This window comes from Balearica regulorum, chromosome 2, assembly GCF_011004875.1.
Source record: "Balearica regulorum gibbericeps isolate bBalReg1 chromosome 2, bBalReg1.pri, whole genome shotgun sequence".
NCBI classification, from domain to species: Eukaryota; Metazoa; Chordata; class Aves; order Gruiformes; family Gruidae; genus Balearica; species Balearica regulorum.
This window is the reverse complement of record NC_046185.1, coordinates 149,575,964-149,828,877: the sequence shown is the minus strand read 5'-3', so window position 1 is coordinate 149,828,877 and position 252,914 is coordinate 149,575,964. Positions and strand designations below refer to the sequence as shown.

Here is a 252,914-nt window from a genome sequence, read left to right as displayed (position 1 = left end):
TTTGAAAACATCTGTTCAAGTCAGCCCACTTCTTCACTGGGAGAGCTGAGCATCTAACACAAATTGCAGCTGAGGTAGGAAAAGCCTGACTACCATATCTTGTTTATTAGTTTTATTAATCTTATGATAAAATGAAATTGTCTGCACCCCTAAAAGAAAACCTGTAAATGTTGTGAAATGGAATACTGAAATCTCATCTAACTTATTCAGAATGCTACTTGTTATTAACTAGAAAATTGTAACCTGAGGATCTTCATTTGAAAATGTCAGCATTTATTATTAACATTATTTCTTTAGCATTACAAGATAGGCTTTTAGCTATTGCTCAGAGCGATGTGTACAGAAGTTAGTTTAATGAGAAGCATCGTTTTAAACTGGACATTTGATTTTATTAATGCTGTATGTTAGATTTCACATGTATGACAAATGAAGCATGATATGAGCAAGGTTTTGAAGCTTCGTACTGAAGTGAATATAAAAGGCACTGGAAGACAAAAGAAGATGGGATTAACTGGCTCCATTAATAGAAATAAATTAATGATGTATTTTACTCATTTCTAGCTGTTCAACACTTTCCTTACTCACTTCTTTCCTCTGAGATTGATTTCCCGATGCACTTTCTTCCTGATTGTTAAAATATTGTAAGCATGATTTACACAGATAAAATGTTCATTTGAAGTTTCTTCCACACAAAGGTCAACCTGTGTTAACTCATGTAAGAGCCAGTTCTGAAGTTGGTCCTCTGATCACACCAGTGTTAAACTTTCTCCATTACTTGATCCCCGCTGACTGTTTGGTTACATTCACAATATTAAAATTTATTCCATTGCCTGGAGGCCCATGGAAATAATTTGAAACACTTAACTGTCTTATTTTGACTACATAATAGTTGAAAACAACTTCATAATTTTATTTTGAGATTATTTTTTTTTTATTCAGGGTTCAAAACAAACCTGTATCACACAGATGCACACCGTCCTCATCCCCCATAATTTTCAGTGTTTTACAGAAAGCTGTATGGAAATAATTGTATTTTTTGCTTGACAGAAAGCATCCCCAAAATCTAAGTATGTCTTTACTCATCTTCCCATCTCAGTGGGTAGTTTTGAAGTCCAAATGCTAGGTTACATCTTGTTACACATACATTTGATTTTCTGTAGCTGCATGGCAATATTAGGCTGCAAAGTTCTCTGCTGTTTATAGTAACGTCTGTCACTTAGAGCATATGTATAGTGTATAGCATTTGGCCAGTTGTAACGTGTGTATGGGGTGAGGGATAGTATGAGGAAAGTAGCACAATAAACTAGCTGTATTTTCTAATGTGAAGAAGTGAGAAGTGGAGGTTTTGCACAATCACTTGTTTCCCATCAGTGTAAGCACTATCTGCAAGGAACTGATGGAAACCTTCAAAAATACCTTCACTTGCCTCAAGTTCTTGAACTAAATATGGAGGCAGATAGGGAAAACTGATAGAGTCTCATCTTCTTGCCCCACCTTGAAGGGAGGTGCATATGAAGTTAGGTCATGCATATAAAAATAAAAGGTGGAATTTGGGTACATGGATAATCCTTTCTGGTGCATCCCAGTGAGCTAGACCAAGTGATGTCATAGCAGTGCATGTTAAGTCTGCAGAAAAGGTACATGTAATACAAAAAATTTGAGGCTAAGAGCTTTGTCATCCCATGACAGCTTTGTCCTGTCTTGGCCACCTCAGAACATTATGTTAGATTTGTGTAAGATACAGGACAATTGTTAAGCAAATAAATATTCATCAGTTTCCACCCTACCACAATCTTGTACAGTGAATGCTAAAAGAAAAGCTACTTGCTAAAGCTTAACACGCTGCAGTGGTGGTCTGAACTCGTGCTTGATGGTTTACACTGCTGCTGCTGCTAAGTAAGTATAAGATTGCCAGGGAACTTTTTTATTTCACTTGAGTCATAAAAATTTGCCTCCATAAAATTGGAGATTATCTGAAGGGTGGTACATACCCTGCTCGGGTAATGTACAGCTGAGTTCTGAATATTACTATGAAGAATTTGGAGACCTTGACCTTTCTGTCCTCTCTTCTTCTACAGTTCTCCATGGCCTATGGTTGGTGCTGTGAGCCAAGCAACAGTCTGTAAGCCAAGCAAGAGTCAATGTGAGAGTCTCTTTCCACTGTGCAAAAAAATGACATCACCCCACCTGTGGCCAATCACATCACTTTTACTCAAGACTAGCATCTGACATGATTCACAAGGGCATAAGACAGTGAATGATTTTCTGAAATAGATGTAGTAAGCTAACAGCATTTTCCAGATGATGTTGACAATATGGTTTTCCATAAAATACAAGTCAAATATGAGTTGTATTTGAATTTAATAGACTCAATAATATGTAAAAGAGGAACTTGACAATAGCATTATATTTCCTTTGGTAGCTTTTTTTAAAAATTATTTTAGTAGGAGGAAGTGAATTCTCACTTCCTCTTCCATTTAATTACTCAAGTTTCTACACTGCCTACTTGCAACGTATGGTTTGCATTATTTTTAGAATATGGTTATAAATAATATTTTAAATACCATCATATTGAGTGTCCAATTGTCAAATATTTCTATTCTTGCCTAGTGATGCAGCCTTCTGCTGACCACAACAGAGCTTTCTATGACAATAAGGTAAAGCAAGCTTTGACCCAGCGACAGGAGTGAAAATCATTGTACAGCTTAAGTATTCCAGCCAGAATCATATGCTTTACTAGTCTTTCATGCCCCTGAGGATGAGGGTTCCTATGTACTAGCTATGTCAGTGGCAAGTATGTTTCTTGCAGCACTCATTAAGGCAGGATGTGGTTTGGTTTTTGGTAAAATTTTTACAGAAAGTATTTCAAATAACGTAGCTTGCCTTTGAGAAAACTGTTCCTTCTAATCTAAGAATATGATAAGCATGAAAGATCTTTTGGCTGATAATGTTTCTCTGAAAGTAAGTAGATTATTTTCTCAAATAGACTTAACAAATAACTTCAAGCTCTTAACCGATTTTGCCCAGGATTTTATGGAAAAGGGGTGTGTTCTGGTTATGGCTGTATTTCAGCAAAGCAATTAAGGAAGTGCTTGTCCCATACCCATGTTCAGTCCACCATGTTTGATGTTTATAGTCTGTGCTTTCTTATTCATGCTGAAGTTTCTGTTTCTGCTCCCTTATTGCCTCAGTAACACTATTCTCATCTCTCGGATTATCTCTGAACATAGTTGAAATTGTGTATTCTTCACATTTCACTCTTTGGTATTATTTTTGCTCATTTTCAAATGAAAACCTTTTGCATTTAGCAGCATTTAGATTATCCCCAGCTGGCAGAGACCTTTCTAAGCACGGGTAGCAGTAGCAGAGTAGCAAGTATGTGTACTACATTGTCCCTGGATTTCTAAAAACCGTTTGAAGAGGCTTTTTAGAAGTTTCAGATGTGAAGAGTAAAACATGAAGGCTCTTGTAAGTTTTAATAAATGGACAAAGGAGAGATGAGAGCTGATGAGTCTATAGTGAAAGAAAGGTAGTGTGGAATGTGGAGAGTCCATAGAGGGACTTGAAAGTGAAGATCAGCAGCTTGTATTTGATACAAGTGGGAAGCCAGTGCCAGCTAAGGAGTGCAGAGACTAAGTGATACAATAAAAGCCTCAGGCCTAGAAAATAATCTTCAGAGCAAGAAAGAATAAATGAGAAGGGAAACACCACATCTGGAAACTAAGGATAAGGATATGGAATGAGAGCCTTGCTTCAAGCTTTGATGTATGGAAAGAGGGCACCTATTTTAGTGCTGCAAAGAAATAATCAGCAATATCTCGACACAGCTGATCTGGGAGGATCTGGATATATGTTTGAGTCAAAGATGATCCCTAGTTTACAGCATGGAAGGAAAGCACGTGGAAGAAAATATTTTCTTAAATCTCTTCATTGGCTCAACTTGAGCTTGAGTTGACAGGTGGATAAAGAGAAAAGTTGAAAAGCATACATTGCAAGTGAACCTGGAACATATAAATGTGTATGCCCAGTAAATTCAGCAACTGGCACACACTGATTTTTGAAGCAGTCAGTATTGTCACGCACATGGTATGCACTTGACTTGTTACTTGTGAAGACTGTGAAAATCAAACTCTACACTTTGCTCTGGCAGTAGAGTGTTGTAATGGTAATAGGACTTTCAAAGACCAATGCAGCATCTTTAACCATTTTTTCTGTATTCAGTTTTCTTTTCCTTTCCTATGCAGAAAGAATTCCTTGCCTTATGATACCAACATACAGAAGGAACATCTTATTGATGTGAATATACTCCAGAAAAAAGTCTTAAACATTTACAACTTTGAGAATATGTTCTTATCTCATAAAGTGAACGTAGTCTTGCTTGACAGCACTATATACCACTTTTCCTCTATAAGGAACATATGAAATGAAAAGTGTAATCCTCTTCAACTAAAAATTAAAATTTCCATAGGTTTAATCTCTCTTATGGGCTGCTTTTCCTCTAGTAACTCTGGGTCTCACATTCTCCCATGTATCTGCCTCAAATATTTCTAGAGGGTAAGGAAGCCTGCTCTTTCCCATAAAGGACAGAAGACTGGTAATAAAGCAATGGAGAGTGAGGTGAAGGAGCTAAATGAGGGTTTGGGAAACCTGAGTTGGTTTTTCGAGTCTGCCACTGGACATTTGTAACCAGGTTCCTAAAGGCATTTAGAGCCACCTAAAAATGTCAAAAGAGCTAAATGTCACCTTGGATTGTAAAAAATGTTTGGATCCCATTAGCTACATGACTGTGTGTAAATGCCTGGAAATCTGCGCCTTAACTATCTATGAATCAAATCCTTATAGGTGAAGAATGGGGAGGGAACACTTCTTTAGGTCTCAGATGTGTTCGGAACATACCTGCATTGGACTGTGACCTCATAAACTGTGGCCACGTAAGTATCTCAGAGAGTGTGGTGGGTTGACCCTGGCTGAGGGCCAGGTGCCCACCAGAGCCGCTCTATCACTCCCCTCATTCACTAGACAGGGGAGAAAAGGTACAATGAAAGAAAACTTACGGGTCAAGATAAGGACAGGGAGAGATCATTCTCTAATTATCATCACGAGCAAAACAGACCGAACTTAGAGAGGGAATTCATCTTATTTATTACTAAGCAAAACAGAGTAGAGGAATGAGAAATAAAACCAAATCTTAAAAACACCTCCCCCCACCCCTCCCATCTTCCCGGGCTCAACTTCACTCCCGGCTTCAACCTCCGCCCCCCCCCAGCAGCACAGGGGGACAGGGAGTGGGGGTTATGGTCAGTTCCTCACGCGGTGTTTCTGCTGCTTCTTCATCCTCAGGGGGAGGACTCATCGTTCCCCCGCTCCAGCGTGGGGTCCCTCTCACGGGAGACAGTCCTTCACGGCCTTCTCCAACGTGAGTCTCCTCCACGGGGCGCAGACCTTCAGGAGCAAACTGCTCCAGCGTGGGTCCCCGGCGGGGTCACAAGTCCTGTCAGCAAACCTGCTCTGGTGTGGGCTCCTCTCTCCACAGATCCACAGGTCCTGCCAGGAGCTTGCTCCAGCGCGGGCTTCCCACGGGGCCACAGCCTCCTTCAGGTGTCTCCACCTGCTCCGGCGTGGGGTCCTCCATGGGCTGCAGGTGGAATCACTACACCCCCTCATCCTCCCTCCATGGGCTGCAGGGGGACAGCCTGCTTCACCATGGTCTTCACCACGGGCTGCAGGGGAATCTTGCTCCGGCGCCTGGAGCACCTCCTCCCCCTCCTTCTTCACTGACCTTGGTGTCTGCAGAGTTTCTTACATCTTCTCACTCCTCTCTCTGGCTGCAAAAAGCTCTCTCTAACTGTTTTTGTCTTTCTTAAATATGTTATCACAGAGGCGCTGATTGGCTTGGCCTTGGCCAGCGGCGGGTCCGTCTTGGAGCCGGCTGGCATTGGCTCTGTCAGACACAGGGGAAGCTTCTAGCAGCTTCTCACAGAAGCCACCCCTGTAGCCCCCCCGCTACCAAAACCTTGCCACGCAAAACCAACACAGAGAGCTAGATAGGTGATTTAACCACAGCACAGAGACTCTAACACAGCTCCTGAAAATACTGAGCAAACACAGGATGTAAGTCAAACTAGGGTAGTACATGAGAAGAAAGACACAGATATTTAGCTGCTCAACGACCTTTTTCTTTATAGAAACAACATTTTTGCCAGGTTAATATTATTTCTATAAACAGAGGCCAAAACAAACACTCTTCTTGGACTATCTGATGAAAATCTATCTTGAATAGAATAAACTCAGCTGGGTCTTGATCAATCAGTGTTTGAAACATTTCCAGTTTGACTGTTATTGCGTTTTTTTTGCCAAAATCTTAGGCTTTAAATTTATTTTAGAACTACATTGTTGAAGAACAGTCTTTGTAACTGATCCCTGCCTATTTTTAGGATTACCAAAATAAGGTCTTGGGTCTCGATGGTGGGCAAATAGCCATACTGAAAAAAGATCCATAAACATCTCACAGCTTGGAGCAAAGATCAATGTAAACTGTTTACAAAGGGTATTTGAGAGACCACCAGACACTGGAGCATTATTGAGAAGAATCTTGTGAGTTACTGTGCAGAATTCTGTACCAGGAAGCAAGGAAGCTAATTTGCTTTTCTCTTATACAGCAAGAGTGCAGTTCCTCTCTTAAGGAGAAAACAGAATTATTCTTGTTGATAGAAAAGCACTAAGATAAGCTAATATGTGATGTTTGTTGCAAAAGGTTTCATAATGGGTTGGAAAACACACAGAGCACCTGATTCACATCTGTAGTAAAGCTCCTTCACATGGCGTAAATGAGGATCAAGTCTACAGTATTTAGTAGCTTAAACACTCTTAATTTAGTCGTCTTTCCGAGAATAAGCCCTCTTTTTTTAAAATTCCAAGCTCGCATATGGAAATGCACAGGTCTAAATTGTCAGTTGCTACAATGCTGCCTATCTTTGCAGAAGCCATTCGTGGCGATGCCCTTTCCATGGGTATCTCTGAAAAACTTTTTCTTCTATATGAAAAACCTCAGTTGTTCTTGGATGAACAAAGAAAAAGAACTGGAAACCTATAAATGCTCTGTGGTATCACTCCTGTGCTGTTTCTCCTCTTGTTAGTCTGGAAAATGATAAATTCTCATGAATTAAAAGAAAGGAAAAAAGTGGCCATAGCAATTATTACAACTGGAATTTTCTTCCCATTTTCACCTTGAAGGCAAAAGGCACCAAGGTGCATTCCCACCTTTCTTGTAACTCTGTAGTCTGGCTTTTTTGAAATTACACTGCTATAAGTTGTGTGCATAAAAATCATCTTGGATCTAGGTGTCATCTTTTTCATTCTCTTTGGCAGCCTCGAGACTGAATGCTGATATTTTTCAGCATTAGTGAAATATAGACAACACTCAAGATTTTGTCATTTTGAATTCCAGGTTCAAGCCCCCATTTTTAACAGTGATTGTACACTTGTCTAAAACAAAGTAGAAACATTATCAGATTTATACCCAATGTGTCTGGAGTGCTCACAGGGAGATTTCACAGCTAACACTTTCCTTGGTTAGATTTCTTTTCTTCATTGTTGGCCAGTGCTTGACATAGTCATTGCTTCTAACTGTTAGACATAAATTAATAAGACGGAACATTGCCAAAAGCTTTTCAAAATGTTAAGTATGTAATTTCAAACACAGTTGCTTTCTTTTTTTTTTTTTTTTTTTTTTAAGTTTCAGGAAGAGTAATCTTAACAGAATCCAGCAACTAAAGTAAAATACAAACAGGACCATCTTGTCCTACTTCCATATTGACAAGTCCTGGTTCAGAAGTTTTGGAAGTGAATGTTAGATCTCTTAGTCTGTTCTTTTTTATAACACAAGTAAAAAACCTCTACACATACACTCCGTACTAAGCCAAATATTTTTTGTTTTGGAAAAACATTGTTTTGTGATTTGAAGACTTTCAAAGATAAAGAATCCAGCCTTGCACCCAGCTAGCTCCAGATTTTCTAGGCTTTGGGGTTTTTTTCTGCTTTGGTTTTCTGTGTGAAATCCTGACACCATTTATAGTTCTGGGTACTTTACCATTGACTTTAGTAGATCCAGGACCTTTTCCTCATTTTTCACTCATATTAACTTTTAAAAATATTTTCTTTAACCACCATCTCTTTTCCCTCGGGGCTCTTTGATGTTCCAAGAGTAGTTGGTACATTTTAGTCCAACCTATACCATACTTACATATGTTTACTTTTGCAGGGGCCATGGAGTTTTGATAGGTGGTAACCTGCCAGTGACTTATTTTATACCAAATATTTAAAACATAAGCATATACAAAACCAAAGCTTTTATTAAGGCTGCTAAATAAAACTTCCATGACTTAGGAAATGCCAGAATTAAGACTGCTGATGTAAATTAATTTCTGTCACATTCTTTGCATACAGTATATAGCTTTCTATATGGCCTCTATGCTTTTTTCCATAGACCACTGTCAGAGGCAAATACCTACTAGAGTATGTATCTGTCCAAACACTCGAAAACTGGCAAAAGTGTAAAAAGCTCAAACCAGATCTTATAATGGGAAAATGTGAGACAGTTTTACTAGTAAGTGATAGTTTCTGCTACTCCTGTAATGAAAAAGAGAGACAACAGGTTAGATTTGAGGTTGTCCTCTAGCCATTAGAAAAAATATATGGAAGAAAATACAGCAGTTAATATGGAAGAGTTAGGTATCTCTTGCACTATAAGATATTTATTTAAAAACATTATTTATGTCCAGCAGGAGACCTTGCTCCACAGTTCACGGTAGCCCAAATGTACATTAGTGTGATGTACCTCAAGCACACCTTCTTCTCTTAGTAGAAGACCTTCTGTATGAAGGCTTGTGAAAACAATAGGGTCTTCCAAAACCTAACTCTAGAGCTGCTCCCACTACCATCATACAGGGACCCTGTGGAACAAGACAGACTCCTTGTTAAGGTGGTTTGATCAGGAGAATTTCTGGGCAGCATGGTGATCTGTATTTAACTATAAGCCTTCAAAGCAGAAGGCAAAAATCTCTGTCCAAGACATTCTCCCTATCCAAGCATGAATACATTAATAAGGATTCTGTGCTGTGCTACTAGTGCCCACATGTAGCATTACTGAAGGAGTGCAGTCAGTAATTAGAACAGAAGGTGACTCCAAGATTGTAACTTGAGGAGGCTGAGGCTTGTAGTACTGAACTAATGCTGATCAGCTAGTGTAGCCAAGACTGGGATATTTTTATCATTGTGTCATCCAGCTATGAATGCATCTCTTTGGAAACACCATTCTGCTGGCACGTTTTCTGTCAAAAGTTGCTGGTTCATTGAGAGTGTAACATTTCATGAAAGTTTATCTCAGTGAGCCTTATAATGCAATACAGATAACTTCTGATAGTTCTCTGCTAGGCGCTCAGCTGCCAGTTTTCCAGTCAGATGTGTTCCTGTACGGTGGCCTCTTCTTTGTCTCAGGGATCCAGGGAATACAAGGACCTCCTAGGATTCAGGGCTCTAGAAGAAATCATTGTTTTTTGGAAATGCTGTGGATCTTTGTTTCCCAAATGATGTTACTGGAATGTCTACTTCCTAGGAAATGTTTTAACAGTTTTCATTCTAAATTGGGACAAATTAAGATTTCAAAGTGGTGAGATTTCTCAGAAAACTTAAATTCCGAGCTGTGACCAATTCTAACCATGAGCAACTTCTAAGTATTTGTAGTAGGCTCCAGCCATAAAATCCTGGAATAGGCAGAGTCTGAGAGCCTGAGGGCTTATCTACAATGCAGATACAGCTCACTTGGAGGAAGCAGCTGCAAAACAGAGCACATTTGCAGAGCTGTGTGCAGCCCTGTGAGCCGGTGCAGAGCAAATGAGCACACCAATATGACGCAGCACACTTGTGCAGAGAAACTACACTGAGTTGTGGAAACAGTGAAATGGTATCTGTAACCTTTCAAGCTGTGGTGTGTGCATTCTGCTGCTTAGCTATAGTACAATTAAGAACTACATTGCGAAAAGGATCTAGTTTTGTCTCAGCAGCTGGAGAAAAACATTTGTATTTTCTGTCTCTGTACTATTTTAACCATAGAAGTATAACTTACAAAGTACTTGTACTGCCAGCCTAATTTGATGTGCTTTTCATAGAATCATCATAGAATCACAGAATGGTTTGGGTTGGAAGGGACCTCAAAGATCATCTAGTTCCAACCCGCCTGCCATGGGCAGGGACACCCTCCACTAGACCAGGTTGCCCAAAGCCCCATCCAACCTGGCCTTGAACACTTCCATCAATGGGGCATCCACAGCTTCTCTGGGCAAAACCTGTTCCAGTGCCTCACCACCCTCACAGTGAAGAATTTCTTCCTAATATCTAATCTAAATCTCCCCTCCTTCAGCTTAAAGCCATTAGCCCTTGTCCTATCACAACAGGCCCTTGGAAACAGTCCCTCTCCAGCTTTCCTGTAGGTACTGGAAGGCTGCTATAAGGTCTCCCTGGAGCATTCCCTTCTCCAGGCTGAACAAGCCCAACTCTCTCAGCCTGTCTTCATAGGGGAGGTGCTCTAGCCCCCTGATCAGCTTTGTGGCCCTCCTCTGGACTTGCTCCAACAGCTCTATGTCCTTCTTATATTGGAGACCCCAGAGCTGGACGCAGTACTGCAGGTGGGGTCTCACCAAGAGTGGAGTAGAGGGGCAGAATCACCTCCCTCAAATCTGCTGGTCATACTTTTGATGCAGCCCAGGATACGGTTGGCTTTCTGGGTTGCAAATGCACACTGCCGGCTCATGTTGAGCTTCTCATCAACCAACACCCCCAAGTCCTTCTCCTCAGGGCTGCTCTCAATCCATTCTCTGCCCAGCCTGTAGTTTTGCTTGGGATTGTGCCAACCCATGTGCAGGACCTTGCACTTGGCTTTGTTGAACTTCATGCGGTTCACACGGGCCCACCTCTCCAGCCTGTCAAGGTCCCTCTGGATGGCATCCCTTCTCTCCAGCGCATTGACCGTACCACATAGCTTGCTGTTGTCAGCAAACTTGCTGAGGGTGCACTTGATCCCACTGTCCATGTCGCCGACAAAGATGTTAAACAATGCCGGTCCCAATACCGACCCCTGAGGAGCACCACTTGTCACTGATCTCTGCTTGGGCATCAAGCCATTGACTGCAACTCTTTGAGTGCAACCATCCAGCCAATTCCTTATCCACTGAGTACTCCATCCATCAAATCCATGTCTCCCAGTTTAGAGATGAGGATGTCATGCGGGACAGTGTCAAATGCTTTGCACAAGTCCAGGTAGATGACATCAGTTGCTCTTCCCTTATCCACCAATGCTGTAACCCCATTGCAGAAGGCCACCAAATTTGTTAGGCACAATTTGCCCTTAGTGAGGCCATGTTGGCTGTGACACATCACCTCCTTATTTTCTATGTGCCTGAGTGTAGTTTTCAGGAGGATCTGCTCCATGATCTTGCTGGGCACAGAGGTGAGACTGACCAGCCTGTAGTTCCCTGGGTCTTCCTTTTTTCCCTTTTTAAAAATGGGGGTTATGTTTCCCCTTTTCCAATCAGTGAGAACCGGACTGCCACAGCTTCTCAAATATGATGGATAGTGGCTTAGCAACTTCATCTACCAGTTGCCTCAGAATCCGCATCAGGTCCCATGGACTTGTGCACCTTCAAGTTCCTTACATGGTCTCAAACTTGATCTTCTCCTACAATGGGTGGTTCTTCCTTCTCCCAGTCCCTGCCTTTGCCTTCTGCAACTTGGGTGGTGTGGCTCGAGTACTTGCTGGTGAAAACTGAAGGAAAAAATTGAGTACCTCAGCCTTCTCCATATCCTGAGTAACCAGGTCTCCTGTATCATTCCAGAGGGGGCCCACATTTTCCCCAGTCTTCTTTTTATCACTGATGTACCTATAGAAGCTTTTCTTGTTGCCCTTGATGTCCCTGGCCAGATTTAGTTCTATCAGGGCTTTAGCTTTCCTAACCTGATCCCTGACTGCTCAGACAATTTCTCCGTATTCCTCCCAGGCTACGTGCCCTTGTTTCCAGCCTCCGTAGGCTTCCTTTTTGTGTTTGAGTTTCTCCAGGAGCACCTTGTTCATCCATGCAGGCTTCCTGGCAGTTTTGCCTGATTTCCTCTTTGTTGGGATGCATCTCTCCTGAGCTTGAAGGAGATGATGCTTGAATACTAGCCAGCTTTCTTGGGCCCCTCTTCCCTCCAGGGCTTTGTCCCATGGTACCCTACAAAGCAGATTCCTGAAGAGACCAGGGAGAAGTTTTTTTATCGACTTATACAAAAAATATTTTAGGCGATTCCTTAAAATTGTTTGGATAATCAGATAATTCCCAAACTTACTTAGCAAAGGGGATTCCTCTTTTGTTTGTAGCTAGACTGCCTATTGCTTCTGTGCAGGTGGGGGTTGGCCATATGGGTCATCTGAGATCTGTGCCATTGATCTTCTCACACAGAATAACTCTTCTTTTTTCCAACTCTCAGTACCTGTATGCCAAGGCAACAATTTCTTCTTGTGTGCAACTTAGCAACAGTAAAGTATATTCTGTGAACTACCTTGTTTCCCTTTTTTATTGTTTGCACAGAAACCTAGCATTATGTGAAGTTATTGTTTTATTATTGTCATTATTTAGTGGGGTTTCTGCATCTTCTCCCTTTGGACAGCTGTGAGTTTACATTTCTTGCCCTGTACCAACTAGATGGTAAACTGTTACCAGCTGACAGTCTAGACATCTAAGGGAAGTTGGCTATCTATCTCATGAGATTTGATGTTAGTTCTTTATGAAGGACATAGCAGAGAGAAGTACTACTTCAGTGACATGGCTGTCTCCTCTGTTTATCTAGTTGTTCAGTCGTCTAAGGTATAGTTACAGGCAAATCAGTCATCACGGGTATCATTGCATGCCAGTTTTCATGACATAAAATCATTCCAGAAAAGAAGGAATAAAGGTTTGAGGTCTATCCATGCTGTATCAGAAACTGTAGGTGATGGCTTTTTGAGAAGAAACTTGTCAATCCCTAAGCACTTACTATTAATCAGCTCATCTATACTTTGATTAGGAATCCTTTTACAATGTACAGAATAAATTGTTTGAAAGCCAGTCAAGAAATAAAGACTGAAGGTTAGTGGGCATTAAAAAGCATTTCTAAACAGGAAACCTAGCAGTTCTGAAAATACTGAAAACACCTTGGAATTTAAATTTGATAATGCTTTGAAAACCAGTGAAGGATACAAGGCATTGACCCAAATTAGGGTGTTTCAGATGCTGGCAGAAAATGAGTTAGCAGAATTTGTTTCTCCTTATTTTCTTTTTCTGTCTTTCCTAGCTAACATTCATGCAAAAATCCTAATAGCTCTAATGGAGAAACTCAAAACTATTCCCATGCTTTTCATCTGGTTCATAATTATTTCTTTATTTAACTATCAATTTTCTTTGGGAACCAACATTTACTAAAAATGATGGTAATGTGTGGAATTTTAGCCTGAAAAATAAAGACTTGTAAAAAATGAGTAATTGAAAACAAACAGACAAGAATATTTATTTTGTTCTGGTTTGAGTAAGCAGTCCTGCTGGATGTAATAGTAATTCAAATTGCTAAGTTAAGCATGTCTGTAAAGCCCATAGGATCAAATAATTGTAGTACATTGCTATTGTAACAGATTGTAAAAGGCAGGAAAACAAAATGCGGTTTAGATGGCACCTGACATGGAATTTTTCCAAAACTGGTGCATAGTTAAGGTAGGAATTCAAGAAAAATTAATCATATTGAACAATCATGTTTACATATGATTGCCTCGGATGTTTTTTGTTATCCATATTGCAAAATATCATCCAACTTCAAACATGCTTAAAACAGGTTGTCTGGACTTCTGCAAAATATTGGCTCATGCAGAGAGCACACGAAAAAGAACATTTTTACAGCATCCAGCTGTCTCAACTGGTCAGAAACAAGGAAACAAGCAGAAAAAAATGTGCCGCTCGAGTTTTGAAAAAGTAAATGGCCTTTAAGGAAGAGGTGCCTCATCCCGGGTGTCCCCCGGAGAGGGTCCCGGTCCCTGCCTGGAAGAGACCTCCCTCAGGGCCCGGTACTGGCATCTGGGCCTCGCTGTGCGGCCTCCACAGACCCCAAACCACCGGCCACGGGGAGCAAAATGAGAGGGGAAGGGCGGGGGAGCGCGGGGAAAGCGATTTCCTCGCTCGGGCCGGGCCCGGGCCGGGCCGGGGCGGCGGGGGCCGGGGCCGGGCCGGGGCCGGGCCGGGCCGGGGCGGCGGGGGCCGGGCCGGGTAACCGGGCAGGCGCGGGGTCCTGCTGCCCCCTGCTGGCTGCCGCCCCGCCCCGGGAGGGCTAAGGGCCCCGCGGGCACCTTCGGCCCCCCCGACGGGCTCCGGCAGGCCTTGAGGAGGCGCTGAGCCTCTGTAAAGGGTCTCTTTGGCCTCGGTGAGATGGATTTTGAGAAAGACAAAAACCACCTCCCGCTGCACGGGACGCGCTAGAGCTGCTGTGTCTACTTGAAGATGGTGCTAAGCAAGTCAATTTTGGGTTCTTTCTGGGGTCGGGTGCTGGTTCGGATCAGCATAGCATTTTTAAGCAATTATTCCAGTCTTCCTCACCTATTGCATTCAGTTTTGGTGCTTGCAGAGGTGGTCCTTTTTGGAGGAACCTAACACATAAGCTCTTTTCTGGATGATCACCAAATGGGCACCAGCACCTGACTGGGGACATAGGTGTTCAGACTGATTCTATATGAATTTTAATCACTGCGAAGTCTGAAGTACTCTCCCCAAACTGCACATAGCTTAGACGTAGGGGCCTCCTTACCTATTTCTTTGATCTGAGCCACTCCTGTTGTGCTAGTAAACACAGCCAATCTGAAAAATGCCGTGAAGAGAAAAAAACATGCCTTGCACCAAACCATCTTGCAGACACGTGGACTCTCCCTGCTTACACAGAGCCCGTGCAGAGAAGGAAAGCAAGAGCGGGGTAGGTACTGCTTTATGTGTATTGGCATACAAGTCACTGACTTCAGTTTGGATCTTTGGCAGGTTTGCTGGGTGACTCTGTAGCACCTATGCACCAGTAGACAGTACCTACAAATAGTGTCATATAGCTTATGTGCCATACACTAGACATCAGCAGAACATATTTTTTTTTTATTTTCCCCTCTCTCATTGATGCACAAATTTTCAATCATAAAGGATAGCAGACACATGTTTATGTTGCTTGTCGAACCAATGACAGCATTTCACACTGCTGCATTCTGCAGTGTAGGCACTTCCAAAGTCAAAACGCATGAATCAGTACTCTCATTTGCACGATCACTGCTATGATGGTTGCCTATCCAAAGGCTTTTTTTTTTTCCCCTGCAAAAATATTGTTAAGATTCAGGTTTGAAGTTAAATTCTGTTCTTATTTTTCCCAGCACTTTGACTTCAGTTGAGTTGCTCTCAATTTGTGCTGTGACTGAGAATATCACGTCTCATGCAATTTCATGAATTATTAGCCTGCAGGTGTAGCTATTCTTGGAGTTATCCTCAACTCTATAGCTTTTCTATGTCATTTCTGAAGATGATCCAAAGACGAGTTTGCATCTTAGGTAGCTTTATATGTACTGGCATGGGTCCCCAAAATAATACATCTGTAGTAGCAATGTATTGGCTGCAAAACCTGTCAAGGAACCTGAGAAAATATAGAGGTATTAATTCAGAAGAAAAAATTAGCTCATGCAGAGCTCCATGCTACCACGGCTGGGCTGTGGATTCCCTGGAAGGACAGATCCTGGAGGTTTATCCCCATTTATTCCATGTCTTTTTGTGATAGAGATATTGGAAACCATATGAAAACCTAGGATCTCTCAGGAGTAGTTGAGCCCGGAGTCCTACTTCAGTTGAAGCTCAGGGCAGAGAGCCTAGGAACTGTTGGGTGTTTCATGTAGGACTCGGTCTGGCAGGGCTTCCAGGTTTCCCTGTCCTGGACAGGAGCCCTGCAACCCTATAGGGTACTAGCCCTGCAGAATTCAGCTGGGGGTACCACCCCTCTGTGTCTGGAGCCTTTGCTGCTGCACAGCATTTCAGTTTTGAGAAGCTGGTGTTTTCAAAAGAAATAATGCTTAGTCAAAAATTGTAAAAGTGATGAATCTGGTATACTTTTTCTGTAGCAAGGGAACCAGTAGATCAGCCAGTTGAATTTAAAAAAATGGAGATTCCCAACAAGTTTCAAATAGAATTTGTAGGGGGAAAAAAAAACCAAACAAAAAACCAACGAACAATGTGCTGTTTCTCCTCTATCCTGTATAAGTGATAGCAAAGGGACTGTGTGAGAGCATTGCAAAGATATTCCAAAGGGGTTTATGTGCATGAGCCCGTGGATGGAAGGAAGCTGAAGATAATGAATCAATAAATAGTATTTTCTGTAATTGTTCTTCTGTCCATAGCTATTGTATCTGTGCTGGCCAACTTCTCAAAGACGAAATGCGGCATCGCAGTTAGCGCTGAAGTGGACACTACTTGGTGTCGCCTTCCCCCAGTAGCATGTGGAAGAGATTAGATAAGTGAGGTGGCTCCTGCTGCGGGGAGTTATTCACGCTTCGGAGCACTTGAAAGGTATGCTGCTTCTCACACGTCGGTGTGAGCGCTGCCAGAAAGGGTCTAGGAAAGCTGCTTTATCAAAAAGCAATACACATCACCACAGCCGCATGGCTGATTTAAAGTCAAAATCAGTCCTCTGCTTCGGTTTATGCTGCGGCTATAAGTTATCTTTCATGTAGGTTCCTGACGATCAAAGTGAACCAAGAAACCCAGACTACCAGTAACTTTTTCCAGCCAGGTGAAATGTTCTTTTTGGAAACTGTGTCGTGCGTGTACTTTATTCCTGTTGTTTGGGGGTCTGGTTTTTTTCGGAATAAAGGACCACCTTTTAAGACGTGCACATATCCCTGCCGGGCGCCTTACCACGAAGAAATGCCGGCGGCCCCAGCGGGAGAGCAGGAGCCCGGTGGGAGCCGCGGGCAGCCCCCTCCTCCGCCCCGGGCAGCCGGGAGGGGCTGGAGGAGCGAAGGAGTTAAAGGGAGGCGCTTGGGAAATCTGATGCTAACGAAGCCCCAGGAATGTTGCACATTTCCATTCCCCTCCAGCTTTCGAAGGAGGTCAGTCCCCGCTGCGGGCAGCCGCTCCGAGGCCGCACTTGATCCAGGCGCTGCCCCGCACCTTCCCGCAGGTTACGCCGGGGAGGGACGGGGCGGGGGGTGGAAGGGCGGTCTAAAAAAGTTTTTCCTGGATTTGGGATGCTCTGGCGGGACCTGCAAAACCGAGGGGGAGAGGGATGGGGGGGGTCCGCGGCTCTGCACACCCCGGACTGGGGCGCAGGGAGCGGCGGGCTCGGGCGCCCCGCAGAGTGGGGCAGCTCCCCTGACCTGCCGCGACCTCTCTTCTCTTGCAGGCGCGGCCGGAGATGCCGGGGAGACGGCTGTGGTGGGCGCGCTGCTGGCTCGGCGTCTGCCTCTCGCTGCTGGGCGCGGGGGGCGGCAGCGCCGAGCCCTGCCGCGGTCCCCCCTGCGGCGGCGGCGAGGCGCCCCCACCGCCCTGCCGCGGGGCCCGCTGCGGCGGCAGGGCCGGCCGCCCGGCGCGCTCCTTCCTGCACACCGCCACGCCGCTGCGGCCGCCGCAGGGCAAGGCGCCCCCCGCCGCCCCTCACGCCGTCCCGCTGCCCCGCCCGCCGGCCGGCAGCGCCCCGCACCCCGCCGGCAGAGGGGGCGCGCCGGAGGCCTGCCCCGGTGGAGACTGCGCCGCCAACGGCACCCGCCGCGACTGCCAGGGCCTGGAGTGCCGGCTGCCGCCCCGCCTGCGCCCCCGGCCCCGCGGCCCGGGCTGCGCCGCCCCCGCCGAGGGCTGCCCTGAGCCCGCCCTGCTCCGCGCCGCCGAGAGAGCCGCCCAGTTTGCAGGGGACGACTTCGCCTACGCCGCCCCCGAGCTGGGCGGTGGCGCCCTGGGGGTGCAGCTCACCTGCGACGTCAAGCCAGGTGCGAGGCGCCCCGAGGGGCCGGGAGGGCGGGAGGGTCCCCGCGGGGCGGCGGGCGCCGAGGGCCGCGGCTCTACCGAGGTTCCTGCGGGCCGCGGCGGCTCAGCGTGGCAAGCGGAGAGCTGCAGTCGCGGGGGTGCTGGGTCTCCTCACGCCTGGCAGGAGTCTGCTGAGCAGAGGGGCTTGAGCACCTCTGGGAGCCCGGCCGCTAGGGCATCTGTGCGGGTACACCAGACCTCCCCGTTTTGGGAGAATTGGGGGGCAAATCTGGTGCTGGTCTTCATGACACAGCTCCCCTCACCATCTTCTCTCTGCACACACACGTGCACATAGGAGACCCACAGCAGATGAAACATGGCAAATCCTTTTTTAGTGCTATTTCTAAACAAGTGGAAGCCTCTTTTACTGCACATCATTCAGAGCACTTATCTGTCGACTGATGAGAGCACAGCTCCGGTCAATTCAGTATCCCTGTAGGAAGCCAGGTATGTCTGTGATTATACTCACAGGTCAGCAGCATATAATTGTCAGGGATATATGGATTTACCCACATGAAAAGCCCCAGCGGATCTTTAATGAGCACAAAGCAGTTTGGGTCCTGGTTCAATGCCTTATCTGAAAGATATAAAATGTATGAGGAAGGGTGATGTGTTTTATTCCCCATTGATATTTAAAGCTAATGGAAAGCATGAAGAAGGTCATTTAAACTTTGTCACATCTATGTGGCTAATCCGAGGGCTGTGGCTGCTTCAAACACCGGAGCACATGCCAAGCCTCGTTACCAACGTCTACTTAGTGAAGTGCCATCTCCTCCAAAGCAAACTCCAGCACTTACAGGCAATTCCAGTCCCAGGGCTGAGATTTCACCCCTCTAGTGCAGTGACGCTGTCTACCATCATCTTGCCTGACATTGCTCCCAGATGTCTTAGAGCACCTCTGTATGCTCTGTGACCAAAGGTGGACAGGAAACAGAGAAGTTAGTATGGTTAGTCTCCATTTACTCTGCTTCTGTGCATACTCTTTATGCTGTCATCATAACTGCCATGCCTCCTTTTTGCGAAAGGACCCAGGATATTTGCGTTTTCTTTGTCGTTACCAAAATCCATCTGCATGCAATACAAGCCCTTGCAAATAATAAGGGCATTCTGCACGGACAGAAAAGACTAATCCTTCTTGGATGGTGCTGAAAGCAGACATGCTGTATCTCTATGAAGGTCTTACAAAGAGCATCCAGCTCAGCATGACCTCTTTCTCCAAACATCCTCTTATTCTTTGGCTGTCTTTAGAGGACCTGGATCAGTCTGTGCTGCCCAGTCTCCAGTACCATCAGCACTTCCAGCTAACATGGTGAGTTACATGCACCCCTCATCTCCTAGGCCTTAGGCTTAGGTCCTCTGTCTCCTCTGACATGGGTCAGAGGAAAACAGAATAAGGGAAATTAAAGCAAAAGGGTTGGAGAGTGAAGATGCTGGGGATTTTGGAGACTTGATGCAGAGTTCACTGTACTCTTTTGTTTTTACGCTCTTTGCAGGCCTGGTGCCGGGTGAAGTCTTGGAGGAACAGAAGTGTGGTTGGAAGTTTCTCTTAATGAAATCCTTGAATGCATCGAGAATGGATTATATCTTGTGTCTAGTGGCAGTCACGGATTTGTGCATTCATCTCCTTCTTCTGGCAGAGAGAAGCGTCGCGTATGTTGAAGGGAAAGCAGTGTACAGCACTGCCCACTAAACCGCGTAATCTCATGGAGGGCACTGTCAGCATGGAAGCTCGCAGTGAGCAAACCTGTGATAACACGTGAGCTGTGGTGTGTGAGAAGAGTTGTCAGACAAGGACAACTGCACCCTCAGAAGTTCTCCCCTCTCCGTGTTTTTGCCTTGTGGCTAGCAAGTGACACTGGTTGTCACCAGCCCACACCCAGGCCCACTGTGGCAATCATGGCTGCGTTTGGTGTGGATGAGACCTGCTGTAGACATACTTCTGTCCAGACTGGACAAAGGACATGTATACATGTTTTGCCAATGTATAAAAGGCAGCTTTCTCTCCTAGCATACTGGATTCATCAACATCTAGCAGAAATTCCATGTTCTTGGCATCAGGAACAAAAAAATAAGCTATGTTGACAGTCTTTGGTTTCCTTCAGGTCTATGTACAGGCAAGCATCTGGTATTCTGCTCTGCCTGCAACCTCTAACATTGTCTGCATTTGCCTGAGACCTTCTTTTGAACATAGGTGGGTTTCCTGCATTGGTGCAGAGAATACCTTGTTCAATCTCCATTTGCAGCTAGAGTGGGTGGGTATTGGAGATGAGCATGGTTCTGCATAGCAATTCCAACATGGCTTGTCTGCTAGAACAGCCAGAACAACAAAATGTGATGGTCAGACATCTAATTAGGGGAAATACATTTACAGTTGTCTGGGGAGGGCTGCTAATCAAACAGCATGGAGTGAACATGACAGGGCAAATGCAGGTAAGGATCATGAAGAGCATACTGCAGTTCTAGCCTTCTAAAGAGCCCTGTTAGGGGAGACAGAGCTCACCCAAGAGCTGTACCCAGTCTCTATGGTGGAGATGGTGGCTTTCCTGCCATGAAATTTTGTGGATAAATCGCATTATGCGGGTGTGGCAGGAGTCTGTTTTACAGATGTGCAGTACAGATGTAACTTCATGGAGAAGAACCAGACTCAGGGAGAACTGCCTGCGGTGGTCAGTAGTGTGTGGGGACCAGCAAGAGTCCCTCTGAGGGAAATCTGGGGACCTCTTGAGTGCAGCAGTGAATGAGTACGCAGCAGACAGGCTTCGCTGGGCTCTGGGAGCCTCTGGGGCTAGTCAGAGTGCACAGAGTTGCCTGCAGTGCTCAGTGGTGGCTGTGTGTTCCCAGTCCTCTTTGCAGTGTCTTGTGAGATGAGGCTCGTGTGCTCAGCATGTGACTTCAGTGAGCAGGAGGCAAAGAAAATACTGCAGTATTTTTTCCCTGTGCACAGTACATCTTTTGCATGACTTCAGGGTGATGTCTATACATTTTACAGACAGTGCAGGTGTATGCCTCCAGCCCAGGCAATCGTACATTTATTTTAACCTCCAGGAACTTGTCACACAGTCGGAAAGAACACAAGTTTATGACAGGTTATCTGCCACCTCTACATCTTCACACATCCTCCTAATTCTTCCTCAATTAATCACCCCAAAAGAGGAGGTTTCTCTGGCAGCCATGTGCAGAGAATTTGTCCTGGGGATTTCCAGTGTTTTTAGATGAAAGATAAAGGTATAGTTGGTTCGTGGTGGAAGAAAGAAACAGAAAGCTATCTGGCCCTTCACTTTCACATCTAAGGTGCTGTAGCTGAAAACAGGAAACCATCTATTCAAGAAGAAACAGGTCAGTGAGTGTTCCTGTCTTTCTCTTGTTTTTAGGGGAACGTTTCTGTCTGGTTACCATTTCAGCACATCACTCTAAGGCCAGCCGCATGGGGTGGTTCTTTGCCCGCTCCTCAGACAGCAGTGAAACCAAAATATGCTGCCTAGGTGACCCTAACACCATTTTTCTGCCTGTATTAATTCACCATCCACAGGTGGAGACCTAGTGGCCCACCCCAGCCTATGGCTACCAGCTCTGTGACAGTGCATGAGTAGATTTGCACTGATTCTTCAGTCACTAAGAGACCTCCCCTCCAGTTTACCTGGTGGAGAAGGCTGTGTTTTGGTGAGCAGAATAATCTTTTGTTCAACCTATTGTGTAGCCCCATTCACGTGAGGTGCGATCTATTTGAATGCTTGCTGAAGACCACGCCTGATACCACCAGCCCTCCAAGACACAGGCCAGTGTCGGGGGCACTAGCTAGTCCCCAGCACTGTGTCTGTGTTTGCAGGGTCATCTGCATGAGGCAGGTGACTTACTCTCCACCAGCTGCCTGGCAGAACCAGTGCAGCCCTTCTGTGAGGATCGCACAAACTTCATCATTTCAGCCAGTATCACCAGCACCACAGCTACTATCTGGAAAGCTCCTGCCAACTGCAGCTGAACCACCACTTCTGTTGGCCAGGTGAAGATGCTGGAGTGCTTTTCAAATCAGATGAGCCCATTCCTCTGCAAGATTGTCACTGCTATTTCTCAGCAGCACCATGAGTACAGCTTACTACAGATGAAGGACTGGCATCCCAAAAGAAAGAATGCACAGGACCTGTTTTCGTTGTCTTACCATTCTGTATTCATCTTTCCTCACTAATTGCCATTAAATCCTTCATTGTTCCTATCAGACCCATTTTTCTGTTGTTTTCTTTTGGTCAGACTTCTCTGCAGCTGCAAACACCTGCATTTGGGCAAAATAACATGCAGATGCCATATCTCATACCTGCCAAACCTGGTGAACGAGGTTGTAGGTTTTCATGCTGTTGCTGTATGTGCACTGAGCAGTGCCTGCAGCCCCCTGCTCTCATTCCCTGTGGTTACCAGGAGTGACTGGCAACCTGTGCTCTGGTCCCAGTCAACATCTCACCTTCCCTTCCTCACAGCAGGACGACTGCCTGCTTTTAGCCTTGTGGAGTGGCAGATAGTGCCTGAGGGCTACCTTGTCCATGCAGGATGCCCTCAGGATAGCGTATCCCTTCCAGGCATACTAGGGAAATGCAGCAGAGGTTTGTATGTGATGTTATGTTTGCACCATGGATTGATCCTGGGAGCATGGAGCAGGTGTCTGCAAAACAGACCTTGCCATGGCTGTGTGTGGGGGGTGTGTGTGTGTGCAACGAAAGTAATGTTGCATCTGTGGTCATGGGAACATGAGTGTTGCTAGTGGGTGTACCTGTTTGATGCTTGTCTGGGCAATGTGGAAAGGTACTTAAGTGGGATTGCTGGCATCTACTAATGCATAAACATCACTTGCAGTGGAATTCTTCATAATTTTAGACATCTGCAATAGAGACATCCCCATCATGTTTACCGAGCCCTACCTTTATATAGTTAATGGAGAGAAACAAAGCCACATTTAGGGCACTCTGCATCTGAGCTATTTTAGCCTTCTCCTTCAGAATTCTTTTGGCAAACAAGATATCCCTTCTGCTTAATTGAATGTAATTTATTTTCAGTAGAGTCTTCTCTTTTATGCAAGAACTTCATTATGCTCTGTGTTGCTCTGGCATTGTGAACTGCCAGTAGCACCGACTGTGCTGTGCAGTAAAGGGCCTCTTGTACTGGTAAGTGTAAGTTTGGTCATAGTACTGCAAAGTGGATAAAAATGAGAGAGAAAAAAACCAGTCACAAAGGATTTTTTTAGGGCTCATATTCTCACCAGCTGAGCTCTAGACAGCCAAAAGGAGCAAAGCTGAATTGACTGGCTGGAACGTAGCTGTTGTTATAAAGTTCTGTAAGGCCATCTAGGGCAGAGATAATAGATAGCTGGGCCATCATGTGAGTAAGCTTCACTGCAGTCAGTACTTAAACTTACAGCAGTTACTGCCAGCAAGTCAAACAGTGACTGGTTGAAGACAATGCTCCTTAAGTATGTGCTTAAAAATAACCTCTACTTTATGTCTCTTATTGAATCAGGGCTTTAGTTAACCTTTCTTTGCTCTAATAGTTTTGCTCATGTATGTGAGAAAACCCCAGGTTCCCAGGATGGGAAGAGTCCAATAACCCTGTCTGAGAAGAGTCTGTATTCTCCCCGTCTATAAATTTGTGATGGCTGGAATCATTCAAAATGTTATTGTTATTCTTATTGGTCCCTGAATCTCAGCCGCTGACAACTGGAGAAAAAGTGGTTTTGGTAAAAAGTGGTTTGGTAATATATCCTTGACTATAGGATTCACTCCCTCTTGCAGTTCCCCAGAGCCAGTTCCCTGGGCTGACTTTTAAGTGGTGCAGTTTGACTTCTCGTCACCTCTGTGACAGTTATTTCTTTTTTCCTTTTTCATTGAGAAAGAAGGTCAAAAGGCCTAGAAAGGGGGAGTTTAATGCTGTTACTTTCATTACTATTTGTTCCTTACAAACCTGGATTTGTTAACATTTCAAGCTTAAGGTTAAGCTGGTCTCATTCTGAAGTTATTGATAAAGGCAGACATGTACACAGCTCATTTGACAATAAATGCGATGGCTGTTAGTACTATGTAGCAGTTTCCTAGGGATTGTATTTACATTTTAGGTTTTCTGGTATTATAAGAATATTGTGCTCGTTATTTACTACATTTATATTATTTTTATCAATAACTGTATTACATCTGCATGGAGCCCTGTTCTCACATGTGATCCCAGCATGTAAGAAATCATGTTAATGCAGGAAAGAGGATGAAGTCCCTCTCAGAAAACTTACAGGGAGCTCTACCAAGAAACAATTAAGTAACAGTAGTCAACATGGTAGCCAGAGCACCAATATGCCAGCTTTCATCTGCTATTTTTCTAGGTGCATATGCTTTATTTGGCCAGGTAAGGGCCACCATTTTGCTCACAGACTTTCCATCTGCTTTGAAGACATAACTCTTGCTGATATATGGCATGGTCCTTTTCCACTGTGTTGTCACTTGTACAGCCAAAATACTTGGCAAAGACCTGTCCTCTTCTGCCTGTATTCTCAGTTGTCAGCCAGACTTCTGAGAGCAAAAGTTTTGTGAAAAGGAATTTGTTGATGTCTTTCCAACCTCAAGCGCAAATGAAGCCCATGTAGGTTGATGAAAAAGCTTGATAGGCAATCATAGTGTGCTTGTAGCTGTCTTGCTGCCCAGTATCTGTCAAACCTATGGCTGATTTCAGGCAAATTTGACAACTGGCAGAAGTATTAAAAGTAGGCAAGGTTGTGTAAACTTTGTAAGAGGTGACTAAAGAGAGGAGAGAGTGGAATATGAGCATTTGAAAGTTTGCCTCTAGCCTAATCCTTGCAGCTCGTAAGACTAATGCAGCTTGGTTGCTGCTCTGTATTCTGAGGAGGAAAGGTAGCAAAGGTAGTGCTACTTATTTAGCCAGTCAAATGGAAGACACAAATCCACAGAGAATCAGGTGACATTGGTTCTGCGCTTCACAGATCTGCTTGTTTGTGTTAGATGGAAGGAGATCTGTGGGTATAATTTGCCAGATATTTCAAAGTATGGAATTTCCAACTTGGATGGGGAGTGTGGCCCCTCCTGGATCCTGGTCTTTACTTTCTAAAATCCAGTACCCTGAAAACTACCTTAATATTTAAGTCAATACCGAAAAATAAAAATTAATGTGTGCCTTATGCTGTGAATGAAAGTAACTGAACAGCAAAATATTTTAGAAACCATAAACAGGAACCAGCTATGGTCTTCATTGTCTCATCCTTTATGTTCTGCACTTAAAAGAAAAAAATTCAGTGCTGCATAAGAACAGATGAATGACTGTATTGGATTCAGAATTCTCTCTCAGGCTACGCCCAGCAGTGGATACTGTGGAAAGCATGGCATATTTGCATAAATCATTTTCCCAGCGCTGACAGGTTGTTGCTCAGATTTCCTGAATGTGATTGATTTCTGTGTGTCTTTTCACCCCAAATTAATTTTATTTTATATATTGGGCCAGCAACTTTCTGGACCTGGTTGAACTTTTAGCCTGTATTGAAACTGCTGCCTTCATTTAATGTCCCCTAATTCTTGTATTGGAAGAAAGAGTGAAGAGTCTTTCCATATCCACTTGCTTTAGGACACCTGTAATGTAGCACAGTTGTTTGGTTTCTTTTTTTTTTCCGAGCCTGAAAAGTCCTACCTACTTTCTCACAGTATGGTAGTATCATATGTTAGATATTCCTTGCTGTCCTTTGTGAACTTTTCAAGTTCTTCTGTGCCATTATTTGAGATAGGGAACCAGGACTGCATGCTGTATTAAAGATGCTCTATTGGTTAATATAATGTCATAATGATGCATTCTCTTCTGTTATGTATTCCTCTTCTAATTAGTCCTAGCATTTTATTTGCTTTTTTGACCTCTGTTGGGCAGTGAACTGATGATTACGTGGCTCTGTGGCCCAACATTTATATCTAAATATATTACCTCAAGATCATTTCCAAGTGGCAATAATAATAATCTACAAGTACAACATTTGATATAAAAAACATAGATTTTTTTTTTCCAGTGGCTGCCTCATTTCACCTTTACCTCCTTTGAGTTTCTTTTTGCCATTTTATTGCTGCTACTCAGTATCATAGACTCCTTTTGCAGCTCTTTGCAATTGACCTTTACTTTTACTACCCTTAATAGCATAGTATTCTCAGCAAGTTTTATCACCTCATTTTATTGCCTCTACAGTGAAAATTGACCATTTACTCTTTACTGTATTTGAACACATACGTAGGAATGATTAATCTGTTATTGAACCCCAGTGATGATTAATTTATGCCCTGAAGCATGGGGCTTAATTATGACTTTTTTATGTCTACAACTAAAAGTTTATGCTTATGAAATGGAAGACCTCATGGTCCCATGAAGGGACTACAAAGATAGTAAAGGAACTGGCCTTATAATCATGACTTGAATTTAGTGAGACTTTTCACTATCTTATTAACATTTGAATGCCTTTGAAGAGATAATACTGCAAGCTGGAAAATTATTTTTCTTGGACAATAACCAATCATTTGTATTTCAGGAGAAAATGAAGTTCCATCTGAAGATGCCCTAATACTACAGCTGCACCTTGCAAAAGGGCATGAGAAATTTACTGAAATGCTAAAAAGCCAACAGCAGATCATTGTCGATTTGCAGCAAAAACTTGCTGAACAGCAGCACATACTGGTTAGCCAGCAACGGGAGATTCTTGAGCAGCAAAGAAAAATGTATGAGCAAATGGATCTGATCAAAGTCCAGTATGGCATGCTTTTTGATACAGTGAAACAAATGTCATTTCAGAGTTTGCAAGAAGATATTCAAACTTATTTTGAAAGTCATCTTCAAGGACTTCAGAACCAGGTCAGAAATCATCTCCAGAAGTCATACTCTGTGCATAAAGTAGAAGTGGATGCAAAAGTGATTAATGTTGGGGAGTCTTTGCTGGACTGTGGCCTTTGTGAAAGTGATGAATTTTGCAATTTCCAAAAGACACCTTCACAATGTGAAAAATGCACATTGTGTCCTGCTGGTTTTTTCCAAATGGCTGAGTGTTCTGCAAACTCTGATCGGATTTGCCAGGTGAAACATAATTCTGTATTTTCAGTTATTGCTTATGAAGTATTGTGTCGGACATACTGGGATAACATTCTGGAAATAACTACTTGCAGAGCTAGAGAGATCCAGTTGAAACCTGTGCTTTACCAAATGGGTCTATGGCACTTCGAAGTCTGCCTGAAGTTTTTTGTGGGTTTTCTCTTTACCATTTACTGCTCTAAATGGGGCACTAGTTTGTGCCTGTTGGGTGTGATGCTTTCCTAGCCTGACAGCTGGCAGGATTTTGATTCTTTTCATGATGATAGGAAAAGACATCCTAAAACATGTATACTTATGCATGGTAAATTTGTTTATTTAATCCCAGTCCACTCTACAGGAACTTCTAGACATCTCTGAAAAGCAGAGGAAAGCTTTACTAAGCAAAACTAGAGGTCAGATATTTATTTCTAAGTGTGGAAACAAAAGTTGTCAGTTGAAACAAATGTAAAAACTAGTTCCAGCTTAAACATAACATACAAACATATAAAAATATAGAACATAGATGCTTTTATTATTAAATACATTTTATTATAAAATACATTTTATTATACAATACAAAACCAGCATGTAAATTCAATAAGATAGTTCTTTGGTCACTTTCTCTCATTTAGAAGTCCTAAGATATATGGGGAACTTGATATTTAAAGCAGTGTCTTGTTGGGAAGTGTTGTCCCCAATTCCTAGCTTAACATGAGCCCGAATGGCTGGTGACCTAAGCCCAAGATACTGAGAAGAGCACCTGAAAGAGTCTGTCCGGTTCCCTTTCTGCTAGTCTCAGTTTTCTTTAACGCTAGCATTTAAATACAAATGTAGCCTGTTATTCTTTCCCCTCTGCCTGCTGTAGGGTGAAAGGAGGGCTTGTTGACAGGAAATACTACTTTATCATTTACCTTTCTTGTGTGTTTTTCAGTTATCACCTTCCTCCCAGACTAAATGCCTTTAAGAGCCTTTCTTAACACTGTCTCGATTGTTATGATGTCCTTAAGACAATCGAGTGATGCATAGCTCTGGGGGGACGTGGTACTGTCTTACAGATCACGCATCGTAACAAGTGTTAGTTTTACAACCAATCCATATAGCCCAGCATCTGCACGCTCCTAGCTTTCTGCGGACACCACGCAGCCTTTTTGCATACCTTGTTAAAACAGGTGACATCCAAAACAAGTTGTCTTGCTCCAACATGCTTATGCGATCAGCCCCCTCTCCATCCCCGCATACACCTTTTACTGGCAGATGGGTGTCACAGGGCCTGAAGAATTGCCTGCTTCAAATTTAAGTTGTTGCATTAAAGTGTTTCAATATGATTCATGTGATTTACAGGACAGAGATGAATGCACTGAATCTCCAAGCATTTGTGGTGAGAGGATAAAATGTCTGAATACTCCAGGTAAGTTATATTCTCTGATAATTAAAGAATGAAGATAATTAGATCTTCAGGAACAGGCCAAAGAGATAGATAAGGACTCAGGTCTGTATGGTTGTGAGTAGTGACATGCTTAGCTTGCTGGAATCAAGGGGTTGAAGACACTCAGCTGTAAGTTGATAGCTGTTCTTGTGGACAATGGGCTATTTAGGACATAATATCCACTAGAAGCATTGGATGGTCCCTTTTACCTTATTTTTGTGGGGTTTTATATGCTTTGGTTTTAATTTTCACGTATGACCTGACTTTGTTCTTGTTTATGCTGGTGCGAATGGGGTCAAAATCAAAGGTATTATTCCTAATGGAGAAAAATAGTTGTCATTTTCCTTCTGCTGCACTGGAGTAGATATTTGATTTGATCTAATGAAGGTTCTTATAAGGCCTCCCTCCATCAATCTTACTCTCCTTTAGCAACAATATTGTCAAATACTGAGGAACGATCCACAGTTTCCATTATTTGTGGGGGCTTGGGGGAATTTTTCAGACATTTAAGAACAGATTTGACTGGAGTTCTGCACTGCAGACTTCAACTTCATTATTTCTCATGGCAGTCAGACACAAAAGAGCAAAATTAATAGACATATTGAGCCAATTATATCCAGGTACCTGATTTCTTTCTACTTGTCTAATTTTTAGTCAGCCAAAAAAACTTGAAAGGAGCTCTGTGATCATATAGAGCATTTCACCAGTTGTGACCTGTACCTGAGGGCTCCCGGTCAAACAATCAAGGGAGGGCTTCATTAGGTTTTACATTTTTCCTCCTCTGGTCTTCTTACTTGTAAAAAGAGGGTGGCCTCTCTGAGGGGCAAGGGTTGTTTTCAGCTGATGATGAGTGATTTTGTACTATTCCTGCCCAGCCATTGGTGGAGAAAAAGAGTGGGAGGGAATTGGTCCTAGGAAAGGGTTAAAAGAGAACATGAGCTCACTTATATTGCCCTTACTTCCTCCAGGTAGGAACTGTGGTGGGTTGGATGGTATTACTGCAGACACAACAGGAAATTCGGAATGACTAGAGGAAGAGAACATTTGTGTTGCCTTGTGTGGCAAATGCAGAGGAGGTGCCATCAAGCTTACAAAAGAGGCAAGACACTTTTAGCCAGCCTTAGTGATGGGCAGTTAGAGGCAAGACAGCTTAGGGCACAAAATTTGAGACATTGCATTGGAAAGCTGTAAAGCGCTGTCTCTTCTTTAGTAAGAGACTGAGTTTGGTTGAGTTGGTGGTTTTGTGGCAGGAAGTCCACAAGCCCAGCCCTAGGAAAGGAGAGCCACCAATGTGGTAGTCATTTGGTGTTGCTCTAGTCTGTGGCTTGGAAGAGAAAAGGCTGTAAGGAATTTATCCAGTGGGTTCTGTGGTGGGGGGACCCAGACCAAGAATGGGTCTATACAACTGCTGGAGGAAAGTAAGTGAGGGCAAAATACTGCCAAGGAAGGACTCTTCCCTTGATTCTTCCTCCCCCAGTTTTAATGGTGGCTTGTTAAGATCTGAAAGCAGACTGATTCCTGATCCAGATGATGGGAAATAATGTCCTGTCAATGTCATCCTCATCTGCCATGGAAGAGAGCATTCTTTTTAATTTTTGTTAGAGAGAACTGCTACTTTCAGCCTGTCTGTTCATGATAGTTCATTATCTTATACAAGTGCTATTAACCTGTCAAAAGGGAGGCTGAAAATGAACGTCTGTTTTGGGTAATGTAGGGGAGATGGGGATGTGATATTCTGACATATGAGTTCCAGATGTTGTATGTGGTTTCTTGAGCTGCACGCAAAGTTGTTGCATCTGTAGCAATTCATGTTCACTGTACAGTGTGAAGGGAAACAGAGCAAATAACAATAAAGAAACATGGAACTGGGAGCCTCTCTTTCTTCACCCTTCCACTTTCCTCTACATCATACCTTCTTCCCCTACTGCTTTTTCTTGCTTTTATCTGGGATGAGAGTTGTTGTTAGGTTATTTGATTAAAGGCTAGTTATTGAGGAGCAATGACAGTTGGAGGTACCTTATCAGCAAAAATGGACTCCGGTGCATCATTTCCTTCTTAGACAATCACGGGAGAGTCATCAGACAGTTGTCTTTGGTGTGAACCCACCGAGTGGAGTCCACCAAAGGCACTTTCCCCAGAATGCCATGCAAGCTGAAGAGGACTCACTGTAGAACTTAATGCGGGATGCAGAGGGAAGAGGAGCAGAACCTAGACAGATAGCCCTGATTTGTAATTAGCTGTGTTGATTTGTGATGATCCAAATTTGACATAGATGTTTTAAAAAGAGATGGATTCCCATACTTTATCTGCTTGAGTATCACCTTTGTGTCATGCAGTTGTGAGTAGTAACAGCAGAAAAATACATGCATGGCTTACTCTAATTGCCTTGCAATTGCCTGGCCTCCATGAGTGGTGAGGGCTGGGGACTGTGCTGCAGACATACTCGATTTCACAAAACCAGCTTGAATACAGCTGTACAGCTGGGCTCCTCGCTGTTAAACCAGGTGCAGCAGTGCCCAGAGCAGGAGCCAGGAAGAGGTGGGAGAGGCTGCCAGGCGGTGAAGAGAAGTAGGAAGCAGTCACAGCATGCTGCTGTGCTGGCTTTTCAATATTTGACTATCATTTGCTGCTTGACCTCTTCTGGGCAAAGGGTAGGATGCTGCTTTTGCCACTGTGTCCACAGTATAACGTGCCCTGTGTGCTGCTTTGAAGTCACCTATTTGAAGTACGTGCAGGGGGAACACCTGCTGCGGATCTAACCAATAAAAGCAAATTGGTGAGTGTAGTCACCACATGTATTTGTAAAACTTGATATTTATAAAAATCCTGAAATATACATTAAAATATTTTAAGGAGCATAAAAATAGCATAAAAAGTGTCTCTAGGCACTACTGCAGATCTTCTCTGCTATGTGAACCACTATATTTGTGTACTAATAGCAATTCATCCAGTATTTCTCAGTGATGGGGGAGCCATTGATATGAGAAGTAGAACTGGTTTAGAAGTGTCATGGTGAGCAATTACACCATGGTTAAAACAGATTTCAAAAGGAAAGGTTATCTGGGATTTTTTTTCAGTATTCCTTCTAGAATGTTCATAGTTGAAGAAATGCGATCTTATTTATTTGGCTTTCATTTCTCATAAAAAAAGCCAGACACTTTCAGGGGTACAAAGTGTTAAATTTCTCTTGACTGTTTTTCAAATGGAAATATCTTACTGTTCTGCAGTGAGCTCTTTTGAGAAAATGATACCTGGTCTCAGAAAGAATGTTCTCACATCATAAATTGTACAGTCCTACATATCAGTGTTAGTGGAGAATCATCGCTTAAGTGAATGAAACATAAAGAGACAAAGATACGAGGGTGAATATATGAAGCCTGTGTAAATTAACAGTGTCTGGTGTTCTCTGCTGAATAATGTAGTATCAAAAGTGAATTTTAGCCAATATTCTGACCTCCCTTGTGGGCCAGGTGCATGTATACTGCTCTGTCTTGCAGTTTGCAGTACGTGTGGCGTGCTTTTCTGCCTGCATCAGCAGTCTGCCTAGCCAGCTCCACCCTGGGGTTTGCAATGGAGAAAAATGGCTTGTTGGGGTCCATGTCAAATGCTTGTAGTCCCAGTCTCAGAGCTAATCCCAGCCCAGATATAGCAACTTTCCAGCCGAGGAATAAAGCAAATGTATGACACAGTATTTAGACAGTAAAAGATATTTAAGAGCTGTAAGAAAGATTTTTGTTGAGTCTTGATTATGGTGGTAAAAAAGCAGAAGCAAGTACATTAGTGATTAAGCTTTGATGCACAAACTGCAAGTGGTTATTCTTTAGGGTGCCTCAAATCTTGTGTGTTGATTTAGATCCTGAAAGCTCCGTACACAAAGGTTTTGGGCACCGGTCGCTACAGCTGGAGGCATTGGCAGTGGCGGTGCTCTTGGAAAATTGCCATAGAAAATTACAGGCTGTTTTTAAAACCCGCTGTTTGCATGTGCATTCTTTGATCCACCGAGGTCATGGTGTACCATTTAACAGCACAAAATTGCTTTATGTCAAATAAAGTAATTTCAAACGCCACCTTCAGATATTCTCTTTACTCTTTGCAGCAATGTTTTATTTGAACTTTAGACTATCACAACCACTGCTGTCCTGTGTCTTAGGGCAGTGGTTTTCCACCTTTTAAATGTGTGGACTTCTGCATAATGATTTTAAGCCTGCTGTTTACAGTTTTGTTTTCCTTACTTGTCTCTTGCAGGTTCTTTAAAAACTGTACACAGAATGCCCGGGGTCCATGTCCCTTGGATTGAAAAGCACTGCTTTAGCAATCATAGCTACAGCAGTGCTACCCTGTAACATGCACATTTCTCCTTGTATAGGGGAGCTCTCCATTAGTTGAAAAGATCTTTTCTGCTTAGTGCACCAGTTAGTTACCATGCCTTTTACCTAGGGGAAGGGAGGGAGTGCCCTCCAGCAGTATCACTGTATGATCCATTATAGGGTTTGATCAGAATTGCCCCTATGCAGCCCTATCTTGCTCCTTTCCCACTCTAAACAACTGGATTTGACTTGGACAAGGTGAGTTAGCCCAGTATTTCCTCTGTTTGCTATCAAGGATCGTTTAATAGCACAAAGTGATCTAACCATAATTGTCTTTTATTTTCTCTCTTATGATTAGATGTGTTATCGAAGATACTTGATATGTGGAGCTATAGAGTTCTTAGATTTATTGCTTTAAAGGTATGACAATAAAAATTGTCCATTTCCTGTGAACAGGTGGTTTCCGATGCCTTGGAATTGCTGAGAAAGATGCAGCTTTGGGACTGTGTGGAGAGGAGTATTTCTTTAATAAGGAAATGCAGGAATGCCAGGCGTGTTTAAAATGTGAAGACGGAATGGTGGCCATGCCTTGTTCCACTGTCAGTGATACGGTTTGTTCAGCAACCAGTGAAAACAAGCTCTCAGAGTCTTGGGCTGCGAACATCATTCTACCGTCTGTAAAGTCTGGCATCTCTCAGGTCTACTCTGGCTTGAACTTGAAGATAAAGGGAAAGCTTCCCTGTGAAATCCTATCTGTTGAAGAGAACAGCCTGGTATTCAGGCAACATGGTCTGTTGTGGACTGACCTAAATTTTGCAGTAAAGCACAACTGCAGGAATTTTTTGCAAATTTCCTTAAAGCTAAATGGCAGTGAGGAAGGCTATGAACTGAGCGGTGTTCGCATTGAACAGCCAGAAGGAAAGTATTTCCAGAGCACTAGTTTAAGCAGTGCTGCCGAAGTAGAGCCCAGCCAAACTCTTTCTGTGTATTTGAGGAGCCCCAATCAATTCTGCAATCAAAGTAAAGACTTAAATATTTATGATCTTAATACCCCACTCAGTTTGTTTTGGTTGTCCCATGACACAGGTGCTGTGGCACTCAGTGCACAGATGTCAACAGCGATGCATTACCAGACCAACTATCGACCTACCTTTAAAATAATATCTGTTTCCGACCCTTACATGCTAAGTTTATCTCATGATGGCAGAGCTATAAAGTTCACTGAAACGGGTGTTGTCAAATTTGTGTTCCACCAAGCATTGTATTCCATGGGTCATATGTGTGTCCGGGAGGGCTTCTCCTTAATTTCTTATATCAATAGGAATGGTACCAACAGAGAATTAATGAATGTATTTAAATCTGGGGTAAATTACAGAGACACATCAATATCTGCTTCTGGGGCCACAAAGGTTGGTGCTGGAGATCTGATCAGCTTTGAGATACTCTCTCCTGCACAGTGTAATGTTCGGTATTTTGGAGATAGTTCTGGAATTAGTATGTTTAGCCTCATCTGGATCCCTCCAGCAGTTTCTAGTGCCATATCAGCCACAGTTTCTGTTACAGGTCTGCCTACTGGAGCTGTGAGAAACAAATTACTGGATTTCACCCAGGTCTCGTCCAATGAGAAACAGATACAGCTGGTTTCTTCTGGACAACTTGCTCAGAAGTATTTCATTTTTACTGAAAAGGGAGTTGCCAGCCTTGCATTTAACTTAAAGTTAATCCACTCATGCAACATGCTGAAAATGACTCTCCATCAGTTGACCATGGATCACATGCAACCCACAGCAATTGCTCAGCAGATTGGAGGTCAGATGCCAGAGGGAAGCACATGGACCAGTGTGTCCCTCCGTGCATCTTTTGAAGTGCATAATGGAACACTGATAGCAGTTTCTCTTGACTGTGTGCGTGGAAGGATCAATCAGATCACTCATGAACATGGAACCGGTATATCTATTTTGTGGATTTCATCTTAATTTCTGTACAGTGCAGGTAGCACAGAACTGGGGTTTAAATTGCATTTGGATTCTACTCTGATTCTATACATATTTGACACCTTATACTGTGTCGACATGAGCAGATTGTCCCACTAAAATGCTCTCAATTTTAGGAATATTTAAATGTAATCTTCATCGAATGATCAGTATTTAAAGAAAAGATAGCTTTCAATGTTCCAAAACTTTACTACTTTTAACCTTTTCAGTCAGGGGAACTTTGAGTTCAAGTCAAACTCTCTTATTTCTAATAAAGCAGTGTCTTAAAGAGACTTATTTCTGGACTATAAGTAATTGCAGGTGAGGGTAAATACTTACCTTTTAGTACTGCAGTGAAAGCAGTACAGCCAAATAATGGAAACCTGCTTTCAGTTTCTTCACTGCAGCAGGCTAATAGCAAGACTAAATGCACTTTGAGGCTAATTTGTCTTCATCTTATAAGATGATGTGCTTTCTATAAATGGAGAGAACATGCCTCAAACTAGAGGTTATACTACGGTGACACTGGAGTATACGTGCTTAATACTATAGAAATGGACATGGGTCAAAAATGGAACATTGTTTTTACAAAATATAATAATTGCTCTCAACAAAAACATTAGAACTAATGACTGTTCTAATTTCATTTGGAAGTAATCTGCAGTTAAGTAATTTGGGGAGGGTCTTTCTCATTTTTAGTTTTTGCCACTGAAAAGTTGCAGGATGAGAAGGAAGGAATTCTATTCTAAAAAGTAAGAGTATATAGGAGAAAAGAAATGAGTATTACAGTCTTGAAAATGAGACTTTTGGAAATTAAACAAATTTTTATTCAGTTTCTTATGAACAACAAAATATTTTCCTGACCACAAAGGAACACCATTCATAAACATACTTATTTTCCTGAACAGGTACTTAATTTAAAAAGGCATAGGTTTTTTTGTTAAATCATTCAGTTAATTATAAAAAGAAATTATGTATTCAGTGACACTGATTTTTGTCTTTTTCCATCTCTTCCATCAAACTATTCTTTCTTTTTCTAACCTATGTAGAGTGTTTTCTCTCATTTTCTCCTTTCTTCTGCATAAATGCCGCTTCACTCTCCTTTCTCATTTCTTTTGTTAGGAGTAAATTGCATGCCCTGTAGTGTAGCTCAACTCTTTCCAGCCTTCTTTCACCATGCCGGCTAAAGAACAGATGTACGTATGTCACTGACGTAATTACAAAAGAGGGACGTTAATAAGGCACTCTCAGGCTGCCTTACATCAACCTTACTGAGAGAAGGAATACTGTGCACAATACAACTTTAATGTAGGTGTCTGCCTGACTATGTGTATTTAAGATAGATGCACTTTCCTGTACTCTTCACCTGTTTTGGAGTTTGTCACGCTGCTTTTTCCTATGCAGTCTTCTCCTCTAATTTTCTGTGGAAGGATAAACCCAAATGCAAGACTTGTACCCGGTGGTTCTATTTTTACTTATAACTTTATAACTGTGTCCTTAACACTTGTGGTTGTCTTTTCCTCATCCTTTTTTCTTCAAGTTTATACTGAAAGGTGTGCAGGCTTTAGACAAGTTACTTTCCTGCTCCAAGCAGAGAACAGTAGTTTTTCTTGTTTTCAACTGCAAAGTCTAAGCAGTCCATCACAAGATACCTCACCGGGTGTTATGTTGAAGCCAGCATAAGTATGCAAACCACAGTAAGTTCAATCTCAGTGTCCCCAAAGTCTGTGACAGAGGTCTCGGTGCCTTTGTGTAACCAGGTGCATTTGTTCTCGCAAGGACATAAGGAAGAGTAGACTAAAGCTAATATTAAAGGTGTTCAGCATTTGCGAAATACTGTTGTTGTTACAGAGGATATTTTGTAGTGGTAGAGGAAGACTTCCAGAGGAAGACTGGGATGAGAGCACGTGTATCTATTGAATACAGAAGAGCTGCATTACCTAGGAGCAGAGCAGTTGTTCTGGGTACTTCACTCTGGAAGTCTACTGAGACTGATCAAAGATGAAATGCCACAAGAGTTAAACTTTTCTGACATATCCATCTGTATAGTAAGGCAAACTAGTGGAATGTTTCCTAGGTGATAGCAAGGCCATCATATCTTCTTGACCAAACTCTTCTCTACAAAGAGGTGATTTTGTGAGGAGAGGTTCTTCCCCACAGAAGCAGGTAGCTCATTTCTGTACAAGGATGCACGTGACATAAGAGGAGCTCTGCAGAGAGCAGACCTGGGTATTGCTAAGGTAAGACTTCAGAGGAAGACAATGTTGAAATGATACACTTATGGTTTTGTTTTGGAGGAAGTTAAGAAAGTCACTTCCTCACATATGTAAACCCTTATTTTCCTTTGCTGTTTTGCGCTATGCAGTTGTGTTAAAGGCTGCCACTCCCCAGTATAATGACAGCTTAAGAGCCGTTCTGGATTTAAACCTGTGTAGCAGATATCAGAATCTGATGTTAGACATAATCTGATACATCTTTAGCAAAGTCCAGAAGTTACTTGAATATAATGAGCATTTGCCTATACGTAGCATATAGCAAATCCAATGGCATGATTTGTATGAGTATGTTCTATTTGAATGAGATTGTGTTATCAGTGGAATTGCTTGAATATGGAAGAGACTGATGCTCAAATCCTGTATTATGCACGTGTTGGTGGTACTTGCATTTAAATGCACCGTTATTAAAAGATGGAGAAACTACCAGGGAGGTACAAGTGAACATTATTACAGCTAAGAGAGATTTCAGAGTATGAATTCTTCAGTGTAGTAAATCTTCTCTGAGGATTCGGGGAGGGGAGTGCCCGTAATTGGCCTTAAATTCAGAGTAGATTTTTAGATGCACACTGACAGAAATGCAGCATTTTGCACCCATCTGGTGATGATAATGCATCTAATACTGTTTTGCTAATGTCATCTATGATAAGGTACTCACATGATAAAAGAAGGCTTATTAAATATCTAGTACTAATTGCAACTTACAGCAAGCTTAGCCTTATTTCAATCAAGAAAAGGCTGATCATCTGAGCCTCTTTTGCATCAGTCCCTTTCAAAAAAAAAAAAAAAAAAGCCTGAATCCATAGTTCAGGCAACTTGCTGACCTTGGTTTTAGTATCATGAATTTGGAGTGTGTTGGTATCAGTGTGGATTTATGATAGTCTAATTAATGGCACGGTATATAGCCTTTGCACCTATGAAAATTATATATATTGCCTCATACCATGCAACATTAAGTGGTGCACTGTGATCCTAAAAAAGATAAAGTTCAAGATGAATCAGATGATAGAGAATGAATGCTAATTTTATGGCACTTATCCCATTTGCTATAATAAATTGCATGTTTTATTGACAGGTATATCTTATTAAATATATTTACAGCTTTTGAACTTTTTATATTCATTTTTTTCATATGGTTTCTTTCTATTAGTAGCACAATATCATAATGTGAAGTATGGAATTAATTTAAAAACTTTTGCATCTTTTGATACGATGTTCATGAATATCGTTAAAATAGCTGGAGACAGCCTCTCCAGTCCTTTCTGCTAGAGAGCATTTCCAATGCGGTATTCGTTGGAATAGAGTAAGTATGAGGCTGACAGAATCTAGCTGTACGAAAACAGCTGATGTTTATACATCTAGGAAGGGAGTTGGTTATTTCATTTATGTTATGCAGATAATGGTCAACAAAGATGTTATAGAAAACATGACCGTTACAGGACAAAAATAATTTAGGTTGTATAGTGCTGCTCATACAAGAGGAAAAAGGATTTGGCTTACAAAGACCTGCATCGTTTTCTATTGTGAAACATTTTGCAAATTCAAAGATTTTACCTGAATATATTTAATTACCTATACAATTTTTTTATGCTTTGTATGAAGCCAAAACTGGGCAGAATAGGTTCAGTCCATTTTAATATTGTGGATGCTTTCTCTGTTCTGTGGTCTCTGCAGATTGCAGTGCACCTATAAAACTACACTAGTTTCAAGTGGTGCTTTTTTATGAAATTTACTACTTTGAAATATTACCTTGTTTTAAAAATACTGTTTAGACACTTGCCTCTGTTAATATTATATTCTAATATGTTTTAAGAGAGCTTTACTGAAATAAATAAAACAATAAGGCTTCACTGGCGTTTATGTTCTGTTCTGAGGAAGGCTAATTGTGGCTCTTGTGATTTTTTCCACTGACTCTTTTGGGGCCAGGATTTCACAAATATTATCTGAATTAGTTACCTGTGTTTGCTGAAGTGACACTAAACAAGAACAAGTAGTAGTACACATTTCTAGTGATCATCTAGTCTACTTCTTTTCTGTTCCCACTGTCACATCTGAGAAGATGAAAATTGCATTTGATGCTGCTACACTAATAAATACTTGTGTCAGAAGAGCAGTACAGTTTCTCTTGGTCATTGCCACCACCCTAGTAATACAGAGAAGAAAAATGAGAATAGTTTTTTTAAAAGAAGAAATGTGTACTGCCTTGGTCCTTCATAGGGTCTCCTGTCAGATGTGGAAGCTTTGACAGTGTGGTGCAGGGTCCCGATCAGACCTTTGCAGTGGCACAGCTATGCTCTTGCCAGGGTCTGTGCTAGGTAAACCTCATGTGTTCTCAGCAGAGATTCTTTATGATTAAATTATACAACTGTTTCTTCTTCTTGGAGATGTTATTGTTTATTAGATCTGAATGAGAGAGAGGTGCTGTCAAATGAGCTCTGTTTAGAAATAATTTTGAAACGGATTCCTCCAAAAAAAACAATTTGAGACCAAATTAGTATTTATTTCAACCTTCTCCATTAAAAGCAAAAAAGAGAAATTTTACATGATATGTTTTTCACCAACTGCATTTGTCCTGTACTTTTCAAAGAAATAATTCCTGTAAGAAGGGGATTACAGGTGTCATTAACATAGCCTAAATTAGCCAAGGATGAAATTTAGAAGAAGAAAAGAAGTATTTGTGAAAAACTGGTGAAAAGACAACCATCCTCCTCCAGGCTGGATCCAAAACTGCCCCTTCTCTTCTGGCCTTCAGCAGCTGATACGGTTTATGACCTTTCCATAACAGCCCAAACCACCTTGATCTTTGACCGCTGCATACAATGGCTCTCTCAGATTCCCCCTGTGTTTCTTTACAGGGGTCTGTCATCCACTTGTACAACATCTGTACATACGTGTCTAGAAGCACGCTATGCAACCAAGCCCCTTCCTCTGCTTGGAGGGTTTGCCTTAAAATAAGGCTCAGAAAATACTAACTCTGGTAGTGGCAGTGCCTGTGCTGCTGTGCTAGTGCTGCCTGACAGGTAGTGACTGGGCCTCAAAATAGCTATGTTGCCAATATGCTGGAGTTTAGCATCTCTGTATCTACACATGTATACATGTCTTTCACGTGTATCTCAATGTATGAAAGCCAAATGACTGCAAAAGGCGGATTCAAGAAACTCGTTTGCATTAAAGAATTGAAGTGTTATTGCTAAACTGGAGTTTCTTGGCCAGCTGCAGTTTGTATAGCTTTCTTCAGTCTGTCGCTCTGTAGGCATGTTGGGACCTGCAGGACTGCATCTTTTGTTTATAGGCTCTTCAGAAGAAAAACTAGCTGCTCTCCAGACAGCCTAGTGCAATCCTGTTAAATGGCATCTCTTGAAAGTAGCTTTAAAAGGCTGGATGTAATTTCCTCGCCAGAAGGGTGTTAATGCCTGGCTTTAGCAGAAGCTTGAAGTAAAAGCCTGTCATGTTAAAATATATATATATCCTTGGGTTAAATAGCATTTTCTCTAAAGGAAGAACTGTGGAAAAAGGATTTTCAAAAGTTTCAGCATCTTCTTGTGAAAACAATTTGTCTGACTTTCCCCTTTGCCTTTTTTCCACCGGAAAGATAAAGGAAAAAAAGAAAAATAAGTAAGTGAAAGTGGGGGGAATGGAGATAGAAGGGGAGAAAAGTAGGAGAAGGAAAAAGGAATCTCCAGTGTTTAGGTAATTTAATGTACGAGAATTTAAACTAGTTTTCTTCAGAACTTTCTGAAAGAAATCCTTGTTTTCTCAACCAGTTGTAATTGAAAGTTTGTTCAAGTGAAAATGAATTCTATCACATTTGGCTTCATTTCTGTCTCTTTTCATCACAGCACTTCTGGCCCACCAACTTCTGTAAACCTCAGTAACATTAGAGTATCCTGAATATGCTGAAGTATTCTGCTGAGCTGGAACATTAAGTTGGGTAATTGGGTTAATTAAGTGCCAACTTATATTGGTAAACCTCTGGATATACTTGTGGGTTTTGGCATGCAAACCTCAGTTTTCATCGTTACGTCTTAAGTATGTTTATATTGGGAACTGCTGCTCATTAGATAAATGAGCCGCCTCTGAGCTCCGCGTTATCATCACTTGACTGCTAATGGTACCTAACGTTGCTCATTTAAGTCTCCTTTGGGTGTCCTTCTATTATACTGCAGTCAATAATGTAAACATATACTAAGTGTCTTCAGGACCTCTGTACATGCGGGATGTCGACCGAGTGTTCTTGTCACAGTTCGTTTTTCCTGACTCGTTTCACTGCTTTAAATCGTAAGTTGAAATTAGTTCAGGAGTCTATATGATAGATATGGGCTTTCAAAGCAAATGTGACCTGGTCAGTGGTTTAGGCTGGCAATCACATCTGAGTTGCATGATTGCAGCCTTTTCTTGCAGAGTATATATAACTTCTGAGAATATTTGTAGATTAAATGCAGGTGTCTCAAGTAAAGAGCTGGAGATGCTTTGCATCAAGCTCAAATAAAAGCCTCATACTCTACTCAGAAGGTCAAAAAAGTAAAAAGATTTAGTATATACTGTAAAATACGCTGTTTGTTGAAGGAGAAGTACATTTGTTGGTTTTATTAGGAGAGGAGAATAAAAACGTGTGGTTTATGCCAAGCTGATAAGACGAATTGCTTAAGATGCCTTTATGCCTGAAAATGCTCAGTATTTCACATTTTCTTGAACATGTACCTAGATTTGTTTAAACCTTTGTTTCAAACTACTGCCATATCAATGACTTAATACAGACTTGTTTCATGCTAAAAACTCTTTGAGGGTATTTCCCCCCACCCTGTATGCTAGACAAAGTTAATGCTTTTCAAGAACATCTGATCAGTCCTTGGAAAATAGTGTCCAATACTGCAAGTCTCCTGAGAGATGTGAGCTCCGTGATTTTGGCTGAGGCAGCAGTTGCATCCTCAACTGCTCCAGCTTCCTGAAGCCCTTGTCCTGAGGTGGTCAAGCTTTACCCCACCTTTTGGCATTGTTAGAGGGCTGCAGTGACAGTTGTCTTGCCTGGGAGGCTGCAAATATTTGTTTTGGATCAGCCATGAATGGTTTTTTCCCCTCTGATTTTGGCAGTTCTGACTTCCACCCTCCTTTCACGGTTAGCCAGGAGGCTGAAAATCCACCGCTCTCACATCTCCACCCCTGACGTGCACCTTTACTTCTGCTCTCTCATGTTCCTGTGTGTGACTACGGTTTGAATGGTTTTGTTGGCTGTAGGCTTCTCTCTCATACTCATCTGTGAAGCACCACATAGGGGGCACAGCCTGGACAGCTGACCCAAACTGACCAAAGAGATATTCCATACCATTCCATGCCATGCTCAGTATGTAAGCTGGGGGGAGTTGGGCGGGGGGGCGGTGATCACTGCTTGGGGACAGGCTGGCACCGGTCAGCGAGTGCTAAGCAATTGCATTGTGCATCGCTTGTTTTGTATATTGTGTTACTATTATTTTCTCTTCCTTTGCTGTCCTATTAAACTGTCTATCACAACCCACAAGTTTTACTTTTTTTTCCCATTCTCCTCCCCATCCCACCAGGGGAGGGAGTGGAGTGGGTGAGCAGCTGCGTGGTGCTCAGCTGGCAGCTGGGGTTAAACCTTGACACAAATACATATTTTTCTCTGCCCAGCTTTTCTCTCACTTGTGTATCTCAAGCTAAGGCAGCACACAGCCTGCTTTTCTTTTGTACCTTGTCACGGTGCTTCATGCTGCAAGCTTTGAGAATATTTTGACAAGCCTGATCCTGCCAGCCTGCTGTGAGCCTTGAAGAACCATATCATAATCAGAATCAATAAGCCAGAGCCCAACATGAAATAGGGAAAAATCAAGTGCACAATTTTAGGTGATCCATCAACATCATACAACGCTGCTCCTAAGAACAGCAACTTTTAATGGAAATGAGATTTGGTAAAGTAAGCCATAAGGTCAATCCAGAGCCTACGATGTGCTTGCTACCGTAACAAACACGCAGTCATTTCTGTTCTATTCCGTAGCTTTGGGTAAGATTCAGCTTGGACCTTGGAGCACCATTCACCCACAGGCCCTGTTCTCAGTGGAGGTTTTAATTTTCTCAGTTCCCACTTCTGGAAGTATATAAATTCACTAACAGTTTCGTAGAGTTCTGCTTTTCATACCTAGAGATGACCTGTTTCCCTAACAGTGCTCTTGCACCTTTGCACACCTCTTGGTACCATCCTTTGCTCTAAGTAAGGATGTTGAAACAACGATGTCCTTGAAAACTTCTTTCAGGTCCATGCATGTGCACATGCACTTGAGAATTCACTTATCCTTGGGAGAAAAGGGAATACCTCTCTTTTCTAGCCTTTTCAATTGCCCCCTAAATCAACTATATAGAAAAGATCTACTTTCATCCAGTCTTCCTGGCACTCAATTCCCAGAGGCCAAAACACAAAACAATATGAGGAAAAACTTCTTCACTGTGAGGGTGACCGAGCACTGGGACAGGCTGCCCAGAGAGGTTATGGAGTCTCCTTCTCTGCAGATATTCAACACCGCCTGGACGCCATCCTGTGCAACCTGGTCCAGGTGATCCTGCTCTAGCAGGGAGGTTGGACTAGAGGTCCCTTCCAACCCCTACCGTTCTGTGATTCTGTGAATCAGTGTTTCCTATTCTGCATATAAGATGTTGTTAAATACCTACAATATTATTGGTGTGATACTTATAAAATCTATTTCAGAATTTATAATTTTAAGTTCAAGGTAATCCAAATCATCAAATACTTCTGTGGGTTTAATTATGACTGTAAGGTTAAAACTCCAAATGTCCTAATACTAATGTAAATATTCTGACTAATAAGAAATACAAGTTCTTTGAGATTTGCAATACATGGTTGGGGAAATGGACATTTTAGCTCGTTGTCACAAATACTTTTTATAAAAGTTATTTTGGTGAAGGCTTTAATAAAAAAGCTTTTTCTCCCAACCCCACTTATTTAGATATGGTCTCTGGTATTATGGGAGCTACATCATGTAGAACAGTTTATGGCTTTTTTGAAGTTATGCCAGAAAATATTTTATTTCTACTTGCTCTTAGGGCCATGAAAGTGCACAATTGGATTAAATATTCTTTCTACCAACCTACTCTGCTCCACATAGCTCATCTGGTATAAATCTGGCAGCAATATCAGGCTCTGAGTTGGATTTATAAACAGTAAGAGTTCCAGTGGGCAAAATAAATGGAACAATCCTTGATACCTGCTAACAGTGGTTGGATAGTTATTTCACATGAAATATCCCTTAGTAAAAAGTCCCTTCAAGTGAACTTTATGTCATGAAGAAAATACTAAATACAGACCTTGATGCTGCAAGGAGTTTACTTGTATAAAAGGTATTGGTATGTATAAGTATAAAAGTGTAAGTCCTAGAAGCAACGGGAATACTTATGTGCACAAGAAATGTGGCTGATGTTTAGGATCTGGGGGACTTGAGCTGTAAATGCTAGCATTTTATTTACGTAAGGCAAACGTGGGAGGCGTATGATGCTCAATGACTGGTCTGTGACCCTGGATCTGTTGGCTTGACACTGTTGTTTGCTAAAAGGCACCTAAGTATTAAAGCACTTTCTGTGACTGTCTACAGACACAAGGGACAATGAATTTGGCCAGTTCTGTGAGCAGTATTTAAATCACAATGCAGGTATCAAAGTCTTTGAAGTTTTGTTTCTGTCTGAGCTGGGCACAGTATTTTTGACGAGAAAGAAGTCATTGAGCACTTGGAAACACCAAGTTTCAGCTGGCTCTATGAGAGGGACCCCTTGCTGAAGCTCAAGAGTCACCGTGACAGAGGGTCTGGCTGCACCCTCACAGGAGCAAGAGTACGTGGGACCTGAACAGCCTCCTGGAAATGCAAAGCTTTAGGTATGGCTGGGGTGTGTTGGGGCTGTTTTGCTGTTGTAGCGTTTTTGTTGCAGATTGCTGTACTCCTAAGGGTAAGTAATGCTTTCCTTGGAAGGTTGCCCATATTCAGTGTTGTATGTAGCTACAACTTAAGGGAAATTTGTTCCAGGTGCCCAACCTGGTTTGAGTATCTGAGCAAAATGCCTAGAAATTAAAGATGCTGTAGCATTGAGATCTTCCCAAAGTGGGTTGAGTTTTCACAAGTCAGTAGGGGCATAGGACCTGTCACTTGCCAACAGAGAGACTTAGGCTGGAACTGTAACATATAGCCTTTTGTACTGCAAAAATGCCACTCTGGTGGGTTCAGCACGGCATGCTACACTATGCGAGTATCCAGTCTGAGGTCTGTGTTCGGACTGGGGGTAATCTTGAGGATAGTCCTCGATCGATAAATAAAAACTGGTTCTAATATAACTCAGTGAAGACCATTCATTCTACTTGTGCTCCAGTGCACCACATCTGTAGCATGTGCTACATACCACAGTGCCTCCCAGGAAACCAGAGGGTTTAAATTTACTGGACTTGACTCTGATGGCAAAGTGTTGAGGCCTCCTAGTCACATGCATCTAAATTTATGGAGTGAAACTTAAGTAATCTCTTCTGCGATCATTATTTCCAGCTATCTAAAAGATCCACATGGATCTGCTCTCTTCTAGTAAATAACCACTTTGAAAAAGGTATTTGAATTACAGTATTTTTGGTAAATTGAAAATCCTTGCTTCTGTAGCACTGCTGTTACTAACTGACAAGGTACATCACCGAGGTCTGGATCCTTGCTTCAAGTGACAGCTACTCAATTCATATTCAAGCTCTCAGTCCAGACTTCAAAACTAAACTACCCTTACTGGTCACCAAAGTAGCACTGTAGCCCTGTTAACAGTGCCTTAGGAGCTGGGCAGTAGCAACAACTGTCTCTACACCAGGGGAGACAAGTAGCTATACAATGAGTGGGACCTTGTGAAAACTAACAACTCCTCCCCAAAATGCCTGGTGCTCCATTCAAAAGCAGAAACTCACGCACCTGACACCGATGTTCTCCCTGCCGCAGTGACTCCAGCCCATGTGCAAGAATATCCCCCCAAATTTCATGTCCTTGCAACCAGCCAGGTGGAGGGGAAAGCCAAGCCGGGCAGTGCCCCCAGCGTGCAGCCACGCAGTGAGGTTCCCCGTAGGCCAGGGAGGGCTGCGGATGGGGGGCTGCAGCAGCCTATGGAGAAACAGAGCCAGGAAAGAAGTTTTCTGATTTCAGAGCTGTTAAGTGCTGATTGCTTTCCCATTGCCCCAGAGGTGTTTCTGTGCCCATCAAGGCTGCCAGTAGCAGGCTGGACTACTCATGAGGTTTTTTTTCATTCCACTGGAAAGCTCTGAGCAGGGGATGGTCTTATTTATCACTGCTTTGGCTTAGCAGTCATAAAAGTGGCAATAATAGTTAGCTGATAAGGGCAGTAAAACAGCAGGTCCCCCACCCTGGGGAAGGTTTTGACAAATGGCTGCTCACTAGATTGGAGATGTTGCTGGCTTGGAGACGGATGGGCTCATCAGATGAATGTAGGTAATACTACAGGTAAATGATACAGAAATTACTGTAGGCATAGTTGAGGTAGTTACAACAATCCTTTCATCTACTGTTGGCATCATTTGCCTTCATAGTTAACTCATTTTTCTTTTAAAGAGACCTTCAGAGACCAGGGAGTGAGGGATGAGTAGCTCTCTGGGCACAAAGAAAAGGATGTCTTTTGATTTTGATGCCATACATTGAACAGCTGTGTTTATTTGTGACAAGTCTTTGCCCCAAATTGTTTTGTTGCAAGTTAGATTGGCTTCTGATTTGCAATCAGTTCATGATGGATTTTCTTTGTAGTCCTTGCTTTTACAAATTTTTGTCTTTTCTGTTTCCTTAAGTGTATCACAATATGAATCAGCTGATATTCACTGTAACCATTTGTTAGATATTTCTGTACAGAATTAGATGAGTAGTAACTGAATGTTAAACCCCCATACATGCTTATTTTCAAAAGGAAAGGAATACACAGTCTGCAGTTTGCCTTGTACAACATCTTGAACAATACAAATTTTGTGATATTTCTCCTTTCATATTTCTGAATGATCAAATTGTTGTAAAAATGAATGTTATGTTTCAGGTAGCTTTTCTTTTGGGCTTGCATTCTGAATGTGAACATCCATGACTTGCCTTATGTGCCCTGTGGTCAATGAAGTCTTGAAAGACTGAATTAATCTGACATAAGAAAATACTGCAGACATGGAGGATGTAAGAATGAAAACAGACGAGGTCACAGTCACTCTGTTCCCTCAATTTCTGTGGATTCCAGCTAAACCCTTAACCTCGATTGATACAATGGGATGTGTTGGTCTGCTTTATTAGAAAGAAAAAGCATGTGTGTGTGTGAAGAAATCTGGGAATTTCTATATCACAGGCCTTGAAAATGTTTTGGGGCTTACACTTTCATGGCAGAAGTATTCAAGAGTGTTTCTAAAGGCAAATTAGATGAGATTCTGTACGCTTGACATTTATTTTTGTCTTTTTTGCAGCTTGTTCAATTTTAAATTTGAAAAAAATCTGAGAAAAATATTTCTCACGGGCAGATGAAGAAGTTCCTTAAACAAAAGTAGACAATAGACATCTTCAAAGATTATTTTAGGACACAGGTATTTTCCCTTTTTGAGGACAATTGAAGTCAGATCTGTATTAATAATGACAAAGTGTCATCTTCAACCATCTAAATGAATTAATGCTCAGTTACCTATTTGTCCAAACCAGCCATTTGAAAAGGAAACAGTACCTTTGACAAACTAACCAAAGACTGACAGAGCAGCACATGCCATTTCTCCTTTCCATAGCTCACGTTGTGCGATTGAGCCACAGCTTAGAGAACTCCTCTGTCTTGAAGAAAGGATGTCGCCAAGCTTTTGAAACAAGTTTTCAGAACAGGCTCCGACATGCAGAGCTCATAACAGTGACTCTGGACCCATCGTACATCCTAAATTGCTTTGCACTACTCTGTTCACCGTGGACTGTTATTTAGCTTTTTCTGGCACTCTTCCTACTTACCTCCAGATTTCTTAAAAGGGCCCGAAAGCCTATTACCAGGGCTTGTGTTTTCAGTGTATTACTTGTCATCCACAGCTTACCCCGAGAGCCTCGCACTATTTCTTCTTCACTAGGAATCTAAAAAAAAGCATGTCTCAGAATAGCAATTTCTACTATAAGAATAATGAGAAATAATGATTGTTCTAATTGTTTCTTTTTATCTAATAAGAACAAAGTTTGCTGGGCATGTGACAGACTAGAAAAGAAAATGATAATAAAGGACAAGGAAAATGCAGTCTGAGCATTAGGTAAGCATATCAGATAGTCTATTTGCCTATGATTGGGCCCTTCTTTCATCGTCCCAAAGCAGAGAAGACCTCCCACCCTTTCTTCTCTTCCAAGTGTACAGTGAGATGTGTTGGTTTGAAGGCAGAAGTGAATGGAGCATGATAAAAAGGTTGGGTTTTAATGGATAATGTCATTTCCTTATCTCTATGTTTCCATTGAATTTTTAATAAAATTACCAGTATGCTTATGATAAGAGATTTTTTCCTATACCTTTATTTGATTCTGAAGTACAGAGCCCTAAACCATATCCATGTTTCCCTGCTACAGTCAGGGAAGAAAGTGTCACATATCCTTGGAAATGAACCTGGCACCATTCCCTGGCAATGGTCTGGTGGCCAGTGTCGGAAGCCAGAGTTTTGTTATCTTTACGCTCTTCCCTAGTAGTTTATTGTGTACCCATATCAAAGTCACGACACTGGCTGGATGACGGGTACAACCACTGTGTTCTTGTTTAGATTTTTGGGGTCTGACCAGAGAGTGCTGGTATGACTGGGCAGGGGGCTCAATCTATTTGCTTTTGCTCCTTTAAAAATGGGATAAAGTGCCACTACATACAGGGGTTTTATGAGGGTAAAATTCATTATTAATGACTGTGAGGTATTCAGATGCAGTGGTAATGAGGCTATATGGATGTCTGGAGTATGTGCTTCACTGCACATCTGAAGCAAAACACGTCTGTTTCCTTGACAACTCCTCTGCATCTGTACCAGCATAGCTGCTCTCCACCGTACGTGGGAATATCAAGCATCATGACTGAAGCTTGCTCACATTTTGCTCCATTCATATTCTGCTGTTAAAAAGATTCTGTTTGCTGCATTGACAGTGTGGGGCTCTGAATGGTGCAGGCCTATTCCTCCCTGCTCCTTCCCCTTTTCCTCCCTCTCCCTCCCCAGGGGATCAATCCCCCCCCCTTTTTCTCTACCATCAGGATCCATGCTCACCCCCTTGGGAGGCCGATTTGGTTCAGTTGACTGGTAGCAAACTAACCTTGTGCAAAAATGAAACAAAGGAATAATTTTCTGCTGAGGTGCCTTTCAGAGTGGTCAGACTGGCATTTGGTGCTGCAGGGATAGCAGGGGCCAAATGAGCAGAGAGAGGCAGGAGAGAGGGGGCCATGGAGAGGGCGCTCAGCTTAGCCCCCTTCTCTGCCTACAACAGAAGTCTCAGGGTCACCCCACCAAAGGTGGGAAGCAGCAGCGCTTCCCTAAGCGGTGCACAAATGTGGTAATATAGAAACACATCATGTCCATGTCCATGCGTTGCCCTTGAGAAAATTAAAACAACATGAACTTTCTGAGCAACAATTAGTGCTGCCATCTGTTACTGTCAGCAGATGTACGTGATAACCTTGTTTTAGCTTCCTTGGAAAGAGCTCTGTGTATTTCACTTATGTTATCCATAAATGTTTGCCTTTTAGCAATGTAGAGATATGTGATACTATCTAAGAGTTTCATCTTGACACATGTCATGGCTGTATGAATGCCTTTACATAAAACAAGTATCAAAGAGATCTTCTGCAGTTCTGTGCCGCATACAGTCACTGTTTCTAGATAGGTGACACTTCATGCCCATGGAAGCCCAAGGACTGCTCATGTGAGAAAGTGCTCACCATAGCATGGAAACTTGGTGCAGCATCATCCTCCTCATGCAGCTGGTGTCTGTGTCCTCCTTTGAATTCCCATGTGTTAAGATGATTCATGGCTGCCAAAGATCCAGTCCTACATATGGAGAAAAGCAAATATGTCGTGTTTAAATAGTTGTCACTAATTTCAAAATAAAAACTTCAGGTTTCAAGAGGCCAGTTCTTCTCACTGTCAGTCTAGCCCAACTACCGTGTAAAGATATAAGGGAAATATAGGCAACAAAGTGGTGGAAAGGCATCTGAGTTCAAATTCTGATGCTCTGCTTGTTCCCAGCACCTACATTTCTGTAGCTCGATTCCCCAGGGGTTCATTGCACCGACCAGTACTTCACTTGCTTGCACCTCTGTTCATGAACAGGTTCGCAGCTCTGTGCTTTTCAACTGCGTGACGTCCCAGGAAAAGCACCAGACAAGAGGGTTAAGGTGTTGCAAAACTGAACATGACAATCAATTTCTGGTTAAGAAATGTTTTATGATCAAAAAGAAAAGGAAGCAGAGAATGTGGGCCACAAAGTCCATCCCGTAAATCTGCCCCTTCTTTCAGTGTTCATGTGAGCATGATATTACCCCAATTATATCTTTAGTGTGAGTGAGACCTCCATCCATTATCTAAAAGGTGGGATATGAACAGATGCAAAGGCAAGGAAAACCTTGCTTATTTTTGGCAAGCACTGAAGGTAGGTCAAAGAGACTTTTCTCCATGAGATCTAGGAAGATTATCCTAATAGTTCCTCATTACAGTGTTATGTTCTACCTCTTTCAAGTTTATACATCTCCTTCTGCCTAAAATAGATTGGTCTACTAAAAACTGTTTCTTGGAGTAGTATTTGTTGCAAATTAAGACATATGAAATTGCTCTATAGTATCCCAGGAGACCATTTTCCATTTTAAAATCAATGCTAATTAAGTGTATGTACTTCAATGTTCACATAAATCAGTTCCAAATTTACATGTTACCAATACCTTACAAAACATCATTTTCCTTTATTCTAATGAGATCTTCCCTCAGTGTGTTTTGTGCAAGTTAATTAAGTGCCTCTGTTTTTACATAAACACAAACACACATAGATATAGTATCTACACATGAAGTAGAGGGGAAAAACAATGAGGATTTAGCTTTTTTGGGGCAGATGTGGGTTGAAATTCCCTTTAGGTATAGAACCCCATTGAAACCAAATCTTCTAAAACATCCTAAGTAGGCTGTTGGGAAAAATGACAAATCTCCTTATGTGTGTTTGTGAGAAAGCACTGACACAGATGTCTAATTCCAGGAGAGGGCTCAGGGTTGCTAATCCAAACTGAAAACAGTCACTTTCTGCAGCTTTCATGTAGGAGTTAAAATTCCTGGAAGAGATGGAACTTCTCTCCTCCCCATTTCTTATTTCATGCAAATCCCCAATCTCCAGGTGTACTGACTTTTGTTAGAGATGTTCAATTTCTCTGAAACATATGAAGGGACTTGAGCATGTTCATGCCCAGCAGGTATTTTAAACAGCTGAGCACGGACACCGCAGCAGAACTGCTCTATAGGAAGTGTACAGAGAACAGCAGAATGTTCTTTGGATTTGATGTAGGTACCAAGAAAGCATTGGCTACGTGACAAAGAGATCTTATGGTACACATGTTTACTTTAACGAAGAGCAGGGTAGGGGAATGCATACATATATCTACAGACAAAAATATACTCCAGAAATATGGGAGCCATATGGTGAAACACAGCAATTCCCTCTACTGGGAAAAAGAGTCAAATGTGACAGAGATCTCAGTGAAAATAAACTTCAGGATTCAGTAGGCACTTCTGCAAGGGATTAACGAAGCAAATGTGGACTTGTTTCTAACAAGAATCAGACTCCTAAATTAAATACAAACCAATTAGCCCATTATATTTGGGTCATGGCAAAACTGTGAGAAGCAGGGAAGCACGCCCCTTCGTATTATAGTTTGCTGTAGCTGTGCACCACGTTTCACACTGATTGGACCTCTAGATTACCTCCAATGAATAAAAAGCCCAGACTCTCCGCCATGTAGTGCCTAATGGAATACATTTCTGTAGGGAATCAAGTCAAGCCTGTGTGCTGGCTCCAGTGGGAAAGCTGGTTTGAGAAGCTCCTTCCTTTCTTCATAACAGCCATGACCAAGTGTTGGAATGCTATGCTGAAGTTTACTGCCTCTAAGTTGTGAAGTTATGGCTGGTTTTGAGGTCATGCTGTAAACCAGGTCACCGAAATGTTTAAAATAGTCACCAGATGCTCCAGGGCAGATACTTCTGAAGCCCACTTTGTCATCACAGCCAGCACTACATAACTGCACAATAAATGTTGTAGCTGAGTGCAAGTCCATGAAAGAAACATGGAGCTCCATGAAAGAACATGAAGAATGAAGAATGCAACCTACCTGTGCCTTCCAGCAATATGATAAACAGCTACTGGCCACAGCTGCAAAGAGGAAATGGAGCAGCATCCACACCTTGGTTTAGTGATTTACAGCACATCTGATCACACCATATTATTGCCAGCTACATGTTTGTTAGTAACCTGCAGTTGTTTCAATTTTGTTTTGACTTTTAGAGCTGTTGGTGGGAAAATCCCTGTACAATTATCCTCATGATGGTCTTTTTTTGGCTATTTCTGAATGAAAAGGTTCCATTTTATTAAAAGGGCTCATCTAAATTTATTTAAAATTAAGAAGAACCAGCAACCTTAAAATGCCCTTACGTCTAAAAAGGTGTTTCCCCACCCTTCTGCTGATACATTTTGGCAACCATTTAGATAAGGGGGGGGGGGGAAGGGGTTAAAAACAGATGTAAAATCCCTCTTGTAAGGAGATAAATGATCATTCTTTCAGAAAACTGCCTTCTTGAAAATCTTGAAAATCTAGCAGTGATCATTAACTTATACTTCTGACCTATGATTTCAGCATCTTCTAAATATTCTGGAATAGCAACCTTCTTTTTGGCCGACCTCAAATGCTTCTGTAGGATGAAGGAATGTTGTCACAGTGTCCAGACCTCTGATTTTGCAGGCAACTCTGCCAAGCTCCTAGAAATGTACACTGAAAGCAGCTCTGGGACATTCTCACTTGAGTTCCTGCCCATACAAGTAGATCTCGAGGAGTATAGAAGTAAAAAATCTCTATCATCCTTCAGAGCAGGAATCACTTAGTACAAACTCAGTGGGGGTATGCCATAAATCATAACCTACAATCTCCGGGTATGGACGTTTACCCTGGACCAGAATGGTCTGCTTGATACTAAGAACATGGGGACTCTGTGTTGCTCACTAGCAGTCCACAACACTCTGCACTTCAGAGGACTTGCGATCTGCTTTAATTTAAATGAACTATACAGTCCATGACAGCTCAGTGTTAGAAGGCTGCAAAGGTGACTTAAATTTCATACATCTCTTGTGCTTCATAGTATTTTCCCCTTTCCTTGCCTGCTGTGCTTGGTGGTTAATGATTATAATTACTTTTAATAGATGCAATCATGCAGTGGTAACACAAGTTCCTTTGCTGATGCTGGGGCTGCAAAACTCTTCATGTCTCAAAGAGATTTCAGTAGGTATGGTGGAGCCAAGGTATGCGCTGTTTATGTCACTCTTGGTGAGTGTACCCAATTACAATGTTGTGTCATCACAGGCACATTGAGAATGTAAATTTAATCACGGACGAAGAGGTATTGCCTTCTGGCTATGTTTTCTTTACGATCCTATTCTTTCTAAGTGAATGTCAAGGGTTATAATTCATCAATTTGAGAAATATTACTCCTCTGAGTCCTTAAAGCGGACTCATCCATTCCAGTGGGCTGAAAGAGTTTAACATCATCAGCTGCTCTATTCCTGGATTACTATGTGTGTGTAATTGCCTGGAATCCCAGGCTTTCCCATCTGCTTTCACTAAAGGACAGTGCTTTTCTGCCTTAAAAATTAAAATTAAAAACAGGCCTTGCACTTTTTTAAGCTGTGACCATCAGGCATTAGAAGGAGAGGACATTAAAATTTTGTTGGAAACAAATTATGATCTTAAAGTTCTTTTCCAACCCGAACAATTCTATGATTCTATGCGATAGTTACACAGACTTTTAAAATACCGTGTTGAAAGATTTGCTTTTATGAAAAAAGATTTTTGTTGTCTTCAATAAGCTTTGAAGGAGGTGCTAAAATAAATTGATAATTTAGTCATTCACAAACAAGATATAAAAGCTTAATTCTGCTTCCAACAAAATCAATGGCTAAGTCCCTACTGACCCCACTGGGGTAGAATCTGGCTTTGAGTACTTGATCTTGTGTCTTCTAAAGGCAAGAAGTTTTGCAGTGAATATAATGAACGCACAAATAGCCACTAGAATAGCTGTACAACATTCAGGAACTTAGAAATTTAATAGTCCTTGTACTTAATTAAGAACCAACAAGAAAATATTTACATGTCATTTGCTCTGCTCAGAATAGAATCAGATTTAATTGTATTTTCTTAAAGCTTTTTTGAAATAGTAATTTAAATATCACTGTTCAATGGCATTTTAAACATTAAGGATCTGCCTTTAATGCAACATTTTGGCCTCCCCCAGGAGCACACCTATCCTGGAACCACTCTGAAATTTGGCGGGAACACTGCTGGTAGCATAGTGTAGCAGTCACCTCTCATGTAACACCGTTCAGCATGCAACATGTTTATATGGGTTAGACTCAAGTAGGTAGTACTGCTGTATAATCCATACTGCTACATTGTACTCCTGAGGGTGACGTGTAAGCAAATTTGGGAAGGCTGTCAATGCATATGTATATTCAATATGGTGCAAGCTGTATGTGCAGGCATGTGTAGATATATAATGTGGTGTAGATATATATACACACACACACACACTCTAAAATAAGATGTGAATGAAAAGACAAAGCCTTAGCTTTATAAGCATGTGCTAATTATTTTTAGGAAATGTACACAGTCATACTAATCACTCTGAGCTAGAAGAAAGCGTATGTCCCCCTAGGATAAATATACTTTTCTGGAGTGAGGTTCTCTTAGTGTCTTTTACTCAAAAAACTGATATTTTTTCCAGGGGAGGAAAAAAAAAAAAAAAAAAGGTCAAAAGGTCCAACAATAAGCACCTAAAAAGAAATTTGTAGTGCAAAGTACTTTTCCTTGAGGTGTGAGATTAAATCCATTGAAGCAGAGGAGAGAATGAAATGTCATTGCCCCATCTCTGACCATGGATGCCTGAATAAAGGACAGTAGCATCTCCACAGGTATGTGCTGAACCCTGTCTGGGTTTTGTACATGAGGGAAATCTGCGGGATGAGTCTATGGAATGAGATGGTAAGAAATCCAGTTTGTAGTCCAGAAAGGATTACAGTGAGCTAAACACTCACCTGATTAGCTACACCAACATATAGGTCCTTCAAGACATATTCAGAACACCACCTAGTAAGCTTCTACAGACTGGCCATAGTGAGGACATGTGTGCCTCAAAAATTTGTTATGTTTCAAGGTGGGGCTGCAGATTTTGAGGCTTTATTAGTGATTAGATCTAGTTGCTTTTGTCCCATGTTTCAGTCCAAAATAAGACTCCAGCTTGCATTGCTGCATTGGCCACAGAATTATTTCTGTTAACCCACCTACACATTAGGGATCATACTGGTGTTGAGATATGTGGATTTCAGTTGCTAATTGTTGTTACAACCATTAAGTGTACAAATATCACTGTCACTTTTTCACAAAAAAACACCCCTTAGAGTTCACATCATGCCATAAATTTCTGTGTATGAGAGGTTTTGCTTTATAAACAGGGAGTGCCATATGGTTCTGCAGTGGTGAACCAAGATGCCTTCTTGGAGAGCACTGGCCAGGCAGCTGTTGCTGGCAGGGTTGTGCCTACCTTGTGGACGCACAGAGCTCCTGAGAGCCACTTGAATAAAGGTAGCTTAATCCAGTTTCTGGTGAGAATGTAGAATTTTTATATTGCCCTTTCTCATAACCTACATTCTTTTCATAGGTGAGAATTTCTTGGTGCCCCTCTGACTCCATCTTGCTGTTGAAGCAACACAGGAATGCAAGCAGCGATGCCCTCCTTACATGCACCAATAACAACTTACAAAAGGAAAAATTTCAGCCCAAAATATCATTTTCCTAATAGTGTAATTAAGAAGGATTTGCAGTCAATAATCACCTTGGTTTTTTTGTATAGTTTTGGATTGATTTTTTTTAATGAAGGAATTACTTCCAAATTGTCTAAAACAAAAACCATCAGTTTTTCCCCACCTAATTCTTCTTGTTTGTAGAAATGTGTCATTACCTTTGGCAGAGTCTCAGTGTGTTCACACTTGCCTTTGCACAGCTACTTGAGCTTTCTGCAGCAGTAGCAGGTAAGATGAGGGTCAGTAACCAGAAATTGGGGTCAGTTTTCCAGATATCACATTACATATCTCAATCACTAGCTCTTTCTGGAATGTTTCATCTAAAGACATTAAAGTTTAGCTGCCTTTTAAAGCAAGGTCACTCAGTTTCTCCAGATTCGATCTCCATCCTGTGGCTTTTTTACACAAAGACCCAAATAAGATTTGCTCACAGCTGTTCCTTAGCACATGAATGGGCTTAGTTTGCTGGGAGGCGATTTGAGTATCGACAGAAAGCTGAAACAATGCTGAGTTAGTGCTCCAGTCCAGTGACTTCTTAATTTAAAGGAGACGGAATTGAGCCTGAAAAAAGCTACAATATCACGGTGCTATTTCTACTGTGGGAATTTTTGCATACAAATCGCAACAAATGTGTGTAATTCAGAAAGCAGCGTTTCCTGCTGTCGGATGGGAAGGATCAACGCACGAAGTAATTGGATTACGAATAGAGCAATAGCAATGAAACACTTGTTTGCAGTGTGTGAAACTACAGAGAAACAGAACTTTCCCTGCTGTGCTGTAATGTTTGACTTCCCCCCCCGGCCCCGGGAAACCCTGAGCCCCATCCCCTGGTCCCCACAGAGGAGCGCAGAAGGCTCCATAGGGAGCCGCAGCGCAGGGAGCTGCAGGAGCCAGCCAGGAATGAAGGGCACAGGCAAAGGCAGGGCTGATAGATCTGTCTGACGTGACTCAGAGGAGACCCGTGTAGCCAGCCTCTGTTTATTTGCATGCTAGTCCTCAAACTAGTCAGCATTTTTCACAAAAGTTGTATGATGACAAAGCCTTGAAATATAGTCGTTTGGTGACATCAGAGCGATGAGATACGGCTCCTTGCCATTGCTGTCCAGATGATTTGTGCTTTTCATTACAGCAATATGATAATAAAATCAGAGTCCGGAGAAGGAAAATGACAGACAAAAGCAGACGCTTGCCAGTAGTGTGGTATAACAAAGTCCCTTGCTCTGTCTGGAATAAGGTTCTGTAAGCCTTTTACATCAGTAGAAAGCTATTTAGTTCATTCTCATTAAATTTATTGGTAGAGTGACTTTATATAGGTTTGACACAATGATTCGGTAAAGCTGGCCACTGCCTTTTTCTAAGTGTCTTTCTTTCAAACACTGAAATGGCCCATCAGGCAGTAAACCTGGCTTTAGTGGTAAACTTCAGCAATTAGTGGGAGAAAATAGCCAGAAGATGCTGAGGTCTGCAAAGCAATTCCTTTGTCTATTTTTAATCACACCTTTCTGAAGAGACATTGAAAAATTTGAGAACGTGATATCAGGGAATTCAAACTCCAGCACTTTTCTTTGTATGTGTTAGGAACTACACTAGGGAAAAAAGAAACAAAACTAACAAATGTTGCATGATTAAATGGTTTGGGTAGAGGGGAGAGGCTTGACCTTGGTTTAAAGTGGACTGGTAAAAAATTGAAATTAAAAAAGGGTCAATTTTTTTGCAGTGGGAAAAAGCTGATGTCCAGCTCACAGCAATTTGTCACATTCATATGCAGGAAAGATACAGGAGTGACAATCATAGTAGGGGTAAAACTGCAAAGGAGGGTCAGATGGTGCTTGGGAGGGATGTTTAATGAAAGGGTTTATCTTCAGAGGTAGAAACAGAAGATAAATGTTTACTCAAGATGTCCTTGAGTAAACATTTGCAATGCAATAATGTAATAACCAGGGCTCAGGAGTCTGCTGGGGCAGAGTGCTCATGGTTTTATATTGCCCATGATGGAAACACACCTTAGTATGGCATGAGTATGACTTACGGAGGGTAGAACTGTCTGCCTTTGTGCTGTCTCCTGTGGCTTTCTAAGTGAACAGTAGCAGTTTCTCCCTCCACAAGGGAATCCTCAGGGGATGGGGACCCGAACCTTAGGCACAGAGGATAAAACAAGACCACGTCTTGCTGCAGCACGGCTGGGCCGACAGAGCTGCTCCGACCCCGCGGTGCTCCAGCCCCCAGCAGGGTCGTGCTCCAGGGAGCAGTGAGATGGTCCTCGCTCCAGCCCTTGGCTCTTCCCACAAACTGTTTTTCTTGCTCAGTAGCCCATGTCTGTGCCCAGACCTTGAGGGACTGAGCCTGCAATGCATCTCTCAGTAGGGCCTGACTTTTCAAAAAATTGTCAAACTGGTATTTTTAGCTCCACATCTGTCACTACACTGTATTTTAGCTGACACGGCATTTTCCAGACTGATTTCAGTAGCTGCCTGATAGCTTTGAAATTATTGACATTTGTTTCAACAGGAAAGCCTATACTTGTGAGAAGAAATAGCTTTTCTGATTGGTATCCTGAAAAGAGCAACAGTGCTGATAACTATGCCAGCCAAGAGAAGAAATGTGCACCTGAGTGTGAACCACAGCAAGATCTTCTAGAGCTCCCAGAGACACTGCAGCAGTACCCAGAAGAACCTCAGGATACTCAGAAACAATAAATAAGCTGAGTCACAATTTGCTGAATATTAAAATGTCCCACTTAATATTCAGCATGTTGTCATTTTAGGGCTTGGCAAAGGAAAGCTGGGAGAAGCATCAATAGTCTTTTGCTGTAAGGTGTGGTGTGCTACTGATTTCATTTAAACAGCCATTTGTACCTCAAGGAAAGCAGACATTATCTGCTTCCTATTTGTAGAAGAGTATTAAAGACTTCGAAGCACCAGATAGAAAATGAGGACTGGTGAGTGCTCCTAACATACTAAGCACTATAGTGCAAATTGCTGTACGTGGTGTGCCTGCACATTTTCTGTGGGTGTCAATTACATGCACAGAGTATATTCTCATTAGATAATTGTGGTTAATAAGTGTCCATCTGAATACACTAATGGCTACATGATTGCTCAAGTGTTGAGTTTTGCAAGCAGATTTTGCTTCTGGCTCCTTATCCAAATAAGAAGGAGGGAAAAAAATGTGCAGTAGACTTTTGTTGTAAAATAGGGGATGAATCTGAAAATAAATATTTCTCATGCACCATTTCTCAACAGTTTAGTTTACAAAGTAGATGAAACAAAAATTAAAAACGTATGTCTGAGAAAGTAATTTCCCGTACTAGAATCAGCCAAACACAATAGTTTCCATTTACAACTACATATGCAGCCAAATCCTTAAAATTTTCTTACAATTCTGCAAACAAACTCATGACCACTTCAGAAATATCCTTGTCTTCCCTGGGTTTACAGAAGACTATAATGAGTTTTAAACCACTATTTAAAAACTGAACCACATGTTTTTTTCAGAAGTTTAGAACTGGGAGGTTGTTAAAGCTACAGTTTTGGGTTTTTTCATTGCATCTCTGTAGTAGTAAGGCCTCTTGATTACTAAACATTATGACTAAATGCAGCTGTGTTTATTTCTTTTTTTAAACTATAACTCTCACAGTAGCAGCTAGACTAAGAACATGTAAAACTCTTTCATTAGACAAAAAAATCATTGTTTTCTCTTAATTCAGGCTTAGAAAATGCAGCAATTTCTTTGTAGTCTTAGCTCACAGCAATCTATAGCATTTAGAAATAGCTAATAGAATATAATAGAATATATATAGTATATAGCATAATAATCTATAGCATATTTTTAAGTATTTTCCAAGTTATTTCTGTAAAGATATAGAAAAAGTAGCAGATTAGTCACTAGCCATGAAATGCAGATGACTTAATGGAGTTTGTGTAAATGCTGACAATCATTAATGACTGTTGAATAATAGGTCATACGTGTATAATACACTTTTTTTTGTATACAGAAAGGCACAAGCTAACACAACGTAAGCTAATGTGTACTTCAAGGTTTTCATCATCCTACTTAATCTCATCTTGATCCCTGTTCTTCTGCTTAAAACATCCCAGGCACATTCCACCTAAAGCTCTTCTAATAGAAAACATCAGCTTAGGATAGCAAATGAAAGACAATGTCTCATTCACCCTGGTAGAGTTACTTTACCTTCATTTTTCAACAAATGCTTGATTTCCATATATATTTTGTGTATATGTAGCTTAGACTCTGAGCAGAGCTGATGCCTATTCATGATACATTTTCAAAACACTTCTGTTATCCTTGTATTATGGAATTTTGCAGAGAATAAACCACACTGCAGGATTAACAGAGAATGTAATCCCTGCCACAGGGGTCTGTAGGATGCTTCAAAAAACACCGGCAGGACTTTGCACTCTCCTTTGAATGTTCTAGTTTCTATTTATTTATATAGCAGTGCAATTCTTCTGTATACCGTATTCATTAAGTTTTCCAAATACTTTTTTAAACATTACAGAGTCATCATTTTGTAAGTATTTTAAAGCTGTTGCATGCATTCTGCTCATATTCAGATGAAACACAAACTCCTTGCTTAATTTTTGGTGAAGAATTGTTTTGTTACTCCACAGTCCACCCAGAATAAGGGGCAATGACTCGCTGTGGTGTCCAGGAGCTGGACAAACTTTTACAGTTTGAATTCTTCTTTCTCTTTGACTTCTTTGGGGAGTAAATCAACATCCACCTTTTTGGAGGGTTACTGGCAGCCCTTTCTTACCCCTAGCCCTTGGGGATGGATGCCCAATCTGCCCATCTCTGTGCTAACCTGCAAGTTTCTGTCCATCACTCTGCCTGGAAGCAGCAGGTTGGGAGCAGCTAATTTTACAGCCTCAGGTCCTTTCTATCCTCTGTGTATGCCCAGGGTGGCTTTACAGTTTAGCTCTAAAAAGGCCAAATTGTCAATCTGTGGCAAGCTTGTCCTCCTGAGATGTGCAGGGTCCAGAGAGAGTACTACCTTACCCACTGTCAAAATGCAGCCCCTCTGTCACTGCGGCTTGTCAGCACACAAAAAAGCACCATCAAACCCAACCAGCTCTGGGGGGAGCAAGCAGCAAAGCTGGCCAGAGGGCTCCTGGGACCTCTGGAGTCAGCAGCACTTTTACCTCTGACTTCAGCACGTTCAGGATTTCAGCCATCAACTGAATTAGACAGGTTGTAGGAGCTGGAGTTAGCTCAGAAACACCTCCAGTACTTGCAACTTTTTTCTTTTAACATCATCTTCTGACATATGCTGCCTTGATCTAGAGGAAAGCATTACCCTGATGGCCAGCTCTGCGGTGTGCTGGGATGCTCGAAGGTGCTGCAGCCCAGCCCCACTTCACTGCATGTGATACTTGCAGGAGACTTGGCTGGAGGTGGTAATTCTGCGAGCAGACATCATCTCTTCATCCCAGCAGTGTCTTCACATCCTCTTGCCTTGACTTTTAAAAAACCTTTACAGGTTTAATTTGCATTGGAGCAGGATTTAGAAATAAAAGCACCAGGAAGCTCTCTGCTCTTTGTTAGTGCCCACCAAAATTAACCCTCCTCCTACGCTTCAGCCGTTCCTTCTTAGTGGGCAATTAATGCCTGAAATGTGAAAGCTTGACTTCATGCCCTGCCATAATCTCTCTGACTCACTCTTCCCCAAACCAGCCCCCATACCTATGCTTTGAGCATTTCCTTTTTAAGCTGCATTATGTAAAATAGCCTCTACAGAAAAGTAAATGTTTCTAGGCAGAAAGTTAACTACAAAGTACAACTAAGGTTTCTTTTATTCACAGCTTGGTAGGTTTAATTCCACATTGCTATTCATCTCTGATGTGTGCCTCATTGATAAAAATATTATCTTTATAAACATATGGCAGTAAATATTGGATGAAGACAAAGTATGATATAGGTACAAAAAGGAGAGGGAAAAGAAATAAAAGAAAATGAGGTACTGAGGACAGACACGGATTCATGCGTTGTTAGAAACATGTTAGAAAATAAGATGAGAGGAATGGTTGTTTTATCTAATGAATTTATAAACACTGGTTATTAAAATGCTTAGATGAAAATACATGACTAGGAAAAAAAATAGGAATCATTGTAAAGTATATCCCAACTGCTGCCAACATATTATTAGTCTGTTTACAAATTTAACAATTTAATTGTACAGTCCTGGGTCAGCTTGTCTGTTTTTAAAAATAATCACATCCAAGGTGAGAACAAAACAAAACATTTCAGGTTCTTAAATCAGCCACTGGGGGGGGGGGAATTATAAGCTCTCCTGAATACAACTGAAGTACAGAGAAATTACAGGAAAGACTAACAAAGAAATCCATCTTCTGAATGATGGCAGTCACTTTCACACTTAGTGGCCTCCCCGCATGGGTACCAGTGTGTCAGGTAAATCCTTTCACTCTTCTAGGTTGGTAGAGCTCTGTGTTATTGATGTCCGACATCTACAGCAGCTTTCTGTCCCTTCCCCTGTCAAAATCAGGTTTCTATTAAGCAGTCAAACCTGCCACTCACTGGAGGGCTGATTCTTGTAAGAACAACCAGATCACAACTGTGTGGTGCAGAAAAAACCTATTCACTCCAGAAACACTGTCCTTCACACAGAGAAAACCCAATCAAGTTCAGAACGCCGTAAGGATATCAGGAAAATCCTGCAACACTCACAAAAAGGCTGGGATTTCATCTAGCAGCTGGACTGCAGAATCCCTTCCCATAGCCAGGGTGCCACAACTCGAAATATTTCAATTTCTCATGTAAAAGACAGTCTTAGCTTGATACCTCTTTTCCCATCTTTGTCCTGGTTTCAGCGGAGATAGAGTTAATTTTCTTCCTGGCAGCTGGTATAGCGCTGTGTTTTGCATTTAAGATGAGGATAAAGTTGATAACGCCCTGATGTTTTAGTTGTTGCCAAGCAGCCAAGGACATTTCAGCTCCTTGCACTGCCCTGCCAACCAGAAGATGGGGGGGGGGTGCCCAAGAAGCTGGGAGGGGACACGGCCAGGACAGCTGACCCAAACTGGTCAAAGGGATATTCCATACCATATGATGTCATGCTCAGTGTATAACTGCGGGGTTCGCTGGGAGATGGGGCATCTCAGGAACTAGCTGAGCATCTGCTTCAGGTGGTAAGCAATTGTGCTGTGCATCACTTGTTTTGTATATTCTTTTATCATTATCATCATCATCATCATCATCTTCCTTTTCTGTCCTATTTAAATATCTTCATCTCAGCTAATGAGCTTTACCTTTTTTTTTTCTTTTCGATTCTCTCCCCCATCCCACTGGTGTGGGGTGGGGAGTGAGCGAACAGCTGTGTGGTTGTTTTAGCTACCTGACAGGTTAAACCACGACACCTTTCTAAATCGAAACTGTTGTAGTCAATAAAAATCACTCATTTTCCATGACATAGACCAGCAATTGATCTATAGATTTAAAATATCCAGCCTACTGTAAGGGCTGCACTTTCATTCTTTCTGTACAAATTTAGGTTGCCCTTGGCTGCAGGAAAGCCACAGATTTGCATTTGTATAAAATAAACTTCTGTGTACTTAGCTCTTCTCTGCCCCTCTACTTTGGCTCCCAGTCTGAAGCAAGGGGGGCTTTTCTGGGGCCTTGAAGTGGCATCTACCTTTCTCCATGAGCTATATGAGGAACTTGGCCATTTAGGTAGTTAAATTTAAACAAGCTGGAATTCTCACATCGAAGCGGTCAAACCATTTTGGTTTAACTGGTTGGTACTTACTTGTTTTACCTGAAAACCACTACTTGCAGGTAGAAGACTTTTGGAAACCATTATCATTAAAGTTTGGATAGGGCATCTGGCCCCAAATTAATGACCCCACGCTCTCTCATGCTGCCCAGAAGCAGAGGCAGCATCGTGTCGGTCCCTTTGCTACTTCAGAGCACTGCGAAAGAGAGAAAACATCCCCACAAAAGGCACATGGTAGGTGTCTCAGCCAGCTGAAGAAACTATCGCAAGCCACAGTGCAATGCAAAAAATAGGCCAGCTCTCAAATGAGGGCACTTGCCACTGGCTGAAAGGCCAGCACGTGGCCCATTTCGTTGCCCTTCCCATTCAAGTGCTGCAAGCACACTTATATGGCAATTGCTATCATTTGTCTCAGTGCACAGTTTAAAAACACTTTACGGTCTGCAGTTGTGAGCGGAGGACTTTTCCTTGGTAAATGAGTATTCTCAGCTTAATGTGATATTGCAGCATTTTTTATGTGCTGCGAGCTTTTCCTCCTTCTACTCCTTCAGCCAAATTCTTGAAAACACTCTCAGTGGAGGATAGCTGCAGAAAATCAGACATCTTCCCCAACCATCCTTTTCCTCATTTAGCATTAAAAAAAATTGCAGTAAGTTAAAAACATATTAACAAGCCGGCAGTACCTGTGGGAGCATCTACTGCCCTCTGAGCCACCCTGTCTCCTGCCAGCGGTTGTGTCTACGCTGCACATTTCATCTTTTACCTCTGATCTCTTCCACTGTCTGAGAACAAGTTTTGGCATTAACCAACAGCATTTGCTTAGTTTTCTCTCATTTCCTTTCAACCTCAAAGAGCTGGGCCCGGTACCCAGTGGTCTGAGTGGAGGGAAGGCTGCATGGTCACACAATACTCCACCAGTTCACAAAAATCCACCATTTTATGTGGGATGGCTACAAGGCTGCCTCTGTTTGTACCATGATCTACAAATACGCTTTCTAGGTAATTGTAGTGAGGAGTGAGAAACAAATTTATAACTTGGTGAGTCTGAAATGAGTGAATTTGCACACACGGTAACTCTGCTTTGGTGGAAGTTTTTATTGAAGGCCCACATTTCCAGGTGGAGGGTGTGCCTGAGGAAAAGCTGCATCCATTGCAAGGTACTCCAGACTCATCTCTTGTCACCGTGCAGTGGGTGGGTGGTCAGGTTTAAAATGTTTCTTCTCCCTGCACCTTTGTCTTACCCTCACCTAGCTGTCACAGGCAAAACAATACAGAAAGAGAAAACTGACTCACTTTATTTAATGCACAAATATGTCCCATCAGGAGGTGGTGTGAGGCCACCTCAGTCCCCAGCTATGTCATGGTTGGCTGTGATGGACTTTTTCCCAAGGGCTTGGTGAGTGTGTGGGGTGAAGGAGAAACTCCTCCAGAAATGAAGTGAGGTCTGGTGGGGGGAGAAAAGGCCCAGGTGGGCTCCAAATGGAACTTGGATCAAACCAACTGTGATCACCTAGTTAAGCTGGACAGATGTGTAGTTATAATCTGAACATGCTTGAGAAACATAATTTCTGCATTTTTAAACTGAAAATGTGGCATTAATTTTGAAATAACAGGTTTTGTTGAAATTTTTACCAAAGTTAAAAAAAAAAACCAAAACACACGACAGGTTTAGAAGGCTAAATAATCCCCAAAGAAAACACAACATTAGTTTGAACACAGTCACTTGCTTGGCCAGAAATTAAATTGGAGTGGCATATTTTTTTGTTTGTTTCTGCAATAAAAGTTAATTTCAGGTCAACTTGAAGGTAATATGCTTTCTGAGTTGGACTGCCGGAGTATAGTAGCTGTTACACAGTGTCTGGTGCCTATTTTAATTCCCTCATGCATACAAACAGACTATTTACCTCCAAAAGTATGTGCAGGTCAGGAGCCATGTTTTTTTTATCCTGTAGAACTTTGTAATGGTTTGGCAACATCTTACCTGTCTGGAAAGCAGACGAACCATCACCAGCCGCTGCCTGCCGCAGGGCACGAGGACGTGGTGGGGCAATACGAGGATGAACGATCAACTGCTTCGCCCCCACTCCAGCTGACCCTAAAGGCACCCCCCTGCTCGGGTACCCCCTCGGCTGGAAGGTGAAGAGTAAATGCATGAGTGCTGCTCCGAAGTAGGCTCCCTGAGAAATGGCCGTGTCCAAAGAGCTGCTTTGCAGCAGCAGCAACAGTCCAGGTTTCCATTTGGCGTTTGCCTGTCAGGCCCTGCCTAGCCCCCGGGCTCAACCGATTTGTTAGACATTGTAAATGGTATTGAAACAGATGGGCATTAGTTCAGGCAGTCAAGACATCCTGTAAATTATGTGGCTCATAAACTCGGTCCGAGTCCATTTGCGGTAAGTGGGAATTTTGCCATGAACTCGGGCATGGGCTGGATCAAACTCAGCTCGTGTGGGTGTAGAGGAGCGGGATTTACAGCTACCTTCCTCCAACACATATCTGTCAGTAACTAAGGCTACAGGGATATTTTATCACCTGTTCACCACTGCACTAGGTTAATTTTCAAGTCAAGTCAGGGTGAGAGAGCATCCAAGATCACCCAGCTGGAAAGATGAATTAAAGAGGAGTTGCCACTAGCTGGATCTGGCTTCTGTATTTTATCCGGGACTAGACCAGGACTGTCCTGCGATGTGCGGCATCGGCGCCTCTCCCCCTTCTCCAGCCCCGAGGCAATTCACACCCCTTGTCCAGCCACCTTGCTCCTACACCCATCCCTCCCTTCTCCCTCCCCGTGCCCTAAAGGCACAGCCCAGCATAGGAGGGCTGTCAGCTCCATGCCCTTCTTTATCTACTTAAAATCTTGTAATATCTATATAAGCAAATGATTAATGTGCCAGTGCATAGTGTGGTGAGAATATGTATGCAAAACAAGCTGACAAATTTGAAACGAACACAGAAGACTGAGTTTGTTTCCCCAGTCCTGGTTTTAAGGGGTTAGGATGAACACCCAGGCTGCTCCTTCAGCAGAGTCCGAACTCACCCTCTTCTCTCTCTCTTCCTTTTTTTTCTTCATTACCTTCAAAATCCAGTTGCAAGTGTAATCTGGATTTCTTGCTCTGACCTCTCTCACAGGACTCAGATTTGAGAAATTTTTTTTAAGGAATTTTCTGCTGTGTTTTGAAACTTTGAATGATTTAGAAGGAGGCAACTAACTGTATGGTTAATATAGGGTAGCAGCAGTCTGGGGAGGTGGCAGTTAGGTCACTGCCTTTGCCAAAGGAGGATAATCAGTACAGTTCCTTACATTTGTTATCACACTGATTGCCTGAGCTCTCTTGCTACGTTGGATTTCCTAGAAATTAACTTCATCTTAATCCACAGCACTGGCACAGTCTTGAAAAGTGTCATTGAAAGGAGTTTTAGGCAGTTGCAGATTAACCCAGGGCTGCTGCCTTGAGTCACAGAAAAATACAGCAGGAAGGACTTAAGGAGGGTCCCTGGTCCATCCCTCTGCTCAAAGCAGTATCAGCTGTTCCTGACTTAACATTCATCCACCCTGTTCTGAAGACCTCCAGCATCCCATGGTCTCCCAAGGTCAGCTGTTGAGGCTTTATTATCTTTACCACTGGAAAGCTATTTCTAATATTGAATTGAATATTTTCTGCTGGAGTTCGAATGCATTATTTCTTGTCTGAGCCTTCATGACCACAGAGAAAAAAAAAGAAAATCCCTTCCTCTCTATAGCAAACTTATACATATTAGAGGAATTTCATCATCATTTTTGACTTGGTTTTTAGGCAGACAGTTGAACTTCCAGAATTTCCTTGCAGATTGTACATTTTTAGATTGGTAATACTTATCATTGCTGTTGTCTTAATGTCTTCCTGAAAGTGTGATGCCTAAAACTGAGTATTATGTGCCTATTGAGGCTGTACCAGTCATCACTGGTGACCAGATCAGAGGAATGACTCAGTTTGTGGTGCAAGCCATTTTCCCACTCATATGGGAATGACTACATCCTTTTTCTCTCTGAGAGGACATTGTTCACTAATAATTGAGCCCCTTTTTTGAAAGGCTGCTGCATACCTTTCTCCCTCCCCCCTCAATCTATGACTGTGATTAGTCCTGCTTGAAGCAACACCCTTCACTTGCCTTTACTGAGCTTTAACCTATTTTTTCAGACTATTTTTCCAGGTTGTCAAGACTGATTTGAATTCGGCTGTTGCCCTTCCCCTGTTCTTCCCAGTCTTCTGCTGCTCCTTGCACCATACCACCTAGGCGTTTGATAGATGTAGTCTGTATTTCACTGTCCAAGCCATTAGTGAGAAGCTGAACAAAATCAGGTCTGGGACAGGGTCCTGCAGAGCCCCTCTGTGTGACCTACAGAAAACTCTCCAGGCATATTTATTAACCAGTTTTGTACCAACCCCATCACAGCTTCATCGAGACCACATGTCAGCAGAAGGGGTTAAGAGCATTTCTTGCCCCTATAAGCACTAATGAGCACTTTACTGGAGTGTGCTGGTGTGGATTCAGGTCTCATTAGACAAAATTAGAGTTTGGACCTGAGACCTCATGGTGCTGGTTTTGAAGGTCCCAACCACCGAACGAGATAGGAGACCTTCTCTTCTGTGAGCCTTTCTTGATCTTCAGCCTATTTTGTCTGCTGTTTGTTGCTCTTCCTGTGGCAATCCTTCACAGGAATCAACTTTGCGTTAGTTCACATTCAAAGACTATGCAGTAATACAGCTAAGGATGATGGACAACAACAGCCAACAGCTTATACATGGTCCTGGGTATTCAAACTAGGGACGAGTGTCCAGAAACAAGGATCCACGCTTAGTTTTCTGAATTTCCCCTCATGGAACTACTGTGGACAGTAAGGACCTTGAGGTAGCGTTATATCAGCTGAAGCAATAGCAGAGGCCTTTGCTTACTCACTGGGACTTACTGTACAGGGCAACTGAGAACACAGTTGTTTCCATTTGATTATTTTATGGCACTGAACTAAATCCTGGAGCCATTGACTGAATACATTTATCTTCCTACAGAAGGGGCAAAAGACAACAAAGAAACAAAGTGCTGGAGTCCTTAATGGGTGGAGAAGTAGGGGTGCTGCAATCGCTGCAGGACAGAGCCCAGATCACACTATGCATGAGCAAAGGTCCTGCGACAAGGTGAGTTTTTTCAGGGGTGAGAAGTGCTTGGGTAGCATTAGTTCCCTCTGCAAAGAACAAAGGGAACAGGGAGCATCTTGGTTGAGCTAGAAAGCAGGAAAGCACAAAGAGAGCTATTTATGGCATTGCTCCAAAATGCTGTCCCTTCTACTCTGCTCTAAATATTCATGTGCAAGGTAACGGAGCACAACCATTTGCCAGCCGCCCCTTGAGCAGCAGCACAGCAGTTTCATAAGAGACGTGCTATAAGTGAGAGCCCTGCAGAGAGGCCATTGCCACCCATAAGGACAAGTCATTCCCCGTTTCTGAGGATCTCCTTCCTGTCAGCCCCAAGACAGCCAGAAATAAAATTAAACCTCTCACCATCTTACTGCAGTGCCTTATCGTATACACTTGAACAAAGATATCCTGGCATACCCTAACTCCTGCTATGAGGTGTTTGTCTGGAGCAGGAGAGCACTCAGATTCATTTAACATTGGTCCTGTCACTATGTGTGTTGTATCTCTGTGGACTGACCCGAAAAACACCCTGGGCTGACTGGCTGGGCTGATTTGTATCACCCTGCCAAAGGCCAGCATGTTGCCCACATGCACACCGCACAGCGCTTTGACCAGGTCTCTTTGGGGTTCCATGGGGTAGTCCTGAGGCATAATTATTACTTTTTCAATGCTTCTTGAAAGACGTGTAGATGTGGTGCTTAGTGACATGGTTTAATGGTGGACTTGGCAGTGTTAGGTTTGCAGTTGGACTCAACGATCTTAAAGGTCTTTTCCAATCAAAATGATTTTATGATTCTACGAGTTCTGAGAGGGCTCTGTTACAGCCCGCAGCATGATGTTTTTATGCATGACACTAGGATATTTTTCATGTATCTGAGAGAGAGCAGAAGTATTTTTGAAATTGCAACATCCTCTGTGATGCAGAAGTCAAACTTGGTGCAGTCTGCATCTGTGCTGTCTGCTTGGATCAGACTCTGTGGTGACCTATTCTGTCAAATGTGCCCAGTTTCCCATAGAAAAGGATTAGTTGGTTCACACTAAAAACAAGACTGGGAGCAAGCAAGGCTGCCTACAGTGTGGACAAAGAGCCAGACTTTCTGTGTGGGAAATATGAAGGCTAGTGATCAATAGCTACAATTTATTTGAGATTCCTGCCAGAGTTACTGCAAGAAAATTGCTTTCAAGATCTGTAATACATCAGTAATTTCAGCTGCGTTGCAATTGAGGCATCTACAATCAGATCCAATCACTGGAAGGTTTTTGAGTTTGATTATTTTTATCTCTTTTTTCATAATGACTGTAGCTGAACTAGCTGAAGAAAAGAAGAAAAGTGATTGCAAATTCTCATCTGTAGAAGACAAAGTCTATCACAGTGGTAAATAAAAGGCAGACTGTTTCAGAAGCAATGGCAAAGTAGTGAGAAGATCCGTGCATGCCTCTTGGGTTGCTGGTGTCATATCAACAATACGTGCTTTGCTTGTAGATTTTCCTGCAGCACCAGCTCATAAAAACATGACACTGTGAATTAAGAGAAATGGCAAAGGGAGAAATGAATCAACGCAAATTGAACCATATTGTGCACAAACAAGGCACTAAGTAAAGTGTGTTCATCAACTGACATTTTTGAGCACTACGGTTAATCGTACCTATTTTGTATTTCACTTTAATGTGATTATTTCTTTCAACCACTGACATTTACTGAAATTTTTGTAAGTGTGAGATGTAAACAGACAGATTGTTTGGTTAAGCATGGAAAACACTTCCGTAGTAAGCAGTATTGCAACTCAGTTGTATTGAAGGTAAAAGGACAGAGTGAGATACAGAGACACTTGCGCTATTTCATAACCCTGTTATTTATCATTTGCCGGTTGGATGCTAATTCCTGAGACAGCTTATTGGGTCTGTAGACTGCAAACAGGAAATTATTGTATTTTTATCCAAAGTTATTTCAGAAAATAACCCAATGATAATCTTGCAGTCTAAAAATTTCTATTGAAATGTCTATTCAGAACTGTCATGGATCTCACTGAGCAGTAGGACCTTACTTAAGGCACTCTGCATTTTATTAATATCATCCTTGCCAACTCTCATTTAGTATCACTATTAATACAGTTTAATACTCAATCTCCAAAATTTAATATAAACACTCTTGTCTGGAGTAGCAGCCCAAACGGTTGGTGCAAGAGCCATAGCCATAGAATAAGGCATGGGGAAGGTATGTGGAAATTAATCTGCTGCAGGGGCTTCATAACTTGTCTAGATGTGTTCTGCTCCCAGGTGGGACCTTGGTGTCCGCTGCAGGAGGAAGGTGCACTATCCCACTTCCCCCAGGAAGGACAGCTTTATTGGCCCAGTCTCTGGGAATCCTCTTTGCAGGCACTGCGCAGATGTGTTGAACTGGTTTCTTTGAGCTTTCTGCAGCCAGAAGGATTTATCAAACATGCTGGTAGAAGTCATGCATCTGGGAACTGGTTAAAGGAAAGCAGCAGCTCTGATTACCCTGTGTCCCAAAGTCAAGATTGTTGAAAGATGAATCCAGAGACTTGCCTGAAAGCTTCATGTTTTATTTCCACAGTGTCTCCTGATCAGAAGGAAAGATTGATGAAAGGGAAAAAATCATCATGTGAGACAAAGTCCTGAAACAAGCTCTGTGCACCAAGACTCTTCCATGCTTTCAGATCTCGAGCTGACAGCATTGTAGCTGTTACTGCAACAAGGCTTGGGCTTCAGCTGGTTGCCAATGTAGACAAACAGCAGTGGTTCATCTGAATGGGGAAATTAGCTGAATTAGCTTTAGCAGAGTAAGCTGTTTGGCAGGGGCTGCTGTGGAGTCGCTTCCCGTGGTGAGCATTGCCTCTCAGCGCAGGAGCACCTGGGGAGCTCTGCCGGGCAGTCCCAGCATGTGTGCAGTCCTCAACCACCCTGCCTCATCACTCTTTATAGACTGTCTTTAAAAAGCTAGCTATTTTGACACAAGCCATTTCCTTTTAGTTTCTCCGAGCAGCAAAAGCATGTTTACATCAAGTCCCAAACATCTGTTCTTTCTTCCAGAACCGCCTTCATTACCAGGACAGAGGAGGATGGGTAGGAAAAAAGAAGTCCATCATGCAGGCAGTGCAGAAGTGTGAGAAAATGCAAATTTACTGATACAGGATTATATAAAAGAATAAAAGTAGCTAGGGCAATGGGGTAAATTATGTATACCTATTCTTATACTCCCTGTCCTGCATGTTACTTTAATGCTTGTTGTGCGCAGCATATCTGTTGGCTGCTATATAATTAAAATCTTGAATGATCAATTGTAGTGCCCAGTGCAGGTCAGATGCCAGTAGTACGCTAGGCCCTGTTACTTGTAATGCAAAACAAAGTGTTTTAAAAGAAAGGTTGCCTAATTGTGTGGTTTTCAAGCTCTTTTGAGTTCCAAGCCTCTAAAATCTTTCTATGGAAGGTGAGGACCCCTTTAGAAATTTCACATACTGCAGAACAGTAGATGAACTTGTTCTTCCCAGTTATCAGTCAGAGACTTCTGGGAAATTATCCATAGGGGTTTACAGGTCACTGGCTGAAAGTGAGTAGTCCAGAGGACTGGGATTGAGCAATCTGGGTTCACATCATGGAAGTTAGGTATCTGAATGGCTTTGGAAGACTTGGCACCAGGCATCAGCCAGAGTGAGGACATGCAGAGTAGTGGGAGAACTGGAGGTTTCCGCCCTTGCTTGACTTGTGACTTTTCTGTGCTCTGAGAAAATTACCTTTGCTCTGTTCATGCAATGTGAATTTATAGAACAGGTTTTTTTCATCTTTGTAATGCAAGAATTTCAGCAGCAACATACACAGGCTTTTATTCTAATACAAAAAGAGGTACGTATTCCTTTTTCTCTGACTCTAATCTCAGACCCAATTTCTTGCTCCAAAGTACAGTGTAAAATCTATTCACCCGCATCCTTCACTGCTGTAATGAACAGTGCCATGACCTGCAGCCGTTCTGTCTTCTCAGTGAAGAGCAAAGTCAGGTCTGTAATTCTTCTAGCTGCAGCACTTGCCTTTCCCTTAATGGCTGAATTACTCTCTTTAGTTAGGCTGGTCAGGTAGAAAGCTGATAGTTCGGACATTATAAGTCTAAGGCATTAGCACATTAAAGACAGTATCCTGTGGCTTTCTACAGGGCTCGCTTTCTACCTAGAATGATTTTCTACTTGGCAGTTAGCCTGGCTAAGTCAGATAAAAGATTTACATTTCCTTGAGCTCTGTCTTGCTTTGTTCCTTCCTTAGCCATGGTGGAACATGAGTTTAATGCAACTAACTTGATACTTAAACTTGCCTGCCTTGGAGCCGTGGGCTGTAGGGTGGGTGAGGGCTTTTCCATGGATCCCTCCTGCAGGCCATTTGCAGAAGAGCAAGCAGCATTCAGGGGTAGCCAAAATCGATGAGACCCAACCACCTCATCAGCCATGTCCTTGGGTGGTCCGTCTTGTGTTGTCAGGCCAGCGGGGCCTTCTTCTGCCTCTCATTTTCCCCCAGCCTCTCCTGTGCTCTGAACACCATGGCCCCAGGACCGAGGATTTGCAAGAGCTGCAGGAGAGCCCACCTACACTGTTGTTTGTGCATTAGCCCCCCCAGTGGATTTAATTACTGAATATCCAGGCAAACATCATGTCAAGAAATTTCTTTTACATATTGTCTTGCTGTTCTTTATAGCTGTGGACTTCAGAATCACGTGCCAGTGTTTGTGCCCCCCCGCAAATGATAATAATGAACAACAAAAAACCCTACAGGGTTTATGTAATTTGAGATGTACATCTTTGGTGCAGATGCAGTTCTTGGTCTGCAGTTCTGCAGGCACTGGATGGTGCCTGTAATAGCTGTTTCAACAGCTGAATTTGTTTCTTCATTCCTATTAGCACATAGGCATCATCACTAAACTATTCTGCTGTATTTTATTGACGTGATGCAGTTCTGCACTGTCCATTTCCTGACACAGCATCCATTTAGGGAAGAATGGGTATCCTCAGTAGTGGGAAGAGTGTCTCTGTGGATGAAATAGTGCACCATAGAGTAAAACCCCAGAGGAGATCATGTGCACGTATGTCAAAGTTGCATGAGGTCACATAACAGGCACTGTTGGGTTTGCTCATTCAGCCAGTCTCTGTGTCACAGAACCTGGTTTATCTAAGCTTTACTAAACCGTATTTTATTAAACCCAGGTTTAAGAAGCGAACTACAAAACACTTTATCAACAGCACTAAACACAGGGGACTGTGGACATGAGTCAATTGGGATGGCTCCAGGCAGGTTTTGAGGCCTCCCTGAGCTCTGCGGGGCTCTTCCTTGGAGCTCTGCCTCCTTCTGCAGCAGACCGGCTCCAGGATGGGATCACCTATTGGTACTGTGCCTCTCCTGGAGTTAGCTTGGACCAGGACCACCCCATGATAAAGGAAAGAACAGCCGCTTCTTGGATTGAGGACCCCAGTCTTGTTGTGGTGGGGTTTTAATTGAATTTGTAGGTTGCATTTCAAAGGAACCTTAATCTCCTTAGGAAAAAAAAAAAGGTTCCATCAAGTGATGAAGATGGTTAAGATGCTCACATACATACATGTTGTGGGAAAGGGGCAAGAAGGAAGAGAGGCATGAAAAGGTGGAGCAGGGGACAGGTGTGGAGAGGCAGAAGCAGCACAGTGGGGTGGGGGGGGGAGGCAGAGTCTGCCGTGGGGGCATCAGCTCCTGGGAGCTTTATGGGACTGTACAGCAGTGCAGGAACCTGCCAGTCAGAGACTGGAGATCACCTTGCTGGTATGCTGCTGCAACGAATTAGGTCATTTCCTCTGCTAGATCCATGATTGTCCCTGTGCAGGGTGCTCTTGTGCAGGGGGTTTTGTGATAAGGAGCAGAGAAATAGCAAACCCGAGCTTCTGTTCTCCTAGGAGAGTGCCGAAGGAACCAGCCTTTGTAAAGAGCAGGCTCTCGGGCTGCTGTGTGAATTCCCACTTGCTCGGCAAGTTTATTTTGCCTTCCTTGAGCACAGCCAGGACTCTGTGCTCAACTTGGTTGGGCAAATCCGTTCCAGCCCTCCGTCTCTCAGGGACACTCCATGCAGCTCTGGGTGCAACAGCTACACGGCAAAGCCCAACCTTCACGCACTCCTGCAGCAGTAGTACTCAAAAATACTAAACCAGTGCTGCCTCTCCCAGTGCCAAATGAAGAGTTACGTCGCAGTAAGGATAGTATCTTATGCCCACATCTTCTCCCTCTTTTTATTTCCTTACAGAGCTCCTAGCTGGGCTCTGTGTGGGCACTTGGCATAGGCATTAATCTCAAATTCTGCTGCAGACTTAAAGAAATTATACAGAAAATCTTATTTCAGGCATAAGCTTTCTGACCACTGCTGCTTTCATGACATCATTTTGTTTTCTGTCTCTGCTGCTAGCATCACACCAGGCACCACTTCAGAGGGTGGAAGGAAAATAGAGCAGACAGGTGGCAGATTTTGGAGGAATGAGGCCCTGGGCCAGGGGATACATGAGGATTAAAATCTTAATTATTTTATCAGTTGGTTTTTTTTTTTACTTCATGGCCCTTTTAAATTGTTGCCATTGTGTGGTCTGTGTCATCCTGGGAAGCCCGACTGCTTCCACTGCTGTGTGGGAGGCTGATTAGAGTCTATGGTTAATTTGGGGATAAGTGCTCGTGGAATAAAAAGACAAAACAAAACATAAAAAATTGTTGAGCCTGTCTGAGGAGAATAAAGCAACTAAATCCGCCTTGTAAAAATAAGGTAAAGGAATACCAGATGGCAGATTTACACTTGTATGCTGGTGCTGAGTATCACCTCAAAAAGGGTCTGGTGATAGAATTGTTTTTTTTATGTTACAATAATTAACTGAATGCATCTTGTCATGAAAAAATGCAGCAGGAGACACAGAAAGTTACAATCAAACATTCTCTTTATTGGGGCCTTGCTCCGAAATGGCACGAGTGGTAAATGCTCCGAGTGCCCATCAGTGCTGCTAATGAAAAGACCCAGAGTCACGTTTTACACTTTTATTTGGATTTAGATCAACACCACAGATAAGATACTTTGGTCAAACACAAGAACAGATTGCTATGCCGCTCCTTCCTGGCTGCAATAAGTACAGTAACGTGGGAAAGAAAAATGCTGGTTCTCCTGGAACACCGAATGTAAATCTTGGATTGGCACATACAGCTAATAAATATGTTGTTTGCACTTAGCACTTTGAAACAGAATTGCACATGCAAGATGTAACCAGGCTACTGATCGCCTTCATCATTGTCCCTGTACTATTTACTTTTTAAGCTCTTTGCTTGCCTTTTTCCCAGCAAGAAAAAAACCAATATAATTTGCTGCTCTACTCAGTATTTCAGTGATTAGTCTGCTGGTTTTGACACGTTTAGCAAAGGTCACATTGAAGTCCTTCCTGATAGAATTAATATTTCCTCTATAGCTTGACTTGCAACACTATGCATCACAGGTAGCAATGGAAGTCCACCAGAGTGAGGCGAGAGGTCTGCCCGAAAGCTGACAAGGAGAGGTTAATACCAAGCAAAGATATAGTAGAGGGACCGGCGTGAATGCAGTTCTTACAATATCAAGAGTCAATACTACTACCACACAAATAATGACGTACCAATAATATATTGTACAAGCTTATACAGCAACACATGTTGATTTGCAACATTGTACAGTTTAAATCTAAAGTGCACAGCCTCAATCTGAGGTGACAAAACAGTACTATCAATATAATAAAGGCAACACAATTACAGACACAATTTATTTCCTCTTACTTCATGTCCTCATGATATTACATTGAATCAATACTCCATTTATCTATTTTAGATGAAATTAAAACCACATTGCACTTTTTTTTTTTCCTCTTCAAGTATTTTAGAGGCAGCAAAACAATATTGCTTTACAAACACAAGTTTGGCCGTTTAGGCAAAGTTAAAACCAAAACTTTAGTAGGGTTATAAGTAGACAGGCCCGAGCCGCAGAACTCTTCCAGCACTTCCAGATGTTGGGGGGAAAGAGGATAAATTTCAATTTCCATGCCAGGGTCACCTCTAATGTTATGGAATAATGCAGCACATGAATTCTGCAAGAGCTGTGCCCGTGCTTTCTAAGAAGGCTGTGAGGCTCCGTGTGGGCTGTTCTAGGCAGATACAGCCTTATCTCAGTTTTTTCTGCAATTTCAAAGGCTGTTGCAGACAAGGATGGAGTCCAGCACCGGGTGAAACCTTTGACAAAGCGGTTTGTTACTTAGACCCCATCCCTGTCACTCAGATTACAGTCACATTGAATTTAGGCCTTGTCTGGCAGAACTGTACATCTGTAAGAAGTCTTTACCCTCTCAATGTCACTGTGAGGTTTCATGCTATTTCTTTAGTAAGAATTTCAGTCAATTTTAATTTTCAGTGTGGTTTTGGACTGCTCATAGAAGAAATGGTAATGAGAGCAGCATTTATTCAGACATGTGACTTTTTTTTTTTTTGAAAGGCTTTTTTACCACAGAACACAGAAACCATCCAAATACAACCTTATTTCAGTCTTGGTTAGCACTGTATATTGATTGTGCGTCTGCTTAGTTAGGCCAAGTGGGAAACATAATTAGGAATAATAGCATCCTATTGTTGTACTGTAATTGATCTTATTAAGTGGTTTTGAGAGCTGCAGTACTCTTGAGGTTTTTCAGTAATCAACCCTGGAGATGTACAATCCATGACATGGAGAAATGAGGTACTGGTACCTCTTAAGAATGTAGTAATGTGGGCTTATATTTTAAAATAAGCAGTAATAAATATTTGAGGCACCTCCATCAAAAGAAAAAGAATCCTAGTTAATTTTCAGCTTCTGTCCTTGCAGTTTTATAACCCATATAAAATAAAAATATATAGTTTACAAAATAGGATTTTTTTATATATATATATTTCCTTTTGTAAAACTATACCTATTTAAATACATTTGAAATGTTGCTATAGGTAAATTAGAAATTCTGTTCTAATACTACGAAAAAGGCAAAATACTTTCACTTTTAAACATAGAGCTTGTATACTCTGCTTCTCACCGCCCCCTCCCACTTCCCCCTATTTAACTTTGTCATCATTTTGGGCAAATCTGGCATCATTCGGTCTGATTGCTTTTAATTCAAAGTAGTCACTGTGTTAAAATTGGGGATAAAATTTTAAGTATCATCTTCTGTTCTTCCATATTTGTTTCAATGCAGCTTTTTGTGCAGCTAATTATTAAGGAGGTATTCTAAAACTCAGGAAAGGACTTTAAAGGAGCCATGTTTCTTGATTTTAAACTGTACTCTACTCCAACGCCACAATATAGAAATAGATTTACTTTGGAACAAACTACAAATACATTCGCACAGTTTGTGACAACTTAATTGTCTACTTAGAGGTCCAGGAACAGACTTTCACACCCAGTTGTTATAAATCTTGTCCCAGGCGTTCTATTTCATCAATCAGGAAATCAATGTCTTGGTGAGTTGCTGCGGGGTTTGAGATGACCATCCGGAAGAAGTTCACTTTGTCTCCCAGGGGCTGATAGCTCACCATGGTCGTGCCATACTCCATCATCCTGGCTTTTATCACTGGTGCCACCTGCAGCGTAACAGAAAGCAGGGGATGATGATTATGATTATTACCATTATTTTCATTATTAATATAATCCTTATTATTAGTCTAACAGAACACAGTATGTTTTCTATTTTTAAAAAAAAAGCTGAAGAGCTACAAGAAGCAGTTAAAATGAAATTACATCCAATATTGATAAAAACATTAACCTCCACTAAGGAATAAATGTCTCATTGAAAAGACATTGGCTTTACCCTATTTGTCCTGCTCTTAAAATCACTGGGGAATTTCCCCTGCTACTTTCTCAATATTGCTGACAGGGACACAGTAGCTGTTTTTCGTAGTGCTCAAAATATATTGTTACCATCATTTTCCATTTTCTTTTCATATGCCAGAGTGCCATGGTATTGTTGAGTTTTTGTTGCACTTGCTGGGTTTAGTGATTGCAGTTCACTGTAACTTCAGTAAATATACACAGAGCAAATAAGTGGTCTAGAGATAAGGAAATCCAGGGAATACCAAACTTGGAGACCAGCATAAGGTGGTGCCAGACTAACATGCAGTAAAATGACCATGGAGGTGTCATTTTCCAGAATGTCATGAGGTGACCTTGCCCCGTGCTCTGGGAGATCATTTTGGGGGTTGCCTGCCTGCAAGGGTTTCACTGTTCACTGCATGCTGTCCTGGAGGACACACTTACCTTCATAAGGCGGCTCATTCTTTCTTCGTTGTCTTCCATACTGCGCAAGCTGGGAGGTATATACCAGAAGCAGACGTTTGTGTGCTGAGGCTAAACACGGAATAGTAATGGTTTGCACTGTAAGAAATGCTCATAGTATCTCAATTGCAATTAAGTTCATGCTTTCCCTCCCTCTCATGTATCATATTGTGACAGCAGTCAATGGTTTTCATTATTGTGGTCCGCTGAGAGTCATCATCATTATTAATGCAGAAAAGATAATTTTAGGCAATTTATTCCCAGGATGTCAGATGCAGAAACACATCATCCAGCTGTGCAAATATATTTATTCCCTACTGAGCGGCATCTAGATTTTATAGGTGCTGTCCCGTCCAGAGGCTGAAGGGACCATGTGGCTAAGGCAAGAGTCTATTACAGATAATTTTTACATCCTTATTACAGATACATCCATATTACATATTTACATCCATATTACAGATAATTTTTACACAGTGAGGACTGTGTCATTTCTTCTATTACGTGACAGAATAATATAGAATCTGGTTCTGTAAATAGGAGTCACAGGTCGTGCATGAGACAGTCTAAGATTTTCTTACATTTAATGAAATTTATTACTTCTCAGTTTGATTTGGCTAGCTGCTGTACTAATATGCATGCACCACAGCGTCTTAGCTAGTTCAACTTATACAGGAGCAACAAGTAGAAAGGCATAAAGTAAGAACTAGTTAACATTTTGTGTATTTTTGCAATCTCCCGACAGTTGCCTGCCTTGCTATGCTCCTCTTTGCTGGATGCTAAATGTGTGAGTTACAGCAGCTCCTACTGCTGCCAGTTCCTTTACTCATCATCAGACCCAGTGGACCTAATTCAGTGATGATGTGTGAGGCGGGGGAAATAAATCACATAGTGGCACGCGGGTATGAGCCTGTGATCTCTGAAGAAACATAGTGACATTTATCCTTGTGCTGCAGAGCACTTAGGCACATGCTAAGTGATCGCTACCAGGGAGCAATGTTCTGAGAGACAAAACCTTCCAGGGCAAGCACAGACAGCAAAAGCCACCACAAGTAGGATGTAAAAAGAGATCTTTTTTTTTCTTTTCTCTTTTACAGGCAAAACACCAGCTAACTTTGTAACAGGTCTCTACGAGGCCTGTCCCCAGCCATCACAACTGTTGCCTACAGAGAAGCGTGTGCTGTGTTAGCCTGAGATGCCAGTGTTTCGTTTCAGTGGGGTGAAACTGTGCAAACTGAAATCTTTGCACAGCTGCCTCATCCCCCTTGTCCCTGGATCCCATGAGGAAGAGAGACAGATATTGGCACAACAGGTTTTGTTACAAGGGGCACCGCTTTCTGTCATGTGCTGTTCGTTTTGACCTGTTGGTAGCACCTCAACAGGCTGTTGATCAACTGGGAAGTGCTGTTGACCAACTGGGAAGAAGCTGCAATACATACCTTTCCATCAAACACCATTTCATACCCCTCTCTGTTCTTTATTTTATTATATAGGTATTCTGCAAGTTCCAAGCACTTATCGATTTGTGCTTCAAATCCTGTGGTTCCCTTTAGAGACAGAGGGAGAAAAAAAGTTACGTGACTATCTGTTCTGTGAACCAAAACAGCAAAAGGACCGTTCAGCACTCGCCAAAGCACCAGCACAAGTTACCTCTCAGAAGTCTCTGTGGGACAGATTAAGGATCTGAGTCTATGAGACAAAGAACACTTTGCTACGTAGAGCTCATTTGTCTCTGGCTCTTGCCACTGACTCCCTTATAGCCACCTCTGCAAAATAAGCACGGGGCGCTAGCTTGGTTCTCAGCAAAATATTGCTAACGCCTCTGATGAATGGTACCCTCGGTAGATTTTGCAGAGAGGCTGAGCACGGTTTCGGACAGCCTGGACTGGCACAGAGAAGGGTCTCTAGAAGGCGTTGAGTTCCGGACATGGGGAGTCTCCTGCTGTTTTCAGAATAGGGGATTTTAATCTTCCAGAGGTGATGTGCTGGGGGCTTTTCCAAGAATCATTTTTCTTTTTTCAGTTAAATGCAACAAGGGCAAATACACTTTTAGAGCCTGGCCTGATGCCTGTGAAAATGCACATTTTGTTTAGATACTGCCTTGCCTCTGTGCTGTTTTTCTCTCTTCTTTTCTAATAGACACCATATAAACTCAGAAGCTCTGTTTTTAAGAGCTGCAGCAAATCCTGCTTTTTCTTCTCTGGCAGAAGTCATAATCCTCTTTCTGTGACATCATAATTGTTCCTGCAATCACCAGCTGTGATGCCACAAACAAAGGATCCAGCTTTATGAGGGAGGAAGGGGAATAAACAGCTGGAATAGATAAACTGTTTAAGAAACACACATCCTATTTTGTCAATATTACAAGCAGGGTGTGAGAAGAGAAAAAGCAGTACAAGGCATACTGAAAAATTGGGGTTTAGAAGAAGAAATGTCTCTGAGTAATGGATGCATGTCCCTGCTAAATCTGTTCTGGCAATGCAGAACTGACTTAAAAGCCCATGTCATTATCCCTCTGTGTATAGAGATTTCAAAACAGAGTAGAGCTAGCACAGCCCTGGGAGAAAGGCTTGGAGTAAAAGAGAGACACGTGGCTAAAACTGCCTGCCACCCTGGAGACCCCAGTTAGCACAGCAGCTATCGCGACCATGGAGACTTGCATCCTCTTTTACAGACTCCCACACCTCCAGCTACATTTGATGTCTGTCTCAGAATTGTTTTCAGAGTTTTAATGAAGCACATGAGGATCTTTAAGGCTTTCTGGAAATGAAAACAGTGATGTCATCTCCTCTGAACAAACCTGGGACAAGTTGACATAATAGACTGGATAAATATATGGAAGAACTTATTTAGCAACGTTCTACAAATACAGATGAATTAATCATTAGAGTTGGTGTTTTCAGATTTCCCAGAGAACATATTTTGATGAGTTTTCCTCTACTCCTTCAAAAGATGATTTTGTATCTACTGTACGCAAGGAAACTAGGTATTCCAGTCTTGGTTTGCCATGTTTAATTTCTAAATGTCATTAAAACATCTTTTTATTTCCAGAAATCTTTGTAACAACATTCCTAGGTATATGTTTTATGCTGTTAGACTCTTACAGTTACACAAAGCAAATGCTATGCAAAGCCATGGAGTTCAGGTTTCAGAATCATGTGTGGTGCTTTGAAGCCGAATTGTTAAAAGTATAAAAAACCAGAAAACAATAATGTTCTTTCTTTCATGTTATATATGGGGAATTCAGGTCAGATATTTTCTAAAATGATGATTTCAGAAAAAAAACCCTGAATCTGGTGTGCATTATTTTAATGCAAACAAATAGATTGCAGGCAGTCCTACCTTTGCCCTCCACATCAGCCATAGCTTGAAGACATCAACATGCCGTCCACATTGCAAAGCCTTGTCTCCTGTGTCGTAAGACAGGTCGTAGTGCTTGTCTTGTTGAAAGAGGTAGGAAGCATGCATTTGATTGCAACTCTGCATCAATCCCTTATAGAAACAAAGACACAAAAAAGTGATGTTGGCATAGATGTGACTACTGTTTGGAGGGTCGCTTTGGGCCAGAAATTGCAAACGCCTAAATTCAGCAGAATATGAGTCCAAGAGCAAAAGCAGTATCAAAAAAAGGGACAAAACCAGACTTAGTTGCTCAGTGGACTAAGTTTTTCATAGCCGGTTCAGTGCCCAGCACACCTTGGTACCTGATCCAGCAATGCGTAATCCACTCCCACAAACAAGGGATTTTTTTAAAAAAAAGCTCAACACTGTGCCTCCTAGTATTATTACACATAAGTCCACTTTTGGATCTTGCTTTTTATTCTTCTGGTTCCTTTTCCTCCTTTCCTGGGAAGGCATCTTTTCTGGTTGAGTCAGACCAAGCCAATTTGGTGACTAATCTAAATAATATCACACCATTTTTCTAATTGCTTTGGTCTCTAAAATTCTGATTTTCATTGTTTTCTTTCTTTGTAGGCACAGCTCTTTTCTGCAAAGCCCTCAGCTGCACACTGGATGCTTAAGCGGTATAGAAAGCTTGGGACAGAAGAGCATATGGCCTTTAAACGGCTAGCTAGATCTATTTCTGGGTTGCAAGATACCATTCCGAGAGGCAGCTTTGTGGGAGGGCCAGAAACCAACAAGGTGAAGAAACCTGGCTCATGAATGCATGAGGTTTCCTTTTTAGCTTTTTAAGTGAAATGCAGAGGGTCATGTCCTGGCTCTAGTTAAGACCTCAACCAAGTTTAAGGTACACCTTAGGGCTGTTGCCTAAGACTGCAATTTCCAGTCCAAAAAGAATCAAAACTTGGCTGTTTATCATCAAGTCTAATCTTTATGTGTAACTCAAAACTGAGATAGTAAAATGAAAGGGAAGAAAAAAATTTGGCTTTCTCCTAATCTGAGCCATCTGCTCTCGCCAGAGGTCAAGGATGGTACCAACTTCGGCCAGGCAGGATTTGTCTTGGGGAACTGACCCAGAGGGCAAATAAAAGCCAGCTTCTCTCTTCCTAAGTGCGATCACTTTGTACACAATCTGTTGTACAGCTGTTAGCAAAACAGCAACCAGCTTTTCAATAGCTTGTCTAGTAAGTGGTGGTTGTATAGCAGCTGTCCCAGTAACTGATGGTTATATGAAAATTACAGGCTTGAAGGGTAATTCAAATTCTAGTACTAAATGAAATGTCTACTTTTTATTCCAAGTGAACTTAGTCTTCCCTTTTTATTTCCCTGTGCCCCAAAGTGGATATATGGATTCGAGCTGGGCTGAAATATCTATCACAAAAGTCCAGAAAGTGTAATGATGCCCAGATTCTGGACCAAATGTCATGCTGCAAGTATACCACACCATTCATCCTAAAAGGACTAGTTTGTCTAGTCTAGGACTAGACATTTTATGCTACACAGAAACTAGTGGGGTTACACAGCTATGCATCCATGACTTAACTATGGATACTCTTAATGGAAAGCCACAAAACTCTGTACAGACATTGCCATTAATTGGATCTATCATTTCTGCTAGACAGCTGCTTTAATTCCTTTTGCAGTCACAGCCTGAGTACATAACTAGAGGTCTACTTCTCAGTTTCTTTTACAATCCTCGTAACACTAGCAAATACTAGCTATGACACAGTTACGAAGCAAACATCCAGGATTTTCAGAAGCAAAATGTCAGAAAGAATCAGAGAAGCAAGTACAATCGGGACATACCTCTTCTCTTACCAGCAGGGCTGAACACTGCAGTGGGACGCCCATCATCTTGTGAGGGTTCCAGGTCACCGAATTGGCCCTGGGACAGCAAACCACATGAAACTCATAGTACTATAGTGGTAAAACCATGGAGACATTTAGTAGTAGTAGTAATAGTAATAATAATGAGCATGTAGTAATATGCACCTTTTCCTTTTTCTGAGCAAGCAAAGCTGAAAATAATCATGGCTGATACTAGGAAAGCAATGCCTTCATAAGGGACCTAATCCACTCTAGTTGGGGTTTGGATGACAATTTTGGCAACTTACTGTAGGATAATTGCTCTATCCACTAAACTTAATCAGCATTAAACTTTCAGGGGAGTCATCTGTACTTCATAAACATAGGGCAAACTTCCTAAAAACACCTGCCTGACTGATGAACTTTCTAAAGGCACACACCTGATTAAAGTTGCAGATAGGAAACTGGCAAACTAGCATATTCCTGCCCACTGATTCCAGTTTCAGTAAGATTTTAGTAAGTAGCTCACATAGGCATGTTTGAAAATTCCTTTAAATACTTCTGGATACTTCTAAGTCTCTGAGTAACTTGGAAATCTGGCCCAAAGTATTTTTTATCATTGCTCTGCTGATGGTAAATTTTCATAGCGCCTTTAATTTTAGCTTGGCTATGATAATTCACACAACTGATTGGGTCCAAAATTACCACAGTAATAAACACAGAACTGATCCACCCTTCCACAAAAGAGTCTCCTTTCAGGACACATAATTGCAAAAATAGCTGTCAGCCCAGATCTTGTGAACAAACAGGGTGCTGTTGCAATACAGCCTAGAGTAGAGGCATTTGGGACTGTGGCAAGGGAAGATTGTCCAGTTGTTTATTGTCTTAATTTTGTGTTATGCTTGACTGGCTATTTGTTAATTACTATTATTACATATGATGATTAACTGACAGATGTATACATTTGCATCCTATTTGGCAGGCTGTCAAGGATGCATAGTGCACAGGATTTCATGTAGTGCAGTGATTTGAGTTTTGATGGTATGAATCAGTCAGCTGGGGCATGTGAAAACTTAAAGGACCCAGGACACAGTTGCAGATAATATTTATGTGAGCAGAGGTGAGCATGTTGGAATCTGGCAGTATTTTCCTTTGTAGGATTTTGAGATAGCGTTACAGGTTTATGCATGTCCTTATCATTTCCTGCCAAATTACTTCCACTCCTTCAAAACAAGCATCTCCAAAATTCAATGGACATCGGGCAGCGCTTCCGTGCTTTCTTCTTTGCTATTTAAATGGGACTGCGCAAGTGCCTGATGCAAAATCTGTAGGGAAGAGTCTTCCACAGGCAACATCTGGCCACTTGGCTTGGCTTTTCAAGTATTTGGCAGCTTTTAATCAGCTCAGAGTCAGTCACCTGATTACAACACCAAAGCTAATGATTCTGAACATGCATTCAGGTCTATGAATTTCCTTTGATATGATACATTTTAATTTTTATCTGTGCCTATCAGAATCAGGCAGAAATTCTTTAAGAGACTTCTAGGTAATAGTAGTGGTATGGGTTTTCTCAAGCAAAAGGATTATTTACTGACAACAACCAGATGTTAATTATCTGCCTAAAACATTTAATTTACTCTAAGGTAATTTATTGCCCCAATTACATCCCAATTGCACACAGAAAAAAATTAATTATGTAAAATAAAAATCCACCATTTTTCCTTTGTTATCAGTTATTCTGGGCTTCAGCCATCAGTATGTGCTTGAATAAATTGCTGACTGAGACAAACAGTGAAGGAAAAAAAGCTACACGGATCCACAGATGTTTTTTTTTAAAGCATCTCATGTTCACCCAAGTAACTGCGCACCAGCACTTATGTGACTTTTTAGCTGTGGATCACAGACAGAAAAAAAAAAAGGAGAAGTTTTCCTTTAGAGATTTCAAATGGATGACAGGAGAGATTCAAGACCGGCAGAATTTGGTCCTCAGCCATCCTTAAAAACAGACTGAGACGCATTCAGTGACCAGCCGCAGCCCCGGGAAGGATGCCCAGGCCCTGCATGGGAGCACTCATTCAGCTGCAAACATGCTTTTCTCATGTAGCTGCCACCCCCTGCCTCAGTCTCCAGGACAGGGACACCAGACCAAAACTCCTGATGGTGGCCAGACTTATCTGCTCCGAACACCAGCTGAGACACCTCCTTCAGGGTGCCTGGGAGCAGCTTGAAATCTGCCATGTGGGGACTGGAGGACATCGTAAGGATGGTGCTACAATTCCTCCTGCCTTTGACAGGAGTATTTTTGCAGGACTACCTGTTACCAGAAGGATGGGAGTACTCAGAGCACAGAGGAGTGCTCCATTTAATGCTCCCTCCTTGTCCCTTTCTCCCCAGTTAAACATGAGTACTGGCTCCAGTTCTCTAGCCAGAGCTGTAATGCCTGGGTTTTACTGAATGTGCTGGTTTTGCGTGGCAAGGTTTTGGTAGCAGGGGGGCTGCAGGGGTGGGTTCTGTGATAAGCTGCTAGAAGCTTCCCCTGTGTCTGATAGAGCCAATGCCAGCCGGCTCCAAGACGGACCCGCCGCTGGCCAAGGCCAAGCCAATCAGCGCCTCTGTGATAACATATTTAAGAAAGAGAAAAACAGTTAGAGAGGGCTTTTGCAGCCAGAGAGAGGAGTGAGAAGATGTAAGAACATCTGCAGACACCAAGGTCAGTGAAGAAGGAGGGGCAGGAGGTGCTCCAGGTGCCGGAGCAAGATTCCCCTGCAGCCCGTGGTGAAGACCATGGTGAAGCAGGCTGTCCCCCTGCAGCCCATGGAGGGAGGATGAGGGGGTGTAGCGATTCCACCTGCAGCCCGTGGAGGACCCCACGCTGGAGCAGGTGGAGGCACCTGAAGGAGGCTGTGGCCCTGTGGGAAGCCCGTGCTGGAGCAAGCTCCTGGCAGGACCTGTGGACCCCTGGACAGAGGAGCCCACGCCAGAGCAGGTTTGCTGACAGGACTTGTGACCCCGTGGGGGACCCACGCTGGAGCAGTCTGCTCCTGAAGGTCTGCACCCCGTGGAGGAGACACACGTTGGAGAAGGCCGTGAAGGACTGTCTCCTGTGAGAGGGACCCCACGCTGGAGCGGGGGAACAATGAGTCCTCCCCCTGAGGATGAAGAAGCAGCAGAAACACCGCGTGAGGAACTGACCGTAACCCCCACTCCCTGTCCCCCTGTGCTGCTGGGGGGGGGCAGAGGTTGAAGCCGGGAGTGAAGTTGAGCCCGGGAAGATGGGAGGGGTGGGGGGAGGTGTTTTTAAGATTCGGTTTTATTTCTCATTCCTCTACTCTGTTTTGCTTAGTAATAAATTAGATGAATTCCCTCTCTAAGTTCGGTCTGTTTTGCTCGTGATGATAATTAGAGAATGATCTCTCCCTGTCCTTATCTCGACCCATAAGTTTTTTTTCCATTGTACCTTTTCTCCCCTGTCTAATGAAAGAGGGGAGTGATAGAGCGGCTCTGGTGGGCACCTGGCCCTCAGCCAGGGTCAACCCACCACACTGAAGTATCTACCATGAAACAGGAATCTTCATAAAAGTTGGGTCTAGTAAGCCGGCTCTGAAGGTGCCCACGTTTGAGATCTGGACAAACTGTAACGAGCTGCTGTGTCCATCAAGCAGCAGAACAGCACTGGAAATGACAAATTTCATTAATTCACTGCCAAACATATGGAGATGGTGCTTATCAAAGCACTAGAAAAAATCCAGTGGAGTTTTGGATCTAAAGCATATTATTTGGAAAATTCTCCAATATAGATTCAACCTGAACTTCTCATTCCAGCACAATTTGGACAGCAATTTGGGAGGAAAACTCTTTTTTTCATACGCTGTCCTCACAGGCAACTGGGTTGATTTTTCCAACATGCTGGGTATTTGGATGTACATCCTTTTAAAGCACAGTATGTAAGTTCAAAGTGCTGGAGGCAGTCTTAACTAAACTATATCAAATTCATAGAACCATTGGCTGCTCTCCAAATTTTTCATGTGAGATGATGAGAAAGGACCTGAATCAACCTAATCTTCAGGAACAGGATGAGGAAGTTGTTTGTAATTTTAATTGGCAAGGAACAGCAATTTGATTTAGAGATAAGAAAGGCGGAAGGAAGTAATAATTTACTCTCGAACAGCATGAACTTTGGAAAATACACAAATGTGAGAGTGACTCCATCTAGGCCAGTATACTGTCTCTAGCAAGTGGCCTAAATAGGTGTCTGGGAAGAATACAAAACAGGGCAAGCATATATGATCTTCCTCCAAATACCCTCGGAGTCCCCAGTCATTCGTGGCTCACAGAAGTTCCAAATTGTTTTTGTTTGTCTTCTCTTGAATGCAGGTAAATCTTAACGACCTATGGCAGGGAGTTCCACAGCTAAACTAAAAGCTTCTGAACAAGCAGCTGTTTCTAAGTTTAAGCTCAGTCCTTCCAGACTCTGAACTGGACTGGCATCACTTATGTTCATCTGTGTGTATGTGCAATGTTCACGAGCTCATGACTACAACCTTGTACACCCAGGCACAGATTTACTGAGAAGATGTCATTAACACAGCCTGGAGGGGGGTGGCATTCTCTCCAAAAGTGTCAGAGCAGTGGTCAGTGACTGCCGTGACGCCTGTCCAAACTGCAGGTGCATCCACCTTTTATACTTAAAGACTTCAGCATGTAACACCTCCAAGATTGAGAGCAGCCCTGAGGAGAAGGACTTGGGGGTGTTGGTGGATGAAAAGCTCAACATGAGCCGGCAGCGTGCACTTGCAACCCAGAAAGCCAAACATATCCTGGGCTGCATCAAAAGAAGCATGACCAGCAGGACAAGGGAGGTGATCCTGCCCCTCTACTCCACTCTTGTGAGACCCCACCTGGAGTACTGTGTCCAGCTCTGGGGGCCCTAACATAAGTAGGATATGGAGCTGTTGGAGAGAGTCCAGAGGAGGGCCACAAAGATGATCAGAGGGCTGGAGGACCTCTCCTATGAAGACAGGCTGAGAGAATTGGGGTTGTTCAGCCTGGAGAAGAGAAGGCTCTGGGGAGACCTTACAGCAGCCTTCCAGTACCTGAAAGGGCCTACAGGAAAGCTGGAGAGGGACTGTTTACAAGGGCACGGAGTGATAGGACAAGGGGTAATGGCTTTAAACTAAAAGACGGTAGATTTAAATTAGATATGAGGAAGAAATTCTTCACTGTGAGGGTGGTGAGGCACTGGAACAGATTGCCCAGAGAAGCTGTGGATGCCCCATTGATGGAAGTGTTGAAGGCCAGGTTGGATGGAGCTTTGGGCAACCTGGTCTAGTGGAGGGTGTCCCTGCCCATGGCAAGGGGGTTGGAACCAGATGATCTCTAAGGTCCCTTCCAACCCAAACCATTCTATGATTCTATGATTCATTTCTTAGAGAAATACAATTGCTAATTCATGTTGGACACTGTATCAGAGGAAGTTGCAGAAACCACTCTGGAGCTGCAAATGTATGCTGAAAGGAATGAAAATGCAAACAAGAAATGTTTGCTGTTTGTACTACAAAACAAAGTGCCACACTACTGTAGCATTGAACAAAGGCACTTAGCAATGCTGTTTCAACTGGAAAGACAGCTTGCATAACTTCTTCATACTCTATCTTGGAGATAACATTGATTTTTATTTTTATTTATAGACATTGCTATGGTAATCACAAGTGTGTTAAAATGCATTTAATAAATGTGCTTAATTAACATTAATAAATCATACCTTTCAACACCATTTAACTTCCATTTGTGTTTTCTTGACATCAGGAGCCCGCCACCCCATGCTCCCTAGAAGGCAAGAGACATTATCTTAATGAGAACTCTGCGTTCCCCCATGACATCTGTGCGTTCACATCAGTTTGGGGCCCTTTCTTCTTGCTGATGTGGCACATTCCAAAATGACCAGGCAGATGGGGCCTGAGGCATTAGCTGTACTAACAATTTTCTTCCAGTTGCTTGGAAGCAGCGATTTATAGCCTGTAATCCGAGTGCCCACCCTTATCGTGTGCTAACCCCTCCCTCGCCACCCGACACTGACACATTGGGCTGTCCCACACTGTAATTCATGACTTGCAGCGCTGCTCCTGGGTACGCTGCCTTTTCTCTTTTAGTGACCCAGTGATGCTAACAAACCAGACTGGGATCTCAGCTGCTCTGGTGAGTTTTCATCATATTTCAGATCACTACTGCTTGCCCCCTGCTCATTTCCTTTCGCTCACAGAGATCTGGGACAAGCAGGCATTTCATGTGACTGAGAAGTAGTTTAAGGTACATACGCATTCTTCCTTTGAATCGGACTGATTTTGGCTGACACAGTAATCCACAAGCAAGATACCCCAGCCCTACGGAAATTCAATTACCAAGCCTTTTTGGAGAAAGGATTTGCAAAAATGACACAAAAGCCATTCTAGGGCTGAAAGAGGATACTTCAGAAAGATTTACTGGCAAGAACCCAGATAAAGTTAAGTAGCCAATCTGATAAATTTCTCTAGCATTTGCATTAATCTGTTCAGCAATTTGGGGTACTTTACTCCAGACAAATGTATCCTTTTCCTTATGCATTTATTTTGCAGCTGCTGCAGAAGCTGAGCCAGTGCTCAACATGGTTCTTATGTATTTCTTCTGCTAATGGTATTTAGAGAAAAAGCTGAAGGCCAAAAGCACCCAAACTAGGTCATCTGAAGTGTCCAAGTTGCTAGAAATACTGCACAGTCACAGCTCCTAAAATGTTCCCCTGACCTGAGCCTTTCAGAGGAATGGGAAGTCAGCGCTTGGATGTTAAGACTTAATTACAGGAACCAAAAGCAACTGTTTTGTACAAGATGATGCTGTACAAAATGATTAAGCTAATGCTAATACACCTTGCGATCCAGCCCCCACGGAAGACGATACTTACATCCACATGCATCCAGATTTTGTACTTCTTGCAGATGTCTGCAATAGCTATGAGAGGATCAAATGCCCCGTACACTGTTGTCCCAGCTGTGGCACTCACCAGAAAAGGAACAAATCCCTGCAAGAAAGCACAGAGACATTTGGCAAGGTCGGAGTGCTGCAGCCTCCTCAGCCTGCAGCAGCCCTGACTCCTCTTCTGCTGACTCCACAGTGAGCCCAAGTGTCTCCTGGAGGACATACCTGCTGCATTACACTGGTTTTTCTTAGTTTAGATGCTACTGATATTATAATTTCTACCTTAAGGTGGCAGCAAACCTCCAAACGAGCATCCTCCATTTATTAGGATGCATGAGACAGGTAAGTGCTCAGAACAACAATTCTGCTCCACGACACCTGCCTGAAACAAAAAGATCTGCTCTGCATGACGTCATGTAAAACAAACCTCACCCAGGCACCACAGTGCAAGAAATATCTCTGGTGAACTGTGCCCTGGGCTGTGTTATAATCATCCCAGTGAGCGTCTGAAGGTGTGATGGCCCAGTCCTGTCAGTGGGAGCACCTTGTCTGGGGGTGCCTCCTGGGGGCAATGCACAGGGGAGGTCTGGGGCTCACCTCCAGCCCCATCCCTTGTGCAGAGCGGGGACAGAGCAACCTCCACAGAGGCCAGGGACCACCTCTTGGATTCCCTCTGCTCAATGTTGTTCCTCACACAGGAGCACTCACTATCCATCACACGCCATAATTTGTACCAGCGTTTCACTTTAAACTCATTTATAGTTCTGCTGATTTCATAAGCAGTCTTCAGAGCAACAAAGGTAAAGAGCGGCTACATTTTTTTTTCAGAGCTGGGGTTTAAACTATCAAAAAGGTCTAAACTTCCCTCTGCAAAGTTAAATATAGGGTCAGGAGGTTTGGGCGGTACTCTATTGCCATGTTGCCTTTCATTTTTATCTACTAGACTGCTTTTCTTTAACAAAGTAAGCTTTTAATGAAGATTTGTGTTATTAGTGAGTTTTGAATGCTGTGTTTCTAATGATTATTTACATAAATGTTGTTGAAGGAATAGGGCTAAGTTCATTGCAGACTTTAATTTGTTGATTTAATTCTAGCTTCTATTAATGAACACATATAAAAGTAGTGCACTTTTAGAGATATGTAGATTTTAGTTTATCTTCCATTGTTTTAATGACTACGAGGAATACTATCAACAAGTTACATTACATACAAATCACCCAAATGATTACTCTCATTTGCCAATATTTAGCTGAGGAACTGCATCATAGGTTGATAATATAAAAAAGGAGAATGCATGCAGAGGAACAGATAAAAGCAGCCAAATAGCTCCTGGAGATTATAAAGTAGCTTTAAACCTATCTTCTCGGCAACTCTTGCCTCACTAATTGCCAGGCTACATTACTGAGAAATAAATCAAAGGTTAATGGGCAAGCCTATGTTGTTTTACCAAGGAAAGCAAAAAAACTACCTGTATCATTCTTAGTTTGTTGTTTGGGTTTTTTTTCTTTGTTGGAAGCAGAAAAGCTAGTAAACTTACTTTTTGTTTGGCTTCAAGAATTCTTCTTTCAAGGTCTGATGGGATCATTTTCCCTCTGGAGCAAGAGAAAGTTGTATTAGAAATCTGATCTTGAAGTCAGCTCTTGCTGTTACTTCTTCACTTAATAGGAAACCCAAATAAGGAACAAAGTGACTTTTTTGCCCAAGGCTTATGCAGCACTGAAGAGCACAGAAAGACTCTGACCATTAGTCGGAGTTTTTACCCTAATTATTTTGTCAACCAGTTTGCATCAACATGGTGATGGTAACTGAGAGAAGTTATCTTGCAGCCACTCTCATTAAAGACTGATGCTGCTCCATAGAGCCTCCTGGTCCTGTCTGACCTTACAGCCTTGGGAATATGCTCCAGGCTCCCAGGGAGAGGCTCAGCCCTGGGTCCCACAAAGCTCAAACCCCATGGTCCCCATTCAGCAGGCACAAAAAATGCCACCTGAGCTGCATGGCCTTTAGCAGCACGACTCAGCTCTGGTGTAAGCAGTCATCTCTGTGTTTCCATCCGAGGGATGAACTCATTTCAGGGCGACTATTCCAGAGTTTGGTGCATTACATGTCCACATTTGCTTGAAGCAGGATATGAGAAGAAGCTACCAGTCTGGACTCATTAAATGCACTGTCAGGCCCTTTGTACTGACCGTATACTGTACTTGCAACATCTTTAGTATGAACCATTTACCTGAGATTCAGACTCAGCGGTATAAGGCTTGAAGGCTAATTTATGAAAGCCTGTAAATTAATTAGGCACAGATAAAACAGTGCTGATATACTGAATACTGAGGTTAAGGTTTTCTTTGCTTTAGCCACAAGCAAGACTATCTAAGAAGAGACAGTACACATACCAGCAGTACAAACACAACAGCTCCCCACATTAGAGGAATAAAGTCTTCACTGGCTTTGAATGTTGGCCATTTAGATTAGTGTTATTTTTAAAGACTTCTTCAGTTCTCAGTAAAGTTGGACACATTTTTTCTTTCACTATGCACTGATTTCCTATAAAATTGCTATAAAAAAAGAACAACTTTTACTAAAGCTCAAAATAGTAGTTTCAGGGAAACAAATAAACCCATAAGTTTTAGTTTTGATTTTGCATAAAAAAATCTGAAGTGTTTTCATGACATTGGGATGGATGTAAATAAATAATTACTAATTTATTGTAATAATTTTGTAAGATACTGCTAGATTTTGTAAGTTTTCATCCTTATACAGCTCACAATAAGACAGTAATTATTCCAGTAGAAAAAAAGACTTTGTACTGCTGAGTTTTTTGCAAAATATGTCCTGCATTTTACTTGTTCAAAATACTACAAGAAAAACTGAAAATAAAAAGCTCTACAAGTCAAAACATTAGCCCTGATTTTTCTTATAGAAGTTCAAGGTCTAAAGAGTATTCAACTTATCGTGAGTTCCCCCAGTTACATGTACATGTTCAGAGAAAAGCAGTAGCTGTCTTTTCTTCAAAAACTGTTTCGGGGATCATTAGAGGAATAAAGAAAAAAAAATGCCAAAGGAAGACAATGAATTCTTCTTCCAAACAGTTTAGATGTTGGTCTTTAATGGTTTCTAATTTATTGAGCTTGTGCATAGGAACACACACAAAGCTGGGCAGACCCCTTCATTGCCAACATTTTTGTACCAAGACAAGTGATTATCCAGCCCCTCACCACGTTGAGTATATGTAGGAATTCATGGCCAGGAGAGTGCAACATCCAAGCACTGCCAAGCTTTACCAGGGAGCAAGCAGTACGTTGGCTTTGAGTATAGTCCAAAAACACACTGGAGCACACAACCCCCACCTCCAAATCTAGCAAACTAGCCACCAGCATTGCTTACTTGCATGGCATTTTCATGTGTTACCACCTCAGACGACCTGCAACACTTCAAGTGCATTGCAAAACAATAGCCTTGTCCTGAGACAAAACTCGCCCAGGTAATGTGGCAGGGGGTTACATGAGATGTGCTAGGCAGCACCAGAGGCAGGAGGGCTACTGGGGGAGGCAGAAGAGACTCGGCAGCAAAAGGACACTGAGGACAGAATGAGCGTTAGTGTCAAAGTCTCCTCGTATTACCCACATCTGTACAGAGTCTTCACTGCTGCCACACCAGACTGAAGTGTTACAACCCCAAACCTGCAGGTAATACACTATTGGTACCAATATGTCTGTGTGGTAGTAAAAAAGGCAACAGAAATGTCTGGTCATCCAGTCTTGGGCATGAGCAAGAACACGACTTTCTGTGTGTTTTCCTGGCTTGAAATTCACCACACACTTACACAGTCCTACGATACAGCAAAACCAGCAAATTTGGTGGGTGTGGGTCAGGATGGGGAAGAGAGGAGCTTAAGAAGTGTGCTTGGTCATGTTGGAAACCTCAAAAAGATCTTGTGGTGGTCCCTCACCCTCCCACAAGTCCATATCTTCACAGAGGGTCCTCTCCACCACACCAGCCCACATGCTGTGCAAACAGCCCGCTTTGTCCTGGTGGTATCTGCTGGGATTTGGTGAGACATGCAGTGATCCTGCTGTTTACTTCAGGGGGGGCAAGTAAGCATTGTGGTCTTCACAGGAAATCATCACGATGAATTTGCGCAAGAAGAAAAGGAAGACACGACTTCATTGATCCGGGTCTGTCTTTAGGGAATAGAAATAGTGAATTGGAGGTTTATTTTGATGTGTGTTGGTTGTGTTGATGTTGTCATTAATTCCTCTTCAAGGAGTGCTCAGTCTTTTGTTAATAAAGAGATAGTAAGTCCGTAAGCCAATATGCAGGTGCTGTGATTAGCACTGTGAATTGCTTAGTTGGTGCTCTTCTTTTAATGTGGGAACAGGATATTTTGATAGCAGTCAAATCTTCCATTTATGCTACAGCCATAAATAATTCACTACCTTATAACAATCTGATTTGGGACTCATAATAAGAGCATTTTCTATTGAAAAGATTCTCAGTAGAACCAATAAGGACTGTTCTATTAATTTTTTCCCCCTAAAATTTAAAATCTTCATCAGAACATGTTGATTTTGTTTTGTTTTCTCAAAACCGGTTCTGTAGTGCCCATGGGACCTGTAGGTTAGGTGCCTGCTGTGCTCCTCCTTGCCATGGGCCACCTCCCTCCTTGGCCTACGCTGCCTTACAGTGCTGCACATCCCATGGCAAGGGCGTCCCCATCAAAGGCACTGTGGGAAGGTAGTCCAGATGAGAAGCATGGTGGGGCCATGAAGTAACAGAATTAGATTAGTAAATGCACCTTGATATTTTATTCCTTTAAATGGCTCACTTCAGCTCATTTTAATGGATCAAAACGTGAGAGTATCTAAATGCTCCGTTTTGACCAAAACAAGCTTTTCCCTTATTTCTTAGCAGAACATGTTTAAAATGATTGTTACTTCAATACTTTGTTTCACTTGAGGATGAAAGAAAAAGAATTATCAGAAATCCCTGAGGAAGGGAACATTAAGATTTTTGATGAGCTCCAAAAACTGACTAGTAAAGAAGCTACTGACAGAGCCAGCTCCTCAAGTGGGATAAATCAGTGTAAGGTTGCTGAAGATGATAGCGCTACGATCAATTATACCAACTGTTGACTGCATCCTATACGCTCTCTCTGAGCCGAGTACCTGATGATCCTCTTCTATGCACTGATAAAAAGAGCTGTATTTGGCATCTTCACTTACCTTTCATCACATCTAATCAGAATCACACTATCTGTACCAATACCCAAGGCTGCAGCTCCTTTCTTCACAGAAAAGTGACTCTGAAAAAAATAGATTTATTATTATTTATGATTTTTATTGTTTCTTATCCGATTTAATATAAAACACTGCACTCTTGCAAGCCCTGCAGTAAGTAGTCCCACACCAGCAGTAATTCTAATCATAGACTTTTTGGAAACTGATCACTGTAATTTGAGGCTTCCGTATCAGGTCACTTCTGTCAACCAGAGAAACAGCAATCACTCTAATCTGGATTTACTCCTGGAATATTAAATACACAACTGTGGCTGATGATGGACCCAAATTCTGTCCTTGATGCATACCTGCAGCTTCTATTGCTTGTACAGATTCAGCTATGGACTTGATTTACTGAAACAAAAAACTTTCCCCTAGAGAATTCATTTAGTTTGTGGCATCCAGAGTGATGTGCTTCTGCTGTGTAACTTCTGGCCAAATAACACACTGAGAGAAATTAAGATAGGAAGCCTAATTGTGATCTCATGCCAGTGAAAGTTAGTAATAACTCCCATTAATAAATAGAGCTACTGCAGTTTAAAATCAGAACTGGTCTATTAATAAGACTATTAGCTAATCTGTACGTACAGAATAAAATGTGGAAGTTATATACTGGAGTGCAAGTCAGCCTAATTTCTCTAGCTCATAGGACTTAACTCCTGATCCAGTGTTGGTTTATAATTCTAATTTAAATCCTAGTGATTATGATAATGAAATAATTTTGTATCAAACTGTATCACCAAGAATCTGATTTTGCATTAATTCAAACCCAGCTGTAACAATATTATCCAAAGTAATTTTAACTACAGATTATTAAACTTTAAAAAAATGGAAATTCTTTGTGTATACTACAGTACACTAGTTCAGCATGTAACACTATAAAAAAGATCAAGGAGATAAAAATCTAACAGGGTTTTTCAGGTGTCTGGGATGTTAAAGAAAGAGAAAGATACACAGATTGCAGGAGTAGAGGAGTAGACCACAAAGCAGAGACTTAATCACTATTGCTTTGTCAAGGGAATATTTGACTTCAACTGTAATGCAAGTAGCAGAGAGCTGATGGGGAAGAGATGGACACAACAGTTCCACACGTCTGCTTCACTTAAAGGCTGTGAAGTCCATGGGATTTCACTGCATACTTAAGGGCTCCCTTCATAATGAACGCTTTGAGAAATTAAAATCAATTCTAAATCAACTTTATGAAAGGGAGAAGAAGAATAGAACGTCAACGCATACCTTCAACTTAGTAAGTAAAAAAACCCTCGTGTTTTAAAAATCACTTGGGGGATAATTATTAACAATCCTGGCTGCTGTGGTTAAGGTTGCGTAAGTTTCCACTCACTCCAAACTCTTTTTTCATATGCTTGTATCTCATTATTTTGGCTGAAATGCCTCGTGTTTTCATGATGCCCACAGAGTTTTTCAATGTTCAGACATTCTGAAGAAGTCAGATTGCTCTCTTAAGCCATTATTCACTGATGATACATGGACAATTTGAAAATACTTCTTCAAGTAAATGATATTTTTCATGCTATGTTAACTTTTTTTTAATGCAGCGGGTTGGTATAGCTCTCCCCTGTGGGGCATGGCTGCAGTATACCAACAATATATCCTGAGCAGCCACTGACCACGTTGCCTAGACCTAAAATCAGCTTTCAAGGCCGTGGAACAGCAAACCATCCCAGCCCCTGAACTAAGCACATTCTGAAATGGAAGTATATGTGCATCGGACCGACTTTCGCACAAGCTGATGATCAAATGAAAAGCATACCCGTGCGCTTAGATGAGCAGCAAGGGACTCATGCCTGTGCTTAAGTGTTTTGCTGAATAGACCAGGTTCATTGCAGCTAGCCTAATCAGGTTTAAGTCGTCAAGTAGGTTCCTTTTGCAGTCTGGGGGGGAGAGGCACCTCCAGGGAAGGATTCATCCAGCACGAGGGTTGCTGGTTTGGAGTGGGCACGGAATGACATCAGGTGAGGAGATTTCTACCCCTTCCACAAAGCCCTGTGATACCTGCTGTCTGTGAGAGTGGGAAGTATACGTCACCTGCAGGCACCAGCACTCTGGAAACTGGCAGACATTTGATTTTAACATGCTGTTATTGTCTAATCTATTGAAACCACAGGTGAGTGGTATGCTCAGATTAGATATGGAGCTTACCCTGCTGTTTTTCTAGTTGGAGTCAACGGTGCTAGGAAGCATTTATACATTGAACATCACAGGCCTGGTCAGCCATCACACTGGCATTTTTCATGCCACATTCTTTATTTCATGAAACTGAATTTTTGAACGAATGCATTTCCACAAGCTTCATCAGCTTCACTAAAGTCAGTGGACTTTTCCCAAGTACAAATGCACAGCAGATTAAGGCCTGGACTGTGACCAATCCACAAACCTCTACACATGGAAGATACTGAAGTGTCTTCGCAGCCTTGGGGGTCTCCCTGAGCCCCATGGCGCAGCAGTGCAACTTGATGAGAGCAGGGAGGAGGAGAGGCCACGAGGAGGCTACGGGCATCAGGAGGCTTATAAAAAATTCCCGAGTTTAGGAAGATATCTTTGAACTTTGCAAAAATTGAAGCATAGCTAGGATATTGCCAGCATAATGACAGTCCATTGATACGCTATGTGAAGCTAGAATTGAATTTATATACTTAAAAAAAATACAATCTCTTTTTTTATTCATGTTTACACAAACTGGTGTGCACATACTGGGTAGTGTAATATATAAATACAGGTAGAGATGTAGGAGTGAAAAGTCACAGATGTATTTCACTGGTTTTTGAGCAATGACATTGCATTGATGAATTCTGCTCCTTATTCCATACTAGTTAAAATAGATTTACTACTGTAATTTGTTTTTCTAATAGAAAATAGAACTATTCAAAATGCCTTAAAAAAGAAAACACAGATTTGAATGGTTTACTATGAGGAAGAAAATTAAGCCCATGTGCTCAAAGGCATCCACTGGAAAACGGCCAAGCTCAGCTGTCTCATTGAGAAGTCTCATGGCACTGCTGAAACAGTATTGGGGAAAAAATGAATGTAGCGCTGATAGCTCGGTTGCCCGAAGGCTTTTTACAGACTGAAGAGAATTCAGTGGTCAGGAACCAAAACAGGTTTAGGGATAAATTGGGAAGAAATACAGAAGTCTGTGCACAGAAGGGCAAATGCAATTACAATTTCTAAACAAACTCTATGAAAATTTTCAGTCTGTGTATACAGTCACAGATCTATGACTGCTGTTATGTTTTTGCGTCTCAGGGCAGTACCAGAGGAATTACTCCAACTGCCTGAGAGGTTCTAAAAAAGCCAGAATGAAAGTGAAAATGGAAAAAAATATAGTTTTAAGAGCAAGAAAACTTTCCTAATTACGACGAATATTAAACTTTGTTTTAATATTCCTGGGATGGTGCTGAAAATTTGGTTGCCTGTGTAAGATAAAGGTAGACATAGAAAAACATAAAAGTCAAAGAGAAGGAAAGGTTTGCTGAAATAAGCCTGGTTAGACAGAACTACCGACAGATTCAGCTGGGTTAATGGGGAAGAACGACATTAATTGTGACCCCTTTGGGAATACGGTGGCTACAGACTGTTTGGCCACGCCAGGAAATGAGCTTGAACACCATCTTTCACGACACAGCGATGCAGGAGTTGCGCAGATTTGAAGTCTTAGGGTGGGAGAACCAGGGTCAAAAGGGGAGGACAGGGCAGCCTGCCTGATGCCAGTCCTGAAGGAAAAACCAGGCTAGGGGCAGCTGGCAGGACCAGAGTTTCACCAGTGTCCCCTGCTTGCCAGAGACAGGACAGGCAGGTGGGAGTGGGCTGTCACAGCGGCTTTCACCCTCCCTCCCCTTGTGTGGTGCTGCGCTGCAAAAGGGCGCATGGAAGACTGCAAATACATCCCCGACAGAGAGGAACATCAATTTGTCTCTGAAAAGAAATGTGGTCAAAATTCAATGGTGAAGGAGAAGGCATAAAGTATTAGTTATTATCAGTGATAAAAAAGCATATTATTAGTCAGGAGAAGAGAAAAAATGGTAATCTTGAGCCAGGGGAATCTTCCCTTTGTCTAAAATTTCAAATGCTGTTAGGAATAAGTTTGTTTGCCTGATGTAGCCATTTTTTCATAGTAAGCTTTGTAAAGTAAAAACACATTGGAAATTTATTACAGATGCAATAATGACTAGGCCTTTTCCAAAAAGGAAAAATTAGAATAATTTAAAATGTTATGATGCTGAAAAGTATGGCATTATTATCTCAAATGAACAGTGCTTCAATATACAGATGCTTCTACTTTTATAGCTTGCTAAATTAATTGCTCCTAATCTGGCATGGCTGAAGCTGTCAGGAAGAACCATCCTAATGCCGTGAGGCCCAGAGGCCATGGCTGGTTTTTCAGATTGCAGTTTCTCCCTCTTCACATAAATCCAGAGTGGCACAAGCTTTGCGGAGGGAGCTCATCAGGACTGAGTTCCCAAATGCCGAGCAAGCCGAGCCATCCAGCAGCCGAAACCTCTCCAAGGTCTACCAGTTTGGTCGCTGGCACCCCAGTGCTCTGCAGACCTGGACCCCCAGCCTCACCCCATCAGCCACACGCCAGCAAAGCAGGCACATATGCCGTCCTCTCCATCTCCCCTGGACTTTAAATGATGTCGGATCCCTGGATGTGTGGGCTGGGCTACTTCTCTCTTAATTTTAATCATCTAAAAATGTGTGTCTGGTCTAGGCTTGCTGTCTGGGCTCCCTCAATAGCGGGGAAGAAAAGATACCTCCAGAAGGCACCTCATCCCTGAGGCTTTGGCATCCATTTTAGAGTAGGATGAGCTGTCTTCTGCAGATCTCGCTCTCTTTTTATTGGCTATAAAAAGTGCATAGACTAACTCAGATTAAATTTTACACTTTAGCTGATTAAAGTTAAGTGACATGAATCCTATCTTTAATGTCTCATTGAAGCTATAGCTTTTCCTTCAATTATCTACAAAAAGAGTATACCGTGTCCCGTCACATTTTTAAATACACTGTAATGATATATATGTTTGCTGTTGTTTCCTTTAGCTACTGCTATTCAATTTTTAAGCTTGTATGTTAATGTCAGGGGAGAAATGAATATATTAATGTTTCTGCACAACGTACTAATATCTCCTTCTTTTGTATTTTTGAAATATATAACTTCATACTGATTTTCTTATCCAGCAAGACTCACAACTTGTTTTTTTCCAGTGCGGAGAGTTTTACAGCATTATCTGTGGATAAGAAACATTGCACTGAATTCAGGAGGATCCTGTGGCAATGTAAAAGTCATGACATATCGACCAGATGAAGGATTAGACACAAATGACAAATGTCTCCTTTGCGACAGGCTGAAATGAAAACACTCCCTACTTTGTATGCTTAGAAGTATAATTTACAGTTTCATAATTTATGCCACCAAATAGAAAACATGATCTCCAGATTCCTCAAATCTTTCCCTGGAAGCACCACCACACAGGTCACCCCCTGGACTGCTTCTCACAGGTGCCAGTCCTGGAAACTGCCTCTGGAGTCGCCTGGCTAGAGGGCAATGCTACGTGCCACGAAGTGGAGGGACTAGAGATCAGCTTTTCATTCTGCACAGAAACCAACCCAAAATCTTCCACAGGCTGTGTGAAATAGAGGTCTGTCGAGCTGTCTGCTTTGAGACAGAAGTCACTTTTTAATTTTCTTCTGTCTCAGAGCCAAGAACCTCTGTTTTATGTTTCAGAAACTGTTCAGACAAAAACTCTGCCAAAGCCACTCTTCTCCCCTAGCTATTGGTGTAATTTGCTGTATTCCCTGCAAGCAATGGGGCTTGTCCACGAGGGGAAATCAGCGTACAAGAAGCTGAAGTGGTGATTTATTGCAAACTGCCTCCTGCGATCCAACTGATGTACGGACGCTGTGTGTGCGATGGCTGTGAGGGTGCTCCCCTACCACCGCAGACAAGCCACCTCTCACAGACACCCCCAGTGCCCCCCCAGAACATCAAGTCCCTCTGCGTATGTCCAGCTGCCTACAATGCTGACGCCTTATACCTGGGCTGCCAACAGACCTTCCCTTCAGAGTCAGCGGCTGATGGAGCCGTACTCCCAGTGAAGCCTCGGGCAGGAGCCGCTTCCCCCCGAGAGCAGTGCAGATGGGGGGATGCCAGAGGCAGAGACACCCTCTGTGGGCTCCCCTGGCTCTTTAACTGGGTGAACTGCCAGTTCTTACGCTGTGGTTCCTCTTCCAAAACTAAGACAGTTGTATTGCTATTTCCCTGGTGAGCACCTAACAAGGCGTTCCTCCTTGCAGCAGCTGCTAAAGGGGGTGGGAAATTAGAAAAGCTGATGTGGACTACATGAGCACAGTCTTGCTGGGTTGGAGAATAGCAGAGATTAAGAAATCTCTGTGTCTTTCCGATTATACTCAGCTTTTTTTCATTCCCTGAACTGTGCATTCAGTCTGTATAGCCCCCAATTAAACATTTGGTCCATGTAAAAGCTGCAACTCTCTTCAGCTATTTTTACACTATCAAATAAAAAGGCCAAGGACTGTATTGTAATCTGAATCTAACTAGTCCTCTACAGCTAAACTTTTCCGCTCTGCACCCTGTTCCTCCTCTGAGTACAATGACCTCGTCCTTTGGCCTGCTAGGGGCGATCCCTGCTCCATGCTATTCCCAGCGACTGCTGGGTGCTAAGACAGTGCTAGTTGGCCGGGTCAAAATCACACAGGTAATGGGTTAAAATTCAATAGGACTTGCCTTATAGACAAATGGATCAATGAAAATATTCTGAGAAGGCAGCTCTCCCTTCCAGCTGCTTTCCCCACACTGAAAAAGGGATGTGCTCAGCTGAACACTCAGCAGCCTGAAGTTGATGCACTGGGACACAGGAGGAAGCTTTCGTCTTAGATTTTTCATTGTGTTTGAAACGATAAACTAAAATAGCTTTTTACAACTGGCATCCATCACTTTTACCTCTCTGAGTCAAGGTCTCTTGCATCACGTGCAGTCCAGAACAGCTGCCCTGAAGGACATCACTGCTCCTGCACCAGTGCAGATGGATGAACCACTGATGATGCACTGGTGAATACAGTGGGTTGAATTAAGTCCTGTGCAAGTGCATCTCAGTGAAATTATACCTGGAGATCGACCTAAGCAGACATAGTGTACTTCACCATCACTGGTGAAACAGAAATAAACAGAAGCAGAGTGAGAGATAAGTCATGGTCCTACTGAACAGCTTGGGGAAGATCCACTTACTGGAAACATGCACAGTCAGAATAGTCACACAATCTATTTTAGGCACCTCATGTAGGTTGCCTATCAGGAGGCTGATCTGTGTGTATGGTCAATGCACAGAAGTAGGTGAATCCCTCCCAAAGGTGATTTAGAACATATAAATTAAGGAATATTTAGGTTCCTAATTTGGATGCTCCGAGTTTCCCTCCAGAGGTGCCTCTCTTCACTCACTGTGCACAGAGTGAGGCTCCTAATTTAGGAACATGACGCACTCCTAAATTAGGAGGGGAATTATTTAGGAGCTGGGAATTACTCCTCCCTTCCCTTCTCCCCCATTGGCAGCTGAACATATCATGGGATCAGACTGAGTCCAGATTCTGATTACAGTAATACTGGTGGCAATTGTGGAGTAACTTCATTCATTTATATTAATGGAAGCTCTAGATTGGTAGAAATTAAAATAGAGTCTGGTCTGTGATGCTGAAATTCTTGTCTGAGAATTGCTGATATTGGAATCTTTGATGCTGACTGAAAATTTCAAGACAAAAATCTCCAAGTTTCTAAACACATACAATGACTTTAAGCTTTGTTTACTATCATGCCACATGTGCAGAGCATGGGGAAATGGTAGTATCTCATTAACAGACTGTTTGTTCCATGGCCAGTCTTACAAGAGCATCCAAGTGTGGCATAGAGAAACCAGAATCAGACTGAGGAGTCTAAAAGTAAGTAGAAGATCAGCATGACATGCTAAATGAGACAAATGACATTCTCAGATCTTAGTGTTTGTTCAGGTTCTGCATGACATTTCATATCTAAAAAGGGATTGTACTTCTAGGCCTCTCCAATTCCTGTAACCGCCTCTGCTATTTTGAGGGTTAAACCCTAATCCCATATCCTTTGGGCAATTAAGGGTTAAAGGGCTCTGTCTTCATGTATTGTGGTTTCTTAACTTCCCTAGAAGATGTGCCATTACATACTTTATAAAAAACTTGATTGAGGAAGGGACAAAACTGCAATTTCAAGATACTTTTAAAATGTAACAAATTTCAGATGCTATTCTACGGATTCACTAGTATATTTAACTTTGGAATGTTTAATTCGCTAAGGGAACTGCTTCTTCCCTGGCATGAAAACACAAAATTATTAAAGCTCATTTCATTATTTTGAGACTGATAGCACAATTTGGTTCATTGTTTAACATTCCATCACTATGAATACAATGAAATTCTCTAATGATTAATAGGATTTGTTATTTTAAATAATCATGCTGAACCTTATTTGCAAGACTTATTAGGTCTGTAGCTTCCATATGAGTAATGCATTTCTAGCTGTACAACCAACTTTGGAGAGTTGCTACTCATTTGTAAAATATCCTTCTCTCTGACTGCTTTGACGACAATTATTTTGCAACGCAGAGCCCGCAGCTGTGTATTGCATCTCATCCCATCGCCATCAAAGGCATCCTCAGAGGGATTTCCTCCCAGGCTTTTCTGTTTGGTTTTTAGGATACTTTGCTCTTCACACTTGCACAGAATGGAAACAGGTTCTCTGATAAGTCAAAAAAGGCAGCCAGGAGGATGCTGTCACCTAACATGGATGGCATCTTGCTGAGCCCCAGCCATGAAGGAGTCCTTTCTGGCCAAGCCCACACAGCTGGACAGATATTTAGAAGGGTACCATGAAGCCCGAAGAGAGCTCACAGCCCCTCCTGGGTACAACCCTGCCTCTTCCCCTTCCTCCCACACAAGTATTCTCCACTATAAGCTGCAAGCAGGTTGAAATGGCCATAACCCCAAACCAACCCCCCACAATACAGACAGAAATGTGACTTCTGTACGGTTGTTCAAAGAGCAAAACACTGCATTTCTCCCACGAGGACCACTGATTTCTCCTGTGCCCACCTCCCCTCACCTCTTGCACTGCCAGATCCCGTTGGTGCCTGTGACGAACCCCGGTGTGCTGAAGCCTTTGCTCACAGACAGAAACCCACAGCAAAGCCCAGCTCCCCACTGTGCCACTGCTCTGCTGTACACGCACACAGCATTTCCGTACCACTGTCTTCATGTATGTTATCACCCTCCCATTAAATAACAGCAGGAGTGGTTTCAGCTAGAAACATTTTGATTCACGACAATTTTCTGTACCCTCAGAAAGACCCAAACAAAAGACGCTCCAGGCAGAAGGTGCGGGAACCTGATGCTAAGTTTGATGTGATCCTTACCATTCCCATTCACATCGACATTTACACAGACACAAGTGAGAGCTAAAAAATGGCACTAGCTTCTAGATTCTGCTCTCCCTGGGTTTCAGCCACAGAAAAAGCTGTTTTTCAGCACAGCTCATCCCTGTATGTATCAAAAAGTCAGCCTCTTCCCATTTTTTCATTCCCAGTAAAGGAATAACAGAAATGAAGACAGTTGGCTACAAATTCCCATTCACTTATTTTCTTCATCATACAATCATACAAGCAGAAGTAACAGATAGGAAAAAACAGAAACACATACATGTTCTGATGTGAAGGCAACCAGTCTGGGAATAGCTGCCATTCCTTTTTCTTTAACTTCTGGGAACATCTTGAAACGTGCAATCAACATAGCATACATGTTAGATATGGCACCACCTGGAGTCCACAGTAATATACTGTTACTTTTTCTATGCATTGTAATATTATTGCAGAACAAACGACAAGTCTTGCTACAGTTTTTCTAACTCTAATGTTAATATTTCTGCCCAATGGCAGATTATTCTTCCTGATGCTCCTCACAGCTGGGTTGTATAATAACAGGATCTACTACACCCAAATAACAATTTATGCAAACAGTACTGCTGGAAAAAATGATTGGGGTTTCCTTTAATCCTCATTTTTGTTACCATTTCTCCTTTAGTCCCCAATCTTCTCTTTCCATATGCTATCAACACATGATCCCCACTCTGTTCCACCTCCCAAGTGGATGCCACCACAAGGCGACTTCCTAAGGGGCTTCCATGCACAGGCCAAACTGTGCTCTCCCCTCCAAATTAGGGTGGCGTTTCATGCCCCAGCCCTGAGGAAACCCACACAGTGAGTCCTAACAGACACTATCTTCTGGATAACTGGAGTGGGAGGAAGGAAGAGAAAGAAAAAGGGATTATACTAACAAATACCTTTCTTTTTATTTGTCCTCTGATGGGAGCAAGGGGAAACGTTAGACGTCCCTAACACTGGCCTTAAAATCACTGGCATACATTGACTTAAAATACCCATTTAAGACATATTTTACCCACTTCAAGATGGGTATCAGATGACAGCTCTACAGTATTCTGTTCCCATATTTCAAACATCAATGCATAAATTAAAAACAAGCACTTAATTTTTCCTGTTTTGAGATTCTTACAAACTGAGCCTCTGTGTCCACAGTGGAACAATGTTTGGTTATACATTAATGCTGCATGAGCACTATGGGAATATAATGCAGAACCTGCGGCAGAGTCTGAGTACTTTTACATATGTACGCACATAAACACACGCAGAGACATATATACATAAAATCCATCGTTTTATCCTGTATATATACAGATTGATTATATATTGATGTTTATGCACACATATTTATATAAAGCAAAGGTGTATACAGATCATGGGTTTTGGCTTTTAAATGCGCAGGTCAGAGTGCAGCTGAAGTAAAGTTGAACTAATCCAGCTTTCATCCATGTAAAAATGGAGTGAAAAGCACAAGACAGGCACTTCCAGAAGATGGTTCAGCTCATCCTAAGGTAGCTGCTTGTGGTAGGTGGGGTGACTTGCCCTGCTAATGCATCTCCCCCTCTCCCTTGAATATATGGAAGCTGCTGTAACTACCCCAGGACAGACACCCAATGCTTGGGCAGTCAAAGCAAGGTAAGGTAAAACCCACCCGTTAAGCAGGTCAAGGTAGCTCTGCTGAAAGCAGCGACGTTACACCACGTTACACCAGCAGGGTGTATGTACTGGCAAATTTAACATTGTTTTGACTTTTGCAAGATTGGTATTTATCCCAGTGGAGATACATATACTGTTCCACAGCCCACAGAAACTGTGCCCGTCATTTCTAATCAGTGTCCCAGCTCTGCTCTTGCAGTGAGGCTGCCCCTGCTCTGGGCTTTCCCTGACCTCACTGGCCCTCCTGTGAGTCCAAGGGAAAACGCCACGGAAGGATGGCATCGCTGGCATGGAGGTCAGCACAGATCGGGCTTTTTCTTCCCCTTTCAACTGCCTTGAGAGATATGAACATATTTCTACACCTCTTTTTACAAATGACAAAACAAGAAATCGAGAGATTAAGAGGAAACGTTCGGGTACCTGTCCCTAAAAAATGCCTATGATGTCACCTAACGGCTGCTGTTGATGATTTAGGTGACTGAACTAAGGTGTCCAAGTTGAAGAAATTTGGCCTATCTTGTCCAAAGTCATTGGCTCAGTGTCAAAAGAATCAAGAGTGAAACATTAAGTTTCTTCAATACCAGGCTTTCCTATTAGTATTTATTACCTAGCCATTTAACCTTAAGGTTCTTAATAAGCCCACATTCTGCCTTCAATTTTGCAGCTGTGTTTACACCCACAGTTAATTGCAGGCAACAAAACACACCTACAGAATTTGGAGAACCTAATCAGGCCTTTATGCTTTGCATGTATTGATACTGTATATTTCATTCCAGAGAATGCAGAGAGTGAGAACCTTTTGTTCGCAACAGTACGGTCTTCAGCTGAAGCTGTGACAGTTTGAAATGAGAAGACAGAGTAGGGATGACTTTGGTTATTGCCTAAAAAAGCAAAACCTGCACACTGGGTATTGCTGCCTTAAGAGAGTGAATTAGAAAGACACACTTTGCACAAACCAGAAATTGCAGAGAAAGAAAGGAGGAGAGGGGGCAGCACTGCCCACGGCCAGCACAGGTACACGCCTGCCAGAGAGCCCGTCCCCACACAGGTTTCGGCTGGATGAAGTGAGCTCCAGGAGCTGACACACCAGCAACACCCTGGCCCCGCAGGTCAGGCAGGGACCTCTCGGCTGACCCAGGAGGGACGGCAGTTCCTGCTGAGGCATTCATCGCTCCTGACTCGCGCTATCTCAAGCACAGTTTGCCAGACTTGGGCAGATGTGGTGCTTGGGCTGAGCCTTTCACCCCCGCCTGCCGCCCGTGCCCAGCCTCTGCCCACCAGGCCTGCCTGAGCAGCGTTGCTATTGCTCCTCTCCCCTCCTTATGTCCCTGAGCAGCCCAGCAGGACCGTTGCGGCTCAAGCCTGCAAGGTGAGGACCTGAAGATCAGCTGTACTGAGTCAGGCCAGGGACTGGACAATAACCAACCACTGTCCAGTTTCTAAAAAATTTGGCTTAGGTCCTGGGCTCGTGATACACATTTAGATGGCCTCCTGTGTGATGGAGGCCATAGTTTTGGTCAGGACCTCTAAGTGCTACAGTAAAAGCTGTCAGAGCTTTTGCTCTCAGTGCTTTTTTAAATAAGACTCAACAAGAAATAATGTAAATTCTCAACCTTTTCTCCATCTCTGTGGAAAGGCCCAAGACAAAATTCCTGCACCACTTCCCACGTGTGCATTCAGATGTGAGAAGTTGAAGATGAGCCTTGCCTGATCTTCTGCACAGCATGAACTTTATCCTTCATGCCCTTGGAGAGCTGAACATCCTAGGCTGTTATCAGTAAGACCTTTCCTTTGCTCCATAGTCCAAACACTCTCTCCCTCTCCATTAGGTCAATGACCTTTCTTTCCAGAAAGGCTCCTTCCCCACCAGCTATCAGTTTGTTCTCTTTTGACAAGCCAAGATGCTATGCCCAATGTCAATTCTTTCAATTTTTTGCAATTTGGTGACATAGATAGGCCAAAATTTTTAGCAATGAAATTCCCAAGTAAGATAGGAGGTAACAAAGAGTATAAATCAAAAGACTAAGTGGAATGATTAAAAAAAAAAAAAAAAGTCTTAACAATGTAGTGTTTGTCAATGATTTATCGACAGTTAATCATACCCAAGCCTTATTGACTTGCCCTGAAGGAACCAGATATCTGAGCCTTAAGCGCTCATTTTAACTAGCCACCCAAGTACCCCCACCGAGCTCAACAGGCCAGCTCACACATGGAAAGCTAACTGCAATACTGTAATGCTGGCAGGATCTTACCGACTCCACTAAAATTACTTAAAGGGATGCTACGTCCTTCCCTCTTTACTCCAATTTCCCCTGCAGCAATGGAGAGCATTGTTGTGTTTCTTCCCTCCATTATTAATACACTAGTCTTTCTACTTCATGTAATCCATAAAAAGTGGGGGCAAAGCGAAACTGCAAGGCAAATGTCTCTTCTGATTATGTTTCCCATGTGCCATTACAGCTGCTCATAATGCAGTGCAATTTGTTCAAACAGACCCTCATAATCACATCCCTGAAATTCATAAACATGCAATACTTTATCTCAAAGAGGCCACTGGTGGTTATTAGCAAGTGTCCTCTTGAACATGCATATTTAATTATGTTTACTCTTTAACTACAGGGGTTGTCATATAGCATAGTCTGAAAAATAAAGAAAGCTTGAAATATAATGTACCAGGTGAAAATATCCCATCGCCACAGCCCCCTGGCCAGCCAACCATCTCTCTCATTTTCCTTAGTGTGACATATTCCAAAAGTACAAACACTGGAGCAATTTCATAGGTGAACCTGAAATGTAGTAATGTCCACATTTAATGCTTTCATCTACAACACTAACACATCTTTTTCCATTATTACATTACATTATAGCCACAATATACTCTATCTTGCACTGAGTTCTACAAAAGTTTTACAGTATTTTTTACAATCTCTCTTCTGATTTGATGACAAATGTCTACAAAGAGAAATGCTGAGGGTGCTTGAGACTCCATTTCCACCCATTTCAGTGACACAAATCTTGCCCACCTTTTCCAGGCTCAAGGCTTTGCCCTGTATTCAAGATCTGCTGGGCAGGGCCAGACCTTCCCCTTGCAAAAACCTGTGTGCATGCCTGAAGCACACATGTCAGTGGTCCTATTCATAATAACAAGATCGTGCATAAAGCTCAGCAAACGCACAAAAAAGCTTCCTAGTCCCAAAGTGAAAAAAAAACACCCCACACTTTAAATTCTGCACCTCTCTCTTAAAAAAAGCAATGGCTTTAACTGCTCTGAGTATGGATTGTACGTAACCCCTCTACATGAATGCAACTGTTCACTTAGAACACCTTTCATTTTATGTATTTATGCATGCAAAATGGTATTTTTTTTAATGTATATTTTGGAGGGGGCAGGCAGCAAAACCGACATCATATTAGTATGATGGAATTTTACAGAAGACAGCCTACAGGACAATATTGAAAGTCTTCATGTAAATAGCTAAAGCAACCATTTAAAAAGCAGCCAATTGTTTTTCCAGCAACCTTAACATAAAAGTATTCTTTCTTTCATTCAGCTACAGCAGCTAGTATTTTAGAGTGTAACTGTAAAATTATATTAAACGCTATTATGGAAAAAATCTGCTACTTACATATTAGTATTTGCTGCTGATGTCAGCCAGTCTGCTGCCAATCCAACCATGTCCAATCCAGTTGAAAGTTGATTAAAATATCTAGGGTGCCCTGCATAAGATGGAAAATGTTAGCAAAAGGCTGATGACTCTGAATGAAACTATTCAGTACTGAACAGTATATTTACCTCCCGATTTCTATAGAGAAGGAAGTGCTTTCAAGGTACGAAACAAAGCAAACAGCAATAAATAGATTTCTTGGAAAAGGCAGGGTTTCTCTTCTTTCTCATTCCAAACTCAGTAAAATCAGAGCAATTACATTGAACGTAGAACAATTAATTCCAACATTCCCTATTATCCTCTCAATATGCCTTGAAAATTAGCACATCGCTGCCTCACAAAAATAGCTGTTTGCTCCCGTTAGTGTGTCACATGTTGTCACTGAATGTGTTTTTGCCTGGCTAGGTTTGAAAGGCATGCACGAGACACCATCTGAAGAGCTTGCCAGTACATATAACATCAGTGATGAATGGCTAATGATTATAATAGACAGGGCGAAATGAGAAAATGGAACATTTTGGTGACTGCTTTGCACATGACTCAAAGGCTGATGATTGTACGAAGATGGCAGGGAAGGTGGCGGTCCTTGTCGTTTCCTCCCTGTCAGAGTGCAATTACAAATAGCCTGGCTGCTCACAGTTGTGATTTTAAACAAACCCCATGAAAACCAGCACTGCTGCCTGGCCCGGCACAAGAATATACTCCATGAGCTGATAGTTCATTTACCTGGTTAACCTAATTGGCTCCTGTTTTTTTTCTAAAATCCTTTTAGAGATTTTTTTTTTAAAAAACATGCCTAGAGTCATTAAACCCAGGAGCCATTAAAACTCATTTTTTTACTAGTTGCTCCCCGCAAGCCCCTGGTAAGTGGCATAATTACCAATACAAATTATGGATGGTTCACAATTACTTAAATGCCATCTGAATCAAAGGACGGCAGCCTCTGCTAGGAACACACCTGTCCTGACCCACAGACGACACACTGTTATTGCCGTCACGGAAAACAAAAGATAGAGCAAGATGATTGAGGAAATGCAGACCCAGCACCAAGAGAAAACTTATCTTCAGTCTCCGGTGGCCTCTTATCAGGCACGGACACATGGCTGGCAGAACAGCAAGGGGAATTGCTCCCCAGCTCCCACCTTGCAGCACACAAAGGCAGAGGAATCGGGCTGTGCCGGCAGACCGGAGGAGGGGATAAGGGGGGGGGGGGGGGGGCACACATGCAAAATCCAGCTCCCCGCACCCTTAACCTGAGATGAGCCCCACGCTGCTGCCATCCAGTCTGACTGCGTTTTGCACTGAGCCCTCCCCACGAGAGACAGAAACTGCCACTGTCCCCTGGTGCATGCTGCCCAGGACAGGTGGCCAAACCCCGTCAGGCGCCGAGGGATGCTGCTCAGACTCAGCAGGATGAACAGAATCCAGCCCCCCACTCCGTATGCTCTCAGAGTAGGTGGGTGTGGGGCACACATGCACCCTGCCACCGCTGCCAAAGCCACAGCGATCCCACGCCAGGGGCTCTGCCTGCAGAGGACTGCATCTCCCCTGACAATGGGATTTTGAGAGAGATTTCGTATTTATAGCTCAGATTCAATCTCATGGCTAGGCTCCGAGCGGGTTCCCAAATTCCACCAGAAAGCAACAGAAAATTAGGAGCTGAAAGCCTTTGGTGAATCTGGGCCACAGGATGGCTCAAAGAGGTCAGAAAAATCTCTGCTTTGGAAATAAATCCACACTGAAAAGCTGGGGAATAGCAGAATTCATATTTGCAGCTGCAGTGTCTCGGTGGCTCTCCGTCAGCACTGTACCCAGCCTCAGGCGACAGTCCTGTGTCACTGCTTGGTTCTTCCAGGAAACCCTGCAGCACACCTCCTGCTTTGGGAACGCTGTAGGAACAGGGCTCGCTGCACGCAGAGGTCGCAGCAGCCATATCCTAGAGCGAGTGAGGTGGGGGGGAGCAGTGTGGTGTCCCTACGAAGATGTGACTACAGGGAGAGCAGGATCTGCTGGCAGAGCCTCCAGCACCTACACCTGTACCATGGCCCCCTCCGCTCAGCACCCTTCCTTCTGCAAAGTGGCCTTAGCACGCAACTGCAGAGAATGTAATGCCCCAATCCGACCCCAACCAACCTCAGCTGCAAGGGTTTGTCCATCCATGTGACACCTGAGCTCTCTTCCCTCAGCTAGATGCCCATGGAAAATTGTAGCCTTGCTTAAAAGACAGGCTCCACCAGCCAGGTAAGGACAGTTTGGGAGAGATGCTCAAAAACCACTACCTGGGTGCTGTCTGCCCAAAACACACATCTTTTGTCGTGGTTGTCACCAAACAAAGAAGTGACTGGAAAACAGATTGACAGGGTGGGGGGTGCGGAAATAGGAGATTACTGGTTGGTTTAGCAATATACAATGTATTTATGCGTATCCCAGAGTAAATCAGGAGATGACAGGCAAGAGCTGTGGCTGGGACACTGGGACCGCTTGGGACAGGCTTTCCTTGATGAGGACGTGCCTACACCCCAAGCACCCTTCTCTCAAACATGCTCCTGCTTGCACTTGTGTTAGGCATGGACATCCCCTAGCATTAGCATGCAGCCTCTGCAGCCTTGACAGGGAAGCGACGACAAGGGCCGGGCAAAGCCGGACAGCACGAATAAAGGCACGGCCAGGAACACTGGCTTTGGCCTTGCTCGCAGCCCCACCATGCACCCAGCCTGCTACTGGCGTCAGGGCCTGTGAGGGAGCAAGGCTGGAGCAGTGCCAGCTCCTTGCACCCTTCTGGGGGTTTCTGAGCCATTTTTAAATGCTTGCATTTCAATTCCCCCTGGCAAGCATTGCACAGAAACTGCATTTTGCATCCATCTTTCCTTGCATTTGCAGATGCTGCCTTTTATATTCTCTCACACAAAATTCTTGCCAGGGGTGGATGCCTGTAGCTGGTAAGGGGGGCAGAAAGCTGCATGCTGCTCTCCTGGGCACCCCAGTGAGCCACGGCACGCAGGTAACACCTGGGAGCATCACACACCTGCCTTTCGGCTGAGAAATCAGCCATCCGGCTCCTTGAATCCCAAGCGGGGATCAGTGCTGGGACTTGGGGATCCAGCTGTGAGGCTAATCTAAACAATACAATTTATTTTCCAATCAGCCTCCCGGGCCCCTACAGCCAAACGCAGCCCAGCCCCCCCCGCAGCCTAGGAGGGGCCATGTCCAAAGGGTTCCTGCAGCGGGAGCAGAGGCAGACCCCCACCGCCAGAAATCTCACTACATCATCCTTCCCCTGAGAGTAATCCAAGCGGTTTACTCTGAAGCACACGCCGAAAGGCTCCGGGTGTAGATCCCACGTGTTTCGTGAGCCCCCCCCCAGGATGGGGAGGCCCCCCAGGATGCGGCAGCCAAGCGAGGCGGCTCCGTATCCCCCGGTGCTGCGGGCGAACCCTGCCATGCCACTGAATCTCACACACGCACCACCCCCCCCAGCACCGGTCCTTGGACCTTGAAAACGTTATTTTCATTAAAACAAATAAAAAATACCAAGAAGGGAAAGCCTCACATATTTACAGGGAGGAAGAGAAATGGTAACATTGTTTTAAAGGGTCTTTTTTGGATGCACAAAATGAAAAAGGTCCATTATGTGAAACAGGCAATGACAAAAAAAGATTAACGAAAACGCTCAAGAAACCCTATTCTTTGATTTCCCAGATTCACAGATCCTGTGTTTCACAGCATTCTGTGAAAATATGTTCCCTGTGCCCTAACCAGACACATCACATGGATCACTGGCCTAATCGACATTGTTCCTGTGGACATCATTTATCTAACTATTTATTCCAATATTTTACAGACACTGGACCCATCAACCCATCAAAACATTCAAACTGCATTCAAACATCAAAGCTGCATCAAAAACATTCAGCTGGACACTTTCACCTCTAAACGAGGAGGATTACACAGACTCCCTGCAATCTTTACTGGGATCAGTCTGTTCTGTTCCCAAAAGGTGACAAAACCTGGTTTTAGTTTTCCCCTCAACCTCTATTCACAAATCAGCCTTTTGTCTCTTTCAGTAATTGCTACACATTTATTTTAAAGCAATTTCTCAGTAATTCAAATTCCCACTAAAAGCTCCCCGAACTCCACATTATTTCTCAATCACAGCCGTAATTGTAGCGACGCTTTTTGTCCGCTCCGCCGCAGTTTATTTAAGGTGGCCCCGGGTGCGGAGCTGGGGGCTCCCCCACGCCTGAACGAGCCCCACGCTGCCGCCCCGCCACGAAGCCCGCATGGGGACACGACTAACGGGGGGGGTGTGTGTGTGTGTGTCCCAGACAGACAGGAGTCAACCCATCCCTGCCCTCCCCAGTGAAAAAACAACAACAACAACAATTCGGGCTTTGTTTTTATCGCTTGAGTCTGAAGTTGAAAAAATCCCCGCAATACTCCCGCGCACGCTTCTGCCCGATTTTCCTATTTTTATATCCTGCAGGTAAGGGGAAAGACGCGGCAAATGGCCGCTCAGAGCTCCTATTTACAGGACGTTTATTGGGATTTTGGCTGTTAAATGGACTGGTCCCCGCTGCCTCCCTGAAGGGACGCCTCCCCCCCCCCCCCCGCCCCGGCTGCCTGCGGGCTCCGCGCCCCACGCACCCCCGGTCTGCAGGGAGCAGGGGGCAACCCCCGGGGCCGTCACGCCTAACACGGGTGAAAAGGAAAAGAGGAAAGTCGCAAAGGCTGCAAGTGAGGGCACACTCGGCAAGTCCGACGCACTGAAAGATTAATTCTAAATCGGAAAAGGCGATTTAAAACCGCTGCGCTGACAGCTACAGAGACGGGGCTGCTGGAGTATTTTATCATTTAGGAAAACGATTTCTGTCTCTGCTAGAAATTGCTTTGAACTGACAAAATACAGTCGCTGCTTCAATCTTTAACGTTTCAAGATAAAATGAAACGACAACTTTAATCAATGGATGAGACCATATAGGGTAGAAAATGAGCATGGCTATTACCTGTTTTAATTGCATACTTCAGAGTTGTTCTGCAGTTCAATAAAATTTCTTCCAAGGTCTGTGGCTGGTCTGCCAGCTCCCAGTTATATTCCTGGAGCAGCTCATTTGGGTAATGGAAATCGATAACTTTTGTTGATCTATCAAAACTTTTCACCACATACTGAAGTAAAATGTCCACAACATCTTGTAGGAAAGACATAGTTGTTATTTCTCCGTTGCATGCCGGCAGAAGATCTGGGAACGGAGAAATGAAAAGTTAACTTCGTTTTACGACCTTATACACAGATTTTGGACAAAGGCTTCTCCCATTTATGTTCAGAAAATCTTTTCACTGTGTTCAATAAAAATAACTTATGTTCATTTAATAAGCAAATCCGTAAGATTGTATTTTAAGGAATGTTCTGAAAGATATAGTTAAGTTTTAATTTCCAACCTAAAATAGTAAATTTTGCCCACAGTACATTTCAGACCAATTTTTAAAACAATGAGAGAGAGTGGGGAAACAAGAAAAAAAGGAAAACGACTCTCAGGAAAAATGAAGATTGGAAAACAAATGCTACAAGAAGCACTCTAAAAACTGTCATTTGCTTTGCAATAATATACTTTCCCTGTGACTGTCTAATACATGTAACTTGTTGATAATTTAACGCCTTTTTCCGAGGCGATGCTGCACGGTCTCTCAGTGCACACACTGACGTCTTTTGTTTAAACTGAAGTGCGATGGCTCAGGCAGAGCCGAGCTGTAGTGGAACCCCCGAATTTGGGGTAACGCGGGAGCAGTCAGACAGGCAGCACCTCAAGCCCAGGGCATCTGCAGCATCTCTCCCGCGGCGGGGCCAGGAGGGCACAGCTTGCCCCGGTCTGCCGGGCGAACGGGAGTGTTTCTGCGGGGAGCCGTGGTCCATTTAGTAGCAGAGACGCTACCACCAAGGTCAGGAAAGATAAAGTACAAAAGTATCTCGAATTAAAATAAATGAGTAAGAGAGCGCTCTTTCTCCCTCCTCCCTTCAAACCTTAATTACATCGCAGGGACTTCAACGAGAAGGTCGCTGCTGTCAGGACAATTTAGAGCAACCTGCAGGCTCCAGCACGCCGATATTTTATTGCTTTTGTTTGTTTGGTTGGTTTTGATGATGTTTTATTGTTCGGGGTTTGAGGGGGGTTTTTTGGCGGGTTTGAGAAATGCCCAGCGCCCGCGGGTGCCGGGGAGCGCAGGAGCGGGCCGGGGCTGGGAGCGCGGCGCTCCGCGGAGCCGCCGCCGTGCACCGCCGGGACCCCCGGCCTCCGCGCACCGCGGGCGGAGGCAATTTCCCGACCGAACCGCTGGGGTGTTTTTTTGTTAGTTTTAGAGAAGCGGCACAGCCCGGGAGCGCCGTTACCTGTTGAGTGCAGAAAGGCGTAATTCACCTCCGCTTTTTGACAGCCGCAGGGTTTTTTGTCGCAGGTACAGGCCGGTCGCGGCTCCGCTGCCCCCGGGGCTGCTCTGGCGCCGGTTTCCACGGGCTTCTCGGCATCTCCGTAGAGCAGGGCTTGACAGCGACACGGACACACGGCCTCAGCACCGCGGTATTACCCCCGTCCCGCCGCCCCCCCGCCCCGGGGCAGGGCCCGCAGCCGCCCGCCAGCGCTCCGCGGGCGCGCAGCCTTCGTCAGCCGCGGGCTGCCGGGGCCTCCCTGCCCTTACCGCAGAGTTTGTTTCCGATCCCTCCCGTGAACTTCTGGGCAACCTGACACCAGGCTCTGGCTGCAAAAGAAAATGGAGCGGAGGGTCCGTGAGGACGGGCGCGGGTCGGGGGCGCTTCGTCCGACACCCAGCATTGCTCCCTAGGACCCCCCTGGCCAGCCGAGCCGAGCCGCGCCGCGCCGGGCTAACGCCGTCGTCGGTCCCTGCCGGCCCGTCCCGCCGGTCGAGCTGCCACAAAGGGTCTCCGGCGACCGAGCAGCGCTGCCGCGGCGGCTCCGCGGTTCCGTCGGGCCAGTCCCGCCCGGCTGCTCGGGGCCCCCCTACCTGTGCCGGGGCTCTCGGCGGCGGCGGAACCCTCCTCGGTCCCGAAGGGCCAGAAGCCGGAGCCGGGGCTTGCCATGGCGGAGGCGAACCGGCGGGGCGGGCGAAGAGCGGCGAGCTGCAGCCCAGGCGGCCTGAGCGAGTGTGCGTGAGTGTGAGTGTGCGGGTGTGTAAGTGCGTGCGTCTGCGCCAAGCGGCGGCAGGCGAAGGGGCGGGGGCGCCCCGGGCACGCGTGGGTGGAAGCGTCTCCCGTGGGCGCCCCCGGGGCGCGCTACGCCGAGCTGCCGCGGTCGCGCCCCGCAGGCGCCGCGGGCTCCTGATCCTCGTCTGGGACGGAGCTAGCGGGGGCCGGGGGACGTGCCCCGCGGAGGCAGGCAGCGGCGGTGGCGATTCCTGTGAAGGTTCCCCCGCACGTTGCACCGAAGAGGCGCGGGGGGGGGGGGGGTGGGGGTGGTCGGGGCAGACCCGAGCCCTAGGGACAACCTGCGTTGGGGCTGCAGCTGCCTCGGGGGTCAAGGCGAGCGCGGTGCCTTGTGCCGCCTCCACCCTTCCGACGGCCCGGCGGCACGACGGCCTGGCGGTTCCCGCGGCTGCAGCCCCGCGGAGCGGGAGCGGAGGGCTGAGCTCCCCGGCGCCGCCGAGCGCTGAGCGGAGGGGAAGGGTGATTTTCCGGCCCTTGGCGCGGGCGGACGCGGCGGTCCAGCCCGATGCCCCGAGAGGAGAGCTGGGACACCGGTCTCTGAGGCTACGGGGAAGCGTCCCTAATCCTGTGAGCTGCAAAGGGCCGAGAAATACCCCCCGCCCCTCACCCCCTCCTGCACCGGGGTACCCCCGCGGCTGACATGAGGGGACTCCCGGGCGGCGACGCCGAGGCCGGGACAGCCCCTGCTTCAGGCAGTGAGCATCGAGGGAGTCCCGGGGCGGGGACAGAACAGCCCTTCCGAGCACCCGCTGCCCCCCCGGCCCGGCCCTGCCCGCAGCGACCAGCGGGGTCCCGTCAGGCCGGGCCGTCGCGGAGAAGGCGCTGGTGGAGGGGCCCGTGCGGCCTTGGGCGGGGCCTGCCCTCCCTCACCCTCCCGCTCCCGGGCTGGGCAGAGGGGTCTGGGCTGCGCTCTGGGGGAGCTGGCGGGAGGATCCTTGCGCGACGCCGCGGCTGCCTGGGGGCGGCCCCTGGCTGCTGCGCCTGCCTGCCTTGGCATCTCTGCGGGCATTCCCGGGGCCCGCCCGGGGTCTCCCCGCAACCCCCAGGGTTGGGGAGCTGTCCTCCCCGCTCCGTGGGGGGGCAGCAGCTCTCGGAGGCGAGTCTGGAGGAGGAGGAGGAAAACAACCGCTCCTGTTCCGTTCCCGACGTGGTTTTTGAAGGCAACCAGACGTCCCCCTTCCACACAGCCGGTTCTCCGCGGGAGCATGGAGCCCGTCCTCAGCGTTGCTGCCCCTCCTCCCGCACAGGCCGGTTTCAAGCCTTAAGACGGGCGGCAGGCCGGGCCGGGCCGTGCCAGGCCATGATCTGGCTCTGCTGAGAGCAATGGTCACCCAGGCCGCCCACCGTCTCTTGCAGCCAGGCCCTCGGGGTCCCAGGCTGTGCTCGGCCAAGGCCACCTCTCTGCTTTCTACATGCACCACATGGTTACTAGGACTGTCCCCCCCCCGAAATCTCAGGGCAACATCTTGATGTTTTTCAACGCTGCCCTGGTGGGAAAGTCAAAGAAAACCAGCCCAGATATCTCTGAAATTACAGGTCTCTTCCAGTTTCCAGATCACATCGGCTTCAAGGAAACGTAGACAGTAACTCAGGCTTTCCATGGTAAATGCCTGCTGTGAGCTGTTTTGTGCCTTGCTCGCTCATGTCCCAGTCCACAGCATTTCGTCAGTTCTGGGTGTAATTCAGATGCAGCCAACTGTATCACTGCCTTGTGCATTTTTATTTACTTTACTGTTTTAATAATACAGGAGAAAGCAACTCTAAAACAGATTTCAAAATTTAAACAATTTATCGCATATTTTACATTGCAGCAAATTTTAATCTGGTGCACAGCCTTGTAACTAGTCACAGATCAGGAAGCAATGGTTACCTGTCTCTGAGGAAAGCGCCAAGTGTGTGGGGGCAACAGACAAAAACTCAACCCCTGTGGCTCGCTGCTGCTCATAGTATTTAGGAGAGCTAAGCAAGGGAGCAGGATCAGGCCTTTGCACTGGCATCAGGAAATCTGCCTTCTCTTGCTTTGCAGCTGGGAACATGCAATTATGAATCCTGAAAGGAAGCGCAGCAATTATCTGTGTGGTTTCTGTGAAATAAGGTCTTTTGAATAAGGAATCGGGAAAATTTGACCACTGTGGCTATTGCTTTTATTTCCACTTAATTTCTAGTGGAACTGATTAAGAATGATCATTACATTTAGGCAGCAATCAACCAGAGCGCGTATTTCTATTCCTTTCTTGGCACCCCAGAGATTAAGATTCCTAAAAATCTAATGCAAAAGAGAACAAAGCAAATGTGATTTAAAAGTTCATCACTGAGTCACAAAGCTCAGAGGCAGAGGAGAGGGCTGGCTATACTTCCCATAAGTGGACATCTCCAACAGAAAGATCATACACACAATACTGACCTTTAAAACTGGCTACTAGCTTTACAGTAAAGTCAATAATGAAATAAACTGCTATACTATGCTATCCAATTAATAATTGATGTTTGTTTTCATTAGAGGGACACTTGCCACAAATGTTCATCCCAAAATTTAGGCATCGTAAACCTAAAATGAGCGGAAATTCCCCTATGGTGCTCTTGTAATTTTTTTTCCCTGTAAAACAATTTATTAGAAACAATAACTAAGCTTTTCTGAAGGTGCATATGGGACTTTGAAAGCTTAGCTAGGGAACTATAAACTATATGATCTATTTTAATTGGATGAGACTGATGAAATGCAAAAAAAGAAAAATATGCATTGAGGAAAGTAAACTAGATCTAAGCTGCTTAACGTCTAATAATTTTAAGATGTAGCAGTGGTATCTGCAAGAAAGTTGATCTTTATATTAGGGTTTTTTAAAGTATATGATATGTGACTGACAGTGTCCCTTTGCAACGGTGTTGGGCTGTAAACCACAGTAATTCATATTCACATGAACACACACGTTGTAAACTTGAAACATTGGAGATCAAAAAAAAAAAAAAAAGGAAGCACATGGTATAAAATGATAAAAAAGATTATGCTAATAAAAGCCAAATGGCAGCAGGAACAGCAGCAGCAGCTAGAACTGCTGGATAAGGCGCCGGCGCTGTGAGGTCTTCCGCAGCAGTCGTCTGTAGTCATAGGGATTATCTTCGGTTTTACTCTCTTCCAGGGGGCTTTCTGCAACCCTCGACCTAGGGATTAGGTGCAGAAGTGTTTTAGAAATTAAAGTCAAAACATTTACATTGGCAAACATTCCTAATCAGCTGCTTAACCTCCACCCTCGGGTGGGTGGGGGGATAAAAGGAGAAAGAAATAAAAAAATCAGCTGACTTTGCTAGGCCTCTACCTGTGCTGCATAAAGCAGGCACCTTGGAACAAACACATTATATACTAAACGCAGACAAACACAGAGGAACAACATGTTCTTCTACGAAGGGGACAGAATAAAAGGACATAAAAACATTGAGAACGTGGGGGTGCTGTGCAGTAGAGGTTGCCTGATGGTTACTGAACCAGATTTTCAGTTGGTGTAAATTTGTTTGCTCTGTTTTTAACCTGCCTGTGGCGCTCACTGTAAGTGTCCATCTCTTTTTTTTTTTTTCTTTTTTTTTTTCTTATTTTTTTTCGGATAGCAAGCTGCATTTTGGAAGCCACCTGTGACAGGCTGGAATGTTGACCTGGTACCAGGTGTTTCCATGGAGCGAGATTAAAAATAAAACTCAGTTATTTAAAAAGTATATTACTCTGAAATAATTACAAACATTTGTAGTGTTCTACACTAAAGGTGTACCCCACCACATATCCTACACCAGCATTGAAAGTAAACTGCGAAATAAAAAATACTCAGTGATTCACTCCTGTAGATCAAAATGACTGTATAGTCCTTAGCTCCAGGTGACCCCATTCAAGAGATACTGAAGTACAGAAATGCTTATTAATTGCATTCATCTGCCCTCAGAGGTAACAGTGTAAATTTAGAAGTTACGCAGATTTTTTTTGCAATTTTTGCTAATTAGGATGCAATCAGAGCAGCACACAGTAAAAGGTAAGAAATCCCTTTTAGTGAGCTCAGTGGCAAAATTCTCATTCGTCTAAACCAGACCTCAGGGTGACAGATTTGGTGTAATTAACAACCCTAGAAATGCAACATTTTCCAAGGGATGTAAACAGTATAGTAATTCCAATATTATTATTTTTATTCCATGCTTTTCTAAACATCTGTCTAAAACTAATTTAGAACCTACCTAAAAAAATGCCAAAAATTAAAATACGTAAGTGGCACAATACGTTCTACAAACATTTTCTCTAGTAGTATGGGTACATTTTAAATTCAGCGATCATTCCAGACTTAGTGTTTTCCTTAACCTAGATATTTTCCAAGTTTTTCTTACGTATATGAAGACACAAAAAGATACAAATATATAAAGATATGTAAATATGTGTTTGCACGTGCAACGTGTGTGGGGGTGCATTGGCAAGAATGAGAATATGAATTTCCTCAACCCAGCGGAGGTCACCCTCTAGGAAATCTACTGGGAAGAGAGGAGGTCGAGCAAACCCTCCCTTTAGAGTTTTTCTCCTGGCTGTCCACCTTGGTGGAGTCTACCACAGGCACGTAAGCTGACGCAGGACAGCAGGAAAAGGAGGCAGTCAACCTGGTGTCTCATCAGTAGAAAGCAGACTCAAAAGTTCTGTGCATGTCTACCCTATTTAAAGCCTAACTCAGTCAGAAATACAAGTTTTAGGTTCTGCTTTATTTTAATTTGATTTTAGATCAGAGATTTACAGCAGATGTCTGTCCATCTCATCTGGCACTTGGAAAGCCAAAAACTAGCAGGTAAGCTGAACACCCATCATACTAGCATTTGTCCCTGCTGCATAAAGATGGGAAATTTTCAGCTATACATTTAGAAGATAATTTGGCAAGATTCCATTAATAAAAAAAATAGATTCACAGAATCATAGAATTGTTTTGGTTGGAAAAGACTTTTAAGATCATCAAGTCTAACCATTAACCTAGCACTGCCAAGTCCACCACTGAACCATGCCCCTAAGCGCCACATCTATGCATGTTGTCATGTGAAAGTATATATTTTTATGAATCTTTTGAATATCTCAACAAGGATATCCTACATTTATTTTTTCCTATTATTATTTTGTATGAATTACCGCTCAGTGGCTCTTAAAATTGAAGTCCTGCGCTCAGCTGGGTGTCTCTTCTTTCTTGTGGTAGAACTGCTGTCCTTTGAGGTGGAATCAGTAGATGAAATTTCTTGGTAGTAGATATCTAAATCTAGCACTTTGCTCAGACTGTCAATAAACAAGTACACTAAGTTAACAGTTTCACTTTTCAATATTATAGTCAACATTCAAAAATAAGGCAACCAAGTATCATTATTAGTTGTGTTTATGTGTTGAGGATCTAAGGAAAAACAGGTAAGCACAAGAAATCAGTTTCTGAAATGTGACTGCTGTACGATGCAGATATTGAGAATTTTGAAATGCTAAATAGTTCTAGATGTTCGTAAAGCAGACATATATGACTGAAATTGTTTCGGTTTGCCAACGGAGAGGCATTTTTATGGTATAATTAATCATCTGACCTATTTTAGATATCTCTTTAAGGGAGAGATTAATAATTTTCCTAAAGATGACTATTTTTTTCTGAGTACAAGAAGAGAGTGGCATAATCAAGTGCAATTTAATCTGTGGTTGAATGAAGATAGATGCTGTGAGCACTTATTATGTGCAGATATGTCATGTAACTTCCTTTAAGGTACATATTTTAGATCCAGAATTGCATCTAAATTGGCAACCTCAGCCAAGGATCTTGCATCTATGACCAGGCTACCGTAGCACGCATGCTATTGTACCATAGCAATGTCACTGGGGAGCAGCAAAAAGGCTTATGTATAGAAACACAGATAACATAAAGCTATGATGTATGTCAAGAGCTGTGAACCAGGTCTACAGCACACCTAAGGCTCTAAGATACAGAAGGGCAGAATATATCTATTGCTTCCTTTATTTCTGCAGAGATCCATCAAAATAGGTTAGTTACACTGTGAAGAAAAGACTTCTGGTTGAAATTTCAATGGCTACTCTTCTTTACCTGTTATTAATAATTATTGTTTTAATTTTTTATGATCTCTTTTCAAACAGTCATATGTTTTTTAGGATATAATTTTAGCAGTCTTTGTATTTTTGCTAACAAAAAAGAACTGTTTGCTCATTTGCTTTGACTGGAATTTTAAGCACCTTCAATTATTTTCTGTGTCAGAACTATCTTTGATGTGGACCTTATCTTAACTTATTATTGTGCTTGTGTTGCCATGGTAAAGGGCCATGCTGTAGTAAAACTGAATGACTGAATTCTATAATGGATTTTTGTCATTGAAAATTGCATATTTTAACTTTGTATATGATGCCCTTCCTGTGAATCACCAAATTACCATGCTTTTTTTAATGCTTTATTCTTCTGGTTGAAGTACAGCTAAGAACTATTTCTAGAGTACTAAAACGACAATAGTGAGATAATGAAGAAAATTACCTTTCTTTTCTTGGTTTCCGTTTTTCATCTTGTATTGATTTCTAGAAAATACAAAATAATTTAAAAAATACTAAAAGGAAAGCTTATGCAAAGATACAATTCGTCAATATGTTAGTTAGGAGAATGTTGTATGTTTTTCGTTAAACGAAAATATAGAGAATCTAATTTGCTGAGCAAGTGCCCCAGAAAAATCTCTTTTCAGAATCTTTGAGACTGAGAATGGGATTAGCATTGCTACTCCCAAATTTCAGTTGCTATACTGTGCAAAAAAGCTAAAGTAATCGGGATCCAAACAAAAAAAAGATCTAAAACTTTCAAATATCTATAGGTGTTTTAACGAAGTTGCCAACAGTACCTCACTGAGGCAAATTTACTGTGATGCCATGAGAATTTCCATGAATGCAGGCAACACAGTGAGAGCTGGAATAATCCTCTTCTCATTAATGTCACTGCAGTCTTGTCATAGGTTTTAGTAGAACAAAATGGACATTTAAAAAGCAGTATACTAGGTGGCAAAAGCACCTTTAGGATACAAAACAGCCAGAAATGCAGAGGAGAGAGATTTATAGGGAATGTGAATAATTTCTTATCTCTAATAGATTTCTGTCCCTACAGCCAAAACAATGCTATGCTGCAGCATCTAAAGCGTCACACTTGAAAAGCAGTATTTTTAAGTGCAGATGGTCCTAATTTTGGTCTCAACTGTGTTTCTTGCGAACGAGTGAAAACTTTGTAGAATCAGTGAATTGTACCACTGCAAAGTCACTGAGAACCAGAAATCCTGATGGACAGACACCTCTTACATAGGTAAACGCACAAAACATAAAATTTCAAAATGATAGGCTGATCTAAAGAAATAAACCCCAAAAAGAGCTTTTAGTGCCTTGTATAAACAATGGGCTATTGTCAGACTTCTTTTATATCTGTGCACCACTTCAGCTCATTTGATACGCAAGGAGATGAGTGAGAATGGAAGGCGTCTAATTAATATCTGTAACATGTTGTGAGAGAAATACCTGTTTTTTGCAGAAGACAGAGGAAATTTTTTTAAAAATGCACTCATCTTGTGTGCCTTCATTTTCAGGTGATCTGGGCTTCATCATCATCTCTGAATACCAGCAGGTCATGGAGAGTTTTAGTAAGACAGAAATTTCCTGATAGCTGGAAAAGCTGACTACCCTCAAGTTAGAGCTCAATGACTTGCCCAAGGTCTTTGAATTTTAAGAACTAGTAGGGCTCCTCTCTAAGCTTCAGTGTATAGATTTTTAGACTGAACGTTTCCCTTTCCAGGGCAGTTAGGAAGACAGCCTTCTCTTTGTCGTGGCTTCTTGAAAAATACAACTAATTGAAAGTATTATTGATTAATACCTTGAAAAACTGCTGCTAAAAATTTGTTTAAAAATTCCCTGGCATTACTGCAGTTTTTGTTCGCACTGATGCGATGGCTGTTTTCTGATATGGAGTTGGCCATGTAACAAATTGGCTTTCAGAAAAGACTACGTTCCTGGCTGTATAGTCTCGGCTTTCTAAATATGCATTTATTTCAGAATTACACTTCACCTCAGAAATTTCCTAATACAGAATTCAGTGTCATGCCTTTCATTTCAGTCCTTTCTCTCACCAATCTTGCTTTCACAAAACAAATCTTATTCTTACATGCCAATTTATTTTTAAGAATATAATTTCTTTTCAGAATATCGCTGTTCCAAAGCTGTGTTATTTCAAAGCCCCCCTAATAAAACATAGCCATATTTGTCTTTTTTGCCATGCCAGACACAACTCTCCCTAAAGGCCCTGGTGACACCTTCTGTTGAAAGGAGAAGCAATTGCTACGGTTAGTTTATTAGCTGGGCTCTCACCGGCTGTTAAAATAGGTCACTAAGATACAGGCACCTCGAGCAAATGAGTTTAATTGGTTTTTTGTTGGAACTGCTTTCTAAGCTGCTTTTACATTGTCTCTCTTTCTGCTTACTTTCTTGCCTTTCTTTCTATATTTAAGGGCACTGAAGTCAAGAGTGGAAGGCAGCCCTTGGTATCTGAACTTGGACCAAAAGCTATATATAGAGACACTCAAATCCATTAGTCTCCTGAGCTGTTGGTATTTGCCAGTTCCTTCATAATCACAATCTGACACATTTGTAAAGGAAGTTACAGTGTGCATACTAATACAGCCTATTTTAATATTTGCTCTCTCTGCAAGATCAAGCACTAATTTAGACACTCAAAATAGCTCTCCGAACGAACCTGTTTCTCTCTCGTGACTTACAAAGAAACTACGGAGACCGGGCACTTCATTTGGGTATCGAAAGTGCAAATGCTGCTTATGCATATAATGAATGTATGTATGTTTAGGTACAAAACTAAAAATTGGCCTGACCTAGGGCCCCAATCAGGGTAACTCTCAACCTTAATAATTTCAAATCAAGTTTGACATGAAGTTTGTGGCCTGCCTCCTTTCAGCAGGGCACAGCTTTTATGTTGTATTAGAAAGGAATAGAGGGAATCAGGCAATTAGAAAGAAAGTTTAGGTGGGAATTTTCTGGCAGTCTTAGCCCACAAAAGATTGCTAAACTCACATGTATTAGAGTGTAGTAGGTGGAGTCTTCTGGATTATTTAACGTCTTAGGCTTCCGTGGCCTCCTTGGGGGTCTCTGCATTGGGCGAGAGTCTTCTACTTTGGCCGCAACTGTAAAAAAGCAGAAGATAGCAACATTTATTTCTTCACTGAATGGGAGGCTTTTACAAAAACAGGAGAGAATTTCACCAAAGAGAGCAAAAAAATCCATGTAGCCACTTTTATTGCTTGCAGTAACTCAAGAAAGCAACTGTTTGGGGCATTTCCATCACCAGACTGGAAAGTGGAATGGGTTTATCTATTTGAGTCGTACTACCACATGGACACATGCCACGTAACAAATGTCAGGCTGGAACAGCCCAGCAGTCTGCCTAGCACAGGCTTCTCCTTCTGAAAAGGGCTGATGCTCCACATGCAGGAAAGGACTCTGAAGGGTAATGGCTACTGGAAGGCCACCATCTCCTAACAGGGACCTGGATGGCAGGGATGATATTTTTTCAGACTCCAGTCAATCATTAAGGTGCCGAATGAGGGAACTAGCATTAGACCTCTGGTTCAGAGGTTAGTCCTCTATCATTGTGTAGATTTTCCCCAAGGTCTCCTGCTGAGACTGTTGTGTTTCAAGCCAAATCATGTACTAGTGGGCAAGACAGCATCACCATGTTCATCACATCCAGTGTAACCTACTTTAGTGTAGTCAACTTCTAGTCTATTTCTACAAAAACTTTCTGCAACCATGCAAGAAATGTTTTCATTCTAATGGAAATAAAATCAAGATTTTAACACAAAATGGAACTGCTGTCCTCTGGCAGTCTCCAAACTCATGGGTTACATTGCTTGGCACATGGGCAACTAGACAAATGTCTTGGATATTTGCTTGTTAAAAATCTATATGCAATTCTGACAGTGCTAAGATACAGGGCTGCTAAGGGTTCATAGGCTCATAGGTTCTGAGATACAGAACTGATTCTGGGGGCTGAGGAACCACATATGCACAGTGTGGTGAGCATGATCACCTTACATTTCGCTTCAGCTACAGGAAAAGTTAATAGGGGGCTCCAGCAATTCCTTCATGATGAAGGAGCTAGGGGTTGCAGGGCAGCAGAACACCTACGATAGAGATGGGTCATAGGGACACATATGGGGTGATGAATGAAGTCATAGCACAAGGTCTAGGCATGATGAACCATGTGTCCAGGTACACTGCGCTATCCAGTGAGGTTTTGGATTGTCCTTGTCTCATCACAGACAATTCAGAGGACAGTCCATGAGAAAAAACATCTCCTTACTCATAAATGAATATAGTGTGAGGGTGGAATGAGGATCTAGCTCTCAATGAACTACTGAAGTATGTTCTGGTGACCGAATCCTCTTTCACATGAAGTGACTTCAACTCTATAACCCCAACATGCTAACTACATGTGACTGAGTCTTAGAAGGAATAATGTATTTTGTTCTCTAATGACCATCAGAAACCCTTTTACGTGATAACCCCCCCCAACTCTCCCATGTACATCAGACATCTTTTTAATTAAGGAGGTGGCACAATCATTTAAAATGAGAAACGATCAGTAATACATCAGTGTTGACTTCTGCAAAATTAGCTGTGTAAGTTTTTTGTTATGTGTGATAAATAAAGGCTTGTAAAGGTCATGGATATACAGAGGAGGCAGGATGAATAATGTTAATTTAAATTGTAGTTGGATAATGATTACATTTATTGTTTTAGTTTCTTATCTGAAATGCAGACTGCTTCTCATGTACTGAATGAACAAGTATCTTTTAACATTTTGCACTTAAGAAAACAATGGTGTTTTTCTAAGCCAGGGTACAGATAATTCATGTTAAACAATGAAATTATTTAGATGTAATAAATTCATTTCAGTAACCTGTATGAAATATAAATTCCATTCTTTGATTTGAATAGGTATAGCAGTCCTGACTGTGCTCTTACGTGGGCTGCTGTTACCCTGCTGCATTTCAAATGGGCCACCTGGAGTTATCTGAGTTTCCATTTGTGGACAGAGTAGAGGCATATCTTCCCTATTTTAGTTTTAAACACAACAGGAGCCTAAACTGGAAACAATACCTTAAAAAAATCCCTTAAAATTCAGTGCAGTTGAATATAAACACCTAATCCCTTGTCTGTAGGACACTATCAAAAATTGTGTCAAAGATCATGACTGCATGAAAATCTGGGGAAAAAAAATGAAGCCAACTTGGGGAAATCCCAAGGAAAAGGCTCTCATAATACCCAATTTTTTTATTGTCCCCTAAGAATTCATCACTATGTATGCTGTTATTTAATTCATCAAACACATAAAGCATTATCGTATTCTAGATTACAATTATTCCAACTGAAATTACTCGTATACTTCTTGTGTATGTGCTCTGCAAAGATGACTCTTCTTACATTCAAAAAACATCATTTTGACAATGATTAGGGTTTCAGAAAAATAGCTTTTCATCTCGGCTCGTGCATTGTACATATATATGAGCTATGCAAAAGAATTGAGGGGACAGAAATACCATGTTGGGGCAGACAGCCTTCTAAGCTTGGACCTCTATCGTTCCTTTTTAAAATTACATAGAGGGCTGAAAATGCAATTCTCGGTTTTGTCTCCAAATTACACAGTAAGTAAAAAATAATTTGATGGGTTTAGCTTGCTTTGTTTCACCAGAAAGTCAACCTGTGATTTCCCTCTGCACTTAGATTTGTGTGTTTATTGCTACTGAAACAAAGCTGCTGTGGCAGTTGCTTGTAATGGGTAACTCACCACACCAAGTAAAATTTGCTTTTTCATTAGTTGCTGATAATTCCAGAACTCATTTACTTCGTAGAGTTAAAGGTGGAAGGCAAATTAGATAACCAAGTCTGATAAATGACGGGTTTGATGCGCTTGTTTTCCAGATGGCCTATACCTTTCTGCAGTAGGCAATGAAGCAGAAAGAAAGAGTAAAATCATTCACTTATTAATAGGCCAATTATATTGCTTTTAGAGTCCATTACAAAGAAAAGGTTTTTACTGAAGCTCCATAGTAAAATATCTTACAGCCTATTTTTCCTTAAGACTTCAAGTATCTCTAGCAAGATGTGGCCTTGTGCTTTATATGTAAAAGGAAAACCGATGCTTTCTATCAAACAAACATTTAAATACCTATGATACAAAACCCATTCACAACAGTAGCTGTCAGAGCACTTAGGAAATGTCAGGTTGGCACTATCATCCCTGTCCTACTAGCAGGGTAAGCGAGACGCGCAAAGCAAGGCACACTGAGACTCGCTTAAGGTTCTGCCCCAGCTGGTCACTAGCACAGCTGAGGAGCTGGACTGAAGGGCTGCGCTGAGACTCCCAGCTCTGCTGCCTGCCCATGCCCTGCGGTTACATCTGCCTGCACAGGTGCCATCCATGCTGCGACATGTTCCCGGGCCTCCGAAGCAACACGCAGGAGAAATTTGAAACAAAAACATTTGATGCTATGCAGACATTCCTCTTTAAAGGTTTTACCAACAGGAAGATGAGTTGAACAAGTTGAAAGGGAGAAGGATTTTCCTCAAACTGCTCAAGTGTGTACAGTCAGTACTCAGCCAAAAGAAAGAGGTTTTGCTCTCGTGACATGGATGCTTTGCTTTTGAACCTTAACAGCGAAAAGCAGCCACGCTGTAACCCATGCCCAGGAAGTTATATCTCTCCGCTGCACAAACCTGAAGCAGATTGTCAAAACATCTGTTTGATCGAGTGATGATGGGAAGTTTAATGAAAATTTAATAAAAGTTAAGGTCATTCTCCATGAGAATGAATGAATTACAGAGTTAAGGGTCAGCAAAGGTGTGTGAAGAGTGTGGCTGTCATGTAACATTAAAGAAGGTTTAGCAAATCTATGGAAAATTCCTTATTCTTATCAGCATCTCAGCTAGCTCATTTAACACTACCTCAAAGGTTCCTACATAAGTTGCACACACATTCTTCAACTCTGCGGTGTTCAGTTACAAGGCGTTACTACTTTCATACTCAGCTCTCACTGAAAGCTCCAAATACACTGAAAAAATAAGAAAAGGGATAATGAAATTTAGGACCAGCTCATTTAATGTATGTGTATCCTGCACACTACCACAAACTACGGAAACTGCACAGAGCTGCACGTTCTTGAAGCATTCAAGCATTATGAGCAAGAAATGAATAAAGATGAGTCAGTATCAACAGCCCTTTAGGCTGAACTGTGTCTGCACATTCTGACATACAATGATAAGCTTGGAAGACAACAATCTCGAGGAATCAACATCCATGGATGTGAATGTAAATTAACGTATGACTTACAACAGATCTTATACTGAAGACTGGAGAAATAGTGTGGTTACAGCTGTGATAAGCATCTAAGTGATGAAAGGTCTCTATTTATTAGGCCACCTGGAGAAACAGATAAACCCGTCTTCAGGTCATTTAAGTGAAATGTTATGTGTTTGATTCAGTACTGTTCCACATCTTATGGGGACAGGAAGTATAAAGCCCATAATAAAGCAGAAAAACAAGAATAAGAGCAGTAATTGTATGGGTTTTGTAGAGGGGCTGGGAAGTAATCAGAAAAATGCAAATATAGTAATTGGAATTCCAGGACTTGATAATGAGAAGTGAACAGCTATTACTGCTTACAACGTTTATGTGCATACCTTTTTACTTTCCTAATTGTACACAGTATGAGGGTGTAATTACTCAAGATTGGGATTTGCACATAGAAAAGCACTGCTCTTTAACATTCTGGCTAGTAATTTTTAGGCATTGTTTATTCATGGGACATTTACAACAGCCAGATTTGGAAATTACAGTTGATGTATGCAAATGCTTAGTAATCTGGAGAAAACAGAGGGATTATTCTGGCACAGGCCTAGAACAAGGAACTGCAAGAGACCAAGAACTTTCCAACTGCGTCCAGCAGGAGTGGAGAGTGTTTGATTTCTCACATCTAATTCCTGCTAGCCCCACTGAGAGAAGCGGTTTCATTCTCTGGCCGACACTAATACTCTCACTTTGGAGAGTCTGGAGACCTGGGATTACTGCTATTTAGGAGAGGATGTTTAAGGAAAATGGCTGTACTCCACTTCCATGACCTCCTAAATCTTATGTTCAGCATGGATCTGACCAGCTCCCAACACACATCTTCTGCATCCTGGCCGCACGGTGTCCAAAGGGACACTTCAGTAGCTGAGAACGACCAAACAGCAGAAGCACTTGACTACCCTGCTTTTCTCCAGTCCCACGCCTCGGTGCTCCCTGGCTGGCCACTCACCTGCAAAGAAGAAAGACCAGCCAGTGAACGCTGCTCTGCACACCCAGTGCTACACCGGCTCCCTCTTCCTTGCAAAAGCTGCCCACAAAACCCATGCAAATAGTGCTGTGGCAGCCTACAGCAGGAGGAATCCTGGATGAAAACCCTGCCTGTCTCACTGCTTTGTGTAGCTGAAAAGGTCCTCAGCTGCACCAGAGTTCCTTGTACCATGCGGATTTCATTCTAAATGTAGAAAATTATCTTCCTGAGATTTTGTACTTGAACTGTCATTTAATACTTACAAGGATGGGCACCATTATTCATTTGGAGAAAAAAGGAAAAAAATTGCTCCTATAACGATCAGATTCCCCTCACTTCAGGCTTTGACCTCAAAAAACTTGACAGTGGCTATTTGTGCATCTATTCGGACACCACCGTTAACCCAAGGCTCACTAGCAGTCCAAAGGTGCCATCCTGGGATGAAGCCATTACATTTAGCTGAGTGCATTCAGGAAGCAAATATAACCTACTCAGAAATTTGAGCCACAGGGAATATTGTTTATTCCAGAAACCTTGTGCAGTTTGCTTTACGCATTTTTATAAATACAAATAAATTCACTTAAGAGCAACTTAACCTTGTGGATTTAAGATTCATTTAACCTTTTTTCTCATATGTTCTTTAAACTGCAGGCTTTGCATTTTTATTAAAATAAACAGTTTTGAAAATCTGAACATGTGTTACAGTATGCCATCCAGCTGCCTCACAGTTCCTCCCCTTCTGTGGGTAGCAACGCAATAAAATATTTTATCAGAGGAGCTGGTAAATTCTCAAACTGACTGACAGCCACCTACCCACAGATGAAGGTGGACAAGTATTCCTATCTGGCATACAGCTATAAAACACAATTCACGGTCTATAGCTGTAAAATGACATATGAAACTAGTGAAGCTGAGAAAGAAGTATATATAAATGTAAATGACCAAATTAATTACAAATAGGTAAATACTACATGATTTAAAGAACAGCTAAAGCTCAACAATCATTGCTTTCCTAAGGGTAGAACAGCAAAGGTAGCCCTAGAGGGAAACTTGCAGTAAAAGCATATCCTTCTGTAAATGTGTGTGTATAACTGAACTGTAACATGTAATGTAGGCAAGAAGACGGGAAGGCTCCTCCCTGTTTAATAGACAGTGGATCACTCACCATGTCTACCTGCCTCACTTGAGCCTGATAGTCCGCAGTACATTACCTCAAGTTTTTGTGTGACTGAGTGGCAGGGCCAGGTGCCCACTGTCAAACTGTGTTGCAGAGAGTGGAACGTCACATCATGGCCAGGAAGGCTGGCAGAACAGTGTTTGACTACAGCCCAGCCGGCCTTCCTTCTTGTTTTTTTAATGTTCAATGTCTGGAAAAAAGTCACTTTCGTTACAGTCATCACGAGGAGCCACACAAGTTGTACGAGGCACTTGGGTCAACAACAGAACAGAGCAAACGCAAACCAGGGCTGCCCAGCTCAGACTGGTTAGGCAAGAAGGGTCAAGGAGCCAGACCCAGCTCAAAGTGTAATGCTGCCGGTTGTGTCGAGGGAAGGTTGGCTGCAGGAAGATTGGGAACATAAGTTCTAATGAGAACTGGATGAGGACTGGATTTGCAGTGGTTTGACTTACTGGAGCAGAGCATTCAAGTGAGTAACTAGCCGGACAGCAGTTAACAGGCTGAAATGGCTAGTTTGGTTTGAGAAGGAGGGGGCCAACTCCTGCTTTACAATGTTTAAGGGCAGGTATCAGTAGGTACAACAACTTTAGCTGGCCAGTGCTTTAGTGGCACATTTCTCTGTAGTGAGTTCAGTCATAGCTTCTTAGTCAAACAGCACCCACCATTCCATTTTAAATGCAGTCACCTTTGAAAAGACTAACTTCTCCTGAGCTCTTTATTCACCTTGCCTAATCAAAACCAAAGTGTGTGTCTACCATATTTATTTTGGAAAAAAAATAATTTGCAAAAGATCTGCATGAGCCATCTTGAAATGAGCACGCCTTGACTACAAATTATGTTTTTATCTATATGAATATGAGCATTCAGGACTCTCTTTTTGATGCTTCCTACTGTTTTAAAGTTATGATTACTATTGCTGACAGTTTTTGCAAAAGGCAGTCAAGATGACAGCAAAAGTTTAATTTTTACATCTGTAAGAGAAAAAAGGGGGGGACTTGTAAGTCATCAGAATTTCTGTAAAGATTTTTCCTGGTGCACAAAAGAACTATGTGCTGTCATGTCGCACATGCAGACATTTGTCAGGAGAAAACATAAAGAAAATAAATCCTCCTTTTGTTAAGACCACATTAGCTTGTAAAAAAAAATCTTATTTCCTTCTTTTTATTAAAATGAGGCAAAAGACCTGATCTCTTATGTAACTCAACAACTGTTTCAATGTTGTCTTAAAAAGCAGTTCAGCAAGGCCAAATGCAAGGTCCTGCATGTGGGTCAGTGCAATCCCAAGCACAACTACAGGCTGGGCGAGGAATGGATTGAGAGCAGCCCCGAGGAGAAGGACTTGGGGGTATTGATTGATGAGAAGCTCAACATGAGCCGGCAGTGTGTGCCTGCAGCCCAGAAAGCCAACCGTGTCCTGGGCTGCATCAAAAGAGGTGTGACCAGCAGGCGAGGGAGGTGATCCTGCCCCTCTACTCCACTCTTGTGAGACCCCACCTGGAGTACTGCGTCCAGCTCTGGGGGCCCCAGTACGGGAGAGACATGGAGCTGTTGGAGAGAGTCCAGAGGAGGGCCACAAAGATGATCAGAGGGCTGGAGCACCTCTCCTATGAGGACAGGCTGAGAGAGTTGGGCTTGTTCAGCCTGGAGAGAAGGCAGCTCCGGGGAGATCTAATTGTGGCTTTCCAGTACCTGAAGGGGCCTACAGGAAAGATGGTGAGGGACTGCTTATCAGGGAGTGTAGTGACAGGACAAGGGGTAATGGGTTTAAGCTGAGGGAGGGTCGATTTAGATTAGACGTTAGAAAGAAATCTTTCCCAGAGAAGCTGTGGATACCCCATCCCTGGAAGTGTTCAAGGCCAGGTTGGATGGGTCTTTGGGCAACGTGGTCTAGTGGAGGGTGCCCCTGCCCATGGCAGGGGGGTTGGAACTAGATGATCTTTGAGGTCACTGCCAGCCCAAACCATTCTATGATTCTATGGTTCTATGATAATGGTACTTAGTTTTCCATTTCACATCTGTCTTCTCTTGCAGTTTTTGGTATTGGAAACAGGTTGAACCTCATAGATTATCTACTAGCAGCCAGTTTGCACTTAGAAGTTTAGGTTTTGTAAACACCAAGACCTCATTTTAGCAGCTTGCTCATTTGAGAGGACTGCAAAGTGGGGGTGAAGTACCTTTAGGATCTCTTCAGTGTAGCCATGGGAACAGAAAGAAGTTTCAGCACACATGACAACTGAATCCACAATGTTATAGTGAAAATTGTACAATTAGCTCTGGACAGTGAGAGACACTCCTGGATCTGATCCCAGCTGAGCAGGGGTGAGCAGAGATCTTCCCCAAAGGCAGTGCAGTGGCACGGGCTAGCACAAGCTGCCCTGCAGAAGTGGACAGCCACCCAGTCTCCTGCCATGTTTGCCCTCATCTTCCTCCACATCTGTGGCCCAAGTCACAGCCTGAGGAAATCCTCTGTTATGTCTGTTCCAATTGAAGAGGTTTGAGCAGCTCAGTCAGCTCTTTGTGGACCTCTCCCTGGGGCGCAGGTCTTGATGATCTACATGCTCTGAATCCCAAGTCTTCCACCTTTATTCTCTCAGTGCCACCCAAGCTGCTCCAAGCATGCTTGCATTTTGGGAACCCCCACTGCCCACATTAACTGGAATATAAATAACTTTGGAGTATATTTTCAGGGGTAATGTCTTCTTCAGTGAGTTAAATGGATGCCACTTTTATTAATAAAACTTGTAATTTTAAGGAGATACTCACAAACGTGGGTAAGAGTTACAAGTTTTGATAGCCTCGGTTGCATTTGTGGATAGCTAAAACTTTACTCAGCATAAAGGTGACAAACTTTGGTAAATTGTTTGACATAGTACCTAAAAAAAAATTGTTTTTTTTTAAAACATAGTCCCCTATCTCACCAATAGCACGCACAGTTGAGCAACACATGAGTAAAAAAGAGACAATGTGGAATTTTTACCATAAAAGTATTTCTAGAGATGCTATGTCTAGGTCTCACAATGATTCATTTACCAACCTTAGGCAGCACTGAAACAAAATACCAATAAAAATGGTAAATAGGTAAATCCCAACCAGCCTTGGATATTTCTCTGGAAACTACGTTCCAGACATATTCTGATATGGGGTTTAGTATGAAAATGAACAGCCCAAGTTATCAGAAGCCAGAGCTAACTCATCTAGTAGTTCCCTGACCTTTAAAAACATGACTAGGAATTGCTGTTTACAAATAAAAATTCTGCTAACATTAAGGTTCAACATTACCTGACTGACAAACATGAGAAGAAAGTCGGCCATTAGCTTGCTTGTCTTTGGACAGCATCACGGGTCTCAGCTGATGTGACAATATCATTTCATTCAATTTCTGCTGCAATGCTAAGTAGTCTTCGGATAATTTTGATATCTGAAAAGTATAACATAGGATTTTACATTATTATATAAATAAGTATATGTTCCAAGGTAATTAAAGGTAAAATAGTGGACTAGAGAATGAATTTAAAAGGTATTTCTCCACTTACTGCAGTGTAGGCCCTACCACACTTACCTCCCCATCCCCCTTAAAAAAAAAAAAAAAAAAAGAGAAAAAAAGAAGAAAAAAAAAAGGACACGTAGGAAACTCCAGACTGCAGCCCAGTCCTGCAGCTACTTCATACTGGTTCATACAAGTGAGCAGACAGTGCCTTGCTGATGCAAAAACTTCTACAGCTGTAGGCATACTTCTGTGCAGATGTGTGAGCCCCTGACATCGCCACAGCAACTTTTAGTTTCATTTACACAGACATTTCACAAGTTTGCTGAATTAAGGGCCTTGCCTGGTAAATGCACATTTCAACAAAGGCAAAGCTTCTACATTTAACCTAAACCAGGTTAAAACTAACATAACTTTTTGCCAGTGCTCTTTGTCTTTCCCTCCTTTCTGAAAAGGGCATTTTCTCTTGCAGCCCAAAATACACGTTTTACTAGAACACTCATTACAAAATCTGAGTCTCAGTTTAGAGAGTAAAACCTTGGTGCCATTGAAGCCAGTAAAATAACTTTACTATTCTGTCATTGCTCAGAGTATTACGCCCAACACGTGTAGCTTTAGAGCTTCTTACCTGTCGTGAAAAGGCTGCCAAATCGCAAGCCTCTTTCTCTGAGTCTCCCTTCAGTGTCTTAGAGTCTTCAGCCTCTGTATGGGTGCTGTCCCTATCTTTTGTTGTTTGGGGGTCATTATTTTGAACATGCACTGCTTCTGTTGGCTCCTTTATAGTTTTCTCTTGACTTTTGCAAGGTAGTTTCCCTTCTTTTCTAAGTTGTCCCCTCCTTCTGTAACCCCGGTAACTGCTCTGAATAACCACTGCTGCCTTCTCTTTGTCTTCTGAATCTTGTTTTTCTGCCTCAACTTGCTTCCCTGAGCCTCTTAGTGACTCTTTTCTTGTAATTCCTTTACATCCCATAGGCATCACTGCTTCATGTTTCAGGTGGTTTCTTTCCACATCCCTGTCAGTCCTGGGCTGGACCACAGCAGATTCTTGCCCACCTGCACTGAGCGTGTCATGATGACCTTGTTCTTGCTGGGCACCAGGTTCAGCTGTGATTTTGACAGAAGATTTTCTGGACAGCTCTTCCAAAGAGGCCTGTTCTTCACCTTCACCAACACGTTCTACTGCAGGATTCTGCTTCACAGAAGCTCCCTCTCCTTTGGTAGGCATTTTCTGTTGCTCCCGTATGTTCCCTGTGTCACTGTACCCAGAGCACTCGCTGTCAGTAACAGCATCAGCTTCATCTTGAGTCTCCTCGTCTGCTGCTTCTTCCAGTGTATCATTCTGAGCTGGCTGCAGTTGTGCTTCAAGGAATTCCACAGCAGATAATTCTTCCTCTGCTATTTTTTGGTGCTGTTCCTTTATTTTTTTACGGACTCTGTAGCCTCTGTAATGGCTCTGAACAATGACAGCTGCTTCTTCTTCTTCTGTTTTAGGAAGGGCACTCTTCACTCTAGCTGGACTTTCCTCATTATCTTGAAGTTCTTCATCCTTTTCCTTTTCGTTAACAGCTGCTGCATTTTCAGTTTGTTTCTTTCTAAGTGATTCCCTGAATGGAATAGAGTTTTGGGCAAAAATTATAGCTAAAGGAGATGAAGGATAGCGACAGCTTTACAACTACCTTTGGTGGTGTTTGCGTACTAAATGGCAATTTGATACATTGCAACATGGGAAAGATTTAGTGCATATAGCTGGAATTAAAGACAGCAAACCAATTCCTGTCATTCTGATGATTATTATTTTTTAAAGTGAAAAGGGACATCCCTGTTAAACTCTTTATGGAAAATCGCTAGGGGGACAATCTAGGCTGCATGAGGGCTGATAAAACAGTAAAGAATCAATTTAAATGTCAACAAAAACATAGCAAAGTGCTACTCACTCCATTTCAGAGATTGGGACTGCAACCACATTGCAGAGATATTTAGAATGTGATTCACCTCACCTGAATTTTAGCTGTTTGATCTGAGCAAGACTGCTGTCATCACCTATGCTTATCTCAGTGACTTAAGATGAGAAGAACAGTTCCTTGCAGATGCCTATTTCTTGCTCTCGTCTGAGCATTTTTTATGATGAGCTAGTTCCAAAAAGAGACTCATCTACAGATTACATTAACATTACAGGTAAGCACAATATTGTTGATCTTTCCCCAAAATAATGCCTTTATTCCCTGGGCTTAAAAATATGAGGAATTTGGCTACTGACATTAAAAACCTCCACATAAATATACATTACCTCTGCATACATATGTAGAATAATCCTAATTTGCTACACTTTTAGCTTACATCATTGCTGTTCTTCAGTTGTGTAGTTACTGAAAAGGGACACATTTGCGTGACATAAGAGACAGCAAATAACACTACCTCCTCCTTTTGAAGATCTTCCTCTCCTTATATCCCCTGTAGTGAGACTGAATTGTTACTGCTGCTTTGTTTCTTGCCTCAGTTAGTTCTTTTCTCTTCTTCCTGAGTAAGTATCCTCTGGCAACTGATACAAATTGTAACATAAAACAACCTTAGGCAACAAGCAATGGGTGTCCCACACATTTCAGAGTGTCAAATGATAATAGCATTAAACAAAAAAACAGTAAGGAAATATGGACTGGGGTGATTATTATGATAACATTTTATCTGAAATTATTCTGTCCCATGAAACTTCTTTGAGATTTCAGAAAGCTGTACCCATTCTGCACAAGGATACAAACAAGCTCGCTCTTTGTATTTTATTGGACTAAAGAAAATACAGGAAGATGCAGAATGAAGCAGAAGCATAGTGCTATAGAAGTGCCTCTAGAACACAGTGCTCTCAGCTTCATGTACCTGCTTCACCTGATTCAGGCAATTGATTTGACTCAGTCTTTCATTTCCCTGGAAAACACCTGATTATCAGGCTATAGAGATTACCAGGCTCACTTCTGGCACAGGCTTGGAATTAGCTGAACATTCACTAGATCAGAGAGAAACTGAAAATTTTATAGCTCAGCAGTTACAGAAGACTTAGCTCATGCTCCTTTTGCAAAGACTTGTTAGTCAAAATGAAAAAGCTGAGCATGAAAGATGTGTTAAGCTCCACAGTAACCAGGTGCACTGTGGCAAAGGAACTCACGACTTGTGGTTTGTTGGAGGCACAAGTGCAAGTTCCTGGTCTGAACTAGGATGAATAAGGACTCCAGTATCAGTCTTCCCTGAGCCATGTAGGTGCTGACTAGTCACTAGGGACTTGATGCAGTTGCCGGCACATAGGGATCTAGTGCCATCTGATGTGCTCCAGGATAGCCAAGGCATTTACATGGAGCTGGCAGAAAGAACGAGACCTTCTGGAGACAGAAAGTTGGGTATATCATATGAAATAAAGCTGGAGGCCAGGCAAGATACCCTAGGGCATCTCAGATGACACTAGATACCAATATGGGGGCCAATGAGCTGAGCGTTTAGTGGTTTTGAATAAAATTAATCAAATTCTAGGCTCTGCTGACTATAAGAGGAGTTTAGACAACTAGGTCACTTTTAGACACCTACGCTGAAGTGTCTGAATCAGAAACTGAATTGCATTCGGAATGGTGCTTCAAAAATTCCTGAACTTGCAAATAATTCCCTAATGGGAACTGGCACAGTCTCCACAGTGCTGTTACTTGGACAAGTCTGCAATTCCAGGGATTCAGCACAAATCTGCTAATCCCTGGCAAAATAAAAAGAACATAGCGTTTGGTCAAAATATTTCTGTTGAACTCTAATTCCAAATGCAGTACCAAGACTATAGAGGATTCAGGTGATTTGAATACGCTGAGGAGATGGTAGATATGGGAGCTCTTACTCCAACTCTGCTGAGAGTGTTCTGCATCCCAGGGAAAGGTCAAGCCCGCTTGAGAATGGGAAGGGAGCATAAGCAGTCTATTCTAACACAGTCATTAACTTGGTGGTAGGTTTTATTTGCTTTAGCATTCCCTACTCATAATTTAGACCAATTTGGGCTCCACTAGATGCAGTGGTTCAGTCTAAGAAACGCTGTATAAAAGGGACATAAACTACATCTTGATAATTGGATATAGGGTAAAGGAACCCAAATACTTATTGGAAGTGGCACAATTAGGTTTTATACTGAAGGGCCTAAGAAAAGTGCAAATTGTAAAGCACTTGGAATACTTCTAGAGTTTCTTGGCATTATGAGCCAATCCTCATTCCATTTTCACACAAAAGCAACTCAACAGGAGTTATTTTGAAAGACATTAACTTCCACTGTCAATGGACATGCCAATATAAGCTAAGTCTGGTCTTTTTAGACTTGCTATGGCATTTAACCAGCCCACTTCACAGCTGTGGAAAGTGCCTCTAAGCCACTCTGAGGTACAGGTAACAGAATACATTGACCCATTTCAGCCACTGTATATAGATACATAATAGATTAATTATACCTCAGAATGAATAAATGAGCATAGTCAATCAGTGTAGCTAGGAAACAGCAGAGAATGTGGATCAACATATTGTGTACAGATAGCACATTAAAAGCCACGAAAGCAAACAATTCTTACTTGCTTGAAGTCTAGTTATATATTCTTCCACTTTTTTATTACGTTTTGCATTTGTGTATTCTTTACGAGCAACAAAACCCCTGTAAGCTGAAAAGAGATGTCAAAAATTAAATAATCCATTAGGTATACAAAAGGCTGTAAGAATTAAAAAAGTCTGGAAGGAATTACAGACCTCCATTAAAATATTTTGCAGCCTTTATCTTTTAAAAAAATGGCAAACAAGCACAAGCAGTAAATCTACATAAAAACTACATTTTCTGGCGAGTAAAGTTATTATGAATGAAATGAATACAAACCACAAGAGAATCAGAACGTAAAATAAGATGATGTTTGAAACGTATTAAAAATTTCAGTTGATGTCTCCATCAGCAGTGTAATTGCTCTTATTATCTAGGACGGTTAATATATTTTATTTTCCTTATTATATTATAGAACCTTGTCAGAGCATGACAGAATATTATTAATAACAGTATCATCTGTGCAATAACGTCCTTCCATTGTTAAAATTGCCTTTTAAATGCAACATTGATAAACGTAACTTCAGTAAAGAGATTGTCATAACCTGGTTAAAAGAAATTTTTCTTCATAAGAGCAGATGTCATCAAGTATAAGATATTTTGTCAAATGTAACAGCAGGCAAACAGCAAAATCTACATCCAGCACGCACATCCATCTATCAACTGTACACACGCACTAGCTTTAAGCAAAATGTTAAATGTTTTAAAGTTATTACCTGACTGTATTTTAATAGCACTTTGTTCCCTTTGTTCCTTTATCTTTTTGTATCTCCTTGAACCCAGCCACCCTCTGACATAAGCTTGAATCAAAATAATCATGTCAACTGTCTCCTTCCGCATTAAATTTAGCTGCTCCACGTGATAGTATTTGAGGAATACCTTAAAAAGAGTAGGCAGATAAGCAAACGTTTTAGTTATCCTCCCTGGCGCTTTATTCATCCATTTAACATCAACAAGAGTTACAAGTTGGTTTCAAATGATGAACAGACTCTTTAGCTGTAGTATCTAAAGGATCATTCTTGTTAAAGATAGCATTTTGATTGGGGTATTAGTTCACCCTGCTTGCCCCTTCAACATCTTTTGTCAGTCCCTGCTTATTCATGGTTTCATGGGAAGATGTTTTAAAGTGCCAGTGCAAAACTTCAGTCTGTAACTATAGATCTGTTTTCAAAGCTATGAGGCTGGAAGTTTTGCTAACCTCACAAATCTGATGTGTGTTACATAAATGTGATCCAAATCTGGAACCTTCAACCTCTCTGTTTTCCAATTTTAAATCTAAGGCATTGTTTATTTACTAATTTTCTTTTATTGAGCATGAAGCTCATATAACCTCAGAAAAACTAGTCCAGCACAAGGGATACAAACATATTCCTGGTGTATATTAGAAAGAGCTTGTGCAATTAAGACAACAATTATGCTTATTTTGCAGAATTCTCTCCATCTTTGGTCACTCATTGGTACAGATACACGTTAACCCTAATTAAAGTAAACATAAGCTATAGCTCTCACACCTCAAGGTATGCTTCCTTTGGCTACATGTCCACTAGCCTCACTAAGACAGCAGAGGAAAATAAAGGTTGAGGAGGAGGTAATTTCATGGCTTCTGTCCCACCTATCCAGGAAGATGTCTCAGAAGAACAGTTGTTTCTTTTACACTGAGGTGATTTCAAATAGTTTATGAACCATTTCTCTCCCTATCTGTATCCTTCCTGGGCATTTCTGTTACATTAGCAAGCAGAGAGACTTCGTGCAGTACTTGTCTGACGCGTCTTCTCTCTGGCAGACCTCTGGAGATCTGTCAGCTGGGGGTGGGTGTCCCTCTGGCACACTGGGAAGACTAGTGAGCTAGAACCAAAAGCTAGAGTATGGGAACAGACATGTGTTTCTCTAATAACAAAGTCTTCCCTCCATTTCACATACATGGGATCATCCTGGTATCTCTTCCCGCAGTGCTCAGCAAAGTCTGCCACAGAGGCCCCTGGCTGGAAAGCCAAAACCTTTTCCTCTCCCTTTGTGAGTCTGATTGCTCCAGGGAAGAAGTGCAACTTCTTTTCCTTAAAAAACTTGGACTAATCTCACTGGGATCCTTATTACCACATTTTCTGAAAGAAAATGCAAGCAGTGTCATTGTCACATACTGCTTTGCACTGCGGCCTCACTAAAGCTGATCAGAATTTTAAGACTTTATGGGGTCAGGATTTTAGCCAGGTATCAGGGAACAGTACCCAGCAAAGGGTACCAAAGAGACTGAGAGCTACCCCTACCAAATGGGTGAGAAAACAAATTGCTTAAGAAGTTAATAATGACATACTGCAATAATGCAGATACAGTATACTAAAAAGTTACTTTGGTTTTTCCAAGAACCCAGTTGTCAAGGCGGGCTTTTTCCAAGATGGCAGCACAGGTTTCCGGGCTGACAGGAGGATCATCATTTGTTTTGTAACAGATGAGGTAATACCTAAAGACAAATATGTGATTCTTTATTCCATTAATAGTGAGCAATAGATGCAAATCCATTTAAATAATAAAAACAGTTACATGAAAGAAAACATAGCACTGAAAAAAACAGAACCGTGTATGAAAGAAATTGCTGCGATTTATATGCAGTACTGAGAAACTCAATCAAAAGTGGATGAGTGACATATTGCACACCCTGGAGGGTTGTTTAATTCTGTATCAACACCAGAAGGCTTTTAAAAAGTGTGCGACCCAAGCAGACTTGTGCACCAGTTCTTTGCTGCTCTGGCTCTCTGCATGCTGTGAAAATGATTTCAGTGGCAAAATAAAAATATTTTTGAAGTTTTTATGCCTAAATTAGCTTATTTCATATCTAGAAATGTCATGAAAATTTCCTATTTTCACGTGCTAGACCCTCTACCTTTGAGATAGTTAACGTGATGTGAGATGCATCCCAGCTCTTGTTACCTCCTTGGATTCAGCTTCACAGATCCTTTTGGAACATATACGTGCTGTTATGGCATATCATATGTAAGCATTTAATCTGGCAAACTCATTACTCAGAATTAATTCTGATTAGGAAAAGAGGTCAGGATGCTCATGCATAAAAATTACCGGTAACATACCAGCTCAGCTGCTGAGTAGGAAAGTTCTTGTGTGTTCCAGGACTTTCCAAAATGCTCCATAACAAAATGAACCATACCTATCCTGGGTTTTTAATTCAGGAAAATTACATGAATTATGTTTGCTTCCTGACAGTACATTCTGCTTTTTTCTTGTTATTCAGCCTTTATACACAAAGCTTGGGTTGTACCAGCTTTAAATAATGGTAACAATTACCTCATGGAATAATAAAAAAAGACAATGTTGATTCCTGCATTACCACCAATTCCTACAGCTCCTTTTTTTTCTTTTTCTTTTTACTGCATCATGAATTGGCTTATTTTTATTCTAACAAAATAATTTTGCCATTATCCCAGCTCTCTCTGTAACTCGCACTTATTATTAAAAAAAAGACAAGGCGATAGATACTTAATAAAAATCCCTTTTTGTTTGAGGGCCATATCCTCAGTGCCAGAGATCTGCACAGCCTCACTGCAATCAGGGGCACGCTCTTTGGAGAGCCACCCCATCGTGTTCACTGCTTTCCTCTTTTACCTGAACAGTAGATTTTTTTTTATGAAAAGCAGAGACCAAAACCCACAGCACATCTTGATGCAGTGATAACTACCTTTTCCCATGCTGCACTCTTCCAAAACTAATAGTCCCAGGATTATTCTTTCCAGAAGCAGTGCTATAAAAACATCACTCTGTCTTTCCTCTCCCTCGTGCTCCTGCAGCACTCTGCCGCTAGCTCTCTGTTTCTAGTGCACTATTTTAAGTGCTTCTGTCTGAATGGGTGTTGCTTGCTTCTTGCCAGCTTTGATCTCCATTCCATAAATCTCAGTTCTGATTGAGGCAAATACTCAGGGTCTTTATTTGTAAGAGAGAAGTACAGATTAAGCGCTCAAGATGATTAATTTTTTGGGGCGGAGGAAGAAGAGACAGTTAAAGGAATTGTAAAAGCATAGTGAGTTCATTACTCTCTTAACACATGATTAATACTTAGAAATTATATTTTAAACAAAATTATGCACTTAATGAACTTCTCAGCCCTAGATTAGCAATACCAAATTATCATCCACGCTGTACAAGCAGATGCTGCACAGAGCTAAACGTCAGGAGGTAGAGAAACTGTGGTGCTGCTTGGGTGTTATTGCTCCAAATTCTTGCCTTTAATTTGAAGTATTACATTTCTAAACCTCAAGTCTATGAAGAAAATGTGCAGATTATAAGCAAGACAATTTTTACCCAAATGAGCAGGGAGCCTGAAACAATCATCCTGAGATGCATCATCTTCCGCTACCAATCCAAAATGGGTCACTAATCTTATGCCTGAACTACTCTTTGTCATCTAGTCTGTAATCTTCTTTGTCACAGGAAATGTCTTTGTATTTTTTCTTTAAAGACTGTACCAAAGACACTGCTGATGCTTAACAAACACTGGGCAGCAAGGATAGTAGAGAAAAAGGCTTCTTCAGATCAATGTTACCGTTTTATGAAGTTAGCGAACAGTATACGGTGTGAATAACCCTGTCTTCGAATTCTTGCTGTCTCCAGAATTCCCGTGTAACGCAGCTGAACCAACACTTTTTCTTTATCAAACTTGTTTGCCTGACGGTCGTTGTTTGGCTTGATGCACCTGACAAAATGAGGCTGGCCGACAACCATTTTGGATAACAAATCCATCAGAGAATACTGCAAGAAAATAACAAGATATTTATAAAGCTTGTATATAGGTCCATGTGTAGCTGAAATTTTATTTCATGTCCAAACCCATTTACATGTATACTACTTGAGAGAAACATTGATTTCAAATGGATGTACCAAATTCCACTCAGAACATTCTCACAAATTGCCATAATGTCTAACATATGATAGAAATTCTCCTTAGACTTATTTGCTTCTCTTGGAGTCTTGTTAGGTAATTACATCCCATTTTGTCTTTTTCCTGTTGTCACCTATTTGAGGATTGTTATTCACTCAGAGAGTAAACCATCCATCTACAGATGGGAAGTGGAAGAGCAGCAAGCCAGTAAATATTGCCATCCCTTCATTAGACTGGAGGGAACTAAGGCCACCCCAGAAGAGGGACTGCTTAAACTGCTCTGATCTGGCACGTCCTGATCATTGTATAGGTTGATAATGATACTATAGCTGCCCTGCCAAGAGGAAACTTTTGAGGAGGGCAAAACCAGAAGTACACAAAATCGCAATTCCAAAATTGCACTTTTCCCACCTCACCAGGGTACCAGGCTAGCAGAGGGGATGCAGTTTGTAGCTCCCCATGCCAACTGAAGTGAATTCGGATGTAAACAACCTTGACTGGTGTTTTGTAAAATTGCTTCATGGGAGGATCTTATTAAAACACAAATGAAGAGGCTCATTCCTCAAGATTCAACCTGACTCAACAGAAGGAGGCAGCCAGGAGGTAATACAGTTCAGCAGTAGGTTGGATATATGAAACTAGTGTAGGACATCAAGAGCCATATGTTTCCTATTAAAATGTGCAATACCATTCTGGACAGACACTGCACTATGCAGCAAAGTGCTTAATTAGCTTCATCACTAGTGTGCCAATTGAATGACACACTAATGGATAATTTTTTTTCTCTACTCAGTCTGAGGTGGCAGATGCTTTTCTCATTCATCCATAGATTTCTGCATATGAGTAAACCTGTGGGGCTGAAGGTGAATCATCATTTAAGATCATTAGGTAGCATGACCTGAGCAGGGATTTCCACTACAGAAAATAATAACAGAAAAGTATAAATATTATTAACTCATTTGCAGCCTCTGATGCTAGATGTGCTGGTAAGGCACTGAATCACAGACATCAAATTTCATAGAATCACAAAATGGTTTTAGTTGGAAGGGACCTTAGAGATCATCTAGTTCCACCCCTCCTGCCTTGGGCAGGGACACCCTCCACTCGACCAGGTTGCCCAAAGCCCCATCCAACCTGGTCTTGAATACTTCCAGGGATGGGACATCCACAGCCTCTCTGGGCAACCTGTTCCAGTGCCTCACCACCCTCATTGTAAAAACTTATTCCTCATATCTAATCCAAATCTCCCCTCCTTCAGCTTAAGGCCATTACCTCTTGTCCTGTCACTACATGCCCTTGGAAACAGTCCCTCTCCAGGTTTCCTGTAGGCCCTTTCAGGTACTGGAAAGCCACAATTAGATCTCCCTGGAGCCTTCCCTTCTCCAGGCTGAACAACCCCAACTCTCTTAGCCTGCCATCATAGGAGAGGTGCTCCAGCCCTCTGATCATCTTTGTGGCCCTCCTCTGGACTCGCTCCAACAACTCCATGTCCTTCTTGTACTGGAAACCCCAGAGCTGGAAGGTGGGGTCTCACAAGAGTGAAGTAGAGGGGCAGGATCACCTCCCTTGTCCTGCTGGTCACACCTCTTTTGATGCAGCCCAGGACATGGTTGGCTTTCTGGGCTGCAAGCACACACTGCCGCCTCATGTTGAACTTTTCATTAACCAACACCCCCAAGTCCTTCTCCTCAGGGCTGCTCTCAATCTATTCCTTACCCAGCCTATAGTCGTGCTTGGGATTGCCCTGCTCCATATGCAAGACCTTGCACTTGGCCTTGTTGAAGTTCATGCAGTTTGCATGGGTCCACCTCTGAAGCCTGTCAAGGTCCCTCTGGATGGCATCCCTTCCCTCCAGCATGTCAACTGCACCACGCAGCTTGGTGTCATCAGCAAACTTGCTGAGGGTGCACTCGATCCCACTGCCCATGTCTCCAACAAAGATATTAAACAGTGTTGGTCTCAACGCCAACCCCTGAGGAATGCCATTCATCACTGGTCTCCACTTGGACATTGAGCCATTGACCGCAACTCTTTGAGTGCAACCATCAAGCCAATTCCTTATCCACCAAGTGGTCCATCCATCAAATCCATGTCTCTCCAATTTAGAGACAAGGATGTCATGTGGGACAGTATCAAATGCTTTGTACAAGTCCAGGTAGATGACATCAGTTGCTCTTTCCAACACTTTAACCCCGTCATAGAAGGCCACCAAATGAGATTCAGTGATTTCCATCTACAACTTTAAAACACCATCCAGCTTTGGAGCACTGTGATACCTAGGTTGAAATTATCCTTCACAGTGCACAAAGCTGTGCAATTGTTATCTACTGAACAGAGATCTCGCTCCTTACTCTTCTCTGTCATAGATGTAAATGAACTCTTATAGGTCATGAACATCACCTCAGCCATCTTTATGTTTTTTGCTAAATAAGAGTTGGAAATTCAGAGCTGAGCCCAAGTGAGCCAACTCTGTGCATCACTTTGGAGGAAAGAATGCTCTTCACAGCTGTTTTCTATCGCAGGACCAGCAGCACATCCAGTGCTTGGGAAGGTCAAGAGCACTGCTGAAGGAGCCACAAGGATGGACTCAGGACAGCCTGTAAGCAGTGACCATCAAGATCTTTCTCTGGAGCTCCTGCTCCAAATTAACTTAGCCCTCTTCCTTTTTAAACTCATAAAGAAATGTTATACCACTAATGTCCAACCTCCCTTTATCTCCCTTGATGGGAAAAGAAGTAAGTGGAAGATTAATATTTATCATCATACATCATCATGACAGAAATGTGGCTGTGTAATCAAGTGCAATTAAAGATGAAACATCACAATCTCTGCTAGATATTTGTACTACACAAACCACTGCTCCATATATGCAGTTCACAAACTCTAAATGGATCACTGTTGACTCTAAGTCAACAGGTACACTTCAAAAGGTGAAAGAATAAACATTCATTCTACTCTAGAAAAAAGTATTAGAAGATTTGATATCTTACTCTAAAATAAGAAGCAACTGTCTGTGTTTTCATGCTGGTTGTCTCTCTTGGATGATGTCCAGTATCTCCTGCTTCATTCTATAAAGATGAAGAAAGAAAATTTCCAATGTCACAACAAAGCACCCCTCAGAGAACATCATTAATTAAAAAAAAAAGCATTCTAAACAGAAAATGTTACAGCATGATCACTAGCACAAATCAGTTACACCAGTACGTTACATTATTTTGCTACACAACACACAAACGTTCACACACAGAGGGCACAATTTGATAATGGAGCATCTAAATAACTGCCACAAATAACCTAACAACGTCTGAGGTCCTGTCTGTTACTTCATCATCACTGTTATTTTGGTAGTTCTCTAAGGAACTTCACTATACTCCACAACAATATTTTAATTTCTCTTTTTGCTGTAATACAGCTAGGAAATAATATTTTTCTGCCCCTGAAGTTGTTATAAAACTATAGCCAGAAAGAAGGGAAATGTTAGGTTTTTACCTCACGGAAGGAATATGAATTGCACAACACAAAGATATCCAGCTAAACAGAAAAGAAAATAGGAGAGGGAGAAAAACCAAGGAGGGGGTTACTTGCTTACTTTTAGTACCAATGACAGTATTGCCTTTCTAGTTTAAATTAGGGTTCAATGCAGAATCATGAAATCAGTTTTCTTACCTTTGCATGACTGATTGATTTCTGGGGTGTCCACATTTGGTAACTGATTGTAGTTTTGCTTTTAGTGTGTGCCAGGTTACCTATAGGAAGATGAAAGAAAACAACCTACCAAAATGCTTACATCTCATCTAAACTAAAAACTATGCTGAATGCCCCCAGTGTAACCATATGATTATAAAGATTTGACTTTTTTGTAGTATGTCCTCATTTGCCCTTTCACCTTTGGGAGGGAACAAGCTCTGAAGAAGTTGCATGAGGATGGAACGTGGGTTGAACTTTCCTCCTTCAGCACTTATGGCACCTACTAGAGCAAAAAAATAAACAAACATAGTGCTGCAGAAGGTAAGAAAGACACATCTTAGAGCATCCATGTAGTTTTACCCTAAGGATGTTGTTGTACTATTCTAGTTCTAAGGTTACATATATATTAGTTAAAAAAATAAAAGTGATAGCACCCTTCTCTGTCCCTGAAGGCAAGTAACATGGCACGACTCAAGTCTATACAGTTTATCCCCATACTTCACTACTCTTTTCACGTCCTGGTAAAAATAAGGTTGTGTCTTTCCACAGACCTTATTGGAAACCATCACTGGCCTGTGCTTCCTCTTGAAGTGTGCCTGGGTATTTCTGGGAGACTGCTAGCTGACATGGTCCAAAACTGTCCATGGGGAGGCATGCTAACCAATTCATCAGAATGGACAATCCTGTGGGAATGTTTCAGCTACTGTTCACCATCCCTGTTTGGTTTACTAGCATAGACATAGTCTTAAGACTCTAACCTTGGAATTCTTAATCAAGTAATACCTTTATTATGATGACTTGAAGGAATAGGTGCATTGGAGTGGTTTACACAGACACTGGTCTTCTAAAGGAATAATGAAAATTCTGTTGAGCTTTCCATCATGTCACTCTATGTTGATAAACCCCAACCATTCCTGCACGCTGCCATTGCTTCTGCTAATAACAGCTCTGGAATCTCACTCTCCACTGGGAGAGCCTGTAATCTCTCTGTGCTCAGCTACAATCAGTAAGAGGTGGATAAGAGTTGGATAAACAGCTGCAAATATATGGCATGCTGAGCTAATGCACCATGTATTATGTGATGATATCAAGTGCTAAACGTCCCTTGGGCTTAGCTGAATATCACAAGGTGGGAAGGAAAGAGAGAGGGTTACTCACACCTAACTTTAGCTATCTCAACGTGAGGTGTCTACAGGATCCCCGCTGTATTCAGTGGAGACAGGCACCTTCAGGGACTTATCCCATCCTAAGAGAAATACCTGAGATAGAGAAGATGGGCTGGACTCTGGGTAAACCTCTACATTTCCACTGATTCTAGATGAATAACTTAGGCCAGAAATCTAACTTTTAGTTGGCTATAGCTGGACGGTTTGGGTCAGTTTTGGAAGACAGCGTTGCATAACGTTTAACAAGAAGACTAAAACAACCTTCAGAGTTATCTTACAAAACATTACATAAGACTTGGGATCAGTTCTTGGGACCATTTGGGCCCTGACTTTGGCTCTACAGAAATCATAGTTTAGTATCTTAGCAGATATCAAGAAGTCAAAAAGTTCAGGCAAGGACACTGACCTCAGTGCTTTCCCAGAAACACTGACTTAAAATAGACCTTCAAGACCAAATTTTCCATTCCACCAGCAAAGCTCCCTTTGTGAAGAATAGGAGCCTTGCCAAAACCTCAGTTTCTGTAAGCTACGATAACATTTTAGAGAAATTTCCATTAGGGTCTTCCAATTTAGCTTTTCTGTTCTACTACATCTCCCATGTAGATGCACAAGAAAGTAATGTTGTAAAGTACTTACTGTAAAGCATCAATGTCATCATGCAGGGAGTAATACAACACAATAGCAAACTGGTTGTAAGGAGACTTACCCATCATCTTAAAATGATGGGTAGGACACTGTGTAAGGAGCTGGTTCAACTAAGGTGCAACTTAGGAGTAATATCTGTAGAGCCAGTCATATTCCTCCACCCCAACTTATGAACTCCCTGAGGAAGAGCTCACTACTAGGACCCCATTGGTTACCTAGTGTAAAGGACTAAAAGACTGGGGAAATAGAGGAGTGTCTCCTCACTCTTTGCAGCAGATGTTAAGAGCCCCAACCTTGGTTCTCTACTACTTTAGAGAAAAATTGCACTGAGACAAACCAGGCAATTTATATATGCCCTGTCCAAAAAAGGGCAGTGACTTACCTGATCCTTTCTGTTCAGTCCTCAACTCAAGGGATGCACTCCACTCCCTGTCTTGCTCCCCTACCCTGAAGAGAGGACCCTGAAAGAAGCCTCTACCACTTGCTTGGCACTTGACCAGACCAATCCCTCCCCTGCAGCTTGAGATGGCTGGGGCTCCATTCTGTATAGATTCTAGGGTTGGAAAGTTAAGCCACAAAGTGTATAACGTCATCAGCAAATGGTCATATGAAACCTAGCAGTGGTCATCATGAAGGCTAGAGAAGAATAAGATTAGCACAATAGCAATACCTGTTTTTGTAAGAGGATGAGTTACCAGCTGTCGCGTCAGATTGTTTTCAGATGATCGCAGTAGCAGCACAATATCAGCTGGCAGAGTATCTCTATTTTTGGCTAGGAATCCACTTGCATTATATAGAACCTGTTTAAAAAGTGCATTTATGCATTTTCCAGGCTTTTGAAAAGTAATTGTAAATTTAAGCACTCTGGCATGTGGCTTTTCATATATCAAGATACACAAATAGTTTTTCAGCCATTGGCCTCGCTCTTGCTTACAGTCTTTCTTTTGATCACTGAAAGTTCTAACTTTTTAATACTGAGAACCATTATGATGCAGATCACTAAAAGCAGATTCATCATTCCAAATTAGCTTGAGACATGTATTTTCCCTAATGCAGATATGTTAATATTAGTTTTAGCCAGTGTGGATTCATCACTATGACAAGTGTATTGTAGTCCTCCTTTACACCAGTACACGTGTAAATGTACAATTAACAATGCACTTGATTTCAACCATATCACACAGGATTTCCCATATGATTGTACAATCTTTCTGTCCCACTCATAGCGTGCTGTACCAGGCTCAGGACTTACCACTCTTCCTAGAGATTTCTGTATTAATTGTAGAGGAAGTCTGCAAAATCACAAACTGTATATTGGCAACTGAAATGTCTCTAAAAATTCCAGGAATTATGTACCTAACTCAGAATGTACCTCCAGGACTCTCTCAATGATGCTGTAAAGGACCCACAAGAAAACCTGTCCTGTGAAGAAGGGTGGAAAATACTGGCATGTATAATTTAGAAAAAAATCCTCACAAAACAACCCAGTAACAGTCTTAAGTTACAAGAAAGGCTTGTAAAGGAAGAGGAAATAAATTGTTCCCCAGTTCTACAGTAAAGAGGACTAGGAGTAATGAACTTACATCACAGCAATGGAGATATAAGTTAGACAGTAGGAGAAACTTCCTAATGAAAAAGCTTGTTGAACACTGGGAAGGGCTGATGGGGCCCTGGTGGAGTCCCCATCTTCAGTGGCTGCTATCCGGAATGATACGGGGAGAGCTGGCTCTCTGCTCCTCAGCAGTAAGGTATGCTATGCCGGTAAAGGGTAATTCAGCTGGAGATGGGATTCAGAGGAGTTACTGCAGGCCTTTTGTAGCTGGCTGTCTTACACAAGGGGCAAGTTACCTTCTGTCAGCTGATGGGCAGTATGTTGCCTCTTTCCAGGCCAGCTGCTCCAGCACTGCTCAGACCCAACATAGTTTCCTGTGTGAGACAGCAATGCCCACTCCATACCCTTTAGAAGAGCTCAAAAGGAGGTGGGATCTCCTGCTTTCACAAGACAAGATTCAAGTGACAGTGGCATCTTGCTGCAGCGCATCAGCAACTCCTCCTGAGTTTGAAAGGCATGTGCAGCAAGTCATCTGGTACAGCAGGGCAAGATGCTGCTCATCAAACGAAGCAGAAAGCAGGTCCTGCACTATCTATCTGGCTGATGACAGAGTACAGAGCTAAGTAGGGCTGATAGGGTGTAGGAGGTAGTAGAAAGAACGGAGCTGGATCCTGATTCGAAGCAGTGGGAACAAGCATGGCACAGGACTTTGAGGAACTAAGGGGAAGAGCACTGAGTTGCATTACATAATGGCTAAATTTTGTTCTTCTATAATACAATCAGTTCATTTACCTGGTGACATTTAAGAAAAATACACTCCGGCTATTGCTTTTTTTATGAGGGAAAATAACTTTCAATTTATTTTTGATGTGTAAGGCACTGCCAACATTTCCATGTCAGGCCTGAATAGATGAAGATTGAGAACCAGCTCAGCTGACCTCTTCTATTTCCTTCCAGCCCTGCCATTCCACAATTCCCAACCAATATCATTAGGTTTCTTACCTTTCCTGCATAATGATAAATCCCAAAGGTTAGATCTACTCTTTTGGGTCTCCAAAAATATTTTGACTTCAAATTATCTTCAAATTTTTCTGAAAGAAAACACATAGCTTATCTTACTGGAGTTACTGTACAATAATTGTCTTCTGAATCTGTATCCCTCTAAGGATATTGCCTGACTTTTCAGACAATACAGAGGCACAAAACAGACTCTGATGTTTTTAAGGACAAAAATACTATAATGGTCTTGTAAAAAAAGGCACTGGATAGAGAATATGGGAGCTTTTGGATCAGTTACTTTTTCTGTATCAATTTTTTTCTGTGTGACCTCAGAAAATTGCTTGCCTTTCTAAGCTTTTGATCTTCATATATGAAACAATGTAGTAATCCTTCCTAAGGATTCCTTGGGGAATTGTCAGGAAACATTTATCAACTGATTAAGAGCCTCTGTACTGTAGACTAAAATGTATGAGGATAGAAAGACAACAAGCTCATATAATTGCTTTAGCATGGGCATCATTACTGCATGTTATTAGGATTTGTGATTGGGTGTTGGTTAAAACTCTCATCTGACACTTTGCACATTCAAAAATGAGTAAAACAAGGACAGAATTTATCTGCACAGAAACCCCAGTGAAATAACCAAATCAAATGTAACTGCAACTACTCAGCCCCACCGGAATAATCAGGATCTGAATGACAACATATTTAGGTGGTTTAATTTCTGAATAGAAAAAAAAGAGGAAGCATAATTTGCTGAAAGGCACTGAGGCAGGTTTGCAGCCATTACCCTTAAAAAGTACTAAAATTCTTGTTTGGATATGGCTCATCAAAAATCTCAGAGCTGAACACGACTCAACTTTGAAAACAGCGTTCTTGGCATATGAACCTAGAGTTTTAACTCAGTTTGATCTTTATCCTTCAAGCCCTGCAGCTAAAAATTCCTGAAGGCAGGAGAATTCAAAACCTGGATCAGCAGCTTAGGTTCATTTGTACTCTTGATGCTTCTCTATCAACTTCAAAGACATCCATCCCTGCAAGCATGTCTCCCTCAAACATACTGTGACACTGGAATGTGGGCTCACTGAAAACATACCTAGCATAAAGCCTAAACTGGACAGGCCAAACAGAAATCTAACAGAGAGACATCCTGCAATACTGTGAAATAAACCATATACTTACCTACAAGTGTCTGATCTGTTGCTTGTGGGAATCGACTTTCCTCATCCAGCAGGGACAACAAACCCATTGGTTTCTGCAGGAACATATCTAAGAGGGGCCTGTTGTCCTCATATTCTATAACTCTTGCATCAACACCTTCGTATAGGTATTCATTCTGTAACAAGCAACAGAAGGCATGTTTTGTCTGTGTATACAGAACCACTTCAGAAAATAATTCACAAACTGTCAGTTGTAGCAAATTAAAACTACATTGAAAAAGTATGCCCTGGGGCTAAAGACATTTTCTGCTGTTTTGCAGAAACAAATGTCAGTTGGGTTGTATCACACTGTCAGGCTAGAGATTTTAATTTGCCTTTGGATATGTAAGTGCATCCTATGGCATGTTTGGTAAAGTAAGATGCTTTCCACGAATATGCAAGAATTAAAGAAACAGAGTTGAAGAAGATAAAGTATAGCATTTGCAGATGTGTGTCTGTTTACTCAGTGTCTGTTTACTCAGTGTCTATTTATGTCCCTCATCTGCAATATAAAAAATATTTCTTAATCATTTAGAGCTACATTTACATTCCCAATTTGTTTCTCAGATCTGTGTGAGGTACAGTGGACAAGATTTACAAAAGTGACTACAGATTACAGAGGCCTCACTCATTTGATCCCCCTCCTCAAAGACCTGGAAAAGGTCTTATGTGGAGAAGTTCTAATAATTAAAGAATGATGTACATACTTTCTAAAAATTAATTAATTGTCTCAGGTTGGCCTCTACAACATTTTCGCTCCTTTTAAGGAACTAGGGAAAGGTATTCAGCAAAATTAAAAAAATATAGGAAAGCTGGTGGGGTTTTTTTGTGATTTTTTTTTTCTCCTGAAGACTGCAAATACCTTTGGATTTTATCTTGAAAATAATTTAAATTATAGCGGACAAATACAAGAATGACTTTCTTTAGTCTTTCAGCAAGGCAGAGGACAGCCGCAGATTTACCAAGAGAAGGATGCTCTAGGGACTGCCACCCTTCCATTATTTTCGCCTGCATTGTGTAATGCAATAGCAGTTGCCCACTGCACAGTGCTCCCATATACACCAGGGCTGCCTTCAGTCCTGTGCAGGCTACAGTATGAAACACATAATTAAGCCTCCTGATCTACTTTAAAAATCATCCCTCTTCCAAAGGATAGGACTTTATGAAAGTGTTGTATTAATGTATAGTGTTAGCATCACAATTGCACTATCCTGCATTCATTGTGAGAAGAGTGTCAGAAACATGAATGATGGCTAATATTAATGAGTTCGAAGACCTCTAACCCTGAAAGACCTCTCCTTATGTGCCATTCACTTGAGTCTGAATGAGTGAAGAAGGCAATATACTGAATGTTTCGAAAAGGAGTTAACTACCATATACAACAGAAAAGCACATGTTATTAGATTTCATACCTATTAATCTCTAAGCCAGAAAGAAACATCAAAATGAATAAAATCAATAATACTGTCCTGGAAATACAGACCCAAATAAATAAATCTGCTGATCTATTTGAAAGAGAATACAGAATATATACCTAAACCATTCCAGTATCCAGATTGATCTAATTTCCCAGGACACTCCTCACTCATAACTGGTAGGTTATGTCTTAGTTTATATGCCCGTACAAGGGTGTAAGCAGTAAGAAACTCTCCTACAGCCCCATGAGGACTCCTCATCTCAGACACATAACATTAACTTCATTCATGTCTCCCCTGAAGCAGTGGACAGGTGGAGTTTTGTGTTTTATTTTAATCAATGACCTAAGTAGCGGGACAAGACAGAAGAGTAATAAATGTATCACTGATACAGGCAAGAAATTATATACCCGTAGGAGCTAGTGGCAGGAAGGGAATGAGTCCTTGTTATCGCCCAAAGATAACACCGGAGCAGGGGCAGCTCAACTGAGCGACATACAGATGTTATGTTCATGAAACCAGCTGTTGCTGCTTAGGGTTATCAAGAGTACACTCATCAAGAGGGAAAAGAGAAGAGAATTCTTAGAATGAATCTATCAGAGAAGAGTGTTTCTGTGACACTCAGACATCCTCATACAAGTTCTCAAAGACAACCTATCTAATGATTAACTTTTTCCAACTTCAAATGCTTGTGAGAGACACTGGCTTAGAGAGCTGATAGAAGAGTTCTCCTTGAAACTGAAAGGAGATCTGCAGTAGCTGCACTACTACACCGTAACAACAACATCTGCTCCCCTCCCTGCCCAGCCAGTGCGTGGGGCTGACCTCCAAGCCTGCAGCGTATGTGACTATTCTGTCTTTTGTGTCTGCACCGTGACAACCGAATGAGTGTCAGCGCTGACGGTTTCGGTAATGCTGCTGTCTGCCCAGTAGGATATGGAAGGAGTTCACTCCATCACTTCCCATGGGCTCCTGGAGGATGGCTGATAACCAAGTCTGCCAGGCACCAGTGTGACAGATGGCTCAGAAATAAGATACCGTATTACATTTTCTTATGCAACACTGGTCTTCAACCATATTATTAGGATACAAGCAGCAAGGATAAAAGCCTTAATGATGCACATCATAAAACTGTAATGAAATAGATCTTATTTGAATTAATAAGCTGAATCAGCTATAGGATTCTGTAATCTCCCATGATGGTTTATGACAAGAAAGCTCCTAAAAATAGCAGCTGCTCATTGAAATTCTAAAGCATAATCCACGAGAAAGTATTCCTGTGGATGAGATGTCAAAAGGAAAGACTGAGTTACACTAATACTCAGGCTACTATCTCTTTTTGGTATTGCGTGCTATCTTTTCTATGATCAAAACTAGATAATATTAGCTTGTGCAACCTGGCTTCACATAATAACAAAATAATTTTTTAATGCATTAGGAAATGGTCATCATGTTTAATAAAAAAAGGTAATGGCATTTTGCTGAGACCGTGGTATGATGACACTTTGGCTTAAATGGAAACACCAGAGACTTACTTAGAATGAATTTCCAGCTTAAAGCAGAAGATTGAATTGTCATATAAATGTAAAATAAACATTTCATATATTTAATGCAAAAAGTAGCATCCTTCCAGCTATACAGTAAACTTGCCACTTTGCAAAATATTTTAGGTATTTGACATTACACCTTTTACTTTTTATGGAAGAATCACAAATGAGAAAGAAAAGGGAAAGTTGTCTTGCTGTCCCATGTTACCTGCAGATGATGGAGCTGACAGAGAATTAGCTTACATCAGTACCGTACATGTAAGACAAACAGCTTGAAGGACAGGACTGAAGGTGCAAAAGTTCTGCTTTGCTTAATACTAACCTAACAAAAGCTTGTACCAGCATTCATTCCACTTAACTAACGCATAAAAGAAGTGACTAAGTTGAGAGCCCACATTTCCACCTAGTCGGTGGAGACAGAGATGTATTTATTTGTCTCCATTGACTACTGGGATTCTAAACTAGTTTTAGATTAACGATACTCCCCACTTCAGTCTTGCTGTTAAATTAGGGAAAGAAAGTGTCATTCAGGCCTAAAAGCCTTTATTCTTAAATGCAAACATTAAGGCAACAAAAAATAATAAATTCCCTTAATTTTGACTTGAGTTCTCCACATCATTGGCAGGCAGACACTGCTCTAACAGACACCCTGTGTCTCAGGCGGTGATAGTACCATTGTTCCTTCCTACTATTCCTATCACTTCTGAGGCCATATTTTTGTTGGCCACACTTCCAAGGAAACCAAAACTGAACACTTTTCAGATTCAGATACAGAAAAGAAACCACTGACAATGCTAAAAACATGTCACCTGCAACACTGAAAGTACAATTTAGCCATAGGAGTTCACTTACTATTTGGTTTCATTGCTCAAGTCGCCAAGGAATGATTCACCTTCCCTAGTTCTGTAGTCACTACTTATTAGGTTGACATGGGTTAATGGAGAACTGGACTATAATCAACTGATTTAGGCCTTGACTTCCCGCTAGATATGTCAAATTTCATCTAATTGCATGTGGTATGAAATTGAACTGGGCAAAACAGGGAAAGAAATGAAGAAATAATGTACCTGTGAGTTTTACTTCTCTTGGGGGAAGTATGAATGAAATTAAATTCCCCAGTCATCTTTGGTTAGATCTACTGGGTGCAATGCAGTGTCGTGTTAGAGATTTCTGAGAGAGCACAGAGCAATCCAACACGTCTGTCTGGCATTGCACAGGGCTGTGGAGAGATACTGGGCTGGGTCCCCAGCAACAGGATAGCTCCATCAGCATGGCAGTCAGCTTGGGGGTAATGAAAAGTCGACACAAAGGTCTCAGTGGCTGTTGGCATCAGCCTTCTAAACATAGCTCCTGTCTTTTAGTATTAAAGACACAAACCCTTACATGTGTGTGAAGTCAGGCAGACGCATCAGCAAAGGGCTGGGCTCATCCTACTGTTTGGCTTTTATGTAAGTGATACTTTGTATCATTAACGAGAACAATGATCTGCTGAACTTTTAATTTCAGTCATATAATTTTGAAAATATGTTCTTTTTTTCCATGTATAGAAAATGTAGGAATTATATTTTATATTTTCCTGCAAATGGTTTTCTCTTATATGTCTGCAGGGAAGGCTTGTATTTACAATTAAAGTACATTACTGGTGCTAACACAGGAGAGTCCTTACAGTGAACAGAAAAGATTCTGAAGCCACCTGCTTTCTCGAAGACTATTCTTGTGATGTAAAACTGGAGCAACCACGTAATAGAGAAGTGAAAAGTGATGTCTTATAATGACTATGAATCATACTGCAAATCACCCTGTGCCATTGGCCTGTAATGCAGAATAAAGCATTTGTCCTTTCCTGGTTCTGAAAGCGGGGGGATTTACACCCACACTTGCACAAACTTAATCCATAGAGCTCATTCTGCACTGCCATAGTAATATCTTTGGAGATTACTACAAGATAATATAATGAAGCTTGATATAATCTAGTGTAGTGGTGTCACATAAATTAAAGTAGGCATCTTACTCGGTCAGTATTACAGGCAGGATGTGAACATTCGTAATAGGAATATTATCACTAGTATAAATGAAATATTAATGGAAATGTGCGTATAAGCACCAGAAGAAAGAGTCTTAGAAGAATGGCCTGTGATTTGAATGAAGAACATTTGTTCACAGCAATAAAATTGAGGAAAGTGTTGTTTACATCAAGACCAGAAGGCCTGCACTCTCATAAAAACAGCGCAGACAGCTAGCGAGTGGAACACCCTCTAAATCTGACAGCAGGAGGATGACTGCAAGGTTACAGCACATCACATATGCCTTTCCTTTTCCCACCAAGGAAGCAGACTGTAGGCACAAGGATGCATATATTCCAAACAAGCAAAACCAGATACTGACCTTGCCTAAAGATTACAGAGGCTGAAATAAGTAAGGTTCTGAGGCAAAGAACCGCCCCGTAACAACCGCTGATTGCTAAAAGGTGTAAGAGATCTGTCCAAAAACTATTTCAGCAAGAAGAACCGAAGAGACATGATGAAGACTTGCTAGTTGGTGTCCCTTATTCCCTGTGTCGCTCACAAACGATCCTGGCCAGACCACTTGAACACACACATCTTGATGCTCTCTGTGTGGGTGTGAGTCAATGAAATCCATGAGAGAACGAGTGGGAGTGGGTAAAATCAGCATACTTAGAGATTCTGTAAATAAAGATCACCTTCCCATTCCATAAGGTCTGTAATTGTCCTACTAATTTCCTACAAGGAGAAATGAGTAAACTGTATGTCGTCAAAATCAGAGGTTCATTTTTTCTCTTATCTCCTCAGTAGGAAAATAACCACCCTGATCTCTCTGCAGTGGGGTGCGTGCAGGGGAAGAAAATGTTCCTACTAGATGGTGACACCACAAACCTCTGCATTAATATACTTCTGGCCCAAATGTTCTGCATTAGGATATCTAGAAACAAGTAAAGGCAGATTACACTGAACAGGACCCAAGTCTAATTAAAGAAGAGAAGGAATATTAAGACAATATTTGGGCGTACAGGGATAGGGTTAGGAAAGCCAAGGCAGGTCCATCAGCAGCAAAAAGGCAATTAGGGAAAATGTGGTCCTGCTGCTAAACAGGTGTGGGTGACATGGAGAAGGCTGAGATACTCAATGCCACCTTTGCCTTGGTCTTGACTGATAATCCCAGGTCCCTGAGACGAGAGGGAAAGCCTGGAGCAAGGAAAGCTTACCCTTGGTGGGGGAGGATCAGTTTAGGGAACATTTGAGCAAAGTGGACGTATGCAAGTCCATGGGACCTGGTCAGTGCCTGGATTTAAAAGGAATAAATAACAGTGCTGCAGTCTGTGCTATTTCCGTCTTCCAGCTGTCAGAAACAGCAGTAGCCAAGTGCTCTTTTTGTTTGAATTTATGCACTTTGGAAAGAAGATGCCTAAGTAATTATAGTAGTTCAGGCTAATTTCTCTCTGACTTTTAGATGGTATTAAAGACAAGGAAATACTTGTGACTGAAAATCTCCCACATAAATCTATAAAAACAACTACAAGGTCTAAGACTGAAAGACAGCATTTCCTGAAATAATTGGAAACAGGCTAAAACATTGAGCCATATAAAAAAAATTTCCATTGTACACATAGTTATATACACCTGTAGACTGACACATGCATGTACAGACCTCCATATGTAGACACATTCCAAATTTGTATATGACTCACCCTTAAAACAAGCAGTGGTTAAAACTGACAAAATATGCTTTTTCTACTAATAATTAAAGTCAGTATTCAGGACGATTTTTGTCTATGTATCATAAACCCAAATAATTTCAATAAAACAGAGAAAGTATTATTTCACCTAAAATTTGAATTACTGTTCTGCTCATACAGAATTCTGGAATATTTCTATTTTCAGCAAGATTAATATTATTCCCCCAGATGTGTTATTTCTTCAAATAACAATATTGAATAATGATTTAAAGATGGCTAATTTAATTCTCATGGAATTATTCACAAAGTTGAGATGACCTTTTTTGTGGTTTTTCACTATCCACTTCAATTTTATAAACTTTTATAATTACAATTTTATTCCTTTTCTCTGTTTTACATCAAATTATTTAGATTAAATTCATCTTTATTTAGCTTAGATGATCTACTTCCTGAATAAGAACAAAATAATTGCAAGATTTTCAGTTTTTAGTAATAGAATTTAAGTGTTCATTAAGCTTATTAGTAGGCTATTATGAATACTGCACTTTAAAAGTCATGTTACCACTCATTTATTTTTTTACTGTAGAATCATACATTACATCACTCATGTTACTCCTCAAGAAAACAATATTCATTTGCATCAAACCGATTATCACTGTGTCGTGTTGCTTAGATACTGTAAACTTCAAGTTTAATGCATTTTATGTAGGCATTTTACTTGCAAATAGCAAGCACAGCCTCACATAATACATACTCAGAAAAAAAATTGTTATAATTTGCAATTTACTACCTATTATGGAGAAGGAACAGTGTAGTTTCTTGAGACCAAGTTTTATATGTTCAGCAATATTAAATCTTTACCACAATATTCGACAAATACCTGTTCCCAGGCAAAGACATGTTGATTGAAGTAGAACTGAATTTGTTCATTGGCAATGTTGATACAGAGTTGTTCAAAAGAATTTTTTTTGAAATTCTCAAAGCCAAAGATATCAAGAATTCCAATGTTCAAACCATCATCGTTTCCACTGCAAAGATTAAATAAACTTTCTATTGTATCTTTATTTTACAGTGACTAACTTCATTATTATTTCACAAAAGGAAATAATGGCCCCGATCTGTATGTCTGTTAAACAGGATAATTTTTGCTAAACCACCTATCTCTTAAAATAACAATCAATTTTTGTTTGCAATATAATAAATGCACATAAATTCAAAGATGACTGTATTTGCAGACCAGATACACTGAATTATATAATGACCAAATCAATTGATAAGCGTATAAAGAACTTAAAATTTTATTTTTAAATTAATATTTGCTAGTTATTATTCTGTTATATAAAACTGACTACAGTATAGGAACAACATGGAGTTCTTTTTGTTTCTCTTGTAATAAAGCAGGCTTTACTCACCAGCATCCTGAATTTAAAGATTGCTGTCATTAAATATGATTCCTTCATATTATTTATTCACAACAATTAAAACTGGTTATTTTAACATGAAAGTCAAAAGAATGCATGGCTAGACCTTTTATGCATCTAAATCACTACTTTATGTATTGGAGTGTGGTATGAATTTAAATAACCAATTAAGTTCCAGAGAAGTACTACTAGTAAAAACTTCAGTTTGCAATTTTAGCTAAGGCATTCTGAGATCATTTCTGCAACTGGAAAAAAGCTCTATTATTTCTATTTATTTGCTGAAACAAAAAATTAAGAGGATATAATTTTATAACAAACTGTAGTCAACATTAGCATTTTTTCCTAGATAAATTAAAAAGAATAAACCACATTTTATCTATTAAACCGCTTTGAGGGGCTATCTGTAACCACCTTTCCCCCCTCATAAAAACTGTAGGAAATCAGATCTGAAGAACAAGCCTCAAGATACTCATGAAGAGTACTGGAACCTTTTTGAGAAGTCCATCTCAAAAAATGGAAGCATTTCATCATGGAGGGGATCAAAGGTATTTATTGATTTTGACCTGAATTTGGTGACTATTTTATCTGTCTGGAAATTACATTTTTGTGTGAGTAGACTGCTGAAATGTCTGCCTCATTCCTTCCCAGAGCTAATTACAAAAAAATAGCAATACAAATTATTTTACTACCACAGAAACAAAGCAGACTTCAGGATATTTTTTGTCTGTTTTGTTTGTGTTGTGAGGTTTGGTTTTTTTGTTTTTTTTAATAGAGAACTTTTGAGGTCAAACTTTCTCCCTCCTTACCAGCACAATAACTATTCCATTTCAAAAGGGCTCTGTAACAGGCAGTGCTGCATGCACTTCATCCTATCACTTACTGATTAAAGTTCTGTTTATTGCTGCTCTGCTGTAACCAAATATTTGAAAGTTTAGACAAAATTTTGAATTGCAGCTTTGCCTTTCTCTGATGTTTGAAAAAAATCCCCCAACAATTCCAGAAAATCCAGATTTGCAAACTAAAGCTATCGGTCATTGATATTCTACTTATTACAAGCCATAGAGGGCCCTGACCTATAGGATCTACAATGTAAGCCACATCATTTCTTCTTTGATTAATTTGCAAAATGTGTTACATCCTCATTCCCAATACCTTTTTTGTCTGTGTGTTCAACATGTCACCCTGTAACGGTGGAGTGGACATCAACCTCAGTCAATGTGTTTGGAAATTACTCTCACATACATATGAAACCACTTTCATAACAACAGCAACAGAATCAACAGCATGGGTGCAAGTAAGAGCAGAATTTGACCTATAGAATCATAGAATGGCTTGGGTTGGAAGGTACCTCAAAGATCATCTAGTTCCAAACCCCCTGCCATGGGCATGGACACCTCCCACTAGACCAGGTTGCCCAAAGCCTCATCAACATATAAATGTCAAGAATTGACTCTGCATAGCAGCAGAAATAGTATAAAGGAAAAGGTAGTTAGTCCATAATTTACAAAGAGTTAGATAAGTAAAGGTCAAACAGGAAAACACAAGACACCTGTGCTATCCATATCTACTGCATCTTCACTCCATCCTATGAATAGGGTAAAACTTTATTTAACATCGTAGTGTTAAAAACAAACAGGTAGCAGAGAAAATGTAGATGAGAACATAAGTAGATGATATTATTCCCATAGAAAATCTCCCTTTATTCTGGAAAAGCTTCTTTTACCTTAAATGTTTGTCAGGTTTGAGTAAAGTGTTGATGCGATTAACTATCCAGCTAAAGAGGCGCCCGTACAGTGCTTTGGCCATGGCATCTCTGACATCAGTGGCTTTTTCCACAGTGTTGGGACGAATAATTGTTTCTCCTCGAGTCACTACACAGTGAGAGGTGAGGGCCTCTTGCAATTCATCTGCCTGAATACACAGCAAGGATGCACCTAGGAAGGAAGGTCACAAGCACAGCTCAGAGGCAGACTTTGGAAGGAAAAATATGCATTTTTGCAATCAAGGCTGCAAGTGCAACATATTATGAATAAGGGCCAAATCAGTCTTGAACTATGACTAATGAGGATGTTCACACCAAACAGCTGTTAGCATTTAATTGAGTCACCAGCCTTCCTAGCTTCCACTGCAGTCAATGAGTAAGTGATTCAAAGCAGAGGCCTTTAGGTTCTATATTGCTTTATCAAGGAGGCTATTTCTCCAAACTGTCTACGGAGAAATGCTAGGGAATCTAGGTGACTGTGTCAGGAGTACGTAAGTTGTGAGGTGTGAATATCCCTCTCAGTTATAATCCATCCATATAAGTCATTGCTGTCCTCCTTTTCCTCCAAAAAAAGGGGGGTTTCTTTCCCAGTTGCACAATATTTTTCTATCTATGCAGGAAAATGTGTAAGGAGATAGCATGAAGACTTCATTATCTTCCCAGCTGTAATTACTGAGAAAGAGTAGCAACTTCCTCGAGAATCTTTGCCCCCTTCCCTCCTCTGCCTCTCTGCAGCCTACAATGTAAGGTAACCCTTCCAAAGAATTAGTGAGCCATATTTCAACAGGCACATATGGGGAACAAGTAATGAGTATCTGAGAAAGAAAATGGGGAAAAAACTATTCAACGTGTTAATGAGGTTCTTCATCAAATGTTCAAATAACCTTGGAAAAATTCCAAGGATTTTCTTTTCAGGCATCTGCAGTATTAGTCATGTTTCCTGAATGCCAGTGAACTGGTTAGTCAAATAAGGTGCATAACATGGACAATTTTTTCTTTTTGCATTTGAATTCAGGTGGGCTTGCAATTAATCTATCTTCAGCATTTCATTATTCTTGCAAAATTTCCATGTGAATACAGTTTTCATTGATAACTCTCTTGCAAGAAAATAAACTTGCTATCAAAACACTAAACAAAACCAATATGAAATCAAGAAAAACCACTCACAATTCTCAAGGGCTACTGGATTGGAAATGTTGCTCTTGTCAATCATATGTTCAGATACCACTGCAGAAAATTCAATGTTACCCACATTTAAAATGGCAGCCAGGACACTGTACACACTTCCAAGTTCCTGCAAAGTATATTAAAAGAGATGCAACACTTAATAGCCAGACAGATTTGTCACTTTGGTTTGTGCGATGGACACGCATGTGTGCTGTTTCCTAAACCTGGAACAATCACTGTCTCTCTCGTCTGCCACACGCCCACGACTTTTAGGAATACTTTCCTCGGCACAGTCTTTCAAGTGTAAGACACCTAAAGAGGGCAAGACAAACTATAGCCTAATCTCTCTTCTATACTTGTCTACAGGGCAGGATTGACATGGAGTAGGGGAAACACAAAACAGTGGTGAGCGTAATCCTCTTACACAGAAGGCATTCAGAGGTTATTTATATCCGCCCTTCACTGTGGCTGCAGGCATAACTGTGTCTGAAAAGGTAATACCTAAAAAATCTGCATCTACATTTCCTGGATCACGGAAACGAAGGTACTCCATATAATATGTCTGCAACAGCTCCCACCACCATCATCAGAAAAAGTTTCACTGGGAGAAGAATGAGACCTCACATCTCTGATTTGGCAAAGCACTTTACCCTTCAAAATGTCACACAGGAACTGTGTACTCACCAAAGTACTTTGGTATGAACTTTACTTAAACATATTTAAATTTTGAATTATTTAGTAGGTTCTGAAGAGGATTCTGCCTTGAAGAAGGGCTAATACTAGTCTTGACAGTGAAGGGATATATACAGTAAATGATTTTAAGTATGTATATATGACAAATAAATTAATATTTGCAATTAATGAAATAATACTTTCATTGCAGGTTTGACTTAGATTTGAACTTTGAATTTTCATCTGAACTGTGAACGTTTATTGGTATACTTGATCACCTCTGAGTATTTTCTACTCAGAAATGCTGAACTGTTCCTGTAAAGCAGACTAGGTTTTAAGCTAGGAATCTGTGATATGATATATTCTGAGGCATGGAGTAATAGTGTATTTTATAAGTAGCAGTTTTGTAAGTTTTATAGTAGTTTTATAAGAAGCAGTTTTGTAAATTTGATTGGTATTTTATGGTGGACTTTTCATAATTGCAGAACATTTTATCCCTACTATTCAATAGTTTGCTGGTATCATGTCAGGCATCATTTACTCAGATAAAGTCCTTAATTGCTCTAGAACACTTGATCTTGTTTTTGACACTTTCAGAAGTTAATCTAGCAGTTAATAAATTAATTATTCTAGTGACAGCAAGACAAACTAGATAAACTCAATCTAAAAAATTATGCTCAGGATAATTGGTGTGCAGTTTACCTAGGTTTTAAGCAATCATTTTCATTTTAAGCTTAGGGACACAGATGAAATGCAAAGAAATTGATAGCTTAACTTCTGCCACTACGCTGTACAGTATATATCACTGCTGACATTTTTGTGCCCTTTTCCAGTGTGTTTGAAATCTGGCTTGATCTGTCTCATACAGCATGATTATTGTTCACCTCAGGCAGTCCCTTCCTATTAATTTTGCCATGCAGCCTGGAATAAAACAGTGTAATTTTAAGACAAGGAGTACTGACAGTAGTCACTATTAAAGCTTGCTAGTCAGTTAAAAACAGATTTCAAAGAAATAAAGCCTTGTTTAGCTCTCAGTTTTAATTGGAGTGGACATTTTGTCCAAGGTTTTCTGCTAATAAAACATGGAACTTGGTTATATAGGACCTCCTCTGTGCACTGGGATGAATGTCAAAGCTTAAGGCTGCATTACTGAAAAGTGAACTTGGAACAGGAACTCATTGTCTTACAGTATCTTTTTCTCACTGAAAATAAATTGTCTCTGCACATTTATCTTCTATCAGAACCCCTGTGGGGGAAGAGGACTTCTCTGTTCCTTCACTCTTGCACACGCAGCCTCAGACAGACTAGTTCACCCTGTGGAGAATGTAAGACAGGCTAACATGGATGGGGCTCACATGTAACCACAGTTACATTGCCTATGGTACTCAGCCTGCTTCTGAAACTGCGGGGGTTCTACAGGTAGAGGATTCTTTACAGATTCAGCTTGCAGTGGTGTGCTGAGTTAATCAAGTGAAGATGCATGCTAGAACTACACAATGTGGCCAGTGACCTAGTTCTAACTGGATCTTCAATATGTAAGGAAGGTCGTCTCTTTTGGACGATCAGGATTATTGTTTGCATCCATCAAAGTGAACAAAAGAACTGGGAACAAAACCAGACTTGATGCTTTTCATGCTATAAATTAGGACTTATCAAGGTCTCCAGTGCTGTGACAAAACAGCTATCAGTGCTGAATTGTGCATATTCTTCCATGGTGCTTCAGGGAAAGTGAAAGTACAGGTGTGAAAGGATGTGTGATATTACAGGTGTGAAATTACTAAGTGCAGTTGGGAATAAGCATGTAGAGGAGAAAGAGACTGTGAACTCTGCTGCTACTATGGCTTAATGCAAAATGAGTATGGAGGAACAGAATAGGTGAATAAATCTGTTTTCTGCTAGCTATTAAAATATTTACATTGAGGGAAGCCAGAAATATTCAACAGAAGTGAGTAGTTTTCCATGAAAAGTTCGTCATAACATGCAGTCAGAGAAATTAAAACATCGATCCATTCTGCAGCACTAGTGCTATATTTCACAGATACTGTATGGATCATACGCCTACTATTGTTTGTGCTAAAGTCAGTCAGCAGTAAACTACAGCTGTGATAAACCACTTCTAAGAAGAGAGAACTAGGGTGCAGGATGGGGTTTCCCTCCCTTGCATCCTATTTTATAGATCCAGAGGCCTGGTTTTTATCGTAATTATACCAAAGACAGCCTGAAGAGAGGGGTTTAATGGCCAGCGGAGTAATGATATGAGATTATACAGAAAGAATGGGTTCGGTTAATGTTCAGTGATGAGATTCACTCCAAAGGGATGTAAAAACTTCATTCAACTTTGCCCTGGAGTTGTGGAAATGTATTGAGTTCATCAAAACTCATATCAACTCAATGAATTTTTAGAACTCTCACCATGGACTTCATCTTAAAACAGAAATGAGGCTCATGTTCAGAGGCTTAAAATTATAGGCTAATAAATAGTTACAACATCGTTTTCTATGCATTTAATTTGCAAAAGCCTTTTTTCCCCAATTACTCAGCTGTGCTGTGTTCACTGATTTCAAAGTCTTGTTGACTAATACCATTTTATTAGTTTTTCAGTGCCTTGAAACCTTAAAAATTTAAATGTGGTAATATAACAGTAAGTTGACCATGCAATATCCTAAAACATAAACACACTACAGCTAAAGGAAGAAAATAACAAGGAAGATTATTTGAATGCCTTATATAAGTTTTTTCTGATTAAGACAGCCATTAAAGTTCACCAAAAAAAAAAGTGTTATCAGCACTCACCTCCAGTGTAAAACCTATGACTTTGAAGCACTGTTCAATTAATTCAAACTGAGACTTATAAAAGCTATTGTTCATGAAATCTTGCACTATTCTGAAATGGTCATTTTGCAGATATCTGAAAGAGTTGATGGATATGGAGTTAGAATGTAAATGAGGTGAAAATTCAACAACACTGCATTTCTTAATAAAAGTAATTTATGTAAAAATAAATAATTTATGTAAATATAAACTGCATTACCTGGGAGGTCTATATTCTGGCAGTTTATAATGTGCCAGTTTTTTCTTTTCCGCCAGACCAGCATAAATATAATAAAAAATATGGAAATTTTTCTCTCCTCTGAAACAACAGAAACAACAAGCTGGTTTAGTAATGCACCTATGTTGCATTTAATGCACCTATGTTGCATTTACTGATGACATACATGCTATTATTAAATATTATTTTAATAACAGACAGGGGTCATGCAAACTGACAGAGGAGTCTGAAAGAAGCTTTATTACACAAGTTCCTGAGAAGAATGGCACCCTTTCTGTGCCATTGTGAGTTCGTTCTGAAGCTGCCAGGGTGGCTGCTCGGTGCTAGAAGCAGCTAAATGCTGCTCTGCCTTTGATCCAATTGGTCGATGCTGGGTGAGATCTTGGACGTTGCTCACCCACCTGCATTAAATGGGCTGCTTAACCTCCACTTTTTAAAAAAACATCTTGTGACCATGGGAGAGCTGTGCACTCCTGATTCACTTAATTCGGTATGTTTGCAGTGTCCTTTAGCCCTGAACCAAGATAGCACATAAGCAGACATTCAGCAAAGGGCCTTATGACTTTACATGCTTTGCCTAAAAGTTTCTGCCCAAACCCAGGACAGAAGGTTTATTTGCACATCCAAGCATCCTGTGCACCTTATGAGGAAGAACTAGATGCTTAGGTGGTAATTTCCAGCCACCACTGAACCCTGAGATGGCCAAGTCAATCATTATGAAATGGCAAAAAGGAATTGTGTTCAAACCCCTGGTTTCTGCATGAGCTGAGGCGTGTGTCTCAGGAGCACCATTACGGCCTTCTGTGAAATGGGCTCAGAGCCCAGCGCACTCCTCTCTGCATGGGGGTGCCTCGATCAGAGTTCGGTGCCAACTTAGTTTGCATATTTTACTGTGGACAGTCAGTAGTAGAAAAAAAGATCATTTCAAGGAGCAGGAGAGATCCCTGTATCTTCCCCCTCAGTGTCTTAATGACTAGGTTTCATAGCCATGCTTCGTATGCCCTCTGAAACCTCACTGTGTCCTGATGGTTTGTGTATTCCCTTGGAAAACTAGGGAAAGCTGTAGGTTCAAAATCTCTTGGCTTGCAGTGGGTCTGGAACTTGGGTCTCCCATTTTCTGGGTAGTCAGTCACTGGTTTTCTGCCAGAAGTCATTCCTAGCTCTCCATGTGAGTTTGTCCTCCCAGAAGAGCAGGACAGACCGTCCCTGCAATGTGGGTACCTGAATGCCAGTTCTCTGCCCTGGCATGGCCGTATGGACCAGCCACACAGAGACCTCAGTGAAGAGGACAGCATGCTTGATAAAAACAGTTTCAGGCAGCCTTGGAATTTCATGCCTCAAAATTTAATGTCCTACAGCGGCTCTTACGCTAAACAGTTAGGTGGTGTTTTCTTGTGAATGCAGACATCTAAACACTTACCTAAACAGCATCTGAGGCAGGTAAATGGTTTGTCTCAGCATGTGGCTAAATATAAATACAAACTGACAGCCACAGAACAAACTCATGAAAAGTTATGAAAAAAGTGGTATTCTAAGGAAAAAGCCGATTTTATTCTGTAAAAGCAGTTTCTGTACTTATGTTCAACTGGGAAAAAAAACACCATTTAATAAAATTGCCTCTAACTTTAAAGTATTTGTTGAAACACTCCAAGTGATACTTAGATGTTCTTCATGTCAAAAATCTACAACAGGCAACAAGGTGATGCAGAACTACAAAAACAGTAAAAATGAGTAAGAGATCAGCAAAGGGAAAAATTTAAGACAACATGCCTTATCTCAACCTCTGTTTTTGATGTTGTTATTATGGCAGAAATGGAGTTGCCAAAATATTTTTTATCTGGATGTTCTGTATATTAGGATAGAAAATACATGCCAATAATTTAAATGAATTGGAAATGCCATTTAATTTTTCTGTCATTTTATATTATGAGAAACACACATGACAGAGATGGATCTGTTCCGCATTTGGTCCATAACCTTTTATAACCAAATCCTACTATATGCTCCAAAATGGAAAATGAGCACTTTGCAAACAAACAGAAAAAGCTACAATAATAGAGGAAATGTAGAGGAATTAAATTGAAGTGATATACTTAAAACAATACTTCAAACTTCCACAAAGAAATTTACAACTGAACTATTAGAAAGTTTTCTGATACACTTTATATATCACATATGCATTTTTATGAGATTTGTTTAAATAACCCAGGAGGCAATGAAAAAAAAAACCACCACTAAAACAGGAGTAGTTTTCAGCTAGCTTACAGATTTATAAACTATTCATATATCATTTACAAGAAAAAAGTCCCAGTACCTTATTCATCTTCATGTTTTGATCCAAGATATTTTCCCGCATTGTAGGCCTACTCTGTAACCCCCAAATCAGGTCAAATATAATTTTTATACTTACACTGCCTGGTGGACAACTCTGGATTTTTCAAGGAGATACTCTGAAATCTGAGCTCCTACTACAGTGCCACCACAAGTGAATTTCATTTCCAAATATTTTCCAAATCTGCTGGAGTTATCATTGATGATAGTGCCTGCATTCCCAAATGCTTCTACGAGGTTATTCACCTGGAGGATCTTCTCCTGTAGAGTCCTGTTATTAGCCTGGATATGAAAAAGATATTGCTTGAAATTATCAGTAATCATTCAAATACATTCATTCTGAAGTGTTTCTTTCCTTTTCTAGCTGGTATCGTGAAGTGTGACATCACCAGGGCAGCCATTCCCATAGGAATCATATGGAAAGAAAGGCATGTATATATCACAGAAGCTGTCAGAATATAGCAATATGTAGCACTAATGGCTGGCTGGAAGAGATAACACACATAATGATAATGACAACACCAGAACTAATCAATTTCTGTGGTCTGAGATGGTCGGCCTGCTTTCAGAATCCTTGTTAGCATCCGCTTAGCGCTGCACCATACCAATAGATCAGTTTGCTTGCATCTCACCTGGGACATGCAAAAATGGCATTGTATTTAGACAATTATGGTGGTCACTTCCCAGAATGACCATGTCCCATTGACAGCAACCTGGTTGTGGAAGGAGGGGAAAAGCTAGAAGAGGATTTCATTTAGTACAGTTTGGGTGGTTTAAAGACACTCAGGTAAACAAGGGACAGACTAAGTCACAGCCCTCCCTGCAGTGGCTTCTTCCTTGTGGAATCCCCACAATATTTGCAAGTGACCCTAGTTCAGGAGGGAGAAAAGGGTAGCTTCATTAGCATCATGTTCCAATCTGACCTTACAGACGTTCTTTGGAAAATGTCTTACAGTCTTGCCCCCCTACCAATGCCCTGTCCATAGGTTTGGTCAATTAGGCCTAAGTCAGTGAAGCCTTGCAGAGACAGCCCCTCTGAAACGTACCTTGCCCAGGACAGTGAGCTGCTGAACCAGAAGATGGGCACTTTGCGTCTTGCCAGCTCCACTTTCTCCAGAAATAACGATACACTGCAGAGAACAAGAGCACGACTGAGCTCATTACGTATCTCTCAGCCTAGCAAAGGATATAGTTAAGACACTTCATCTTTACCTGATCAGAGTTGTATGTCACCATGGACTGATAACCTATGTCAGCAACAGCAAAAATATGAGGAGGGTTGGCAGTCCGTTTGGCTCCAATATACAGTTTAGAATGCTAAGTGTAAGAAAAATGAAAACATTATCAGTGTCCCTTCACAACTTTTTTTTTGCACTATCAATCAGAGCTTAGTTTTATTTTCAGATTAGGGTACAGCATGCTGAGGTTACCAGCAGTGATGTTTTCTGAGTGAGCTGTTACTGCACTCACTACACTGTGAATCGGTATGTTCTTAGTACAATAAGAACGGTTAAAAAAGATGAAGGACAATTTTGTGTGATGTCAGCCCTGAAACTCAAATTATTAGAAGAAAATTTAATATTGCCAGACATAAAGGACAAAATTATAATTTCATTCTATTTGTACTTCACATCCTCTTATGATTTCTGCAGGATATCAATGTAAAAAATTAAGATCTTTTCTGTACCTGCAGTAACTGATAATTAATAATGGCAAATTATTGTATGACCATTCATATCTGTACCCTTTTCTATAACAGGGAGAAAAATTCATAAAAGTTAAAATTTTACTGGGTTGCTTTGTGAACTGTCTGATCAATTAAATAGCTATGGCTTCCCCAGCTTCACCTGAATAAATGCATTTATCTGTACAGATACAACTTCTGAACTAGCTGCCATGAGCAGCTAGTTTCTTTACACTAGGTGGGGTTTTAGTCAACAAATTTCATAAAATTCAGCACAATTTATCTCATCTTGAATGAATGTTGAAAGTTGCTAGAACAATGACCTCAAAAATCCTATTTTTATCCATTGATTAAAATGAGTGACTTGGTCAGATATAGCTATCTGCACTTTAGACATGATCTACACTATAGACATGATCTACACTATAGACATAAAGATACCGGAGATTAAATTTTTTGGAGTTTCTCATTTCTGTGCTGAAATTCAGTACAAGATAAGGATGTGTGTCAACATGCACTTGAAGGGACAGTTATATCAGTAATTCTGTTTTTCAGAGTAAACTGAAGTAAATCTCAAGAATGGTCTTACTTTATACTTAACATGAATATTCATATTTCAATGGAAATCAGCGCTAGTTGAAAAAGACCACAGCTAGGTTTTCACACCTGTGAAGAATAAATGTCTATGTTCCGAAACGGATTGACAGCGATGAGAATGTCCCCAACATATGTGTAGATTTGATCCTTGGCATAACCCTTCTGCAACTGTTCTGTTACTGTATTCTGATGGAGAGAGAATACGAACATTGAATCACAGGGGGAAAAAAGAATACTAGGAAAATGTGTAAAATATTTATATGGTTACCATGAGTGAGGAGCAGAGAGAGGGAAGGTACTAATGGTCAGGAATACAACTGATCTTGATCAAAAGTGAGTAATACTTTCAAACACACTAGCATTCATAATTTCCTGTGTCCAAACTCAGTTTGAACAACATATACTTACAGATCCCCAAATGGCTGTAGAAAAATGAGTTAATAAGTACTGCTATAATGCAATTAATCAAAGGTTTCCATGAGACAGTCCTGTCTTAATTTCTAACATTACAGCTTCATGTAACCCATTAAGCAAGAGCCATATGCTTTGAATTCATAACTGCCATTACAGCTGCTCTTACATTACTCTCAGTTACGATAAGACACAGATGTTCAACTGTTTGGATCCTATTAATGTCAACAATCAGGCATCTTTCTATATGAACAACCAGTCTCTGCTGTGATTGTACTTTGCTGCTGCAGAGCCAGTTCTCCCTGAACCAAGAAAAAAGAAGGGCCCAGTAGTGGCATACCCAATTTCTTGACATAATTTTCCTCAGCTTCTTCTGCATAAAGAGCTGGGTATGTAAAGTGCCTGGTTAGGTTTCCAATCAAACCAGGACATACAGCTGGATGAAGAAATTCAAACCAGCCTTGAGACTATTCTGAGGTACACGTGAAAATATTTAGGCCCTATTCTCACTGGAACAGAATGATGAGCAGCAGAGGACTACAGAAGGAATTGCTTTCCCTCCACATCCATCTGTTCACAGTGTTGTGCACTGTGTTCTGGTTAATGCACTTAAAACCTGAATCCTCAACAGCTGAAGAGGTTACATTTCCTTCACAGGAAAACATAAGGAGAAAACCTTGATTTTCCATTGCCTTGATAAACTCTTCCCTTCTTGGTTTTGAAAGCTATCTTGCTTTTGGCCATAACCAGATTCACATTAAAAGAATTTTTTAGGGGAATTTCTGCCCTTTTTGAAATTATTTCTTGCAGCGATAGAAGGCCTCCTGTTTTGCTCTTCTGATGGGACTATCTAAACTGGAAGAAAAATCTGAATGGAAGAAAGGAGACAGTTCTGAGAAGCTGCCATTTGTATGTGAAAGAAGTTTTAAACTGAATTGGATTTAGTGAAATATCACATAGTCAAATGATGCCTTTAGGTGGAGGCTTCCTGAGGACTTTCTTGAGAATGCTCCACCTCTGAGGAGATGGGACATACTTCTGATTGTCTGCTTTTCTTGTGTCTTCTCTTTAGCTCAGATTGTTTATATGCTTCATGGCAAAAGATAAAACTGAGTCTTGCTAGCATATGGCTATTCCCAATATTAAAAAAAAAGCTTCAGTCTGAATTTTGGGCAGTAGATGAAGTTAGGATTAGCTCAGTTAGTATCAACTAAACATTAAGTTACTATAACCAAGCTCTTGGATGATGGAAGATGTTCTGTGGCATGTTAGCACTGTGCAGTTCACAAGCTCAAAAGCCACATTTAGTATTCTGGACTGACGAAGATACAATATACCAGAGAAGTTTTACAGATAAGAGAATGTGAATTATAGTCTATGCACAGCCGGGCAGAAGAAGAAGAATGACAGTTTGTTTACAACCATTGATGGCCTCTAAGACCTGCAGATAATGTGCTGTGGCCTGATTCTTCTTTCTGGTTTTGAAGCTTAAAGCACAAACACAACAGACTTCCCCACTCCCTTATGCATCTTCCCCTGCTCCTAGTGGACCCATTTTCAAACTTTGACAAACCAGTAAGAATTGTATCAGTAATTTTGTCAAAAGTTCACCAGAACAGGCCAGAGCCTCAGCTGACATAAATTGATCTCAATGCATCTCCACACCAAAGTAAGTCAGTGAGAACCCAGTCTAGGAGAGTATGGTAAGCTACTTTAAGCCAACTCTAGATATCCAAGCAACAGTGGAGAAGGTGCTTGTTCTTGGACCTGAACCAATTTCAGGTCATCATTGCACACCAGACATTTAGCTGTAATAAAATCTAGTGATATAAATCCTGTTAAGCAAATGGTGCTACAAAACTGCTCGGCTAAGGCTGTAACTGCAGAGGGTGTTTTAGCTCTGAGCTGGAACCATTCCTGATACAGCAAATATCATCTAAAATATTTGGCATAAACTGGTAAAATGCCATTGTACACTTACACAATTGAAATGTGACAATATAGTTGAATTTGAAAATCAACAGCACACCATTGTGTTTCAGTATGTGATTAACCCTCTTCAGGAGAACATGAAAAAGGAGGTTCTTACCTCATCCAGTACCTCCAAGGTTGCTAAATCATCTACCTCTTCCTGGTTTGAAACTAGTGACTTACTGTAGTTCCCCTTCTTTGTATGAATACGTTCAAATCTAGAAAAGAAAGACATGCAGTTTCCTGATGTAAGGAAACACAGAGCAGATCTTGTATCTGTAACCATCTTGAAGGAATTCAGCCAAAACATTCCAGCTTTCCATTTTTCTCAATTCAAACACACAAATGTTTGAATAACAGGACAGGATAAAACTTCTTAGTGCAGCACACCTGTACTTGACAATTCAAATTCTATAGCTTGATCCCACAACTGATACCATGAGGAGCTTTTTCACTGCACAAATCCTTGCTTGATCACACCCCTACATCAGCTGCAAGACTGGAGCTACGCCGTACAGGGAAAAAAAGAATATATTTATAAAGCATAAAACAGTCAAACTCTGGCACATACCTGCAAAAAGAAAAATGACCCAGATAAAAATTAGGGATAGGACAAAAACCTATGTATACGTGTATGATGAAATAGTATGGCAAGCATGATGGAGACAAAGCATTCAGGATGGAAACATCTCTAGCTTAGCAATGACAATGTTCTAAAGCCTGACTGAGGTGGCCACACTGTAGAGCAAAGTGCTACAGAACCACTGGGGTATGTGAAATACATCCTGACCAAGAAGAATTTTCTTGGACTCTTCAGGGAAAAAAATCATACAAAATAAGGAAACAAAATTTGAAATCTTTTTCTTATCAGGATTAAACTTCAATTAAGTTTGTCTTAAAGTGAAATTTCTTTTCTCTTTTAACCAAACCAAAGAAAACTTTATGCAGTTTTATAGAAATTAGCAAGAAAAATCCTGGAGACTTAGATCATTCTCTATCCAAGAGTAAAGGCATTGCTAAACAAAGCAAAAGCAACAGAAAATGCAAGGTTTATAGTTCACATTAGTTTTACTTGCTTTATGAGATGGGGAAAAACAGGGAAATGGAAACTGCGTAAGTAACAGCAGAGTTCACAAACTAAATCAAGCTCAGATGTGCAATACGGCACAAGCACAGGAAGACTACCAAGTAATTCTGATCTCCTGATATGACCTCACTCCCCTTGATAGGCACTTCTCAAATACATGGAACATATACCTTGGTAAACTGACACAGAGGAAAAAACTCTGTTGTCTTGATTCCAGACAAGACCAGGGAAATCCTGTATTTAATTTTGATATTTGGACATATGGCATGAGTAAAAACAGACAGGTGTTTTCTAGCCAGGCAAGAACTTTAATATACAGTGAACGGAGGACAGGAAAAAAAGGGCAGCTGCATCAGGATGGAAAGTTAGAATGAATGAACATCACACTGATGGGGCAAGCTAAGAGACTTCTGAACTCCCACAGTAAGATTTAATAAGGAGTTTAATGGGCTGTACCCATTCCACGATCATCACCTACTTCATGGGTGCTACTTCAGGTCACGCAGGCTGTGCACTGATGTGGGATGCAGGTGCAGAATGTCAAGCAGACACCCGCCTGGCATTAGGTGCTGATTGCCAGGACTGAAAAGGGGCTGGAAGAAACGGACAAATGCTGCCCTCCCAAACTGTGACCGCAATCAAGATCTGAACGATGGAAGTGCAGGCATAAGTGCACTTCATCTAGCACTTGCTTTCAATTTCTCTTGTCTCTACTGATCGTTCCCTGAGGGTGACAGAATGACCTGTCCTCACCCAGGTGCCAGTAATGGAGCAGTTTCTTCCCCCCTTAGGCAGGTCCCAGCTGCCACTGGAGTCTTTCCATTGTCAATACGGCAAAGGCAGGAGTTTCACACCCACCACAGCTGACTAATTCTGTGACCTTAATATCTAGACACAAACATGGAAGAATTCATTGCAAGAGCTAGCATAGTTCCATGGTCTCTGTGCCAATATTGCAGCCCAATACCCAGTGTGGTGACTACGTGACCAGGAAGCTCAATGAACAATTCAGATCAACAGGATCGACATTGCCCTGATGGAAGGGAAGGACCAAGTCTTGCCAGTTTTACACCCAGCTATTTTACAGACTATTCTCCAACTGTTGTTAGGACCCTGAAGCTACATGGGAAAGCAACCCGCTTCCAAATGTTTTCTTTCTTGCAGTATTTACTACAGGCCAAAAAAAGACTGTTGTAGATACAGTTGTAAGGATGATGGTGAGGCTGAATTATGCGGAGGTGAAAAGCAATGGCAATACTACAGAGTGCAGTACCAGCGCCTTATTACTGCCACACAACACAGAACATGCAACGTGTGGGCACATCAGCAATGCAAATAAACAGAGATGCAGGAGGAGAGCATGTCTGCGTGGAGGGAACAAAGGCAGATTTTGCTGCAATAAATCCATAACTGGACTGGAATTTGGTATGTGTTTACATATGTTGAAGCAGAAAACACACAGGAACACGAGCAGGCAGCATCTAAAGGGGTGGGTCTGGTGTAAGCACACTTCTCGTAGACCCAATCTCTTCTTCCCTTTCCTTTGGAATTCATTTGTACTGTGAGAGCTGTCCTGGTAGTACTGTCCTTGCAATAACATGGTGAGACAATATTTGGTTGTATGCACCCCCAGGTTGTATTAAAAATGATGTGGTAGTATTAAGATTTAAATGAAGTCTTCAGCCTTGCATGGTCTGCTGGTGCTTGATTTGCATTTACCAGCTAAAGGATATTACTGCATTCAAAGCCAGAGGTGCAGGCAAAATCCTAGCCCCTCGAAAGAAACCTGTCCCTACGATAACCCACGCTCCTATTTATACTCATTTTTATCAGTTTCAGTTGAAAAATTAAATTTGGACAGTTGAAACAATTTCTCCTTTGTTCCTGCATGAAGGTCATTTTGTGTCCAGAGGATGCATCTCACATCAGCATGACTTTGAGAAAGACCTATCAACATGTACACGAGGGGAAGATGCAGGAACTGCAGAAATATGTCAAGCTCTGCTGTTCTATTTTTTCCATTGCCAAAGGAAAACCCAAAACAAGACATCTGTCAAGTTACACTTTCCTTTTCTGGTGTAACTGTTACACATTGAATACACCTTTTTTTTTTTTTTAAATGTCACTGCGTATCAGTGAGAGAGGGATATTTCCCAAGATTTGTTTCAATTACCATTTTTCATTTAATGTAAGAAGTTAACAAGTGCCTTGCAGGAAGGGAGGGGAATGCTCCAGTCATGAAGACTTTTCTATTTATTTATTTATTTTTAAGGAAACAATCTCTATTTATGCCAGGGAAGTTTAATTACATAAAATTGATTCTCCTGTAATCCTCTTCAGCTGACATTATGAGAACACTAGTGCTTGTTAAACCAGATTTGGGGAAGCTCCAAAAGCGGCAGATTTGCAGAACACAATATTTTTCTGCTTTGCTGTCAAAGGGCACGGACCCCTCAAGGGCAGTTATACTGCTTCACTTGCTAAAACTCCAACCACTTAAAAAACCCACATCAGTGCTGTTGACATCAATGCTGAAATTTCATTATCGTCACACACACAGACATTGTGAACTGAAATAACCATTTTTCTCTGTTCCGTTCAGAAATTATTTGTTGGAGGCATTAGATCTTACAGCTATGCTTGACAAGCAATTCAAGCAGCTAAAGGCCAGAAACATCAACCCAGTATGGACAAGAAAATGAGTCAAGGCAGCATTGTTTCTGTGCATCCTCCTTCACACACCCCTGCTTATCTTTCAAGATCCAGTTAAGTCAAAATAAGGCAACTGCAGCTTTTTCTTCTTCAAATTGTCAGAATGTATTTAAAAGATTTCTGATAGTTCCAAAAATACCATGAAAAGGGAAGTGTGACTCATGATGCCCTGTTGAACTCTCTGCCTAAACTGGTTGAAGAATCATCTACAGACTAAGAAGTGACAGGAAAAGGGCTGGCCTTAGTCTGGGTGTAAAAAAGAAACTAAAAATAACCCAGTTTTCTGTAAGGTGAAGGTGGGAACAGCTGTAAACCTCCCAGCAGTTACAAATAGCATTGAAAATGACAAATGGAAAAGAAGGGACACAGAGAAACCTGTGGAGGATCTGTCACTGCTGGTGATTCCATTTCTCTGGAGGCTGCACAGAGCAATATTCATTCACACTTAAAATCAAAATTTTGTCTTCAACAGATGCTTAAATAAAACTTATCGTCTTATATCTATGCAAAATCTGTACCTGAATTTAGAAAAGTGTATTGATAGACTCCACCTGCATCTGCACAATGCTTTGTAGACAAACCTGTGCTCCCTCTATGTTTAAATGACTGTACAGCACCGGCTGCAGTCTCAGGGAGCGGTGCTCAACCTTATGCAATGTTGCTGAGAGCACAGTGCTGCCCAGGAGAGCTACAGGGCTTTTGATTCAGAGGTGGCCCGTGTCCAGCCAGTTGGGTCACGTCCTGGTCTGCAAAGTCTGTTTGCCAAAGTCTGTGCTGATTTACCTTGCCCTGCAAAAAATTGCATGCCCTGCAGGGCCCTGCAGATTATTGATCTTTCATAATAGGCTCACAAAATGGCTGTATCCTCTGCCAAATTTCAGGGGAAAATACCTGTTCTTAACTGAGCAAGTAAGAGACCTCTAAAAGAACTCTTTGGGATTCTTTATTGCCTTCAGGCCCATGCTCTACAGTGACAACCATACTGAGAATATGAAGGCGAAGCTCCAAAAGTAAGCGATGCCTGGTGAGGTATCCCACCTTCAGGAGAAATGAGTTGCTAAGCAAGTGGACTGATACGACAGTAAAGTAGCAGTGGCAGAGCACTACTCCCAGGGAGTCCTGAATGCAGAGGAACTTCTTTCTCCTGTTTTGCTTCAGGAGGTAAACTATTCTCCATTCAGGCATTGCTGTTGCCCATTGTATTGTATAGGAGACTGGAACCACATTCTTACTCTGCTGTAAAGATGTGTATTAGCAACAAGCGTATGGGACTGGAGGTCTGCTTATTCCAAGGCCTATGTTGCCAGAAACTCCTTATTGCTTCTACAACGTTAGAGCAGACTGCAGCATAGCCATCCTACGCAGGAGTGTCCTCTGTGCAGGAATATACACTCCTTGTTGGTACAACAAAGCTCACACTGAGTTACAGGAGAGGAAGAAGTGGCTTGAAGTGCTCAATGGTAAGTCTGGCACTCCAAAGTCTCAGGTTTAAGCCTCTACTCTGCTACAGATTTCATCTGGAGACCTTCACCATGGCAGCACTGGACTCCATGTGAGCTATCTTACTCTGGTCCTCCGACTGCCTTTGCCAAGCTAGTCTGGTGATCTACTCTCCACTACAGCCTGCCCTGCAGAGCTGAGCTTGAAGGATTGCTATCAGCTGCTTTCAACTGGCAGGATGAGTCAGAGAGAGAGAGAGAGACCACCCAGAAAATAAGTGACACAAGTCTGTGCAATCAGGGGAAATCATAGAAGGAAACTATACAGTACTCCCTGCTTTTAATAGGGGTGAATAAATTGACAACCACCTTTGTGCATGTTGTACATGAACTTTTATGAACTTGCCTCCCTGAACTTTCCAAATAGTTAAATACAGCAACCGTTTAGCACCCTGTCACTGGATTGCAGTGCTATTCCTATGTGGCCAGTACAGAAGGACAAACTCTTAGGAGAGTAATTCAGCTCGCCTAAATCCTCTGAATCACTCTGCAGTAAAATGGATCTCTTTCCCATATTTATTTAGAGGGCATATAAAGATGAGTGTCTTAACCTGGAGACCAGAGTCAGTTGCTGAAATCTAGGTGCAGTGAACATCCCTTGCATATGCAGCTCATTCTGGAATGAGTCATAATTCCCAGGAAATACACATTGTACTAATCATTGCATATTTCTGCAGAGATTATTGTAAAAGCAGTCAAGATTAAGACAGCCAAACAACTCAAGATAAAAGTCTTACAAGCCTGACTGTCAGGTGTAGATGCGACAGTTCTGAAGGCCGTTTCAAAGACAGCTATTTCTGTTGCAAAGTAAAACTCTTTACAATGCAGGTTTTTTCCCTCATTTGGCCTAGCAAGAAGTGTATTTTTAGAACAGTTTTTGGGTATATGCTGCAGCACTCATTTCTAATAATTATTTTCATCACTAATTATAAATTTTAACAGCTATAATGTGACTTACAAGAATGTAAGTATGTGATTGAGGGATTGGCTAAAAACAAAGGGAAACAAGCAGTGTTCAAACGTGAATGATCAGGCTCAAATGAGATTGGTTCTTCATTAGAGAATTTGTCTTATTTTCACTAAAGATAGTGCAATAAATTCCATCGTCATGCTTTTTTTGTGTCACTACCAACACAGAAAAGAATTGAAATACTATATTTAAAGAGCTCGGTGGTCCTGAGGACCAGAGTAACAGATATGGGATGAAGTTTATTTGTATAAAATCTCAAGATCATACTACTAGGATGTAAAAGATTATTTTCTTTTAGTTGAAGGTTCATCAATTTGAAAAGACTGAAGGAAAAGAAATATCAGAAGATTATAAGTCATGAACCACTCTGAAAAGAGGCAAATACCCCCTTAAGAAGCTGCACAATGAAACAGGCTTTTCTTGCCACAGCCATGATAAAGGCAACTCCTGCAGGAGCCCAAGACCCTTGTCCTGAAGGTGACTCCGCTCACCAGGAATTCACAGCTCAGTGAAAACCCAAATGCTAAATAACAAAGCCACAAATTAAATACACTTAGTATGCAACTTTGCCTGCTTCACCTCCTCCATAGCATGAACTTATCTCCCATAGCTTACTTCATCATTCCAAAAAGCAGATTATAGAGATGTTTCTGTCAAGATGCTATGGGAAAATATTAATCTATCAAGGGACATTTTCTCATGCTCTTTCCATCGTAATTTCTTCAACCTGAGATCTGAGCTAGGAAAGGTGAAGTTGCAAACAGGGTTTTTTTTAGCCTAAAGAAGCAATGACTTTAGAGAAAAATGTATTGCATTTGCTCAAAGTCAAAAAGTGGAATTTGTAATGAAGCTCATTGCCAGTATTCGTGCTTTTTGAGCCTGGAGTAGCACAGGACATGTTAGTGCTATAAGACTCTGTTCAGAGGCTTCTGAAAAAACAGTACAATCTTCCATCACCTTCAATAAGTGTGGAACAAATCTATGGCATATTGCTGTTTAAAAGTTTTATCAGTGTAAGTTGAGAAGGTTTCTCTGGTTACTCAGGAGGTTAGTGGGTTCTGTTCCTCTTACTAGGTGTTTGGAAACGATGCAGCACAATGACCTAAAAGTAAGTTCCTCTTCACTAGAATAGTAACAATAATGGGAAGGTTTGGAGAGCCCAGTGCAATGTCCTAACGACTCAGTGACTCGTCAGTGTTAGAAAATACGTCAGGAACAATGGTGCTAATGGTGACTGTACGGTGGCTCCGCTGTATGTCTAGAGATCACACACCCCTCCTGAACAGGATGGTGTATAAAGATTGGATCTGAGGATCTGGCCTTCTGCAAAAACCTCATAGAATGTGACATAACCTAACGCGGTCTCTTCTTTTTGAACTATACTAGTTGCACATTCAGCAAACAAGAAGAAAGGATCACAACCACAACAGACTCCCTCTGCAGAAGGCAGTCAGAGCCAAATTACACCTCAGCATGCTGGGCAAAGAGGGTGATTTGATCTGGAGTGAAAACAGGCATAGTGCCCACAGGAAAACTGGACGGACCTCAGCTATTAACTTCCAGGCATTTTATTTTTTTCTTTTGAAATACACAATTTTCATTAATAAAGTGTAATTTGAAGAGAGGAAGCACAAACTGAGAAAATAACTGGATTCCCTACCTTCAGCTTTAAGTCGACATTAGCAAATTTCTTGAGTGTATATGGCATGCCCATTTACCTAACGTGACACAGGTATGAGGATTTCTTCCTGGGTGGAGGGAAGGGTTCTTTAATCCCTTAAACTACCTGCCTCCCAGTGCCAACAAGCAGGAGAACTATGCCTTCGAATTAAGGGCTGAGCAAGCGTGAGCTGGCAATGGGGAGGGAGCTTTACAAGGAAAGTTGCCAGCAACTGGTGAAAGTTCAGGTATTCCACAGTCGGGCCCTAACACACCAGTGTACAAACAGGCCCAGAACAGGAAAGTCAAGAAAAGAAAGCCAGGAGATTTTAGGATGAGACTTTTCCAGGTGACTTGTCACTAGACAGCCTCTGTCTTGACTCTGAATCAGATTTACATGGTACTTCTGTTCAGATTTCTGTTGACACCATTTGCTCTGTGCAGATTGAAGGTCAGAAGATACGTCTGATTAGTATTTAAAGACTTTTAAAAAAGTATGACTACTGAATTCAAAGATCTTTGTAGAATCTTTTTATCATTCAACAGAAGAAAAAACAAATGCCATTCTGTAGTAATGTGCTTTACAGATGTGGAATTCTAATTTCTTCTAAAGTGAAATGATGTACATACTTCACTACAATTTCAGCTATTGGAAAATAATGACTGCTTTTCTTGCTTGTACAGATATAGTAATAGATATTAAGATGGGTTTTCTTACTGTTTCTAGCAGGAAGGTAACCTTTTTATGTATTCACTGCTATGAAAGACAATCTTCCAGCAAATGTAGTCAATAAACATGTTAAAACTGAAGTGATTATAAGTACAGTGACTGTAAAATGTGATTTTTACTTGCAGTCTTTCATACTACCTTCACTGATCTCAGATATGAAGATTTGGTTAAATCAATGCAAATGAGATTTAAACTAGTATCAGCATACTTGTTAGTATTTTAAACTGCAAAACTGATATATGGACACTACACACCCAGCTAATAGTTTAACCATGCCATTTAAATGTCATCCTTAGATAAATAAGTATTTTTTTTGGCACAGATTCAGATAATAAGTTACTATTATTTCCAGATGATAATACCAAATGTCTTAAATTTTATGTTCCATTAAAAAAACACATTGTCATCCTTTACCTTGAAGCACAGGAGAAGTTGCACCAGCAGTACATCAATACTCATCTACTACATTTAACATCTGATACATTACTTCAGTGTACTGGGTGTTTTTTTCTAAATTGTAAAATTGAACCAAGCCATTTTCAGTTGTTTTAAATAAAAGCCATCAGGTGTTAAGTGATTTATTCAGAATTGATATTACTAAATACTAGTAGAGAAAGAAGGTATCTATTCAATAAGACATAAGATTTGAAGTTTGCAAAACAAGGTCTGGTACCACTATCACTATCACTTCAGTCAGTAGCATCCAATTCCTGCAGGAATCTGAGTAGCTATTTTTAGCATACTTGCTTAAACTAAACATTGGCTGACCATGCAAAAGTAAGAAAATGCCAAACAGCATCACCTAACCTTCACTTTCTGAAAGCTGGGATCCTAATCTGCATCTTGAGTCACAGGAGAAAGGGGAGGCACTTCTAAAGACTGTTTCATCCCACATGTGAATCATGACACCCCTCTCTTTCCATTGGCTCTATAGGGGACCCCAAAGATTAAGTTCTCTGGTTTTTGGCCAGCTAAAATTACAAGAGGTGAATCTTTCTCTGAGTGCTAGCCATTCTGAAACAGTGAAAGTATCAAAATTGTCCCAACTGGTCTAATTTTTAGCTACTTTTACCTTGCCTTTTCAGTGACTCCCATTTGTTGATGAACATCAATAAATTCCATGAGTTGCCTTTGTAGCACGTTTTCTTTTCCTTCAATTTGCTTAATAAAATCATGCTGCAAAAGACTAGATACTGTCGGACGCTTCTCATAATCTTTAGTCAAGCACCTGTGCTGGCAGAAAAAGCATATGATCATTAAGGGATAGCTGTTAAGTTTTGAAATGCTTGTCTGTAGTTCATTCATATCTCCATGATAAATACATTCATCTTAATCACAACTGTTCTGTACTGAAAATTGTTAAGATTTCACAGAATTGATGAGTCCAAGAAGTTAAACTACTGCATTTTAAAACTAAACATTCTTTAAATTAAGAAAAACAGAAACATCAATTGTGTTAAAATGTTGTTATCTTATTTTTTAAATCTGGAGCCTCACTTGGAAGTTAAACAAAGTAGGTTTTTAAGGAAAAGTATTAATAGCAACAGTTTTCCACAAAGAATACAAAGATATTTTACACATGACATTTACACATGTTCCATATTCAGCTACAGTGGTCTCAGTTGTTACTCACTTGTTAATGAAGTCATTGAATTCAGGTGACCACAGTTCAGGCTGCTGTAGCGTTGGAGGAGGATTCCTGCAAAGGTCAGTGTGATGATAAGTTAATAAGCTACTCAGTTGACAAAACCAATGTGTGAAGGCAGGCTGAGTAATGAGTTTTAGAAGGCCACTGCAAAAAGATATTGATTTCCACTGGTAAAAGGAGCATGGGCAGATGATACAATGCCTCACTGGTTCTCCCACTTTACGTAACTAACAAGGAGAAATAGCATGGAGATGAGCTACCAAGTGTAGCTAAGAATCACTGTAATTTTTTCAATCAAATCAATAAACGGAAATGAAACTAACAACCTATTAATCACTATTCACTTTTAATGGCAAGTTTCTCTTTTCAAGCCCAAAACAATATACTTTCTTAAGATAATTTTTTAAAAGAAATTCTATTTTAAGTTTTCCCAGAAGGACTTAATTAATCAACTTGCTGAACAAAGTGTCAGAAGGAGCTAGCTCTTAACTATTTCTCATTCATCAGAAGATAATCAGAAGTCAAGTGAAGGACTAAATACAGATCTATTGTAAATAAATACTATTACTTTCTTTTCTGTTGAGTTAGAGCTGTTTATTCCAGGTGTTAATTTGGTTCAAAGTGTTTTAACACTCTACTTCCATTCAAACAGAGGTGCCATTTTCAATGAGTATAGTCATGAAGACGAAAGGAATGACCTATAGACAAGGTGATTTTTCTGTCTCTTTTCAATCCAGTGTCATAACTGCTTTTCTTTAAGTGCTGTTTAATGTTTACTCTATCACTTTCAGGTTTTACTTAATGGAATGAAAGTGTATTGATCTTGTATTTGCTCCAGGGCAGAAAGGTGGCCAATATTTTTAAGGATATAAGCCAGATGGGTTTTTTGAAGGCCTAGCTGAAATGACTGACCAGAGCAGTTTGTAACTGCTTTTCTCATCACACATGAAGGTGAGAAGAGCATTCATGGTCTGCTTCAGTGCCAAGTCAGCCAAGCTTTCTTAAACCTAAAAGTAGTTTAAACTAATTCGGGTGACTCGGCTGAAAAGGACTTGAGGCACTGATGTATATACTACGTGGCCTCAACTGTTTGTGGCACTGGTCCAACTGTGAGAGTGAAATCCACAAACTACTGTATGATCATCCCCTACAGACTTTGAGATTGATGTTTTGAAATGCTGTAAGTAGCACTTTTGGTACTTTCATCTCCAGCTTCAAAGAAGACAGGAAAGAAGCTGCTATTTGCACTGCCCGAGGACAGCAGCACTGCAACTGCCAGGACCAGCACAAGCTAATGAAAGGTGGCAGCCTAAATGTATCTGAGTGGTGGAACAATACTTTGCTTCAAAGGACATGAGATAACTCTTGAGGGCAGGTATGGGGCCTGTTCACCACAGTGGCATACTCAGACTCTGTATTTCTATCATAAGTCATTCTCTAACAGACTTAGCTAAGTCCTGCGCTCATGTATATCGGGCAGTAGTCCATTCAGGAGAAGGCCTTTTGGCTTCTTCTCAAATGTAGCCACACTCAGCTCTGAACTTCTCAAAGAGTGCACATGGTTGAAGCAGAGCCTGCAGAAAATACAGCTGGACAAAGTATTTCCAACCTCTTCCTGGTATAAACAATAGAAGAAACTCCACATACTTATACGGTCTGAGTTTGAAGAAAGTAGCAGTTAAGGAAAAAGTTCAGTCTAACCCGACAAGAAATTAACACATCAAGATATTACCTCGGTATTTTGAAGAGTGCCCTCATAGGGTGCAAATCAGCAAGGGGTGGATCTCCATCTCCCAACTCTATTGCAGTAATACCCAGTGACCATGCATCACATCTGGCATCATAGGAGCTATCTAGCTGCTGCTCACAGGCAATCACCTGTTGGAGTAAAAGACTGGGATGGTCATTGGATAGTCAAATGTCCGAATTTAAAAGTACACCCACAGCTGGGGGAATCTCTTACAGGATGGAGATACTGGGTGAAATAAAACAGACTTGCACATATTTAGCAAGTTAAAGCACCCTCTTACTGGAAAAAAAGCAATGCTTAAACTGGAGAAAGCAGGTTCTCTGACCAGATGTTCCCTGATCTGACAAAAGGGTGCCAATCCTTGGCTTTTTCAGCTGAAGGTGGAAAACTGTATCCCATGGCTAAGGGAAGTAGAAGGAAACTCAGCAACCCTAAATCTCTTTTCTATGGATTATTACTGCAAAGTAACTAATGGAGCTATACTGCTCTGTCTCTGAAGTGAAACAAGCAGGGAAGCAGAAGTTGAATCCACCGTCCCCTGCTGGGTCCTTATTCAGCCAAATCAGCCAATTCAAAGATGAAGCTAATTTCTCAACAGTGTGTTTGCCACTTGATTACGGCAAGTATATTTCAGTTCATATACATTTCAGCTCATCCGTAATGCCAGATGAATCCATAATTTTTTCATCCCATTAGCTACAGGTCTAAACCAATGCGTATCCCGTTAGCTACACAGCTAGACCGATGTGTATAAGCAGAGTACGTTTATAAAAATAGATGTGTATAAACAGAGTAGTTTTGTGTGCATATAAATAGATGTTTATACATGTGTTTGTGCATGCACAAATACTGTATGTAAGCTTATTTAGAATGAAATCTTTTTCCTGCCTCAGCTTAAAATGTATCTTTATATGCTTCAATTTCAGACCAGAAAAATCTCCAAAGGCACATAGAATACCTTATTTATTCATAATAACCGCTTCCATTTCTTGCTGTCAGCTATGGACATATAATATTAAAAACTTTCCAGGTGTAGAAATCAAAAAATAAAAGCTATAATGTATCACAGTACCACCCTGGGCTCGTTCCATCTACAGGGAGATGAGATACCTATGGGTTCAGAGCTGGAAAGGATCAATGGTAGTATTCTCTCCTCTTTAATTAGTAAGCAATTCAACATCCTGCTCTCTGGCTCTACTCTTGTAATTTCAAAAATAAGCCCTATTTTAACTTAAACCTTGCAAACATGTAAGAAAAAAAGTTTAAACCACTTTTTTTAAAGGACATTGCTATTTCATTTGGTGAAAGGTCCAGTGGTCAGGAAAAAAGACAAAGAAAGAGAAGAAATAAAGAATGAGGTAGCTTGAATACCACTGGCAAAATGTTTTGAAACATGAATCTAACCTCTGGAGCCATCCAGAACGGGGTGCCCACCGAAGTGTTCCGACGGAGACGAGTGCTGGTCAGCTGAGCAGACACACCTGTCAGAACGAAGGGAAGACACGATCAGAGCCACTGCAATTTCCATCCAAGACAGCCCTTCTGAATGGTGCCATCCTCGTCTTGTCCTGCTACGACTTCCTCTGCAGGCGAATCTCAAATACATCGGTCCAGTTCTCTGGAAAGAGAGGCCCAGTCCTCAAAGGTACCCAGCTCTTCAGCTGCATCCTTCGTTTCCAGTGACTTCAGCAGGACCGGGATTTAGTCCCAGACGTGCTTCATTAGCAATCTGACTCCATATATTTTGACTGGCCAATTACAGTTTTTCTCTATCCTGTTTTAGGAGATCAGTAAAGAACTTTAGGGGTAGGGGGGAATGTACTGTACCTTCCACGGATTCTTTTTTCTTTTAATGCTCAGTACTGACACTAGACCTCTGTTTCATTATTTATATATTTCAGGTTGAACACTATAAAAGATACTTATCCTCATCTCTTAGCTGCTCTGCCATAAAAAAGAAACAATAAAACAGTGACACCTCAAAAATTCTTACAAAAACAGAAGTCTCTCCATGCTCAAAGCACATTCTCAAAGCAACATCAAATGCCTGCAAATCAGCTTTGTAACATGAGCTGTAGTTGAAGGAATTAACTATTTCAGGCCAAGAGCTGGAAAGTGAATTCTGAAGTCTAAAGATTCCTTACGGTTTTAAATTAAAAGACACTGAAATATTAGGAATCTGAGTGGGCTACAGCACACTTCTGACCAGCCTGCCAGCAATTTCCTTCCTTACAACACAAGGGTGTCGTGGTTGGAAACTCCTCTAGTGTGTGCAAAGGGGAGAGCACAACACATGGAGAAAACCAGCCCCTCAGCTAGCGTGTCCTGAACTGTTACGGATTTATGAGTCACAATCAACTGTGAGGTCCACACGTGGAGAAAAACAGCCCCTCCGCTAGCAAGTCCTGACCTATTATGGATTTATGAGTCACATCCAACTGTAAGGTCCACCAGAGGCATATTCTAAAGTGCCAATATCATGGATGGCAAGAAAGATGCTATGTTCTGCTCTTGTTCCAACCTCGGCCTCGTTGACACTGAAGCTCACTTATTTTGCCTTAAAAAATACACCTGTTTTCTCTTTAAAAAAGTAAAAAGACTCAGAGTAATTCTGTGAGTACCATTTCATTATTCTGAAATACATGAAGCTCCAGTGAGCACCACTGGCCACTTTCAACTCTGTACTGTCTGGTTTGAACACGCTTGACCTTATCTTCCTGAAAACCCTGCAGATGGTTCGTAGCAGGAGCAATTCACATTAACTGCCCAGTGGAAATACCAACTAAACCTCTGCCTAGGTAGAATTTGATTGGTTTGGGTTTTTTCAGTGGTGGTTACGAAACCATAGAGGGCTTGATCTGTTTTTTTACTCTAAAGCTATGTGTTCAGCTCTGATTCACAAAATATCTCTGTTTGTCCTCACAGAAATGAATATAACTGCTGAAAACAAGGCAGCAAGAAAGATCCTGTCTGTTCCTTCAAGACAAACACAACCATGGCTTCTGTGGCTGCCTCCCTCTAGTCTACTCCAGTCTTGTGAAAGTTGAATTTCTTTCTCTCTCCATGCCTGCAGAAAGCCCAATACACAGTGTTTGCACCATGGAAAGCAGGACAGCCTCAGTCTTAGCTCAAAGTCCATCAATCCTGCTTTGGCGCAGCCAAGCACGGGCTTTGTTTTTGCTACCTCAAGGAGTTGTCTGAGGTCCAGCTTCCGGCTCATGGACTCTGGCTGTTGCGAGCCCTCAGCAAAACACGTCATTCAGAAAGCAAGGGGTAAGCACACATCACCATGGGTCTGTCACCACTGCAGTGATGCAAATGGACACCATTACATGATCCTAGGTTTTGGAGGGAGAGGAGGCTACTCTCCCCTCTCCCTTTCTACGTGTTGTGGGAGTCCCCTGTGCTAAGCTCTTTTTTGCAGTCTTGGATGAGGAAAGGGATTCAGATCTGCAGGCAAAGGCAGGCACTGACTACATTTTTATGATTCCAGTGTCAGATTTTATAAATAATCATAACTTTCTGTAGAAATAAGGAACAAGATATAAAAGGAACATTAATGTGCACAATCTTCTCTGTCTATGCACTGTTGGTTTTTTCCTCTTTGAAATGTAATTATTAAATAAACTGAAAGATTTTTTCCTCCTCTCCCTTTTTTACTTCAGTAAAAGCTGATTTAATTTGAATTGTTCACCACTACTTTCTTTAGGCTCTTGGGGTTTTTTGTGGGCTTTTTGTTTGTTTGTTTTTTTATCCTTTTGCTCTTAGCAGTAAAGTGGCATTTCAGATTATGGAGTGTAGGTCTTATGACAAATGATATTTCCTTGGGCTTTTTCTGCATTTAGAGGAAAGATGATGTAATTCCACACTTAGTAACATTTCTTCCAGCATTTCAGTAACCAGTCAAGCATATAGCTGGCCAGCTTTTTTTAACTTGTATATTTTCTAACAAAACCATCTTGCTCCTCCCCCTTCCCCTTTACTACTGCTTTGTTGTAAAATGAGTCAAATATTCTCCTAAGAAAATCTAAAAATATGTCATAAACCAGTGTTTTATTACATACAAATTGTAAATCTTATGAAAGCAAAAAGCTTAACAGATAAGCGCATTAATGGTAGCAACACACACAATACCCAAAAGAAAATATTGTGCGTATAGTTGGAAAAAGGCACTTCTTTTTCTCCTTTTTTTTTCTTTTTTCAGGCATTAGTTTACTAATAAAAACTGGAAATTAGCAGTCTTACTGCTAATAACTGAGCATTATTCAAGCTTCTCATTGCAAAAACTGGCATATTGGAATAACATTGAAAGTAAAGCCACCTACTTAGGACCTTAGGACTCAATAGAAGAAAAACAGTGCAGAAATGAGCTCCCTATTATTAGGAAAGATTTGTCTCATAGTAGCGCCCAATTTGAGCACACACTGTTCTCATCTAAATCGGGAGGCTGTACAACCTCGTTTTATGATTCTGTCCTGTGACAGAAGTACGCGCGTTTTACCGGCTGATGCTAATGGGGGAATGGCGAGCCCTAGCAAATTCTACTAAATTCACATTCGGCAGGCAGCTGAGAGACTGCACTCCCAACACGCTCGCTACTGAATTCATACATAAAAACACACACCCTATCCCAAAGGGCTTGCACTCTAGCTGTCACGCTGCCTCCGGCTACCTCTTCCATAACCCTTCTTCATTTGTGCCTTCAGTGTCCACTTCCCTACCAAAGCATCTGCTTTGTCACCTTCTTTTGATGAAGGACCTGCAACTCAATCATTCCTCAAGCTAGTCTCTGGACCAAAAGCTGCTCACACTGTTAACCTTGCAGATCTAAACAGGCTGAAATGCTTTGCATTATTTCCCAACATTTTTAAAATCTCCTAGAGAAACAGATGTAAACCAGCAGCAGCATCTTACACTGCATTCCCCTTAAGCCCGCTGGCAGATATGTTTTGGCATCCCTGACTCCATGCTGTTTGCTGCAAAAAGTGGCCTCTCCTTCCTTGCTTCTCTGTGGGATGGTGTGAAGGCAGTCCCCCCACAAATTGCTCAACTCCACCTTTTTACTAATCTGGAGGCAACCTGTCCTACTGGTTTAAGGCTTTTCACTTTGAGAGGAAGCTGTCATTGTTGTGAAGATGCTGACAGCTAATTTCCACACAACAATGGTGGGGTCATAACTCAACTCCTCTGTAATTGCTGTTATCTCTCACACTGCCTCATTTCTTTGTTTCCTTCTTTCAGGTTGTATTTGTGTAACAGTACATATCCAGACAGGATAATTTCAGACAGATCAGCTGAAATGCACACAAAATGCTAAAAAAAAAATACACGTAATTCCTTCATACACCATAATGACAAAAGACAACGGGGAAAGAACATGATTCAAACAAAGCAATTCAGATAGTCCAAATGGCAAATGTCACAACACACCAGGTGCATAACCACATGCAACTCTACTGCAAGTATGGTGGCATCCCCACTAAGACCATACAGGGAGATCAGAGAGCTTCTCCCAGGTTTAATTCCTTAGCATGGATAGAAAACATAAGCATATTTAACAGAAAATGTTACTAACAGGCCATAAGGACACAAGTGGTTGGTTCGATGACTTCACAAGACATGTTTCAGAACCTTTTTGAAACAATGTCAGTATTCAGTATTCCTCAACTGACCTCAAACCCAGATTTTTAAATGAAAAGAGCACAGAAGGAATATAATTTCTTTCGGTGAGCTGTTGAAAAGCATGTTGAAAAGCATGCCTGAGAACTTCTGCTCAGTGATGAATGCTCAAATTAAATCTAGAACTAAAATCCAGTTCTGAACCAATATAATGGAAGTAAGTAGGAAACAAAGTAGAAATGAGGACCCAAAATTTTACAGTTTTCAGCAGCATTTTATGTTGAAAGGTGTTAGATTATGTTACAATAAAGCATGATTTCCTTTTCACAAATCCATGCTGCCTACTCCCAATCACCTTCTTGTCCTTCATATGTTTGGAAATGATTTCTGGGATTATTTGCTCCATCACCTTCCCAGAGTTCAAAGTGAGGCTGACCAGCCTGTAGTTCACTGAATCCTCCTTCCTGCCCTTCCTGATAGGAGTGATGGTAACTTTCTTACAGTCCTCAGGAACCTGCTCTGAGCTCCAAGACATTTTGAAGATTATCAAGAATGGACTTGCAATGGCATTGGCAAGCTCCCTCAGCACTCCTGGCTGCAGCCCATCAGGTCCCACAGACGTGTCCGTGTCCAGTTTGTTTAACCTGATCTTACCCTCCTGAAAGGGTAAGTTTTCCTGTCTCCAGACTCCTCCACTGGTTTCAGGGACCTGGGATTCCTGAAGGCCAGTCTTACAAATAAAGACTGTGGCAAAGAAGACATTGAGTGCCTCAGTCTTCTCCATGTCCTTTGTGACCACATGCCCTGTCTTTATGTATTGTCTTATTGCACATAGTGTTTTAATAATGACACAGAGTGCCAAGACAATGGCCACTGGAAAACTAGAGTTTCCCAAACACTTAGGGAAACACACACTGCAATCTTTTCAATCTTTAATTGAAATAGGGCATATCCAAAAGCTAACCCAATGGCCCTTTACAACTCCAGAAAGATAAAAAAATTAGTATCCAGAAGACCATGTATAGGAACTGCCTGGGAGATAAAAAAACCCATCATGCTTAATATAAAACTAAGAGGCATGGAGTAAAAGGGGGATAAAAACCAGTGAATCTATACTATAAAATAAACAATAGAGGCAATATAAATGGAAAACTAAAGGAGTCAAAGTCCAGTGGTTTTCACAGTAAAGTCACCATGAGGATTAAAGACAAAGAAAAGGCATTTTTAGGCATATAAGGAACAAAATGAAAATCCTAAATCAGATAAAGAATCACTGCAAGGTACATACCAATAATAAAACAGCAAACAGCAACCTAAAAAAAGCAGAACGTGCACTACATCTGTGAGATACATAATCTTTTTGAAACAAAAAGTTTTAATACAGCTTCTTTCTTTAAGAAATTTGAGAACTTTCATATTACAGGAGATTGGGCAGGACGGCGTGGCGGCGCACGCTACCTTCCCTTAGTCTACGATTGTGACTGCACCCTTTCTGCATGGCCCCCCTAGAGCAGGCGACCACGGGCTGCCCTCCACATGCTCCTGACAGTTCAGTGCGGCACGAGGCCAATGATTTTAATCAAATCTCATGCTTCGGGGCTTCAGCTGGTTTCCTGAAAGGGATGCACGGGAACATTTGTTCTCCTGATGCACAATTGGCCAGATGTATTTAGATGGGGGAACTAGTCGTCTCCGGAGCCTCAGGGATTTGTGCAGCTACACACAATCTGGTGCAGCATGCTGGTGAGGAAAGTCCTCCTTCTTAGATGCTACCTTCCTTACATACTAGATTTCAAACTGACTGCCGCTTCTGAGAACCAAAAAGGAATTTTTTCCCTGTCTGACTGACTCTGGAGATTTCTCTCCTTGATATATGACATGGTTTTCCTGTTAATACTATCTGGGTTTCCGGAACATCTATGCTGATGGGACAGAATATTTAAAATACCTAAGGACTGGAATACTTCAGTACAAAGGAGTCATTGGGTTCAACTTCCAGGTAAAAATGAATGGGGTTTAGTATACTCTGGTGAGACCAGAGGGTTTCTAATAACCTCACGAAATGACTATTTTGAGACCCATGAGACAACCAAGAGGAAGTCTTTGCTGGCCAGAAAGGGCTATTTTCTTGCTTTGTGTGTCTCTGGCATATGACACCAGCTTTCTGTGTCAAGCTTCTTTAATGTTTAAGCCATCAGTGACATCTTTATGTGAATTAGTCAAAGAAAATATTTGAAAGACCAAGTGAACAGCTTATCCTGGATACAGCATTTGGCCACATGATTTCTTTTTGTTGTTACTGGACAGCACAAAGGTTTTCATTCACACATGGCCCATAAAATAAGTTTTTAAGGACTAAGCCTTCAACAAAGAATTAAACATTCAATGATGAAAATACTCCGCAGCTCAAGTCAATGCAATCCATCTTATCCCTGCTAACCCTGGTTTGAAAAATTTGGAATTATTTCTTTGATTGGGTTCAAAGCAGTTTGACAAGCTTGACAAGTTTGACATGAAGAAAGCTTTCTTCAAAGTCTTTTACTTTCATTGGCTTCTGCCACAGTCCCCTAATAAATGCTTTTTAAAAGCAACATGTGAATGTCATGCTATATGGTATGCAGAAATGACAACAGAGTAATAGTCTGGTTTTGATCTGAATCAGTGAAGCAGGCAGCTTTATTATGGATGCATGCTAGAATGACTAAGGCAAATACAAGTCCTGCTATGATTCATTGCTTAAAGTAAGCTAAGGGCAGAAAGAAAATTATGTTATTTTTGAATACTTTCACATTAAATTATTTTAATTAATTGTTTCATTTTTGCAGAATGATTCAGACAGCATTTATAGCTAATGCAGGGCAAGAAGAGACGCAATAGGATATTCTGACTACTTTTTTCTTCAGAAAAAAGTAATCTACAGAAGTTTGGAAAACTACTCAAGGTCATGCTGAGCTCCTCTTCAATGTCAGCAGGACACATAAGGCTGGGAACCATGATATATATCAAAAGGGACAGAGATTAAAATGTCCTTCCCCAAAATGCTCCAGTACTCAAACTTGGATCACTCACAACTCAACCTATCCTCTGAGCACAAGGTGGCTCTAGATGCACAATGCATTGCAGCCCGACCTGTACTGCGTGCATTGGCAGCAGGGTGCTGAGCCCGCTCTCCCTCTGCAATGGCACCTGTGATCAGTCACCAAACTGCATCCATATCAGGACTATTCGTGGTAGGGAGAGACTGCAGCACTGTGTCACAGCAAGGGAACATCAGAGCTGGTGAGGTGTCATGGCGAAAGGATGCACCTCAGTGCTGTGTTGCCTCCCCAACGTCTGACCCAAGGTTTCAGATGCCTTCCCCACCAGGCCAGCAGAAAGCTCCTTCATGCATCAGATAACCAGGAGAGGTGAGCAATTAAGCAGATGGAACTATTAAGATGGAGTCTTACCATGGACTCATTAATTACTTTGAGATAGTCCCGATTATTTTGGACATACTGTCCAGTGTAACTGAATTCAGTCTTCTCACTTTGTCATTATAGCAGCTGCAGGTTCATCTACAGTTCAAAAACTCAACCTGGTTAGTACAGTCACAGAATTTTAAATATTTTGGTCCGTATTTCTGTACTGGAATAGGCAAGAATATCATGCATTGAAACATAACAAAAATGCGTAAGCAGTCTAACTTATATTGATCAATTGTTACCGATCACTAATCGTGGTAAAGCATTACTAACAGGAAGAAGTAAGGAAGAAGTATTGCATCGCTACTGAGTCATAACAGAGAATGTTTGCAGAATTGCTACACACTCTTTCTAGGAAAAAAACGCCAAGAAATTTAATTTATGAACTCAACTGAATTATGAAATGAACTTAATACGTTCATTTAGTATTACCTACATGAAAGTATGTATGCATTTTAAAGTAAAAACAGAATTCATATAAAAATAAATTACTAAAAAGAGTGTCTTACAATTGGCTGTTTTCACCAAATTGTAATTTTGAATAATAAGGCGGGCATTCAGAAATGCCAGCATTAAGATTTCTTTTGCTGTTAAATTTGGATGACTTCAAATATCTTTAAAAGAAGAATGATCATTCTCTCCTGTGGTGGGTTGACCCTGGTTGGAGGCCAGGTGCCCCCCAAAGCTGCTCTGTCACTGCCCTCCTCAGCTGGGCAGGGGAGAGAAAATACAATGAAAGGCTCCTGGGTGGAGATAAGGACAGGGAGAGATCACTCACCAGTTACTGTCACGGGCAAAACAGACTCAACTTGGGCAAATTAATTTAATTTATTACCAATCAAATCAGTCAAGTAATGAGAAATAAAACCAGATCTTTAAAACACCTTCCCCTCACCCCTCCCTTCTTCCCGGGCTCAACTTCACTCCCCATTTCTCTCCCTCCTCCCCCGCAGCAGCGCTGGGCGACAGGGAATGGGGATTGTGGTCAGTTCATCACACCTTGTCTCTGCCGCTCCTTCCTCCTCAGGGGGAGGACTCACACTCTTCCTTTGCTCCAGTGTGGGGTCCCTCCCACGGGAGACAGTCTTCCATGAACTTCTCCAATGTGAGTCCCACGGGCTGCAGTTCTTCACCAACTACTCCAGTGTGGGTCCCTTCCATGAGGTGCAGACCTTCAGGACCAGACTGCTCCAGCGTGGGTCCCCCAAGGGGTCACAAGTCCTGCCAGCAAACCTGCTCCAGCCTGGGCTCCTCTCTCTATGGTTCCACAGGTCCTGCCAGGAGCCTGCTCCAGCGTGGGCTTCCCACGGGGTCACAGCATCCTTTGGGTGCCTCCACCTGCTCCAGCGTGGGGTCCTCAATGGGCTGCAGGTGGATATCTGCTCCACCATGATCTTCCCTCCATGGGCTGCAGGGGAATCTCTGCTCCAGCGCCTGGAGCACCTCCTCCCCCACCTTCTTCACTGACCTGCGTGTCTGAAGAGTTGTTCCTCTCACATCTTCTCACTCCTCTCCCCAGCTGCAATTGCTCTTGGTGTTTTTTTTCCCCTTCTTAACTATGTTATCCTGGAAGCGCTACAACCATTGCTGATGGACTTGGCCTTGGCCAGCAGTGGGTCCGTTGGAGCCGGCTGGCATTGGCGCTCTCAGACACGGGGGAAGCTTCTGGCAGCTTCTCACAGAAGCCATCCCTACCCCGCTACCAAAACCTTGCCATGTAAACCCAGTACATCTCCATAACACAACAATAACCCTACTACATTCCAAACACAAAAGATGACGTCTGTCTACCTGCAGTTTCTAAATTACATGGAAGAAACAGTTCAAGTATTTAACAAAGTAATGTCAGTTTTCAGTATGTCTAAATAAAGCAATACAGTATTCCCTCCCCCAGTCCCTTTTTTCCCCAATGAGTCATAGCCAGGTTAAATCTCTAGTTGAGTCAGACTACTATACATCCACAATAAAACTGCTAGCTATGTGCAAAGTATGATATCCCAAACTGCATCTGGAATGCAAAGACAATATTCACAAACCACTTTTAATTCCAACACTTCTAACATTTGAAAGAAAAGCAGAAAAATACAAACTAAGCATGTTTGAAGTACAAAAATCACCTTACCTTCACTATATATTCCATTAATGCTACAATACATGTTTTCATTATGCAATCTCTTTATCCACAGTACGAAAGGAACCCTTGAAGTCATTATTCTATTAACTGCATGCAGAACAGCCTGTAATTCTCCACCATCTGCCAGCAGCAGTAAGATTGCATCATCTTCTTTCCATGTCTTCCACTGGAACCTGCTTTACCTATAAAAAACCTTAGATCTTTCCTATGTATTGCTTATCCAGAGGCTCTAATGATGGAGAGTTTTAGATACCATTAATTAAATGCCTAAGAAGAAACTGAAAATGGACAGTGCCAATCCTTTTCAATATTCCCTTTCCCACAGTGACAGTACTAGTCAAACCAGGGCAAATCATGGAGTCTCTTGCAGTATGAAATAGGCTTGAATCCCAAAGATTTCATGAGTCCTCCAACATTTTATTTTCATTATGGGAACATGAATATCTCTAATATCCATCTAGATGTCTGACAATTTTTTTTTTTTTCCCCCAATGACCTTTCATGGTAATAACATCAACAGTCTAATTACATATGGTATGTTTACATTTGATGCATAGAAGGATATGGCCTTCAGGAAAGAACACTGCTGCTGGAAAACTATGCATTTGCTTAAGTAAGTGGTGGAGTACAATTTATACTTACATTTTTTTCTGGATATTTCCAAGCCAACAGCTGTTCATCCTGAGATATTTCTAGTCCGTGACAGCAGGCTACAGCCGTCCCAGAGAAGTATGAGCTACCTGTGCTCTTGTTCAAGATTATCAGTCTATAAGGTCAACCCTCAAAAACATAGCTGAAGAGGAATTTTCCATCAGCATCACACTCTCCTCTTTGTAGCTAAAAGAATCACTTGCACATGACTGTAGATGTTTCCAAACTTTTAGTGGAAAAATGGTTCTTTCCTCCATAACTCTCCACACCTGTCTAGTTTGCTGATAGGGAGTTGTATCCTCTTGGATCCTCTTTTTTTTCAATAACATATAAGCGTGAAAAGCTTTCAAGCTCCCAGGCTCACTGCAAAGGCCGGAGATTTCAGAAACACGTCAAATCTTTCAAAACGAAATGTCACTTGGACTTTTTCAGACCAAAGTTAAAATAATAACAATAACAATACAACTTTCTTTTCTCCCATTTTAGAACAGCACATTACTTGACATCTCAGAATTTCCAAACAGGAATTGTGTCTTAGACTAACATTATTTAATACATGAAAGGCCCTCTGCGGCATCCTGATTTCAAGAAAAGAAATTGAATTGAGAGGGACTATTCAAAGAAGCAAGTATTTGTGAGCATAAGCAGATGTTATACACTCAGCTCCCTATGTAATTGGTTACACATTGTAACATGCAGATGAATATATGAATTTTTATTACAGATGATGTGTGCAGTGACTTCAGGCCAGTTTTTTAACTGATGAAACAAGGTCAGAAACTAAAAAGACATTTAGGCACTAAAGGTTGCAGATAAATTTGTCACAAGACTTTCAGAAGGTATCTAGCCATAAATTATTTTGTATTTACACGCTAGAAGTTTTTGAAAATTTTAATGGCTAAAATTTCTTTCAAAATCCAGCTCTTTAACATCAATCCACTGCATACAACCAGAAATCTGAGAAATTGATATAAAATATATTCTTCCCAGAACACTAATAAACAACTGTGAATATAATTAAGAATATTTATAAAAAGGGAATTTGGTTCACACCTTGCTTGCCTCCAACTCTTTTTACACAATATATTATATAGCTGTCACTCTTTAAAGTGCTGCAGGGTATTTACTTTAATGTAAAAGTTTAATTTTCTATCAAATCTCTATCCTATACTGAAAACACAGCAGTTAGTTACACTTGAATATAGTGCAACTATTTATTATTTGTATTGATGCAAGAGAGGATGCTTCTTGCTTGGAGCATAATTGCTGCGATTCCCAGGCGTAACATCCCTCCCCAAAGGTTTTCCACCAGAACAGCAGACCAGCTAATTCCCACAAATGTTTAGGTAGCAAAACTGCCTTCAGTCAATCTTCTTCTCTTACAAGGAAAATACAGACTTTGTAATGTATCTAGAAGTTTAATGAATTCAGGGACTGAACCTGTGATCATGGGATGTGCTTAGAGTAGATGCCCTTGGCTACTGATCATTATTTGTAGTAAAAAAAGAATGATTTTGTTTATCTCTGCTGATATAAATTATCATACTGACGTGAGGAGAGAGGAAGCTTCCCTGGTAACAGTATTTCAAACTTCTTGTGGCTTGGACAGTTTAAACTAAAACTTCTATCTGGCAGCTCCTTGATAAGCAATTGAGCTCCAGAAGCATTGGTGTCGAGATGCTATAAACTCATTTACTTGATTTGATCATTAATCTATCAACTGGGATTTGGTGTTTCTTAGATAGGAGAATATTACTGAGGTGATTAAGAAATATTAGAGCAGAATTTTAAGGCAAAGCAAAAAATTCACTCTTCAAAGCAATCTGGGTGAGGCACTGGCATGGTATTCTTTCAAAGTCTTTCTCATCTCTTTAACTATCAATACCTCTACGAAAGGCAAACAGTTCAGGCTGTTAGCCTAGATCTTGGGAGAGCTTTTCCACAGACTTTCTGTGTCACCTCAAGCAACTCAGTCTCTCAACATTTCAGATTCCCAGCTGTTAACTGGGAATTATAGTAATTTACTTCCCCATAAGAGCATTGTGAAGGTCATCCCGTACAGGCTGTGCAGTGTTCAGAAACCATGGTCACAGCTTACATAAATGCCTAAGACAGAACAACCATTAAGGCAATGTGTATAAATTGTCTCACAAAATGAAGCTTCTAGAAAGTCCGTATTGCTGTGTAAGAAAGGACTCACAGTGGTGGTACACTATACACCAAGTTCAGAGTACAAAAAGAACATAGGAAAGAAAAGCCATTCTCAAAGGTGATTTAATTCACTTAAGGTTAACTATTTTTCACTTACGACTCTTAAAAAGTTCCTAACTGTACTTTAAAACAAAGACAAAAAAAAGACCCAAGTTCAAGTTATATGACCACAGAACGTATACAGACTGAGAATAGGTCCTTTTTTACTATTGTGCTCCATAAGGGACTTCATAGGTCTATCTTTCAGATACAGGTTTTATGCAGCTGTTTAAATGAAAACCACCATAAAGAGTATCAAGGGAGGAGAGCAAAGGGTTCTTCAGGAACATCTCATCATCAACCAGCATGCAGGAGAATGGCACAGACAAAATTATCCGAGGAAGGGCTCACTTCCTCGGTCAAGTGTGTTTGGTGGTTGAAAGAGTCCTTGATCCACTCTCTCTGCTCCCCTCTCCACAAAGGAAAAGCAGTGTGCATGCTAGAAAGGGCTGTGTGATTATTTGGGTTGGTTTTGTTTGTTTGTTTGGCACCATGTAATAATAACCCAACACAAAATGTTTGCTTCCACTGAGTATTTACTGGGAGAAAAAGAGATCGTGCCTGCGTATCTATCTCATTCTGTAGTCCACAGTTTCACAGGCTTATATAGTAAAAAGATGGCTATGAGCTTCAGTCCCTGATCTAATAAATGTTTATGTACAACAGTCGGTAGCAGTGTCAAGATGAGAGATTTTGATCAACTCACATTCCTGGCTAAAAAATTCTCTTGGAATCTGATTAATGTAGGTTTAAATCCTCTTAAGCAGAAGACACAAATCTCCCAAATCCCAGCTGAATTCCTTAAACATCAGCCTGAAGGGTGAATGGTATGTCTTCCATGATGATTCTGTGAGGACTGTATAAATTTTTCCCATTTGAAACTACTCATTATTGGCTTCAGACTGGGTTTGGGGGGAAAAAAGAAAAAAATAAGAGAAAATTTCTATATATACCTAAATTAAGGTGTAGTTCCTATACTTCTTTGAGAGGAAGGACTGCAGATATTATTACAGGTGCCTCTTCAACCCACATAAAAGCGTGTGTCTGTGTGTTTGTTCCTTGTGCACGTTCTCATCTGTACTTTGGCATACCATTTTTCCCACAAGATTTTAAGATTATTTTTCAATTACAGCCTTAGCAGTAGATTGCAGTAACTGGGGAATAAAGAATTCTGGTCCTCATCCCTGCAGCTTGTATGTTTTGACATCTGCATAAGTGAATTAATTTTCAGAAGCATCGATCCTCCACGGCTCTAATTGCCTTCAGCATCTTAAAAAAATAGGTATCCACAACAAATTAAAAATCTGTGGGCAAAAATATTGATTTTGCCTCACATTCAACTTCCAGACTATCAGAAAATACTAGTAAGTGTATGGCAGATAATTTAGGAATTCTGAAGGCTTTTCAATGAAAGATTTTATCTAGGAATAAAATAATGAACCTAAATACATGAATTTTCAGAAAAATTAGTAACCCCAATAGTTGTGGGTTTTTTTTGTGTGAAGTAATAAGAGTTGCATAAATATAATCAACTGGCAGGAAGACACTACACTAATGGGAGTTAAAAGCCCATGATTAGTTTAAACAACTGTTATGTATCAACTGAATAAAAATAGGAGGGTAAAGGAAAAACGAAGATTTTCCATCTGCTAAATGGAATAATGATATTTACAATTGGCTGCTATGCTGTGAAGTAGTGATCAATAAATTGAATTTAAATATTAGAAGAACGTGTGCTACCAGAGGGTAATAGTTCATAATAACAAGCATTGCAAATTTTTATACCCCTCATATAAAACAACAGTCAATACACTTTTAAGTCAAATCACTGTGGTATGGCTGAAAAATAACAGGTTGCATCTACTTACCTGTGTCTCTGCTTTTGCCTTCTGGTGGTAAAACCAGATGACAGCATTCAAGAATCACTTTAGGTCTAACAGACTTGAACAGAACCTTTTCATTCAATGCCAAGTCTTAAGTTTAGACTTGCCAAAAGTAGTTTGTTAGTCTTCCCAGACTTTGAAAAGTGGAGATTAACTATATAGTATCTCCCCCTCTACTGCCCTCAGGTAGTATCTCTTGTTTTGTTTCAAATCAAGCTAATGAAGTACATGTGACTGAGGTAGAGCTCTCCCATTCTTCACAACATACAGTATGTTCTAAGTCCTCTCATATACAACATGGAACTTTTGCCTATCAGCTCCTAATTTCACTGAACCAGCACATGGTCCTGGAGGAACTAAACACCAACCTTATTTTGAACCCTATTAACTTGCTTTGCCACTTCACTTGCTGTGTCTGCCCCAAAGCATTTGGCATGTACTAACACCACACTATAACTTCTACTCGTTAGCTATGCTATCTAAACAGCATTAGCAAAATGGCTGGAAAATGCAAAGTCATAAAAACACTGAATCCGTGAATATTTTATTTCTATCAAGTAACTTCGGTTATTCAAGCAATTTTTCATTAAAAACTCAAAACCTTAATAAAAAGTTAATATAATTCATCTTTTCTGATTTGTTTCCTCTATTTTATTTTCCATGCTTCAGATGTACAATACTTGTATACATAAGCAAACATACATACCAAAATCCACAAGTTTTACTCCTCCTTCAGTGGTCAAAAGGATATTATTTCCCTTAATATCACGGTGGATAGTTTTGTTTTCATGCAAATGCTGAAGTCCCTGGAAGGTGAGATGTAAACATGAAATTTTTGCTAACAGCTCTGTTCTCTGCATTACCTTTGCAGAAACAAAAATGTACCAGAAAAGTATGAGAGAACTTTAAACAGATTTTTTTTTAATCCAAAACCACAGAGATGACAATCTTATTGGAAAAACACTTGTCACATCATGAGGAACACATATGTTTAATTGCCCCACTTTATGTCAAATAGAAATTTTAAGAGAAGACCAGAAAAAAGGACTATAAATCTATGTTATATAGTATACCTTTAGCGTATAAAAAAAAGAGGAAAAAGAAAACTGCTAAAGCCCATCACTGATTCCATTGCAGAGAGTCAAATTCCAGTTAAAAGACAATGAAAAAGAAAGGCACTTGATCCTGATTAGTCAAAATTTTTTCTTGTGGCAGTGTTTCAGTTCACTAGATCTGTTGATCATTTTGCTATAAAAATATCTTGGATATCTGGATAAGAAGTTGAACAGTATTTGGGGAATATTTCTGCTATTTCTCAAAAGAAAAGCAATTTGATGCAGAACTGTATTTACTGATGAAATAAATCCATGGTCAGAAGTCGATTTCTGTTCTTCTAATAATGAAACAAACAGCTGAATTGTTTTTTACCTTGCTCGTTCAAAAAGAACCAGCTGAATTACACATTACTTTGATTTTATTAAACACTGCTATAATCTAAGATAGTGTGCTGTGTTAGTGGGGATATGATCTTCATTCATTCAAAGAAAAAAATATGAGCTGAATACTGTCTGTCCTTTCACTGACAGCTTATCTTACCATCAGAGCTTCACGTAAAATATAAGCAATTATAAGTTCATTCATCCTTTCGCCTCTCTTCAGAAATCCTTTCACAAGATCAGTTACAGATCCACCATTGCACAGCTGCAAAACATCAGGGGAATATAAAAAGAAATTAAGAAGTGTTGGAGTAGCCACCTGGTTTTACTTTTCAGTAGTTTTTGTATTTGTAGCCAAATGAGCTCCTATTAAACTGGCAAACCACAAATTTGTCCTTAGGTCTACCACTTATACAAACAACGTACACGGCAACTTTTGCCAATTTTTTTTTCACTACTTTCTGCATTTAATTCTTCTTGCCCAAACACAAGTACACCAGTCTATCACTTCGTTTTCCTATACACATGATTGCTTTTCACTGAAACAGAAGTAGCTTATAGTGCAATAAATTTGCTGTGAAGGCATGTTCTGTGGGGCACCCTAATTGCTTCTTATATTCATCGTGTGCAACTCACCAGCAATGCAGATTATTACAGCATCAATTCTCAGGTACAAAAGCTACATACAACATAAAATGGATTTAAGGTGTCAGAAGACAGGTGGCAGAGCAGTTCCTCCAACAAGAAAATCTTCCAAGGGGAAAGCTGCCCTCTTTGCCAAGCAGCACTGAATTCCTCTGTAGAAGGGTGTTACACACAAGGGATGGGCGTCATGGGAGATGATGAAAGCACCATGGAAAGAAAGGTCTCATCTCCCCCTGAAACAAGGTGGGCCATGGGTGTAAGACTAATTATAGCCCTTGCAGCATCAACCCTGTGAGCTTCTTGTGCAAGATAAAGAGCCACAATCTACTCTGGACAATCCTTTCTCCCGTCTAAGGTCCAGTTAGACTCCTGCAAACCCCTGTCCTGTCCCATACACACCAGCAGCAGAGGTTTGGCCTTGCTCTCTAAAAAGATTAGTAAGCACACACTAGCAGATTAGTTTAGACCTGCACTATTTCATATGTTCATTTTCATCACTTACACGTTTTCCGCAGGAAGAAGCAAGAAGGTAACTGCAGTGACTACGTCTGCAGCAGTTACATACCCACAAAGATGAAATCGGTACTTAAGCCTCTAAACTATCCATAATGCCCCTAACAATACTCATTGATTGAAGAGCCATTGCCTTTGTAAAGGAATAGCTGCTTCCAATAAAACAGTGAAACAAATTGTAAGTTTTGTACTGTATCATCCAGTAGCTTTTCATACAAAAATAAATACCCGCATAAGACATTTTACCAATGTAGCACAAAACAGTCATTCCTTATGACTATAGATTTTGAACTCTATTCAAATCGAGGGCATAGTTTATCAATAAAATCTATCAACTGCAGAACTCCAGACATCTGATACTTTTGTAAATAATTTTTTTAATCTGTTCTTGTATACATCTACATTTTTTTCTGTGCTGAAATTACAAAAAGACTTGCACCTTACAGTATAAAACATTTTATAGCTCTTTGTACCCAAACATTACAATGATTTTCTGACTGCCTTTGGAACCCCTGGGTTGCACTGAACTTGCATGACATGAACGCCTACACAAATACCGTTCGATACGTAAGTCTTGTTGCAAGATGTGTCCCCCATCAGGTCAATGAAGGCTCTGGTCTGATGGATGCTGAGCTCTATGGCACCAATCTTGGAAGTCACTTAATCTCACCCTTACTTCAGCGGGACAATATGCATGCTTAGAGAGGCAAGAACTCACATGCTTAAATGATGAGATTAAGCACTTTGCTGGATCAGGGTCAGATTCCCAAGCAGGATTTAATTTACTGTCTTTAGCCATGCTGGTCTGTCTTCTCCATTGACTTTTTCTAGTTACTGGGGTTTTTTACAGTAACATTATCCTTCCATGGTCTCTATTGTTTTAACTTTGCCACATCACTGACATGTTTAGTCAAACCAAATGGATGATGACAATTCCAGTTAATTTAATGCATTTGCATTTCAGGGCAGTGAAACTGTCTGACAAGCGACAAACCAATTGTGAAATAAATTACACATATGATATTCTTTAAACTATTTTTCTTCATTATCTAGTATTAAAATTTTGCTTTTTATAGACAGATCTTCTTCTGTTTTTGTTACAGAGCTGGATATCTGTTAGTCATTCTGTTCACAGAAAACTAACTCAGAAAGGAACACGTTCATTTTGAAGGTGGGACAAGGAAGAAACTATACCTCAGAAATCACCCTCTTCAATATTTAGACAGTAAAGCCAAGACTGAATTTATTTGCCTGGTTCAGCAATGTTAATTTTAACTAATTTTTCTACCCTTCTTATAAGACATAAATCTCTATTATGAGATAACTATCTGTATTATAAGCTAACACTTATCTAAAATATCAGGTAAAGTAAGATACCAGAACTATGATTATTTTAGACCAAACCAAAACTGAATCTGGATATGTAAAATATCAGCTGAGCAGGTCTTGAAGAAGAAAACAGAAATCACCCACACAACGACAGAAATCCTCCACCGACTCCCCAAGGCAGGACAGCTGCTTAGGCAGAGTTCAGCTGGGGATCTCATAGACACAGGTTCTTGCATGCACAGGGCAACTTTTCTTTTGTCACTTCTGTCTCAAAGAGTTGTACTTTTACTCACATCAGACAATTTGTAGGTTTCTGATCAGTAGAATAGGAGGAAGGGGGGAGAAAAGCTAGGTATTGGAATGCAAGCAGCTATAAGGGGAAGAAGGGATTATTAGAACACAAACTACAATTACAAAAGCAGATTATGGCAGACACTGTATGTGTGTGCTCTGAGCTGCGTGGGGAGGGGAGGGGGGCAATGATGACGACAATGATGACACAGGTTAGTATTAACCTTGTTCTATTTTTCTACAGGCCAAACAAGTCCTCATGGGTACGATGTTGCATCCAGTCTCATTTCCAATTCCTACTGTCTGTTTTTTGCAGGTGAAGCTGCCTCATGTGCCTATAACCATGCACCTAACTGAAGTTCAAATGGTGATGCTTTCTTCTGACACAGGCTATCAAACTGCATGCATGTTCAATGCAAGCTTATCATAAACACATCAAAACATCCCTCTCATAACAAGTTAGACTCTTCCTTCTCAGAAGCAGCAGCTACGGAAAACTATGATACTCCTGCCCTATGCAGTGCTGGACCATGCTAGCTCGGGAATCTGAGTAGACAGGGAAATACATTATCCTTGGGGATGTTGACCAGGATCTAGTCCATGACATAAAAATTTAAAGAAGAGGAAAAAAACCCCTAAATCATTTTAAAAAAAATCACATTTCCTGAACTCATACAGTCCTTCAATAAGAGATTATGGGATAAACGTTATTTAGCAGTACTGCCAGACTGGAAGTTTCCTGGGCTGTTGTTAAATATTGCAGTTTATAACTATGATCTCTGCTGTTTCTTGGTAGCATGCCGTCCACAGTAAAACCTGTGTAGACTCTTACCAAAGTTACTGTGTTTGAGTTAAGCTAACTCTAATGCTTGGATGAGAAGAAATCATGAAGGCAACAGAGATCATTTTTTAAAAAGATCTGTCTAGTTTCCAGCGAAGCATCTAGAGAAGAGAGGTGCTGGTAGCTATTATTTTGCTGCAAGCATTTTGAAATCACACGGCCAAACTGTTAATTAGTCTGTGTTGTGTCTCCACATCATTCAGTAAAATCTCCTCAGAATACCTTGGTGAAGGGCACTATAAGCAGAAAATAAGAAACGCACGGAGAACTCGGGACACAGACATACAGTAGAAGCTACATGGCCATCTGAGCTATGCCACAGGGCTGCTTCCTACCCTAAAGGTCAGAGAAGCTCATCAAACGCAAATGTCCTTCAACCTGTCGTGAGACATGGGCTTTTCTGGGAGGAGAGAGTAGTAGATCCATTTCTCTCTCCCACACTCTCAAAAACACACACACGCACATATTCTCTCTTGCACACACAGACACATTTCTTGCGGTTCAAATCGGTTTTATAATACCTATTTTAAGCAACCAGTAATCCCAGGAGGAAAACTGGGTATGGGAGAAGTGGTGGTGGCATCTGTTAGCTCATGTTTAGCAGCACTAGTTTAAAAGATGTAAACTGAATGGACTATCTCAGTCTGGTTCTCAGATACCACATACTCTGGTATGTGAAATGCATGCAAAAACAAAGCCTTTCACTCTGAACTCTTTTTAGGAAGTCTCCAAAGGCTGCATTTTCCCAAGGAAGAATAGAAATTCTCTTTTAAGTTTTGAATAAACTTAATTTAAAGAGAGAGGCTCTCATAAACATCCAGCTTGTGAGATACAGTAAGAGAAGATATTAATGATCCTCCCACAAGGATGTTATTTAGAAATGTCATCTTGATAACTTTGTACATGAGCAATTTTCATCAATTTAATGTTAGTCACTTCTATTGTTCCCTTGTGATTTACAGGTATTTTCTTTACCAGCAGTATTTTCAGTGCCTGCACTGATAGAATGCAAATACTACTTGCAAACACAAGCAACAACAAGGGAGGTAAACTGAACCCTTCGGACTATCTAAAAGGGGGTGGAGAAGACAGAGACAGATGCTTCCCACAAGCACACAGCAAAGGATGAGAGGCAACAATCCCCACCTGCAAGATAGTAGATTCCTACTGGACATAAAGGAAAAATTTTCCTACTAAGAGTAGTTAAGCACTGGAACAGATTACCCAGCAAGTCTGTGTTATCTCCATCCTTGGAGATGGTCAAAACTTGAATGGAAAAGACCTTGTGCAAACCTGTAACACTGAAGTTAATTGTCTTTGAGCAGGGGGCTGGACCCAATAAGCTCCAAAGGTCCCTTCCAAGCTCTAATTTTCTATGAGTCATAATATTTGGAAAATATTCAGTCCCTAGTTTGGATATTTAGACAGCAGAAAGGGGAAAGGACTAAGGAAATATTTCATACTCAGACCAAGGGGAAGAATAATTTGATAGAAGGCTTGTTCCATGTGAAAACCTGCCTGAAAAGGCTGTAGCTCTGATAGCCATACATAGCTGTATCAGAAGAGGTGCTTATGACTCCTCTACAGCGGCAACGAAGGGCTCCTCCCTTATGATTTTCTGGCACTCAGATGGCATGCAGTCCTCCACCCACCCATCTGCCACAACCCTGTGCTACTGTAATTGAGCTATTGGTATGCAAAGCTATCTGCAGCAATAGATTTATAAAATAGCATGATCCTAAGACATGAAATGCCAGTTAAAATTGCTATCACATCACAGTCATGCAGGTGTTCTTTGTAGGTCTTACTCTTCATCTGACCCATTGAATAAGCATTCAGTATCAGCTTCGCTTTTAAGAAAACTATCAGTTGCATTTCTGTTAGGGTTATTACAGCCTTTAATCATCCAACTGCTCCTGATTTATGCATCTGTACTAAGCTGTCAGGTAATATTTGCTTGCATCTTGCAGTTGTCAAGGTGCTTTCATCTTATTTCAGTAGCTTGGATGCGAATAGTGGGGCAACTACAATTACTACCTTCCCCATCTTTACAAGCTGCGCAGACATAAATAACTGGGTAGTACATCACATATGCACAACTTATGGCATGCACAAATGATAGTTACGAAACAGTCACATTGTCCAAACTTGCTTTAATGTTATCACATGTAAGAATGCTAAAGGCATCTCAGGTACTAATCTCTATTTTCTTCTGTTCTTAGAACAGATCAATAATCCGACCTGTTCCACTGAGCATGCAGTCCAGCAGCGCTGCCAGCCTCTGAGCTGACTGTACCTTCCTTTTAGTACTGACTGCTGTAAGAAGAAAAGATTCTTATTTGCTGCTGTTTTGTTGTCATAAGACTACAGAAACTAAAGAGTAAAAGGGACCTCAAGAACTAATTTAGTCCACCGCATTGGCACAGTGTAGAGATCTGGTACTTTCAAGTGGTCCTTAATGGGTATTTGTCTAACCTGCTCCTAAAAATTTCCCACTGAGGGAGACTCCAGTCCTTCTAGGTAGCCTGTTTCTGTGTTTCACTTGCCCGACAGTTACAGAATTTTTCCTACTATCCAACACGAATCTTCTTTGCTGCCAAGAAAACTGCTTAATTTTTGCCCTCCCCTCCAGTAGTCTTTGAAAATAAATGATCATTATTCTCTATTTAACATCATCTCTGTCAGACTACTGTCACAATATCTCATTTTTCTCTTTTCTAGCCTGTACAAAGTTAGTTGCTGTAACCCTTTGAAATCATCCATATTTTCTACATTTACCCCGCCTGCAATTTGCCACTCTTGTTTGTGACACATTTTGCTCCAAATTGCATACAGAATTCCTTTGGACGTCTTGTCTTAGCTGGGAAAAGCTGAACAGAACAGAATAATCTCCACGTTACAGAGAATCCCCTTCTGCAGTCCCATTGCCTAGTCAGGTACGTCCCATTTCTTCTTCCTACAGACAGCAGTAATTTTGCATGTCTCCACTGATTTTTTTCCTGCGAGTCATTCCTCCAGTATTCACAACTGTGAATCTGATGCCATTCTCCAACGTACTTGTAATTAAACTAGGTGTCCACTCCAGACTTTTTATGTGGACTTTGTCTCATCACCTAAGTTATTAATGAACAGAAACAGGCCAAAAGCAGAGGCCCACTTGAGGTTCTCCTAGCCTCAAAGTGAACTACTGATCACTATTCCTTGAGTCCATTTTATGAAAAGCAAGTAAAGTGCTTTATTAGGTGAAATTTCTGTATTTCCACATTTTTCTCACAAGAATGTCACATGGAACCATACCAAATCTGTACAAAAGACACAATCGCAGCTATTGCTTGCCCCTTGTTACACCAGTTATCCTGTTAAAAGAAGATATTTTTATTCATATGATTTGTTCTGGCCCAATCTACATTGACCACTTTTATCATGTTAGTGGATTCTGGGTATTTCTAAACTGGTTTCTATTAACTTGTTCTAGAATCCTTGTGGGTATCAAAGTTGAACAGACTGGTCTGTATTTCCCATGGTCATTATTTTTCCTCACTTTGTAAAGATGTGTATTAAACATTCTTTTACCTCATTTCTCTCTCTTCTTAGTAATGTAATCTTGTCTTTACCACTTGCCATTAGCCTTTCTGAGCTCATCCTTAAATGCCTGTACCTTAGCTGTGCATTTTTGTTTCTCCTATTTGAAGGCATTCAAGAAGAAAACCCTGCCTGATGCATTCTTACTCATCTCTTACTGTGCTTTTATCTTTTCTCTGCATCAGCTAATTTGTTATTGTGTGTTTAATGTCTTTCAATAACTGCCAGCTATCCTGCTTTCCTTCGTTTTTACACAATTTTTCCTAAGCACAGCTACCTACCAGTTCCCCGAGCTGGGTGAACCATTACACTCCTAAAGCTCATTAGCCTTACCCTGCTGCTCCACCGTCCTTCCCTTCCTCAGGAAAGCGAACACAATTATTTTGGGGCCTTTTTCACTCAAAGTTCCTTCCATCTTCACCTTTTCAAAACAAATCATCTCTATTAGAACAGAATCAACCTGATATGGCCATTTCCAGAGCCCCTTTCTTTGCCTTCTGTCTCCAAGACAACTCGACGGACTCTCCATCTCACAATACTGGCTGTCATGCCGGGTCAGCTGTGACCAGATTCATTCCTGTTCTCTGACTGTGGTGTGACATGTCTTCACAACTACTACCCCCAAAAAGCACATTCCACTGACAGCACCTAATGCCGACCACAAATACCTGAAGGTCCTTGTGAAGACTTACAGGGAACTAAATCAGTTTCTTCAATGGGCCAAGCGATTCAATACACAGCTCCTGTCTGTACAGCGTAGTTTTAATTTCACCTCAAATGGAAGAAAGATGTGCAGTGTGGCCCCTATTTTTCCTAACAACAGTACAAGATAACCCACAACCAAAAAACCATAGCAAGGCTCTGTGCTTTTAGGTAAAGCTGTTTGCTTTCAATTTAGCGTGAAAGAAATGTATCACTGAAACAGACATCTTTCCTGAGTTATTTAGCTTCAGTGATCACAAACCATGTGGTATTTATAATTTTGCTCTCGTACATCATCTAGCACCTCCAAGGCTGTGTTAGTCACAGCCTCACGGGTGTTTGTTGCTTTGGATTTCTTCACTTTCAGTTTGGCTTTTAACTTTCTATTTTCTTTGTCATGCACATGCACTTACAAGACAGCCAGCCAGAGAAAAAGTTTGCCTATTCCATTTTACATGATGCTAGCCTTCACAGCCTGTTTCTCAGTCAGGACACAGATATCTCTGTCTCACATTGTGGTCAAAATGGAAAAGGCCACATCTATGCCAATATTGTTTTTTTCTAAATTTCTTCTTTCACACACAGCTTTACATACACAAGAAGAAAAAGAAATAATCCCCTCAAAGGAGGATTTTTCCTGTTGTAAAACATTTGGAATATTGTTTTGTCTCTGACAGAATGAAAAAATGCAAGTAGGTGACAGTGCTGTACAAAAGGTTTACTGGGCACAGCTCAGCTGAATGCCCCTGCTAGCTCTTCCTGATGCAAACTTCATATTGCAACATCCCATAATTCACATTCTTTATCTTATAATACGTTTACATGCCCATGAAGTTGCTAATGAAGAAATTCATGTATCACCTATCCACATCTCCTCCCCAAAGAGTATATGGCTGAAGTACGATCAAGCTATGATTTGGAATAGTGCTGTGTAAAGCAACTGAGATCTAAATCACCAGATAATATATTTACAACAGAAATTCTGAAGGACCTTCAACTACAGCTTCACAGCCTGGCAACACCAAAAAACAGCTGTAATTTTTAAAAAAATCAAATAAATAGAAGGATCAGAGCTCACCTAACTACAAAACTGAAAGGCACTGGTCAGTAAAGAGTCCAGGACTTTCTGAGCAAATGCAAGAGGCAGCTTACCAAGACAGAACATTTTGATACAGAAAACTTAGTGCAATTCATCATTTTATTATACAAAAGGAGCAGGAGTAAAAATAGTATTTAGAGTGCGCAACCATTCACTTAGCTAGAGAGAATAAGCAGGGTCTGAGTTTGGGATCAATAATGCCAGCAGAAGTATTTCTACTGACTGCTGCAAGCTCAGCTGAAGCTCTGGAAAACACACAGAATCTCATAAGCAAACAAGGCAGCCTGCAGTAAGAGCGAGCACTTCACAGCTTTTACTGCCTGCTCAGAACCACGCTGCTTCTGTTCACTCTTCACCAATTAGGAAATGTTTCAAAGCATCTTCCTGTTTTGTAGCATCATTTCTATACAATTTGGGGTTTAGACAGTTGTTCCAAGCACTACCATGTCCACACTACACATAATTCATTTTATGTCTGTGTTCCTACATGAAGACAATAATTTAGTATAATTCACTGTAATTTAAATGACTGCAATAAAAATCTTCCCTACTGAGTATGAAAGCATGAATGGGGAAGCTCAGATCCAAACAGTGGGGATTGTCTAAAGGCTCCTTCTAGGGAAGGCGTGAAGCTGAGAAAACTCAGCCAAAAGGCAATTCCTCTCCACTCAGGACTGTGCAGGATGGGTCAACCACTCTAGGAGCTGCCTGCCTTTCTCTGGTGACTACAAAAGGAGACAGGGAGACTCAGTAACCATGACGGGACCCTAAAGCAGCAAGAACATCCCAAAGGACATACCAAAACATTCTTACAGAGAATTTTGTAAGAATCAAAAGGATGCTAAACTCAAAAGACTCTTTTTTTTCCCCTTTAAATAAACTACTGGAATGATTAACTCGGAGAGACTACATCAGACAGAATTGAAATTAAAGTGCTCTGTAAGCCAATCTCTCCATGCTCACTATGTCTGGGCAAGGCAGTTCCTTGCTTCCAGGGGTTAGCTGCAGCTAAGTCAGCAGCTTTCTGAACTGCAACAAACTCTGACATCCTTTCTGGAGCCCAAGAAACTTCTTTTTGTCACCACTGACACCTGGCTGCCTGCTTCCTGCACGTCCTAGCTCCTGGTTCCTTGCTGTAGTGCTCTTCTCCCATACTCTGCACCCTCCAGCCTCTCTGCCTGACAAAGAACAGGCAAGTCCATTCGCTCCAGTCACTCCCTTTATAAAGGGATGCAACGTGTAAACTGAGAACAAACACAGCAAAATTATACTATCAATCACACTTGAATTTAAGTGTTTAACCCTCAGGTGTCTGAAGCAAAAAGAGACGAGCCTTAGCTCAAGCATCCTTACCATGATTGATGCCACCCCCCACTAAAGCTAAAGGAGGTTTGAAAATCTGGGATTTAACCAAAAGCTATGCAAATGTGGGGTTTAGTAGTTTTGGTGGTTTTTTGGGTTTTGTGGGTTTTTTTTTTTTAAATAACCTCAGATCTTTAGTAAAGATGTGTTCAAAAATAAAATGTACAGAAAGTGAAGTGATGTTAAATAGTAGACTGTGAGAAGCATAGTATTCACATGCTATTTAATTACATAGTGGAATAGTAAAACTCAAGGGTTTTTTTTCCAGGCTTTTGCTTTAATCCATGCTGGCAAAAATTGTTAGAGGTTACTCAGATCCAGCTTTTTGTATATGCAGTATTCTCCAGCAAGGTGGGCTATAACATATGCTCACCAGTTGTTTAAAAGATGTGGACTGTGCAAACCACAATGTAATATGAAATACTCATTACACAGAGAAATTACGAGTATTTACTAAAACTTCGAAGCATCAAATGATAGTTGTAGCTACACATCTTTGATCTTGAGAAAATAGGATATAATTCAAGAGTGAAAATTGCTATAATTGGGAACCAGAGAGGGCCACATCAGAAACGGAGAAATCAAGGCTGATTCAGACATGTAATGGATCAAAATATTCAGCGTTGGTCTGAATGGAGCAATTATAACCAAAGACATTAGTGAAAAACGACCCATGTTGAGAAATACAAAAAAGCAATTTTCAATTGTTTAATTTTTCTTCTATATATGTCATTTGAAAATACCTGATAATAATTAGACACGTCAACTCGTTTTCCCCCACCCTACCCCCCATAAAACCCAAATGGCCTAGTTATTTTCCACTATGCTAATTTCCTGAAAGATTATTGTTTTATAGTAAATCTCCCACATCAAAAAAGTGTGTATCTATCTGCTTTCTTATTATAACTCCTATTATATATTCCATTATACAGAACAACTTCCATTCAAAGCTTTTTTAAACTCCACAAACTTGCCTTTATTCCCTTAGATGGAAACATATCTGTGTATAGTAACTGCTGTATCTAACAAAAGCATACTGTAAACATGCCAAAGGAAAATAGTAAATAAATTATTCATCTGTACATACCACAAGGTCCTCTATTTCATGTAAAAGAGAAGTAACCAATATAGCAATGTCTCTAGTTTATCTCAGGTAGGCTCATCTCTTTGAAAGCCAAACTGAGACGGTTGGGTCCTGCTTCCAGGCGTTCCCACAGATTCCTGCGGGACTCACTTCCAGGCCTGGTACTCAGAGGCCTCCCAGAGACACGCATCTCACTCAATTTAGATCTTCCCATTCTGGCCAAAACTATCACAGCAATAAGAACAACTCCAGTTTCCATACTCCTATCCATTCCTTACAATTATATTATTTTTTTAAGATGAAATCTTCATTCGAGTGGAGTTCAACAATTGAAGTCCCAACAGCTTCAATGACATGAAATTGCTGAAACCAGGACAACTTCAGATACACTAGTCTGAGTCACTCCCACCATGCCACGTCCCACAAGGAGATCGCATGATCAGCGTCTCCCCAGGCTCCGAGTCTTCCTGCAGGCTCCAAGCTCTGAGGCTGCAAATTTTTTCAGCCAAATGTCTTTCCACATCAAGAACAAGCATTAGCTGCTTTGCAATGCTGACAGCAGCTCCCCTCTCCCTCCTCCATGTAGTGAGAAGTGCCCTGAAGAGCGACAACACCATTAACTGAGAAAGGAAAGAGATCAAGCTAATGGAGAGAAAAATGCATTACTGCTGGCCATCAGGACTCTTGCACGGCACTGGAAAGCTCAGCAAGAGACAAGGACAGAACTACCTGCCTTGCTCTGAGCTTTTCTTTTCTGTGCCCAGCCTGCTTTGGCACAGACAGCACTCTGAAGTGGGAGCCTACGCCTGGATGCAGGACAGGAGCAGGGTCTTGTGAAGAGTCTCGCTGTGTTGCCCACGTGGGACTGACAGCACATTCTCACTGCAAGGGCCAGACCCATCCCCTGCCCCACACATGGACTCCTTGCCATTTTAGCTTGGGATGTGGGAATGAGGTAAATGCATTGCACCCCTGGTCAATGAAGATTATCTAGATAAACAGATTTTAAAAAATACTGATCTATTTATCTAGCACACAGAACTTATTAGTCTCCCTACAGAGCTCATAAAATCAAAATTAATAACTCAGAAGTAAATATATTGTCACCAACTGCAAAATTTCAGACAAGTGTCAAAGTTGAATAATCTCTCTTGGTTGTTTGGTTTGTTTTTTTTCTGGGGGGTACATGTCTGGGGTATTTTTTTACTTGTCTCTCAGCATGTTTTACATGCTCCCAGCTCTCAAACAGCTGAAGCCTCACTCAGTTAAGCCACACAACAGCAGCAGAAATATTTGGATGATATATCTCTGCCTTTCTTTGTGTATGCGTAGGTAGGAAAGGGACCTGATTTTCATAATACATTGTTATGGTTTTCCTGAACCTACAAGTTCATATTATGCTTCTGGCTATTTAAGCCTCAATTTTTTAAAAACACTAATACCTAGATTTTACTTTGGATAGTGGTTACTCCTCTTTTGTAGCAAAGCACACCACAACCTTGAATTACACTGTTAGTATCTCAATTCCCTAGTTGAAAATAAATCTCCCTTCCCCAGTGCAACTGGACCTGCTGAGATTGGTATTTCTTTTGGTGCGTAACTATACTTCACAGATAGGACATTATATAACAGAGCAGAGGATTTCTTCTTATTTAAAAAAAAAAAAAGGAAGAAGAAGAAGGCTGTACTTCAATGAGTTTCACCATAAATTAGAATTACATGCGATGTCGAAAAGGCAACATGATCAGAAACTCTTGCATGTATAATAGGTCAGTGAAGGATCCAAAACTATTAGCTACACAAGATTTGGGCATTAATTATACTCATTTTTCTCTATCTGACACACATGTAAATTGTGCTGTCACTACTCATTTATGAATCTGTGAGGAAAATTTATACATATTTCATGAATTCTAGGGCTGTCTTTGTGACCACAGCCAGCGTTTGCAAACATCTGGAAGCATGTGATTTGCTGAACTTCTCTCTCCTAACAGCAGATACAACAGTGCAACAGCAAGCAGACTCAGTCCAGGCCCGAGGCGGCACTGCAGATGGATTGCTCAGCTTTCTTCATTTTACCCAGGAGTTACTGCAACACCTTCTTCTCTTGATCTTACTGAGTTCTTATTCCTAACTGGTGACCTCTGACCATGCCATTCTTCCACTGAACCCTCATGCTGGCTGCCCCTTCTCAATCAAATCAAACACGAGCTAGTTGCTTTTACTGTGAGGACCCGTAGCAGTCCTGATACCTTTCCTTAGGCAACAACACATCTGTTCCCATCCTTGATCAACTCACAGTGCTAGCACTCATCAAACTGTAGGCATAACAGGTTTTCCTTTCTGCTTTGAAGGAGCAGCCAAAACAAACAGAAAACCACAGAGCTATCCTCCTTCGAGGAGGATTACTCTCCTGTGCTGCAATGCTGACACATGCTTCCAGCTGCTTGAGATCACAACTGACTGCTGTTATCCCCTTGGTTCTCCATTTCCAAATCCATTTGTTCTATTTGGCTTAAAGCTTTGATGTAAGCTCCCTGCTATGAAGACTTGCTCTTGGGATTGGAAAGGAGTGAGTAATTGATAGTCTACACATTGTGCTGGGCTCTTCATCTCTGGGCAAATTCAAGAATGGTAATGCTTCTGAAGGATCTGCACAAAACCACAAAGGAGTTGTATCAGGGAATCTCTGCTTGTTATATACTCATATAATAAGTAACTCACCAGACAATTGCAACTGCCCTTATAATTGGTAATTGAGTAGGAACTACACTGGCTTGCTACTCTGTGTTCATCACACAAGAACAGTCTTTGTGAGGTTCTATCACAGTTCTTACCCTGTTACAAGCATTCTGGCTATATGTGCAAGCTTTCCCAGGCCAGGCAACCCACTAGAAATAATCTAGTAGCAATTGACTGCCGTTACCCTGGTATAGCAGGTTGGCAGTTTGGTATACTAGCACTTTATTCATAGAATCCTAGAATGGTTTGGGTTGGAAAGGGACCTCAAAGATCATCTAGATCTACCCCCCCTGCCATGGGCAGGGACACCCTCCACTAGACCAGGTTGCCCAAAGCCCCATCCAACCTGGCCTTAGACACTTCCAGGGATAGAGCATCCACAGCTTCTCTGAGCAACCTGTTCCAGCTCCTCACCACTCTAACAGTGAAGAATTTCTTTCCAACATCTAATCTAAATCCACCCTCCTTCAGCTTAAAACCATTACCCCTTGTCCTATCACTCCATGCCCTTGTAAACAGCCCCTCTCTGGCTTTCCTGTAGGCCCCTTCAGGTACTGGAAAGCTGCAATTATATCTCCCCGGAGCCTTCTCTTCTCCAGGCTGAACAACCCCAACTCTCTCAGCCTGTCCTCAGCACCTTTTTTCCATACGGGGTTACCTATAAAATTGTTACAGTGTCCTCACTCGGTTTAAATGGAATCCAGACCATGGGTTTGTACTTTGTCTATGCTTGCAAAAAAGAGTACCAGGAGAACTGATGCACTACAATTTTCTGTGTTCTAGTTTAATTCAAATTCCTGAGAGCTTCTATTTATTGGGTTTAATGATTTTGTTCTTTCTGGAAAAAGCAACACAAATAGAAGCATCCCAAGGATTTAAAAAGAGAATTCAGATATTTGCACATTTATTATTTTTCCTCTTGATGTTAACTTTGAAAGATCAAAAGAACAAATTTGAATCACTTCAGGCAAATTTAAAATTAACAAACATGGCTGCCAACTGGATCACAATAATCCATGATAATCTTTCTGTAATTCTTTTGAGTGATCAGTGTCTGGTTAGCAGGTTCAATTAACGTCAAGAAACATCTAGAAGATCAAACTCAAAGTATACCACTTTGCTTGCAACAATGTAGAGTGATACAAGTTACCAATTTATTTAATGCATTTATTTTCCCACATTAAAAGGTTGAGGGAATGGAAAAGGCAAGCTTGCCACTTCTTCAGAGAAGCAGGTTGCAAGCACAAGCTATTCTACACTTTCACATGATTCCTCTGATGAAGGTTACACTAGAACAAGAAAAGGTTCTACATGAGAATGAAGATGAATCAGGTTCATTTCAGTCTGGACTGTGCATAAACAGCACCTGTACACACTGTAGTAGCTACGGAAATATTGTTTGTGAAGGTCCTTTTTAATATTAGAGCTAGTCAGGAAACAGAGCTTGCAGTCCACTGGAAACTGTAACATATTCTTCCTTCGCAAATAAACAGGATTCTAAATTTCTTACCACACTTTGAAAAATATTTTGATTTGGAAATGTTTTCATAATGTTGAAAACATTATATCCTACTATGTGGAATATTATATATACAAATAAGTATATAATAATGACACAGAAATTAAACTTGCATGCTCTAAAAGGAGACCGTACAACATGGCAGTATCATCAGGTTTAGTGTGTCCGTAAATGGATACTGAACAGAATTGTCTGGGACACCCTTAATACAACAATCATGGTTGCTGGAGAGCATGAGGCAAATGGACTGCAAAAATTGGACAGACTCTTCCTAAATACCATCTTCTAGTGCCACCACAGGAGATAGAATGCTGTGCTACATGGACCATTGGTCTAACTCAGCAGGGCATTGCAAATGTTCTCGAAATGTTCACGTACACACTAGGAGAACAAAAACACCTAAAAAGAATGCCTTGTCAGTCTTCTTGACATTCAGCACAAAGGGATGTGTTTCTATTAACTTCTTGGCAATTGCCTCCACCTCTCCAGAAATGAAAGGTTTCTACAAAATGCTCTGAAATTACGAAATGGTATTTTTGGGTGGGAAGTCGCTCCTTCCAAACTTTTTCCCCTGCCAACCTAAGTTGGTAACCTTTTTTTTGTTACTATAAAAATAAGGCATGTTCCCTTTGTTTTCCTACAAAAATATATTGAGAATGATAAAATATACTAGCTTACTTATGTGACTTGCAACCCCAAATCCATCTCAAATAAGGCATGCATAATTACACGTCTTTTGAAAATGGACTGAGATGCTACTTAAAGTTCTACCTGATCTGTGTAGTAAATGAACTCTAGAAATACGTTGCATTATGATTCTTGGCCTCTGGCTTACAGTAGTAAGTAAAAGCTGTGTAACACCTACCATTTACCTTGCTGTTGTATTTTCAGCCTTCACTCAGTCTTGACTAGGTTGTTCTTTGCAGCAGACCTCAGGCAAGGACTGTGCCACTTGTTCTCCCCACATGCCCTTGACCTGCCTGATCACTTGTAGGGCCTGACATGATTTACCTCTCTGCTCCATCTTCCATCAGCTGATTTCCAACTATCTCAGATCTATTCCCTTCTGAACTAACATCCAGAGCAGAAAGAAACAGGCTATAGCACACTCTGCCTTAGCTGTGTCATCATGCTGATGTCTGCTGACATGAAACTGCTAAGATGATTCATCGCAAGTATAATACTCAAGTGGTTTCTTTTCAACGCAGACTCAATAGGCCAATTTCTTCTGTCTGCACCTCTGGACACACATGACAAGGCTTAATACACCTGGCAAGAATCCTGTCCTCAGCAACATTTTTTATTATAAATGTGGTTAGAACAGCATCCACACAGGAGCACATGCTCAGTCTATCTGAGGGCAGCCTACAGGGAGAAGGGCATTTCTGAACTGAGAGTCAAGAGTACTGTTATTCCGTACAAATATATTCCTGTCTTACTTTCATTCCCCTAGGTGATTTCCTTAAAAATGCTGAACTGAGAAAGGTAGCTTGCTTTATTACCAAAAAATGTTAATCACATTAAAAGCTCTCATATTAATTTTCCTCTAGTTTTTAATTATTTGTTAAAATTCATATTCTATACTAGTCTCAGATTTAGGTCCTCGTGTTAAGATGAACACAACAACTTTACACTTCTCCTATAAATACTGTACTAGAGTGTCACACGCAGAAGTCGTGTGTTATGCAAAAAGGTTTTTTGATTTTCCAAGTAATCATTATGCCTGTTTTTAACTGATTAGATTTACACTGAAAGGTTAAATCAAAGTATGAGACTATGTATCTCTTGATATTTTATCAAAAAAATATTTAACAGGAAAAAAAAATAATGAACAATAGTTCCTTCTCTCTCAGAATCATATTTCCAGCTCACAGCATTGCAGCTTCAAAATGCTTTTACAAGATCAGTAAGGTAATCTGCACATTAGCACACAGACAGACAGCTACAACCAAAAAAGATGAAATCCAAATGTTCAGTAGAAAATGAGGAATTTTACTTCAAACTGGAAAAAAGATTTTCTATGAAGGCATGTGCTATTATTAGGCAATTATTAAGTGAGGAGATTCAGAAGAAACCTCATGTTTACCCAGGATTATTCTGTAACAGATCATTTCCATCATTCTGAAGCAACTGGTTTTGGCTTCTATAGACACAGAAACTGTCAGATGACCCACATCAATAGGTCAGCTCCAAATTCCACTCAGTTGTAGGTAAATATTTCTTGACAGTCATCTGGCTTAGTGATTTCTAGTCAGTCATCTCAACCTGGATAGTGAACGCCCAGCGCCTCACTGTTGACACAGGGCTTAGAGTGAGCAGCAAATGAAAGCGACAATTTTAGTTTAAAATTGAATGTCCAACTATCTTGTCCTAGTGAGAATACAAGTACAACAGGTACCAAATCACATAAGAATAGATTTATTTTGGAAAACAGAGATGGAAGGTGGGGTGGAATATTTCACACCAAGACTACAATAAACTCATCATAAACGCATCCAAGATCTTTTCCAGAAGTCAGAATGGGTGGTAACTTATGAGGTCTGATAATTTTATGATAATTCAAGTATTTGGGACTAAAATCTCTCAGAACCCTTTACAATATTGTAGCATTGTCTTTTTAGCTACTTGGTCAATTTTGGCCTCAAAACTGTATCTCAGCCACTTACCTTAGCCTAGTTCAAACCTGATCAGCCTCTTTTCCCCAAAACTCAAACATAATCAAATACAATACAAAACAGCTACCAAAAACTATGGGATATTCAAAAATCATCACAATGTATATACTAAAAAAGGTGTAAGAATTGAACAGTACAGTTCATATAACCAGTGCTGAGGACTGAACTAGGAGAAAAGAAACCCGGCAACAATCCTTTTTTCCAGACTGGCTTGCTGTTGATGCATTGCACGGGACATGTCTTAAAGAGCTGAGGATTTTTTTCCTCTAGGAAAAAATTATTTAATAACAAACATCTACATACATGGATTCGAACACTCCACAGAGTAACTTTGTTGTAACTACAGTGGTGGATCTAAGCCCATTGCTAAATGCTGAGTTTTGCCATCTATCACAACCTGTTCCTAGTGGAATTTGAGAAACTTTCCCTCCAAAACCTCCTGCCCACAGGTCCCATCACAGAACGCAAAAGCAGAGCAGAGAAACAAGCTCTGCATCCAATGCCCCACTCTCCCTGGCAGCTGCAGCTTTGCAGGAATCCAGAATACTACAGTGTACAATAGTCTGCATTTGATTCTCTACTTTTCCTCCTCGACATCATTTTGCATTCAGATACTATGGAAGCTGCTTCAGCTTATGCAAATCGCAGTTGTCTACACTGGTTGTCCTTCCAGTCTTTGGGAACATATCTGCAGGGTAGGTGCTGACTGCAAACGCTCCATCTTCATTTTGGAGGATCACACAGAATTTGCAGGGATTAGTTGATAGCTTTTTTTGGGAGAAGAAGATGAGAAAGATCTCCTCCTTCGTATCAAACTCTGCAAATCTAAATTTCAAGACTGGACTCCCCTCTTCAGGGGAAGCAACAGTTCTGAAGTTAAAATGCTCTTTTATGATAAAATAAAAATAATAATTTTAAAAACCCCTCCAAAACCCAAAACAATGGAAATAGACGTCTGTGTAAGGTAAAGACTAATCGCCACCTTTAAGAATTTAGACACAACTATATTGTTAAAAAACCCAACAAAACAGAACAGAGATGATGAAGATATCTTCATTCTTATAAACTGTATGACATCTAAATAGCTACTGTGAAAAACAAGCTGCAACAGCTCTATAAAGCTGCACACAAGCTGAAAGGAAGGTGACACTTCAACAGAGGAATCTGTTGCATGACAGTTTTCATTGACAGATACTTTTATTAAAAGTAAAGCTTCACCAAAGACACCATTGGAATTTATTTTTCTATTTATGCGTATCTACATGTACACACACTAACTGAAACCCATTGCATTCATAGATCTACATGTCCAGTGACAGAAAGCATCCAACACTATTCCACACACTCCATACTGGCACTTGCACATGTACAGCTTGGCACACAAAGAGTAAATATAAAACTTATATTCCAGATGTAGGCTTGTGTTTTTCACAGTAAGAAAATAAATCCATACAAAATAGAAAAGTTAAAATATAAACATTTGACTGATTCCTCACAGTCTGTTCTATCCTGGCTGCCTGGCATCCATCCTTTACAGGCCAGAAGTTTCACAGATGGAGTTTCAAATGCCCAGCAGACACATCAGAAGCTAGTTTTTCAAAGGTGCCCAATGCACAAAGAGCTGGCATCTTTTGATGTCAATCTAACCTAATCATTTATTAAGATTTCCAATGCAAACTATTCTTAAAAAATATCTTCCCAATGCAAGTCAGAAGAATTTGGGAAAGCTTTTAGAACTTAAGTATTTTTTAAAGCTTGTTTCCAGCATTAGATACCATTGTTATCCAAGATATTTGGCAGGAGATTTGTATTCACTTAGCTGACAAATCATAAAATACAACCAATTCTTCAATCTCAACCTTATCAAACACTGATCAAACATCAGCAAGAGCCTTGATTGTTATGAAAGGCACATTATTGCTGTTAGAGACATTCTTGTTCATTTTCCTCTGGAGAGAGGAGGAAGTTTTTGCAGAATAGGTTATAGTGAATCTATGAAAACAGTAATGATCAAGCTCTTTGCTCCTAGATTAGTCAGAACTAAAGACTCAAATACACATATTACAGGCCCTACATTGCTCTGACTCCATTTGAGGAAATCCTGCTGCTTTCAACAGTATTCAGCAAATGAAAAAGGGCAGTAGCCTATTTTTCTCAGCTTATTTGTCTATCTGTGCATTTACTTGCACACAAAAAAAGCAATTAATTCATTTCTATAATTTCATTTAGAAAAAAAAGATCATCATAGTGGTTTCTTTAACTGTTATGTCATATCTTAGTCATATTTAAAGAAATGCTACTGCACAAAGATTCCCATGAATCTTTCTTTCACCAAAGAAAGATTTTAGGTAGCAAATCTTATGAAGTCCTGTTAGAATTTGTATCCTAATTCTGAAGGCACAGCGCTAACAGTATAATACCAAAATAAGAATGCTGAACTCACAGCAGATCATTACTTCAGAACACTGAAAAGACTAAACAACAGCCTGTATCTCTTCACATGCAACCACTCTAAAGAAAAACATCAAACAAATGACTTGCATCTTATTCACTGACATTATACTCAACATAGGAATGCTAACTGAGGGAAAACGTGTATTTTTCTGAATTATTTACCTCGAGAACTAGCCAAAGCTGGTCTCCATTTTTCACATCTTTCTTATAGTACATGCCGTAGAATTTGACTACATTGGGATGATCAGAGAGAGCTTTCAAAATGTTGTACTCAGCTTCAATTTCTTCATCAATATCCTAGAGTCACAAATGAGAAATACATAGCAGTCAATAAATTAATAATGATAGCCATTTAAAAAAACCCAAACAAAACCACATAGCCTTTTCTGGCTATTTAAATGTCATTTGAAATAATGTAAAGAAAAAAAATTAAACAGAACATGAATGTACCATTTGCAGGTTTACAAAGCCTGGGTCTATTTACTCAATACGAAACAGTCATTTGGTTTTTACTCAGTCTTTACCAATTTCAACTAATGAACATATGGGGTATGACAGAGCAGCCCTCAGGAGAATGGAGAAGGAGCACTTCAAGGCAAAGCCAGTGCAATCCACAAGTGGGTAGGTACAGACTGGAGCGTTTTTGGGAGAGCACGCAGATGCCTTGGGAAGTTGCAGGTCACTTTTCTAGTCTCAAGGGTATCCCCCGTTAGAGATGGTGCAGCTGGAATTACCTCTCTACCCCTCTGTGCACAAACAAGTATGACTGCAGCCACATCTTACTCATTTATCATCCCACTTTCTAGAAACATCTGGGAATTTTTCTCATTTTCTACTATCACAGAAATTGGTGACATCTATGATCTCTGTGACTTCTTGCACCGAACTGTAGAGTTGTGGCTTTCTGTCAGTCTTTCATTACAGACCTCATGTTTCTTGCACAGTGAGCAAGGGAAGTCCACTTGGAGGTGAGAGATGAGGACAAGGTTTGTCAACACATGCACCAGGAGCTGTGCAAGCCCTTTCAGGCCAAACATGGATGCTAGCAATGGTGGGCACCAGATGACTTGGGTAATCCCTTCCACCTATGCACTGGAAGAGCTCATTCAGGGACACTATCAGACTGTGTTTCAGTCATGCTGAGAAAATATTCAATCCATCCCGGCCACAGGTAGAGGCAGAATAGCTGTAGTCATTTCCCCCCATTGTTTAGATCTCAAAAAAAAGTTAACATACTTGTTTCCAGATTTAAAACACTTTAATGCAATTTGCTATTTACAATCACCTAAAAAGATATAGAGAAATGAAAAATCAATTCTAGCGCAAGGCTACCTATGAACTCCACTATCCATATGAAAGGATTTCATATTAGTGAAAAACACCTACTCAGTGCTGAAAACCTGTCTCATCACTGCCAAACGGAAGGGACCATGGCAGAGAAAAGGGATGCTTTGCAGTGCCAGTGAATGACACTCCCTCTCATTTTGTTCATCACCAAAGTCATCTGCCCCTAAGAGGATATTGCTCATTTGTTTCTCACAGAGGTCTCTCCAATGCTAAGTCCAACTCAAGTTCCTCATACTAGCCTTTGGCTATTTCTTAACTGGTCTCAAAGAATTTTGCCCGTCACGGATTGGGCTGTTCAACTTTCATACTGAGATTACAAGAGTAAGTCTTCTCACAAGGAGGGGCTTTAGAGGTTTTTTTACTGGAGTAGTCAAAAAATAGCAGAAGTTTTCCTATTTCACAAAAAGGAGGAACTTGCTGTAAGTTAATTTTCCCATAAGCACAATACAGAATACAGCCAATTAAAAAAAAAAAAAAGAGAAGCAAGGAAGGAAGAACAAACGGAGGTACTGAAGGTGGCAGAGGACGGAAAAGGAAAGAGTGGGAGATAAGAGGGGATGAAGAAAGAGAATGCATCTGGTAAAAACAAAAGGACAGATCATAAAGCAAAAAAAAAAACCCCAAAAACAAAACCCACCCAAAAAACCCAAAAAGTCAAAAGCCAAAAAAAAAACCCTACACACAAAACATGCAATAGTTCTATCTGCCTTGGGGAAACTGAAAGAGAATTAGCCCACTGTCCTACTGTGATTTAATAGAGGTTTCTGTCTCCTGAGAGGTACTCAGATTTTGTGAGATTTTTACTATTAGGAGGAGAAATGAAAAGAGAGAGAATGAAATTAATGGAATATTCATTCAGTGCACACTAGTAAGAAAAATCTTCGTCTACATTTCATGAAAGAAGAGAACTTGAAATATTTGGTTCAAATTGAACATATTTACCTGCATGAAGCATAGCCACAGGTAGTACCTCTTCTAGAAATGGTAGAGGGAATATTTTCAAATGAACTTAGATATAGCATAATTTGGCTAAGAGCCCTAAAGTACAATGGTATTTACTTACAGCCCTTAGGACAAAACTACGAGCATCCTCAGTTCCATCTTCATATATTGTCATTTCAACACTTTTACTTCCTGTTTCACTTTCAAAAATCTGAGCTGTTATACAACATAAAGAATGTGAGAGCTCTAAAGGATTAAGCATTAAATGCTTATTTCAGTTTCACATCACCCATGATAATGTAGTTTCCCAGTTTAATTTGGAAATATCAGTTAAATCAAGTGATATAAAAGCATATTTCTTCTGCCCTTTTTTCAGTTCACCTCTCAACTGGCACAATTCTGAAACCAACTTCAAAGAAAAAATTGTAAAATTTGAAGAAGAAAATAGAGAAAGTACCTTTTTCTTCATTGCAATGGCTCCCTCTGCAGCCATTAATAATACTTTCAGTTTAAACAAAAAGAACTAATTTATTCCTTTCACCCTAGTTCTAATATTGGATTGCCATTTTAGCAGCTACTCCAGACCTCCTATAAATAGGAGGTGGAAAAGAATACTATTCTACTTAGAATTCTTTAGCAGAATTCTAATTATAGAATTATAATTCTAATTATATGTAGAATTTTTTAGCAGCCTTCCAGTACCTAAAGGGGGCCTACAAGAAAGCTAGAGAGGGACTGTTTACAAGGGCACAATAGGACAAGGGGTAATGGCCTTAAGCTGAAGGAGGGGAGATTTAGATTAGATGTTAGGAAGAAGTTCTTCACTGTGAGGGTGGTGAGGTGCTGAACAGGTTGCCCAGAGAAGCTGTGGATGCCCCATTGATGGAAGTGTTGAAGGCCAGGTTGGATGGGGCTTTGGGCAACGTGGTCTAGTGGAGGGTGTCCCTGCCCATGGCAGGGGGGTTGGAACTAGGTGATCTTTAAGGTCCCTTCCAACCCAAACAAAAATAAAAAAAGGAAATAATTAAGAATAAAATGGAGAATATATTCAGATAAAAAATTCAAGTCTTGGAGTGTGATGCTGACTGCATTACTGACTTCCATGTTTTCACTAAAATAAGGAATCTGTTTTCATTACTTATACCTCTTCCCTTCTTCAATTTATGTTCATCTTTATCCACTGTATTTCTTCTGAATTCTTCACATTCTACTGCCTTATCTCCTGCTTAATCTATTTCTCTTTCCCCTAGCATCAGCTTTACTGCCTTTTCTTTCTTCCTGTCATCATTCTTTATCCTTTTCCTACAACCTCCAAAGTGTACACAACATTGAAATTCTCCCCCATACCTTCAGTAATCCCTGCCATAGCCAGCTGCCGCGTAACAATCATTCCTGAACACTTGTGAAACAGATGAAAGCAGGAGCATTTCCTGCTATACAGGCATTTAGATGAACACCAACTGCAAGAAAGTCCTGCCTATTCATTGTAAGCACAAGAACCTCATTTACAGAAAGCAACAGAGTCAAAAATAGAGTTTCCAATGCATTTGAATTCATCAAGATACTTATCACTTGGTTGCAAATCATGTTTACTTTGGGAGAGGTAAGTGATATTGAATTGAGATGAGCCTCCTTTTGTTGCTTTGAAAGCATGCTGAAATGAAAAGCAGAACAACAAGAAACACATCAAGAATAATGCAAGACGCTATGTTTTCACAAACACATTTTCATGGAGTTATGGGCCACGGGATCATAATTTGACACTGTGTGATATGCAGGGGTAGACAGAGCCCTGTGTGGCTGTGCAGTGCCAGACCTGCAGTGTTTCACAGAGCATGACATGGTCTTCCCTTCCGGCCCAGATGTCGTGCAATGGAAGCACACGCGTCACAACCCCATACTGTGAATGCAAGAGATGAGCTCAAAGGGGCCACCTGAAACAGGGACAGCTCCCTCTCCATGTTTTGTGGGATACTGTTCTCAAGAAAAATCCCAAGCCAGAGGCAGCACCACTGAAGTCAACAGGGTCTGCCTTTACAAACCAGAATAATGTTCTTCCTCAGTCTTGGAGCATTAATTAATCTGCCTCTCAACAAATGTCAGTTACTGAGAACAAAAACATACTCTACAACATAATAATTCCACCTCCCAGTCACCTGGTGCTTTGTATGTAGGAGCTATTGCCTTTGTATTTTCCATTTGAAAAGATAGATCCCTCTGTGCTATCTACGTATTTTGGCACATTCTGAAAATGCAGAACCAACAACAGCAATAAAATTAAAGTATGCCATTTTATTTTTAAAGTATCACTCATAGCATGTAAGTCAGCTAAAAGCATGTACTCAAAATAGATGCTTGAAGGTACATCTAAAGCACTGAAAACTTTCTTACTGGATAGTATGGAAAAAAAAGAAAGGAAAAACCAGTAAAAATAGAAGAAGCTAGGACTCCTGGTACTAAAAAGGAAAATAACCAGCTCTGCTTCTCAAAGTAAGAGATAAACAAGGGGGAACCAAAAGTAAAAGTAACAAAAGTTTAGGTATACTTCTGACTTCTACCGTATGTAACCAATTCCAAGATCACTTTCAATATGAAAAATGCATTGATAGCTAGGAAATATATTTTAATTAGCAGGCTGAAGCAGTTTATTTCACTATCACTTCTAATGCAAATGATCTACCAAGATTAAAAGAAAAAAAGACTACATAAATTCACTTACAATTAAATAAGCACAAACCAAGTAATTTAAGTCACTTACGTGAACAGGATCCAAAATTTTGACTGCTGCTTTGCTGCCATTTTTCTTATTTAACACCTTGAAAACTTTTCCATATGTTCCTTTGCCAATAGTTTCAATTATTTCCCAGGTATCTGAAGGATCAGGAAAGCTATCAAATATTATTGTTTTCCCAGTCAACGGAAGCATCTCAAATGATTGATCCTAGGAAAAAGAGATTTCGATGTTCACTCAACAAATGGTTAATACAATTGGTTTCCTACAAATGTGAAGAGAAATACACATTCCAATCTCAAACACTAGAAATGTTTTTGCATGTAGAGTGCATGCACTGAAAGCATAATGAACAAGAAATGCTGCACTTAATACAGGTAGGTGCATCAACACAATATCAAATGAAGGGAAATTCAAATAATAATTTGAACTAATTTCAGGCTGGTAGTCAAGTCAGTAGAAGCTTTCCCATGCACTTGAATGAAGCTATAATGTCACTCTGGGATTTTTTGAGGCACAGGGGGATGGGGGTCACGTTCATAAAATTCACAAGAATTTGGATCCATTACCAAGTATCAGTCAAGATGGGAAAAAAAAAAAAAAAACACAAAACAAAACATGTTAAATAGTGTCATTTGGTTCATTCAAACTTTTACAGCAAGCAATCAGTTTTATAATCCTACTCCTACCATTTGAATTTTTACATAGATCTCATAAGGCCAAGCAGATCAAAGTGGCAGATATTTTCACAATATTATGGTCTTCTGACAGCCAAGCATTCAGAGTCATGGAAAATGTGTTTACTGATGTACATTCATTAACAACTGTTTTACATACTGTAAAGGAAACACCTTTTACAATGATGGAATTGTATCCATCACTGACCAGGTTACACCTATGCCCTGGTCGATGATGGATACAGTTCACTTACCCATGCCTTTGGCATGACTAACCATCCAGCAGCCACAGTGGTGAAACAAAGCAGCACCCCCCCACACACCAACAAACAACAAAACAGAAACCTCATTTTTACCTGTTGTTAAGAACGACCAAAAACTCAGTAGAAGTATGTTAAAAATTACATTCTTGTATTCCTAACTGTATAGCCAAGACTAAAAAGAGAAGGGGCTGGGAAGAGGACAGACTCAAGCCCTTACTAAGTGAGCAATAAATAAGCGAGCCAGCTACTGAGTGCTTAAGTCGTTCCCGAGCACAATATGCAGTAAACTAGCCAGGTTTGGAGAGTCATTTTCTTATACTTATTTTTTAAATTTTTATAGAATACTTTATAAACAGACCACAATGTAATGATTCTTGGATTTTTTTTATGTCAGCAGCACAAATCTACACACATAAAGCATTTCATACAGTATTATTCTAGTGACAGAAATGCACTCTTGATACCATACTACTTTTTTTTATAATGAAGAGAATGGCTTTGATTTCCATTTCATCCATGGCTTCCAGCATACTAGCCTTACTTTCTTTATTCATCTGCTTATTCATATAACCATGTATATCCCCCTACACATGCAGCATGTATATCCCCCTATACATGCAGTATGCATACCAACTAGAAGCAACTGAAATGGACTGCTATACAAACACACGTTGTACCAGCTTCTTCAATTATCTGATATGCATACTGGCACATCATGTGTATTCAGACTAATTTTCTACTGGATAATACAAGCTCGCCTGGGGAACCCAGGGCTTGGGATTCTTCCCATCATTCTGCTCTTGGCTGATTAGCTCACTAATGAGCGAGAAGACAGGGTTTTCTTCTCTCTCTCTCCTCCTCCCCTTCCCTTTTTTTTTTAATATATACATGACTATTACCAACTTCTACACCCGCTTATGCAGCAAAGTGGTGAAACATCCTCTTAACATCAGGAAACCTGCAGCAGCCTGCTGAGTGCCAAGGACTATAACCAGTACTGGCCCATCACCTTGATTTCAAGGGCTGTGGGAACAAAATGACCCAATTTTACCCGTTACAATGAAACCCCCTTAAAACAAATCCAGGTTAGGTTCAAAGTAAAGACAGAGGATCAAGATCTGGAGACATGTAGCTGCAATATGTAGATCCTCAAATTTCCATTCCAGATTTAAAAATTGCTTTTTCCTTCTATCCAATTCTCCCCCTGGGACTCATATTCACAACTCAGCCAGGACATTGATTGCAGTCTCTTCCAAAGGTATCACCCTTCTGCCTCATGCCCAGTATTTATCCATGCCTTCGGAGCTTCATCACTTCCAGGCAAAGCCACCTCTTCCCCAGAAAATGAACACAAATGAGTTAGTTACAACATTTTTTGGGAACTTTTTCTTTTGCCTGTAAAATAGTGCTCAAATACAATCACCCTGTATTTTTGTTTGTTTGTGTTTTTCAATCACTTTATATAAAAATGCTTTGTAATTAGCTCATAATTAGGCCTACACAAAATAATAACCAAATTGGGGATGATAAAGGGATTAGGATTCATGATCTCAAACTCTTGCTTTGAGGGATTCAACAATGATGCAATTTCAAAATTTCTCTTGCTGAGCTTTAGTTTTTAGAATTGAGGTTAACTCTTTGTTTAAGGTTTTACTGGATATTCAATCCATAACTGGTGATTTTTTTTGAGAAAACAAGTAGAGCTATCAATGGGTGCCTTCATAATAACTGAGATGTCAAAATCATATCAGAGCCTGCCTACATACAAATTCTTTTCTACAGAATATGTAGTTTTCCATCAAAATCTAGAGCCTGCTATGTCCCACATTACAAAAGTACACAGTAAGAGCCTCTGACCCAGGCAGCTTACAGTAGGAGATGCTCAGAATTTGCAGGAAGGAAGACTCCTTTCCTCCCTTTCAAAGATGAGTACTGAAGATGCAGGAATGCAAAGACCAACTTCAAATATTTAGCCTCTGCCAGAGCCAAGCAGGGAACTCTGATACCTTGAATCTCAAAATATATCCTGAAGCAAAGGTCCACCCCTCCACGCAGAGGTTTTACAGCAAGTGGAACATTCTAAGAAAAACCGTGTACATCAAAACCCACAGCGTCAGACATCTTCCCAGGCTTCACCAACTCCTTACACATGAACAGAATGCAGCTGAAATTCATTGACTCCCAGTATCAGTTGCTTATTTGTCTGCGGAGACTAGTACAAGCAGATCTGTTAAAGGACTGAGGAAACATGATCCTGCAGGTGTTATGTGGCTCCCAGAGAAAAGTGCTAGCGACACTCTCATATGCTTGCATTTTCCTCTGCAAATCACACCAGTTGCATATCATCTTAAGAAAAGTCACCACATACTTAACAATAATGCATTCAGTAGCTGTCACACTCAGTTCAATAATTTAAGAATGCTAGTCCAGAAAGAATTACACTCTCTAATCCTTTGTCTTTTGATTTACAGCTTCAAAATCATGACTTGAATAAGTTATATCGAACACCGTATTTCCTCACTTCCACCATGTTTAAGAACAAGCCCCTGCAGAGAAATTGTTTAGCATCCACCTCTATTATTAAAAATATATTAAATAGAATGATTTCAAGTGTTCTGGGTGATGAATAATGTTTTATTACATCTCAGTGAAGTTGAGAAAGCTGATAATGATTTAACCTCATATTTCAGCAATAAATTGGACTGTCTGGAATATGTCTGGATGCCCAAACAACTGGGTAATTTATCACACCACTCACCATGAAAAATTTACTTTACAAAATACAACTTACAACTTGATCCAAACTTCTGAGCTAGGAATGTACCCTTGAACCTCCATAAAAACCCTTTAAAATATTTCTGGTGTGCACAGCGTGACAGGTCACTCAACTCCTGCTCAGATTTTGGCTCACCCGACTCCTGCTAAGGCCTGATGAATGCGGTGAGCAGCACCATTAGTCCAAAGCAAGACCACCGGGGAGGCAGGACAGGTGGCCAAAAAGAGCTAAAGGGTCATTCTGCACCATTATCTCTGGCTAATTCCTGTCTCTAGCAGCCAGTATCTTTTGTCTGCAGTTTCCTCAGAATCTGCTAACTTAGGGAAATAGTATAGGCCAAACCTCCAAGCTGGAAAGTATAAAACATCAGCTCACCAAAAAAGCTTTTGAAATGGATCCAGCAGCAGCTGGACTACTGAGGCTTTCCTGCTTCCCATGTGATACTGGGGGCAGGGGACCCTGATGGAGGATGAAGGATGAGCACCCTCACCCTCATCTTACTTTTGTTTATAAGTTATGAAATGGTGAATATGTGAATTCATGTGACAGGCTAGCCTGGGCAAAAGGGGATTGAGTCCCTGCTTGTCATGTTTGTTTGTTGTATTTCTTACTGAGCTCATGAAATAAAGTTTATATGGCAGAGTACGCTGTCCCATAAATTTGAGAGATCCAAACGGACCATGACACTTAAAGTGGTTAAATTCAGGGTATTCAGGGTGGGGAAAAATAGTTTTGGAGTTATAAGACAAAAAGCCAATGTGGTTCGGGTTTTGGTTTGTTTGTGTTTTGTTTTGTGGTTGGCTTTGGGATTTTTTTCCCCTCTAACATGGGGATCTGCTGTCAGTGATCTGGCTGTCACAGTTATAAGAACAAATTGGGTGAGAACTCTTACAAGCCAGCCCTATGTGATTTTTTGCTTCCTAGGTCACATCAAACATACACACTCTATGCAGCAGACCTTGGGTCACGTACTAGAGATATCCAGAGATGCCCTGTTTAGTATCAATGCTGGCAGATCACTGCATTCTCCATCATTTTCAATATCTAGCTAGTTTGGAGAAGGACGGAAAGGGGCAGCCTCATGAAGAACAGAGTGTATCTCCTGTAGACTATCTGATTGCTGCAAAGGCAATTCAATGAAGCACATTTATCACACCCCAAACTTAAGACACATACCAATTGCACTGTTGAGAGCTTTATGGTCAAGGCCACAGTGTGTTACAAACCACAGAAACAAGTGGGAATCAGCAATAGGTTTTGCTTCTCCAGGCTGGGTTGCAAACACAACGGAGCCTGAATTTCACATAGAATATTACATGTTAATCCAGTATTTTTACTACTGTTTCATACCACCTAAGTTTGCAACTTCTTTCTAAACACACACCTCACCCCCCGCAATAGTTTCTGAATGGACCTGCATCTCACTTGGATGAAAGCAAACCCATTTCCTCCTTAAGGAGCCGATAAAACAAGAGAGGCACCTTGCTTCAGGTCATTCATCCTTCTCCCTAAAGGCAGCCTATGTGATTAGCAAAGCAGATACCTATTCATATATACCTGAAATTAATCCAGCCTTTAGGTTCCCATCAGCATCTTGTTTCCTGATTACCACAATCTTCCGGTCTTGAAAATTAGAACCAGGACCTCATTGATTCTGTTCAAAACACACATACTGAGGTTGTCTTTGATCTCTTTTATTTGTCCACATCACTCCCCACTTCCCATTGCAAACACTACTTGTGTTTCACCAGACAGCTCCTGCACATATCCCGCCCTGTAATTTTCCAGATATCTTCACATTTGTCACGTGAGGTGGACGTCAGGAGGCAGCATCATTAGCTTACATTGCCTATTGGGTCTGTTACCTCTACGGAGGTGACACTTGCACACCTTCAGATTCTGAAACTCTTGCCTCATGAATGCCACAAAAAATGATCACCCTAAAAAAAAAAAAAAAAAAGGAAATAAAAAGAACTTGTAGGCAATGTTCATGCCAAGACTGATAAGGCTTGTTTTATCAAAGAAAAACTCTTCTCACCTCACTTTTTTGCCACCTGATGCCTTTATCCAATATCTAGTTTATAAGTTCTTTGGTCTGGTACTGATGACAAGGCACAGTGAGGCCTTGAAATACTTAATGCAATAGCACAATAAGATCCCACAACACATTTCCTCTTATTTCATGAGTTTATGCCACACTGACAAGTACTTAGTAAGAAAGTTAAAGGTTGCTGCATTGAATTCTTAAGACAAGCCAAGAGCTTGAGGCTTCAATATGCCATTCATCACACAAACACCTAGCTCTTTCTGGATAAATGTCCAAATAATCTGATTGTTCAACCATGAATGTGGATTGCAGTTCAGATCCTGAGCTAGTATAAATATAGCTGTAATGAGCCATTTATGCAGCATACTATCTCATCCATCATTCAAAGAAAAAGTTTTGCTCTGGAAATTCCAATACCACCCTCACTTAATTCCAGGGGATATTTGGCCTCTGATTTTGTTGATGATACAACCTACATCTGAATGGAAACCATAGTCAAATCTAAGCTCAGTGTGAGGAGATTATCTAGCTTGGCAATTATTAGTTAAAAATAAGTGTTTAGAACACAACTGGTTTTTTACTTCATTTGTCAAAAGCTGAATACACTTAACATAATTTCACTCTAGACCAACAAAAAATAAGTAATTTTGCATGATTACATATTTTTTGTACTATCCATGTGTCTATATGAATTATCCTTTTTGATTGTACATCACTTTGCTTACTACCTTCCACTCCATATATCCCCCAGTGTTTTCCCAGAACTGCATAATAGTCTCTCCCATCTGCAAGAAACTTTCCAGAGGAAAACAACCCAACTCTTTAGTCCCAGCTATAAGAGATAAAGAAGAATAAAAACCAACAATCTTCTCTAAAACTCAGTCTACTTCTTTCACTGTTGTGTGCTTACACGAGTAAGAAAGACACAAGAGCTGGGATTCACCTTGATACACTTAGTATGTGTACAATATAGTTACTGGAACCTAAGCTAGATACTATAATCCCATTTTAGTCAGTCAATGCAATCAAAAATTGATTTACCTGACCTGGCTAGCATCTACCTTAGCATAAGAAGACTTGCTCTCCAGATTCCATTGATTATCCTGACTAAGTTTCTATTGACTACAACAGGGCCCCAGTTATACAGCTTCAGATGTAGACATGTTAGGTGAAATGAATCCTATTCTGCTTAACTGCTGGAAACAAAGAGTTATAGCTTTGTCAGACAACTGACAAAATGAATATCAGCTCCGGGCTCAGGAAAACTGCAAGCTAGCCACATCTCATCACCTGAAAGTTGGCAGGCAACTTAGACATTGTTTGATGATGTACAGAAAAGGCAAGAACCATGCAATGACATTGCCAAGCAAACTTTGAACCCAAGAACCGAACCTTAAATTTATGCAAATGCAGAAATAAATGGTTACTTTATTTCTGCAAGGAGATGGTGATAAAGCTTAATCTCAGACAATGTATTTCCTGGGCACAATTCAAAGTATGTATGTTAATCTTAGGGCTGCTCAGGAGAAAACTGATCCATTTCTGAGGTCACTTTTTAGTGCTCATTCTCTGCAGGGCTGGGTAACTGCTGCTTCTGTTTCTAAAACCACTTTTCCTCTTTGCTGACTGTTATCCAGCAACAACTTTCCCAACAAAGCAAGACAGCTTTCAGAGAAACTTGATGCCTCTGGACTCCTTGACCTTTGTAAAACTTCTGCACAGCACAGTGTGGTATTGGTACCTGATCTACTTCTATTGATAAATGCATATTGGGTGTCCACACTGACATTTCATCTGCTGATTATTATTCAGCTGATCTTGACATTTCGACTTGCTGCAGACTGAACTGGCCAGCCCCGCTCACGGCAGGCTCCAGCTCTTCACTCTGAACGTTCTCAGAAGGCGCTGCTGGAAGAGATCTACATCAGTGTTAGGTTCCACCTTGGTTTTCTTCCATTCCCCCCCATGCCCTGCAACAGTAAAAGTCCTACTGCATGCTGAGGTTTACAGTTTTCAGGAAACTCCAACAGAGGAGGGGTTTTTTAATGCAACAGGTTAAAGAATCAGCAAGGCCTGTACGCATTCAGACTAATCTCATGCATAGGGGCTACCCACTGGATGACAATCCTTCAGAGCTCAAACATGGCGTCAGCACAGGATCCCAATTTTTTGACACCAACCTTTAGTTATAGGAAGAGGGTATGAAAAGAACATGGAAACAAAGTGCTAAATTTAATTATTGTAGTCAATTCTAAAAGGTCTGATATTTTGAAAACCAATGAGAGTTAAAGATTTTTGTGGCAATTGTCATCCAACAGAAAATATTTATGCAGGGCCATTGCAAACATGAAAACAAGATTAATAACAGAAGGGGGAATGGTTCATTATCAAATTGTATTTGGACCTTGTGTCACCAGAAGTAATGAACTGACATTAGCAATCCATGAACTGAATCATATCCAGCTCATTTTGTGGCTCCCAGAAGAGAGGCATTCCAAGTGATGAGAATAATTTTTCAATGACTACACACTCGATCAATATATTAGCAAAGAACTTAGCTTTCAAAGCTAAAGCATCACTTAATTTTCCTATTTTAACACAGGAAAACTTTATAAGGCCATAAAAATCATTACGGTGTGATCTCACTCACTCCCTATTTCTCAGAACTTCTAACAGCAGCAAAGCGGCAACTCTAATTTAGCAGCTGTATCAATGAGCTTTGGCAGGGCTTGAAATGAAGGTGATATAATAATTTATTAACAAGATAAGAAAGGCATTACAGACAACAAGCAAATTTGCTATCAGTTCATTAACAGGCAAGAAGTTACGGGGTGTGAGCATATATTGGGACGTTGTGGGCACAGTAAGATTTCACACGTGTCTTACCCAGGCCCACGGTCACGCTAGAGGCCTGCATGGCACCGGGGCGGGCAGTGCTTGCCCCGCTCTGCGAGCATCTGCAGCCTGCCTCAGCGCCCTGACTGGCGCCACAGTGCGAAGCCGCCCAGACATCCCTCCTCAATACACCCTCTCCTTAAACACAAACTCACTAACACAAAAACGGAAGAAAAAAGTAGAAACAAGCAGGATTCACCCAGGCCCCTGAACGAGAGAGCCCAAGGGACAGGGCCAGTGCCAGCCCGCACCCTCCACGCCTGCCCGCCCCGCAGCTGCCTGGAGCGCTCGTCCCAACTCCGCGGCCGCCGGCGGGATGCAGGGTCCCGGCCCGTCTTGCTAGCCGCGCCACCCTGCGGAGGCCGGTCCGCCATGTCGGGGGGGGCCCGGCCGCCCCGAAGCCCCTCGGCGGGGCGGGGCCGCCGGGCAGCGCGGTTATCGCCGCGGCGGCTCCTTGGGGAACGGGGTTCACAGTGGCGGCAGAGCCGCCAGTCAGTCACCGGCCCCGGGACACCACCACCCCCCACCCCCCTTCCTGCCCTGCCCGCTGCTCCCGGGCCGGGGATTACCCGCAGCGAAACCTCCGGTCCCCGCAGAGCCAGCCCCGCCGAGGGGGCTGTGGCCGCGCCACCTCCGGCGGCCGTGCCTCGGATTCGCCCTCCTCCTCCTGCGGACGGCCCCGGCTCGGCCCGGCCGCAGTCCCGCCTCGGGGTCACGGCGGATGAGCGGTCTGCCCCGCTAATCCCCCGCAAGCGCCGGCAAAGCCGGGGGGGCGGGAGCTGAGCGAGCAGCCGAGCCGCCCCGGCGCGGATGGGCAACACGACCTGGGATCGCGGGCCGACCGCAGCCGGAGCGAGGTCGCAGCCTGCGGGGCCTGATCCACCTAACGGGGATTACGCCGCAGCAGTCGGCCACGGAGCCTCCAGGGGGGCTGCAGACTGAGTACGGGAGAGCTGCGAATCGTGGCCCTGGGGCTGCCGATGGCCACACTGCCCTGTGTAAACCTAATGGACTTACCTGGTCCGCTAAAAATAATTGAGATCTGGTGCGTGCAGAGAGCTCATGTTATTACCCGTTGCAGAGAAGTGACTACACAGCGGCAGCACAACATAATACATGGCAGCAGGGTGAAGTTGCAAGAAAAAGTACTCAAAAGTTGGTAAATGGATGAATTTTACCAGGACAGCTCCTATGTGATATATGAGCCAGTCTTTAATTATGCTGCTTATGTTTTCTTTGGACAACTCCTGCCACATCCACTGCAAAGCAGCAGCCAAACTTCATCAGTACTAGGGAACGTGCACCTCCATCGGAGAGTTTTGCTGTCACCTTGAGCTTGTCTCTTTCCAGTTTTCTAATAACATTTGAGCCTGTTTTTTGTTTTCAGACAGGTCTGACAGCAGGGGAGTTGTTTCAAAGCTATCTGTGTTCTATGTCTTTCATGAAAGCAGAGTAGAGACCAGATAGTTCATGGATGGCCTTTCCATGTAAATAGGAAAGGCTGCTTATCCCATCCCAGGCTTCAAAGAAATCACAGGGACAGGAAGCCTTATAAAATTCATCACTGTGGGAAAATCATCAGTAGAAACTTCTATATTCTTAAACTCCAAAGCTAAACAGCCATGAGCCAGATACTTGTATGGACAAGAGGCCTCCTTAATTCCCTTCATCAAAGCACTACTTCTTTAGTGTATAAAAATTGCTAACATTTTTAGACCATGCGCAGCATTACGCACATAGGAACTTATGAAGGAAAGTTTAAGGTGCCATATAGTCTTTATTAACTCCTTTCATTGCTGTTCTGTCCCTTCATAAGCTTTCCTCCTCCACTGGGTGAGACCCTATAAAAATACAAAACAACCTTCCTAGTTTTATAATCTAGTGGAAGCACTAGCAGAATAGGGCCTCAGCTGTACAAACATCCATATCTTTTAGGCTTGAATCGCTGCATGAGCAGCATTTGTGCAAAGCTTCCCCCTCCCCGAGCAAAGCTCTCATTGATTTGAGTTGTGCCTATGAGTACCCAGCACCCACTGCCTTCAGGCGGTGTGTCTGGCTGGATGGCAGGTCACATGCAGAACCATGACAGTCTAATCCTCAGATCATGCAGAAGCTTGACCAGAGTGCACCATGAAAAAAGGCTAGAAGCCTCTTAATGGAAACCCAGGTACAAAAACGGGATGGTGCACGCTCACACCTCTCCTCCCAGACAGAGCTGGCATGTATCCGAGGCCTGGAGCAAGGAGCTGAGAAGTGCTTAGACACAATCTTAGAAGCCAGAAAAAAGAATAACTTCAGTGATCGATTCATATGTCCCCTTCCGCTCCTAGCAGTGCTGTCTGAAAAGAAAACCACTGCTCCCCACCTTGTCTGCTTCTCAGTATCTGTGTGCCAAAGTCCCTTAGCTCTGAAGACCTGAAATTCCCGGAGAGCGCTCCCTCCTCTGTGACTCGTCTGAGTCCATCTGGAATGAAGTGGTGTACACACTTTGGTCTTCTGCGTTAATGAATCATTTAGATGAACTGGTCTGTGAAAGTCCCCCAAACCAGTACCTGTTTCATTTAGAAGATCCTGAATGATGTGTAAGTAATGACAGCCCGTTGCTGCAGAAAGGATGCTGGTTTAAACCAGCAAAAGTCACAACCAACCTGAGGCCTGTAAAGGTAGGCACTGTTCAAACACACAGGGAGTTTCAGCCCTTAGTGAATGACAATCTGTGTGACAAATACGCACTGATTGTGCTGGAAAACTTAGGTATGAGGTGATTGAGTGACATTCAGTGTCATGCAGCCTAGCCACACTTGTCTTTTCCCTTTATTTTCACTCCTCATGTTTCTTCTTTCTCCATCTCAACATGCCTTGGCTTTTGCCCCTTTCCCCCAAACATTTCTGGCTTCACTTTTCTCTAGGAAGCCTTCCAGATGAGATTGCAAAGTTCCTGAGTGAATGTGGGTATATGCTCCCTCTCCCCCAAAATAAATGTGAAATAATTAAGGGCAAATATTATGTATAGACAAGATCTAGATATATATTAGAAGATACATTAAGTGCGATCATCTCCAACCGTACCTGGTATGAGGTTAAATTGTGCTGAATGCCACGAGACAGCATCTATACTACAATATCTGTTTAACAGATTGCTATTAGATTGGTTTCAGACTCTCTCCTTGCCTTTCAACATAGTTTGAAACTTCATTAGAAATAATGTGGGTGTAAGTCTGAAAACTATTTTTAAATTACTATGTGAGAAATATGAAAGCAGTGTGAACAGACACCCTTTCAGAGCATCTTCAACATTAGATCACATGAGACAATTGCTTACAGAATTGTTCTTCATTGTGCTGTAATGCACCAGAAGCATACGTAAGTACGCTTACTTCAGAACTGATAAACTCAGACTTTTATGTTCCTAGAAGCTTCTAATGACAAAAAGAAAAAAAATATGTTCTTGTGATTAAGGCACCAAATTAAGACTATAGTTTACTTAATAAAATATTTCCTGTATTGTGAAAGTCCTTACTACATGCGAATAAAGCCAGGATCCTGCTGTGCTGGACCCTGTGGAGCCCCCTACAAAGGGAGATCCTCCTGCTGTTAGGCAGAGCTCAGCCATGAACGGTTTCTGGGACCTACGGCACATGTTCCTAATTGTATTTTCTTTAGAATTAAGCTTTTAATACTATTCTACCCATGAGGAAGTCTTTTGATGGCTAATCGTGTACATATGCAAACAAGCGACATACAAAAAGATCAGTAGATACATAAATGATAACTTAAGAAAATAAACAAGCACATTTAACTAGCAGAAGAGACCACCACTATAAGAATTAAAGAGCTTACCTCTCTGGGGAACTGCTTTTTGACCTCTCTGGCTGCTTAACTGAGCACAGCCTGAAGCAAATATGAGGAACTCCTCCCCTTTTGGTGTTTATTACAGAGAAACAATACTTCCTGCAACACCTGAGTAAATATCCTCTAGGAAAACCACCACAGTGTTTGTCTACAGCTAGCTTATTAGTCCTTTGATCATAAATACCATCCACCATAATGAAGTACCAAGCATGCCCAAAAGCATGAGTTATTTATTGAATGCATAGATTTCTCTGAAGAAACACCGAGCTTTGCCAGATATTTTGTTTAGTTGATCAAAAGAGCTCCGTAACCCCTTTTGAAGGTCTTAGATGCATGATCCTTGTAATCACATTTAAGGGGCTGGTTAGCTCAGGAGATTGTTAATAGGATACAAAACCTTTCACATCCAACCCAGATCAGTGGCAATGAAAAGTTGTGACTATTTAACAGCTCTTACATGTCCTGTGACTAACCCAGTTCCAAAAGGAGAAATGTTTGTATCACTTTAAATTTACAGAATGTGGTTTTCAGGGTTTTTTAACTGCACGTGTAATACAGAACATTTGACAAACAGGAAAATAACTAAAAAGCTCAGTGGTAATTAATGAATCCACTTAAAACTGCAATCAAAAGAGTTTTCAGAATTCCCACTCCAAACTATCTCCACAGTCTGAACAAGCCCATAAGCACAGGTGAGGGTTATAGCAATCAAAAAGCAGGAATTGCTGGAAAGTGGAAGTGATTTAGAAAACTGACAGCTCTTCACTACAATGTCATTGTATCAGCTCCTGTCATTAGACCCAGGACCTTCACGTCTGGCACAGAAGTATTGGCTTTGAATGGTGATAGCCTGACTCACACTTAATGACTCATATCCAGTAGGGAAGAAAAAAAAAAAAATACAAGCAAACATATGCAAGGCAGTGTGTTGAAATTTCATAGCTGTTTCTACCTCACAGGGTTTGAGGTAGCAAAGTTTTAGGGTTTTGCAGGTATTGTTTTCCATCTAAGTCAGTCCTCAGTCAGACCCAATTTGAACTCATGTCTCAAACTCAATTTAAAAAAAAAAAAAATTCCTGTTTTTTTAAATAAAATATCAGGAAAAGAGCTATTGAAAATTTGGAATATAAAACCTTCCACAGTTGTTCTAAAAAATCACAGGAGAGAAGGTCAGGAACTGAGTGATAACTGCAGAGATTTATGCTACAAAATGGCTTCTAGTGTGAGCAGTTACTTAGAGACTACACTTATCCCTTCCTTGGAACGCACTGATCACCAAAATAACCTTAAAGGATTTTGCTTACGTGCAGTGATGTGAACTAGTAAGAAGGCAGCGGGACATCTGAGGATTGCTGCTTTCTGCATACCTGGGTGTAACGTGAAGTGCCAACCTTGAAAATGTGCAGGCAAAGATTTGGGGTTGTAGGACTGCCATTTCCAGCTGTGCACAACCGATCCCTCAGAGTCATGAAGCTGGCTTGAAAATTGTGGAATTAGAAACTAAACTAAGCAATAGGCACCAGTCATGTGGTAATATTGGTCACGTGGATCATGTTGTTAATACAGCAGTTCCCCTACTAACTGCTTAGAGATTTCAGGCTTGGCACTTTATATTTCTTTTCAAAATATTTTTGAATCAATTGTACAGAGGGTCTCATTTATATCCTGGAGTAGCAGCGCCTATGTTATGCACAATCCAAGGGAACAAAAATATCTAATACATAAACTGTGTATTTCTTTACAGCTATATTTCTCCATAGCCCCTGAAGGTTTAGGTAATCAGCAGTCTGGCATGAAGAAAAAATACCCATTAAACAAATATCACCATTAACATTACTAAACACAAATGTACTTTGTTATATAAATATGACTGTGAACTAGTGAAGTATAAGCAGCATCAATGTATTGATAATTCAAGCAGTTAAATTGATGTTTGGTATGTACTTCTAGTTATCATCTGTCCTGTTCTGGTATGTACTTACAGGAGAGTTGAAAAGACTTTTAACTAAAAAAAAACCCAACCAGCAGAATCTTTCTGTGACATCATTTATAATTTTTTCCCCACCTTGAATTAAAATAAGACCTAAAACCCAGCAGCTGTTCAGTGTAGAGGCTCCTACATACCTGTGCAGCATCTAACATCCAGTCTCTTGAGTTCATTGCATTCCAGGTGCTGCCATTGAACCGTGTTTATTAATGGGGCAAACAGAGGTCTTTTCATATCAGGTGATAAAAGCAGGCTCAGTGCTGAGCAAGTGTGTCTTGTCTTCTGCCTCTGAAGGGCTCACAGTGCACAAATGGAAGTGTCAGCCAGGAATGCTAGATGGCATTTCGTATGACAAAAAAGGAGGGCGAATCTGTTTTGTTCAGTACCCAGAGCACACACTTTTCTCTACAGAGAGTTGCACGTGGGATCTGCCTGACCAGTAGGTCTCCAAATCACTTGCTCACTTTTCTTCTACCTGACATGATTTTTTTCAATCAGTCAGCCTTGGCTAGTGACAGAAGATTCTCCATGTTCACAGTTCCCACAAACATCCATCACAATTCTTCAAAGCAGAATTTCAGGCGCTAAAGACATTATGGTTTACATGATATAAACTTCTCTCAAGACTGAATCAGTTCCAGAAGCCTTGACACAGGGCACCAGCTCCTTAATCTGTGGATTAACTGGACATTGAGGTTACCATTTGGAAAAATTAAGCTTCTAATCCGTGATGTGTAAGGGACCATAAAATTTAATCTAAATATTCAGGAACAAGATGGAAAAGAATGATAACCTAAGAAATTTCATGAGTTTTATTTTCCTATGCCTTCTTTTTTAATACCGTATTTTTTAAAGCAAATACCATGATTTTGAAGGGATATGACTTGTGAGGTTTGCAAATTTGAGGCTGGAAGTACTCAAATTACTATTTTTGGACAATTTCAAGTTTGGAATATCACATGCAGAATACTTCCAATGGATACAGAGAATGTCTCAAGCATTCTTTGTTCTGCTAATTTTTTTTTCCTATTTTACACTATTTCAAACATACCAGGAGCTTGCTGTCAGTCTAGATCATCCTCCCCTTGGAGCCAGAGGTAGCAAGCACATTGCCAGACTTCACACACTTGACAAATCGACACTTCATTAATCCCAAACAGTTGCAAAATAACAAACAAATAAATCCTAGAAAATTCTCTTTTTCTTTCAGGCACAATAAAAAAGAGACTGGTTGTTTGTATCACACTAGCCCCACATGAAGAATGACAGCGTAATCCGAGAAAAATCTGAAAAGTTTGTTTTGAAGTTTTTCTCCTTTATTCTGCAGGTATTATGCTGAATTCCTCAGCCTCCTAATCCAGAGACACACCACAATGAGTCTTATAAACAGTTTCCTATTCGTGAGCCTGTCATTAATCTCTGAGGATGTTCCAAAGATAGCCATCAGAGGATTTGGATTTGTCCTTCTTCTTTTTCTTTTTAATCCAGTTAGGGAGTATAGCAAACAGTGACACAAACAGGATTACATTTTGAAGGGGCCCGTGCCTGGTTACACGACCAGCACACAAGACACGCTCAGCTCCAGTTTCCAGCTCTCTGCCCGACTGCTCCTCCTCCTCCTGCTTTCTGGTTGATTGTAAACACATTTGAAAAAACTTATTTATTGCAGATTTAAACAAAAAAAAAAAAAGAAGAAAGAAAAGGGAGGGAAGCTGTGTGCCATCCTGATTTTTAGCTTCTTCTCTCTCTTCATTACCATGCTTGTGTCCCAGTGCCCTACCAGTTAACCGTATGTAGCATCTCCAACACTTCATTCTCCTGAATGACAGAACAGCCTTGTCATCTCGGCTGCTGGCAGGAACAGAGGTAATTCTTCTCCACTGCTGCAGATTACTTACAGCATTTCTGTGGTGACAATTTCTTTAGACCCAAATTGTCATTAGGACTTTTCCAGGTAACAAGCACTCTTGGAAATAAAAACATTGATTTTTAAACACTGAGGGTAATGTAAACACTGAAGTGAAGTATGAAAGGCACCAGTATATTATCCATCTCAGAATGCCTTCAAATCAAGGCAAAGAACTTGAAAGGATGGAGGGCTGTTAAAACATCAGGAATTCTGTGTTCCTGGAAGTATTAATTGCATATTGATTATGGCAGCTGGTGTGCTAAATGGTCCCAGTTGCTCTATCCATGACCATCTCTCTCCGTTATTTGAAACTCCTCCAATTTCTCACTGAGCTGCAAACTTTATCAGAAAACATTTTTTGCTTCCCAGCTATTGTCAGCAAAAAATTCTTTAGGACCAAGACCGATTGATACAGACTTGTATTAGAAACATACCTGGTTTAGAATGGGTTTTAATTTCGTATTAGATTTTGAGACCTACAAGCAGCCAGTTTCCAATCTGTCCAATGGTGATGGACTGACTTTATAGATTCTTAGGACTAATATAAGCTGTCTAGAATGACTGGCTTTGGTATTTCATATAAACAGCTGTAGTTAGCAGCGGTCGACATTTAAGCAGATAGCTGATAATACAGTCTGTCAAAAACACTTGTAAGGCAAACAAGATAAACTTAGTAACCCCCCCAATTTTTTTCTGACTAGAGTCCCAGTTCTCAAATGCATCTTATCTGTGCTATGTTATGGTTGGCATTATAAAAATTAAAAATAAATGTCACAGAATGCCTTTTTTAAATTTAAATATAATTTCTGCATCAGGTAGTACTGTTTTTATTGCTCATATACATTTATGCCTCAGATGGTATCTGACATGGTTCAATATGATCTGTAAGTCACAACAACATGGCAATGTAAATTGTCTGGAGTAGAGAAAAGTATTGAATAAGCTCTGAAGGTTTCAGTAAAAAAGATTTAAATTAAATCAAAAAGCCAACATTCAAACCCCCAAAGCCAACAGTCAAAAAAGCTTGTTTAGTCCTTTACATTATCTAGATAGCAAAGACTGTACTGTGTGTGTTTGTTAAATAATATACCTTTGCAAAGCTGAGGTAAACTTATCTGCCTGTTCTTTAAAACATTTAAGTTGCAATTAGTGTAATGGTCCAGCAGTTACTGTGTCTAGCTGCTCTTCAGTGCCAGAATTAGATCTTTAGTTTGCCTTTTAAAATTGCCTTTTAAAAAAGATTCCTCCGGAGGAGCCGTAGTGGATCTAACCGTGTAGAAGTTTCCGGTCCTGGAGATGAAAATGGTTCTCATGAAGGTGCTCTAAAGTACAGGTTGCTGCTAACACTGAACTGTCTCTGAGGAATGGACCATGCAAAGTGAAATTTAATTTCAGTCCATGCTAAATTATGAGCATCATGTAGGTGACAGGTTTTTCCTTACAGAATCCTGTGTGAACTGGACTTTGCAATAGTTTTCACATCAGAGCACAGCGTCTCAAGGCATAAGAGAATGGAGGTGGAAATGTGTTGCTGGGCGTAGAGGTAGGGCTGTTTCACCCACTGCTACAAAGCTAGATGCTGAGAAGAATGGCTTTTCCCAAAGTGTGATCTGGCCTCCCTCCCGGGCAGTCTTAAGCACAGCCTGTCCTAATGACTGTTCTTGACTTTGCAACCATAATAAAGTTCTCTTCATCTAAACTATATATACTATATATAATCATTTATAATAACTAATGCTATTTTCACCTCCCTCACCTGCCCTTACACAGTTGCGAACCTACAAACACACTATTTGGAAAGAGCAGATGAATTCTCATTTCAGCTGTCAAGCCAGTCCCAAATTAAGAATTAGGATGAGGTATTTTACGCGGGGTTGGCTTATCCACCTTTGCCTGTTACAGTGCTTCCTGTACCTTCCTTTGATGGAGCTGAAATTGTTCACTGCTGGAGACCCAGTGCTGGCCTGGGGAGCCCACAGGTTTGGTTCACAGCTGTGGAAATGCGATGTTCCCACTGCAGCCACTTGGCCTCAGGATTAGTGTTTTCCTACCCTGTTGTTGTTGTTTGCCACTGTCTCCTGTGGAGAACATCCTCAGCACAAGCCAAGACAGTCTCCTTTTTCCCTTTTTGCTAAAACACACCAGTTAATCATTGCTTTCACACACAATTGAGGCAACAATGCAATTTTTGATTGTTTTGCTAAGCCACGCGGAGGTCAGGGCTGCTGCTGCTTTCCTGCGTGCACTGCCATCCTCAATCAGCCTGTCTAGTGCAGAAGAGGTTGTTTTTTCCGGAGATGGTTTTGCGTCCTGAGGTTCTGGCTTTGATTGTGGCAACTGCCTTACTTAGCAGGCACCACAGGGCGCAGAGGGAAAAAGAAATCAGAACAGTGGGGGAGAGGCTAGCGCTCGACGCAGAGGCACAGCAAAGAGCAGGACCACCCACTGCCTCCCCTGCTTGCATCTGACAATTGAGCTCAGATTTCTACCTTCAGTTCTGCTTGAATCCAAAGAAAGGAGCTGTGTGTAGCAAGCAGAAAATTGCCTACAAACTTTCAGCAAATACAAACAAATTTATTTTTTTTTAAAAAGGGACTGCACCATAGGAGAGATTCAAAATCTTACCCCCGTATCTTGCCACATAATGCAAACCTCCTGCCTGCTCCATTTGTAAGTGCTCAAAGGACAGTGGGCCTGGTTCTCTGCTACCAGTACCTGTCTGACT

At 41.4% G+C, this 252,914-nt stretch overlaps 3 protein-coding genes across 3 annotated transcripts; 1 reads left to right on the top strand and 2 right to left on the bottom strand.

The window, feature by feature from the left end:
• The first annotated feature begins 26,637 nt into the window (after positions 1-26,637).
• On the top strand, positions 26,638-38,991 carry LOC142600599 (uncharacterized). The gene is made up of 3 exons (XM_075746381.1): positions 26,638-27,170; positions 28,506-28,572; positions 33,354-38,991. The coding sequence occupies exons 1-3, from the start codon at positions 26,709-26,711 to the stop codon at positions 34,871-34,873; spliced, it is 2,049 nt and encodes a 682-aa protein (XP_075602496.1). The 5' UTR covers positions 26,638-26,708; the 3' UTR covers positions 34,874-38,991.
• A 38,664-nt stretch (positions 38,992-77,655) lies between these two features.
• Positions 77,656-118,970, bottom strand: GAD2 (glutamate decarboxylase 2). The gene is made up of 16 exons (XM_075746379.1): positions 118,726-118,970; positions 118,402-118,461; positions 118,097-118,246; positions 116,718-116,951; positions 111,676-111,766; positions 110,723-110,835; positions 106,656-106,771; positions 96,852-96,931; positions 93,167-93,221; positions 91,616-91,732; positions 90,443-90,507; positions 84,682-84,760; positions 82,816-82,965; positions 80,913-81,020; positions 79,459-79,548; positions 77,656-78,785 (listed from the first exon to the last, which is right to left on the bottom strand). The coding sequence occupies exons 1-16, from the start codon at positions 118,799-118,801 to the stop codon at positions 78,612-78,614; spliced, it is 1,758 nt and encodes a 585-aa protein (XP_075602494.1). The 5' UTR covers positions 118,802-118,970; the 3' UTR covers positions 77,656-78,611.
• Positions 118,971-120,717: 1,747 nt separating this feature from the next.
• Positions 120,718-233,978, bottom strand: MYO3A (myosin IIIA). Its single transcript, XM_075747154.1, has 34 exons — positions 233,811-233,978; positions 228,926-229,060; positions 208,086-208,190; positions 207,196-207,295; positions 191,893-191,969; positions 190,471-190,616; positions 188,724-188,789; positions 188,163-188,318; positions 178,552-178,651; positions 176,121-176,237; positions 174,983-175,087; positions 174,817-174,900; positions 173,850-174,052; positions 171,422-171,520; positions 171,184-171,298; positions 167,719-167,845; positions 166,513-166,723; positions 164,249-164,396; positions 156,696-156,849; positions 155,517-155,605; positions 153,633-153,762; positions 151,131-151,210; positions 150,455-150,532; positions 147,129-147,334; positions 144,926-145,037; positions 143,296-143,458; positions 142,563-142,649; positions 140,398-140,521; positions 138,611-139,586; positions 137,778-137,916; positions 128,019-128,128; positions 125,443-125,483; positions 124,062-124,202; positions 120,718-122,083 (listed from the first exon to the last, which is right to left on the bottom strand). Exons 1-34 carry the CDS (start codon positions 233,976-233,978, stop codon positions 121,969-121,971), a joined length of 5,007 nt encoding a protein of 1,668 aa, XP_075603269.1. The 3' UTR covers positions 120,718-121,968.
• Between the last annotated feature and the right edge of the window lie 18,936 nt (positions 233,979-252,914).

Excerpts from the sequence above, each read along its gene's own strand:
- GAD2 (XM_075746379.1), bottom strand. The coding sequence starts at position 118,801 with ATGGCAAGCCCCGGCTCCGGCTTCTGGCCCTTCGGGACCGAGGAGGGT. Across the intron at positions 106,772-110,722 it reads CGATGGGATATTTTCACCTG|GTGGTGCCATATCTAACATG; the intron begins GTACATTATATT and ends TGTGGACTCCAG. Across the intron at positions 93,222-96,851 it reads CTGATTAGATGTGATGAAAG|AGGGAAAATGATCCCATCAG; the intron begins GTAAGTGAAGAT and ends CTCTTGCTCCAG.
- MYO3A (XM_075747154.1), bottom strand. The coding sequence starts at position 233,978 with ATGCTTCCGTTGACTGGGAAAACAATAATATTTGATAGCTTTCCTGAT. Across the intron at positions 207,296-208,085 it reads TTTTACGTGAAGCTCTGATG|GGACTTCAGCATTTGCATGA; the intron begins GTAAGATAAGCT and ends CTCACCTTCCAG. Across the intron at positions 145,038-147,128 it reads TTCGCTAACTTCATAAAACG|GTATTACCTCATCTGTTACA; the intron begins GTAACATTGATC and ends ATTTGTCTTTAG.
- LOC142600599 (XM_075746381.1), top strand. The coding sequence starts at position 26,709 with ATGCTAAAAAGCCAACAGCAGATCATTGTCGATTTGCAGCAAAAACTT. Across the intron at positions 27,171-28,505 it reads ACTCTGATCGGATTTGCCAG|GACAGAGATGAATGCACTGA; the intron begins GTGAAACATAAT and ends TGTGATTTACAG. Across the intron at positions 28,573-33,353 it reads AAAATGTCTGAATACTCCAG|GTGGTTTCCGATGCCTTGGA; the intron begins GTAAGTTATATT and ends TCCTGTGAACAG.